The 271231-nt window shown below is 38.3% G+C and overlaps 18 protein-coding genes, 2 long non-coding RNA genes and 1 other non-coding gene across 23 annotated transcripts in view; 7 read left to right on the top strand and 14 right to left on the bottom strand.

Annotated features, from left to right (window-relative positions):
* LOC134666113 (polyamine-transporting ATPase 13A3-like) overlaps positions 1–20677 on the top strand; it is a 25456-nt gene extending 4779 nt beyond the window's left edge. The window contains exons 6-23 of the mRNA XM_063523265.1: positions 629–759; positions 1529–1711; positions 3280–3468; positions 4105–4263; positions 5492–5545; positions 5747–5881; positions 6818–6931; positions 7466–7739; positions 8896–9023; positions 9517–9640; positions 10618–10779; positions 12171–12325; positions 13885–14049; positions 14506–14564; positions 14689–14837; positions 15331–15434; positions 15823–15906; positions 18811–20677. Coding sequence (XP_063379335.1) covers positions 629–759; positions 1529–1711; positions 3280–3468; positions 4105–4263; positions 5492–5545; positions 5747–5881; positions 6818–6931; positions 7466–7739; positions 8896–9023; positions 9517–9640; positions 10618–10779; positions 12171–12325; positions 13885–14049; positions 14506–14564; positions 14689–14837; positions 15331–15434; positions 15823–15906; positions 18811–18912 — 2471 coding nt within the window. The 3' untranslated portion in view covers positions 18913–20677. The remainder of the gene's footprint in view (positions 1–628; positions 760–1528; positions 1712–3279; positions 3469–4104; positions 4264–5491; positions 5546–5746; positions 5882–6817; positions 6932–7465; positions 7740–8895; positions 9024–9516; positions 9641–10617; positions 10780–12170; positions 12326–13884; positions 14050–14505; positions 14565–14688; positions 14838–15330; positions 15435–15822; positions 15907–18810) is intronic.
* A 7009-nt stretch (positions 20678–27686) lies between these two features.
* Positions 27687–34268, bottom strand: LOC134666134 (sodium channel protein Nach). The gene is made up of 11 exons (XM_063523290.1): positions 34015–34268; positions 33800–33897; positions 33010–33112; positions 32266–32443; positions 31607–31752; positions 31359–31464; positions 30250–30526; positions 29694–29832; positions 29208–29314; positions 28600–28783; positions 27687–27808 (listed from the first exon to the last, which is right to left on the bottom strand). Exons 1-11 carry the CDS (start codon positions 34191–34193, stop codon positions 27700–27702), a joined length of 1626 nt encoding a protein of 541 aa, XP_063379360.1. The 5' UTR covers positions 34194–34268; the 3' UTR covers positions 27687–27699.
* A 2117-nt stretch (positions 34269–36385) lies between these two features.
* On the bottom strand, positions 36386–57184 carry LOC134666112 (adenylate kinase 7-like). Its single transcript, XM_063523264.1, has 16 exons — positions 56864–57184; positions 55825–55980; positions 54990–55132; positions 53918–54045; positions 52893–53045; positions 52474–52555; positions 51882–51968; positions 51220–51378; positions 49580–49699; positions 48005–48192; positions 42680–42771; positions 42264–42374; positions 41791–42072; positions 41288–41415; positions 37332–37490; positions 36386–36637 (listed from the first exon to the last, which is right to left on the bottom strand). Exons 1-16 carry the CDS (start codon positions 57105–57107, stop codon positions 36431–36433), a joined length of 2439 nt encoding a protein of 812 aa, XP_063379334.1. The 5' UTR covers positions 57108–57184; the 3' UTR covers positions 36386–36430.
* A 2244-nt stretch (positions 57185–59428) lies between these two features.
* Positions 59429–62541, bottom strand: LOC134666106 (band 4.1-like protein 5). The gene is made up of 2 exons (XM_063523256.1): positions 62401–62541; positions 59429–61876 (listed from the first exon to the last, which is right to left on the bottom strand). The coding sequence occupies exon 2, from the start codon at positions 61854–61856 to the stop codon at positions 59826–59828; it is 2031 nt and encodes a 676-aa protein (XP_063379326.1). The 5' UTR covers positions 61857–61876; positions 62401–62541; the 3' UTR covers positions 59429–59825.
* Positions 62542–62668: 127 nt separating this feature from the next.
* On the top strand, positions 62669–72446 carry LOC134666111 (eukaryotic translation initiation factor 3 subunit G). The gene is made up of 6 exons (XM_063523262.1): positions 62669–62806; positions 63557–63739; positions 65411–65575; positions 66088–66211; positions 71348–71577; positions 72246–72446. The coding sequence occupies exons 2-6, from the start codon at positions 63557–63559 to the stop codon at positions 72387–72389; spliced, it is 846 nt and encodes a 281-aa protein (XP_063379332.1). The 5' UTR covers positions 62669–62806; the 3' UTR covers positions 72390–72446.
* A 482-nt stretch (positions 72447–72928) lies between these two features.
* Positions 72929–74715, bottom strand: LOC134666105 (uncharacterized). Its single transcript, XM_063523255.1, has 2 exons — positions 74283–74715; positions 72929–74203 (listed from the first exon to the last, which is right to left on the bottom strand). Exons 1-2 carry the CDS (start codon positions 74501–74503, stop codon positions 73840–73842), a joined length of 585 nt encoding a protein of 194 aa, XP_063379325.1. The 5' UTR covers positions 74504–74715; the 3' UTR covers positions 72929–73839.
* A 763-nt stretch (positions 74716–75478) lies between these two features.
* LOC134666365 (tRNA N6-adenosine threonylcarbamoyltransferase, mitochondrial-like) lies at positions 75479–76955 on the bottom strand. The gene has a single exon (XM_063523504.1). The coding sequence runs from the start codon at positions 76707–76709 to the stop codon at positions 75486–75488; it is 1224 nt and encodes a 407-aa protein (XP_063379574.1). The 5' UTR covers positions 76710–76955; the 3' UTR covers positions 75479–75485.
* Positions 76956–78112: 1157 nt separating this feature from the next.
* On the top strand, positions 78113–84324 carry LOC134666107 (cytochrome P450 302a1, mitochondrial). The gene is made up of 8 exons (XM_063523257.1): positions 78113–78434; positions 79559–79790; positions 80375–80559; positions 80807–81008; positions 81469–81622; positions 82103–82351; positions 82637–82843; positions 84178–84324. The coding sequence occupies exons 1-8, from the start codon at positions 78251–78253 to the stop codon at positions 84289–84291; spliced, it is 1527 nt and encodes a 508-aa protein (XP_063379327.1). The 5' UTR covers positions 78113–78250; the 3' UTR covers positions 84292–84324.
* Positions 84325–84353: 29 nt separating this feature from the next.
* Positions 84354–85874, bottom strand: LOC134666108 (uncharacterized). Its single transcript, XM_063523258.1, has one exon. The coding sequence runs from the start codon at positions 85830–85832 to the stop codon at positions 84375–84377; it is 1458 nt and encodes a 485-aa protein (XP_063379328.1). The 5' UTR covers positions 85833–85874; the 3' UTR covers positions 84354–84374.
* LOC134666257 (uncharacterized) lies at positions 85832–86931 on the bottom strand. Its single transcript, XM_063523410.1, has 3 exons — positions 86919–86931; positions 85884–86636; positions 85832–85849 (listed from the first exon to the last, which is right to left on the bottom strand). Exons 1-3 carry the CDS (start codon positions 86919–86921, stop codon positions 85832–85834), a joined length of 774 nt encoding a protein of 257 aa, XP_063379480.1. The 5' UTR covers positions 86922–86931.
* Positions 86932–94045: 7114 nt separating this feature from the next.
* On the bottom strand, positions 94046–95212 carry LOC134666256 (uncharacterized). Its single transcript, XM_063523409.1, has 2 exons — positions 95192–95212; positions 94046–95017 (listed from the first exon to the last, which is right to left on the bottom strand). Exons 1-2 carry the CDS (start codon positions 95192–95194, stop codon positions 94046–94048), a joined length of 975 nt encoding a protein of 324 aa, XP_063379479.1. The 5' UTR covers positions 95195–95212.
* Positions 95213–96615: 1403 nt separating this feature from the next.
* LOC134666363 (uncharacterized) lies at positions 96616–96964 on the top strand. Its single transcript, XM_063523503.1, has one exon. It carries the CDS (start codon positions 96656–96658, stop codon positions 96938–96940), a length of 285 nt encoding a protein of 94 aa, XP_063379573.1. The 5' UTR covers positions 96616–96655; the 3' UTR covers positions 96941–96964.
* A 7367-nt stretch (positions 96965–104331) lies between these two features.
* Positions 104332–104824, top strand: LOC134666362 (uncharacterized). The gene is made up of 2 exons (XR_010098493.1): positions 104332–104379; positions 104656–104824. It is a non-coding gene; the product is annotated as an uncharacterized LOC134666362 (long non-coding RNA).
* Positions 104825–108300: 3476 nt separating this feature from the next.
* Positions 108301–109056, bottom strand: LOC134666255 (uncharacterized). Its single transcript, XM_063523408.1, has one exon. It carries the CDS (start codon positions 108997–108999, stop codon positions 108301–108303), a length of 699 nt encoding a protein of 232 aa, XP_063379478.1. The 5' UTR covers positions 109000–109056.
* Positions 109057–109819: 763 nt separating this feature from the next.
* Positions 109820–164628, bottom strand: LOC134666110 (uncharacterized). 3 transcript variants are annotated; one of them, XM_063523261.1, is made up of 5 exons: positions 164324–164628; positions 155091–155151; positions 115054–115219; positions 114271–114392; positions 109820–114089 (listed from the first exon to the last, which is right to left on the bottom strand). In XM_063523261.1, exons 2-5 carry the CDS (start codon positions 155115–155117, stop codon positions 113379–113381), a joined length of 1026 nt encoding a protein of 341 aa, XP_063379331.1. In that variant the 5' UTR covers positions 155118–155151; positions 164324–164628; the 3' UTR covers positions 109820–113378. The 3 variants fall into 3 exon arrangements, with proteins under 3 accessions (XP_063379331.1, XP_063379329.1, XP_063379330.1); XM_063523259.1 differs by lacking the exon at positions 164324–164628 and adding an exon at positions 161231–161349; XM_063523260.1 differs by lacking the exon at positions 164324–164628 and adding an exon at positions 161267–161345.
* Positions 122477–123271, top strand: LOC134666361 (flexible cuticle protein 12-like). The gene is made up of 2 exons (XM_063523502.1): positions 122477–122609; positions 122913–123271. The coding sequence occupies exons 1-2, from the start codon at positions 122601–122603 to the stop codon at positions 123252–123254; spliced, it is 351 nt and encodes a 116-aa protein (XP_063379572.1). The 5' UTR covers positions 122477–122600; the 3' UTR covers positions 123255–123271.
* On the bottom strand, positions 152120–153865 carry LOC134666360 (uncharacterized). The gene is made up of 3 exons (XM_063523501.1): positions 153728–153865; positions 153278–153313; positions 152120–153200 (listed from the first exon to the last, which is right to left on the bottom strand). The coding sequence occupies exons 1-3, from the start codon at positions 153788–153790 to the stop codon at positions 152430–152432; spliced, it is 870 nt and encodes a 289-aa protein (XP_063379571.1). The 5' UTR covers positions 153791–153865; the 3' UTR covers positions 152120–152429.
* A 25983-nt stretch (positions 164629–190611) lies between the features above and the next one.
* Positions 190612–195118, bottom strand: LOC134666359 (uncharacterized). The gene is made up of 2 exons (XM_063523500.1): positions 191801–195118; positions 190612–190644 (listed from the first exon to the last, which is right to left on the bottom strand). Exon 1 carries the CDS (start codon positions 195024–195026, stop codon positions 193683–193685), a length of 1344 nt encoding a protein of 447 aa, XP_063379570.1. The 5' UTR covers positions 195027–195118; the 3' UTR covers positions 190612–190644; positions 191801–193682.
* Positions 195119–244528: 49410 nt separating this feature from the next.
* LOC134666104 (putative nuclease HARBI1) lies at positions 244529–248057 on the top strand. The gene is made up of 6 exons (XM_063523254.1): positions 244529–244960; positions 245774–245904; positions 246244–246442; positions 246830–246974; positions 247126–247372; positions 247696–248057. Exons 1-6 carry the CDS (start codon positions 244736–244738, stop codon positions 247850–247852), a joined length of 1104 nt encoding a protein of 367 aa, XP_063379324.1. The 5' UTR covers positions 244529–244735; the 3' UTR covers positions 247853–248057.
* Positions 248058–250440: 2383 nt separating this feature from the next.
* LOC134666358 (uncharacterized) lies at positions 250441–263551 on the bottom strand. The gene is made up of 2 exons (XR_010098491.1): positions 262728–263551; positions 250441–250659 (listed from the first exon to the last, which is right to left on the bottom strand). It is a non-coding gene; the product is annotated as an uncharacterized LOC134666358 (long non-coding RNA).
* Positions 255153–255224, bottom strand: Trnaa-ggc (transfer RNA alanine (anticodon GGC)). Its single transcript has one exon. It is a non-coding gene; the product is annotated as a tRNA-Ala (tRNA).
* Positions 263552–271231: the final 7680 nt, after the last annotated feature.

Raw genomic sequence — 271231 nt, 5'->3', positions numbered from 1 at the left:
GCGTCCGTCCCGCGCCGGCCGAGAAGAATGCGTGGAGAACGCGAGTCGACTAGTCCCCGGCGACGTACTAATACTACCACCTGATGGCTGCGTCATGCCGTGCGATGCTATGCTGTTGACGGGGAACTGCATAGTCAACGAGAGCATGCTCACAGGTGAGTGAATGAACTGAGTGAGTGAATGAGCATGGTGAACACGAACCGGCTAGTTCCCGGCGACGTACTGATACTACCACCTGATGGCTGCGTCATGCCGTGTGACGCTATGTTGTTGACGGGGAACTGCATAGTCAACGAGAGCATGCTCACAGGTGAGTGAATGAACTGAGAGAGTGAGTGAATGAGCGTAGTGAACGCGAACAGACTAGTCCCCGGCGACGTGCTTATACTACCACCTGATGGCTGCGTCATGCCGTTCGATGTTATGTTGTTGACGGGGAACTGCGTAGTCAACGAGAGCATGCTCACAGGTGAGTGAATGAACTGAGTGAGTGAATGAGCGTGGTGAACGCGACACGTCTAAATAAGCTAAGCTCTTGAAAGCTCTTTGTTTTCAACATATGATTGGGGGTTGTTTTTTTTTTGAGATTATGTTTTGCCAGTTTATAATAATTAAAATTTTGTTTCAGGCGAGAGTGTACCAGTAATGAAAGGCCCGCCCTGCCCATCCCAAGAAATCTACTCCACCGAAGGTCACAAAAGGCACACCTTGTTCGCTGGCACCCACGTTATACAGACACGGTTCTATGGCAACAATCAGGTTAGTTCGAGTTTGAACCTTGTTCATGTTAAGTCGAGATTTGAAGATTATATGAATTTACGGAAATAATTATAAACCAAACGAAGACCTTTGTGTTTATTATTAACCCTTTGAATGCCAGGTTTATCGTGCGACGCGTGTCATCGTAAACCTCGGAAACTACACGTCAAAAGTGTCTACCGTCATTTCGTCGGGTGACAAGCAAAAGTCACTAAGTACTCTAAGTACCACCACCAGTTCATAGCCATAGTGAACCATATGAGTACTAAAAGAAGGTTGATTTTTGTTTCAATTTTTTTTAGTAATTAGTGACTTTTGCTTGTCACCTGACGATTTATAGATTAACAAAAGGATAAAATATTTAAGATTTTTTCATCACATTTGCTTGAAAAAGATCTTATTTCATGCTGGTGTACTGAAGGACAAAGACCAATAACGTTCCCGCGAGATTTATGGATTGTGATAAAAATCTGCAGCTGTCGTGAATATATAGACTCTCGTTTACAATATTTCACTTACCTCCCTCGTTGCACAATGGGGTTGGCCGGTCGAAGTATTTAGCAGATGGCGCCAGCATAGATGGCTCTGTTAATCCCTAGGATTGTGTAATTTTTTTGTTTTTTGAATGGAATTTTATGCTCTGGATGCCAGGCCCTTTAAGCCAAATCTCATAGAAAAAGGGACAAGTTATGATGGCGCCATCTATGCAAACCTTTGAAAGTTACCAACCCCATTGACTATTATTTTACAGTAACTTGTTTTTCCTCAGGTGCTAGCCAAAGTAGTCCGCACAGGCTTCTACACGGCCAAAGGCGAGCTGATCAAGAGCATCCTCTTCCCGAAGAAATTCGACTTCCAGTTCTACAAGGACGCAGTGAAGTTCGTCATCTTCATGTTCTGCATCGCCGCTATAGGCATGGGGTATTCCATCTGGCTGTATTTACAGAGAGGCGTAAGTATCTGTATACGTCAGGTTCTCTCTCTCACTCTCACAGCGTCAGCGTGAGCGAGACGGCTGTGCGGAAGCAGGCGAGCTGATCAAGAGCATCCTCTTCCCGAAGAAGTTCGACTTCCAGTTCTACAAGGACGCGGTGAAGTTCGTCATCTTCATGTTCTGCATCGCCGCTATAGGCATGGGGTATTCCATCTGGCTGTATTTACAGAGAGGCGTAAGTATCTATACGTCAGGTTCTCTCACTCTCACAGCGTGAGCGTGAGCGAGACAGCTATGTGGGAGCAGGCGAGCTGATCAAGAGCATCGTATTCCCGAAGAAGTTCGACTTCCAGTTCTACAAGGACGCGGTGAAGTTCGTCATCTTCATGTTCTGCATCGCCGCTATAGGCATGGGGTATTCCATCTGGCTGTATTTACAGAGAGGCGTAAGTATCTGTATATGTCAGGTTCTCTCACTCTCTCACTGAGCGTGAACGAGACAGCTGTGTGGGAGCAGGTGAGCTGAACAAGAGCATCCTCTTCCCGAAGAAGTTCGACTTCCAGTTCTACAAGGACGCAGTGAAGTTCGTCATCTTCATGTTCTGCATCGCCGCTATAGGCATGGGGTATTCCATCTGGCTGTACTTACAAAGAGGCGTAAGTATCTATACGTCAGGTTCTCTCTCTCACTGAGCGTGAGCGAGACAGCTGTGTGGGAGCAGGTGAGCTGAACAAGAGCATCCTCTTCCCGAAGAAGTTCGACTTCCAGTTCTACAAGGACGCAGTGAAGTTCGTCATCTTCATGTTCTGCATCGCCGCTATAGGCATGGGGTATTCCATCTGGCTGTACTTACAGAGAGGCGTAAGTATCTATACGTCAGGTTCTCTCTCTCACTGAGCGTGAACGAGACAGCTGTGTGGGAGCAGGTGAGCTGAACAAGAGCATCCTCTTCCCGAAGAAGTTCGACTTCCAGTTCTACAAGGACGCAGTGAAGTTCGTCATCTTCATGTTCTGCATCGCCGCTATAGGCATGGGGTATTCCATCTGGCTGTACTTACAGAGAGGCGTAAGTATCTATACGTCAGGTTCTCTCACTCTCTCACTGAGCGTGAACGAGACAGCTGTGTGGGAGCAGGTGAGCTGAACAAGAGTATCCTCTTCCCGAAGAAGTTCGACTTCCAGTTCTACAAGGACGCGGTGAAGTTCGTCATCTTCATGTTCTGCATCGCCGCTATAGGCATGGGGTATTCCATCTGGCTGTACTTACAGAGAGGCGTAAGTGCAACACCGGACCGGAGGGATTGTAAGTGCGTTTGCCGGCCTTTAAATGAGTGTCAATTGGATCTTTTTTGACTCTTTATTAATCATTGCTCCTACTCATCAAAATTTGTAGGAGAGTCTGTAACCTCAAGGAGTTCAGATCTAAAATTTGAGTCAGATACTGGTGTCAAATAAATATGTATGAACCGTTTATTGAAGTCTAAAATGTATTGAGATATTCATGTATATATATTTATATTCTGTCGCTGTGTACAATAGGTAATGTTTACTTGTTAAAACTACTGTCATATTTTCTTGTCAACAGAGCCACGCAGAAACCATAGTGCTCCGTACACTCGACATCATAACCATAGTCGTGCCCCCGGCTCTGCCCGCCGCGATGACTGCCGGCATCGTGTACAGTCAGCAACGGTTACGCAGAAACAAAATCTTCTGCGTATCGCCGCCGAGGATCATCATCTGCGGGAAGCTTCAAGTCATGTGCTTTGATAAGGTAGAGAAATGTTTTTAGTTCCTCGCTACGCTCAAAAGTTCCAAGAACCTAGCCGCCGGCATACAGTCGGAAGTTATATACACTCTCATTTTTAAACGACATTTTGCATTAAATTCATATGAATCTATGTCTGGTACTAGTTTTCGTTGTTAGAAATTGTATTACAAAAAAAATTTAAACGAGTAGAATACAAAAGTTACAAATATGTATCTTCGAAATATGTATCTGGGAGACTGAGCTTCGCTCGGAAAACATATGAAAACTCAATAATGCTCGTTTTCCCAGAGATAAGACGTAGCTAGATCGATTATTCGCCCCTGAAAACCCCCATTTAGCAAATTTCATCGTAATCGTTAGAGCCGTTTCCGAGATCCCCGAAATATATATAAATAAATACCTATACAAGAATGGTTCATTTAAAGGTATAAAATAAAAGATATCAATGTTAGCTGCTTTTTCGTGTCATTCAAAATCTTTCGATGACCATCCCTAATTTTTAAGTACCTTACCCATTCAAGAGCGTCCAAGAGGGAGGGGAAGGGGCATTAATTTAGTTACAAATGTTATCCTCAAGGACAAAAATATGAGTAATTTTGACGTCGAACATATAATTCCTAAACAAATGTTATATTTCAGACAGGAACCCTCACGGAAGACGGTCTGGACCTATACTCAGTGCTGCCTCATCAGCCAGGCGAACGTTTCGGCCGCACCGTGGTCGAAGTGACAGCGCTTCCACCCCGCAGTCCGCTCATACAAGCACTCGCTTCTTGCCACTCCCTTACTAGCATCCAGGTACAGTATTTACACTATATACTAGGCTCGCAGAGGCTGAACTCGGTTTATCAGTTTGGGGACAGATATCAAAGCATAACGGGGCCCTGCCCCCTACCGCTCCCTAAACGTCCATATAATAGACTAGCGTACTCGGTGACGTCACCAGTCAGGCGAACGTTTCGGCCGCATCGTGGTCGAAGTGACAGCGCTTCCACCCCGCAGTCCTCTCATACAAGCACTCGCTTCTTGCCACTCTCTTACTAGCATCCAGGTACAGTATTTACATAAAGGTTGAACTCGGTTTATCAGTTGGGGGACAGATAACAAAGCATAAGCGGCGCTGCCCCCTACCGCTCCCTAAACATCCATATATAGACTAGCGTACTCGGTGACGTCACCAGTCAGGCGAACGTTTCGGCCGCATCGTGGTCAAAGTGACAGCGCTTCCACCCCGCAGTCCTCTCATACAAGCACTCGCTTCTTGCCACTCTCTTACTAGCATCCAGGTACAGGAGTTACATAAAGGTTGAACTCGGTTTATCAGTTGGGGGACAGATATCAAAGCATAAGCGGCGCTGCCCCCTACCGCTCCCTAAACATCCATATATAGACTAGCGTACTCGGTGACGTCACCAGTCAGCTAGGAGAACGTTTCGGCCGCACCGTGGTCGAAGTGACAGCGCTTCCACCCCGCAGTCCGCTCATACAAGCACTCGCTTACTAGTATCCAAGTATACTATTTACAATATTTACTGTCTATAATAAACTATCCTTTCCTGTGCGATCTGACGCCATTCAGACGCTTGCATGCCACACAGGTCTTTCTGGACCTCGTCGATCCATCGGTACCTAGGCCTTCCGACCGGACGTCTCCCAGTTGGTCGCCCCAGATAAGCTCTATTGGTCGCACGATCCTCTCCCATCCTCTCCACATGGCCGAGCCAGCGAAGTCGAGCAGCCTTGCTCTCGCCGATGATGTTGGGCTCGCCCACCAGTTCTTCAACCTCCACGTTTCTCCTCATTCTCCAAGAGCCATCCTCATGTCTTGTCTCAGGAAAGGAACGAATGGCGCAATCTAGTGTCGGAGGCCAAGATCCACTTCGGGTCGCTGAGCCAGCGAAGTAGTAGTAGTATAATAAATATGCTAGTCAGTGGTGCATAGTAATGAAAAGGAGGCGCTACTCCCTTCCGCTGAACGGTTTTACCAACGTTGAACAACAGCATTAAGCTTAGTAATTATTTTCAGGGCCAGCTAAAGGGCGACCCGCTCGATCTCAAGATGTTTGAATTCACGCAGTGGGTGAGTTCCTTTTACATAATTAGTCCTAATCTATAATAAAGTACCTAACCTTCTTCCGTTATTAATGTTATTTATTATCCATCTTCAGTTATTTTTCCTATGATATAATATAATTTTAGTGAAGCCTAATTGTTAAATGTATGTTTAGAAAACTAAACTAGATATTATTCCTAAAATAACTAGATATTATTATCTCTCCAGGTGCTCGAGGAGCCAGGTCCAGAAAACACACGCTACGACAACCTAACACCTGCGATCGTGAAGCCCAAGTCAGCGCAGAACGAGCTGCAAGACCTGGACAACTACGATCCTCTCACCATGGAGATGCCGTATGAGGTGAATAACTATATTTATTTAGTAGAACAGCGGTCGACAACCAGCGGCCCGCGAGCCTAACTGGCGATTTTATATGTAATACTGACGAACGACAATGTCAGCTAAAGTCACAAATATTACCAAAGTGCGGGCCGCGTCATCTTCGTTAACTACTATATGGCCCTTGGCTGCTAAAAGGTTGCCGACCGCTGTAGTAGAATGTCAGGAACAATACTTATAACCTTTTCAGGGCTCGGAAACCGTTTTATTTTTTAACGCGGTTTCTTATTCACCCGGGAACGAAAATGATTTCGTTACTGTTTGCAGTTACCGGTTAAAGAACTGTTCTATTGAGATACTGATTCATGCCAAATTCGTTCACCTTCCGTTTTCGTGGAACGAAATTAACAGGTTAAATTGAGAATATCGAAGCAAGATAGAAGGAGTAAGTATCGCTATCTCATTCACGTATGACAACGAGTTTCACTGAGAGTATTCGAAAGTCAAGAGAAACCGGTATTATATCGTTTTATGCCAACCATATAATTCCGTTCCCTCTTCGTACCTATTGAATAACAATGATATCCGGGCACGCACGGCCGTCCGCTCAGAGGGCCTATCGCGAACCACGTTCAACGTGTTGCCTCTCTGTCGCACTTGTAAATTCGTACGTAAGTGTGACAGGGAGCCAAGACGTCGAACGTGGTTCGCGGTAGGCCCTCTGTGCTTAGCGAGCTTCGTTCGGAGAAGTACCTGAACTCACGGCGCCGTAATGCTCTGGTTTCCTAGGATAGCGGTGCCGTATAGCAGCCGTCTCCATACAAATACTACGACATCCATATTTAGCCGTATCATTTAGTATGGAGACGGCCGCTATATGACGGCACCGCTATCCTAGGAAAACCGACCTTAACGCTCTTCAATAAGGTCGAACCTTTACATCCATTTCTTTCGCAGGTGGGTCTGTTACGGCGGTTCCATTTCTCCTCGTCGCAGCAATCGATGGGCGTCATCGCCCGCGTTCTGGGACAACCGCAGATGGTTTACTTCGTCAAGGGGGCCCCGGAGAAGGTAAATTTTTATAGAATAGAATAGAAATGGTTTATTTGGTGTTGAAATACATGCTTAACCAATAATACATCTTATTCTCGTACAAGACACCAAAATGGATGCCACTCAGCATATGCCGATGACTTTTATTTCATGACGACATTTTTCAACTGCACCTATCCAATTTCTTTGTCTAATGTGTATGGCGTCTCACATTTTGCTTCAATGAGGGAGTGAGACGCAATGAATGAATGCGATGAATTTTTGCAACATAATATGAAATGGGTCTTAGGCATCATCCATTAATTACGTCACACAAAATTTCGAGTTTTTGGAGCCGCCCCTCCCTAGCGCTTTTACCTATCTCTTTAACATGTATAGTTTGACAAAAAAGTGGCAATACTGTAGTGTCGTCCCTTTCAAATCAATATATATAAGAAAACGAGACGACCCTACTGTGTTGCCACTTTTTGATTTCTACTCTTTTTTGTCAGACTGCACTGTCACATTGGCATTTTCGAGCATATTTGAGAAATGCCTTTTTTTATTGTTTAGGTGGCCGGCATGTGCAGCCCGGACTCTCTGCCCGAGAACTTCAGCTCTGTCCTCCACGACTACACTTCCAACGGCTTCCGGGTCATAGGCCTCGCGCACCGCAAACTAGACCGCAAGATGAAGTGGGTGGACGCGCAGCGCGTCAAGCGGGAGGGGCTCGAGTGCGACATGACGTTCCTCGGCTTCCTCGTCATGCAGAACAGCCTCAAGCCGGAGACCACGCAGGTCATCAAGGAGCTGCACGAGGCCGACATCAAGCAGGTTATGGTCACAGGTATGGTACCCTGTCTACACGACGCCATTTTGAAAAAATACATAAACACTGTTACTTGCTGTTAGCGCTAGTGCCTCGGGCTCTAATCGCTTTAAGAGTGATAGATATATCATAACTACTCGCGCTCTCATCTTTATATGCGCTTCGCGCATATAGTTAAAAGTGACAGATGCACCACTAGTGCCTCACGATATCATCGCTGTGGTTAGAGTGAGTCAGATACAGTAAGAATGGGACAGACACAAGCTGGACCGCGAGATGAAGTGGGTGGACGCGCAGCGCGTCAAGCGAGAGGGGCTCGAGTGCGACATGACGTTCCTCGGCTTCCTCGTCATGCAGAACAGCCTTAAGCCGGAGACCACGCAGGTCATCAAGGAGCTGCACGAGGCCGACATCAAGCAGGTCATGGTCACAGGTAATAGTGCCTCACGCTCTCATCGCTGTGGTTAGAGTGAGTCAGATACAGTAAGAATGGGACAGAGACATGCTGGACCGCAAGATGAAGTGGGTGGACGCGCAGCGCGTCAAGCGGGAGGGGCTCGAGTGCGACATGACGTTCCTCGGCTTCCTCGTCATGCAGAACAGCCTCAAGCCGGAGACCACGCAGGTCATCAAGGAGCTGCACGAGGCCGACATCAAGCAGGTTATGGTCACAGGTAATTTAAAAAAATGGGATTGACAAAAAAATCCTTAAAATGATCGCTATTTACAAAATTTCACAAGAATCGGTTGAAAAATGCGACATGTAGAAGAGAACACTCGAAGTCAGACAAGCTAAAATTAGACAGACATGGCAAGAATGGTGAATGAATAGAACACTCGTGCGGTCCTTTTATGAAACTCACTCCGTTCGTTTCTTAAACCCATACTCGTATTTTAATGCCCTTCATTACGTAGTTGTCACATAAACTACTATTATCTATGACTTATATTCAGAGTTCGGACAAATTATCGCAGCAATAAATATGGTATGGAACACGATACAATTTTTTTAACAATTTTGAACTTCAGTTTTTGAGTTATCTGGAAATTTTATAATGATACCGTGTACATAATATGAGTTTAATAAATCTTGTCCTATTTTGAAATATAAATGATTTTTGATGGTTTTGCGATAATTTGTCCGACCTCTGCTTAAAATTAACTTTTGTTGCAGGTGACAACATAATGACAGCGATGTCCGTGGCGCGAGGCTGCTTCATGGTGCAGCCGCACCAGAAACTGGTGCTCATCACGGTCGGCCATCAGCAGACGGACGACACGCGACCGCCGCTCTGTATGGAGGTGAGTCTTATGTCGATGTGTTAAGAACTGTAATTGTATGAAAACTGCAGAACAGTGTGTTATGCTGCCGCGCGATAGAAAAAAGGCCTTGAGACTGAGTCGACCGTCCAGTGGCGCCCTCATTACGAATTGTGTTTTTTTATTACCAATTAATGTCTGTATAAATCATTATGTTAATATTGTTTTCCTACGGATTCCCCAACTTTTTTTGGTTTTGATCACATAGTTTTGTTTTGCTTATTGTTTGTTTTATCAACTAAACTGCAAACTGCACGTTTTTCCGTTAGGTGATAACGTGAAAATTAATTAAAATAAAATTATATCACATAGAAAACACAAATCCCCTAATGAGGGCGCCACTGGACGGTCGACTCAATCTTAAAAGTAGCATACATATCATCATAAAATATATCTGAAAGCTAAAAACCACATATACATTGACAAGGAGCTTTGCTGATTATCGCTAGTTTACTTATAGATAGTTTATTACCAGGTGGTGGGGGAAGGCGGGCCGCCGAAGCTCGCTAGCGACATCTATGTGCTGGCGTTGGAAGGGAAAACTTGGTCCGTCATCCGGAATTACTATCCTGAGATGATGTCCACTGTACTTAACAGAGGTTAGTACTCATTGCCTGTTAACGTGAGAAAACAGAAAAGGCCTATGTCACGGGAGACGCCCCTCCAATCTTGATGGCGCCCAGATGACGATATTGGCTGGTTTTAGTGTCACGCGGACCGTCCGTGCGGATCGCTCCGCACCGGATCAATATTTATTAAGTTCAGGGGGCGTTACAGAGTAAGGCTGGTTTTAGTGTCACGCGGACCGTCCGTGCGGATCGCTCCGCACCGCCAAATTGTATGAGAAAGCTGTTCGCGGACGACCGTCCGTGCGGATCCGTCAGCTTTAGGCTGGTTTTAGTGTCACGCGGACCGTCCGTGCGGATCGCTCCGCACCGCCAAATTGTATGAAAAAGCTGTTCGCGGACGACCGTCCGCGCGGATCCGTCAGCTTTAGGCTGGTTTTAGTGTCACGCGGACCGTCCGTGCGGATCGCTCCGCACCGCTAAAATGTATGAGAAAGCTGTCCGTCAACCCGTCAGCTTTACTCTGTAACGCTTCCTGAACTTAATACATATTGGTCCCGTGCGGAGCGATCCGCACGGACGGTCCGCGTGACACTAAAACCAGCCATTGTAACGGTTGTGGTCGTTGTGGAAATCGTTTTGGGAGGCTTATGTCCAGCAATTGATGTCTGGACTGATATGATAACTATTCTTATTATCTTTATGTTCTGACTATTCCAATTTTAAAAATATGTAAGTTCTTCTCATTTCTGAACAAATTAAAATGGGCGCGTTTGCTAACTCAAATGTACATAATTTAGCGAGATTCACTTATGCAAATATCTAAATTCTATAGTGATCTTGTTATGAGTATGTGTTGCGTGTAAGGTAAACCTTAGATGTCACCGCAGTTGTGCTTTGGTATGAATAAATTGCAAAGCAACGTAAATTCAAAATCACGAGGCATTTTTAAATCGATTTTAGTCTCTTAGCTCCAATGTTACTTAATTACGTGTTGTTTTTGTAACCAGGCATAGTATTCGGCCGCTTCGGTCCCGACCAGAAGACGCAGCTGATCACGGCGCTGCAGGGCGAGGGCCGCGTGGTGGGCATGTGCGGGGACGGCGCCAACGACTGCGGCGCGCTCAAGGCCGCGCACGTCGGCATCTCGCTGTCCGAGGCCGACGCCTCAGGTGACCATTCATAGTCTCTATATACTTGTAATATGGCTTACATTTAGTCACATAGTAATCACACATCGGGATCTCTCTGTTTGAAGCCGACGCCTCAGGTATTCACCATTCAGTCTTTATGTAGTTGTAATAAGGCTTACATATAGTCACATAGTCAAGTCAAGGCCGCGAATGTCGGCATCTCTCTGTCTGAAGCTGACGCCTCAGGTATCGACCATTGATAGTCTTTATGTACTTGTAACAAGGCTTACATATAGTCACATAGTCAAGTCAAGGCCGCGCACGTCGGCATCTCTCTGTCTGAGGCCGACGCCTCAGGTATTCACCATTCATAGTCTTTATATACAAGTATAAGGCTTACATTCAGTCACATAGTGAGGAAAACCACCTCGCGACACTAGACGTAAAACGCCAATTACGCAAGGAAAGGCCTAAGCCCTCCTACGTGTATACGTACAACACAACCGGTCAACTCTACTGCCGTGAATGTGACAGAGTTTTTAAGAACAAAGGCCTGGCCAACCACATAGGAGCTCATAAGAGGAAAAACCCTTGATTGCTGAGGACGCCGTCATCGAAATCAATGTGGAGGACTATATAATCATACATCGTGAATTCTCTGTCCGAAGTCTATCCAGGTCGTATATGTCTACGTGACAGCGTGATAAAACGGTGTCCGTCTCTTTCTATCCCGCAGAGTTAAAAAGTGACAGTTGTTTTATCACGTGGATAAATGTGGATAAAGCGATCCATAATAGGCTTGCAGGAATACACAATTAAAATTTATCATTGTAAGCCTTCGTCAGACGCGTCAGGTAACTGAATACAGCAAGAGCATACACGCCAATTCGGACGTACACCTGATATCAAACCGATAGGTATTTGAATCATTTTGGAATTATATTAGTTAGCTGTCATTCGCGCGTCCGTTTAGCTATGACTTGTCCGTACATGTTTTTACTTATATCCAAGTTTGGCCAGTTTTTATTATTACCGAGTTTGAAGAAAATAAATCTCTTTTTAAAAAGGGTTTTTATTTAGAATAGAATAGAATAGAATATAATGTTTTTATTCGTGACAAAACTTAATAGATAAAACAACAGGTAATACTACCATGGTCACGAAATGGTCCCGACTCAGCAGGTGCTAGCCTAAAGGCTAGCGCTGGTCTTCCGTCGGGGCCATGGACTATTACGTCTAAATTATAAAAGAACACATGACTACAATATTACATAATAAAACTAGAAATGACAGTTAATATGACAGTTAAAATGAGTGGCGGTTGTAGAAGAGACGAAAAGCAGTAATACTAGGAATGCGTTAATTTTCGTCAGTCTGTAAATCTATAAGACCCTAGATTTATGATTTTACATTAAATATTTCTGTTTCAGTGGCGGCACCCTTCACATCGCAAGAGCAGAACATTCGTTGCGTGAAATTACTAGCGCTCGAAGGCAGATGCGCGCTCAGTACAAGCTTCGCTATCTTTAAATACATGGCTCTCTATTCGCTCATACAGTTCTTCTCCATTCTCATATTATATAACGTAAGTATCCATTCGATTTTGTACTTTAATATAAAGAGAATAAAGTCTATATTTAAATCGCAAAAGGAGAACATTCGTTGCGTCAAACTACTAGCGCTCGAAGGCAGATGCGCGCTCAGTACTTGCTTCGCTATCTTTAAATACATGGCTATTCGCTCATACAGTTCTTTTCCATTCTCATATTATATAACGTAAGTATTCATTCGATTTTGTACTTTAATATAAAGAGAATAAAGTCTATACATATTTAAATCGCAAAAGCAGAACATTCGTTGCGTCAAACTACTAGCGCTCGAAGGCAGATGCGCGCTCAGTACAAGCTTCGCTATCTTTAAATACATGGCTATTCGCTCATACAGTTCTTTTCCATTCTCATATTATATAACCTAAGTGTCCATTCGATTTAGTACTTTAATATAAAGAGAATAAAGTCTATATTTAAATCGCAAAAGCAGAACATTCGTTGCGTCAAACTACTAGCGCTCGAAGGCAGATGCGCGCTCAGTACTTGCTTCGCTATCTTTAAATACATGGCTATTCGCTCATACAGTTCTTTTCCATTCTCATATTATATAACCTAAGTGTCCATTCGATTTAGTACTTTAATATAAAGAGAATAAAGTCTATATTTAAATCGCAAAAGCAGAACATTCGTTGCGTCAAACTACTAGCGCTCGAAGGCAGATGCGCGCTCAGTACTTGCTTCGCTATCTTTAAATACATGGCTATTCGCTCATACAGTTCTTTTCCATTCTCATATTATATAACCTAAGTGTCCATTCGATTTAGTACTTTAATAGAAAGAGAATAAAGTCTATATTTAAATCGCAAAAGCAGAACATTCGTTGCGTCAAACTACTAGCGCTCGAAGGCAGATGCGCGCTCAGTACTTGCTTCGCTATCTTTAAATACATGGCTATTCGCTCATACAGTTCTTTTCCATTCTCATATTATATAACCTAAGTGTCCATTCCATTTAGTACTTTAATATAAAGAGAATAAAGTCTATATTTAAATCGCAAAAGCAGAACATTCGTTGCGTCAAACTACTAGCGCTCAAGGGCAGATGCGCGCTCGGATCTTTAAATACATGGCTCTCTATTCGCTCATACAGTTCTTCTCCATTCTCATATTATAGAACGTAAGTATCCATACGAATTTCTACTCTAATCCGAAGAGAAGTCTATATCCAAATCGCACGCATCGCATTGGTCTTTCTGTCGCTTTTTTATATTTGAGCACTTTCGGCGCATTTCCTGTTTAGGGTGGTCCAGTTTCTTTGTCCAGTGTGTATTTGTCTCACGTTTTGCTTAATGAAAGAGTACGTGAGACGCAATGACATTGGACCAAGATATTAAACGGTTGGTCACCCTTACTAACCATGTCCACTGGACATTCGTGTATTTGTCTCACTCACGTTTTGCTTAATGAAAGAGTACGTGAGACGCAATGATATTGGACCAAGATATTGGACAGTTGGTCACCTTTACTAACCAGGTCCACTGGACATTCCGGAAGCTATAAAACGTGCCGGGTCTGACAGTTGTGTATTGTTTCAGTACTTCTCTATCCTGGGCAACTACCAGTTCCTGTACATCGACCTGGTGCTGACGACGCTGCTGGCGCTGTCGCTCGGCCGCGCGGCGCCGGGCCCGGTGCTGGCGCCGCGCTCGCCGCCCGTCTCGCTCGTCGCCGCCTCCAGCATCCTGCCTCTAGTGGCGCAGGTACATTGTCGACCGTATTGCGAACGCATAAGGTCCACCGATGGTCAGTGATAGTACCACTACCAGTTCCTATACTTCGACCTGACCTTCGCCTTATCTAGCATACTGCCCCTTGTCGCACAGGTGCCTACCTAGCACCACATCTACCGGCGCCTTTATGACAATGAGATTTACTTTCAAGTATTCCCTTTCAACAAAAAGTAAATTCAAATCGACCTGAAATAAAGGAACATTATACTATATTGAGAACCTCTTTCGAAATCTTGTAATTTTTTTGAAAAGCTCCAAACGAATTGCTGAACGCTGTGGTGCCTACGATTATGTCTTGAAACCAAAGGGTATTTCCAAGCCTTTTTTTATTACCCCCTCCCACCTTACAAAAAACTAATAACTTCACAGCCGCCGCACTTGCAGCACGCCAAAAGCCGTATTTATTTACTAATTATTTTTATATAGGTGGCGCTGGTGCTCCTACTCCAACTCGCCGCTCTGTACTTGTTGCGGGCACAAGACTGGTGAGTACTACCATGACATTGGGTTGATAACCAAAGTACCTCATTAAAACAAGTATACATGCATTTTACCCCGTTTTAAATGCTTTGTTATAATACAGTTTGAAAACAATCTCCGTGTACTCAGGTTCCACCAAGTGGAAGGCAACCCTGAGCTGGAAGTGGTCCTCTGCTGGGAGAACACTGTGATCTTCATCGTCTCGGCGTTCCAGTACCTAGTCATGGCGTGCGTCTATGCCAAGGGCTGGCCCTTCCGCGAACCGTTTTGTGCCAATTGTAAGTAGCTTTGTAATAAAGTCATTGTTACTAGCCTGAGCTGTATAGGTATTAGGTGCGCGCAACAACTGAACTATGTAGGGTTTTTTGATCATGAGTTATGAAATTTCAATCTCATTTATTTGAACTGAACTATTTTACTGAAAGAATAAGGGGGACGCGGGGAACCAAATTACAATTAAATATCAGAGCTGTTACAATTAGAGTCTAATATTTAGTAAGAAACTACTTACGGCTAGTAATTTAAACTACAAACTAAGACTGACCCTCGACACAATATTGAAACTAAATCCTGTCCAATATGGCTTCTGTCTCGGCATAATTTTGTGAGTTCACTATATATTCCTCAATCGGAATAGGAATTACCTGTCTTGTGTTACTATACTATACGCCCTCGCTTCGCTCGCCCGTTTTATCAGAATCGACCGAAATTCTTTATTTCGTCACCTTTGCAATGATTTAATATTTGTATTACCATAACTTTTTTTTTCAGATTACATGGTGCTGACTCTAGTCACTCAGTCGGTGTTCGTCGTTCTGCTGCTGTTCTGTCCGTGGCAGGAGCTGGCCGACCTCATGGAGGTGAAGGTGTTCAAGGTATGCAATAAACTAATTTAAAACTGATATAAATGCAGGAAAATATTCTTTGATTTTAAAAAGGCGTTTGACACGGTCTGTCGTCCCATTTTGATTCAAAAACTTGATAACATAAGAGTTAGAGGTATACTTTTAGATTTATCTAGACTAATCTAGAGGCTACCTATTTAAGAGATCTCAAAAAACAAATATTTGGTAGTCGTATCAGCCAAAGTTCGCAAGTGCCCCAGGGTAGCGTTCTTAGTCCTGCCTTATTTCTAGCGATAATTTTTGGTTTTACGATAATAACGTTATGTTAATGTCAACCTGCTGAATAAGGCTCAAGCCTGAAAGAAAATCACGTGACCTAGTTATCGATATACATTCAATTTTTTAATTTTTGATACAGTGGGAAGCTCAAGAGGAAAACATCTTCCGCATCTACCTGCTGCTGGTGCCGGCGCTGCATCTCATCCTGGCTATCGCCATTGAGGTGAGTTTTCTTTTTAAACTATAAGCGTGGGCACATTTTTGGTCTATGCAGGGAGATCAATTATCTCTGAGGTGGACTCTAGAGTCGGACCAAAAAAGTCTGCAGCGGATTTGATAGCCCACGTAGTCACAGATTATATAATAGTTCTTACGAACAGATACTTATCTCTCAAACAAAACGCAAATACCTACCGTTTTGATACCTAAAGCCTGGCAAGTTCCTTTTTGCCCTTGGCCACGTTGCGGGTTTTCAATGGAACTAATTTATTTCAATGGCAATGATTTCTTTTGACAACAGACGTTGGAAGTCATTGAATGTCACCGATGTAAACATCGAAAATAATTGTATATATTTCAGGATAATAATCGATTTTGAAATCAAAATGCCCAAAAAAATTCACCCCGATGCAAAAATAATAATTTTAAACACATTTAAATACTTGCGGCAGAAAAAGGACGAAGGATTCAACAGCATTCCATTAAACAATGTTTTGAAATTAGTTGCTGACATGACGGGTACTGATATTCATAGTGCGGTTGTAATGAACTGGTTAGTTTATTGGTACTAAATATGTATATTAATTATTAAATTATTATTTTTTTCTCATTCAAGGCGTCTGTAGTACTACAATCAAAAATATGCACAAAAAGAATGAGACTTTGCCGCCATTGCCACCGATACCAAAAAAAAGAATACAAATAGACGACTTCGACAAATGTGCCATTAGGCACAAAATTCATGAATTCTATGCTGTGCGAAAGCAAGTACCAACTCTCAAAACTCTGCTTACCGAATTAAAAAAAGATATAGGTTTTACCGGTAGTAGGGAGTATTTGCGATTGCTATTGCACAGTATGGGGTTCAAATATAAAAAGTGCAGAAACCAACGGTCCATATTGAAGGAGCGTTCGGATATTGTAGTTTGGCGGGAAAGTTATTTAGACGAAATAAAAGAAGCGAGGGACAAAAATATGCCTCTTGTTTATTTAGATGAGACTTACATCCATACTTCTCTTAACCATGCAAAATGTTGGCAGAGTGAAAATGAACCCGGTGTGTCGAAATCCGTTTCAACCGGCAAACGATATATTATCGTTCATGCTGGTGGACCATCGGGATTTGTTCCTAATGCACTCTTAATATATAATGATAAAGAAAAAAAAGCCGATTATCATGACTCCATGAACAGAAAAAATTTTAAGGAATGGGTTTTGCAGAAATTAATTCCCAATCTCAGTGAACCCACGTGTGTTATAATGGATAATGCCCGGTACCATTCTTTCCAAATTAACAAAGCTCCAACATCAAACGATAGAAAACACATCATTGCTGAGTGGCTGCGTTTAAATAACATCTCATTTCCACAAAACGCATCTAAAGATAAATTGGTCACAATTTTGAGACGTCATAAACCGGAACCAGTATACGAAATAGATACGATTCTATCAAATCATGGTCACAAAGTGATAAGGTTACCGCCCTATCACTGTGATTTAAATCCTATTGAGATGATTTGGGGCATCGTGAAGGCAAAAGTGGCAACTAAAAATGTTTCCATCACAAATGATGCCTTCCTAAAGCTCGTTGAAGATAGTTTTCAGGTATTTACATTTACAAATGTTTAGAATTTTATTGAATAGTTAAAAATATAACTAACTTAACACTTTGTTATTATTTAGGAAGTCCCTATAGAAAATTGGAGAAAATGCTGCGACCACGTAAAAAAAATAGAAGACGGATATAGTACAAAAGGTCCTATAATCGAATCACAGACAGAAAGATTTATAATCGAGGTTGGTGGTCCCGAAAGTGACTCATCAACTGATGAATCAAATGAAGATTCATCGGAGCCAGAATCTGATAAATATATGGATGTCGAATATTTAGAATCAGATTTTGACGGATAGGTTAGTTCATATTTAATTATCAATTAAACATGCTCTTTCGATTACCTGAAAACATAGTTTCACAATCTACAATTACATAGGTATTTGTATATCTCACTCGCTCTTGCACGATGCCAATACACACTGTCCCGACTATTCGTGACGTAGACGTAGTATTGCTATATGTAAGCTGTTTGTAGCGACACTATATCAGGGTCAAAAAGGAACTTGCCAGGCTTTACACAAAAATACAATAGAGTGACCTTCAACGCGCCGCTCCCCGCACCGCGGGCACCGGCACAACGCTAGGGTTGCTGACGCTTAGAAATGATAATTAAATACCTACTTAAACAGCGGAGTGAAATAAAAGGAAAGCTAAATCTTAAATTATACCTAATATTCCAATTATGCGTTAGTGTTTGCGAAATAGTCATTTTAAAAGGGCATATGTCCCTGCAGTAACCGCAGTGTTTACGCCGTTTTATAAACCGCGCAATAATCCCAGCAAGAATTAGTTTATGTTACACAATAAAGAAAAATAATAGAAACCCCATGAATACAGGTAATTAATTATAAGTTAACCAGAGCATAAATGAGTAGGCACTTTCCGGTGTAAAGTTAACTTACTGTCGTTAAAATACACATTTACTAAAATAAATTAATTATACATTTGTCATACATAAGTAATAAACATTACATGTTTAATTAAAGAAATTCAATAGTAGGTAGGTAGGTACCTACTACCTACTACGTAACTTGTAACTATCGTAAAAATTGTCAGTGCGGCGCGCGGTGACGTGCGTACGTGAACGCGTGTGGCAACCAACTGGCTTGCTTTTCTACCGTGAACGGGAGCAGATTCGTAGGTATCAATCCGAGCTCGCGCGGAGAGTTCCATAGGCCTGACGTAGTGCAAGTGTCATTTATACGTCATAATTTCATAGAAGTCAGTATCCTCTCGCATAACTTTTATTTCTAAATTCGTTATTACAACATTAACTGACCCCTTTCCTTCCAGGCGACCCTATCCGACACGCACAGGTTCCACGACATGTTCCGCGGCTTGAGGCGTCGATGCGACAAGCAGCCCGGCGCCGGTGACGCCGCGCATGTGTGCTGACGCCACAGACACATACACGCATACACACGCGTCGTTATACCAGGCGAGATGTATCTCTGTTTCGTTACTTTAGCCGCGAGTGCTGCACTATGCGGGAACTTCTGTCCCTTTTTAACGCCTGTGAGGTTCCTTTGCGGACACGCAGCGGCTTATATCTCTGTTTCACTAGGAGAGTATTTCTGTTTCTCTCTAGCAGTCGCGAGGCGCGCTGCGGATTGTTTTGTTGTTAAATGTTTTTCGACGGCTGTGAGATCCGCATGCCTCGCAGCATTAGATTTCTCTGTTACACTAAGCCAGGGGTCTTCAAACTTCGACCCACGGGCCGAATCTGGCCCGCAAAAAGAGCCAAATCTTATTCAATCCGGCCCGCGAAAGGGTAGCGGAGGCGAGGCCTTTGGATCAAAAAGTTTGAAGACACTAAGCGATAACCATTTTTATATTTTTTCGGCAAAATTTGTGGTGTTTGTACGCAGATACGCAGCATTGGATGTATGTATTATGCTCGCGCGTAAATATTCTGTTTCATTTCGTTACATTATTAAAGAAATACAGAATCACTTTGAGAAAACACACTCATGTTCGCCTAGTCTGAAAGGCATCGTGTTAATGACGTCACAATTGCTTGGTGCCAAAAAATGGAGCATTTTTTATTACCATTTTAAATATGTATTTGTACTAGGCACACATAAGCAGCGACAATTCGGTATATTTAGTTTAAATCCTACCAAAAAGCTATTATTCGACGTTCGCTGCGCGCCTAGTATTTTAGAATCATTAGATCGTTTTGTATTATATTTCAAGGTCAAACTATGTAGACCTGACTTTAGTTCCTTTTACGGGTTAAAAAGTCTTATTTCAATGTTTGCGTTCAGTTGCTGACCTAAAATCAACGCGGGTGTCCGCGATATTATACATTTTGTATGAAAATATACATACAGTCTGTTTTGTAAAGAAAATGAGCCGGTTTTTAAATTTAAGTATGATCAACCGGGATAAACGCGACTATGGGGTTATAGCGTCTACATCGTTATTTCTCGAATACGATTGGTCGGAACGCCCTCTGTGTTACGTTTTATTTCCAAGTAGCTCAGGCTGGAAGCTTTTGTACAGTCTAGTTCATAAATAAGTATCCACTTTTTACCTCATCAATGTGAAGAAATGTATACATAATTATGGCTCGGCTATCTCTTTGTTTGAAAAAACAACTTAAATCGACGCAATAATCCCGTAGTGGAATCCCCGTCGACCTTATAAAATCAATATATCTGTCGCGCTCACGTAAATGGCGCCACACATTAGCGCGATAAGGACAAATGTGGTGCCCACAATTATCCAAAATACAATCATACGTATTATCTGTTTAAACAGAAATCTGCATAACAAAAGTAAATAAATATGTGTCAAATTGTATGTAATTACCAAGTATGTAATCTACTTGGCTCTGTTTTGTATAGCCAGACTATAATTATAATCTAACTATACCAGTGGTAGTAAAAGTAATTATATGATCACGATGTTTATGTTGAATTGAAAAATATGTTGAGGAGCGCATTTTCTGCGTAATATTTGAGGTTGTATTCTATACTATAAGTTAGAGAAGGACAGCCTCAAGAAAGCAATATAATGCATAAAAAGACAGAGGCTTATATCGCGTCACAATCACTACACCTTATAAAACAAAGTCCCCCGGCGCGTCTGTCTGTTTGTGTGTTTGTATGTTCGCGATAAACTCAAAAACTACTGAACGGATCGATAGAGAGATTCTTGAGGAAGGTTTAGGTGTAATTTTTACCCGTGCATAGTAAATAAGATAAGTTCAAATACAGTAAAGTTTCTTACGCAGAATTTGCGCTCTTAATCAAACAATTCCGTCTAAAGGAAAAGGGTTCTTAACTCAAACGCATTAAAGCTCATTTCAACTAGTCTGGCTCCGTTATAAAAATAAAAATCGTACATTACAAACTCATCTTTAAACCGACGTTAGTAAGATCCCTTTTCCCATGGCAACGCCGACGGCTTAGGAATCCGTGATTCGACAGCGTTTGCTATTTTGTTTTAAAAGTAGTCACACCCTGTCCTAACCTGGCCGCGGCATTTGTTATATTGTTATAGATAATTTCTCTGTTGAGATACCAGGGGGCCTACCGCGAACATCGAAATCTGCCTCTCTATCGCTTTTGTACTGAGAAACGCAGATAGATGCCTTCAATGTTCGAGGTAGGATCTCAGTTACGTTTACTGTTTGGATTAGGTCGTTAATAAGTTGGTTTGATTTTGTACTTTAACTGTATTGATATAAAGGTCCTCTAAAAAGTACTTAATTGGGGAAGCACTTGTAGTTAACGTATACACTTATACAGTAATACATTAAAGTTATATCTTAAACCAGTTCAACTTAAAGATCAATGTGGGTAAAACCGTCTATCAGGTAAGACCGTCTATAAGCTATACCAACACTTACTAAAGGTCGGTAAAGTAGAAGGAGCGAAACTTTTCCTTTTTGACTGTATCAGAGCAATGTCCGTCCTCTGTATACGAATACAGTTCTTGCCCTATGGCGGTCTTACCCACATTGAACTTAGTTTTTTGTAGCCGGAGGCAGTCAAGTGCTAGAGTGAGAAACTCATTTAGATGGTGCTCTCCCGCTCTTCTGTAAGTACAAGGTTTTATAACTTGTATGTACTTATAGTTCGTTTTTTTAGCATTAGAAAGAACTTCAAAGAAGGTTAGCGATCTTGACATGTCTTTTAATTGAAAAACGCTTTATAAAAATCAGTAAGTACTACTTATGAAAGCAGAAGAATATAAATGATCGTATTAATTAGATTCATATTTGTTACATATTTGCCGTAACTTATTTTTAAAATGTGTTTTTCAATTAAAAGACACGTCAAGATTGTTTACCTGATTTCTAATGCTAAAAAAACGAACTATAGTAATTGGCGTATTTATAGGAAAATATATACTTGGGTATTTTAACCCAAATTTATTTAAAATAACAAATATTTAGTAAAAAGTATGAAATCAAACGAAATGTCATCGATCTACTCCGTATATTATTCTGTAGTGATTTACTTAATATTATGTATACATGATGTAGGTATATTATTTCAATTTATTAGCATTCGTAAATTATTTTTTCCGTCTAACAGACGTTAATTTTTAGAGAATGTTTATTTTATTAATAGTTGTAGCCAAATGAAATTAAAAGTCAATTTCTATTTATGCAGCTGCCTAAGCTGTGATTGGGTAACTTTTTCGCCGCCAACTAAAGATTCGTTGATTTTAATAGCTGAATATTTTTAAAAAAATGTACCATTTACTTTTGTAGTAAAAAGTGTATCACTTACTTTTTTTAACGACCATCTTTTCGATTATTTCTACCCAGAATCACGAAGACTTTCGATTTAAAAAAAAATTGTCCTTTTTGTGACGGATTTTCACATATATTTTGTATTGATCGTCACAAACTGACACCCGAAATATGTATGGGGACAATTTTTTTTTACAATAATTGTGATTCTGGATCGAAATAACTTAAAAAGTTGTTAGTTTTTCGAAAAAAAGTACTTACACGTCTCTACTATCAGTGAATCTTTAGCGCTACGCTTAGTACCAAAGTAATCGAATACAAACAATTATTGTCATGTAATGACAACAACGGTTAGTTTGTAGGAACTCGAGTCCATTGACTCTAAATTTGAAGAACTAGACTCGTTTTTACGTGACGCGACGTGACATTACGTTTTAATGCGCTTAAAAAGACTTCTGAGTGAAAAAGTTAACCAATCTAAATGAAATGTTGGGTAAATCGCCTGGCTGCTCCCTTAACAACCAAGAACGGAAAATACCAGTATAAAATATACGTATGACTGAAACAAGAAATTTGCTTTTATTTTTTGCAATTAAATTAAAATATAATGATTTTATACTATGAAGTAACTACCGCCGTGATCCGGGTGGCGGGAATGCAGAAGATGCTGGTTCGACTCCACTCCTGGTCACTTTTTATTCGTGCATGATATTTATTTTGATTTACTATGAAGGCGCTCAATCCGTTTGACTCGGGATGATCGACCACTTCTAGGGCGATTTACCCCATGAACTAAAAACTCGTAATAGTTAATTTTCATTTATCATTATCATCAAACACGACAGTTACCTCATTACTACTTGAAAATAAGCTGTATTTGGCAATATCTTAATTTTAATGTACTTACGATTTTAAGCGAAATCCTATTTAGTTAATTTTATTGTGAATAGAGGCTGAATTTATAGGACAGTAGTATTTCGATCGATTTTCTAAATCGTTGCTTTGCATTTTACACATTTTGTCGCTCAGTGAAACGGGTGCTTAATGTTAGTAACTTTTTTAACCTAATGTAATTTTTTGACTAAGTGCAAAGATACATTGACTGCATAAAGTTGTATAAGATGTGTAAACTTGAAGATACATTTGACAGCTGATGTAGACGATGCTGTACAATCACCTGCAATAATATGTCACTCTTCGAAGGCCGCAAAAATATGTGACACGCACTTATGGCTCTACAAATAAGATCGTTACCCAAAGGTTGTCTGGAAGAGATCGCTCTTAAGCGATAAGAGCGCCTGTTGTTACCTCTATTGTCTTTGTTTATGTTACTGTAGATTTATTGCAAACAACGTTTAGGTATGTGAGGTGTGCAATAAAGATGATTGTATTCGTATCGTGTCAGATATTTTTGCGGCCATCGTTATGTAACATTATTGCAGGTGACTGTACCTTTCCATACATTAATCAGTAACTTTGTTTGATCACAAAATATATGGCATAGTACAGCGCCATCTATTTCAGTTATCTAACTATGAGACACGGATTTTTCTTACCCCCTTATTCATAAACGTTTACTAAAGTTGACAAGCCGATAATAATCGTTTGTCCCTTTCCGACGTATTGGTGTGATGGATAGGGACAAACGATTATTATCGGCTTGTTAACTTTAGTAGACGTTTATGAATAAGGGGGGTTAGACTTTACATCTCTGCTATAACTCTATCAATAACTCTTTAACCAATGTAAATTTATGGTCTTCCTTTTATTTCTGACACTAGGTATGATATTTAGCAAAAAATAATCCTTATGATGAAGCCTTTCAATCGGTATGATAAAGCTTCAGGGTTTTTTCTCGTGTAGCGGGTTCGATTCCCGGTTCAACCATGTAATTATTTAAAAATCTATGAATGCAGTTTAAATTGTTTTTTAAATTAAAATAATGTCTTCTTTCAGTAAAATATCCTATCTACGATATTTAAGGTACTTTCCCTTGATGCCCTATAGTCTTGGGACAGCCTGTATAACGGGTGCATCCAGTTTTGAAACCTAGACAGCTTGCTATGAAAATACCATAATTTTTAAGATTGACATAAAAATAGGCTTATCGCTAATTACATAATTATAGCCAAAAACGCAATATCAAAGTGTTATTGTAAAAAACACCCATAACATTCTAAGTAAATTTACATTAGGTCAAAAATGTTATAAATATGTTAATATCGTATTTTTAATTAGCTGGTTTAAAATGTCAGATGTTATTACTTCATCATACAAACATCAAGTTTATACAGGGTGATTCAGGAGATGTGAGCAGGACTAACACTGCGCATTTCGTAAATTATAAGCAACTGTTTCGTATCAGTATTAGTGCGGTTAACGTTAATTTTCTAGTCGTGTTGAAAAAAAAGTTATTAATTTATTTTCGACATGCATGGTCACCCTACAGTTACAATACTAAACTACCGATATTCTGTGTCAAATTGAATGTCATCACGGTCTGGTTACTTTTGAAAACTCGTACGTCATTTAAGTTTGACAGTTTATTTTCTTCGTAATCAATATGCTGTCATTGCGGTTAAAGAGGTTTTATGTTTATTAATTAGATCTTGTAGGGTGACCATGATTGCAGAGAATTAAATTTGCCCTCGCCAAAAATTAAAAAAATAGGAAAAAGTGTGCTTGTTTCACCTTAATTCGCGGGTGATCGATCAATTATCAGTAACTGAGTGTGCAGCATTAGTCCTGCTCACGTCTCATGAATCACCCTGTATATGTATATTTAGTAAATTTGGTATGTTATAAGGACTCAATTTCGCGTTTAAATCAATTTTATCAGTAAAGGATTGACCACACACTGTTGCTCAAAAAACGCTGACGTACCGAAAATTGAGCTGAAAAATCGCAATATGTCATCTCATATATTACCGTTGTTGTAAAAACGCGTCAATACGCGACTACTCTGATGGCCTATCGCGAACCACGTTCGACGTGTTGCCTCCCTGTTACACTTACGTACTAATTCACAAGTGCGACAGAGAGGCAACACGTCGAACGTGGTTCGCGGTAGGCCCTCTGGTCGGCAATCAAATACGTGACGCACGAGTCTGCCTTAGTTTCCAGGCATAGTACGATTTATCGGCCACATACGCGCCAGTTGAATTTAAACTTTATCATTCGGATTTAAGGTTCAAATTAGATTGGACTTCCGGGAAATGTGACTGGTCTTCAAGTTAGCCATCAAAGCTGGATTAATTGGAATATATTTGTTTTTTTTTTTGGGAAAACTTTATATATTGGTGCGGCCGGGAAAAGGGTTAAGCAGCTGTGTGGTTGTTATACTTTTAGCTTTTATGCCTAGCTAATTAAAATTGCGACTGTAGTTCCAAAATAAAACGCTTGTTATAGACGTTATAGTTCAGTTATTTGGTTGATATTTGTGTGATACTTAAATAGGAATAAAGTGAAACTATTCGAATAGCACAAACGACGTTTTTGTTATTTTATTATCCTTTAGAAACTGAAATATCAGAGCTACTAGAGTATGTCAAGCTATCTCTGCATCCGCACTAACTTTGATGTGAAAAAGTGTGGAATGCCACAATAAACTTCAATATGTTCTTTGTCATTCTGTCCAGCAGTGATCCAAAAGGCTCGAGCCCTGTTAGCTCTTTTTTAGGGCTCGTCTTATCTCTTGACGCCTAAAAGGCTAATAGTACATTATTGTCGAGGCTCGGAAGTAGCTACTTGCAGGCTGAGGATTCGTTTTAAACGGACGACCTTGGGAGTCCGTTTAATTGAATCCGAAGCCAGCAAGTAGCCTTCCAGCCGAGTCATATATAGTGCTTTTCTCAAAAATGGTGCAAGAAATATAAATATCATAGAAATATTTTACAAAAGCAACGTTCTTACATATATACTTTGACAGAAAAAAGCCCTTGCCGCCTTTTTCTTTTTTTTAATAAAAAAATAGAAGTGTATTTTTCTGCCAAAAATACGCCAACCTATTTGAGACATCTAAATAGTCGCGGTACTAATCATCTGTTTGGCTGTTTAATGGGCCTGTGCCTTCATTTTGATATGGTCATTTCAACTTTCAAAAAGTTTGGAACTCGACAAATAATGGAATTTGTATGCAACATTGCAGTCCCAAAATCGAGACTGCGATGTTTTTAACTTTTTAATTTTTGACTGGCCATAAACTACGCGCTTCGCGACCTATTTTTTAGACGGCAAAGTCGACTTTGCCGTCCATTTTTGAGAAAAAGCCTTTTCTATTTAATTAGTAAAATAGGCTTTTAGCCTTTTAGGCGTCAAGAGATGAGACGAGCCCTAAAAAAAGAGCTAACAGGGCTCGAATCTTTTGGGTCACTACCGTCCAGAGTAAGCTTAGACATCAAACCGATATTAGAATGATATTGGAATCATTTATTATTTATTTATTTAAACTTTATTGCACAATAAATGAAGAGTACAAATGGCGGACTTAATGCCAGAAGGCATTCTCTACCAGTCAACCATGGGCTAAACCGAAAGATCTAGTTGGTGCAGGCTCAGAATACTGTTACAGTAAATCATGTCAGTTAGCAGTCATTCGCGTGGTCATTTTGCTCTGACTTAGCCGTTACAAGTATTAGTGCGAGTGGCCCGCGCGAATGGCAGCTAACAAATATGATTCTAATATCGGTTTAATGTTAGGTGCACCTTCGTATTGGCCTGTTAGTCGGACTACCACTATAGCCACGCTGACACAGAATAAATAATAGTACTAGGTACAGATCACTTACGTACTAACAAAACGCGTCTGTCACGATCAGCACAGATATGGCCGCTAGGTGGCTTATGGCAAACCCCAAAATTGGGGTCGAACGGATGGACTTTTAGCTACCTGTAGCAAAGCTACGAAATCGCGGAGTGAGCCACGCCTGACGCTGATAAGATCGCCATATGGCGCCCAACAATTATAAACACATGGCAGCATCAAATTACGTTAATAGTTGATATGATATGACTCAATCTGATCGATGTTACGTTTCGATGTCGATGCTAAGTTTCTCGTACAGTGGCCATTATATATCGGAGCGGCCGATAGCTCAAATATATCTGAACATCGTTAGAGCGCGTGTTTAGATATATGTGAGCACTTTGGCCGCTCCGACGAGTACCTATCGCTTGTCAGTATTAAGCATACCCCGGGATTTATGGTGCGGGCATGATTTTGATTTATAACTGCATTTAGTATAAAATTGAATGAAAACTGAATTAAAAATAGCTCCAGTTTGCTTAGCAATGTTATTTAAAAAGTTTGTTTTTACAGATTTTAAGATTACCTATTCTTTGGCTAGTGTAAACTATTCCCACATACAAACCCCGGGGTCCGATACAAGAGTAAAATAAAACAACATTGTATTTAACTTTAATTTATGATAATCTTAAAAGCAAGGCAGATTAGGAGTGATATAGCTGCAAACCTTCTAAGGTAAGAAAGTGGTGTAACCAGGTGGTGGGGAATATTGGGGTGGCTGATCCTTACTCTTTACAAGAAGAGGGCGCGCGCTGCGAGGGGCTGGCGGTTGCTTCCACCTGTAACATCGAGAATGAGGTTTTTAATCAGTCTTGTCGGAGAGTCACAGCCTCACTGGTAATAAAATGTATGCTCCGATGGCTCTACAGGGCCTATGGATACTTGCCACCGCTCTGGTGTTGCTTACCAGGGATGTTGCGAATATTCGCATCCGCATCCGCGGAACATCCGCATTATTTTCAACATCCGCATCCGCATGATGCGGATGCGGACCAAGTCGGTAACAGGAACGTATTAGCGGCGGCGCCGGCGGCATAAGTGCTAGGTAATTTCGTCATTATATATAACGAAATCGTCTAGATCCCGAAAAGTCGGCCAAGTTACCGTTTATTAAATAAAATGCGCCTATATTCTTGCTCAAATACTAAGTTTCGTTTTTTGAAATAAAAAATAGCAAAAATGTAATATTTGACGTTTTTTAAGCACCAAATCCCAACAACAACAACAACACCCCTGTTCACATCACATCCCTGTTGCTTACCATCAGGCCATTGGTCTGCTCGTTTGCCTGCCATATAAAAAAGCAGTTTTATTTATTAAAAAGCAAGCTGAAGAACAGTACCTTATCTTACCATGGCACTAAGCTAAAGTAAGTTCATACAGTGACTTTACGTCTATGGGTGGCTTCTATTCTCCCTCTAAGACTCCCTCTATTAGGGCGAGCGAGACGCTCCGCCCGCTTGCGTTTCAGTGTGTCTCTGTCTCTCACGGCCGGCCGCGCAACAAGCTCGTAGAGTGAAGAAGTAGATCAGTTCAACCCCCGATAGCAAGGTGAGAGGAAGAATCTTACCATGGCACTAAACTGAGGTCGTACGGCGGTTTTGGGCGAGCGAGACGCTCGGCCCGCTCGCGTTTTAGCGTGTCTCTGTCTCGCACGGCCGCGCACCAAGCTCGAAGTGTGAAGAAGTAGATCAGTTCTACTCCGGATAGTAGTGAGAAGCCAAGAAACAGGCCGGCGATGCCGCCGAATGATACTAAAACATACAGAATTTACGTATAATTTTTTTGGCAAAGTGGCGCCCAACGTGGGGCCAAACAGGCAAACACTGAATTATCATCAATTTATCATTTTCAACCATTAATTTTTTTGACCTTACCGTCGATATGGCTGCCGTTTTCATGCTCTAGTTACGTGACGTGTATAATAAAGGTAAAACCAAACTGGTACCAAATAACATTGAATCAAAACTATTATTTATTTCCATAGGAAAAATAGCATTATTTCTTTAAAAAATTCGCAGTCCTCATTCATCATCATTATCATTAAATGAAAAATCTTAATTTATAAAAATATATACCTACATAGGTACGTTTAAACAGTGTTTTGTCAAAAATGTTTCTGAATCTAAGCAATAAGCATGGGTAAGGCTTAAAATTGCGTTTTATTTTGGCACGTACCCAACAAGTCAACCCAGCCGAACAACACTTCACGTTTGTACCGCACCATGGGCCATGATACGAACTCCGTTTCCAGTGACGTCGTTGACATCGGGCCTTTGCTCGTACTGAAAGAAAACACATTACAACAGAAATTTGTTGCGTGCAATCGTACCAAACTTGGCGTGCTCTCAATTTAAACAATCTTAGGTATCAGGTATTTAATATTTACTATTTCCTATTTACTTTCTCTGACACCAGCCAAATGCCTTTCTCTTGTCTTATGGACAATACTTATTAATCGGTACTCACATCCTGTACCCTAACGCCCCATTGAGACAGTTCAGGAACTAGCACGCTAATTTTCGTTACATTGCGGTAATATTTGGTCGATCGATTAAATTCGTTGTAGGCATGGCTTCGAATATTGCTTACCAATTCGACTAAATGGGGCACCGTGTGCGAGCAAACGTACTGTCTACTACTGTATAATGTTAGTTAACTTACTCGACTTCGGTAAGTTTCTCCACTTCGTACACCGTGTGCGAGCAGCCCAGCTCGCAGGAACACCAGGACACGTCTGTGATGGAGGCCATGTGATTCGCGATGCACTCTAGCTCCAGTACTGTACAGTGCCGGTAGCCCGCTGCAAGATATGAAAGGCTTTTAACATTTGTGAAACTCTTAGAATCCATATGATTGGCGCACTGCCCTCACTGGTACTAGTAGGTATAGCTGCTGACATGCTTTCTATATGGGGCATTTTAATCTAAGGCCGTCCGCTAGCTGGCGCGGGTGCACGGAGCAGCTGCAAGTACGTGGGTGCGATTGTAGGTAAAATCTGTCCCACCCGTCCGCGCCAGTTAGCGGTGCTCTTTAAATTTTTCGTAAATCCGCTAACACGCTTCGTGGAACCGCGCCGCACCAGCTTTTGGCCCAATTTGAGAAAACTTAAGGGGATGCGAGACCTTTGCATGACGATTGTAGGAGTTGTGTGACGATTCCATATGTTTCACAAAACTGATATAACAAGAAGTGTTCCGAGATTAAAACATTTCCTTACGTATTTTAGGATAGAAATGCGGCACACATTTGCACGCGGCCCTGCTCCGTTGCATGCGGCACTGCCTCATACAGGCCGAGTATGTGTATATGTCCGATGTCTCCAGAGCCTGCTCGTCAGCGAAGACGCAGCGCCTCTGCCGTATCGACAGCTGCCGCGCGTCCTCCGTCGTATACGTGTGTTTCACGGAGAAAGAAACCTTTTCTACGCGACGGTCCCAGGAATGCTGGGCGCTTTGCTCTAAGCCCGCCATTTCTTCGGTTGCGTGGATGTAAATCTGAAATGGAGGCTTATTAAAAGTTGTATACCACGACGGTTACAAACAAACATACAGCCATGATGGTAAACGGTGACCGAAGCCTATGGACGATTGCACATTTGGCACATCTCCATCTAAAGAAAACCTCGGCAGGAAGTTCATTTTGTAGCCGGACAGCCGGCCTAGCCAAGGTTACAATCGCTATCGCTTCGACAACGAAAAGCTTTACGCCTCTCTATCATAAGCGATTGGCATCTTGGCTACGCGGCCTGGTCAGACAGATAATTAGCGAATTGAAATTCCACTGAAACAGCACTGTGCGCAATCTCTTAGGTTCTAGGAGTACCTAGAACGCCCAACAACGGCGAAAATTGGCCACAATGGGAATAAGGCCAGGGGAAGGGCCACGCCACATAGTGTCTCCGGAGCGTCTGCGTCTAGTCCAGCTATTCTCAAAGTGTGTTCCGCGGCCCTAGGGTTCCGCAAAGCCTCTGTTGGGGTTCCGCGAAAATATACTTGTAATAATAAGAAAAAAAAACAGCTCTTCTATAGGTATATCTGGTCCACAGTGATGAAAGAATTTTTTTAATTTGGGGTTCCGTCAAATATTTCGCGCTGAAAGGGTTCCGTCACCAAAAAAGTTTGAGAACCGCTGGTCTAGTCAACTCTATGGCTTCTAGTGCTGCTTGACCGACGCAACGTTGGCGCAACTGCGCCGCGGCGCCATTTTCCATAACGCTGACTAGACCTTATATAAATTCTTGTGATTTACTACCATTTTAAAGCTGTGCAGTTATACTATAAATAGTGGCATGTCATAGGAAATATTACAATACAGACAACATCTTACGTCAATGATGGTATCATTACGGTACGAGTTGAAGAGGAAGGACCATTTAGCATCTGTCTCGTGGATAAACGCCTCTGCGAAGGATTCCGATTCGGTTTGTGATTGCCTGTAATATAATATTGAATTAGAGAACATAAGTGCTCAGGTCATTTTTCATTTGGCATGCATGCCAGGCACATGTCGGTAAAGGTGTTTTCATGTAGATAAACAATAAATTTAAGTAGAGGAATTGTTATTATGTATCTTACCACGGCCAAGAAGTCTCGGCGTGCCGCGAGTTGAAGGCGTAACAGAATCCCATCTCAGTGAAGACCGGCGCTAGCAGATCGTAACATTCCTCAGAATCACCCTTCCATTCGCACTCGTAGAACAATGAATCGGGGTGACGAACAATCTAAAATAAAATAATTTTAACGATAAAGATTATGACCATGTATATAAATAGTCTAATAGGTATACTTTGGGAATACTACTAAATAAAATATATCAAGCGGCCTAGCCAAGGTGACGATCGATTGCACTTCGCATTGTGTCTCTCTATCACTCTTCTATATTTGTGTGACAGTGACAGTTGCGTTTCGTTCGCTACGTAGCGTTAGCGATTGGCATGTTGTCTACGGTGTCAGCTTAGGTCCTCGAGGCTGTATTTGAACCAGCGTAGTTCAACATTCACGACTGAAGCCAGAACTAGAACAGACCCCTTAGTAAACGGCAGCAACGGTACGAATCAGCGAGTTTAAAAGAAGACCTCTTGATTCTAAAGGCTTCCTAACCAAATCACTTAGGTTTCTTCAGTTTCTTGACATAGTTAGAGGGGTAGCCAGCGGAACGTGTCTGCTGCGTGTGAGGATGGAGTGTTTCCCTATGTTCAAAACAATAGCAAGATGGAGTTATCATTGTTACTCACGCTATACACAGCCTTCTTCGGGTCCGCGGCTGGCGGGGACATCACCTCAGAGCCTCGGCCGACCAGCTCCGGGTCGATCGCGAACTCTTTAGCGCGCTCCACTATCGTGCGGTAGCTAAGGGTCGCGAGCCAGCGGAGCATGTCTGCTGCGTGCGAGGGTGGAGTTTCTCCCCATGTCCTACATAACATACACACGTTTAAAGTGAATGAAAACCTACCTATAGCAAACGTAATGGAAAAAAAATAAGCTTTTGGTTTGAAAGGGTGCCAGTATAAAAACTTTAGGAACTTCGCTCTTGAAATGAGAGAGAAAACGTAAAGCCTGGGAAAATACCTATACCTACCTAACTAACTACTCTAAAACAAAGCAAGATAAATCAAAACTTTCGACTGTCTTTGAAACTCTTGTTGCATAACGCTCACCTACATAACCTTTAATTGTTTTGTTTTTACTTTACCCAGTTCCGCTATTACAATCTATTAACTAAGCATTATTTAATTGATATCGTAACTTAATTGTTCCGCAAATCTGCTACAATACTTCACTCCCGCTCAACTAATTAGCGACAAACAATGTTCATCATTAAGTTTTTATGGCTCCTCTACACGATGGGCCAGCGCCGGCCACTCCAAGAGACGCAGCCATGCGGTAGAATGACATAGCAATATCACTTGCTGCCTCTAACGCATAAATGCGTCCCTTGGAGTGGCCGGCGTTGGCCCATCGTGTAGAGGAGCCATTACGTGTTAATATATTGTTGCAATAATTCTTCATCGACTGGATTAAGATCGCAAATCGTAACCGCCGGAAAAGGCACTTCCCAGTTGTGAAAATCCGTGTCCAAACCTGCAAAACATTGTCTTTGACTTTATTAGGTCATTAAATTACTTCTTCTTCCTGGCGTTATCCCGGCATTTTGCCACGGCTCATGGGAGCCTGGGGTCCGCTTGACAACTAATCCCATGATTTGACGTAGGCACTAGTTTTTACGGAAGCGACTGCCATCTGACCTTCCAACCCAGAGGGGAAACTAGGCCTTCTTGGGATTAGTCCGGTTTCCTCACGATGTTTTCCTTCACCGAAAAGCGACTGGCAAATATTAAATGATATTTCGTACATAAGTTCCGAAAAACTCATTGGTACGAGCCGGGGTTTGAACCCGTGACCTTCGGATTGAAAGTCGCACGTTCTTACCGCTAGGCCACCAGCGCTTTTTTTTTTTCATTAAATTACTTAATCTTTTAAATAGCAATGGTCTTCGGAGTTCTCATCTGTAGAACTGCAGTCAGGGCTACAATTTCAAGACTCAAAATTTTAGTCTCGCCATTTGGCTGTATTAATTTAGAAACACAAAAATAGATAAGTACGTTTTAATTATGTGTGCATGGAACTCCATTCCCTTTGAGTTCAGTTTCAAATATTCGAAAAGTAACAACTCAACTTCGGTTGGGAGATCGAAGTTTTTAAAGGTAGTCTCGTATAACCGAGTCGAAACAACTAAGTAATTATTATATGCTATTATTATATATACACCTGTTATCGTCGGGTTAGTCTGGAATTTCTCCCATAAACTGACAATGATGATGCAAGTGGTCACCGCTCCTACTGCGCAGAAACTGAACCACATAAACCTGTAAAAAACGATGGTTATTTTTCAAGCGTTTCGAAATATAATCGGTATCAATAAAATCTTCCCTAATTAGGTGATTAATTCACTGCAATTAAACTATAACACAAGATTTACTTACTTTTCACAAAATGGTCGATCCTTCTCAGCAATATACCGGACGCCATGAAGAGAAGAATTGTTGAAAAACTCCGTAGTCTGGTGACGTAAGCTTGTTGCAAACAGAGAAATACCGCCATCATTTTTCTCCTTCTCATTTTTTAATACATTCCTCTGATAAACACCGGGGTACACCCTCATTATTTACATTTTTCACTATGATTATCATATCAAAATAACCCACATTGTGATAAACATACGAAGTTACTGAACAAAATGAGGCATGACAAAGATATGATCTATTTTATCGATCGCGGTTGCGTGACAAATTATTTTGTAATCGACGTAATCGTAGTAAGTTGTCGGTATAATGCAATTAATAAATAAACGTTTAACGATTTTTGAAGCATGACACCGTTTTTTATCTGATCAGACCCTTTGCTATTACAAATATTACAATTTATCCTATATAACTAAGCCCACGGCTTCGCCCGCCTGGGATTTTTTTCTAGTTCATATCCAACTCCTTAATAAGTGAAATAATTTTGGACAATAAGTCGCTAATGATCATCCTTAGAACCTTTACAATACCAAGCTTCATTAATATCGGTACGATGGTTTACATATAATATACTTCATTGATAGGCCAAGAAATAAGAAGTTATAGAGGGAAATGCTAGGAACACAATTTTTGACTCCGTAACTTTGTTTGGACTAGTTAGGAGGTGAACATATCAAAAGTCCCCGGCCGTAGCCCCGGTGCTGGGGGGGAGAGGGGGAAAAGAAGGTCTCATTTTTCGGTTTTTCACTAATATCTTGGAAACTTTGCGTCTTAGCGACATGACTACTGAGACAAACCAAAAGCGGATAAAATTTGTTACAAGTTTTTTTCAGTCAAGTTTTTCGATATCTTGAATAGTTTTTGAGATATCCGCTCTTGAAAGTTTATTTAGGGCTTTCAATTTTATCTTGATGTCTACATTAGTGAAGCTGCTAGGCCGTGTTTGGTATCATTTTCGTATAAATCGGGGGTGTTGAATTCATTTTTGGTATCACATTGACACCATTCCTTAGAAAAAACATATAAACTTTAAACAAATACCTTTTTTTTTAAATTCCTCTTCATGCTTAAACCGCTCAACCGATTTAATTGTAATTTGGTATACAGATATTTCGAGTCCCAAGACAGGACATAAGATACTTTATATCTCAATAATCATCCTTTAAAGTTGTGAAATGGAGTATGGGGGGAATTCAACTTCGTCGACGAAACTGAATTCCTGAGGTAAATACTGCTTAAGGTAAAGTTTGAAGTCATGTTAGGTATCATTTTCATCTAAATCACAGATGTATACCATCCTAAATTTCACCTAAACCGGTTCAGCGGTTATTGACTCCTCATACAAACTTCCACCCCACTTTTCACATCCTCAAAAGATGCTTTTGGTTATAAAAACCATCCTATGTCCTGTGTCAAGACTGAAACTATTTCTATACCAAATTTCAACGAAATTGGTTCAGCGGTTTAAGCGTGAAGAGGGTTTTTTTTAAATATATTTTTTTTAAATTTTGGTTTTACTTCGGAATAGTGCCAATGTGATACCATAAATGAATTCAGCACCCCCAATTTATACGAAAATGATACCAAACATGGCCTAACAGCATCACTGATGTAGATATCAAGATAAAATTAAAATCCCTAAATAAACTTTCAAGAGCGGGTATCTCAAATACTATTCAAGATATCGAAAAACTTGACTAGATAAAACTTGTAACTAATTTTATGAGCTTTCGGTTTGTCTTAGTAGTCATGTCGCTAAGATGCAAAGTTTCCAAGATATCAATGAAAAACCGAAAAATTTGACCTTCTTACCCCCCTCTACCCCGCAGCACCGGGGCTACAGCCGGGGACTTTTGATATGTTTACCTCCTAACTAGTCTAAACAAAGTTACGGAGTCAAAAATTGTGTTCCTAGCATTTCCCTCTACAACGTTTTTTGAGCATTCATTTACTGACCTATGAGTCCGCACTAAAATACCAAAAAGCACACGTACACTGGCGTTCAAAAGTGCATGGAGATGTTTCAACCGTAATGTTAAGGCATTACGGTCGACATCTATCCATTCACTTTTGAACGCCACTGTACCTTATTATTATTAGATTTATTAGTAACTGCAAGCAGATGTTGACCGATTAAACTTTTTTTTTTCTAAAAATAATACATCCATTTAACCATAATTCGTTTATTAACGACCAGGCTAATGACCAAACTGACACAATTGCATTACGATGTACCGTTAACTCTCTAATGCTAACAACAAACATACCTATTTTAACCATTTGAACGCCATTCGTCTTTACCATAAGGTAAAAATAGATAATAAACCGTATTAGAATAATCTATTTTTTTTTAGCTGTGTTAAGGACTTTATCTCATTTACAGGGCACTCATTGGTTTAGGTTTAGGAGGCGATGAAGGCGAAGGCAACTCCGCTTCTGGAGGCGCCAGCGGTTCAATCTGTATGTCGAGGTCTTGCAACGCATCGTCTAGAATCTTGATCTTGCCTAAGATTTTCTCGGCTTGAAGATTGTAGCCCGGCTCAAGCATTTTGCCGGTCGGATTTTTCTTGAATAGATGTTCGGCCTATAATACAAATACAGAACCTTAATATCAGCCGAAAGACGTCTATTTACTGGACAAATACGTCTATAAAGGATCGAGTCCACACTCCGCATTTACCGCCAAGTTGATATTTATACGTAAAAGCAAAGCTTCACCGAGTGTATATTATCGTACCTATATAGTTAAGCCCAAAGACCATCGCATCTCTTATTTCCAAGGTCCTACCAAAGCGTTCCTTGACTGTTCCTTGCAATTTTTGCCAGTTTGCCTTCGTGAATTTTGGGTTCTGATTGGAGAGCCGGTATTTACAATATTTACCAGACAGCCCATAGGATCAGGCATCAGGCAGGCTGACCTGGCGACTTCAAGCAGCGCGGGTAAGAAAAATGTGGTGCATAAGACAGTTGCATATTGGCTTAAGGTTTCGCTCTTATTGCGGGGACATAACGCTTTTCCTATCGGATTTTGCCGAATGCGCGTCGATATATCTGGAGAGACCCTTACTATAATGCGGTTATCACACTGGTCCGCTCTCCGCTCCGCTATGCGCGGCGTGTGAATCTGTGTACGGCCTAACACTACTCACAGGCTTAGATTCAGCAAGTGTACATAATCAGTCATCCTCAAACGCTATAATGCAATGGTCCCTTTGATCTTGACCAGACCATCGATCCATCATGTGAATCGAGACTACCTACATATTACATATATTTACCAGAAAGTCGATAGGGTCAGCAGGTCTCAGCCTAGCGACTTCGAGCAGGGCTGGAGTGAGTGTGGGAAATATGTAGTGCACCAAATAGTTGCGCATCGGCTCGCCGGCCGCCGCTAGCGCCTGTTCCTCATCTTCTCGCATAGCGGCGTATAGTTCAGACTGAAATTAAATATAATATAATTTTTAAGAAAAAAAAACCGACTTCTTTGGGGGCCGGTGAAAGATTATTGTAGATAGTACACTATGTAGAAACGGAGGTAAAACCACCCACTTTTCTACTAGCATTTCGCTTCTGTAATGGGTCCTCTACAGGATGGGCCAACGCCGGCCACTCCAAGGGGCGCAGCCTTGCGGTAGAATGAGATAGCAATATTACTTGCTCCCTCTAACGCATAAATGCGTCCCTTGGAGTGGCCGGCGTTGGCCCATCGTGTAGAGGAGCCATAAGGGTCGTAGTTCTAGCCTAACCTAACCCACTTCTCAGATAGCAGTTCGGTTCGGTGAGGATCGCAGTTCGAACCTAATCAAACCCACTTTTCAAGTAGCATTCCGTTTCTGTAAGGCTCGCAGTTTCAACCTTTTTTTTTTTTTTTAAAAGAGGGGAAATGCTTTACGCATACCACCCCGGCGCGGGGACGGGCCGGGATGGTTATGTGGGACTCCCTGTTGTGGGCTCATGAGACCCCAGGTTTACCCACTAAAACCCCTCTGTTGCCGCCTCGCTGCTATACGGCGAGGTCCCAGGAACACCGAAGTACTCTTCCGCAACCTCGCCAGCAGCCGTCCGGACTCGGACCCGACTCTAGGGGAAATCACCCCTTCACCTCAGTGGGCGCGTTGCTTACACATCGCGCCCGCCCACGCAGGGACCTTTGTGCTAACCTAACCTAACCTAACCTAACCTAACCCTTGTTCGGTTCTGTGAGGATCGCAGTTCAAACCTAACCTAACCCACTTAATGGCGCATGCGGTGCGGTGTACGGGGGTTTAAGCGGGAGGGGTTAGTAAGATTGGCATCATCATACTTTATACCTACATTTTATGGTAGGTAATCATAGTGGTTTATTTAGTTAAGGTATCATAGTGGTTTTCCGGGCCAAGGTCCGGGTCCGAGTCCGGGTCCGAGTCCGAGTCCGGGTCCGAGTCCGGGTCCGAGCCCGGGTCCGAGTCCAGGTCCGAGTCCGGGTCCGAGTCCGGGTCCGAGTCCGGGTCCGAGTCTGGGTCCGAGTCCGGGTCCGAGGCCGGGTCCGTGTCCGTGTCCGGATCCCAGACCGGATCCGAGTCCGGTTCCGAGTCAGGATCCGACTCCGGGTCCGAGTCCGGGTCCGAATCTGGATCCGTGTCCAGGTCCGGGTCCGGGTATGAGTCCGAGTCCGGGTCCCAGTCCAAGTCAAAATCGAAATTCGTTATCACCAGACGTGTAACATGCGTCGTTGAAGAGTTCTGTTCTGGTCACCATCAGCAGTTCCACTTCATCAAATGCGACAGTTTTTAATGTAAATGCTTGATTTTATGATGAAAATACAGAAAATTCTATACGTATGCCTTTAAGATTTGAGGAGTTCCCTCGATTCCTTATGGATCCCATCATCAGAACTCGAGCTTGACAAAAGTGTGGCTTAAAAACTTAACTTGCTTAACGAACATAACGAAGAGGAAAAATCGCCAAACGTGAACTATGCGTCGTTGAAGAGTTCTGTTCTGATCATCATCAGCAGTTCCACTTCATCAAATGCGACAGTTTTTAATGAAAATGCTTGATTTTCTGATGTAAATACAAAAATCTCTATACGCATGCCTTTAAAATTTGAGGAGTTCCCTTGATTCCTCATGGATCCCATCATCAGAACTCGAGCTTGACAAAAATGTGGCTTTAAAACTTAACTTGCTTAACAAACATAACGAAGAGGACAAATCGCCAACCGTGAACTATGCGTCGTTGAAGAGTTCCGTTCTGATCATCATCAGCAGTTCCACTTCATCAAATGTCACTTTTTTGGGTGTATATGCTTGATTCGTTGATAAAAAACCAAAAATCACTATGTGTATGCCTTTAAGATTTGAGGAGTTCCCTCGATTCCTCATGGATCCCATCATCAGAACTGGGTTTTGACAAAAACGGAACCAATCTGTATGCATATACATTCAACCAAAAAAAGAATTTTCAAAATCGGTCCAGTAATGACGGAGTTATGGAGTAACAAATATAAAAAAAAATAAAAAAAATAAATAAAAAAAAACATACAACCGAATTGATAACCTCCTTCTTTGAGATTTGGAAGTCGGTTAAAAATATGAGCCGAATACCTCCGGTTGTTGTAATGAGATGAAACGTCCGAATCCGAAGACAATTGCTAGTAAAAATTGGTTGCAGATGTCAATGGATCGACAAAGCTAGAGGATAATGGAGGCCGAAGCTGCTATAAATAGATAGGTATATAGTTATTAGTAGATTGTTAACCAAGGGTGGAAAGGCACCCATTTCTGTCGAGGTAGTTTGGCGCTCGAACGCAGTGAGAGCGCCAATAGTCCGAGACAGAAATGGTGCCTTTCACCCGAGTTAAACACTCTACTTTTCATATCGAATGCGAGGAAACTAAACAAGACAAGGCAATTTCGCAAAATCAGTAATGGAAGTACCTAATAGACCAGTGGTTCTTAACCTTTTCAGTCCGGTCACCCCTATGACTAACTAGGGAACCTGATTTTACCCCTCCTCCCAATGGTAATAAAAAATAAAACGTGTACGTTTGTTGTATTATTATATTAGGTTAGTTTATTACCCCCGTAAAATACCAGTTTTACCCCCACGGGGGTAATTACCCCCAGGTTAAGAACCACTGTAATAGACCTACGGCCATGATTTATTTTCCTTAGGACTTACTTGCAATCGGAGACTTTACATATGTGATTAATAACCCCTAGCGAAAATCATTTAGATTGCAATATTTACGAAAACACACATTTTTTAACAAACTGCAGTAATTTTTAAATGATTTGTTCATTATAGTATGAAAATCAGCGGGATTGACTCTTACTTTTTAATTTTATACTTTTTCGTTCTAAAAGCCGCAACAGACTACCGGACCGCACCGCGACCTTGGTGCGGCGCACCACGTAATAACATAATAAAAGTATTTTAAATATTAAATAACAATTAAATTAATAATATAAGTAATTTTTTTCTTGTATTTTATTTTATTTTCATGAATATAGTGCTAAATATCTTAAAAATCAATTTAATATCGTACAAACGTTTAACTGTGGCTGTATAAGATTCTGCCTTTGCCCATTTACGCAAGTGTAAGGTTTAAAAAAAATATTTTTGGTGTATTCCTTTTGGTTCCCGCCTTATGAAATCGAGTAAATAGAATTCAACGAAATAAATCAAGAATAATTTGTTTTTAACAATTCACCTATATCATTTTTTATAAAAAAAGGATCAACGTGGGATTAATAAAATTAAACAATTACCAATTGAGGAAATAAAGACACTATTTTTCCATTTTGTTTCCACCCAGTTGTTCGTGGGACGGGGACGCAGAGGAGTACACCACTTTTCTGCACTAGAGCATAAACGTATCACTTTCTGCGCACCTTTTAGAACAACAACGACCCACTTTCAGAGCATGAGATATGAAAAATATATTGGTAGGTTCTTCTGAAAGTGGATTCGTTGAGAGTTTCTTATGTTAGTTAAATAAATAACATAAAAATAACACAACATCAATACCTATCTGTAGATTGTTATTTTTCAGGCCATGCAACACTTGATGAAACCTAAATGATGGTTACTGAATTGTACCCTAGATTTGTGAGAGCGCGGCGCGCTCATTCATTCTTTCTTCCGTGTGTGAAATGTACGTGGTTCTTCAAAAGCACAGATTTATAATGATAAAACTGACCCCAGGACTCCACGTGGACTGAATGCTTGTTAGCCACCATTATTCACTCACCCAGTATTCCATTTTGTCCTCACGCTCTTTCCTCATTTTTTCCTCGAGTATTTTCAGCGATTTAGCTTCTTCATGCCGCCGCAAGGCTTTGTCTTCTTTAGCTTTCTTTTCAGCTGCCTCGATCATAGCTAAGGTATAGGCAGACGTTATTCAAGTGTAGTCACAAAACTAATACGAGACCGGTCTAGCCCATAGGCGTACGCAGCATTTTTTAGGGGTGGGACAGAAGTAGGGGAGGCTGGGTACATTGTAACAGAGTAGGGTTGAAACAGAAATTCTTAGCTTATGGTCAGAGACCAGGGTGGGGCAACTGCCCCCCCCCCCCTCCTGCTCCACCGTGGGTACGCCTATGGCTGGCCTAGTGGGTAATGACCCTGCCTGCGAAGCCGATGGTCCTGGGTTCGAATCCCGGTAAGGGAATTTATTTGTATGATGAACACAGATATTTCCTGAGTCATGGCCACTAGGCCAGACTGGTCGTCAAGTGATTATCTATAGCTTACCAAGTAATTTAGAATATCTGCAAGGCCGTCCCATCCGCAAAGCCACAGCCGCATACGGCCCCTTCATAGCATAGTCAGAATGATCCTTCACTGGCACTATGAGAGGGTGTATGTCCAGTTCATCAAAGAAATTCAGTGGTGTGACGTCACGGGCGTCGTTGGCACGGAACTCGAAGAGACGGTCCAGGATAACCTCTTCGTCTCGTCGGGAGTTACCCTCTGGTAGCTTCATAGCTTTCTCGCAGATGAAGTCGTCAGTAGTTTCAAGGCTTACTACGATATCTGTGAAGAAAGTTTTAAGAAGGCGCGTAACTTGAAATTGGTTCACCGGACATTATTTTTTTTATTTGTTTATTTAAGATAATTATTATATGATGGGTCTTCCAGCGCCAGATCACCTGTAATAGGTACCATGGCTACCATGGCTTGCGACGAATAAATGACATACAATTTTCTTGGGATATTTTACGTACCAGGCAGAATTTTCTTAAAAACATTGCTGTATAAATCAGCATCTTCCTCAAACTTGTCTTCTTCATCCTCCTCTTCGGCGTCAGAATCATGTTCTTCGCCTCTGTCAAATACTGCGGAAATAATTATTACTTATATTTAGTTTTGGTCAGGTTAGGCCACCAGCGCTTCCTTGAAATGGTTCTATGAATGATTTATTCATATATATGGTACAAAAACATGTCAAAAAACAATAAATAAAAATAAATTAAAATGACAATTAAACTATATACAAACTTTCTAAAATAAAATAAAGCTAAACTAAATCTAACCCCACTGAACTGCCAGACTGAAGCGTTGAGCGAGGTAATTAACTGCCAGCTCTTGGGTCCCGAGTTGCGTAATGGTTCTATTAGTAAATATTGAATAACGTGCTCACGCGCAGTGCATTGCGGTATAGTTTCCGGGAACCCATCCAGCACCCAACCTCTGTTAAGAGCTTCTCGGCACAGCAACCTTTTTCGCATATACCTAAGACAAGAAGAACACGTCGTTAAGTACGGACGGATGTACTTATATGACGACCAGTGCCCTGTTTATCAAAAGTTTGTAAATTGTATTACAAGTGGAAGTCCCTTTCTAACAAAAGCTGCCAAAAAGGGACTTCCACTTGTATTACTAGTTACAAGCTTTTGATAAACAGGGCACAGAGGCCATTCATAGCCCAGCCTGACAGCCTCGCACAGCTCCTTCCTTATTATTTATCCCTAGTTCTTTTTAATACATCTCCCATAACCTCTATAAGCTTTATTAACCCATTGACCGCCACAGACAGCTGTGGACGTCATCGGAAACTCTTGCCAAGGACGCCAATGACGGCTACAGCCGTCAGCTTCGCCAATTCAATAGGGAGTATCCATAAAGTTCAATTTCGCTTAAATAATCGCGATCGCCTGGCGTCCGGAGCACGGCATATTCCTTCGCCGTTTGGCGTTCAAAGGGTTAAGCTCGTAACGCATTCCCATAATATCTTCCTCGCTGACGGCAAGCCAGTCCTGCATCACAGCCAATTCTTGCCTTACACGCTTCGTATTCAACGTTATCCTACTCATTCATCCCCCCTTTTTGCCCCCCCCCCCGTGTTGTTTCTCTGTCGCACTTTTAAATTCGTAAAAACTTGTAAATCGGTTAGATTTGTTTTTATGGCAATGCTGAAAAGTTAACGGTTTCAGAATTATTACTAATGATAATCTGACAATCCCCATATAACCATTCCAGTCGCAGAATCATCAAAGTGGTAACTAAATGTCAGATGTGTCGTAACAGAGTCCACACAATGTGTCTAGAATTGTTTCGAAACAAAGTGTCGTCGCCGTGTGTACACTTTTCCGTAACAAGGTGTCGACACATTTGTGTGCACTTTGCGTGCGGTTTGCGACTAAATCTGACAGCAAATTTGTGACAGCAAATGTCAATATAAAATACCTCTTGAAAACCAAGGTTTGTCAAACTACTATTAGTGTCTCGTGTGCTCGTAAGTAATTCTAGTAAGTCATCATGGGCGATGCAAATGATAATAATCGACCAAAACCATATAAACACCCAACACCCGTCAACCTTTTACAGAAAAGTTTTTAAAGAAATGCAATAAGCTACTTAGGTCAGCCAACGAATGCTCCAAAAAGTTGTAGAGGGAAATGCTCGGAACACAATTTTTGACTCTGTAACTTGGTTTGGACAAGTTAGGAGGTGAACATATCAAAAGTCCCCGGCCGTAGCCCTTGAGCGGGGGAAGAGAGGGGGCTTTGAAGGTCCCATTTTCCGGTTTTTCGATTATATCTCGGAAACTATGCATCTTAGCGACATGGCCACTTATACAAAATGCAAGTTAATTTAATTTGTTACAAGTTTATTCCGTCAATTTTTTCGATATGTTGAATAGTTTTTGAGATATCCGCTCTTGAAAGTTTATTTAGGGCTCTCAATTTTATCTTGATATATCTACATCAGTGAAGGTGCAAGGCCGTGTATGGTATCGTTTTCGTATAAATCTGGGTTGCTGAATCCATTTAAGGTATCACATTGACACCATTCCACAAAATAAAAAAATATCTTTTTAGGGTTCCGTACCTCAAAAGCAAAAAACGGAATCCTTATAGGATCACTCGTGCGTCTGTATGTCTGTCTGTCTGAATACACAAAATAGTTCTTTACCTATAGATGACAGGAAAACCTATTAGAAATGTGCAGTCAAGCGCGAGTCGGACTTAATGTACGGAACCCTTAATACGCGAGTCCGACTCGCACTTGGCCGGTTTATTTTAAACTCCTCTTGACGCTTAACCGCTGAATCGATTTCGTAGAAATTTGGTATAGAAATAGTTTGCGTCCCGGAACAGGACATAGGATAGATCTTATAACCAAAATCATCTTTTGAAGGTGTGAAAAGTGGCGTGGAAATTTGTACGGGAAATCAATAACCGCTGAACTGATTTATATTAAATTTGGGATGGTCTACATCTTTGATTTAGTTAAAAATGATAAAAAAAACATGACTTCAAACCTAAACTTAAACAGTATTAACTTCAAGAAGTCAATTCTGAATTCCCCCCTACACCTCATTTCACACCTTTAAAGGATGATTTTTGAGATAACTTATTATGTCCTGTCTCGGGACTCAATATATATGTGTACTAAATTTAAATTAAAACTGTTCAGCAGTTTAAGCGTGAAGAGGAGTTTTTAAAGAAAGAATATGTTTCTTTTAAGAAAGTATATGTTTTTACTTTGGAATGGTGTCAATGTGATACCATAACTAAATTTGGTACTGCGAATTTATACGAAAACGATACCAAACATGGCCTCGTAGCTTTAATGTTGTAGAAGTCAAAATAAAATTGAGAGCCCTAAATTCTTATTACTTGACCAAACTTGTGTAGAAGGAAAAGGAAAAATAAAAGTCTTCGGCAGGAATATAAGACACAGATATATTTTTTTTTGCGTTACTATTTCAATCATCAAATATAAACATACCTTGATTATATTATTCTAGTGAGATCCTCACAGATAAACAAAAACATTTACTTAAAAAATTACAAGGTCGAAATGTCACGGAACTTGTGAGAGTAATATGTGAAAAATAAAAACTTTTATGACAAAAAATCTGGACACAATTTAAGAAGCATCCCATTGCGTCGAGGAATCATCTGTATTTTTGCTTGTTTCATTACCTCCTCGCTTCTTTTTTTGTCCTTTGTATTCTGTAGCAATTTGTTAGATCTGAAAATAAAGATAACTTGCGTCGTCATGGATATCGTTTTATAGGTTTTAGGGAGTGCAGAATTCGAAAATGATGACCATTTTGGATTCCAAGATGTCTGCCGTGCACTTTGTCATATAAGCCGTCATAGATGTTGATTTATAGGTGTTAGGAAGAGCAGATTTCGAAAATGATGACCATGACCAACAAAACGACATCCATGTCGACTTTTAACATAGTGCATGGCCGCCATTTTGGATTCCAAAATGGTCATCATTTTCGAAATCAGGGCCCCCTAAAACCTATAAAACGACACCCATGACAACTTTTATGACATAGTGCATGGCCGCCATTTTGGATTCCAAAATGGCCATCATTTTCGAAATCTGCGTCCCCTAAAACCTATAAAACGACATCCATGACGACTTTTATGACATAGTGCATGGCCGCCATCTTGGAATCCAAAATGGTCATTGTTTTCTAAATCTGCGCCCCCTCAAAAACCTATAAAACGACACCCATGACGACTTTTATGACATAGTGCATGGCCACCATTTTGGAATCCAAAATGGTCATCATTTACTAAATCTGCGCCCCCCAAAACCTATAAAACGATAGCCATGACAACTTTTATGACAGTGCATGGCCGCCATTTCAGATTTCAAAATGGTCATCATTTTCTAAATCGGGGCCCCCTAAAACCTATAAAACGATATCCATGACGACTTTTATGACATAGTGCATGGCCGCCATTTTGGAATCGAAAATGGTTATCGTTTTCGAAATCTGCGCCCCCCAAAACCTATAAAACGACACCCATGATGACTTTCATGATATAGTGCATGGCCGCCATTCTGGATTCCAAAATGGTCATCATTTTCGAAAGCGGGGCCCCCTAAAACCTATAAAACGACATCCATGACGATTTTTATGACATAGTGCATGGCCGCCATCTTGGAATCCAAAATGGTCATCGTTTTCGAAATCTGCGCCCCCTAAAACCTATAAAACGACACCCATGACGACTTTTATGACATAGTGCATGGCCGCCATCTTGGAATCCAAAATGGTCATCGTTTTCGAAATCTGCGCCCCCTAAAACCTATAAAACGACACCCATGACGACTTTTATGACATAGTGCATGGCCACCATTTTGGAATCCAAAATGGTCATCATTTTCGAAATCGGCACTCCCTAAAACCTATAAATCGACACCCATCTCGACTTTTATGACAAAGTGTTTGGCTACCATCTGCATGCAAGACATTTCTATTATTTTTACGTACAAAAATGGCCCCCTGTCAACTTCCAACCGAGATTTAATCGATAATTTATTCGATTAATGTTCAGATTCATTCAAATTCATTCTATGTTAGGTCGACTAACCTAATCGTGATTAAAATTTGAGGATTAACTTTTTTTATTCCATTAATTAGCGCCACTTGCACCATTCCACTAACCCGGGGTTAACTGGTTAAACCTGGAGTTACCATGGTTACCAGTACAATTTGATACTGGGTTAACGGTTTAACCGCTTAACCCAGGGTTAGTGGGACGGTGCAAGTGGGCCTTAGTCGAATAATCCCATCTCTGACCACGTCATTTTTACACTTTGAGAATATCTGAAAACAAATGAACACAAGGAGCCATTTTGCAAATCGAGTAACTTTGTTATTACTTTTGACAGCGCGTGTCATGTGTCTACACAGAGTCGACACAAAGTCGAAACATTTGCGACTACTTTGTGACTGCAATATTTCTCAGCCTTAAACCATATTTATACATCATAATTAACAAGTTTCGTAGTATGTAAAGCGTTATTTCTGTTATCTAAGTATAGTATACGCATCGAAGTACTAAAAATGCATCAAATAATATATTTATGAACACAAGCACTGAGAAGTAAACAATTTCATTTCCGGCTAAACTAAAACAATGTGGTGGCGCGTTGATTATATTACACTTAGTTTATCAAATCACTCGAGCAGTTTAATTCCCCATAATAATTTAAGTCCTATTGTAATATAAATGCAAACAATATATAATTACGTCTTGTAATCCGTTTTAGAGATGGCGTATTAATGTCACTTATTTTTATTTAACTATTTTTCCATCTGACAGTTTCCATTTGACAGGAACAAAATGAACGAATGAACGAATGATTTTGGCATAAAGTAGTCGCAAACTAGTAACAATGTGTGCACACGGCGACCACACTTTATGTCACTTTGTGTCATGTGTCGACCCTTCCCCATTTCTGGTAACTGTGTCGACACGGCGACGACTTTGCGACTGGAATTGTGACCGAAACAGACGGTGTCGACACAAGATGTGTCTACACCGCGTCGTAACGGCGACTGGAAATGGTTGTATGGGTCATTACATTATGACCTTCGATAATTATTAATGGACGGACGACGGATGCATTATACGTCAAAATCATGTTGTCTTATTCAGCCCATTAATAATTATGTCAACAAAGGGATCCGTATCGTAGCGCGTACCCCATAATCTCGTCCTCGCTGATGGCCAGCCCGGCTCGCATCACAGCCAACTCTTGCCTCGCCGCCTCGCGCACCTCCTCATCCTCAGCACCTTCGTCATCATCGTCAAGCCCCGCAACTTCCTCTTCGGGGGATGGTTGGGGCAACGCGGATGTTTCTCCCTCGTCCCAGTGGGCAACACGGCGTGCCTGTCACCAAATTTATCTAGGTAAAGGGTACACAGTGGTCAAGGATGGTCCATGCTAAGCCATGATTTGCAATGCGCAACTGTAGGCCTATACCACGTAGATGTTCACACAATGGTGCATATACATATACATACAATATACACATCAGCAGGTCTCTGATTGATGTGATTCTATAAACTGAAAAGTCTCTTAATTGCTCTACGATAATGACATTTTGGGTTCACATCATCTTCCTCGCGTTATCCCGGCATTTTTGCCACGGCTCATGGGAGCCTAGGGTTCGTTTGGAAGCTAATCCCAGGAATTGGCGTGGGCACTAGTTTTTACAAAAGCGACTGCCATCTGACCTTCCAACCCAGAGGGTAAACTAGACCTTATTGGGATTAGTTCCAACATGAAATTTTGGGTTATCAACATTTATTCAAGCGGTCAAAAATTCAAGCTGTCAGTGATTAAATACACCTAGATATTTTTCTAGCACGAACGACTTATTGTAAGTGATTGACAAAATAAATCATCGACAGTCCTGTTGTCGATAAGCAAACGTCACATTGTATGTCAATTATTTACTTTTTTAAAGAATAACGTCAGACGTCACGGACCCTTACACCCCCCCCCCCCCCCCCCCAACCTGCATCAAAAATGCCGTATTTAACCTTTTTATGGCTTGAGCACACTCCACTATTATAAAATAAATGCACAGCACTGAGATCTACGGTAAAATACACGATAATGACACAAAAGAAACAATGAAAAATAAGAGTCAGCTAAATGGGTGGTAACAACTCCCTTTGTCGTTATATAATAGCAACTTTTCAAGCGTATTCAGACCACGAAATTTGCCTAGGGGCCTAAGTTAGGTACGTGATTGAAAAGCTTAATTAGGTACTTATTATCAATATTGTATACAATATTTTTTTTCTATGAGTCACCAAAAATAATATTTTACATTTTTCATTTTATTTTACAATTTACTATTACACAACCTAAATTAAACAATTAATTGTAAGTAGATAAAAGGATAGAACAAACGACGTCTAAGAACTTCTTTTTCAGAACAAAAGCTTATGTCTTTTGTTCCATCATTTGGTTTTGTCATTTTGATTGCAGCGAGACGCGGTTGGTCGCTAAAGTGTTTCGTAATGAAGTCATTATAGTTGAGAGCTCATAGTGAAAAGCATGTAATTATAATTTGGTTTACGATGTTTAATTTTTTTTTAATTTATTTATTCAAAAGGTACATGCTTATAAACAAAATTTACAGTATGGCCAAACTGTAAACAGTTTGTTGGCGAATGAAGCACTTAACTAAACGAATCAACCATTCTACCAACCATTCAACCAACCATTCAACCATTATAGTAGACAACGTAGAAAAAACGCTTACCAAATCCTCCATGACATCTTTGGCGGCAGTGTCGGGTGATATGTAAATAAGACCGTAGTTCTCACAGATTTGCTTCGCCAGAGTCGTTTTTCCAACCGTAGGAGGACCGTAAACAACGATCTGAAAAATGTATATATTTTGTTATCGGAATTCAAGGTATTGCTCGGTAAAATGCAAAATTTTGAATACTCTTCCATTATACGTTGGCCTTCCTAAGCCTGAACTTACGTATTCGGGTAATTATGGAAAACCGTCGGATAATTCCGAAAAAGGACTCTCATATGATGGAATTTTGAGTAATTTCCATCAGATTTTCGGAATTATCCAACATACGAAATTACCCGAATACACCCTATTATAGTATCTTAAGGGGGTCCCTTTGTTTCCCATAAAGTTTTAAGTCATAATGTATTGTTTGTCATATTATCGTTAGTCATAAAACTGAAACCGTTAATTTTTCAGGATTTTCCTAAGGTTATTCTATAGATAGGTTAGGTTAGGTTAGGTTTGTTTTATGGCAATCCTGAAAAGTTACGCGTTTCTGAGGAAAACCAATTATGACTAACGAAAATTCGGACAAACAATACATTATGACTTAAAACTATTTGGGAAACAATAGAGACCCTATCTTAAGACTACTAGTAGACTAAATATTTCAGCTAGGTACGTGGCCACAATTACATATTTGACTAAGACTACCTGAGTAAAATGACATTACCTTTACCTACGAATACCTATATTTCATGAGAAACATTTTTCAGCTGACATGTCACTATTAATACCTACTGATGAAATTGTTAGTAGGTAGGTACAGTAAATGGGTGGCAACTAGGGCTCGCGGTCGTGTCCGTGATTCGTGAACCCGTAGCCGTGCGCCCGGTTTCGTGAATCACGGCAACGGTTTTCTGGTCCGTTCCGCACGTGACATTCGGTTACGTGAAATTAGGGTACGTGAATCCGTGTAGATCCGTGTAGGCGTGATCACGGCTTCACGTATCATAAGAACACGCCGGTTCGGTCCGCCCGCGACGTTGAGTGAAGATAGATACGATGCGGTCTCTAAGAGCTACGAATAAAAATGTATCGTGAGTTTTTTATTCATAGCTCTAATTCCGTTTCATTACTTTTGAAATAAAATTTATTTCCAATAGTACGGCCTTTTAAATATTAATCAGTAATAAATTAAAAGAACCAAGCATTAATTACAATGAATAGCTACTTTAATAAAAGGGTTGCTAAAATAATACAACAACACTGTATGGGGTACAAAAGGTTTATTAAAATAATTTGCTCAACTTTAAAATAGATATATTATATACTAAGTGGTAACTCAATTCAATAATACATACTTAGTCCTTATTTATTTTTCTCCCGGGCGTGTCGAACCTACGAGACGTGCGATAAGTATTCAACGGAACCGACGAGCCCGAAGCTCACGCAGGTACGGGCTACGTATCATGGCGTGTCACGGCGTGTCACGTGAATCCGGACGCGAACGCAGGTACGAGGTACGTACCTTGCCGTGTTCGTGAAATTCGTGATCTTAGTACCGCCGGGCTTAAGAACCCGTAGCTACGGATCGGCGTGTATCACGGATATCAGGAGCCCTAGTGGCAACCGTGATGTCCAGAAAATCTTACTTTAAATGGCTTCAGTCCTTTTAGTTTCTTGAACTCCTTCATGAGAGTCGGGGCATATTCGGCAAAAGTCAGCTCAGTGGTCCACTGGAGACCCATCGTCTCCACGATAAATCCCGGTTCCATGTACAGGTTCAGTGTCATAAGGTCGAAAATCCTTTGCTGTGAAGTGGACAAGAACCTCAGAAACGTCTTGAATGAGTTTTTAACCACAGAATTCAATTTCTTTTAAATGTGTTAAAGACGAAAATCCTATAGCATTGACTGTGTCTAAGGTCAATGTGGAGAAGACCATCTATCAGGTAATAAGGTAAGGTCCGTCTACAATCAAATACTCGTACATCCTACCGACTGCGCCATGTCAGGAGATATACAAACGACCATTACCGAGCATACAGCATACATACATTACTACTTTATTCGTATATTGCTTAGCCTACCCAAATTATTGTGATTATCAGGATACCTACATCTACAAGCTCTTTCGTCGCTACTAACTCTTGCGATTGTACTAAATACTCCACTTACAGAAGGTCGGCAGAGCGAAGGAGCGTAACTTAAAGTGAAAATATGAACTCTCGTGGGCTGACTCATTTCAATATGAATTTACATTTTGATGTAAGAATATATAATATGTAATATAATAACGTAAAAGAGTACGTTACATCGAGTTCCGGAATCAAGAAGGCGTCTTCCGGTGGAATGCATTTGAACAATCCAGTCCCAGCGCAGCGACCAAGGGGTTTCAGTATCTGAAGAAAAATGTATTTTTTTTTTTTTTTTTTTTTTTTTTTTTTTTTTTTTTTTTTTTTTTTTTTTTTTTTTTTTTTTTTTTTTTTTTTTTTTTTTTTTTTTTGAATTGAATTGAATCAGACATTACTCAATCAGGGGAAAGGAATAAAGGTACATTAAATAGGTTTACTTGACAATTAAGAGCTAGAGTCGGAAAAAGAAAAGTCTGCAGCGGATTTGATAGCGGATTTGACGTTTAAAATAACACGTGCACTGCGTGGGCTATCGAATCCGCTGCAGACTTTTTTTGGTATGACTCTACACAATGAATAAATTAGTTCTCGGGAAAAAAGATTTGACCCACACTAATATACTTACATAATACCTACCTACTAACAGGGCAAGTTAAATAAAAACTTGTAAAATACTCAAAGATAACTCGTGTATTTCTAAAATTATAAATCCTCTCCTTTTGAACTTGGCTTGACACGCTGATGTTGTTCCATAGTTAAAACAATACGTAACCTCTCTTTGCTTCGTTATGTTCTGTTCAACAGCTAAAATGAATAATTTCCTCGGGAAATCCATCACCAAATTGTAAATGATTCTGAAACCGTTAAAATTTCATTGGAACTATAAGTAGGCATGCATTACAAAACTAAATTTAACATAACAGCTACCGTGAAAATGTAATTAAAATATATGTAAAGTAGTATCGCTCTTTAAAAATTCAAGTAACTGAGACAATTTTCGAATTTACTTATTCAGTTGAGACAATGAGCATTCTGAGAGCATTTGGCTGCGAGTCTGCATACAAGCATAGTACCTAGCTATACGACATTTTTTATGTCGTGTCGGGTAGTTTGAACCGTACCTATGCTGTGTGAACAGTTGTGTAATGAAGCCTTATGACCGTCAGCCGCACCTAATCATCAGGCACTTACTGCGCTAAATCCTGGACGTTGATAAGTGGAATAGCGTTCGCGCCTCTTCCAAGGATCGGCAGCAGAGGTTCACACTCCCAAGCCTTCTGGAACCAGTAGTACAATACGTCCTCTCGCCCGCCGTACGTCATTCCCGCGCACACCACTGTGGCACTACAATTGAGATACTAAAATTACTTAGGTACTCACAGAGTGTGTCAATTTTTACCAATTACCCAGTTCGAAAGCGGGTAATTTTGAAAATCGCTAATATCATATGAGTTAAAACCAAAATATACTTTGCTAATCCGCGAAAAGATAACGTGCTAGTCAATCAGTGCTAACCCGTTATCCTTACTTGCGTATTCTTTACATGCAATTAATTTTACCACCCTCCCACCGCAGAAATAAATACCTACGCAAATAAATATATCAAACCACCACTAAAAGAGTAATAAGACACGTGTTTCGCCTCTCTACGAGGCATCCTCAGGAGTTGTTGACGGTCTGACGCCCGGCAACCCGCAACGGAATGAAATATATATATGAATTATGAAAAGCTTTCTATTTTGGGCTATTGTGAGGTCTACGTATTTGACAGTCTTAAGCGTAGGTACAGCATGTAACATTTGGTTAGTCACCTCATGCAAAGGTTCCAACAAACCGAATTAGATGAACTAAGGAGTTAATAAAAACGTACATTGTAGATTTTGTTTTAATACTGACGCTAAACCAGCATACAAGCTACGACATTAAGAACGCAATGCTTAGATAAGACCATAAGTGAGTCACGGCCGTACTATCCACGCGTCACTACTCATAGAACAATAGATCGGCATTACACTCAAAAGCCACGCTTTTGTAGTTAATTAACCAGTATATTGTGACCTCGAGATCGGTAATAACAAAGCGACAACAAGGGTCATTGTTATATTGGTTTTTAGACTAAAACAAAGGCCTAGTAAGCGTAATATCTACCGGCAGACATACGCCTAAGGTTTTTTGTTGACCCAAGCATATTGCATCACGGCAGTAATTAGTCTTACCCGATGAGTCTTCGATACTTTCTCGCAATGCCTATGACTTCGTTTTCGGCGTCGTAGTGCATTTTGTAGTTGAGATGAGGCTTTCTTTTGCGGAAATCTGTTTCGAGGAACGGCATTTCTGGGTTATCCTGCGCAAAAGTTTGGTGAAGTAGTTTTTTTATTTAGAAGACATTAATTTTATTACTTCCACATTTTGTCAATTTTGTTTCTAAGTACTGTAATTAGGTACAAATTGTGCTTCGCTGGCGATTGTTATGGTCAAAAATAGTACCCACATTTCAATGAATGGACAGGTACTTGGCCTGAACTGAGCAAAATAATAAGAATGTGGTACAGCACAATAGACAGGATATCGCAAAAAGGATCAATGTTTCCGGCGTCCTTAACGTGGAAGCATTGACTCAATTTGGTAACAAATAATCGATTGGTTTAAAAAAAAGCTTTCTTTCGTATGACAAAACGGAATTGTGTCATACGTACCTAAGTAACTCTTGGGACAATAGATAAGTAAGGACAGTTCACAAAATATTGGCACCAAACAATAACAATAAAGTTCTTTTCAACATTTGATTTTATGCAAGGACGCTTCGGGGAAACTCACAAGATCCAAAGGTTTGGTCGCGACGGTAGCACAGGTGCTTTTTTATCGCTTGTCAAGTTGTCACGTTCTACCTAACAAGTATGCAATTTGCAAGTGCGAAAGTGATGGGCATAGTGACAGGCGATATGCTGCGCCCGTAGGTCATGACAGTGGGGATGAGGACCAGGGCCCTATTTCACCAACCGTGACAGGTAATAATACGATGGTAAGCGGTAACCGTAGCCCGTGGATGCCTGTGACGTCAGCAACAATGAGACTTGTCGAATTGTCGCACCTGTCACCGTGGTGAAATAGGGGCCATATCGCTTGTTAGAGTCGCCTGCGTTGCTATCACCAGCTTCTAGTATGAAATCAGTTTTTTTTAATATTAAGTACTTATCGGCGATTGGCTCTTAGTCACACCTGATGGAAAGTGAAGACAGAGCCTAAGATGCTTAGCAAGAGTCTGTTAACTCTGTGGTGGAAACTCACCGGATCCAAAGGTTTGGTTGCGGCCCAGGTCATGACAGTGGAAATGAGGATGAGGTATCGCTTGTTAGAGTCTCCCGCGCCGACTTCGTCGTCGGGGTCCGAAGCGGGTGATGGCCCGTGTTTCTCCAGCAAATCTTTTAGCACTGCAAGTATTTTGAATATGTGGTTTATTACCACCCTAGCTAGCCCACATAGACGATTATATGTTATGATACATACCTGAATGCCTATACGAGTAACTACAAGGTCCTTCTGTTTCATTCATCTGAGAGAAACGTCGAATTAAAAGAAAGCAATTTCTAATTAATTAATTAAATAGTAAACTGAAAGGAGTGACGCAAGACCCACGTGCTGTGGGTGGCGCGTGGTTACGAATAGGATTAAAACATCGCCCGCGATTCACGCGCATAGTCTGGAGCGGGCTTAAGGCCTAGTGGACGCGCTCAAAGCAGAGCGTTCGGCGAAGAGGTGTGGCGTCGGGCTCACAAATTGATTTGAACAGCGTGCACTAAGGCCGCTCCTAAGTATAGTTTGCATTTGCACGCTGCACGCCCAACTCGAGCGTCCACTCAGCTCTTACACTTCATCATCATCATCATCATCTCAGCCATAAGACGTCCACTGCTGAACATAGGCCTCCCCCTTGGACCTCCATTCGTACCGGTTCGAAGCGACCCGCATCCAGCGTGTTCCGGCGGCCTTAACAAGGTCGTCCGTCCATCTTGTGGGTGGACGTCCTACGCTGCGCTTGCTAGTCCGTGGTCTCCACTCGAGCACTTTTCGACCCCATTGGCCATCGGCATATATTATTATAGAGGCTCTTAGGTACACTTACGCTTAAAGTATTCCATGGCGATTCTCAATTCTTCCCGATCGTAGCTGATGTCCAGCACGACCGTGCCGCATGTGAGCATGTCTGACAGGACCTGGTCCTTCGGAATGATCCGCGCTACGTTGTCCAGTGATTTTATCTTGGGGTCAGTGACTGTACCTAAGGAATTTATTATAATCTGATATAAAAGAAAGCCTGAAGAGTCTCAACTATATGTAGGTAACTTTAAAATCTTAACAGCATTTATACAAGAAGCCAAGCATTTCCATCATGAAAACCAAGGAAAATGTGAAAAAAAAGGGAGAGGTTGGTGGCACAAAAAAATGATAGAATGTCGTAGACTTTTAGAATTTGGAGGAAATACGGAGAATCCGGGAACTGGAGCCGATACTGCGGTGCGGATCTAAACAAAATTTATACTCGCAGGTGACTTATACCAGTTCGTCCGTCGTCCTTGTCCACGATATCCAAAAGCGGTTTAGTAATTATATGTGTATTAGCGGGCGGAGACGTATATTTAAATATTCAACTGCAGGATTCTTGAATTATCCCAAGGAAATCCGTACACGATGCTTGATGCGGCAATTATTTTACAAGAGAAGAAAGCCGACGTATAACTAAACGTACTTACCCTCTCTAAGCAAAGGACCACGAAAAAATGGTCCAAGCGAAATAATGGCTCGACTCTGAGTGATGAAATATAGGTAAAGTAGGTACCTATACTATACATAACGAGAACAAAAAATATACTTCCATCTTTATTTCATAACCCAGGATCCTACGAATGAAGTTATTGTTACATTCGTCGTTAAATATTATGTTTAACGAAGAGTGTGATAATAACTTCGTCGTCTCTTTCGTTACCACGTGCACAGTTAATATAGCTTGATGCCTAGACACGACTAACTGTACCTACAATTTAAGTGCTTTAATTTTGGAACGCCTATAACACATAATGGATTGGCATCAACCGCGTTTTAATGAGCCGAGTTTCTAGCAGCATACGCCGTCAATGGGTGCAAGACCATCGGGTTTAACTTACCGATAATTTCATACGGTAGCTCAGGCGGCGGCGGAGGCAAAGGCTCCGCATCCTCAGCCAACATAACCGCGGAAGGCACCCTACTTTGTTCCGCAGTCTTTTGGAGGATAACCTTCGTTATAAGCTCTAGTATTCGCTCTCCATGGTACGAGTCCATATTGTTGATGAAATAGCGCTTATACGAGAACTGGATATCTTGCTCTGAAGATGAGCTGGAGGATAATATAACGGGTGATTTATTCATTTTACGGACTTTAAGCTATATTATTATAAGGATAAATAGACAATTTTAATTAAATTAATTAAGTTTTAGTGACAATGACATTTGACATACTTTTCATATACTTTTTCTCTTTATTTTCAGTTTGGCTGTAGGTTTGTTGGTTTTGTAAAAACTTGCTAGCAACTTGCACGGTGTACTAGTGGTACTGGTACATACCTACACAATTTCAGATACAGTCAAGTGTAAGAAATAGATGTAGGTCCACGCATCATAATTAAATACAATGTGTTGGTAATATCAAGGTCAGTAGCGGATTTGCAGTCTTTGCCGCCCTAGGCCCCAGGCCCTGTAGCCGCCTCTTTCTCAGCACCCATCACCTACATTTTGAGTTATTTCTTATTATCATCGAATTTTTTGTCACAGTTTGCCGCCCTAGGCCCGGGTCTACTGGACCTTAGGGCAAGTCTGCCACTGATCCAGCTGATCCGATAATAGAGGCCGAAAGTGTAAGTATATACGAAGTCAGTCAGTATCAAAACACCACTCACCTTATTATGAAAATTTGGCCAGGTTGATATTTTTGTCATGGCGTGCGCTGTAATTTCTTTTAGCCCACCTATCAACATCTCACACTCTGCGTTACTTTAATGTAGGGAAATAATATCACAAGTCTACATCAATGCTACAAGCTAGCTAAGCTAATACAAAACAGACCTTACGTTAATACGTTCTTGGCGTTGTGGGTACCACGTACCGTTTAAAGGCTACACAAGTTTTAAAATATCCATGTGCGCTAAAATATTGGAGCCGCATACCTACGCCACACAAGCGGGTCTCTCATAAGGATCTATATATTACAACGCGCAAGTGCACGTCTACGCACACGCAGTCGGTGTGCACAGACCTTAAGATTCGCATTGGTATGTTGCGTGCGCCACTGTGGGCATTCTTATAAATAGGTAACTAAGGTGCTAAACAAAGTAAAACTGCATATTTTTAAAGAATGAAGCATAATATATTATGTCCAGCATGTAAAACAAACACATAATGATTTATCTTCTATAACAATTAATAAGTAAAATGTCATTCAATTTATTAAAATAATAAGTAAGAACTAAAATAGGTAAGTACATTTTTAAAATAGGAGATAGAATATTTGTTTGATTACATTCTAAAATATTCGATTATACTTAGTCTTATGTAAAATTGCTTAACTTAAGTATATAATTAGTCAATAATTGTTCCCAAGCACCTTAATACAAAAAATACCAATGATTATTGGCACTATTAATTTGTAATAATTGTAATAAATATATCGACATATATAATTGATAAAATAAACACAGCACCCGTATTCTGCCGCCTTAGAGAACACACAGTTTATATATCAATTAAATTTAATTATATAGGTAAATTACACTCGAGAGCAATGAACAAGGGTCGGTTTGCTTATCTCATAAACATTGTGGCCTGTTCTTAATTCTTTTCACTGTATAGCTGATGTATAGTTATACTCGAGTTCATATACATGTATACATTTTTCACCTTCTTGCAATGGATTGAGGTATAGAAATGTATACATATTTATGAGCTCGACTCTATTGACACATAGGGTCAAATAACGATGAATCAACTATCTGTACGTAGTTACTTACTGTATTTTCCGTAAGGCAGCAGCGTTATTCACAAATATTATTATACAAGTCATGTTCAAACTATTTTAAGTACATTGTTCAGAGTAATTAAGTAACATAAGTAGTTACCAATTTAGAAAAGCTTTTTTAAAACCCTTTTGAAATTCTATATAATAATTAATAATATAAAATGTGTAATTTACTCATATTATTATTTCATTAAAACTTTGTTGCATTAGTCATACCGAAATTTAATATTATTATCATTAATTAAAATATTTTTTATTAATCATTTCGGTTATATTTTATTATGATAGTTAACTGCGAGAGGTGAAAAAATTATGGCACCCCTGATTTAGGGAATGCAAATCGGTTATTTTTTGTATGGTAATAACCGCGGTTTCGGTTAATAACCGATTATTTCCATACAAAAAATAACCGAAAATAACCGATTTGCATTCCCTACCCTGATTACACAAAATCGACGGTTACATTTGTTAATACTGACATTTCATTGTACTAAATTCTACTATTGTTAATAATACAAACATTACGAACATATTCATAAACATGCTTCAATAGGACGGTCAAATTCAATTTATATCACAATATTAAGTAGCTACGGAATGTTGTCATTATGTTAAAACTCTTTCAGTCTTAATTAAACTACGGCATTTTGTATAAGGTATTGTAAATTCGAATTATTGAAATTCGACACAATATTAAATTATCAGTCTCGCTTTGGGTTTCCTTCGAAACTTAAAAAGCGAAATGATTATCACTGTACCAAGATGGTACCAGCTTATTCTTATTTTAAAGTGATTTTAACATATATAAATAATTAATAGGGGGCTTGGTATAAGTACATATTTAACCAAAACAGTTATTACATATGAAGGGATGTTTACAAAAACAACATAACTAACTACACTGGTTGACACCTGAAATGATTGTCAACCGCTCTAAGCAGTTATGTTGTTTTTGTAAACATCCTTTTATATTCTTAAGGCACAATCATAATACTTTAAAATACTGAAATCAACAGATTTCGTTCTGAATTATATGTTACCACTATTATTTTATATAGTATTAATTAGTAACTAAACTATAACTGTGTAGTGATCACAGACTTACGATGGATTATAGTGATTTCTTTCTCACCAATACCGGACGGAGAACTAGGCTCTGATGTCACTAGCCAGGGAGACAGTGATGATATTGGTTGAACCTTAGGAGTGACTTCCTCTTTCCTTGGTGCTGGTTTTGGAGATGCGACCTTAGCTTGAGACTGAGGAGGCTCCACCACAACTATTGACACATACTGAGAATTATTCTGAGAAGTCTGACCAACAGGCTCATTCAAAATTTTCGGGGATGGTGACGGCTGCACAGATAAGTTGATATTCGTTGTTTCATTTATAATTTTTACTTCATTCTCACGAGCTTTCAGTATGTTATTGCATTTAAGCTGTCCTGGTGGCAGAGCCTTTGTAGATGTCAAATAACATTTAGCTTGGTTGTTAAACTCCTTGTCGCCTGCAGAGTCTAGTTGATCTCTCTTCACTTCGTTTTTCGAATCATCATTATTAAGTTTCTCCTTAACCAAACTCATTAAGAGATCATTAAGTGGATTAGAGTCTGACACAGGTGTGGCTGGAGAGCAATTGCAAGTTGGTTTGTTGATAACCAGTTGGGTAAGGTTGTTCTTCTTTTCTTCTACAATAGGTTTATCTACCTTAAACAAAACTTTGTTGCTTATAGAATCTTCTTTTGACACCAGGACTTCTTTCGGTGGTTCTTCATCCATGAGATTCTTAGTTGATGGCTCTCCAACTTCTGCTAGTTTCATGTCTGTGTCAAGAATAGAAGACTTCTGTGACTTAGCGCTACTCTTCCTAGAAAGTGTGCCCTGGTTAGAGTCAGGCATTAAGCTTGCTAATTCAGTGGATACACTGGGTATTTCATCTGTTCCTTCGTTGGAAACTGAAGCCTCTGCTTTTGGAGTGGTCTGTTTTTCTCTTTCCCGGAGAACATGACTTTGCCTTCGAGCAAACCTTTGACTAGGCCGTCTCTCAAACTGAACAGTGCGACGCGCGCGATTCTGCTGAGTTGTTTGATACTCTGTTTTCCCAGAGTACTGGAAGCGCGATCCCATTCTAAAGAAGTTCTGTCGTGCCGATGGGCCTTTGACTGGTGCTCGTAAGCGGAAGAATGTGTGGTGCTCAACTGCACACTTCCACAGATGTTTACAAGCTTTTTCATTGTGGAGGCGGAACACGAAAGTATGCTCCTGTTCGCGACCTTGGTCATCATCCTCAACTACAACAAGGGTTAGCTTCTTTTTCTTGAAATCTAGTTTACTTATTTTAGGCCAGAAAAACAGACCAATTTTCTGAGGGCCTTCAAAGACAAGAATTCCAGTTGGGGTGAGACCAAGGTGATATTCACACCCATCTTTGCCAAGGACTATATGCATGTCGACACCATACATTTCCAGCCACTTGGCTTTGTTCAAATAGTTGACTTCAGCTTGAGCGGGCGTCAGGCCTTTACATTTTTTGTATTCTTCTAATATTTCAATCTCCATCTCTTCTGTTTGATTGGGTACAAACCTGAATTCTGAGACGGTGGCAGGGGTGTGCAGCGCTTCATCAAAGTCGCCGAGCTCTGATTGCAGAGCAAGAGCAGCCAACTCCACAGCCGTTGAGTGAGGGCATTCTAGTTTACTCTCCAGGATATCCTTCTTCAGTTGTAAAAAGAACTGATACCTAGTAAGTTCCTCTCTCAAGTTATTTGGCTCTGATGAATAGAACTTAACCTTAAGTCTTAAGGTGTATGGTGGGCCAATTTTAACTTGCTTCTTTATGGTTTTCGTTGGATCTAGCCAGTGCTTAACATTGTTTGTGTCAGTAAATTGCAAACCAAAGTAATCTTTTTCAATTAAGTCCAGTGAATAGAACACTTGTTCATATAGATCCACAGCGCTGGCTTTCTTTGACAAATTAATAGACAAGTCAGTATCATCTAGTAACATTACTTTACATTGTATCAAGTTTTTATTTGTAGGTGTTTTCTGACCTTGTTTGTTTCTGTTCTGGCTCGATGAGCGCCCTCTCCGGCTGAGGAAGCGCAGCATTTTGCGTTCTGCTGCAAAACCTGTAAAAAAAACAACACTGAAATATAAGCATTTGCTAACCATCTGTGTCATTAACCCAAGTTCATTTAAATAGGTGACACATGGTAATTAATATTTACCTACTATCAAAGCAGCCTAATGTTGCGATACACTTTCGACACAAAAAGTCGCTCGTGACATTTAAATTACCCATACAGTTTCTATGCAATCTATAGTGTCTCGCGCAAAACAGGTTTTTAGAAATAACATGTAAAGTTCATTCGTCACGGATTTGTGCTGCGAAAATTGTCGTGACCTGTCTTTTAGCCGTCGTAAGCTGTTTATTCCCTTCACAACACTTCTACTCGCTGGCCTAACTTCGTTCCTGAGCCTTTTTAATTTAATTATGAGACGTAAACTTGTAAAATGTACAAGACACTTTACTGATAACTTTGCTCGTTCCCAAATGTCATTAGTGTATCGATTGTGCAAACGTGCAATAAATCACTACGATGTGAGAAAAACCACACTGTCGCGTACAGTATAAAGAGAATATCATAATTACCTGAATAAAAGGCAGAGCTCCTTTCAAAATACGCTGGGATTCATTTTAATCATTTGAAGCACAAATTCACAATACCCCTTCGAGAAGCTTACAACATAGACTAAATATATCTATACATACATCTATAAACATGAGGTTGACGTCAACAAAGCGTAAATAAAACATATTTACGTAAGCGGGTTAAACCTTAACTTAAACATTTTCAAATCTCTTTTATCCATGTGGCAACCCTATTTCATTCGCGAATTGACAGCTTTCATTCGAATCATTCGTTCATTTCGTTCAATGTCACTGATTTCGTTTCCTTCATGCACCCTTTTTGTTGCTGATGTGTTGTGTGTGGATTCTAACCCTAAAACTCACATATAATTACTGATATTTTGTTACATTGGTAAACAATTCAATCGTAAGTACATGATACGCATTTCTAGTGGTTGCAATGTTATACATTTTATAACCTAAGTTGGTATGGTTAAGCCGCCTTTGAATAAGTCATACATGCATATGAGTTGTTCAGTAATCTTTCCAAATGATAAAATTTTATGTCATAGACTGTATAATCTAACACAAAAGGGATTCATAATGCTATTGTTATATCGTCACAACTACTAGTAACTTTGCAACAACCTAAAACTGCATGAAAGTTCACTAGTTAGCATACTTTCAGGGGTAAATCTATATATATAGTCCTCCTCGCCGTGTCCGACGATGGCGACTCCTCCAAATGTTTTAATTAGGACGATGGAACGCTCTTATGTGACTTGCGAAGCCAAACTTGGTTTTGAAGATGCGATCGCAAGGTCCGCAGTGGAGCTGGCCGGCTGAGTTGTAGGTGTAGGTTTACGAGGGTTTCGGTCGCGTCTTACGGAGATGGCGCTTAGCATCTAGGTCTTCTAAACGCCGCTGCTCGTATCGGTCTACTGTTTTATGAACAGTTGCGCGCCATTCCGTTCTCTGCAACGCAATCTCCTCCCAGGAATCACTCGGTATACCGCAAGTTATTAGGTGACGCTTGAGGACGTCTTTGTGGCGCAGGTACTGACCCCCCTGTTTCCTTTTTCCGCTGGGTAAATCTACTCACTATTCAGACTGCTCTGTACTCTATTACAAGTGTGATTTTGTGGTTTGAAATATTTAAACATGGTCATTTTGTTAGATGAGGGATGAAATCCAGTCATCATGGGCGGACGAGGTCGAGATAGACCAGGGAGCTCTGCCACCGCCGTCAGAAGTTGTGGAGAATGGACTGAAAATAGTCACAGAATACAAATATGATAATGACAATAAAAAAGTCAAGATTGTCCGCACTTACAAAATTGAGAAGCGTGTAGTGTCCAAGGTAAGGTGCTTATGTTTATTCATCTTTTTATTGATACATACATTGGTCATCTGACATAATGTAATTCACACAAAGTTTGTAATTACAATGAATAAATATAAAGGTGTAGCAATGATGCAACTAACAAATTATAAAATCATTTTAGATACCAGCTTGTCCAACTATTCAGTACCTTTTATAGTTTATATTGTCCCATATGTTTAATGTTTATCACCATTTAGATAAATTTAATATGCTAATACATCTACTACTATAAATCTAACTATAACTATTCTGTAACTCTCGTCAAATTTTAATACTCTCACTATAGTATGATAGACTTTAGAAAAAAAAAATTTTCATGAATTCCCAATCAGAATCAATAAAGATTTCAATCCAATATAATGCTAAGAAAACTAAATGCATTCGATTTTCTTTGCCGAATGTTAAACCAGTCGATACTAAGATACTTTTGAATAATGAATGCTTAGAGATGGTAGATAAAGCACTGTTTCTTGGTTTAACATTGGACAAAAATCTACAATGGAGTCCTCATATAAGAACACTAGCAAACAAATTAAGTTCGGCCGCTTACGCTGTGAGGAGAATTAGACAATTGACTAATGTTGAGACAGCTCGCCTTGTTTATTATAGTTATTTTCATAGTGTAATGTCATATGGTATTCTGGTTTGGGGCAAAGCAGCTGACATACAGACTATATTTGTCTTACAAAAGAGAGCCATTCGTTCTATATATAATTTAAGGGTGCGTGAATCATTAAGAGAACTTTTTAAAGAAATTAATATTTTAACTGTAGCTTCCCAATACATATATGATAGTATTATTTATGTTGTTAAGAATCTAGACTCCTTCACTAAGAATTCTGATGTCCATAACTATAATACTAGAAATAAAAATAAGCTTGCTATCAGAAAGTTTCGTGTTCGTAAAGTACAGAAGTCATTCGTTGGGCAATGCATTCATTTTTATAACAAGTTACCTAAGGATGCTTTACGATTACCCTTTCCAGCTCTTAAGAATTACTTAAAAAAGTCATTGATGTTGAAGGCTTATTACAGAGTCGAGGACTACTTGACAGACAAACATGCATGGTCCAAACCAGAAACTGTAATAACGACAAGTAGCAATTAAAAACATTGTATTATGTGTAGAGTTAAAGGTGACTCAGCTCAGGTAAGAAAGCACATCAAATTGTATGAAAGCATCTCATAACAATCAGTTAGATTCATATAATATGTATTCTCATTTCTTCTATTGATTTTATTTTCTTTTCCTTTTGTAAGATTTGATTTGTTTTCTGAAAGAGCTACGTATTTGTGATTTCATGTGCATATATGTTTATTTTTTATATCAAATTCTATAAAGTTATGTACTCACTGAGTATAATTGCATGAATTCTATAGTAATTTAAATTGTATTAATTACTCGTAATGCATGTTACTTATAAGATGTAATAATGTTTTGAAAAGATGTGTCCCGCCGAGTTTGTTGCCGGTCCCATATTGGGATACCCTCCTCCAATTGAGGGGGGATTTAAATCTTCTCGGGGCAGAGGTGTACGGTTGGAGCCGGTAAAGGTTTATTTGACGTTCATAAGCGCATTGTAATATGCCTACTTGAATAAACTATTTTTTATCTTTTATCTTTTATCAATATTCTTCCCATTACAGAGCATCGCTAAACGCAAGACTTGGACCAAATTCGGTGACTCGGCCAACGACAAGCCAGGACCAAACCCGGCTACTACCAATGTTGCTGAGGATGTGTTCATGCAGTTCATCACCAGCAAGGAGGAAGCCCAGCGGCCTGATGACGGACAACTCGATGGACTGAAGGTATATTAGGGCCATTTTATTGTCATAACAATAATGTAGTGCTTATTGTTATGACAATCATAAGAATAATGATTATTGTTTAGAGCTCAGCTCCTTTCTGTTTACACATTGATTAGTGGTTATTGAATATAGGATAAAATAGATTATATTGATGATATTGCGATTCCATACATTTGCCACTAAATACAAGTAAACTGTGTAAAGTAAACACAAATCTGTCCACAACTTTTTTGTAAAATGTAACCTTTGAATAATAGCTTATGTTAAAACTTTCAAGGCTCCAAATGTAAAACCTAATGTATATTAGAAGCCCAATTTCTTGGTAACTCTTGAGATATTTTGTGTAACACAAGATACACTCAAAACTGTTGGTCAAAAAGTTTCGCCGACATGCATTTATAACATTTAAATGCTTACCTTAAAAATTCCAAATTTACATATAGTGAGAGGTTGCTTATCTGTGTGTATCCAAGCAAATGTTCCTATTGATCTCTAAAATTATTTGTTGGCAGCCTCCAACGAGCAGCGTGATCTTCAAGTGCCGTACGTGCCAGGGCGAGCACTGGACCCTGAGCTGTCCCTTCAAGAACACGCAGATGGCGCAGAGCAAGGTCGGAGAGGCGGCCAAAGCTGCAGGTGGGTGTTTCAATGTACAGTTAGGGGTCATCCATTAATTACGTCACACCAATTTCTAGGTTTTTTTACCCCTCCCCCCCCCTTGTCACACTTGGTCACATTTGGCAAACCCCTCGTCACATTTTTTCTACGAAATCGCCAAATCGAATTAAGTAAGTACCTAAGTATTATTAACATTTTATCAAAATATTTTTGACGATATAAATATTAGTAATTTTATAACCCGAAACTGCTGAGGAAAAAAAATTAAACGATTAAAACTATTTTCGTTTTAAAAACTTGTTATTTAAATGTACAGCGAACTAAATAATTTAAATAAATTTTCGGTTACTGATGAATTTAAAGTGACGTCACAAAGTTTGTGTCTCCCCCCTCCCCCATGTCACAATATGTCACATTTTCTTGACCCCCTCCCTCCCCCTAAACGTGTGACGTAATTAATGGATGACCCCTTATGGCCACTGCCGGGCTTTTTATAAAAGAAAAAAAAATTGCCACTGTAGTTGGGTTAACCCATTAATGGCTAGCAGTATTATGTGGACTAATTTTTGCTTTTGATTAAGTTTAAAATGACTTAATATGAGTTCGGGAATAGTATAGGTAGGGTCAAAGACTTTAATCAAGTCATTTGGGGTGCAAGCTAATTTTGCAGAAGGATTGAGAATTCGTCGCTAGGGGCGCATTCGCATCATTTCGATGTACACCCGGTTGGTTGTAGAAGGGAATGAATTCCATTCATAATGTGTTCATGCTAGTCTTATAAGAAGAACGTTAGAATAGGGTATTAGACTACTAGTCAAATCAGTTTCTTTTTTAGAACTATGGAAACGATTTTGCTCCTATGGCATTTATATGAAACGTTAGCATGTGACGTCACTATCAAATTATCTACTCTTTAGTTTTATAAGGGTTTAGAATAGAAATTGTGTCTGAAAATAACTGCTGTCTATGTTTCTTTATTAATAGACTGGTCATATTTTTCATAAAATCGATTTCGACTGGCAAAGCATATTACTTTTTGGCAACCGGGTTTTTTAACCTAATTAGACCCCGCTGAATCCGAATTTGCCGGTTGCTCGATCGAAATCTTGACCGGAAGTGAGATATTTGACATTAAAGGTCCCTTTTTTTCGTTTTTCGTAAATAACTCTTAAACGGTGGCGCATAGCAAAAAATGTTCTATTACATAAGTATTCTGCATAAAATTTCCTACAAGAAAGATTCATTACAAATTTTTGCTAGGATCAATACTCAAAGAGATTTTAACGCGGGAAATTTAATTATAATACCTTCTAAGGTCCCGTTTTTTAGGCTTTCGTAAATAACTCATAAACGGTGGCCAATATCAAAAAATATTGTTAAACGTTAATAATCTACACAAAATTTTGAATAAAAAAGATTGAGTACACTTTTCACAGGGATCAATATTTAAAAAGATAATAAAGAGGGAAAGTTTATTATAATAAATTCTAAGGTTCCTTGTTTTTATTTTTTCGTTGATAATTTGAAAAGTATGTCTCATAGCAAAAAAACTCTTATACATAAATAATAAACGTAAAATTTCCTATAAGAAACATTTAGAACACTTTTCGCTAGGATCAATATTTAAAAAGACAAAGCATCGGGTAAGTTAATTATAATCAATTTTAAAGTCCCTTTTTAGTTTTTTGTAAATAACTCGTAAACGGTGTCCCATAGCAAAATAGGTTTTTAAGAATAAATTATCTACATAAAATTTCCTCCAAAAAACATCTAGAGTCTGTGCGGAAAGAGAAGAGTCGTGGGATTTGAGGGCGCGCCAGTGCTATTTTATGGTTTTTGCTATGCTGACAACACTGGTCACTTGATTATAGTACGACACTAAAGGTCATGATACTTGAATCTCTTTTGTTCCGGTTTTTTACCACGGCTTACTAAACGGAGCCTGGTGGTGGTGTCGGCTCGTCAACTCAATCCTCTGATTTAGCGCAGGCACTAGTTTTCTTTTTAAAACACACTTGTTTTTATATTTCAGATACTAAAAAGTGACTGCGATTGACAAAACTGCTAAAACTACTTAAGAATCTGCCCAATACAACTGTAATTTTAGTACCAAACAAGATAGAGTCTCATTTATGTACTGCCTAATCTGTGCAGTCCCACAGTTATTAAAACCGGGTAGATCGGGTAGAAATTGGGCAATAGAACTGTAATTTTATCTGGGATATATTTCACCCATTGTAAACTTGACTTATAATGTATGTGTACATTATTAATAATAAATATGAATATGAATAAAAATAGTGCATAAGTAGGTAGGCCTTATTGGGATATGTCCGGTTCTCTCATCTCACGATATTTTACTTCGCCGAAAAGTCACTGCTAAATATGAAATAATAATTTCGTAACTAACAGAACCTACAAATAAAGAAATATTTTATTAGAAAAAGTTTTATTCAGAACCTAGTAAACGAACTTACAAATAAAGAAATATTTTATTAGAAAAAGTTTCATTCTTTGTAATCGAAGTTTGAATTAAAATATTCAATGTCACTTATGTTTGAGCTAGCTTCAAAATAACCAGGGACACTCATAGAACTATCTTCATCTGAACTGGATGTGCTTGAATCCGGCACGTAGATTACGAATTCTTGCATATCACCTACTTAGCGGTCTTTTATTCGAGATACCGTAGGTACTTTTGCACAGTCCTGAAAAAGAAATTACATATAAATATGCATAAAATGGCAAGTATCAAGACTATTTCTAAGTTATTTTAAAGATCATGAATGACCTGCATATTTATGAAAATTAATATATTTTGAATGAATATACTTACCGATTATGTACCGGAGACAAGTTACTTAGGGGACTTATTAAATAGGTAATTATTTAATATTAAATGCAACATCAATACCCGCGAATAGCGGAAACACGTTCCGCGACTTTTTGTAAGTCGATAGTCGGCATTTAGCCGTTTTCTTCCCGCTGACAAAACCGAACAATGTTAAATATAATTTTCCTTGTGGTTTTATGTACGGTTTTATCGTGTTTTGAAAATATTTTATACATAAAACTTGCGGTTTTTGTTAATAAAAATATACATTGACAAAAGTTTGTTTACTTTTTACAAGACAGGTGTCAAAGGTTTGATTGCCATATAAAATTTAAAATGTTAGTTCCTGTTTCTGCCACGACTCTTCTCTTTCCGCACAGACTCTAGAACACTTTTCTCTAGGATCAATATTTCAAGCGATATTAAAGGAAGAAAGTTAATTACAATCAGTTCACAGGTCACTTTTTTTTTAGTTTTTCGTAAATAACTCGTAAACGGTGGCCCGTTGCAAAATAATATTCTACATAAATATTAAACATAAAATTGTCCACAAAAAAGGTTCTGTACACTTTTTCGCTACGATCAATATTTAAAGAGGTATTAAAGGGGGTAAGTTAATTATAATCAATTTCCAGGTCCCTATTTTTAGGTTTTTCTAAATGACTTGTAAAATTTTCTACGAAAAACATATGGAACACTTTTCTCTTTTTAGGGTTCCGTACCTCAAAATAAAAAAAAAAGCGCGAGTCGGACTCGCTTTGCAAGGGTTCCGTACATTACCCAATTTTTTACAATGTATTTTATACATGTGAAACGCGAGTGAATTGCCTTTAAAAAACCTGTAGGGATCGGTTCAAAAACTAAGTAATGTCCGACTCACGCTTGACTGCATAAACCTAAAAATAGGGACCTGGAAATTGATTATAATTAACTTACCCCCTTTAATACCTCTTTAAATATTGATCGTAGCGAAAAAGTGTACAGAACCTTTTTTGTGGACAATTTTATGTTTTAAACTTTCACGATTATTAAACATTATCAAACTGCACAACGGGACTTAATCGCCGTCCTCGAAACGTCGGAGGTAAATCTTAAAACTTAAATACGCGATTAAGTCCCGTTGTGCAGTTTGATAATTTTATGTTTAATATTTATGTAGAATATTGTTTTGCAACGGGCCACCGTTTACGAGTTATTTACGAAAAACTAAAAAAAAGTGACCTGTGAACTGATTGTAATTAACTTTCTTCCTTTAATATCGCTTGAAATATTGATCCTGGAGAAAAGTGTTCTAAATGTTTTTTGGAGAAAATTTTATGAAGATAATTTATTCTTAAAAACCTATTTTGCTGTGGGACACCGTTTACGAGTTATTTACAAAAAACTAAAAAGGGACTTAAAAATTGATTATAATTAACTTACCCGCTGCTTTGTCTTTTTAAATATTGATCCTAGCGAAAAGTGTTCTACATGTTTCTTGTAGGAAATTTGACGTTTATTATTTATGTACAAGAGTTTTTTTTGCTATGAGTCATACTTTTCAAATTATTAACGAAAAAATAAAAACAAGGAACCTTAGAATTTATTATAATTAACTTTCCCTCTTTATTATCTTTTTAAATATTGATCCCTGCGAAAAGTGTACTGAATCTTTTTCGTTCAAAATTTTGTGTAGATTATTAACGTCTAACAACATTTTTTGATATTGGCCACCGTTTATGAGTTATTTACGAAAGCCTAAAAAACGGGACCTTAGAAGTTATTATAATTAAATTTCCCGCGTTAAAATCTCTTTGAGTATTGATCCTAGCGAAAAATTGTACTGAATCTTTCTTGTAGGCAATTTTATGCAGATTACTTATGTAATAGAACATTTTTTGCTATGCGCCACCGTTTAAGAGTTATTTACGAAAAACGAAAAAAAGGGACCTTTAATGTCAAATAACTCACTTCCGGTCAAGATTTCGATCGAGCAACCGGCAAATTCGGATTCAGCGGGGTCTAATTAGGTTAAAAAACCCGGTTGCCAAAAAGTAATATGATTTGCCAGTCGCATCAAGAAGGAGAGCGATTTTGAATTTTTTTGTCTAGTCTATAATCTTCTGGTGCTTTATTTCATACATGGTTTAAACACAGTCAAATACCCTGGTGTTTCAATTTTTTAGCGTTCCGTACAAAACTTTGTTCACGGAATACTTATTAAATACGCAGATACGTATGCGAGCGACATTCCAAATTTAAAAAATCTCCAGGACCTGGCGGAAGCGTAATTTTTAAATTTTTCCCTTTAATATAAAATTGACCCTGCTGTGTTGTATCAGACACGAAGCCGGGCGGCTTGGGCACGGGCACGACGAACAAGTACGTGGCGCCCTACCTGCGCGAGGGCGCGGCGGGGCGCGCGCCGGGCCGCGGGCCGCCCGACGCGCGGCGCGACGACGTGGCCGCCATCCGCATCTCCAACCTCAGCAACTTCGCCGTCGAGGCCGACCTCGAGGACCTCGTCAAGGGCTTCGGCCCCGTGCAGAAGCTCTACCTCGCCAAGGAGAAGGTTACAAGCCGTTTAACCCTTTACCGGGCTGACAGTTCCAAAATGACTATGTGCTGTATGTGGGAAATATATATATGTACATCCCTTAGCCAAAGGTAGTAACTTTTTCCTCCCGAAATTTGGCCGATATTGTCTATCGGTGTATCTGACCTCTGCAATTTTGCCGACCTTGAGAACCCGCTGCATCTTGAGAAACTTCTGTTACGAATGTTTAATAAAGTCCCGCCCGAATACTTCCGAATCTTCCGATGTCGCAGTCTGCAAATCCGATATGATCAATAAAAAAAAATCGCTCGATTTGACTAGACTATACACAACTACTATACTATTCGGCGAGACAAAAATTCACAAGACACACGCAAGTTTTATCGCGCCAAAATAGTCACATAGTCGGGTACAGTCGACGTCAAAAATATGTTTACACTTTTGCACCTTATGCCTTTGTAATAAGGCGAAAAATGTAAACATATCTTTGACGTCGACTGTACAGTCGACGTCAAAGAGATCTTTACGACTAACGTTACAAAAAATTATTTACACGACTTTATTGTCATAGCATTTAGGTCGTGTAAACATTTTTTTGTTACTTTGGCTGTAAATTTCTCTTTGACGTCGACTGTACAAAAATAGTAGCCATACATATTCTAACCATGATATGCCTGTTACAGAGCACTGGTCACTGCAAGGGCTTCGCGTACGTGCACTTCAAGTTCCGCGCCGACGCCGCCAAAGCCATTCAGACCCTCAACGGCCACGGATACGACCATCTCATCCTCAACGTGGAATGGTCCAAGCCTCCGCAGAACAATTAATTTTGTATTATCAGCATTATCGTTCCATTATTCACAAAATATATTATATAAAATGTATGATTGTTTTATTTTACGTCACACTATGCCATGGACATGAATAACCGCGAGTTCCGTCATAGACAAACAATTACATTACTAAGTATTATTTTGAAGTATACACATATTATTTTGAAACGATGCTGCAATGCTTGCAGTAACATGGGGTGTCTGAATGCATAGAGAGCTTATAATATGCGTGTAGATAAAACAGGGTATGTAACTGTACATGGAATTCAATTTCAAACACTTGTGTGATCCTTTTATGAAACTCACTTTGTTCGTTTTATAAACCCACATTCTTATTGAAATGCCTTTCATTACGTAGCCACTAGCTTTCTCTATTTGCAGTTTTGATCTTCTGCATTCAAAATAGATAATAGATCAGTCGTTATGGACACTGCTTTTCATTGTATGCAAATGAAACCAATTTATCATTTGAATTATTATTCAAACAGTTTTATTGAAGCATGTTTGACAAACATCTTAAAATTAATATTCTACAAAATCTTCACTTTGTATACCAGCTACAAAAAATAAATCCCATGTCTTTTATGACGATACTATATTTCTTATAGTTAAGGGCTTACAATGACAAAAAATTAAATACATAAGAAACAAGCACAAGTATTCGGGAAAGACTAGAATTCTTATGACTGCAAACAGAATTATAATATGATATTATGAATTAATTTTAACAGAAACTTTAAACAATGTCAAGCACATTCATCATAATTTATTCCAAAACCTCCAAACATAAGGGCATCTGCTAGCTGGCACGGGTGCCATGAGCGGGCGCACGCACATGGGTGCCATTGTAAGTAAAATACATCGCACACATCTGTGCCAGTTAGCATTGCTCATACTATTTGGTGAAAAAGCTCTACATACTACTCTATTACTAGAAGTGAATGATTTAATTAATTCAATGATGATACAAGTTAATTGTGCAACACTTAGCAAATACCCAAACATGGGTTACCATTTAATATACTGCCAAAAATATTCTTCTTATGGCAAAATCTTAATCTAACTTAGTGCACACAAACATGGAAGATTGAGGTGAAATCAGCTGTCAAAATAATTGATTATTCATCGACTAAAATAAAGCAAGGACACTTACCATGAGGAATTTTGTACATTTACGTACATATTCGTACGCTTGTTCCTATCTCTATCGCACGCGCGTAAATATACTGCTGTCTCGCCCATGACACTGACAAGCGGGACAGCAATATAATTATGTGAGTGCAATAGAGATAGGAATAGGTGGGTCAATTTACGAAATTCCTCATGCTTAACATCCTTTCTTTAGCTGCTTTGCTTCAATCATCTTGATATTTGATTTAACTGCTCAACCCATACATCAACACTATTTACAACATTTATACATTGACACAGATGACTTCATTTCTTAGATATCAATATCATATTTCTCATCGTCACTATTAGGGCTGTACACTTCATCAGGAAGGTGCACCTCCCCGCAGAACATTAGCTCTACATAGTGGAAGTAGTCAAGCGCAATATTAGTTAGCATTGCTCCTGTGGTCACTCCAAGAAAAGTGCCGATTACCGGCCTCTGCCCAACTGAGCTCCTCAGTATAGCCCACATGAATATTGAGCCAAGAGGCCAGAGGCAGCCGCCGAGGAATGCCCAGGAGAATCTTCTGGCTGGCACTGCCGCTGCCATGTGGGGACGGGCCCAAAGCCATAGACCTGCTCCACCACCAGCCGATAGGAATAAAAGGTCAGTGACATCTCGTCGTGGAAATAACCTGTAAACAATTATCAACATAACTATCTAGTGTAGGTAGTTTGAATAAAAAAGGTCTAAAATTCGAGTATCTTGCTCACCTGACCATTAAATGAGGATTCATAACAGATATTGATAGCGTTGTGTAACTGACCAGACCTTGTATTGGTAAATAGTAGTATAACACATTGTCCCTCGTGAATGGTGGTATTTTCACTTTTTGCACTGACTTATTAACATAATCCACAGCTTTAGGCACTGTAGCCGGCAGGTTGCAAAGCTGTCCTCGAATGTTGCGATAAATTCTTTCTAGGATATCCATTTTTAGAGGTAATGCAAGATTTCAATACTAATGCACTCTAGACTATTGGCGCTGTTAAGGTTACGCTCATAGACATAATTTGGCAAGTGCAATGGTTTGTAATGTTATTTTTAATGCAATACTCTATTTTTTCAGTACAATGCACTCCGATACAATTCAATTCAATGCATTCATTCACTCACCACCTGTCATCATACGTCAAACCGTGTGACCGCTTGGCTATGCTCTGGAACTGTGAATGAATGAATGTAGAAGGTACGAGTAGAAATAAAAATATTATTTTAAAGTATAATTTACTGATTAAATAGTTTAAATTATTTTTAAAGAATATATTGTACTTTCCATAATAAATATAGCCGGTCTAACAACTTTGTCAACAGTATAAAAAGGCGCAAAATTCAAATTTTCTATGGGACGATTACCCTTTTTGTCTAAATTTTTTTAATTTGCCGCTTTTTTGTACTGACGGAAATGGATCGACAGAGTATATTTTACCATATTACTTTGTCATGGTTAACAACTTCACTCAAATTGACGCGGCATGCTCGCCGTGCGCGCCAATTTATGAATAGGATGTTTCAAAACTTTCAAATATTCTCACTAAAGTTGATAAAGAATTTTAAGATGTACTTACCTACCTAATGTTAGGAATTATGACCTGTGGCCTATTTTATAAAGCTACAATTTACAAGCGGAAGTCTCGTTCTACACATAGGGTTAGAAAGAGACTTCCGCTTGTAAATTGTAACTTGTAGCTTTATAAAATAGGCCACTGGTGTGGTTGTGTTTCGTTGGTGTACGAAGCTGGGCTGAATATCCTCTAGCCGCCCATACGTCAAACCTTGCCAAGCAAAATGAATTTTATTTTGTCAACACAAAGTTCAAATTAGAATGGAACCTTTTTATAGGTCTCTGGGTGGCTAGAGGATATAATATAAACCCAATCACTACAAGCAAATAAGAACAAGGCGAGTAATTATATTCAAATTTTTATTTTCATTAGTTTTGTAGGTATTTTGGCATTAACAACTTCGTCTATTAAACTTTCTCCTAATGGACTAGCAGCTTGAATATCTAATTTACTTATATCTGTAATTATATCTATACCTCTCCTCCACTTTTCTAAGCCATTCCATGCGATCATGACACCATTATCTGTACACAGTTTTGGTAAGGGTCTATAAATCTTGTAATCCGATTCACCACATAAATAAGTTAATGCATTGAATATATAGTTATTACATGCAACTCCACCAGACACAACTAACTGTTTATTATCTTTAGGTATCAGGTCATTTTGTTCACAAAATTCCATAGCTCTCTGGGTTCTATGAACCAAGTGTCTTGAGACGGCCATCAAAAGTGCAGCACATAAGTCATTTACTTCCGGAATCAATTTGTCGGCTACAATGTTATGTTCTTTTTCTTTCTTGTATAGCTGGGAGATGACAGAGGTCTTCAAACCATTGAAACTAAAATTACAATCCCTGTACTCGGCTAGGGAAAGTGGGAGTTTAAACACATGAGGATTAGTAGCTTTTGATGCTGCTATTTCAATAGCTTGGCCTCCACATATTTTTGAATATTCTGCTACATTTCTTAACTTCATTCTCCTGGCAACTTTGTCAAACACTTCACCGGGCGCTATATCCATACTTTGTCCGAGTAACTTAAAATTATTTACATCTTGAGCAATGGCCAGCAAACAGTGTCCCCCTGATATTAACAAGACTAGGAATGGGAAAGATATGTTGTGATGCATTCTAGCTGCTAAAGCATGTGCTTCCATGTGATGTATAGGGATTATAGGTTTCCGATGAAGTCTGGCTAAATATTTTGCATATTTCATACCAACAACTAGGCTTAGAGCTAAGCCAGGTCTTAAAGTGACTGCTATGGCAGATATATCTTCCATTGATAATTTCGCTTTCTGTAAAGTTTCATTTACAGTAGGTTCAATATACTTTTTATGCAAGTCTTGGGCTACATCAGGTATAATGCCTCCATTCCGGAGATGCATAAGATTCTGTGAGTGCAAACTGTCTGATAATAAATTTCCGTCGTGGCGTATGATGGCGCAACCTGTATCGTCGCAAGATGTCTCGATTCCAAGAATAGCACTTCCAGAATAATTTCTACGATTATTGAGAAATTGTATTTGCCTTTTCTGTCCACTTTTGTACAGCGATCGTGTAAAGTTCATCATGTTTAGTTTAGGAAACTTACTAGCTTGCAACTAGCTTATGGAGAAATTCGATATTATACCAATATTTACATGAAAGTAGGTTATGTTTTTTAATAGCATGAGATATTTTCTCATAAGTTCACATAACATTTGATCGATAAATATTTTTAAGGATTTGTATAACACACGAAGCCAACTGGTTAATCAGCAGTCTGTAATTTTTATTCAAAACACTCTTTAAAATTTATCGTGTTGTGTTACAAGTAATCAGCTGCTTGATAGTGGATTTGTCAGGTTTTGTTGACATTGTTGACATTGACACTTGACAGAAGTGACGTTTGAGATCAATGTCAAATTTGACAAACGCTAAAGATGCATTCCATAAATATAGTGCGATCAGAGGCCGCGAAAGACGAAATTCGAAATTTCTTTATGGGGCATGGCACACTGCGTCCGATCCGCACGTCACTCCGAAGTTGAAGCGAGACAACGCTATGCGCGTATTATAGCGACATCCTGCTTGCGACGTGCGAATCGGACGCAGTGTACCATGCCCCTATCTGCCTCTCTGTCGCTCGAATATGCAAGAGCAGTTTTAGAATTCGGTTTCATAAATGTAGAGCAATATGAAGCTAGACAAAAAGCTATTTTAGTCTCGGAGTAATTAACAACGGAGACGCTGTCTAAAATTTTCGGTACAAAATAGTCTGCCGTTTTTTGCGGGGGAGGGGCACATCAAATGTATAGGTACGTCATGTCAGATAAACGTCAGTCCATACATATGGTTGACCATTGGCCGCCTATTTTCGACAGAGGGGAATGCCTGTTAATGGCGGCTCCATTGTTAATTACTCCGAGATTTTAGTAGCTCTTTAAATGTTACGATTTACGATTCATATTCTATGTAATAGAGTTAAATGAAGGCCATATTTTATACAAATCCAACGAAAAAATCGACTAAGTACAAAGTAAAAATCGGCCCTAATTAAGGATAGTAAGAAAACTAACGGTCAAGCTGAAGCAAGGTTCATTGCCCTCATTGTCATTATATAGGTACCATTTTCGGGGCAGCTCTTTGTGTATTGGGAGAATCACGTAAACGGGCCGGTTTTTAATTTAAGTATAGACGAATTTTATTCCGTTACATTTGAATAGAATTTGGCTTGTTTGAAGAGCTCCTCATTCTGGACTTGAAAAATACGAAATCACAGCGTCAAAGAACAGACCGGTACATTATTTAAATCAGACCGCTCTGCTTCAATACATATATTTATCTGCATATTAAAATCGAGGGGTCAGAGGCCTAATGCGGGCAACGAAAATCGAAATTTCGTTGTTCTGCCTCTATCGCTCTTGTATATTCGAGCGATAGAGAGGTAAATAAATAAATTTCAATTTGCTTTCGCGGCATGACCTCAGTTTTTGTTCTTTATTTGCAATGCGCATCTTATTTCGAACGCTTGACTTTGTAATATGAACCTCAGTATCAGCCTGCGTGTCGTGTTTACCGCTTTAAGCTTGTTCTATTTCATTTAGAAAACAAATACTTTTCCCAAGTAAACATGTACAAAATATCTTCAACGGTAATAAAAAGACTTGAAATAGGGTCTGTTTGTGTAAAGTTAAGTTCAACGTCCGAGCGGGTAGTGCTAGAGCATGTTATAAAAATAAAACCGTTCGAGGATATACCAGGGCCAAAGAGCTATCCTGTTGTTGGTACACTACATAAATATCTGCCGGTACTAGGTAAGTAAATATTTCTAAAATTGAGGGACAGTTTTAACTTTTTGCTGTTGGTAAAGTTAGACCTTAGGCACAGAATAAATAATAGTACTATGTTCAGAAGACTCACTCTCTAACAAAACGCGTCTGTCACGATTAGCACAGATATGGCCGCTAGGTGGCGACAGCGCCACGCGCGGCTTATGGCAAACCCCAAAATTGGGGTCGAACGGATGCACTTTTAGGTACCTGTAGCAAAGCGACGAAAACGCGGAGTGAGCCACGCCTGCCTTAGGTACCTAATAGGTGTGCAAAGTAGGTAGGGTAGATGGTAGGTATTTACTTAATGTACCTACTTACCTGTCAAATTTTTTGTAGTCGAGAGAAAAGTATGCGAAAATTATCATATGTGGATTTTAACTAATTATAATTGGGATTTGTTTCTTCTTTGTATGGTAAGACCGGCATATAAAAAGTATTGGAAGTCCCTCACAGGGCAAGAACTCTCATATTTCGTCGGGTGACAAGCAAAAGTCACTAAGTACTATCAAAAAATTAAAGTAACAATGCACTTTATTACACTTGTAACACGGTTCATTGTCCAATAATTTCAATGGTGTTAGTTAGTGACTTTTGCTTGTCACCCGACGATTTGCTGTTTGTGCCTACAGTCAGCATCAAATATAGTGGATCAAGTCAAGCTACGCGGCAAATGTATCTCTGATAGATCATTCTCTGATAGCTTAACAAAATGAAACATGTCTCTTTAAGGGCCAGTTGCACCATCCTAATAACCCGGGGTTATGCGGTTAAACCGTTAACCCAGTGTCAAATTATACTGGTAACTATGGTAATTCCAGGTTTAACCGGATAACCCTGGGTTAATAGGATGGTGCAAGTGACGCTAAGTAGAATAATAGACTATAGAAAATAATTTTGAACGAGAACTGAAGAGATTTATCTCTATCTGGAAAAGTATTAGATAGTGGCAGATAAATTATGTCATACAGAAAGGAAGAGATTCACTTCTTCTTCTCCCTTCTGTAAGTGGAGTATGTATACAAACGCAAGAGTTAAAAGCTGAAATACCTAGTAGACGGTCTTCGCCACATTCATCTTAATGGAACATTGCTATAAAATATTTCCAGGCGACTACAACGCCAACTCCCTAGACAAGAACGCGTGGCTTAACTACCACCGATACGGCAACCTGGTCCGTGAAAATCCGGGCGTCCGGCTGCTCCACGTGTTCGATCCGGACGACATCGAGGCCGTGTTCCGGCAGGACGACCGGCACCCGGCGCGGAGGAGCCATGTCGCGATGCTGCACTATAGGCTCGGCAAGCCGGGTGTTTACAGCACTGGCGGGTTGCTTTCTACGTAAGATGTTTTACAATATCCTAGGTTAGCCTCGACAGACAGATTTTGACTGTACAGTCGCCATCTGATATATCGGAGCGGCCAAGGTGTTCACAATATCTGAACACGCACTCTAACGTCTCTAACGCCCTAACAATAGAGGCGTGTTCAGATATTTGTGAGCACCTTGGCCGCTCCGATATATCTGATGGCGACTGTACAATTAGGGGACTTAGTCAAGGTGACAATCGTTTGTCGAGAAACGCTAACGAAAAAGTAAAAATATATCGGGATGACAGGTGTGACCCACCAATCCCACCATATAATTTCCATAATTATATTATTATATGTTTGTAGAGTCAATTGTCAAAATTACACCCTCTTCGCTCTGTTAAAATCTGTGCAAGGTTAGCTTAGACGGACTATATTGGCTTCGTAAAAACTAGTGACTGTGCCAATTTTTGGAAATAGGTTTCCCAAGTGATCCGTGACAAAATACCAGGATAACTCTAAGAAGCATAATAGAAGTTTATATGCAAAGTTGCTAATCTAATAGTATTGCTGACTGTACCTCTATATAAGAGGTGTTCTTTTTTTCATTTCAGAAATGGCCCGGACTGGTGGAGGCTTAGAAGCGCGTTTCAGAAGAACTTCACAAGCCCTCAAAGCGTCAAGGGCCATGTTGTGGACACAGATCACATCGTGAGGGAGTTTGTGCAATGGGTCAAAACAGAGAAGGTGACGTCTAACGATGATTTCTTGACGTATCTGAACAGACTGAACTTGGAAGGTAGGTAATTATTATGTGTGAATTCATATTCATGCCACACGAACAACAAATGTCCTGCCGCGGTCGGGAAACTTTTGAGAAGAAGAGTAAACCGCAGTCGAAATCACTACTTTAAGGAACCTCAAATCCCAATTTTAGTAGTCTAAACGGTAACGTCAGTCATAAGGTCATCATTAAGTCAAGTAATATGGTTGGCCGGGTTTGATTAATTTTACATTAGACACGTAAAGTGCTTGTTACGTTTCAGTAATCGGCAAGGTAGCATTCAACGAGCGCTTCAACAGTTTCTCAGAAGAAGAACAAGATCGTCGGTCTCGCAGCAGTATGACAATCAAAGCTGCCTTCGGTTCCAATGCGGGAATTATGAAACTGGACAAAGGCTTCCTTTGGAGAAAATTTAAGACACCTCTGTACAGAAAACTGGCGTATTCTCAGGAATACTTGGAGAAGTGAGATTCCACATTTATCCTCGTTTCGGGCTTGTCATTGAAGCATCCTTAAAGAAGCGCTACTTGGTATTTGGTAACGTAACCCTAAGTACTTAAGTGCCGTTAGAATATTTCTAAAATCGCAAAATTTTTCGGTAAGATTTTTGGTACCTAACCTGGAAATTTTTCGTTAACTTTTCATATTTTATAAAGGAATCCAAAATGAAAGTTTCCTTTGTTACCTTTAAAATATTCAGAATTTTTTGAGTATAACGTTTTGGAATGACACTTTTGCGAAAACAAATGAAATCTGATTTTAAAAGCACATAAATTAAGTTTGGTTGGGCTAAGTGTTGGTCACGACGTTCTTCTTTATTGAAGAATATAATTATATTTTTGTTGCTTTATAATATAAGTAAGTACTCACCCAATAAGTATAAAATAAAAAAGGAGTTATGTAATTTTGATTATTGTTTTACAGGGTAGCGTACAGAATACTTTGCTCAAAATTTCGTTTCTTCTCAATAGATCCTCTGAACCATTCACTTTTGGCATCTTTCCTACAACAAAGCAACGTAAATTTGAAGGACATTTTAGGAATGATGGTCGATATTCTAATGGCTTCTATTGATACGGTAAGTTTAAAGGAAACCAAAGAACTTTCAACTTTATAAAATATTTTAATTGCGAAATATTGTGTACTTACATATAATTTATTATTATTGCGGCGTCTACGTGACAGTGACAGAGGAGGCGATCCCCGTTGAGGCTCCTAGCTAGTCCAACAGATATCGCTTGCCATCCAGAGGGCCTACCGCGAACCACGTCCGACGTGTAGTCTCCCTGTCACACTTACGTACGAATTTACAAGTGTGACAGAGAAGCAAAACGTCGAACGTGGTTCGCGGTATGCCCTCAGCACGGTAATGCCGCTAGCATCTTTGGCACTTTTGGGCTGGGTGGGGGTCGGAATGGGGCTGATAGTGTAAGTAGGATAGTATATTAGTAATATGTTTAGATTTTAAGTTAGGACATTGTATGTAAATTATTTAAGTAGATTTTAATATTGACTTTGATCTGTATTATGGAATTTATTATAATTATTTTGTATACAGACGGCGTATTCAACAAGCTTTGCCTTGTATCATCTTGCTACGAACCCAGAATGTCAAGAGAAACTTTTCCAAGAGGCTCTTACAATCCTACCAAGTAAAGATTCTCCGCTGACTCCAGAAGCGTTGTCAAAGGCGCATTATCTACGAAGCTGTGTCAAGGAAAGTTTGAGGCTAAATCCAGTGTCCATAGGTGTGGGCAGAATGCTTCAAAAAGATATTGTTTTAAAAGGATATCATATACCTAAGGACGTAAGTAACATTATAACTTACGTGCTATGTCAAAAGATAGACGTATAGTTGTTCCCTACCAAAGCTTGATGAGCAACAATGAACCCAACTTAACTACGCAGGTTGTTTTGGCATCATGTCAGGAATGTTAAAACATGTTTTAAGTTCGTCACATTGCCTATGTTCTGTTCTGTCCCTTACTCCAGCACGCATGTGGTAACTCTATGACTCTACTCGTTTTGAGCCAGCCTTCGTTCGTAAACCGTACCTTTATGTATATTTGTATGATATTATTGTCTATTCCAGACAGTAATAGTAACCCAGAACATGGTGGCTAGTCGCTTGCCACAATACGTGCGAGACCCCCTAAAGTTCATCCCGGACCGTTGGTCTCGCAACTCGCCGCACTACGAAAACCTACACCCGTTCCTCAGCCTGCCGTTCGGCTTTGGGCCTCGGTCTTGCATCGCTAGGAGACTTGCTGAGCAGAATATCTGCATTACTTTGATTAGGGTAAGTAGGTATCGTTATCGCCACAATTTAATGAGTATGACTAGAACTACCCAATTAGTAAACCTTACTGAAATATGATATACTATTAGGTCTATCTAGATCTAGGTTAGTTAGAGACGGTTGGTCTCGCAACTCACCGCTGTAGGTACGTGAGCCTGCACACGTTCCTCAGCCTGTCGTTGGGCTTTGGGCCTCGGTCTTGCAGGTCCTGCTTAGCATATATATTATGTGCGTTAGATGTATTTGAACAAATTAAATTATTTTCAGAAAATATTTTAATTTGTTTTTATCAAGTAGAAACACTACTATATACTTAAATTATAAACTGAAATAAATTTCATATACTAAGAAAAAAAGTTTTTCTTAGTATATGACATTTATTTCAGTTGATATGTGCGTTACTTTCATTAGAGTAAGTATCATCGTCGACGTGACTAAATAACCACTCGTAAATCTTATTGATATGGCGTAAGTTTTACCAATGGTAATAAGAATTTAATTGCTAGTAATCTGGCATTTTAATGATAATAATATCGTTTTCTTGGATACCTTTTCTGACGTAGTCGCGACGTAGTACAGTACTTTACATAGTTATAATTATAAAGATTACGAATTATTTAAAATGTAAAGTGATGTAACATATAAATGTAGCAGGTCTAACCAGACTAAACGAACAAATGAATTCTCTATGTCCAAAATAATTAAAAATCATTAGAGTTCGCATTGCACAAAATTTTTAAAAATATATTAATCAGTTTTTCAAATTAAAATAATTACAGCAGGTTTAATTATCAATCAATGTTTAATAATTACATTTTCAAGAAACGCTGCATTCTAAAGGAGCATTCCACGGGCTGTCCCGTACAAACGCATTTTATTTCCTGTATTGCGACTTTTTTTTCGGCATTTAAAGCAGGCGATTATTTGTCTGTGTATATTTTTGACCATTTGTCAAAGAAAAGGAAACTCTCATATTTGCAAATCTTCAGAAAATCGCGTTTGTACGGGACAAACGGTAGACAATTTCATGGAATGCCCCTAAATATGTTCGTTTTTTTAGCAGTAGAAAGAACTTGCAAGAAGGTAAGCGATCTTGACATGTCTTTTAATTGAAAAACGCTTTTTAAAAATCAAAAACTATTACTTATGAAAGCAGAAGAATATAAATGATTGTATTAGATTCATAATTGTTACATATTTGCCGTAACTTATTTTTAAAATATGTTTTTCAATTAAAAGACACATCAAGATTGTTTATCTTATTTCTAATGCTAAAAAAACGAATTATAGTAGGAAGTGTAGGAACTGTTTAAAATATTTTTTTTCTGTTACAGGTGGTCCGTGAATTCCAGTTTCATTGGGCAGGAAAAGAACTTGGAATCAAAACACTGCTCATCAACAAACCGGATCAACCGATCATGTTGGATTTCAAAAATAGAACTACGTAACAAACTATTCAGAACATTTTTTTTATTATAAGTTTTTATCCAAAAAGTAATTTATTAATTAATTTCTACTAAACTGGGAATATCTATGAACACGGCAAAAATGATGCAGGTTTGTTTTCGATATTCTCCATAGGTTTCAAATTATTTGAAAACATATTTGGCATCACATGTTGCATTACTAAGTTATACACGCACGGCGTAGATCCAATTGGTTGGCTGGGAACCAAAATGTTCTGCGGTTCCTTGGTTTTATCATTATAAATTCGTACATAGTTTGGGAAGAGTTTTTGGTAAAACGGGTGAGGCATATCGGCCGGTGCACATGGCTCCTCGAATGCCACTTTGATAGGAAGTTCTGGCATTTTAATCTCCGATAATGCTGGTGGTTGGGGAATGATGATTGGCTCCGGCGCTTTTTCTTCAGTTAGCCAAGGCTCAGGTTGAGAAATCATTACTGGCGGTGAAGGTATTTCAACAAGAGCAGGAAGCTCCGGCAAGCTTGCTGGGGGTAACTCGGGGGCCACTGGCAAAGGTGCTAGAGGTCGAATATACTCCGGGGCTACAATAGGCGCTGTCAGTTCTTCTAGGCACGGCGCTGCGGGAGCGGGCACATCTGCTACATAAATTGGCATTGCTGACATCATATAAGGGGGCAGTTCTGGAGCCTGCGGTATCGGCTTTGGTTCATAGTCTATTATATTGTACTCAGGCAACGGTTGTTGAAGGGCTGCGATAGGTATAAAAGGCATGGGCGCAATTTCAGGTTCGGGTGATTCAATTGGGAGCCCTGGCATTACGAATGCTGGTAATTCCGGGGCAGCGGGTAGTGGCGCTAGTGGGATCGAAGCTGGAATCTCATCTTCTAGGCTCGGCGCAGTTGGCTTGGGCAATTCTAGTTCTACCATTTGAATTGCGGGAAGCTCCGGCATTACGAAAACTGGTAACTCAGGAGCGGCTGGCACAGGTGCGAGTGGCTTGACGTAAGCCGGAATCGGCGCTGGAATTGGCTCATCTTCTAGGCACGGGGTAACAGGCTTGGGAATTTCTAGTTCTACCATTTGAATTGCGGGGAGTTCAGGCATTACGAAAGCTGGTAACTCTGGAGCGGCCGGCACAGGTGCGACTGGTTCGATGTAAACGGGAATCGGCGCTGGAATTGGCTCATCTTCTAGGCACGGGGCAGCTGGCTTGGGTATTTCTAGTTCTACCATTTGAATTGCGGGCAGTGCAGGCATAACGAAAGCTGGTAACTCTGGAGCGGCCGGCACAGGTGCGACTGGTTCGATGTAAACGGGAATCGGCGCTGGAATTGGCTCATCTTCTAGGTACGGGGCAGCTGGCTTGGGTAATTCTAGTTCTACCATTTGAATTGCGGGAAGCTCCGGCATTACGAAACCTGGTAACTCAGGAGCGGCTGGCACAGGTGCGAGCGGTTTGACGTAAGCCGGAATCGGCGCTGGAATTAGCTCATCTTCTAGGCACGGGGTAACAGGCTTGGGCATTTCTAGTTCTACCATTTCAATTGCGGGGAGTTCAGGCATTACGAAAGCTGGTAACTCTGGAGCGGCTGGCACGGGTGCTAGTGGTTCGACGTATGCTGGGATTGGCTCATCTTCCAGAGAAGGTGCAGCAGGAACCTCTGGCATTACCAAAACTGGCAATTCTGGAGCGGCAGGCAGGGGGGCTAGTGGCTCAATATACGCTGGAATCGGTGCTGGGATTGGCTCATATAGGTACTGCGCCGCGGGCTCTACTGCTACCACGTGAATAGGAATCTCTGGCATTACGAACGCGGGTAATTCGGGAGGCTGTGGCACCGAGATAGGTTCCAATTCAATTGTATTTGAATTTATTTCAACAATCTCTTCAGGCACAGGTTTCACTTCTATGTAAGATTCATGTATTTCCATAGGTGGTAGGACCGGAGCTGCAGGAATATTCACAGGCATTACAGGAATGTCTGCATATTCACCAGGTTCAGGAACGGATGCTGGTGGTTCCTCAATGATGACGGGAACGGGGAACTTCGGGATCGTCAATGGCGGCAGCACCGGCGGCTCAGGAATCACTAAAGGTTTGAACTCCTCAATCGGTACTGGCAGTTCATCCATTTGCAACTGCGGACTATCGCATTTTTCAACGACCAGTGGTGCGATGTATGTCGTAGGCGCAATAAGCTGTGGCTTGAATTGTGAGAGCGTTGGCTGCATAAATTTGCAAATTATTGGGGCTAGTTCAGGGCCAGATGGGCAGCCATTTGATCTGAAGGCTATGCCCATACGAGGAAAAAATTGAGCCGATGTTAATGTTGCCCCAAATAGGAACAGTATTGCCGCTTTCGTGATCTGAAATAATTAAGTAAAATTATGACGATGAAATATTATGCAGGTACCAATGGTACCATCGTTTAGTTACACTGTTAACTGACAATTTATACTCATTATTGCAAAAACTTAAGGTCCAATAATTCAGAGTAGCTGTTAGTCTTCATAGATCTAATTAAATTTTATGTAAAGAGATAATAGGCTTTCTCTATATACACAAAGATAAATATTTTAAGTAGGTACCTATTTAGTTGTTTATATTTTTGTATTTAAATATTTTATGCAAAAGATCATAGTACTTACCATGATCCCGAAGTTTGTTGTTAGACAATTAGCTTGGAAATGATGATAGATAAAAAAAATTGCATCAATTTATACTTCAATCGTCGAGTTGACGAGCCGATTAAAATTAGTATGTTTCTGAACCAGTCCCTTAATTACCCACTAGGTAAATAAATACGCATTAAAGCTGCTACTTTGAGAATAAACATAATATTTGTGAGAAGGGTTCCGTTACAGTACCAACTCAGTTTGTGTAGTAATAAAATAAAAATGATGATGATGATGATGAAGCAATAAATAATTTTATTTATTAGTTTCTATTTAAATAATTGAAAATATTAGATATGAAGTAATTTGACTCTCCCTCACATTCGGCGCGATTCAGGAAATGAATTAGAGATTCACTAGATATGAAATAGTAAAGATATGTGACGTTCCACGGAAAAAGGTACTATTGCCCCGGCTGAATATTGGGGCGGCGTTAATAATAGCGTAAGCGCCAGCCGCCATAAGCACAGAATAACTAATAGTACTACATAAGATACCTTTTGCCGTGGAACGTCACAATATACTTACTATTTCATATCTAGTGAATCTCTAATTCATTTCCCGAATCGCACCTATTGTTTTGTTCAAGTTGCAGCAAACTCTACTAAAAATAACACGGAGTTTAAAGGGTTCCGATTTAATTTTACCAAGTGAGGAACCTTAATGAAGTCAATAATTAGGTGAAGAAATAGTAGTCTTGTCTAATTAAAAAATAATACGTATCATATTATTTGAGGGTTAGAAAGCAATTAAGACTAATAACTTTCTGCTAAGCGGATATACTCAATTACAACCGAGAGCAAATAAACAGGTCATTTTGTGTGGATATTCTTTACAAAATGATAAGTTCTCATTGCTATTGGGTGTACATTTAAAAAATGATATTTCAAATGCCTTCTAGGTTTAGCAATGACATGTTTTACAAGGAAATTAGTGAAGGACTGGTATTCCGTACGCCAATAGTTTCAATTCAACTGCATCTACTCTACATACACCAACATAATTATCTTAGACTTCGGGTTAGACGACAGACGATATCTTAGAGGCTCTTATGCTATGACCATAATTATGTATTTATTTTCTTACTGGAAAAACTGCGGTCAAGTAGAGCCCTTTGGGTTCCCTTTGTGTGACATAAAGTTTCAAGTCATAATTAATGTATTATTTTTTGTCATATTATCATTAGTCCTAATTCTGAAACCGTTAACTTCAGGATTTTTGTAAAGTTATCCTACATACCTGTACCTATATGTAGGTGACTTAGGTGAGGTTAAGTTAGGTTTGTTTTATGGCAGCCCTGTAGAGCCACGCGTGTCTGAAAAAATAAATTATGATATGACTAACGAAATTGCGGACAAATATGACTTACGGCGCGATTCGGAAAGTGAATTAGAGATTAACTAGATACGATATAGTAAAGCTATGTGACGTTCCAAGGATAAAGGTACCTTATGGCGGTTGGCGCTTACGATTATTTATTTATTTATTTATTTAAACTTTATTGCACAAAAGAAAAACTTATCGTACAAAAGGCGGACTTAATGCCAAAAGCATTCTCTACCAGTCAACCTTAAGGCAAAGCAGAGAGATTGTGGATTATTAACGTCGCTCCAATATTATTGCGGCGCTATGCGACGTAAGCGCCAGCCGCCATAAGGTACCTTTTGTCGTGGGACGTCACATAACTTTACTATTTCATATCTAGTGAATCTCTAATTAATTTCCTGAATTGCAGCGCCAGCCGCCATAAGGTACCTTTTGCCGTGGAACGTCACATATCTTTACTATTTCATATCTAGTGCATCTCTTATTCATTTCCCGAATAGAGCCGTTATACTTTATGGGAAACAATAGAGACCCGGAACCCTTTACACGTAGAGCGGGCGCAGTTTTAACAGACTGACTTATGGCTTATCGATCAAAGCCTGGGGCTTAGCCAAGATGACAATCGTTCATTAGAAAACGCCAATGGAAACTTAAATTAATGTATGGAAGTTGTTACGTGACTTTTCGCAGCTTGTGTCATCGCGATATCCCTCTCGTTTGTCCCCGTCCCTCTGAAGTTCATTTTAGTTAAACAAGAATTATTATTAACTTCTTATAATTGAACTCAAGACTCGGTATGTGTATAAAAGTGTACAATAAACTCCCAAAGGCAATTAGAGACGAAGAAACAAATATTTTTATTTAACAGAAAAATTACTAAATATTTATTAGACAGCTGTTTTTACTCAGTGCAAGAGTTCTTAGATAGTTAATTATAGTAATAGTATTTAATATAGTAGTTTAGACATCGCAACCAAAAAACCTGTATACGTATATAATAAGCCTTAAGCCATAGTTATTAAGTTAGATTTAAGTTATATTGCAGTGCCCTACAGGGTTTCATAGCTGAACCAATATGATGTACTAACCTATGTAATAACCTATGAAAGCAATAAATACACTGATTAGGTACTAATTACTGATTACCTCAGTAAATAAAAACCGGGCAAGTGCGAGTCGGACTCGCGCACGAAGGGTTCCGTACCATAAAGCAAAAAAAATAACCGGAAAGAAATGCAAAAAGAAAACGGTCACCCATCCAAGTACTGACCACGCCCGACGTTGCTTAACTTTGGTCAAAAATCACGTTTGCTGTATGGGAGCCCCACTTAAATCTTTATTTTAGTCTGTTTTTAGTATTTGTTGTTATAGCGGCAACAGAAATACATCATCTGTGAAAATTTCAACTGTCTAGCTTAGCAACGGTTCGTGAGATACAGCCTGGTGACAGACAGACGGACGGACGGACGGACGGACGGACGGACGGACAGCGAAGTCTTAGTAATAGGGTCCCGTTTTACCCTTTGGGTACGGAACCCTAAAAATCATATCTGCTTCATCACAGTCTCCTAAGTTCCATAAGCCATAGTACAACCGACAGATTAGAGCGATTAGATATTATTGCAGTAGCCAAGGTGCTTAAAAATATCTGAACAAACAATTTCACGCCTTGACAATAGAGACGATATATTTGATGGTATCTGTATACTACCTAGTAGCATTTTCGTTGGGGCCCACGGTGCCAACGGTAGGGAAAACGTTGGGATGAGGTTCGTTCCGTAGCCAACATTAATTTTGTATTGGCCCACCATCGCATTTACCAACATTCGCTGTGACACAAATGCCCAACAATGGGCCTTTGTGTATTTTGGTACCGTTGGCTAAACAACGATAATATTCGTTGGCCCAATGATGACATATATCGCATTTACCAACATTGGCAGTGGCAGTGATGCTCAACAATGGGCCTTTGTGTATTTTGCTACCGTTCGCTAAACAACGTTATCATCCGATGGCCCAATGATGACAAATATCGCATTTACCAAGATTGGCTGTGGCACTGATGCCCAACAATGGGCCTTTGTTTATTTTGGTAACGTTGGCTAATCGACGATATCATCCGATGGCCCAATGATGACAAATATCGCATTTACCAACATTGGCTGTAGCATTGATGCCCAACAATGGGCCTTTGTGTATTTTGGTAACGTTGGCTAGTCAACGATATCATCCGATGGCCCAATGATGACAAATATCGCATTTACCAACATTGGCTGTGGCACTGATGCCCAACAATGGGCCTTTGTTTATTTTGGTAACGTTGGCTAATCAACGATATCATCCGATGGCCCAATGACGACAAATATCGCATTTACCAACATTGGCAGTGGCAGTGATGCTCAACAATGGGCCTTTGTGTATTTTGCTACCGTTCGCTAAACAACGTTATCATCCGATGGCCCAATGATGACAAATATCGCATTTACCAAGATTGGCTGTGGCACTGATGCCCAACAATGGGCCTTTGTTTATTTTGGTAACGTTGGCTAATCGACGATATCATCCGATGGCCCAATGATGACAAATATCGCATTTACCAACATTGGCTGTAGCATTGATGCCCAACAATGGGCCTTTGTGTATTTTGGTAACGTTGGCTAGTCAACGATATCATCCGATGGCCCAATGATGACAAATATCGCATTTACCAACATTGGCTGTGGCACTGATGCCCAACAATGGGCCTTTGTTTATTTTGGTAACGTTGGCTAATCAACGATATCATCCGATGGCCCAATGACGACAAATATCGCATTTACCAACATTGGCTGTAGCATTGATGCCCAACAACGGGCCTTTGTTTATTTTGGTAACGTTGGCTAATCAACGATATCATCCGATGGCCCAATAACGACAAATATCGCATTTACCAACATTGGCTGTAGCATTGATGCCCAACAATGGGTCTTTGTGTATTTTGGTAACGTTGGCTAATCAACGATATCATCCCATGGCCCAAGGATGACAAAAATCGCATTTACCAACATTGGCTGTGGCACTGATGCCCAACAATGGGCCTTTGTTTATTTTGGTAACGTTGGCTAATCAACGATATCATCCGATGGCCCAATGATGACAAATATCGCATTTACCAACATTGGCTGTGGCACTGATGCCCAACAATGGGCCTTTGTTTATTTTGGTAACGTTGGCTAATCAACGATATCATACGATGGCCCAATGACAACAAATATCGCATTTACCAACATTGGCTGCAGCATTGAGGCCCAACAATGGGCCTTTGTGTATTTTGCTACCGTTCGCTAAACAACGATAACATTCGTTGGCCCAATGGTGACGAATACCGCATTTAACAACATTGGCTGTGGCACGGATGCCCAATAATGGGCCTTTGTGTATTTTGGTAACGTTGGCTAGTCAAAGATATCATCCGATGGCCCAATGATGACAAATATCGTATTTACCAACATTGGCTGTGGCACTGACGCCTAACAATGGGCCTTTGTGTATTTTGGTACCGGTGGCTAAACAACGATAACATTCGTTGGCCCAGTGAGCACAAATATCGCATTGACCAACATTGGCTGTGGTACTGATGCCCAACAATACCAGTTGAGTTTGCTTGTGGCGTCACTAGATGGCGTTACTGTCTCCAAACATCGAAGTTATAGTTATTTTCTCGATTATTCCGGATATAATCATAATATTTTTAAAAAGTAACTTATAAATCTAATAGCTTTGACTATAAAATTTATACATATATTTAAAAAATTGTATTTTACCAACATTTTCTCAATTTAAATCTCAAAAAAACATAAATCTCGCTTACGAAGTTTCGAAGTGCGGTTAGTATATATACAAATTAGAGTATATAGTAAGTGTACTTGCTTCGGCAGTACATATACTAAAATTGAAACGATACAGAGAAGATTAACAACAACTGCTGCCTAGGGCCTTCATGTGGATACAACCAATGCCTACCGTAGTGTAATTGTAATAGGTATTTATCAGCAAAGGCCCAACGTCGTATTACACAACCACTTACTTCGTAGGGTAACTGTAGGACTCGTAAACAAAAGCCCATTACATAATTAGACTGTAGGCACACTATAAATTACACAACTATTTACCTACGGTAGTATTGTAAGAATCCTACACAAGGCCCAACGTTAAAGTTACAATGTTGGCCCTTTGTGGGACAAGCTGTGTTGGGCCTTCAACCTGGTGCACGACTACCTACCGACCTAACTGACTTGCCGTTGGGTAATTGTTGAATTTGCAAACAGAAGCACAACGAAAAAATTGCCCTTTTTTATTTTTTTGCAGTTGGCCCTACAGCAAGCCATACGGCCAAATGTAACAATTAACCAACCATCAAACAAATGTGTATAGGCCCAACCAGAACCAACACCGTTGAATAATTGTATGATTTATTTAAATAGGCCCAACGAAAAAATTACTCTAATGGCCCTCTGTTGGGAATCTTCGGGAGGGCCTTTGTCGAGGGCCCTCCAGCAAATCGTACGGCCAAATGTAACAATTAACCAACCATCAAACAAATGTGTATAGGCCCAACCACGGCCCAACCAAAACCACCACCGTTGAATAATTGTATGATTTATTTAAATAGGCCCAACGAAAAAATTACTCTTTTGGCCCTCTGTTGGGAATCTTCGGGAGGGCCTTTGTCGAGGGCCCTCCAGCAAATCGTACGGCCAAATATAACGGTTGCCCAACTAATACGTAAACAAAGGCCCAACAAAATCCCTACAAGAAAATGCTAACTACTTCAATGGGATTTAATAAATCTTTTTCAATTTCAAAACAGAGTTGCATTTCCTTTGTTTCCTTTAATTTCAAAATAATAGTACATTGTGATACAAGTGTCATGTGCTACGGTGGTCATTACACACGAGGCGATATAGTGCGCGAGCAGCAAGCGAGCGCGCAATTAAGAAAGCCCATGTGTGCAGTGTCGTGTTTCATACGACGTTTTCAACACACTTGCGAGGAAAAAGTTCGGCTCGCGCGTTTTAAGGTCGCAGTTCTACCTAACACTCCTCCTCGCTTCGCTCGTCGTCGTACCTATAACACCGACCTGCCTTAAACGAGTGTTATGTAAAACGCTCTATCGCCGCCATTTTCAATTTTAGAAAAAAGTTTTCCATGTAAAAGGAGCCTATTTTGACGTGTTCTATACTTTACAATGATTTAAAATATATGTTCGAATGACACCACTCTCGATGAAAATTGCTCCCTTTTAAAACATCAATCTTTGGAGGCGTCCAATTCGGGCATTTTTTGTTGTAGAGAAAAGTTTTTTCAATAAAATAAAAGATGCTTAGTTTGGTGTGATCTACACATTACAATCATTTAAAAATAGTGTCATAATGACACCACTTTGTCGAATAAAATTCTAAGTCCCACCTTTTGCTACAGTCCAACCAAAACGTTTGCTAAATAAATTTTTGTCCTAATAACATTTGACAAAGTAAAATCATGCCAAATGATAATTTGACCAAATAAATTATATGCGAAGTGTAGCTTTGCTAAAGGTTCCTTTGGGAAATGAAACTAAGTATTGCGATAAGTTTGTTGGGAAGTGAAATTTGGCAAAAGGTATTTGGCCCAAACGAAAGTAGGTACACCGTTGAAAATGAACTTTAATCATATGTGCTTAAAAGTAAAGGTAGGTAACCAAATTAAAAAAATAAGCATTTCACTTTTCAATTTATTAATCTTAAACTGGGACTTTAAATCCGATGCATGTACGGATTGTACGCGTTCACGAAAACATTGTGAGCAGGGAACAAGACTGGCGCTGGTGCAGGGAAGGCAGGCATCGTGATTGCTGGACGTACAGGCAATTTCACCACTGGTGCAGGCTCGCAAGGATCAGCAACTATGGTTGGTTCAGGGATAGGAACGATAGGCATTGGCACAGGTTCTGGTAGTGGCATAGGAACAATCGGAATTGGTACAGGTTTAGGTATTACGTCTGTAATGCAAGGTTCTTCAATGACCATCGACGGCGCTATCGGTGCAGGGATTTCTACGCGGACAGGAATTTCCGGGAGTGGCGCTGGGGGGAGCACAGGGGCAGGCGGGATGGTTAAAGGCTTAATAATTGATCCAGGAATGGCCTCAGGAAATACAACCGCCGGAGCCTCTGGAACCAGCAGAGGTTGATAGTCGATCCCATTCCCCACCGCCTCTGACATATCAGCTCCATGATACTCAATAATCTCAGGAAAAACAGGCATCGCTAGCGGCGGCAACACAGGCGCAACAGGAACGCTTACAGCCGACGAAATCGCGATTGGAGCAGGTTCATAGGGCTCCACAATAGGCATCGGTGGGATAGGCTCTGGAATCATAGGTACCGGGAATTGCGGGACCGTGATTGGTGGTAGTATAGGCGCTTCTGGGATCACTATAGGGTCACGTGCTGGCAATTGGATTTCCAATTCAGGCTTGTCACATTTCTCGACGACTAGCGGCGGGATGTAAGTTGAAGGCTTGATTAGCTGTGGCTTGATGAGTGCCAGGTTTGGCAGCATGAATTGACAGATGACGGGCGCTAAAGCAGGGCCGGAGGGGCAGCCATTTGAGCGCAGATATGGCATTAGGGACATATCGTAAGGTGTGGGCCTTGGCAGTCTTGGCATGAATTGGGCCGACGATATGGTCGCTCCAAAGACAAACAGTAATACTGTTTTTGCAATCTGGAAGAAATAATAATAAACTTAGTTGAGGGAGGATACAGCGGGATTAATGCGAAAAATGTATCTGTATTCAATTGTAATATGCCTATTAGGCATCATACTTGTTTTAGATTGTATAAGTCAAAGAGTAAATAGGTAGGTATTTATTTTTTTCAATTCAAAACAGGAACTTACCATGATCACAGTAGTTTGATGACAGACTGCAAAAACTAAGTAATGATTGATGAAACTAAGTACCCAAATTTATATCTACATTACTTTTAGTAGTTCCCGTTTCTTGGGAAATTCGGAATAGCACGTCAAACCTGTGCGCTAATTATTCATCAATAGTTTCACGCTAATCACTATTTAAAACCTAACGTTTCCGTTATGTGTATACAATGCAAGATATGCGATTAATAACTAAGGTACTTAACAAGTATATTAACGTATTACACTAGATCTTGAATATTATGTAAGTACGTCTGGAGAAAAAGGGTTCCGTACGAAGGAAAATTAAAAGTTGGTACCTCGTACCTATTTATTTTGAAAACCGTTCTATCAGACAATATCTGGCTCCTGGGAATTTGACTATCAATATTTAACTTAATGCTAACGCTACGTCTTACGTAGGCGAACAACGCGCGAACGCGGCGCGGCGCGGCGCGGCGAAATCAATCCTTTGATGCCCATAGAAGTGTCCTACGTAAGCGATCTCGTTGCGAACGCGGTGCGGCGCGATTTGCACGCGAATGTCAGGCGGCGCGGCGCGGCGCGGCGCGGCGCGGCGGCGGCCGCTTTCGCCGCGCCGCGCCGCGCCGCGTTCGCGCGTTGTTCGCCTACGTAAGACGTAGCGTAAGTAAGAGTCCTAAATAAATCTAATAACCTAATATATAATAACCAGAAGTTACCTATTTGTGCGAATAAAATACGTTGACTAAATAAATTTCTTTAAAAAAATTAGGAATATATGTAGTTTCTACTTACACTTCTTTTACATGCAAAAAAATCTAAACTAGCATTTAATTAAAACAAAACATCAAACTATCTTCAAAATATTTTCATTTAGATTTGATAGTCAAATGCAATTGCAGTTTATTAAAATTATCAGGTAAGTAGGTAATATGCCGCAGTAATTTTGACAACATATTTTTAGGCCAACTTGTAATCAGGTTTAATTTTTGTAAAAACTTTTAGTTACCTACAGATGTGAAGTCAAATAAAAATCAAGACACATTCGGTATACAAGGTAACTTGCACAGAACCCTAATTTCAAGTTATTGTTTGAATCAGAATAGTAACCTTTGCAATAATGCGGATGTTTAGTCGAAATTCGAGTTCGTAATTAGCAGATTATGACATATTATTATTTTTGTATTTAAGCTAACGTTTACTTTGTATTTGTCACCAGTCGGCTTTGAGTTAACCGATCATTCAACATGAACACCGTAAGTATTAATTTTCCGTACACAACTTTGCTCACGGAACATTTAGGTACCTAACGAAACTTAGAAAATGTACTCAAACGTGAGAGTAACGTCAGCGTTTGGCATATTATTTCAGTTACAATGCTTTCTTAGCGACTATTCTGATATGTAAAATGTTGTCTATACTTTACAGTTCATCATCCTGTCATGCCTCGTGGCCGTCTCCCTTGCCATGGGAGTCCCTCGTAGTCCTCTCGAGGCCGCGGCGGCCCGTCGCGCGCTCCCCGCCCTCCAACACGAGGAGATCCACGACGAATTCGGGCAGTATGCGCTCCGTTACGTCACGGCTGAGGGCACGGTTGTCTCCGAGCGAGGTCGCTTGATTCCCTCCCCCAGCGGTGGACATGTCCTGATCACGGAGGGCGAGACCTCGTACATCGGTGACGACGGCAAGACCCACATCACCAAATACAGCGCTGGTCTTGACGGATACAAAGTTGAGGAGTCGACCGCTTGATTTTGCTTTTCGAATTCAAAACCGTTTGAAGACGTTAAATTTACTAAATTTTATTTTACGGGTTCGAATTTTGAAAGGTAATTCAGTGAATAAAAGTGTTTAGTTTCAATATTGTTTTTTTACTCTAAATCATAAGCTGTATTAAAAAATTTATTAAGTCACCCCTATTTATACAAAAACACACATATCTAAACTGTGGAATCTATCGCCCGCGGTATTTCCGGACCAATACGACCTTAAAACCTTCAAGAATAGAGTCTACTCCCACATTTGAGGCCGACAAGGCACTTGTAACCTCTCTAGTGTTGCATTGCAAGTGTTCATGGGCAATGGTAATTGCTTACCATCAGGCGATACGTGTGCTCGTTTGCCTCCTATATCATTAAAAAAACATAAAAATAGTAACGAAATAAGCGTGAGGCTTATAGGAAATATTATTATGTACATTTTACGTCAAATGCCCTATTGGTTAAGCAGAAATGAAAACTAGTACCTATTAGTAGACTGATTTATTATTGGTAATTTCCTTACTAAGTAAAATGTAATCAAATGAGCCAACTATAAGTTAAAGTGTCACTTATCTACAAATTCATTGCGTGTTCATCTGCACCCACGTTAAGGTAATGTCTCAATAATTACTTCGAGTTTCGTCATAATCTTGTTATTTTAATCGGTTTAAAATTCAAATACATTATTTATTTATTTACGTTATTCCAGATGTTACTCTTGACTCTATGTCTCTATGGAATTGCGATGGGAGCTCCAACCATGTTCGAGGAACTAGCCACAGCCGAGTCCTTTATAGCAGCACCTCCATACATATCCATAACATATTCAGCCCAATTCGTTCCTGTTACTATGGATATAGAAAATCAGCAATTTACTTACAAAGAATTGGTACCAGAAGCAAAAAAAACAAATGGAGATTCAAAGCCTGCGAATTTAATAGCTGTCTGCCAAAGAAATCGCGGCATATCTGATTGGTTTTCCTTTTTACCTTCATTACCATCCTTATTCTCCTTTTTGCCCTCATTACCCTCCTTACCATCCGTATCATTATTATCATCCATGTTACCATCCACGTCTTCATTACCCTCCTTCTCGTTGCCCAATATAACACTTCCTCCTTTAGTAAACAACTTGAATTTCTTCCCTTCTTTCACTTATAACAATCCTAAGAATCCTAAGAGCGTGTACAGATCTTATTATACAATTCATCCAGGTGGTTTAGTTTTTCAGGTTCCTAAACCATAAAATAATTAACATTAATTAACATTCACAATAATTTAGTGTAAAATTGTGTTTTTTAATTTGTATCTGTATTCTGTACCTATTTAGCTTGAATTATTATGGAATAAAATTCATGTTAGTTCAATAAAAACTACTTTCTAGTTGTAAGTTGTGGTTTTATTACTTGAATTAAAATGAAGTATGTATTATGCGTTACCATAAACTTATTGGTAATATTTGATTTCAGAAACTCTTATAATACTTAGTAACTTTTGCCAGTCTTTTATGTGCATTATCCTATATCGTATGTCAATAATTATAGCAGAAACAAGTGGATAAATCAGACACAGGATCGTTATGTGTCGTTTTCAACGTAAATAAACGTCGATGAAGATACTAGGTTGTCGAGATAATGCAGACTTTGTTTACATTGAAAGCAATACATTATTGATGAAAAACATTTTAATGTTGTTCAAAATAAAATATCGATGAGAAAATACATGTAAAAAACACAACTTGATAAACAACAGGTCTCAAATTTAACAGCATAAATTGATTTCCTGTAGATTCAATACAGCAATGTAATTTTCTGCTATTGCCTGCCTTGCCCGTATCGCAAGGCGTATTATATAAAATGATTACTGTGTTTTCGTATTAATCTTTGCTAATTTATATTAAATTTATTTATAATCAATTATTAACTGAAAAGCCAATAGAATATCCTAAATTCTTAACTAGTTAGTAATTACTTATATATAGCAATTCAACAGAATGGAACTCTGGGACCTATTCAATTTAATACAACGGCAGGTATTAATTATATTACCACTTTTGTATAATATAAATGTACATAGGTCACTAGATAAGTTTTGCAATAGACAAATATGAAACAAAGAGGAGAGGTGGTCTATCACATATAATCATAGACTAGGACTCCTCTAGACCGAGTATAGTCGCGCTACCCCCTCTGCCACGCATACGGTAATTTTACTCCATGTTCGAGTCGAAAGTGTCTTTGTGTGACGTTCGTGTCTTTGAACGGACCAATCACGGCACGGCACTTCGCTCACCTCGTCCCGCGCACCCCCGCATTTTTGGCATCATCAGTTGCATGAAATAATTGCTCTAAACTCGGTCTAGAGGATTCCTAGTCTAATATGCATATAATTAATTATCTTACGGCAATTGCTTATTGTCAGGCAATTACTCTGCTTGTTTGCCTCCCATACCTATAAAAAGAAAGAATTTATTTCATAATTTTGAACTGTTACAAAGATCAGTACCTAGGCTGTTACCTACTTAATACAGAACTTTATGAGCACTAAAACGACTGCCACTTAGTCGGTTGTATTTATGTAATATAACGAATTAAAAAGCTACCTATTAATAGTTGCAGCTATACAAATTTCATCAATCCTAATGGATTAATATGAGCTGTAATGTGTTGTGCCTCTAACCGCAAAAGTATGCAACCAAATTACAAACTGTTAGTTTTTATTAATTTCGAATGGGTTTAATAATTATGCCTACAATTTTTATCTGTATATAAGATGTGTTTTTCTCAATAACTTCATTACAGTTTCAACTGTACCAAAGTTAAGGTAAGATCTGTAAAATAAATAATTATTATTACGAGTAAAAAAATATTTCCCTTTATTGCACAAACCTTAAAAGTAGATGTAACATAATGGCCAATTTATCGCTTAAAAAAAGATTGAAATCCAGACAATCTAAGGGTAGAGGACACAATTGTAACAATAATTTTCTTTTATTGAGTTTAAAAAATATGTTTTTTTTTCAGATGATTCTCTTAGCAGCTCTATGCCTAGTCGCAACCGCTCTGGCTGCTCCAGCTATCCCAGCAGCACCACTAATACCAGAGGAGTTCCGCATACTGTCATCCCCATACATCAATTACCCGGACCCAACACTTTCCATGATGATGAGAACCCTGGACATGAGGATCGAACCAGAGCCTAAGGAGGAGGAGCCGTATGAAGAGCCGAAAGAAGAGCTCCCTGAGCTGATTGAAGAGCCGAAAGAAGAGCTCCCTGAGCTAATTGAAGAGCCGAAAGAAGAGCTCCCTGAGCTAATTGAAGAGCCGAAGGAAGAGCTCCCTGAGCTAATTGAAGAACCGAAAGAAGAGCTCCCTGAGCTAATTGAAGAACCGAAAGAAGAGCTCCCTGAGCTAATTGAAGAACCGAAAGAAGAGCTCCCTGAACCGTATAAAGAGTCAAAGGAAGAGCTCTCTGAGTTGATTGAAGAGCCGAAAGAAGAGCTCCCTGAGCTGATTGAAGAACCGAAAGAAGAACTCCCTGAACCCTATGAAGAGCCAAAGGAAGAACTTCCTGAGATTGAAGAGCCTAAAGAAGAATTACTAGAAGAACCAAAAAAACCCCTACCTGAGCCCCCAAAAGCCCCAGAATTCCCCAAACTTGAGACCAAGCCTGAGCCCGTCCTGATCAACCTGGAAGTCCCCAAGCCTCCATCTTTCATCTCCAACTTCATCAACGCCTTCCCTAGCTTCAGCAGCATCCCATCTTACATAAGCAACTGGTTCAGTTCTAGCAACAAACCTACTAAGATTTTGTATACTCCAATGTACTATACTGGGTACCCCGGTGCTGTGATCGTTGAGGCACCTAAGCCTTAAATAAAATTGTTATGTAGTGTGTGGTTAACAGCTGTGAAATAAAACGACTGAAACTTTAGTACAAATTGACTGTCTTATTTTTTTTACGAAAATTACACGAGCAATGAAAACGAGTCACTAATGTTTGAATAGCATTTCCGTATAGAATGGAATCCGTTTTTTTCTCGTGAGTGTATTATGAGTACTTACAACCTAGCATATTTTAACTTAATAATTTATGGTTTTAAAAAATAAAAAATAAATTTTCAAAAAAGAAAACTTAATAATTATCTAAATTGAATTGAATTGACTTGCACTATAAAATAATAACCAAATAGTGTTCTGAGTACACTATTAATTGGTAATTAAAAATCAATTATGGATACGAATTTAGATTGTGGTGAGAATCAGCATACCGCAGGATGATACCTACCTACTAAAAGTTAATATACGGTTGGAGCCAATAAACATAACTTTACTAATACTTAATTTCTTATTAATGTGATGATATATTATTTATTACATTCCTAACGGCTCAATTCGGGAAATGAATTAGAGACTCACTAGATATGAAATAGTAAAGATATGTGACGTTCCACTGCAAAAGGTACCTTATGGCCTCTTGCACCGCGATTCGGGAAATGAATGAGAGATTCACCAGATATGAAATAGTGAAGATATGTGACGTTCCACGGAAAAAGGTACCTTATGGCCTCTTGCACCGCGATTCGGGAAATGAATGAGAGATTCACCAGATATGAAATAGTAAAGATATGTGACGTTCCACTGCAAAAGGTACCTTATGGCCTCTTGCACCGCGATTCGGGAAATGAATGAGAGATTCACCAGATATGAAATAGTGAAGATATGTGACGTTCCACGGAAAAAGGTACCTTATGGCGGCTGGCGCTTACGTCGCAATATAGGAGCGGCGTTAATAATAGCGTAAGCGCTAACCGCCATAAGGTACCTTTACCCGTGGGACGTAACATATCTTTACTATATCGTGTCTAGATAATCTCTAATTCATTTCCCGAATCGCGCCGTAAGTCATCCTTTCAATGATATTACGAAGGCAACGCATGAAAAATGAAAAAAGAGTGTAAACGGCCTTCTATGTGTTGGCACACCTACTTTCGTTCAGGTTTTAGCTCCATACAAAAGTAGCAGGAATATAATATCTGCTTTCTTATTAGTGCAGTTCGCATCTACTACCTAATTTATGATTTTTACTGAACTTTAAAAACGAAATTAAATTAAATATATAAAATAATATGTGTATAATGTGTATGTATGTAATATAATATGTGTATAATATGTAGGTATATATTATTATATTATAGGCTATAGGTTTTAATTATTTACTTGTGTAATAATTGAACCATAGTTTACTTTTTTGTACATAGTGTTCGTTTGTCTATCATGTTTGTTTTAATTTACTCTCAATTGCTCAAAGGTTGACTGGAAGAGATCCCTTATATTGATAAGTTCGCCTTTGTACATTATATATATTTTTTGTTCCATTGTAATTTAACCTGTCTTATGTACAATAAAGTGTTTACATACATACATACATATATTATTACGTATTTCCATATAATCTTGGGCCCATGGGGTCCCGGACCTTTAGGAGTTGGGAGGCATGCTTGGGGTCCAAAGCCAACATCGAATAAGCCCTTTAAGACAAGTTTGATGTCGTATACGTATAGAACGCCTGCTGGAATATTATTATTTATTTATGTTTTTATGCTCTAAATGATATTTTGATGATATTTGTTTCGAAGTAATCTATAATTCGCAACTTTCAGTGTAGATATTATTTTATAAATAATTAAAACATATATCTACTTTGAAAGTTGAAAGCATAAGCTTTATTCAGATTAACAATAAAAGTTCCATTCAACATGAAGTTGCATTATCATTTCCTTTATGATATTTAATTGCCGATCCCATAAATCCCATCCATATATCCTTTTAGGTTCTTAATTTATTTAGCGAATATTATCTCGAGAAATACTTACACTAAAACACAAAAGTCCTTGTAGAATAAGCTGGGTGTATCAGAGTATAGACTCATGTAAATAATGCTTAAATAATGTTTTGTAAAATACACATGTAGCTACCTACCTATTTATTTCCTCTTGTATTCGAAATATAATATGTAAAGTAGTGCTTAATCCGGGCGAAGAGACCCATTTCTGCCTAAAACTATTGGCAAAATCACAATATCTCGTTAGAAATAATACTATTCTATTCAACTAGGTATTACTGACTTACTAAGCATACCACAAATCAGCCCCACACAACGCAATCTTAAATTATTTATAACGTAAAGAGTAAGAACCTCAAAGTTAAGAATTTCCTATAATATGTATAAATCCTCACTTAAATCAAGACCCAGCTCACACCAAATGACCCTAAATAGAAATCTGATGTACCTATTACTAAGAAGGGATTTTTAGAAATTAAATTCCTAAGGGCAAGGGGGATCGGCATTTGAAGTTGTAGTTTTGTATGGATATCGCGTAATAGAAAATTTATTTTACATAAGTAAGTTTAGAGAGGGACGCTTCTTCAAAAGATATAAAAAGTACTTTCACGATATTTCAAAATTCACCCCATAATCCCCATATGGGGTAAAATTGGGGCTTAAATTAATAACAAGTAATTAGGGGCTGAAATGAAAAACAAGTACTTAATTAACTATATGAATAAAAAGTTATAGATAAGTAATATTGCCCGTATATATCTTACTCAATTTCCTCATGAAAAATTACAAAACTTCCTTAAGGTCGAAAATGTGTAATCGGGATCGAACTTTTTTCTAGTAGTGGAATTAAAACTTCGTAAATAAACACGATACAACAATACTATTTTAGCGTTTCTGAAAATCCACTCTGTTAAAAGGCGTTAAAAGTATCAACAAGTAATGACACATAATCTTTTACAATTTAAGGGTTCCGTACCTCAAGAGGAAAAAACATCTACGAGTTACGGATTTACACTTGTAAAATCATAATTTGACATTTTGTACCACCTATTTATTTATTTTTATGAAATGGGGATTAGGTGGTTCGTACGCTGATCACTTGTTTGTGACCAACATGGTATAAATCCGTACACGGCGGGAAGAAGTTGATAACTCGAGATATTATATTGAAGAAATTTTAACTTAAAATAAAATTACATAAAGCTAAATTTTCTTCCATTTTTTTCTCGCCACTTATCAACTTCTTCCCATCGTGTAAGGAAATATAAAAAGCTGATTTTTACAAGACCGTGTTCCTCCATTGTAAAACAAATATCTACTGGCTTATTTACTTTGCTATTAATGTTTAGTAGAAAATACATCATTAATTGAAGCAATCTAAATCTCATCATGTTGTGGTTGTGCGTGTGTCATTAGTCTTAAAAAGCAGTTAATATATAAATATCTTTTACCGCAGAATAAGAAAGCTAGAATGTATTAATTTCATATTTATTGTTTTATAATTATTTTTATTGATTTGTTCTGTATATAAAGCGTAGATATCTTTCTCAAGACATTCATAGCAGATTCAGCTGTACAAAAGTCAAGGTGAGTTAAAAAAATTAAAAATAACTATTAATACTAAAATAACTTTTGTACCATCACCAATCAGAGAATCACTAAGCTGACCAAAATGCCTGTTGAATCGTCAAATATAAGTGACATCGCATCGGGCATAATGGATAGTTAGGCCTTCTACTTATACCCCTGCCTGACCCTTGATCTAAGACTGCGAAAACCACTGAGGCAGGCTTCGAGGGTCTAGCAGTACAAATAATTTGGTTGATTGATGCTTGTAAGATTAAAATTACGGCTATTTTTCAGATGTTTCTCCTAGCTCTGTGCCTCGTTGGAACCGCTTTGGCTGCTCCAGCCATTCCGGAAGAAACGATCATTCCAGAGGAGACCCGTGTACTGGTGTCTCCTTACATTACTTACCCGTCGCCAATTCTTCCTCTGAGAACCCTGATGATCGAACCGGAGTTTAAGGAAGGCGATGAGCTAAAGGAAGAGCCTAAAGAATTGAAAGAGCTACCAGAAGCCCCTGAACTCCCTAAACTTGAGGACACTAAGCCTGTTGTGGTCAAACTGGATACCAGCAAGCCTCTTTCCTATTTTACCAACTGGATCAACTCATTACCGAGTTTCAATTTGCCAAATCTCCCTTTCATCAGCGGTTTCTTCCCTTCATCGAATGGTAAGGTTTTGGTGCCATCGTACTACCCTGGGTATACTCCTTTGATCGTCGACCCAACGAAGCTTTAATGATTTATGATGATCCGCCGATTTATGATAATGTGGGAAAATTATTATTGGAATAAAATTGCAGCTTTTACATGACTATGTTTTTTTATTAATTTTTTTACTTGTTATTTTATACTAACTCTGCAGTTCATTGAAAATATAAGTTGGCAAAAACGCGTAGGTACCTATCCTAAGATCGCCTTTAGTACATAACTTCCCCTAGTTAAGTCAAACTTCCAACTTCAACATTTATTCAGCAAATAGGCCACAAGGGTACTTTTACACGTCAACATTGAATTCAAATTCAAGCAAAAATAATAATAATACATCAACAATTTTATAAAATACAACTAACTGTAACAACTAAGGTAATTAAATCCGCTATAAATTGTCCCATGGGATTCATGTGCGTATTCAAAACTTTTAGGATTTGGAATAAGTTTTAGTGTCATTTTCATAATAAATAAAAACTTTTTGCAAAAAAAAGAAAACCGACTTCAAAAAGGATGAAATAAAATATTATCCTTTTTAAGTCTATGCGTTACCAACTGATATGTTTGAAGTCGGTGCCAAGCCAACTTTTGAAGCATACCATGATTTTGGTGCGATTCGATAAGGATGTACGTTGGATTGCCTTACACGACGACAATGAACATACTTTCTGTAGATACAGTCGACGTTAAAAATATCTTTACACTTTTCGTCTTATTACAAAGGAGTAAGGTGCAAAAGTATAAACATATATTTGACGTCGACTGTACCTAAGAACACACCTCAGAACACACGATCAAACCTTCTTGGTACAGTACCATGTTTGTCGGCACGCAAGCGTGGGATTGGGACTGAGTTATTTCCCGTCCCCGTCCCTTATTCAGAGGACTACATTTCAAAATATAAAACAATTCAAGGAATTTACGTTCTTGCCAAATTTCACCTAAAACGGTTCAGTTGTTTAGCCATGAAAAGGCGACAAAGAGGCAGACAGAATTACTTACACATTTACAATAGTTATTAGTACAGTTCTATTGGGATTTATAGTCATAAATCTGATTATTTTTGACGGGTATTGTTACTACTTGGCTTGGCACCGACTTCAAACATATCAGTTGGTAACGCATAGACTTAAAAAGGATAATATTTTATTTCATCCTTTTTGAAGTCGGTTTTCTTTTTTTTGCAAAAAGTTTTTATTTTTCCATTTTTAGTTTTAACGCATTGTTAAGAGCGCGACGCATGAATGAAAAACAACATCATGATTAACACTAAATTCGTGTACCTTCTTTAATAAATATGTAATCAGGAATTTTCTCGAGGCCGTCTGGGAAATTATAATTCCTGTCACTACACTAAATCCATCCTCCGCCCCACCACTGGCCCAATCCCTCAACCCCCGCTCACTCTACCTCACAACGCATCAACCCCTGATCCATGAACCCCTCGAACCAGCAGCCCTTCAACCGCCATTCCCCGACCCCTTAACTCCTAACCCTAAACCCCGATCAGTAGCCTTACCAGCTTACCAAGAGTTTGACATTGATTTATTCGCTAGCGTGTGTAATTTACTTTCTTTGCATCTCGCTCGTACTGGCATATTAGTGCGAGCGAGATGCATAGAAAGTAAGTTAGGAAGACGTTAGCGTCGCTAACTTAGCGAATATGTCAATGTCAAACTCGTGGTAAGGCTACACTTGTACTACATCAAATTGGCGGTTTTCGGATTTGCTTCCGAAAACCGCTCGAGTAACTTTAGAAAACACCGAAATCACTTTACACGTGCCTTTAAAAACTGAGGAGTTCCCTCAATCCCTCATGGATTCCATCATCAGACCAGAACCAAAAATAATACAGAAACATCTTGGAGGCAACTCCTTCCAAACAAAAAAAGAATTACTCAAATCGGATCACAGGTGCCGGAGTAATCGCTGAACACTACATTTAAAAAAATCATCATCATTATCATCAAAACAATCATCATCATCAGGTCCACTTCATCAAAGTGGTGATTTTCGGGAGAAAATGCTCGAGTTGCTTAAGAAAACACCCAAATCACCATACATGTGCCTTTAAAAATTGAGGAGTTCCCTCAATTCCTCATGGATCCCATCATCAGAACAGAACCAAATTAAAATGGGACCAACTCGGAGGTAGCTCCTTTCAAACAAAAAAAGAATTACTCAAATCGGACTACGGATGTCGGAGTAATCGGTGAACGTACATAGAAAAAAAATAAATAGCCACAACCGAATACAGAACCTCCTCCTTCTATGAAATGGAAGTCGGTTAAAAATGTATAGTGAACTGGTCGGGTGGCTAATATACGAGTATCTACGATATTTTATATATTATAATTTTTTAACGTTTTTACTTTTTTTTGTAACTCATTTTATTGTGAATTCAAGGAATATCTATTTCTTGTTAAAAATATTGCTTTAAAATTGTAGAAGGGGGAAGTTGAGCACCAATGGCGAAGTTAGGCTTCCCTGCGGTAGATATTTTTCCCAACCCTCATTTTCAATGAATTGCAACATTAATAACGGGCGTTTGTTGTATCTGTATGCCAGTTTGAAGCTATTTATATAGCTTCAAACTGGCATTTTTTTTTCAATGTAACTGTTGTATTGAAAAAAAAATTAAACTCTAAACACTGCCCCATTTAACGAGAACGTGGAAAAACTGAGAAATGATTGTCTTTATTTCTATCGCTTTTGACGTAATATTTGAGCATTAGAGTTAGGCCAAGCGAACTCTTCAAGGCAATTGCAATGACAAAGTTTGGCAATACCATCATTAATGTCAAATTTCTATGCAAATATGACGTTTGTAATGACACTCCTTCACGTTGTTCTTCTTAAGTCGGTGCAAAGTTAGCTTAGACGGACTCTAGAGACATTGATTATCAACAATCGGTGTTCGTTGGGGACTTTGGTTTCCATACGTATCATAAGATTCATAGGTACTTATGATCATTTCGTAATGATATCAGCGATTTTAATTTTTTGAGGAATAGTTTAAGATGAAGAATAATTTTCAAGAAACACCACAAACACTACAATCAATTCATTGCAAAATGATTAGGTTATTATCCATTATTAGTGATCATGTTAGTTATGCAGTATATTTACAACGAAATTTTCAATAAATCAGGTTATAACTCGAAAAGAAATTAAGTAGTAATTGAAGTATCAGTCGTTTATTAATTTGTTTCTAATGATAGCCAAACCAGCTTTAGAAACCGTCATACCATGGGGACAGGGTAGGCACAGGTGGGGGCGGCATGCGACTGGTCGCTGCCGTAGGAACGTTGATGGGCGTCGTGGTTGGGGCTTGAGTGGTTACATCATTCCAGTTGAATCTATGGTTCCCTCTGGAGCTGTGTCGCATGGGTACCCTTGGAGCAAACGTCGGTGCAAACGTCACAGGAGCAAAAGTCACCGGCTCTACTGTTGAAAAGCTTGACACAGCACGGCTGCGTATCTCAGGTTCCTGCCATTGGGGCTCCTCCGTGACCACGATCGGCTGCCTGTATTGGTTCTCGTAATTGTTTTGGTTTGCCAAGTTGTCCCAATGGGGGAAGGTAGGAGGGGCGGGCACGTTCTTCCAGTTTGCGACTGGGCCGTCATATTTCGGGGCTTTTAGCACCGCATTCCATTGCTCTGCCGTGTACGGAGTAGGATTTTCCGACCGAATCGGGCTCATGTCTCTATCGATGGGGATAGGAGTGGTCGTTCTGGGTCTGTTTCTGTACTTGTGAATGTTTTCTTCCCTCATCTCGACTTGTGCGGGTTGGTCCCGTCTTATCTGCTGGAAGTTGAACACCAGGTTGGTGTCCGGCCCGACTGGATGATAACCTGTGTTGTCAATCGGGAACGCATTTGCAGCGAATGCCGTTTTGGCCACCAACAGGCAGATTGTTAGACGCAGCATTTTGCAGGCAGTCTGAAAAAAAAAGTTACCTTGATAGTTCTACCACAGACTGCTCAAAATAAACTGTTAAGAGTCACATGAACCCGCCGTCTAAAGCCGCTCCCATACACTCATTGTAAGTTTGATTGTATGGCGGCGGCTAGGATTGTGTGACTCTTAATCACTCGTCGGACTAAAAAAAATATTAAAATCTATCTACTATTTTTGGTATTATATTTAGTGCATGACACTACCGTACCTTAAGCGCAGCTGCAACAACTGTTCCAGATCACAGCTCGATATTGTTTATAAATGGCCCATTTCTGCCAAAATAAAACTTGAATAAATTTCTCGTTTTTTGTATGCTAATGATAATTGGGTATGTTATTTATTTTTAATTGGTGTAGATGCATTGGGAAACTCGTTAATAGGAGCAAGTTTCCCATACCGAAATTTTGTTCAAGAAACGTTAAGAAATATACTTACAAGTTTAATAGGTACTTGTACATATTATATTATACTATCGTAAAATGTGTCTACTTTACTTCCCGCAGGGTAATTGAGCTCTAACATATCACACCCCAATATCGACATACCAACAAGCACTAAGAGTTACATCAAGAAAAGTCTGCAGCGATTTTGATAGCCTACACAGTGCTAGTGTTATTTTAAACGTCTTTTCTTGGTGTAACTCTATCGTCTATCACCAACCTGTCAACCAGACATTTCAATCAGTTGGACGGTTAGATAGTTTTTTTTTCCCCAAGTCTAGTTGGTTAATAGTAAGGCATTCCTGGCTGTAGGGTTGACCATGAGGGCTAGACGAAATGAAACAGATACCTTGTCATTATAATTTTATAATACTTTTCCATAATAACAAAACAATTAGTAACAAATAAATTGCTATTTAATTGGTTAGAATAAATTACATATTCGAGAGCACAGACAGTATGACGTGATAATGTAAATTACTCATTTAAGATATTTATTAAAAAGTTTTGACTGCTTTTTTGTGCACGAACACTAGTCAGTATAAATTAATTCCCGTGGTAGTCGCAGCAACAAGTCGCCATTTTGAAGTCGTCACTGTAGGGGCCCTATTTGACTCAAAAAAATAACAGAGGTTCACCATAGCTTCGTAAGTCCCCGCGTACTTGCTCAAGTACAAATTAAATTCCAGTTTTGAACTCTTACAGAAATAAAAGAAAGTTCCAAATTTAAAAGCGCAAAAATTTACGTGGGTCTTACGAGGATAGTTACTTCGGTGCTGTTACAGTCAAACTGTCATATTTTGCGATTAGATATGTTGTGACACTATCTCGAGTCAAATAGGTCCCTGACAATTTGCAGGTGTAATGAAGAATTATTGGCCGCGACATAAGACATGCACCAACTTACAACTATGTTACTGTGGAGCATCTACAGCCAATATTAAAATTACCATATTAATTAAAGTGTATATCATTAAGTACTACCTTTTTAAATTTTGTGGTCGACTCTATAATTATTTTTTACCGCCGTTATAAGCTGGTGGTATAAGCAATTCATAGAATTCCCTTATTAATAACATCAAAAAACGGCTTATTTGTAAATACATTTGGATGCATCATGTACTATGGTGTGGTGTAACTAGCAGATGTGATTTTGATGGCGGGATATTTTTTTTAAGACTTTAAAGTCAATTAAAATACCTGCATTTTAAAACAATTGTGTCAGAAAGTCCATTTTTAGGGTTAGGGCATAGATTTTTGACCAAAGTTAAGCAACGTCGGGAGTGGTCAGTACTTGGATGGGTGACCGTTTTTTTTTTGCTTTTTTTGTGTTTTTTTTTTGCATTATGGTACGGAACCCTTCGTGCGCGAGTCCGACTCGCACTTGCCCGGTTTTTTTAAAATATCTGGTCTCAAAATCTTGTTTATAGGCAAGCTACAATTGAGTTGAACATATACATAACTACATACATATAATCAGTGGTCAAATTAAGTACGCAGGTTTTTTATCTGGATTACTTTTTTAGTCTGAATACATTAACTACCTACACTCTTCCTTTTACAGACAAAATCACCACACATGAGTTCATTGACCTTCACTTTGAGGCGTGGGTATATTATATGTATTATAAGGATAGTCACAACGTCCTTATTTGATAGTTTTATTGTCTTAACGGCATTTTTTCTATTTTTGACATAATATAGTAAATAGTAAATACTTTTGGAATCGCTGCATTATTATCTTTTGTCTTATTACTAGGTATATATATATATATATGTCGCAGTAAGATAGATATATCCGTTATATAGCTAAAACCCTAGGGATATAATTATATGACGTAACATAGTTATACGAAAGCGATTCATTACTATCTTACTAGGTATATAACTATAATACGGCTTTAGTTTAGTGATATAGTTATATCACTGGATTAAGTTTAGTGAAATAATTGTAAGTAGGAGTGCAGCGGTGCGGCGGAGGTATAGTTATATCCCTAGGGATATAGTTATATGCCGTATAGTACGTAACTACGTATTATAATCATATTCCTAGTAAGATAGTAATTGTAGGTATTAGGAGTGCGGCAGTGAGGCGGAGGTTTAGTTATATCTCTAGGGATATAGTTATATGCCGTATTATAATCATATTCCTAGTAAGATAACTATTATATATATTTTCATGCTGCTATTCTTAAGGGTTTATGAGGCATTGCGATCGATTCACGAAAGCTGGCGCGAGATTTGACAGAATTTCAATGAAAATAGCTGTCACTCAGTAGAAATCTCGCGCCAGCTTTCGTGAATCGACCTGTACTTTTACGTAATATTACTAAAAAGTATTATACGGCATATAACTATATCCCTAGGGATATAACTATACCTCCGCCGCACCGCTGCACTCCTACCTACAATTATTTCACTAAACTTAATCCAGTAATATAACTATATCACTAAACTTAATCCAGTAATATAACTATATCACTAAACTAAAGCCGTATTATAGTTATATTTATATACCTAGTAAGATAGTAATGAAACGCTTTCATATAACTATGTTACGTCATATAATTATATCCCTAGGGTTATAACTATATAACGGCTTTATCTATCTTACTGCGACATATATATAGTCCTCCTCGCCGTGTCCGACGATGGCGACTCCTCCAAATGTTTTAATTAGGACGATGGAACGCTCTTATGTGACTTGCGAAGCCAAACTTGGTTTTGAAGATGCGATCGCAAGGTCCGCAGTGGAGCTGGCCGGCTGAGTTGTAGGTGTAGGTATACGAGGGCTTCGGTCGCGTCTTACGGAGATGGCGCTTAGCATCTAGGTCTTCTAAACGCCGCTGCTCGTATCGGTCTACTGTTTTATGAACAGTTGCGCGCCATTCCGTTCTCTGCAACGCAATCTCCTCCCAGGAATCACTCGGTATACCGCAAGTTATTAGGTGACGCTTGAGGACGTCTTTGTGGCGCAGGTACTGACCCCCCTGTTTCCTTTTTCCGCTGGAGAGTTCTGAATAGAATACAGCTTTGGGTAATCTGTTATTGTCCATGCGCACGACGTGGCCACCCCACTTCAGCTGGTGTTTGATGATAAATGCCTCGATACCAGGCATCTTGACCCGACGCAGGACTTCCGTGTTTGGTATTTTGTCTTGCCACTTTATGCGCAGAATTGAGCGAAGGCAGCGTAGATGGAACGAGTCCAGCCTTTTAATATCTGCTTTGTAACAGCACCAGGTTTCTGCGGCATAAAGAAGAGTTGGTATGACTATAGCCTTATAGACCATAATTTTGGTTGTTAATTTAAGATCATGTGATCGCCAAACACGGTTGTTTAGTTTCCCAAGTGCTGCGGCTGCATTAGCTATCCGGGCTGGTATTTCGGACGCAAGGCTATTGTCGTTCCGTAGCTGACTTCCCAGGTACCTAAAGCGTGACACTTCTTCCAGATCCTTGCTATATATTATTACTAGGTAAGTACGATGTGATTTTCAATATAATAAATAAGTAGGTACAATGTTTGTGATGGCACTTACTTGATCTAAATATTGGTATATAAATATTTTGATCGTATATTATACAATTAAGAATATTAAGCGTGCAGTTTCACAGCAGAAATATTATTACTGCTTTTATAATAATCGTGTTAATAAAATATAATTCATATAACTCATTACACTCATTTTATAAACTTAAGTTATGCGTTAAATAACTTAATTTATGAGCATCATTTTTTACATTTTTAATTACTTAATTACACTTAAAAGTAATATTAATGGCTAAGTGTTCGCGTCGTTCGAAAATCGTTTTGTCTCCATTAATAGTCACATGTGAACAATACTGATTCAAAGTTAATAATTTAATTAGGTAACTATATTTCACTTACAAAGTTTTTTAAGCACACTAATTTATTGGCCTCGGGTCGTAAGGCGTGGCATCGTGGCCGACATATCTATTGTTCTTGCGTACTTGGAACCCTTGTCCTGGCGAAGTGTTATAATATATCACTCTGCGGATACCGAACGGGTCTACGTATCCGAAGCTGCCCGTTCGTTCATCGGAACTATCAGTTTCCTCCTCATGATACTGTTTCGGTAGATAATACCGGAACCCGTTTCTCCTAAAAGCTACGCCGTCGTAACCAGGGAATTGAGGAGTGTAGCCGTCGCCGATATGAGCTCCGGCTCTCTGCCTTGCGAGCCAGGCATCCGCGTGTCTATAAGAATTTGGGTTGTAGATGTCGACTCTTCTGTACGGTGTGCTGTCGCTAGCGTAGTAGCCATCATCGATGCTATTACTGTCGTACGAGTTTGGAGAAGGCGAGGCTTCGCTTGCGGTTATCGGTGGGACGGTGGCCCTGAAGTCGTAATTCGGAGTTACGGTATCGATAGAGTTTGGCGACACGTGGACGCGAGGTGTCGATGTCGGGAGGCGAGCTGTGATGGAGACTTCCGAGGGGAAGGGCGGGGCGAAGCTTGAAGATGGCACTGGGGTTTGGGTGGTGGTGCTGAAACGAGGGGTCCCTCGATTCACTGGCACCTGTCGGTGGGCTGGTGCAGGTGTTACGCCGAAGCCAGAGTCTGTTGGTGCGGTTTTTGCTATTTTCAGTGACTCCTGAAAGAAGCGAAATTATCAGTAAAGAGTAAAGAACTCACTGTTTCTTCGGTTGTTTTTTCATTTCAGGCAGGGAATTTGCATTTTGCTACAGCATTTGTTGTAAAAAGATAATCTGGTGAGTTATTGATAATGATAAACAAATTAACTACTGTGTTAATGGAATTATGAAACATCATACCCCAATAGGTCGGTTCTGTCCCACAAAAACAGTCTTAGATTTGTATATTCTGTAGCCTTCATTATCAGCTATGTAATCTTGCAACCTTAGATAGCCATCTGCACCGACCCATCCTGTCGTACCTGTATAAAAACAAAATAAAAATAAATACATGGTCCAAATAAGAAGCAAGTCCATAAAAAATATTGCGTTGTGGGCGTGGTAAGTAAATGTCTCAAAACGAGATCATAGTTTACCATTGTGGCTACCCACACTATGTGTTTTTGTCTGTTGTTTTAGTGTTACCATGTGTGATACATTTATAAAGACATAGGAAGTCAAGTAGCAAGATCAGTTTTAATTGCGTCTTTACTAATTGTTTCGGAACAGCTGTTCTTGTGTTGATTATGCATGAAATACCTACATATTTTTGAAATTAACATTTTAATTAGTCAACCTTATTTAGATTATGTAGATCTAACGGAAACAACTAGCTTTAGATAATTTTATAAGCTGGGAAAAGAGATGGCGTTTTCAGATTTCTGAATGTAAACTGTAATATTATTATGATATCTAGGCCGCTGTTGATCTGTATACTCCCGACAACTGATCCATCTTTCAGCCAGCGCTCCTTCCTGTACTGCCCGTTGTGGGTCTGATAAAGGAAGTAGCGATCGTCTGTATATGTTGATCTATACTCACCGACAACTGATCCATCTTTCAGCCGACGCTCCTTCCTGTACTGGCCGTTGTGGGTCTGGTAAAGGAAGTAGCGCTCGTCTGTATATGTTGATCTATACTCACCGACAACTGATCCATCTTTCAGCCGACGCTCCTTCCTGTACTGCCCGTTGTGCGTCTGGTAAAGGAAGTAGCGCTCGTCGTCGTCGTCGGTCTGTATGTGGAACTGGTCCGGGTCCTGCTGCGAGCTGTAGCCGTCGAGCGCTGCTAGTGCACCGCACGCGCATATCTGTAGAAAAGGAAAATAAAATATGAACATTACTTGGTCAGTATTTTCTTTCAACGAACATTTCAGTGCTCCGGGGACTTAGCAAAGGTGATCTTACATCAAAATGCCAAACGAAAAGAAAAAAATAGCTAAACTGAATATCGTTTTATTTCCTTGAACAGAGCATAAAATCAACTACCTAATTATAATTAATAATTTGACCAGAAATGATGCCTCGCGGGCAACTCTTTTAATAACGTTTTAAGATTTCATCTTATTAATATTTGTTGTTTTTGTTACCATTTTGTTTATATTGCTCACAATAATTAAATGTGCGTGATACTTATTGTTACCTATACATTACTTCCACAGCCCATTTTCTTACACATCTGTTTTCCAAGTAATATGTAGCCGTGCGTTGCTACACCGGCCTTCGGGGTTCGGTTAGCATCTATTGTTTAGAAGATTACTGATTCCGTCTCTAATTCGTGGCAGCCATTGTTCCTCACAATCCGCCCGATTTTACGGAAAACGCGAGCGGACAGAGAAATTAACCAATTTTAAACCTTAAAGCAACGAGTTAAGGTTCACAAATGGTCACTGAAGAGTGTTGTTAGTACTGACAAAGCGCCAGTCTTCTCAAGTCTTCTCGAGAGACCTTCGAAGTCTTATTGTTTTAAGGGACAGAGTAAATATATCATTGGTCACGTATAAGGAGCGGTAGTACCTACTGGTTTCATAAATTATGCAAGTTTGCGTAATGTTTATGGCATATTAAGTTGCTAATGTAGATTTGATACATTGACGCAGAATTAGTGTTGATCCATTAGTACTTGTCTGTCGAAACCGGATTTTTTGACAAAACCGAAGATCTGGTTTTGCTCTAATTTCACTAGATTTCGGCTGAAGCACGATTTTTATTGCGAGTTTTGCCGAAACCTATTGACTCGTCTTTTTTGTTTTCCAATATCTGAATGTGCCCTTAAGTTAAGGATGACAGTTAAGGAGAACAGTTAAGGATGACTCACGTTAGACCAGGCCGTGTCCGGGCCTGAGCTTCCGGTGCATCGTTTTCTATGGAAAGCATCACGTGATCGACTGTCGTGTCATAGAACACATAGAAAAGTAAGCGCCGGAAGCTCCGAACCGGACACGGCCCAGTCTAACGTGAGTCATCTTTTAAATTAAACCTTAATATAATAATAAATATAAATAAATAAATATTATAGGACATTCTTACACAGATTGACTAAGTCCCACAGTAAGCTCAAGAAGGCTTGTGTTATGGGTACTCAGACAACGATATATATAATATACAAATACTTAAATACATAGAAAACACCCATGACTCAGGAACAAATATCTGTATCGTCATACAAATAAGTTCCCTTACTGGGATTCGAACCCAGGACCATCGGCTTCGCAGGCAGGGTCACTACCCACTAGGCCAGACCGGTCGTCAAATACTTATACATAGCTTGTTATGGTATTTTTATATAAAGTGATATCTAAGTACCACGTTATTGATGGACTGCAGTCCTTGGCGCCGACAGTTGTTACTAACGCTCCCACGCCCTGCCCGCGTAGATCTGACACGCTAATCGAGCGCAACTAGTGTTGGTATATACTCGAGTCCCTCCAGTCTTTAGGAATCAATTCTGTTTATAAACCCTTGAGATATATATGAAACTTGGATTATTTAATGCGTGTAGTTGTTAAGCGACATATGAACTAAGCTGCCACCATACAATCGGAGATCAAATTCAAGTGGGAAGTTTCATATAATTTAAGCATGTCATTTTAAAATTAAGTTACGCACTTCGGTTGTATGGGAGATGGGAGCGGTTTTTTTCAGTGGCCGGTTTGTGTGACCCTAAATACCTACTTTAGGATACTCAAGTATTACTAACTACTTACTACACTACTTCTATACCTACTGGTACTATATAGGTAGAGATCCGATTTCTTTTTTGAGATAGTTGTAATTTTTAAGAGCCCAAATATAAAGATTTAGCTAAGTAGTATTTCAGTGGCTAGAAAAATCTAGCAATAAAAATATAAATAAATAGGCAATAAAAATATTGCCTAATATTTTTTTTATTATGGCCTTATTAATTTATTAACGTGGCTCGTGTCCTTTTATATAATACACTAAGCACGCATACTAAGTCGGGTCTGTAAATAGACTCGATAAGGCCGGCGTTCTCAGTTCTCACCACTAGCGGCAACCTTGGCTGTGCAATTGTGCTGCAACAGGAACCTTTGTTGCACTAACACTGCACTGGTCTCATTCAATTTGTAGCTGTCATTAACTAAATCTCGACCTACGAGCCCACAAGTTAAGTTGATACACATATAATATAAATTTTATTCATGGTATTATCTACGAATAGGGATGTTTCCTGTATTTGAAAATAAAGAATAAATTATTTCACACCATGCACGTAATAAAGCACCAGAAAAATATTAGAAATAACTATAGACCGCAGTAATTTTCAGACACAATTTCTTTTTCATAAATCCGAAAGAAGTATAAAGAGTAGGTAAATTGACCGTGACGTCAATGTTCTGTCTTTTATATATACATATATAGATTCCATAGTGACTAATCGTTTTACCAGTTCAAAAAAATAAACTAATTTGAGTAAGCATTACCCTACCCTATTAATGTTTTTAATTTGAAAATGTAGGAAATGTACTATTGTAAATGCCGCCACTATTAAAAGAACTGTGAAAAATAAAGCAGATTTGCGTCCCCAGAATAATCATTTTGCGTCATACGTTGCAGTATTACATACATTAAACATGTCCTTTAAGAACAACTTTCAATCACCTAGATTTTAGATTTAAAACCACGAAATGTCACACCTAACTGGCTAATCGACCTGGCAGGTGTACCTAAGTATATAAATTTGAGATAAGTATATACCTTTTATTGTTTACGGCAGTAAGTGTAACGATTAAAACATTACATCATCATATTAACCGATATTATTATATTCGCGCACTGCTAAATGTAGGTACAAAAAGCCCACCCATTAATCTGTGAAAATCACTTTGAACTGTCATAATCTGTGGCTTTTTAATTTCATTGTATAAGAGACTTAATGATTTATTTATGTATCAATTTATAAGTTCATAATAATTTCAAACAAAACTGCTAATGTAATAAAACATGACGTCTGAAGCGCAATAAAGATTAAATTAAGATTAAATTGGTTGTTGCTATTACAGCCTCATATGTCGTTCCATAACGAATCATACGTCATGCACTGAAGTGCAAATGCATTATTGATGGCAAATAACTATGTCAAAATGTTCTAAGACCCATATAAGCCATTTTAGCATATGCGGTATCTCTTAGTAGTTGGTACAAGAGCAAAATATCGTCATCAGGTGGTATAACGCATGTCTAACTATTTAAATAGACTGAACGCTTTCTACGTAGCCTGGATCATGTATGCGAAGCCCTAATAGCCCCCCGTAATAGGTGCCTATGTTATGTTTGTAAGAAATACTTAAATGTAGGTTCATTAAGAAAGGTCACGTATAAAATAAATAATAATTGAATTAAACTATAGCATGTTAATGGCGACCGGTGTGATAACAGATGCGCTAAGTTTGTAGCGCTAAGTTGTAATTTTTTGCAATCATTATGCTGTTTACGAATTAGATGTGTTTTAAGTGCCTATTGTGTATTTAATTATTGAAGTACTACGGAATGTAGTATCGAGACAAACCATTCTGGTTTAACGATGCTTTCGGATGAAAATATTATCTATTTAATAAAATAAAAAATCTATGCTTTTTACGTTTTTGTCAATTCCCAAACGGCAATCATCGAAGACACCCATAACGTCCCGTAATAGACAAAGAGTTTAAGGAAATGCCCATGTAAATTGATTACGGCTGGTGAATACCCATTGTGGCCTTACGGTCTCATGGAATAACAATGCTCATCAGACGACCTACGGAATCGACAGACGTGGGCTGGTAACTAAGGCCCTACGCGGAAATATTCTAATTTACCTCGATGTGAATAACTGCCGTATTCGAACTTCAAGATATTCACAAGAGACGACACGTACTAGATCCATTCTAGATGCGTTACAGTTTAGATATCAACTAGTTCTCTTTTGCAGCGCAATTCGGGCAACCAATGTCACTTTTACGTTAGATAGAGTAAAATATCTATTAGATGTGAATTGGATCTCTAAGTCATATCCTGTGGAAATCGTTCAAGAGTATCTCCAGAATCGCGCAAATGTCAAATTTGACAGGTTAGATCTTAAACATATCGTTATCGTATCTTGGTGATGTCTAAAAGATATCTAATAGATGTCTATTTCAAAATCCAAATCATTCGAAACATTCTAATTTACCTCGATGTGAATAAGCCACCAGGAAGATAGTTTTTATTCCTAGGGCGGAATCCTAAATTATTTGTGCCATAACCTTTGTCTAACGATAAACACAAATAATTTTTGAATGTGTTCTTAATCAAAAGGTTGTCAAGTATTTGTAAAGCTAAATAATAACAAACAATTAATATATATATTTAAATAAGTAGGTACTTATAGCAATTACGCATAGTAGCTTAAAAAATTAGCAAATCGTGATCAATGATTCCATTAAAATTTTAATTGACGTATTATAGGCACGTGATCAAATTGGCGAACTAAACTGTTAAGTTATTGGTTAAGTATTAGTCGATTTTCGTATTTGGCAATTCTAAAGAAACTATGCATACATGAACATGACATAGTCGATATTTAGTTATAGGTAAACTGATCTTACTATTCTTGGGGCCTACCTATGTAAAGTGATAATCGTTTGTAGAAAATGCTAACCGAAACTTCATTAATGAAATTAATGAACTAAGAAGGTATAAAGTTTTTTCTGCTGGTATGATAATAATATAGTGTAGCAAAAATAACATAAACTTGCGTTTCCGTATGTTATTATGGCAAATAGATAAGGTTAAATACCTGAGGTTAAGTGAACATTATGATATATTTAATCATCTTCAAAGAATCCCAGCTAATTGGTATAATATACACGTTCTGATGTGAGGCATCGTGATCGTGCTGTGTGACAAGGTCTTAAAATCGAGCACTGGGTTATTAATGTCGTTAGGTATGTCACTCACAAGGGCATAATGTCTGAATTACACCTAAGGTCACCCAGTATGGGGGTAAACAACAGCATCGAATAATTAGTGATTTGCATATGGATGAACTGATACAGTAATCGATTAGTATTAATCTAATGCACTTGCTTGTCTATCTAGGTTAATCATTGTGGGATTATCTTGAGAAGAAGCAAAATAATTTCTGATAATAAACTAATAAGGTAATTTTATGTATGTATGATATGTGTATTTATGTAAATCTTATTTTATTTTATTTTTATTTGTATGTCTTTTATACTGTTTTGTATTGTGTTTTTTTCTGTGCTAAAATTCTTATATTGAATTTGAAACACCTACTGACATGACATAAATTTATTAATTTCCGCTACCTAAAGGTTGTCTGGAAGAGATCGCTTTTTAGCGATAAGACCGCCTGTTGTTTAACCTCTTCTTCCTGTATTATTTGTATTGTTTTCTGTAATGAGGTGTGCAATAAAGAGTATTTGTATTGTATTGTAAGGTCGGGTCGGAGAAATATAGTTTATTTTGCTCGCGCAAGAGAAACAGTATGAGGATTACCGTCTGTAGTTGACCAGAGTTTAATTTATAATATACTTAAGGGCCACTTGCACCGTCCCACTAACCCGGGGTTAAGCAGTTAAATTATTAAACCAGTGTCATATTGTTCTGGTAACTATGGTAACTTCAGGTTTAACTCGTTAACCTCGGGTTAGGAGGTTGGTACAAGTGGCGCTTAAGCATAATATTGGTGCTCGACGCGGTACCAGTACATGTCATTTTGAAACTTAAGTCATTGACAATAGAGGTGACAGTAAGGTGTCATCTATTGTGCATTAGCATGTCGAGCTCTAGGAAGTTTACCTTACTACGTAGTTTGTAATTTTCGTATATTAATTTAATATAAAACTTACGTCATTCACAGAAAACATGTGTGAAGTCGTCATTTGAATTGACTATTTTTTTGCGAATACCATAAATATATGACGTATTGGTATCGCATTGTGCCTCGCTAGTCATTGAATTATCTGCCATTCAATTGTAAACTTTAATCTTAAATCAAATAAGGTCAGCACTTGATTAAAATATTGATCTAAATTAGTCCTAGGTTGAGATTATTAAGAATCAATAACAGAGCAGACGGAAAATTTGTATTCAAATGCCTTTTTAAGATAATTATTTTTGACGGCGTTTTCCTGTTTTAATTATTTAGACTTACGAAACTCTTAAATAGGTATACTTACTCAAACTTACGAAACTCTTAAATAGGTATACCTAAAGTAGTGTCTCTGTAAGCGTAGTCCTCGTGAATCCGCATGCCTCCGCCATTTTGAAAAAATTCTAAATATCGAATACACATTAACTGAGAAATGTGACGAGGAAGACATCCGGACATACGAAAGAAATTTTGCCTAACCTTCGCTTTCGCCCAGTCAATGAGTATAGGTGTGCTACTGTGCTACAAGCATTGACAATAGGTAGTAGAAAAAAGTTTGTTTCAATGTCTTATCATTATCAACGGATGAATTTTGGGTTTAACATATTGCCCTTGCACTGACGCCTACTCTCTTTCAACAATATCTGATAGTTGCACCAAACCTGTAATTTTCCAGCATCTAAATTTAATGTATGCAGTACGCGTAGGCTTATAAATTTAATGTATGCAGGTTCCAATGGTTTACAGAGAATAAAGCTAAATATTAAAATAACGGTATCTAATGAGATATCATCATCTTTCCCGCGTTATCCCGGCTTGCCACGGCTCATGGGAGCCTGGGGACCGCTTGGCAATTAATCCCGAGAATTGGCGTATTTTTTACGACAGCGACGCCAATCTGACCTTCCAACCCAGAGGGGAAACCAGGCCTTGTTGGGATTAGTCCGGTTTCCTCACGATGTGTTCCTTCATCAAATGATATTTTGTACATAAGTTCCGAAAAAACTTATTCGTACCAGCCGGGGTTTGAACCCGCGATCTCCGGATTGAAAGACGCACGCTCTTACCCGCTAGGCCACCAGCGCTTCCTTCGCGCACCTAATGAGAGATATTGCGTTACTAAGCAAATCGTTGCAATTCTTGTATTATAACGATGAAAGTTAATTTCTCATTATGTTAATTGTGTTATTAACGATTTGTGTTGTAATTCTGGATTATAGTTGATATTTTGATGATATAAATAGGAATGATTTGCCTAGTCCGATATCAGTCACTTGAGCTGTCTGCAATTGAAGACTTCACCTTCAACCCTCAAAATGAAACTGGTAAGTCGCTTTTGAAAACAATAATTTTATTTTTGTTTAAAAATACAAGTAAGTTGCGCTTTCTATCTGTACCTATATTTTACATTGAATCAAAGTTTGGACTTATAGTAGCTCAAATATTTAACTCAGACAAGGAAACCATTCAAATACCATGTCCTTTCTTGATTTAATCTGTCATGAGGATCGTTAATACAAGCAGTTAAACAAAGTTTTTGCAACTGATAAAACAGTTCTGTTCGTGGCCCGTTAGATAAATCGACACGCCGTAACCTATCCCCAGTAACTAACAAAAGCTTTCTCCAGTTCGTAGTAGCCGTCTGCCTGATCGCCGCCGCCGCGGCCGCGCCCGGGAGCCCCGCTGAGACCGCGGCCCGTCGGGCGCTCCCGGCGCTCCAGCACGAGGAGATCCATGACGAGTTCGGCCAGTACGCGCTCCGGTACGTCACGGCCGAGGGCACGGTTGTCTCCGAGCGAGGCCGCCTGGTCCCTACCCCTGATGGCAAGGCCTACGTGCTCATCACCGAGGGCGAGACTTCTTTCATCGGTGACGATGGAAAGACCTACGTGACCAAGTACAGCGCTGGTCTTGATGGTACCCGCGTCGAGGGCGCTCATCTCCCCATCCCTGTTGAAGCTACTGCTTAATAAATTTGCTTGATATTGGAGAAAAAAGGTTTATTTTCTTCTACCCATACAGTTGTAAAAACCTTACCACGCATAGGTATGTATACCTACTCTACTCAAGAATTAGCTGTCTTGAAGTAAATCTTACACATTTTTAATCATTTTTAAACATTATGGTAATGAATGGCTTTTTGCATAAAATATACAAGGGTCAATTTTCAAATAGGCATTTTTTCCTGTCCCACGGCTAAAACTCAAAGTCCATATGACTAAAAGACTGGGTATGTATATATTTTCATTCAGTGTATTATAAGCTTTAAAAATCATGCACAACTGTACCTAAAATATTATTTGTTCCTGACAAAATCGCATTTGAAGTTCCAAAAACGGCGTAATTTGCCGTTTTTCGCGTGTCCCAGTGGCGGCATCGCGCAATAAAAAAAATCATAACTTTGGATATAGGCAACGTTTTTGTTCTAATTGTATTATAACTTTGTATTTCTATAAAGAGCATTTTCTAGAGAATTGATTTAATCATATTGATAAATTAATGCGTTGTTTAATAAAACAAGGGAAGCCTTTTTATCGCTGTCCCGCGCAGCACCTGTTTTGTTATGACTTAAATATACCCCCTATAATCTTCTTAGTCTATTGAATAACGGTTAGATTAAATTTACAACGCAATAGTGCGGTTAGTTGGGCATCGATTGACATCAAATGTAGACCCGGAAACAGATTAATTTATTTAAAAACAGATAAAAATCTCTTTCGATATATTTTGGTACGACTACAATGACATTTGTATGGACGCTTAATACGTTGGTACATAGTTGGTAGAAGCAGTGGTGGCCGAGTAGATATGACGTCTGACTTTCAATCCGGAGGTCGGGGGTTCAAATCCTGGCTCGTACCAATGAGTTTTTCGGAACTTATGTACGAAATATCATTTGATATTTACCACTAGCTTTTCGGTGAAGGAAAACATCGTGAGGAAACCTGCATACATCTGCGAAGAAATTCAAAGGTGTATGTGAATTCCCCAATCCGCAGTGGGCTAGCGTGGGGACTATATAGCCCAAGCCCTCTCGCGCATGAGAGGAGGCCTGTGCTCAGCAGTGTATACGTCCCATATAGGCTGAAATGATGATGATGATGATGACATAGTTGGTATAAAAATGTTTATTTTATAATAATAGTTGCAAATATAGTGTTAAAATATATAGTAAAATAAACAAGTGAATCGGTTGTATTGTGTAGGAAATATCGCTAAAAAATATTATTGGCGACATGTCGCGACATTTGTATGGCGACATTTATACGGCTATTTTGACCGTATAAATGTCGATTGTGGCATACAAATGTCGACATAGTGCCATACAGATGTCGAGAAGGTGTTATACAAATGTCGTCAGGGTCTTATAAATGCAACAAAAATAATAAATAGTGGCATATACATGTTGATACTGCCATATAATGTCGAAAAAATGCCTTATACATGTCAAAAGCGCCTTACAAATGGCTAAATAGTGTCATACAAATGTCGATCTTTAAACGTCCATATCTAGCTAACTATAAAAAGGACAGAGGTGCCTCCTACAGTATATTTTTTGTTGTTAAGAACCCTTCCTGAAACGATGATTATAAATCAGATTTTTCAAAAATAAAAAAATGCCATACAAATGTCGAAAAAACACCCTCTTTAAAAATTGACCCACAATATAATGTGCGTTGAGCCGTAGGTATATTTTTAAATGTGAACCAACAAACTTTTAAGGAGTGTCAACTCTAGCCAATTATCACTAGACACAAGGCCTTTTCTTGTGATAAACTTGTAAGGCTAAAGCCTTATTTAAGGCAAACAAAACTATTTTCAGAACCTCTCTATTAATCTAATCACCTAGCTCGGAATGCGGACTACAATGACTACATGCAAATCCATTTAGGCATATCACGTTAATTGACGGCAGTTTTTAATTGATATTTGTTTGAAGTCACCGGGTGACGTACAAGGTCCTATGAATCACAGCCTTGCCTAGATTTGGTCACCATTTTGCTTATAGTAAAGGCAGTTTTACACGATACATTCTTCAAACAAAAACGTCACTTTTGACATTCACTTATCCGATCTTAGTCGTTTAAATATAATATATTTGACGTATCTCATTGTTCGAATACGGCTGATAGAGAACCCTGCTGGGTACCTACTATTGGCACATCATTTTCAACACACTTGCTCGTAGCTTTTAGGCCCCTAATCCTAGAATTCCTAGATATTAAACCAGCGTACTTTTTAAATTATAATTATTATCGAACTTGTGCGGTAGGAATAATCCGATTGACGCTTTTTAGGGTTCCGTACCCAAAGGGTAAAACGGGACCCTATTACTAAGACTTCGCTGTCCGTCCGTCCGTCCGTCCGTCTGTCACCAGGCTGTATCTCACGAACCGTGATAGCTAGACAGTTGAAATTTTCACAGATGATGTATTTCTGTTGCCGCTATAACAACAAATACTAAAAACAGAATAAAATAAAGATTGAAATGGGGCTCCCATACAACAAACGTGATTTTTGACCAAAGTTAAGCAACGTCGGGAGGGGTCAGTACTTGGATAGGTGACCGTTTTTTTTTGCTTTTTTTTTTTTTTTTTTGCATTATGGTACGGAACCCTTCGTGCGCGAGTCCGACTCGCACTTGCCCGGTTTTTGATTTGTACTTTTACTGTTTTAAGAATTAGAATTTGATTAATTCGTGTTCTTCTCTCATCCTCACTGAGCGTAAGCGTGAGCGAGATGGATGTGCGTGCCCGGGATCGCAGGATATCATTTGAATTTTATTTTTTTGTAATATGAAGTAGTTTTTAGAAATTATGCTATTATGTCGTAGGTGCTTGTAAAGAATTACTTTAAACCAAACTTTATTACTTTTCACCTACCTTGAAAGTAAAACAGAAGTTACTACGTAACCAAAGTAGTAAATCGTGTAACCTAGTCCTTATACAGAGATTATGCGCCGCGCCGACGGCCTTATATGGAAACGAATTAGGGCTGGCACAGACGGGTGAATGTGAGCGCGCGAACGGGCGCCGGACGCTCGCCCACGTGCGACTGTCATGTGACGAAACTTACAAGGATTTTTAATTTTCTTTAAGGATTTCTACTTTATTTCGATTGGCCAGTTTAAATAGACGTGATAATTTTATTTCCTAGTAGATTTTGCTTGCGAAGAACTAATTCATTAAAAGCACTTCCTTGCCCGCAATTTCACGATCTTCCTCGTCATCTTCATTTGAGATACATGTTAGTTTCAGTTTTTTAGCTACACCTCATTAGTTGGTTGACTTGAGTGAATTACAAGCATGTAGGTAAGTAGATAAAAAAAAGTAGATAAATTGGCATTGGCATCATGAGCCTATGCCCTATAGTGTAGTGAAACAGGTACTTGTATATGATAGAGTCTTCTAACACTTTATAACATGAAGAAAATCTAGAAACTAAACATGTCCTATGACAGAAAAGGCCAAGGTCTGGTTCAGTTTACATAGTATTTATCTACATTATTATCTATATAGATTTTTAACCTTTAGTTAATAAGACCAAAATAAATAATAAATAAACTTTGTATGAAGAAGTCGGAAATGCATATGTATTTAAATTTAAAACCGTAATACGTGGGTACATATTTAGTCATATTTTATCTAATAAGTCAATTGGCATTTGATTATGATTATGCTATCAAGTTTCGATACTCGCCTCGCAAGCGATTGTCCGTTCGCCCGGAAAGAAAAGAAACTGATTAACCGTGAACTTCTCAAATGTAAATTATTGAACTTTGGATTTTTTGCTGACCGTATCCAGTAACCTAGAGGCACAGCGTGACGTCTTAAACCGTCAAGTTTTTGCCACGAATGCATCGATGTCACTGCCTATTTGGACACAATGGACAAGCCATGTCATTATGTCATTGTTTCTTTTACGGGTTCATGTTTTAATCATTTTGATGCCCAATCAACCGAGTGCCTGATACAACAAGGGAACTAATCAAATTATTTTTAAAAGAGGATCGTGGACATCTTTTCCATAGTAGTTCCCGTTTTCCTTCCTGGGTATTCAAAGGAAAATATGTTTACACAATTTATTGTCTGTTAACCAAAGCTATGCCATGTAAGTCTTTTTGGATTTTTTGATGAATTATAATCAGAAAATATATAATCATGAATTATAATAAGAGTTGGGAGCGATGAAATATAAATATGTACTATTTTTTTAAAGCCCTTACTCTTATCACTGAAAAAAATATGATCTATCGAGCACACATTAAAGTGATTTCATTAAGATTAACTGCTATATAGGTATGTATACAATATCAACTAATGTACGAACGTACGTAACGTACGAACAGTACTTTACTGCTTGGTTCGATAGGCTCATATGGAACTGTTTAAAGCATTAAACGTTAATGCTATTTCAATTGTTTTAAACGATTTTTTTTCTCAGTGATAATAATTATGTACATAAATGGCGGGTCAGGACCAGCGCCTGATGTTTTGTCAATAGCATTAAGTAAAAATAAGCTTCCGTGTAGGTTTGCTTTATTGCGCACTGGCAGCCTTAAACCATAACGTATACCACGCGTGGCTGCCAATTTACAATGGAAATACACTGTAGCATAATTATAGTGACAGGAATGCCAAGAGGAATGAGATCAGCTGCCTGTTAAGGAACTGATCTAATAACAAAACAGTACCGCTTGTCTGATTAGTTTTAATTTATTTTTGGCATCATGAGCCTATAGAATATAATATATTGTAAAGGCTCATTAGAAAATGGTAAAAAATATATCGTTTTAATTCGCATGATTTCATAATTACATTTAGTTAGTTTACCTACTTTGAATAAATATATGGTTGTTTTTGTCATTTTAAACATTAATAGTACATTACATACCTAGGTGGAGGTGAATTAGTAAATGCTCCTGATCGCAGGTGTTGGTGCGGCTTCCCGAACCGAAGGTGAGGGCCATAAATATGCAACCTGGGGCTTTACAAATTACCGCCCGTGGTTTTTCTAAAGTTTTACGTCTTGGCCATGAAGTGCGATTTTCTTATCGCGTAGCGTAGGTGACGTAAAAGATATTATGAGGATATGGTGTAAAACAGTACACCGCCTGGGACGGAATTAAGGAGACGCAGGAATGCCTAGCACCTGCATTTCCCTCGTCTTCACTGTCTTATACCACAGGAAAGGCAAGCTAATACGTGTGGAGACAGGTCTTAGGTAGGTAAGAGTGGAGATTTAGGATACTACTTTTAGAAGCGACAAATAAAAACTTTCAGAAGTTTCGGTTCGTAAGTATAACTTTTGAATTGAAATACATCATATTAGATCGTGATCATCCGCGCATCCACCAGTGTTTCATGCTGAACTAAAGAGGCCAGCAATTAAAAAAAAAAACAAAAACAATAGAATAGTTTGTACTCGTGGATGCAACACAAAAGATACCTTGGAACTTTGCCGAGTGACGCCATATTTGTGAACCTATATCTCAATGAAATCGGAATTCGCACTGAAGGTGCTTGCAGCAATGAACTAGGCCCTAACATCATTACAAAAGACTTTGAACCCTAAAACAATACGAATATGGTCTACAATGTCAATGTTTCCACGTGTCCGGCGGCCGTGGGCGCCGCCTACGACGAAGTGGGCGGTAGGGCGCAAATCCGCATTGCGAGAAATAGGTACCAACCTTGTATGTCAAGTTCTAATAGTAATTAATATTCCATAAACAGAAGCTTAATCCATGTAAGGTGCCGAAAGATATGTGAAGCTATTACATTACCTACTACTATACCTAGATAAATGAAAATTAAGACGAAAAATGGAGCGCAAATTATTGTTGCTGCAAGTTTATAAGAGTACGTTTTGTGGTAACTAGAGGCCTATTCGAACATAAGTTTGATGTCAAAATGATATCTAAACGATGTAATTTTGAAGCTAATTCGAACGTTGTTACACTGACAGCACAATGACTAAATGATGTAATTTTGTTATCACGGGTCCTATTTAAGTAATTACACAAACGGGTCTGCCGCGATATAATTTCATTGTTTTTACCCGTTTGTCACGTTTGTGTAATTAAATATGTGTACAAAACGCGAGAGTTTAAAGTGTTATATCACGGGTATTATGCTAATATCTAATATTGATTAATTTATCAATTATGAGCACATCAAGAACGCAGAACGTCTTACATACTCGTTCATTTATTTTTACCTCGCCTATCCAGATAAGGGCTTTATCTTCCCTACTAGGATGCATTAAAGTGGCACTTTGCTTCCCTATCAGGAGGGATTCTCACATAATTTACCTAAGTACTCGTGCCATACTTACGTTTATACATATATTATATAGTTTCCTCAGAATGTACTTCGCACATGGCATAATTTCTCGAGTCATAACGTACTTGATACAGCAAACAATTTCGTCAGTTTGTCAAAAATGACTTCCCCCTTTCCCCTGTCCGTGTCCACCAGCTTATTGTTACGTTAAGTGGCTGATTTCATCATAATCTAGGTTAGTGGGTTCTGAAGAGCTTAATATTGGATAACGCGAGTAATGTTGTAATTATTATACTTGTCTTTAATTAAAAGGCAACGTGGGATTATATGATATTTTGTTATCTGTCCTATGATGTCATTGAGATTGTTTTGTTGAAATAGTTTTAAACGTTTTAACGTGTTGTGGTTTATTTGTTCATTTGCTAGATAGAAGATGCATACAATTATAATATACATACTTAAATAAGTAGGTAAGTATGTAGTATACGACTTAATAGAAGTGCTACAAGAAATTCTACATATACTTGACAAATCGAGTTTCTTCAACTTTACTACAGAATACATCATACACTCCATGTAATTTGAAGATTTTTAAATTCTCTTGTTCAAATTAATCATTAGCGAGTACATCCTACTAATAGCGTGATATTAGCTTTACAGACAGCCATTTAAACTAATCTGTGTTCACAAAAAACGTGCCAGTTTTTCTTACATAAACTGACAGCTGAGGTGTTTTGAAGTATTACTTATCTGTAGTCTATAATTAAGTTGTTTTAATCTTGTACGCTTGATTGGTCGCCATAAAATATTTTACGGTACCTTTTCTTATGTTTATGATGTCCGATTACATAAGAGTTTCCGTTTAGAATATGTACAGTCGAAAGTATTAAGGTCTTAATGCACTTTCATATTGATTGTCTCTGTGACAAGGTACGAAATGGCTCAGAAATTATTGTTTTGACACATAAGGTAGGTAAAAAAATAATGAAACAACTTTTTTATTCTTTAATAAACGTTGCAAATATGGACTGGTACTAAACGTAAACGTACAGAACGTAATATAATTTCAGAATATGTATAAGTATTTTATTTATGGCGCATTAAATAATTCAACAGTTGACAGCGGAAATTGCAATAAATAAATTAATAGCACCGCATTATATAGCGTGGGCCCGAATAACTCATATAACTTTGGCCATAGATTTCGCTACCTAATTGGAGTAAAAAAAGTTAAAGATACATTCCTAATTTTATAAAATTCAGGAGTTGTTAAGTATTATCTGACCTTTGGTGCAACGGAAATAAAACCACTTTTTTCCGAAAAGATACTAAATAAAAAATGGAAGCTTATAGATATTAACATTATTGATATATCATATTATATTCGTTATTATACCATCAGAAATGCTTTTATTATTATTAATTCTTTATTTCAGATAAATTTTATCCATACAATTGTTACTTTGGCTTATGACTACGTTATTTACTTACTACTACTACATTAAATAACTATTTAATTATTATTAGGTCAACCCAAAATTTCAGGAAGGTACAATCCACCCTCTCTGCTATGACCTTAAGTATACTGTTGTGACTGCCCCGCACCCGACACAACAGAGACGCTATTCGTTTACGCCGGATGGCATAGAAGTCATCAGTTCGTTCCGCGGCGAACATCCCTGAAGCGCTGCAGTAACGGGGCAGTCCCAACAGCATCCTGAAGGCGTCGTTGTATTGGATTCGGAGGGCGTTGTATGCCTTTTGAGTATAGTTGACCCATAGACTGCTCGTGTAAAATACTTTTATATAATATTTGGGATTTTAAGAAGCATCTTGTACCTATTGGTAAGATTCTCATTATCGTTATCAATTATAAATCTGCAGAGAATCTGCGTCCAAATACAATTTCTACTTTTCTAGTAAGAACAGAACTCCTAAGATACGTTACTATTTAGTTTAAAGCAATTAAATAGTTACTTAACGTTAAACAATGCAACAAAGCCTAATTGTCAACGTGGAAAGTTCGCATTGAACTTCAAAGAGTTCAGATGTAAAGAACCTCATTAGATCGTTTGGCTAAAGGCATGCAAGCCTTGTACGGCGCTTTGGCATGTCGTTGCGGACGTGCATCGCTATGTTGACGGGGTAAGCGCCACATGCACCATCCCACTAACGTGGGTTATTGGTAACCATGGTAACTCCAGGTTTAACCGGTTAACCTCGAGTTAGTGGGATAGAACACACACTTGTATGTACCACCACCACTTGGTCCTAAGAAGAATTAGATCTGTGTAATCCATCTTCGAACAAAAAAAAAATGAGCGGATCTCGGGTAAAAACATGTCACGATTTAGGGTTTTGTACCTCAAAAGGAGAAAACGGAACCCTTATAATCCGATAAGTATACTCGTGCGTCTGTTTGTCCTTCCGTCTGTCACAGCCTATTTTCTCGGAAACTATTGGACCAATTAAGTTGAAATTTGGTACATATATGTAAATTAGTAATCCAAAGATGGGCATTTTTTTTTAATAATTTTAAAATACATAGGTTCGAAGTTATTTAAGAAAATAGCCAAAAAATTACCAAATCTCCAAAACTACTAGGTCTAAAATTTTGAAAAAAATACACAAAACAGTTCTTTACCTATAGATGTCAGGAAAACCTATTAGAAATGTGCAGTCAAGTGTGAGTCGGACTTATGTACGGAACCCTAGAAACGCGAGTCTGACTCGCACTTGGCCGGTTTTTTGAAGTACCCAATTCCGTAGCCTCTCGAGAAAATCTCACAGCCGGAGCGTCCGCGGGAGGAAATGTGCCGTTTAGATCGCTAAGATTTTAATTCTATTTCTAGGAACCTGTGATATTGACCGCTTCTAAGGTTGCATTCCCGCACCCGAACGAGTATGGTATTTAGAATAAAATGTGTATAATTTAAGCGATGACGGTGTTGGCGAAACATTTTCTTAATTTCTTAGGTTTAATTTATGTTGCTGACACTCTTGGCATTTAAGATTAGTGTCGCTGAGAGCCACTCCTTTGAATAAATGATGTTTTTCCTATATTCATGTAATATAATATTTAGAGAAGATTTATTTGGTATCTAAAATGTCTAAAAATTTGGTGTTTGAGTGTCACCAATTTTATTTCGATTTATGATACGGAGCTTAAAAAAGACTGGCATACTCTAGATAATTAGCAATGTACGTCAGTCTTAGTAGCAACTATTTCATAAATCATACCTAAGGAAAATTTCGCAATTATATAATTAATTCCTACGAGTAACTACTTATATCAAAGTATTTAGAGCTGGTGTGGTTGTATTCTTAAGAGACATAATTTCCAATTTAAATTTCCCGAATTAAGGCATTGTAGCCTATTTATTCTTCACTCTGTTTCGAATAGACTCTTGCCTACTTAACTACGGGTATTCCACACACACGATTTATTGTTTTCCAAGTTCAAAGAAAGTAAATCAGAGCGTGCTCGGATGTTCCACCGTGTTCCGCCGACAACGAAAGTGACGCACGCGCACAATGCGGTTCTCACGCGACGAAAGCTTCTGACGTAATCGTGCGCATGCCCGTGCGCTCCTATTGGCCGAGTCCAGTTAGCCAGTGCTGTCACAACAATATCCGTTGTCAATATGGATTAAAGAATATATTAAAACAAATATATTTCTTTGTTAATCCGCGATGTATTGACGTGCTAGTCAATCAGTGCTAACCCATAATGCGCCTGGCGCATTAGCAAAGCGATGTTTCTGTTAGTCTAAAAGTAAAACTAAATTCTATTTATTATATGATTAATATTATCAATAGACTACGATAATAGAACCGGGCGTTATCGGCCTGTCCTTTATCATGTCTGTTATGTATCAAGTGTGAATTTATCTTCTCTGTTTTGTTTTTTAATGTGTACATAATTTCTTTGTTTTGCTGTTCTAATTATTTTATCTTATTTCTCTCTTATTGTCCTATGTATGTGTGTTTTATGGAATAAATGTCCTTCTTCTTCTTCTTCTTCTTAATGTACATTTTTTGCTCCTGAATGTTCATCATCATCATCATCATCATCATCATCATCATCATCTCAGGCATAAGACGTCCACTGCTGAACATAAACCTCCCCCTTATGGGGGGTGAATGTTCATTCAGTGTAAATTTTATCTGAAGTACTTATTTACCTTAAGGCATTGTTTAGTCAGCGTTCACGGTTTTAGCTTATAGTCGCCTAGACACGGTAGGCGTTGCGAATTATTAGGTGTTGTTACCGTAACTACGATGCGACAATAGAATTAAGATAATGTGAAAATACAACTTGTTATACGACAAATTGTGGTTTATGTGGCTTTACTCTTTGAGATTGTTATTATTGTGGGATGACAAGTAAAGGATCTTACTAATTAGCATATTTATGTAAATCTTATCAACAATAATAAAGCTTTGATATTTATATAGACAGGTTTTAAGCCTTAAAATTAATTTAAGTCTACTCGTATGACAACATTTAAACAAAAATAAAAGCGAATGACTATATATATAAAATCATAAGGTTTTAAAAGTTAATAATCGAATACTTTATATGTACCTTCATGTAAATAGTATTGTCTTCGATAACCGCGATAGTTACTCTGAATCATAATTCGTTAAAACAATTTTATTTCACACGTAGCTCTAGTTTGTTTAAATTATGGTATATTACATTAATACATTAATACATTTTTCATTCTTCTTTTCACTAAAAGATTGATATCTCTTATTCTATAAATGACACACTTGTCATTTATAGAATAAGAGATATCAATGTCTCTCAACTTCAAATTAGACAAAAACAAAGGAAAGCAAAAACCGCAATAGTTTATAGATAAAGACCAAAGACCTTGTTTCAATAGTTTGACGTTTTTAGGTCAGTAAGTGGACGGCGTCCGGTACAGTTCACATAAAGTAGTTTTTGTGCGAACTCGCCTTTCGTTTCATACCAACTGTTGGTTTTGCCGACACACCTGCTTTTGGACTAAATCGCTACCTGACTTCATATCCTTCTGAGTATTACGTGTGGGTTGTACTATTGCTTAAATCGGTGCTTTCTAAAATTAGTATTAATTATCATAGAGCTCCTTTGGTGCTAAAACGTGAATCTAACGAAAGCGCTAAAACGTATGTTTGTTTCTGTTATAACCAATGGAGACTGGAGATTCAGTGTTTCGCAATGCACCAGTCTAACCATGCAAGAGCATGTCTCTACGATGTCATGTCCGATCGGAAGTCCAATACATTAAGCATGTGGTATACTAGTTACACAACACTTGTGTAACATGCGACACTTTGGCATCTGCCGAAAATTTATCCACTTTCTAATCGGAATCTCTGGATAACTCAATAACAACACAGTCCGTAAGCAATCAGTCTAAAGAGTTATTTAACAGTTATTTGTATTCATTACGTCTTAATCACATTAGGTCATCGCCTTATTTTAACGAGGCGTTAAACGTTTGTGAATAAATGCATAGAAAAGTTGACGTTTGAGCCGGTTCGCTTAGCTGTCAACGTGTTGCGTCAATGTGGTAATCAGGAGCAGTGTACTGGACAGCATGCGAGCGGATAACATTTTCACCCCGTGTTGAGACAAGTTACCGAATCAGGTCGTGTAAGGGCGATGGAAGGCACGGTCACTTTCACCCGCGCTGGGAGAGCACGGCCTCTGACGACAACATTACGTAAACATCGTGACCCGGCTAGAGTTTTTCTTAAAAGGATCCAGTTTGAGCAACGTCCGCGTGGGCTTTCGGCAGTCCTTGCTGCTTGGATAATGATCATCGAGCACGCGTGATTACGAAGCGAATACAATTTTATAGCACGGCATTTGTAACTTTCAATGCCATACATTATTAATAACATTAGTTAAATTGGAACGGTTAGCGCAATATGTCACTACTTTCCTGGTTGCTCCAGTTAAATCCATTGCCATAATATAATCAGTGTAGTAAGTGTCCCGAGAGATCGCAACGTTGGCTAATAAAAGTAATAAATCAAAATGCTTGATGGAGTAATATTATGTAGTATACACGAGGGTATTAGATTACTAGGTATCATTATCTTAGGCATGAATGACAATTGACAAATGATTATAGTAAGGTCGTTGTTTTGGTTCAACTCTACCAGTTGCATTATGTTTGAACTAAATACCAAAGAATTTTAAAGCGTTTGAGAAGCGGAATTTATTGCATTCGTTTGGTACATCTTATAATCATTCATTGTTAGACTCTCTTACGTTCATCTTTGTCTTCCTGCTATACCACGTGTTATTTACCTGCTAATATGATGTGAATAACTCTGATGGTTTATATTAAATACCTTAAAAATGTGAATCTTTCAGGTAATCTAGACAGATTAACTTCAAGAAACGTAGCAATCGATCGGAAAATACCTTTAACCCTGTATGCGAAAAAAATATTAAGAATTTGTACTATCAAAAGCCGGATCTTGTTGTTTAGGATAACACAAAACATTTATATTCACATGAATGACGTAGCATACATAAACGTTTTTAATACTGCCATCTTCCTTATGAAGGTCAGTTCTAACACCTCATTATAAAGTTGAAACAATACAATTTATAACTTCATTCCTTGTCCAGTAATTAGTCGCCTTCAGTTTAATTACCGGGTGTCTTTTCCCGCGGTCATAACTGACATTGGATGATTGGTGTGATGTATGTGTTTATCATTAGTTATGTGTGACATTGAGGTAGACATTTCTCACTTTAAGAATACGGCCTTGCATCGCAGATGTGTGATTTAGGTGTGGTTTGATACTTATTGTGTGTTATCCTAGATAACCTTTAGTAAAACTCGCAAATATTTTAACCGATGACCACAATCATAGGTACAGTAGGTTGCGAATAGGTTCATTCATTTACGAATGAATTTATTTCTAACGTACGATAAAATACAACACCTATTGAGGGCATTTTTATGTTTTTAGTTCAAGAACTTTATTAGCCTAAGCAAATTAGAAAAATCTGCGGAAATAATTCGTGTAGTTTTGAAAATTGGTACAGGTATACCTTGTGGTGTCCAGATAAACATACTAAAAGTCCTCGAGGGTAGGGGGTGTGCTGGGGGTGTAGAGGGGGGTTGAAGGTACTTTTTTTCATATTTTTGCTCATATCTCGAATATCTGTACGAATAGCATTATAATTACTTAAGACAAAAGTTTTAACATAAAATTTACTACAAATTTGGTTATGTTTATTTTTACTCTGCGATCAATACTTTAGGGGCTACAGGCTGTTAAAGTTAAATAAGTAATAAAAAATAGACGGTTTAAGAAAACGTCGTTTTTTTGTAATTGTTCATCACAAATAAAAAAATTAGCTTAGAGTACGCAAGCTAAGCAACCTGCTGATAAAATATAAAAAAATAGGCCATATTCATGTCGGGCCATGCTCAGTGTAGGGTTCCGTAGTTACCCGTCTGTCAAAATAGACTATTTGCCATAACTCAAAAACAGCTGTACCGATTAGGTTCGCTATATTTTTACTTGAAAGTATTTACTAAGTTATGTTTTCACGATTTTTTTCATATTTTTTGGACCCATGGTTCAAAAGTTAGGGGAACTAAGGGGTAAATCACAACTTTTTTTCTTTCAGATCGATTAATTCCGAAAATATTAAGTTGATCAAAAAATGGTTCTCGAAGACCCGTATTCGTTTTAAAAGACCTATCCAACGACACCCCACACTATAGGGTGGAAGCGAAAAAAAATTTCATCCCCACTTTAATGTAGGGCAACCACCATAAAAAAAATTTTTTTTAGTTTTCATGTTTAAATTTGACACGAATATATAAATCAGTTACGCTGACAAAGTTGTAAAATATAAATTAGAAAAAATATTTTTTTAGGGTGGCTGCCGTACAGTCAACAGCAGATATACCTGAGCGGGCAAGGTGTCCAAGAAAACATATACACTTCAATCGTCACAAAAATAAAGACATCTAAGATGTCATTTTCACGTAGGCTTTCAGTTCATCACAAATACCTTAACTTCTGAGTTTTTCATTAACACATACACCCTTATTTAATCACAATGACAATAACGGTTAAAAAGTCAGTGGTAACTAAGCAATCAAATTCAAGCTGCTGTCATTAATACCTACACGCACTGCCAATCACGTACGTCAGCAGACAGGGTGCCACCAGTTGCTAAGCAGTTGTTATTTCAATGGTAACTAAGCATCAACATTTTATCTGTTTAACTTTAAAATAAATATTGTAGCACTACGAATTGACACCTCCTTTCTTAAAGAAGTATTTTATCGTTAAGTGTCAAACTTATACAATAAATAAGTAGGTTCTACTAGACTGATCGGTTTTTTTATTTTAACTGTCATATGCAGCTGTTCTTCCAAACCGTTGATCATATTATATACCTATGTTAATATATTTATTTAGCCCAATTATTGTAGTAAAATATACTATACAGGGTGGCCCATTTAGATCGGCCAGTATGGGAAAATCTGATACTATACGATATACACCGATCTCTTTTTAGGAATCATGTCATCGATTTTAGTAACACGAAAAACTGCATTCATACATTTAAAAAAATGTGTACTCAGCTCGGGAATCGAACCCCGAACGTTTTGAAAAATAAAACTAAGACTATTTCTATTTAGATATCGATTGTGTAGGTCTAGGGTTTGCACGACGGATCCGAAATGTATGGGAAGATCCGCGGATCCGGATCCAGATCCGGATAATTTCATACATTTCGGATCCGGATTGCAAACCCTATGTAGGTCTTAAGCAATAAATGTTACTATGAAACATGATGTCTGAAATTAATAAAATGCATTGTTTTCATATCCTTTAATTTAATTTAGTCAGTTTTCGAAGAGACCAGCATTTTTAGGGTTCCGTACCCAAAGGGTAAAACGGGACCCTATTACTAAGACTCTGCTGTCCGTCCGTCTGTCCATCCATCCGTCCGTCCGTCCGTCTATGACAGGCTGTATCTCAGGAACCGTGATAGCTAGACAGTTAAAATTTTCACAAATGATGTATTTCTGTTGACGATATTATAAGTAACAAGAAATACTAAAAACAGAATAAAATAAAGATTTAAGTGGGGCTCCCATACAACAAACGTGATTTTTGAGTAGTAAATATCAAATGGCATTCCGCACAGGAGTAATCTAAGTAACGCCCACTGCGGGTTCAAACCTACAACGTCCTGATAGAAAGTCGTACATACGCTACATGTGACATTATCTTCAAAAATTATATAAACTAATGCGAAATTAACATAAAACCAGAAGACACAAATTAATAATAGAAATGAAACCCAAAAAAAAACAAAAAGCTGTAATCTCTAGGTGCGTACGACTGAGATTTGAACCCGCGGTCTCTGCTTTGAAAAGCAAACGCCTGTTACTGAGACCACGACGTGCCTTGACAATTGGCTCTAAATTCGGCTTCAGTTAGCTTTTGCTATGTGTCATTCGTCTTGACGATTCTGTTAAAAGAAATAGTTTGCAGTAAGTTGACCGAGAGGCTCCTGTCAAATGGTTGAAGGGCAAAACGTGAGATTGATGTATGTGATGACAAGACTGTACTGCTTTCGATGATTGTCAAAACGCTTTACCTGAAATTAGCATGGCTATCTTTTATTCAATATTCGATCATACTTGTATGCTTTAAAGTCTATTTTTCCATATTGTTCAGTTATATTTGACACGTTGACCGCTTAGATACCATTGGTTTTTTGACAGCTAAGGTATCAATGACTTGTTGTAAGTGTAGAAATTAATGAATAGCGACTGTTAACATATTTGTGACACGTTGAGCGCTCACAAGTAAATACTACCATGACAGTCAAGAACTTTTTGACAGTTTAAACGTTTACCTCTCTTTGAGCACCTGGAGTGTATAGCGACTTCTGCTGCTGACTGTACATTAAAAAAGGGATGAAATTTTTTTTCGCTTCCACCCTATAGTGTGGGGTGTCGTTGGATAGGTCTTTTAAAACGAATACGGGTCTTCGAGAACCATTTTTTGATCTGCTTAATATTTTCGGGAATAATCGATCTGAAAGAAAAAAAGTTGTGTTTTCCACTTTAGTTCCCCTAACATTTGAACCATGGGTCCAAAAAATATGAAAAAAATCGTGAAAGTAAAGCTTAGTAAAGACTTTCAGAGAAAAATATAGCGAACCTAATCGATTAAGCAGTTTTTGAGTTTTTGCAAATAGTCTATTTTGACGGACGGGTAACTACGGAACCCTACACTGAGCATGACCCGACATGGTCTTGGCCGGTTTTTTTATATTTTATCAGCAGGTCATTCAGCTTGCTCATTTTCAATTAAAATTTTTATTTATGATGAACAATTATGAAAATACGACGTTTTTTTAAACCGTCTATTTTTTATCTCTTATTTAACTTTAACAGCCTGTAGCTCCTAAAGTATTGATCGCAGAGTTAAAATAAACATAACCAAATTTGTAGTAAATTTTATGTTAAAACTTTTGTCCGAAGTAATTATAATACAATTCGTACACATTTTCGAGATATGAGCAAAAATATGAAAAAAGGTACCTTCAACCCCCCCTTTACACCCCAGCACACCCCCTACCCTCGAGGACTTTTAGTATGTTTATCTAGACACCACAAGGTATGCCTGTACCAATTTTCAAAACTACACGAATTATTTCCGCAGCTTGCCCAAATTCGGCTTAATTTGACGTGGCTATATACAGGGTGATTCATGAGACGTGAGCAGGACTAATCCTGCACACTCAGTAACTGATAATTGATCGATCACCGTCGTATTTAGGTGAAACAACCACACTTTTTCCTATTTTTTAACTTTTTGGTGAGGGCAAATTTAATTCTCTACAATCATGGTCACCCTACAAGACCTAATTAATAAACATAAAACCTCTTTAACCGTAATGACAGCATTATGATTACGAAGAAAATAAACTGTCAAACTTGAGTGAGATACGAGTTTTCAAAAGTAACCAGACCGTGATGACATTCAATTTGACACAGAAAATCGGTAGATTAGTATTCTAATTGTAGGGTGACCATGCATGTCGTAAATAAATTAATAACTTTTTTTTTCGACACGACTAGAAAATTAACGTTAACCTCACTAATACTGATACGAAACAGCTGCTTATAATTTACGAAATGCGCAGTGTTAGTCCTGCTCACGTCTCCTGAATCATCCTGTATATTTCGGTATACGGATTGAAGTATTACTGAATCGCAATTAAAAAGGGATTGAGATAGCTGTCAATCCATATTGATTTAGACGTAAGTGTATGGAAATCTGTCATTTCTAATCCCTTTCTGATCGCGGCATGATAATATTAATAGACAAGGAATTAAAAAGAAACCTTTAACTCTTTACAGGGATTTACATTTTATTTAAGCATTTGATTTCAAACCTAACATGTTTATGTCCGGATATATTACGCTTATAATATTAAAATTGTTGAAAGAAATGTCTTAACTTGTTTATTCTTATAATCGAAATAAAATATTGACATAATTTATGTAATAATTACGTAATTAGCGTCACATGCTTACACATCATGTGTCTGACATTTAGGTACCTTCTGTTCGAACGAGTTGGTGATAGGAAGGAAGGCTTCTCACGGAGGCCGGAACTTCCTCATTCTAATCAGTAACATGGACAACATTTTAATTAAAAGATAAGATAAGGCATTGACAGCTTCAAGCATGTTTGTTATGTAACTATTGCCCACTTGATACACCCATCAAGTGGGCAAGCATAGTTAATTACATGGCGATGATTAACTTTGTCGGTATTTGTTTGTTTTTTGGCGGATTAAGTGAATCATCAATGTATTTAGCACGTAACAAAAACACGTTGTTAAACACGTAGATATGACATTGTACTAATCGGTTATTTCCTTTTTATACTTCTTAATTGTATATGATATAGAGGAATTTTGCCGTGTGGTGGCCGGCTTTAGAATAGTTTCAACCCTCACATAGGATAAGGGCGAGGACTAAGTCCACAAACGAAGCAATAAGCTGTTTCGTCAAAGATTGGCCTCTTAGTATTGGCTTGCAATCCATCCAGGAGAAGGATACTCCAAAATTAAAACCCGGAATGGAGTTAACGTAAGGCGTGAGTAGGGTCCAACCTAAAATAAGCGGCAGATTCCTGCAGCAGACCTGATGTCTCCACACGTATCGGCTCTCCTTTCCTGTGGGATATGACAGTGAAGCCGAGAGGGTAATGCAGGTGCTGGACATCCCTGCGTTTCCTTAATTCCATTCCGGGCGGTGTAATGTATGTTACACCATAAATTGTCTGCAATAGACGCAAAGGCCAATGATGATGATATAGAAATGTGTTTTAAAGTCTTAACTTGCAAAAAACTTCACGCAGACTAAATCAATTGACACCATATTGTGGTCTTACCAATTATGTCAAGAGGGCCAGTTGAGTACAGTGCTCTTATGACGTAAGTATTGTGTAATGCACTTTTCAATGTCATAGTGTTCACTTGAATTGTTCAAAAGTGTTTTGTTTCAATGTGTATGAATCACTGTGTTATGCTATATTGTTATGTATCATATCAGCGTGTAGGTATATTCGGGGGCGCAGCTAAATTACGTCTGTCATGTTTGGATCCAAACGTGGGTACTTCTGGGACCTTGCATACAAAATTAATCCATTGTGAGCGATCCTTGGTTAGGCGTTTGCCAGATATATCAGGTACAGCGAAGGTCGACTATTATTTTATGTACTTATATTTTTTCCGTGTAAGGTGTCGGGATTAAATTTTAATTAGCCGTGAGCTTTAGTCGCGAGGCAAAACATCGGCACAAAAAAGGTCGTCATGTTTAATAATGGTTGGTTAATTACGTGAGTTTGATTTATTATTATGGTTGTTGTGCACTCGCGATTTAGATCCGTTTTTCCGTTTTATGTATCAAGCGACCCTTTTTCAGGGGTCGATTTTATAAAGCTGCAAGTATCTCAAGCTTTTAGTTTTCGTCACTTTTAGCTTAGTGCCCTTCTTCACAATGTGACTCTACTTTTATCCACTTTTTCCCTTGTCTGAAAATTCTTGTTCTCCTATAGCTTTCGTGTAAATCAGTAGCGGTACGTTGACGTTTTGACTTTATTTGATCAGTCCATCTTACTTGTACATGATGTGCCGTCGGAAAGTTTTTCTCTCTTCTCGGATAATTCTCATATTTTTTTATAAGAATTAATCGAAATCGTCTATTGCCAAAATGAAAGTTTTATTTGTTCCCATCTTTCTGTAGTCCATCTCAGTGGTGTTTTGCGCTGTGCTTTGATACCTTCGACTTGACTCTGTATTATTGGATACTATTCACACTATTGATTTGCATCTTCGTCACATTATGTCCAAAGTAATTTAGAATACAAGTTTGTACTAAGATCGACAGTCTCCGACAGCAAAATGTTGGTATTTACTTTAATACCTAATTTCGACTAGACGATGACATGACATGCAGTCACGGTAGTGGGATATCGCGTGCCTCATCAGATGCGGCAGTGCCCACCTTGACTCCTTTTGTAATACCTTTGTTTAAACATGCAATGTTATTACTCGTATTGTGATATACGCAAAGAGCCTTATATGGCTTGCCGATTATAATTATAATCGGTTGATTATAGCAGCTGCGTTAACGACATGTATTAGCTAGGTATTGAGGTCAAATTATAGCTTAAACATTGTCATGTTACTCGCTCAAGGTAGTTGCTATGCTATGGGGAGTTTCATCTTCATTTAAGAAGATAATTTTGTTGATGTCAGTAAGTACATAGTTGTACATTTTTTGTACAATTCATTTAATTTTCTACTTGTCTTATATGTTAAATAAAAATACGGACATTGCAAAATTAAGAACGTTAGTTCGTATCTGTACTTATGTACTATTCATACCTATGTTGGACAAATAAACGATTTTGTATTTTTGTATTTTTTGTTAGTGTTTAGACTGCACCAGTAGCATTGTTGTCGACTACACTGCTAGAAAATGTCAAAAATGAATTCATCAATTTTGATTTGATTTTTCGCTACCCAAAATATTCGTAACATACCTAATGCCAAGAAAAGCGTATTAGGTATTGTATAATTCTACTAAATTTTGTGTAAATAATCACTTACAATTTTAAGTTCACGAAAGGAGTAAAATTGAAGCCTCTGACCTTGTGTGTATCTAACTTTATCATTATCACAGATATTTACTCAAATTAGGGTGAAGTGGATTAATTGGTATAATTTACCTATCACGCTTTCACAATCAATTAAAATGATTACATAATGCCAATTTAGTCTCTGCCAAACATGGAATTGGAATGTTAATGCCAACCTCAAAAAACTAACTGGATACGATAATAAATGTACTTTAGTTTCATTTGGAAGGCGACTGCGTTGCGGTCGCTGCTGCTTTACTGCCGCGATTAGAATGTTCAATCCATGACACATTTCATCAAGAATTGTCGTCTACGCTGCTTTTGATGCTGCCTTTTTTTTTTTCCTTTTTTGTTTTATGAAATAGGAGGCAAACGAGCAGACGGATCACCTGATGGTAAGCGATTACCGCCGCCCATGGACACCCGCAACACCAGAAAGGTTGCAAGCGCATTGCCGGCCTTTAAGATGGGAGTACGCTCTTTTATTTTTTGTTCCTGAACCTTTTCTTATAGTTTACATTTACCAAAAGTACCTACATTAGATGTACTACGTATTGTACCTGTGTGAAGTAGGTGGCCTCGGCAACTGCGAGCGAGCCCCAAAGTTGTCAAACGTTAGCGTCGATTTGCGGGTGCACGCATAAGCATTAATACAGATTGGTCTAAGTCAAAAACCTACGTTACTAGTTGTTTTAAATGAAGGTATATAATGTGTTTGTGGAAAAATTATTGCATTGAGCTCAATGCGTTGAGCTTTCCTAGCAAGCTACCTACCTACAAAACCTACCTACACCCAGAGTCTAAGTTACATGTATTTAATAGGAAAGATACAAAATTTCGAAAGAAACAACATGAATCTTTCGCCATTTTCATCTCTAACCCAGACATACAAAAAAAAAACATTTTAACCGAGCGGATGTTCTTCTCTGGTCGCATTTTTCAACCGATTCTCGTGAAATTTGGTGAGCAGAGTAGGTTCGATTGAATTACGTAGATTTTTTTGTCGAGTCACTCCTCGATTCAAACTTTAAGATACGTCAATTAATAGATCTAGAAACGATATGGATTAGATGTGTCAGTGTCAAAAGTGGCATTTATGTTTGAAGAAACGTCACATTTTGAACGGACATATCTAATCCCTATCGTTTCTAGATCTATTTACTGACGCATCTTAAAGTTCGAATCGGGATGTCAGTTTTTGTGATATTGTCAAAACTACTAAGGGTAGAGCCAAGCGGATCCGCGAGGGCTACAACTGCTCTGCCGGCATAGCCAAGGTTACAATCGCTATCGCTTCGACAACGGAAAGCATTATGTCTCTCTATACTCTTCTATATTAGCGCGACAGTGACCGTTGCGTTTCGATAGCTACGGAGCGTAAGCGATTGGCATCTTGGCTACGCGACCTGAGCCACTAGTTTACCAACACGCCGCTAACGCCTACGCCTTGCGCCCCGTGGCTCAGATCGCGCGGCCTTGACCGACATTAGCGGTCATAGTCATCGCTTTCAATTTATATAGGGACGACAACTCGGTTTCAAGTGCAAGTTTAGACACGGCTGATTGCTAGTGCGTTACCGATGCGCTCATTAAGGTCACATTTGAATAGCGACTGCAACGCATTACTGTTGTACCTAGCGTTGACGCCCGCGATGTCTCGATCAATTTATATAGTGACGTCATCAAGAATAGATGTTTCCCGCCGTTTATTGCCGGTCCCATATTGGGATGCCCTCTTCCGATTGAAGGGGGATTTAAATCTTCTCGAGGCAGAGGTGTAGGGTTGGAGCCGTGTTGTGGGGACGATGTCACAGTCAATTTATTTAGGGACGAAATCAAGTGCATGTTTAGATATTTACCGATGCGCCTGTTGATAAATGATGTCATTATGCTATCATTCACGCGTGCATTCCGCTCGTACTTTCTCGTACAGGTATTGGTGCCTAGAATACCTTATGACTTTTATATCATTTCACATATTTATAATATGACAGCTAAATGTTGCAATCCGCTAACAATGCAAAAACCGAAAGTGCAATTGTTGAACGTATAAGTTTCTTAATTGTTAGGTATAAAACATTGCGCGGCCCTGAAATGTAATGCAATTTGGTGCAATGCGCGTTTCACTCGACATTGTTTTTGTATGGTAATTAGCCATAACAGCCATAGGTTTACGCATTGACCTTGTACTTGTACTTGTTCTATTTTATATACTATTAAGAAATTAAAAACTGTTCTTTCGATTATTTCTAGAAACGCAATTGACATGTAAGTTGTGTATGAAACGTAAATTAACTCATTACTCTAAAATTTTGCTAAAGTAAGGACGCTAAGCACTACGGATTTCGTACATTGTTCCTGTCTCGCTGTACGCGAGTAGTTATATTGCTATTTCGCTCGCACAGTGTCATTGATCCCCGGCATCATGAGCGGGACAGCAATACAATTATGCGCGTGCGATAATTATCTTTATAAGAAAAGGTAAGTCAATGTGCGAAATTTTACGTGCTTAGCGTCTGTACTTTAGATTAGACGATAGACATTAGAATCAAAATGTTCCCATTTTTTTACTAAATTATCTAAGTTCCTGGCCCTGTCCAAGTGGCATGAAAGAGGGGTCTAATTTACCCAGCTGTGGGATACTCGTATAAGCTAGTAAAAAACTAAGTCCCAATATTTTTCTCTTCTCGGCCCTAAGCGACATTTTTACAAAAATATGTTTTACATATAGAAAACTTATAGGTCTACATTATGAGAAATTCTAGCTGTTAGCTTATTTACGTACATGTTTTATGGGTAAGACTGTTTGTTTCTAAGTCATCATCATCATCATCATCTCAGCCATAAGACGTCCACTGCTGAACATAGGCCTCCCCCTTATGGGGCCAAGCGTGGCGATTATGGCATTATGAATGCCATAATCGCCACGCTTGGCAGGCGGGTTGGCGATCGCAGTCGAGTACACCGAATTTGAGGGACGCTGCTGCCCGTCCACCGGTGGTCTTGGACGTAGTTTAAGGACATACCCGGGTCCAAGTCCCGGGTTTCTAAGTAATAAAGACAAAAAAAATGCTATCTGATACAATGTACTTATCCAGTCGTCCCGTCATTTCAAATGATCATGTTACCTAAGCCTAATAAAGTCAAAAGCGTCAGTACATATAATATAATGTGTTTAGTAAAAAAGCTAATTGTATCGGGTCGGTTGAGCAAGATAAGAGCAAGTACCTGTATCAGCTATTACATCACAAAACAGCTTTTGAATCGGCACTTAGCAGAACTTGTTTTTGAACCCAATTCTGATAGTATAAGCTGGTATAAGTATCGTAACAAGTAATATATACAGTGTGTTACTGACCATCGGGCTTTAAATCCAGGGCTCGATTTTACTCGCTAAACTGAGTTACTTTTATTATGACACCAACCCCGAAATCCCGAATTTTTTTTTACGTTTTCATACATTTTGTCTGATCAGATGTAGACATTTTTTATAGAAAACCCGAAAAAAAAATTTCCCCGATTTTAGGGTTGGTCCCATAGTATGTGAACACGCACTCTAACGCCTTGACATTGAAGGGGTATTCTGATATTTCTGAGCACCTTGGCCGCTCCGATATATTTGATGGCGACTGTAATAGTACATTGCAGAAGACTCATTATTAGGTACTCGGACTTAAATCAACATCTCACAAAATAAACATTTCATTCAAATAAGGCCCACATTGCTATTTCTAAACTAAGAGAACGTTATAAGTACCTAGTTAAGGTTTTCTTAAATAGGTATACCTATATTTTTATCTCATGCTAGAACTTGTATAATTACACAGGCGTAACCGCTTAAAACTTTGTATATTAGAAGACCAAAGAGAAATCTGATCATAAACATCTTGCACAAAAATCGTGATTTTGCAAGTGGGCTGATTTAATAGTTACCCGCGGTAAAATCGAGTTAGAACTAAATTAGTGGGTGTACGAGAATACGAGTACCAGTGGTCAGCGTGAGAGTGGCGGTTGCACCGGGGAGCCTACGCTTAGGGTTGCCACTCTTCGTGTGAAGGGATCTTTATTAAAACTATTTTTTGTCAATACTTTGCCACTTCTAGCCCTCGGGGTGTAGCTCTCAGGAGATCTTCCTCAGTGCACATAGTTGAGCACAAAGAACACTGCCTCAAGTGTATTGATATTTGGGGGACTCCACACTTTCAGAATGTATCACCTTGTGGTCCGATTCCCCATTTCAGGTTATCTTCTAACCGACAAACTCCCGCCCTAAGTCAGTTAACTTAAGAGAGAAGCATTATAGCACGTGATCGTCCATACAAAAGGAGAAAACGTTTTTCCACTCCTAAATATTTTCCATTCTTCATAATTTTTAGTATGCTATTGACACAATGAATATTAGGTTTATAGGTTTTCCTTTTTACAAAATATGCCATACAAAACAATATTTCTGTTAAAAAAAGTGAAACCTATAAACCTACAATATATTATGCTGAAGAGATCGACATCAAAATCAAAGTGATAAGTTAAGATTTAGTTTATGGCAAACGGTTTCTCTCGAAATGAAAATTATATGAAGAAAGTTACTTTTGTCAGTAGCTAAGCTTCCCTCTTAAGAGCTTCCCATAATTTTAAAAGAAAGAATAAGTAAGACCTTTTCTTAAATGCGTTTGTCCCAACAACTATTTTTACCAAAGAACTTCAAGGTTGACAGTCATAATCTTGATTGCGATCGCATGTGGCAGCCCTACGGTGCGGTCGCAAGTTACGCAAGCATTAATAAGTAGCTCTAAACTCGCTCCACATTCGCTCTTTGTCTCAGCATCGAGAGCCATTGGCATTCCATCGGTCACAAAATCCTCCACCTCTTTATAAACTGTTATTTGGACGACCGGTTTGGCCTAGTGGGTATAAACCCTGCCTGTGAAGCCGACGGTTCGAATTCCAGTAAGGGTATGTATTTGTGTGATGAACACAAATATTTGTTCCCGAGTCATGGGTGTTTTCTATGTATATAAGTATGTATTTATCTATAACATAAGTAAAATATGTATATCGTCGCCTAGCAGCCATAGTAAAAACTTTGCTTAGTTTGAGGCTAGCTAGGTTGATCTGTGAAAGGTGTCCCGAGATATTTATTTATTATTTATTTAATTATATTGTCTTTCTAAAGGTACGTCAATTCATAAATGTTTTCATTCATTCATTCATTCATTCAATTCTTGGGATAAGTTGTCAAGCGGTTCCCAAGCTCCCAATGAGGCGTGGCAAAATGCCGGGATAACGCGAGGAAGAAGAAGATAGTATCTATGAGACATCATGGGTACGTTACAGTGATGAAATCTCTATACAATACCTATATAACTTTAAAACGCAAAATTTTGCAAAATTGTGCTGAGATGACATCTGTCACCGCGCCCATGCTGTTTGAAAAATACTAAAAGTACCTTTTATTTCTAAGAATTTTCATCAAAAAATTGGCTTCATGTATTGCGTTACGTGAGCCACCCACACAGGTTTGATATGAGTTGACTTCCTAATTCATTAAATCATTACCAATAATGTAATCGACACAGAAATCGATACTTTTAATCAATATTTTGCATAACGTTGGTATCTAAGTATTAATTTACACATTTTACATGTTCTTTCGATTATGAATTTGAGACAGAAACAGTATAGGCAACGACAAACGGTCATGTTTATGTAAAGTAAATAACCTCTAGCCTAGCCGCCTGGAGGTACATATACAAAAATTCATTGTATCTATTATGACCAACCAATACTAAATTTGTAACTCATAGTGAGCTACAGTGAAAAGTAGACTAGGTTACATCTTTGTCAACTTTTCTGCAGGGATAATAAAGCATCTGATAACTTAGCTGATTGTTCATTAAATATAGACCTGATTTAATTTTTGATTTTGACCGTAGTTATAATATTGTCATCATTGTTTTCGAAATTAAGTGCCAAATGAATACATTTTAGGAAAAAAAAGCATTTATGTGCGATTTGTATTCAAATCTGTATCACGACTTTGTGATAATGCTCAGAGATCACGAGCAGTGCAATGTGCAATCTTCAGAATTATACACGCCAATAGTCTATTTTCAAATAATAAATCTGTTTCTTGAGGAGTTGAGGCATTTATTTCTGGACTCACATTGGTAGACAGGTTATCACAAAAGTAGCAAAACCAATGCTGTAATATTAATCAAATCAATGGCTAGGCCTATAATGACTTTCTTACACTCCTATTCATTTTTTTTTATTACAGGAAAGACAAGTTCTTTTTAAAGCGTCTGACAATGGTACTGATTATCTGTTAATTATATCGGTGGCTAATAATTCTCACTGTTAACAATCTCGCAAGAATGCGTATTGTGTGTTTTTGTGCGGCCGTACTTCCGAGCAAGACTAAGAGCAAACGGTGCAGTAATGTGGCTGGTATGAAAAAAGCTTAAGTGATAGATCTATCTACCTCTTATCTCTTATAGTACAGATAAGAGGTAGATAGAAAATCCCGATGATTCACTAAATAATATTTATAAGTATTGTATTAAAATACAAGAATAAAAAAAAATGACGCAATTTTTTGTTGTACTTATTTATACTCAGTAAATAAAAAGATAATACAAAAGACATCAACGCACTTCTTATTGGTAGCGCATTGATGTCTTTTGTTCAATCCTTTAGCGACACGTGATTGGTCAAATTCATTACAGATGACTTAACTGAAATATTAACTACGAGATTACGAGTAGATGGTCAAGCAATCTTGTCAGTAGAAAAAGGCGCGAAATTTAATTTTTTCAAAACAATTACATTTTTCAAATTTGTCGCCTTTTGTCTGCTGTCAAGATATGCTTGACCAACTATAAGTATGCGATTAAATACAGTTGGGTATGCGAAGTCTTAATTCAACAATTAAAGTCCACGAATAGAAAAAATATATCATGGCACATACGCCTTATTTTATATTCACTGAAATACCTTGTCTGTTGGCTTACGTAGGTACGGACTAATAAACTAAAGCCATGGTTGTTACCTTGTTGTTTTTCCACGGAACGGCGGCGCGGGCTCATAGTTCTTGTCGCTATTGTTAGCCGTAGGCGATGCACGTAATAACTGATTTGCGTTTATTTTAGGCGTGTAACATGAAAAATGATTTCCTTTGGCATATATTCTGTGTAAAACTTAGTTTTGCTCTCCTTGTAAACATAATCAAATACCTACCTAAAAGGTGCCTACTTAAATTTATTTCAGGGGTTAAATGTTTAAATGCGGGGCACAAATTTCGCAAGTTATGTCACTTATGTTGATATCGAATTGAAGTCTTATTTTCTGTGCGTGCTGTTCCTAAATGTGCCTGCGCGTCCATATTGATATTAAGTAACATATTTTATATATTGTTTTGATAATAGTATTCTTCTATTGCTTATTTATAGTTGGTACAATTTGGGTGTAAATATACGGCATATGCTTACAAGTATTCTAAGGTGCAATCATCGGGGCGTCCGACACCCCATTTTCTATAATAAATGATCGGTGATCAGGTGATGCTTTCATAGCAAACGAAGTGTTGGACAGCTCTGTCCGGGCCCGGATCGTTCTAGCATGAGTTGTCCTTAATCTGGAGAGCTTTATCCCTGCATTTAGCCAGGGCTCACTTAGGGAGCCTGTTGTCTACTCATTAAACATGTATTCCAAATAGCCCCAATCGTAATAATACCTACAAATGAACTGCTGATTTAAATATCGATTTGTTTACCAACAAATATCTAGATCTAATATTGTGATTGGATTTGTATAGCACCGAATACAAAGAAGGACGCGTTATCTGAAATGCATCTCGGCACATTAGGAAATCATTATACCGGTACCGTTCGATTGTTATGTTGTGTAACGATACTTACTTAGTTATTGAGACTAAGCGGGCTTGGTTTTTAAACGATAGGTATGTGTTTCGTTAAATTTATTTTACAGTAGGTACAACCCATATATTTTCAACCATTAGCGACCAGCGCACGACTTAAGGCCATGCCACACCGGCTGCGTGTGCGTAGACATGCACGTGCGCTAAAATGTTGTAGCCGTGTACGCACACGTCACGCAAGAGGTGTGTCGTCTCTCATAAGAAACTATATATTACAACGCGCACGTGCACGTGAACATCTACGCACACGCATCCGGTGTGTACAGGCCTTTATTCCTGGAAACGATTAAAAAGATTTAAACACATCGCGCGAGTCACTAACAAACCTGAATTGAACCGTAAAATCAATTTAATGTTAGTATAACTCAAGAGAATTTAAAAATCGATATAATTATGCACTTTATCGTTAGCAAATCTATTTATTATGACCAAAAACATTTTGGGTTCTTAGGTATACCATGTTGCAAACTTTAAAGCACAAAAATATAGAACGAAATAATTGGGAAAGAACAGAACCCAGTCCTTTGTTGCAATGACGAAATCAATCGTAATAATAACATAATGGGACCACCGTATGTAATTTTATGGCGGCCAGTATGACCCGATTCACTTTCACTTCGCCTTATGGTATTTCGCTCCAAGGAAATGTGGTTAGGGCTGGTTTAAAAATGCTTTTTGAGACTATTTTTATTAATCAAGTTTAAACAATATTATTGACCCACTAGATATCCTCGCTCTTCATATACGCTTGAAATTCTCTTGCAAATCTGCTGTCTTTTAGCATAAAAACAACGGTAAATATCACCACCGGGAGGTTTGTATGAAAACATTTGTCTCCTTGTTTTTAATACTCGGCCGGTGTATCCACACCACGGATTCCAGCACTTTAATTTAAGCAGAACGAAAAATTTCTTAGTTTTTAGAAGAACTTCTGGTACGATTTTTGGGGATTCCTTGAACTTAAGCCCTGTGGCAAAAGGTATATAAGGGTTGAGATCGCAGAGGACTTCTTCTTCTGCGCTCTGTTGACATACGAATTCATCCTGCGACAGTATGGCTAGCTCGTTCGGTTTCACTGTTTTCCCAGCGTCTACTAATTTTGCATGAGAGTCGACACTGTCCTTGCTATGACAAACACGCTCACCGTTCTTATAAACTAAACAATCAACCATGTAAAACTGCTTGTCGGGCATAGTATTTTTCAAGAAAAGTAATTTGTCGATATTTTTTAAATAGTTGTATCTTACTCTCTCGCATTCGTACTTCTCGGGTGCTTTTAAATAGCATGATTGCAAGAACATAACGGGGGATGTGATCTGAGCTATGGATTCTAGTTTTAATGCATTGCACACTGTTTCGGAGCAATTGTACAACTTTACGTTGGACCTTGGTATGTAAGGGTCATATGATGGAATAAATTCATCCGTGGGAGCTTTTACTTCATTAATCCTTCGTTGGACTTTGCATACAGGTTCTTCGCCCTACAAATGCGCTTTATTAATAAATTAATCATATAAATAATAATTAATAACACGTTGATATTTAATATAAACATTACCTTATCCAAGACGCAAACTACGTCCTTATTATAGAGCTGTTGAAAAAATGGTAAAATTGATTTAAGTATTAGAAAACTTTAAGAACAATAAATGTTTGTTCTTGGAGGTTTTCAGAAAAAATGTTACCATATTACTTTTTTTCAAAAAACCATCAACTTTTATGTTATTTAGACTCAGTATCACAATTACTATTATATGAGAAGAAAAAAAGTGTCTCCAGTTTTTCATACAAATTATGAGTGTCAGTTTTGTAACGGTCCGAACAAAATGCGTTAAAATTTAAAAATTTTTTGGGACACATTTTTTTTTCTTTTTAGATCGATCGATAGGGAATGCCTTAAGGCATTAAGACCGCCATTTGTACCTTCATGTATTGTGCAATAAAAAATAAAATAAATAAATAGTTCTCGTGATTCTGAATATTATATTACATATAAGCAAAATTATACCCCACAAACTCCATAGCTCCAAGTAGCAACAGTGATAATTGAACAAAACAATTTGAAACTCATGTTTGTCTTACATCACATGAGCGAAAAGTATTCTAACAAAGTCTAAGCGCAATCAGCAAACAGTAAGTCATCGTTTCGCTCGTTGCATTTTAATTGATAAGTAAATTGAATGTCTCGAAGTGGCCAGGGATAGATTCTGAATTAACAATTTGTTTAGAGTTTGATCTTGTTTTCATGAGACCATGACGATCGCTCACGCTGATTGGTGGGCGCGTGACATTAGCACAGAATAAATAATAGTACTAGGTACCTACAGAAGATTCACTCTCTAACAAAACGCGTCACGATTAGGACAGATATGACCGCTAGGTGGCGCAAGCGCCACGCGCGGCTTATGGCTAGCCACCAAAATTGGCGTGGGACGGACTTGTTGCGACGCGACAAAACCGCGGAGTGAGCTACGCCTGACATTAGGCACCTCGCTCGCACTTATTGGTGCGCGTGAGACGCTAAATGACATAAATAAAAAAATTATGCCTAGCTCGAGGAATTTCGCCTTTTCCTATCTCTATCGCACGCGCGTAAATTATGATTATTGCTGTCCCCCATGTCCCATAATTTGCTATAATAAAGCGCGTGTGATAGAGATAGGACCAGGTGGGTCAATGTATGAAAGTCCTTGTTTTAAGCGTCCTTTCTTTATACTTTATACAAATAGATTAAACAGAATCGGCCTCGCGTCAATCAAGATTAGTCGAGGAAGTGAAGGAATTGGAAGAAAAAGTTGCATTGCACCCAATTTGCAGCATGCGTAGGCATGCAGCGTTACATGGTCGATTTCCTTTCCGTCAGGCTAACAGGGAACTATTTATATTAATGGTATTATGAGTAAAATAGTTTGTACCTACAATTGTTAGGCGGAATTACCTACGTCTACACTATTTTTGTAGAATATTTTAAATATTTTTTGAGTTTAACCAACATTTAATTCAACGTGTGGATTGATCATAATTTACTTATGGACTAGATTTCTATTAAATATACCAAGATTTAAAAAAGACATTGGTTTTACGCAGGATATTACCTACACTTACGAGTATTACATAGTTTGTACAGCTACCTATACTGGCTCCCACGACGACTATTATGAAACTTTTCAAAAAGTGAGTCTTGTAAAGTGAGGTAATGTTAGAGAAAGATATATAGTTTAATTTTGGCCGAGGCCGAGAAAAAAGATGACATACAAAATGTCTTGTAGGTATTCTCTTCTTCCGATGTTCATCTAACCTCTGCTGACCATTACTTAAGTAAAAAAAAATGTTCAGATTGTATTTTCAGTAAAAATTTGGAATGAACTTACCAGTAAAATAAGGTCCTGCTTATACATTTTTCATCACAGTTGCGTCGGCGAGCGGCTGGACCTGGAAAACAAACCAAAAGTTATTTACTGATTCCAAATCGGCAAGTCGACTAAATCTGTCCTTAACTTATGCGTAGGTTAGATTCATTAAGTTTAATTCGTAAGTTTTGTATGGCTACCCGAACGTATGACATCACAGAATGTTATTTGAAAAGTGTTATTTACTTATCGTACATTTCGCTCGTACGTAATATCCGTGCATGTATTTAATTGGAATGGGCGAGAGGCACTATTAAATAACATAATTCAAATATCATTTACTTGTTTTAAGATTTGTATGGAATGCCGAATGTTATTGTAACCAAGCTATGTAAAATATTACACTTACAATGGAACCTACAAAAGTAACGTCATCATCATCTCAGCCATAAGACGTCCACTGCTGAACATAGGCCTCCCCCTTGGACAAGTACTTTACGTAAAATGCCTAAACGCTCTGCATTCCAAATAATCGGGGTCGATATGGTTAATTTAAAAATCAATTCGTTTTACAGTCGGCAGCATGAAGGTTGCTTTTAAATACCGTGTACTTAGTGTGAAATCGCTGTTATTGTTTTAAACAGTTGATAGATTTGAGGCAGTTATTCTTAAGCTGAGCGTTTTGCTCTCGTGATGTATGACGGTCTAGTTTTGACAAGGTTGTGCGTGGGCACTAATCTTGCTCCGGCATTCTTGAGTCGCTTGTAGCTCATTGTCATCACAACATGTTCAACCATGGCAGGCGTGTCTCACTCCGCGATTTCGTCGCTTTGCTACAGGTAGCTAAAAGTACACCCGTTCGACCTAAATTTTGGGGTTTGCCATAAGCCGCGCGTGGCGCTGTCGCCACCTAGCGGCCATATCTGTCCTGATCGTAACAGACGCGCTTTGTTAGAGAGTGAGTCTTCTGTACCTAGTACTATTATTTATTCTGCGACCATGGCTAGATTAAATGGGCAAATCGAGTTTTATAATAGGGATACTTTTCACGTCTCTGTCGTTACCCGAAAACCACGTTCGTTCCCAATTTAATATTTGTCTTAGATCTATCAGAGAGAAACTCGCTTGTTTAAACATAAAATTATATAAAAGTAATACATTATTTTTTATAAGCGATATTTTTGATTGAAGTTTAAATGTCGTGGATAGATTAGTATCGGCCTAAAACTTGATTCGCCCAAGTACTTGTGTTTTTTTTTACTTATTTCACACGTAGCAAGAAGTAAAGGGAAAATATAAGCTTGCTTAATATCTTGTACACTTTTACAAAAGTGCCACAATTGAGTTAATTTTGTAATAATGTTTAAAATCATGTTTTTATTTGCACGAAATTAGGTCTGTGTTCTGTAAGCTCATAATATACTATAGTGAATACGTGTAATAAGATGCTAATGTGAGTAAAATAGTATGTAAATGCATATGGGCAAGAGATAAATATGAAACGAAAGAATCTATTATAACTAATACAAGATGTTTCGTAGTAAAAACAATAAAAAATGTTTTTCTCAATTCACACGTCACATTATTTTATTTTTTTTGTTAAATAACCAACATGCAAAAAATAGTGCCAAAATCGAAACCGAACGTAAACATAATTCAATTAGTTATGGCAAAGTTTATTTAAAGAAAGTGTCTTAGGTAGACAATAAGGCATTGAACGATAGTGAAAACACCATCGCCTCCTGCATGCCAAGCAGGTATTTTATATTGTCGCCGCTGCCACTCGCCTTGATCGACTACAATGTATCAACTCATATGTCATGCACTGGCATGTTTTAGTGTCTCTGATCAATAAAAGACCTTGTATTGAGCTATACATTATAAATATACATATAAACGCGAAAGTGAATTTGAGGGTTAGCGAAACGAGAAACGAGACTTTATTTTAGGGAAAGAGACTGGCGCCGCGATTCGGGAAATGTATTAGAGATTCACTAGATATGAAATAGTAAATTTATGTGACGTTCCACGGAAAAAGGTACCTTATGGCGGCTGGCGCTTACGTTGCATAGCGTCGCAATAATATTGAAGCGACGTTAATAATAGCGTAAGCGTCACATATATATACAATATCGTATCTAGTCAATCTCTAATTCATTTCCCGAATCACGCCGTGTAACGGCTGTAACCCTTGCCCTCAGTGTACTTCTAGTTATAAGTGTTAAGGTAGAAGTACTAGTGCTCGACGCTGGACTAGTTTTCGACGTGGGCACTTTATGTCAAAGTAATATAGGTTAAATTTGAACGGCGAAGATTTTTCTGTATTCTTTAACCTCTAACCGCCCAAAGACCTATAAAAAGGTCTCCTGTTCCATTCTAATTTGAACTTTGTGTTGACAAAATAAAATTTTATTTTGCTTGGCAAGGTTTGACGTATGGGCGGCTAGAGGTTAATCCTTGTCACTTTGACATAAAGTGCCCATGTCGAATACTAGTGCAGCGTCGAGCACAAGTATTTCTACCTTACTGTATCTATGAGAGCTTTTGATTCGCTTGACCTTGATATTCAAATTTTAATTATCTCAAATAAAAACAAAATGTTACTCTGTTTTGTTTTTGTATCACAGCTTGGTCAGTGATCACATCTGTTTTCGATTGGGCAATTTACTACGCAATCATCCTGCTTTTGTACAAATTTAGTTCCAAAGTAATAGATCAGCCAGACAAATTATGGTAATCGAATTGTCAATTTTTCAAGGATATAAAAACAAAGATTAGCGTGTATTAGTCGTATAACTTTTTAATTAGCGTTAAAACACTTGTTTACTTACGGAAACAATCCATTGTTAATTTACAGTGTGTACTGTTCATAAAATTTAACGTTTTCCGTTTTAAGGCAATAACTAATACGCATAATAGTTACGTGAGAAATCCGGATGGGTAACTCTATACGCGTGTGCGTGATACGCAACAGTTGTGGTCTGCGTATAACCAGAAGGCATACAGTTTTATGCATGGCGTTATCTATGTGATAAAAAGCGTTACTTGACAATTGAAGATCACGTCATTATCACGCTCTCAAGTTACAAGTGCGATAATCGTATTCGTAGGTAATAATATGTTACATGCAATAATATGTTACTCTTCGAAGACCGCAAAAATATGTGACACGTTCTTATGGCTCTAAAAATAAGATCGTGTCACATATTATTGCGGCCTTCGTAGTGTAATATATTATTGCAGGTGACTGTACCGCGAGTTGATGGCCTTTGTAAATGTATTAGTGTTCATTAAAACACAATGTCTTTTGGGATGCTTGGAGTTACAAAAACAATACTAGCTGCCCAGCTAGTTTTTAAACTTATAGTTCGCTAGTCCGAATATTTGTGTTTGTAACAGAATATTTTGTTTCTGTTAGGATAATATTTGTTTTCTTGTAGAGACTTCGAAATTAGTTTATAGGTAGGTTAAAGATTTATCTTAGTCGGGCAGTGTCTAAGAATAATAATACCAATCAAGCAGAATAAACACAACACGTCCCATACCATCAAAAAACCAAGTCGTAGGTGCTTTAGATTTGCATGTATTGATATTAAATAACTGGTTTGATATCAGCTTTTATGCAGAGACAAAAAAACACAAATATTAAGATTCAAAACAGGATCTCAGCCAGAATGTTAAGATAAACCAGATGTAGTCAAAATAATATTGAAATCAGCCAAAACCGCTTGAGCATAAAAACTCTAGATTAATTACAATTTATTAAGCGTCCAAACCATTTGACGCGTAATATACCAATAATAAACTAGAATTTCAAGGCGTGTATTTAATAAAATTACCAAGTTGTGCTATAAATCCTATATTTTTAAACTAATTTAGCTATTTAATAGGTACATTTACTGCCGAAACTACGCTAGGTATGTTCATTTTGTTTTGGAAATGGGGCGCTCTGCACTGAAAGTAGGTAATCTAGCTTATACATATTTCCAAAGCTTTGTTCATTTATATTTTTATAAGTTTTTTTTACGTATTTTAACAAAAAAAATGCTTTATATACTGACGTATTTACAATGTAATTTTAAATATGCCGCTTTTATATTGTTTGTTTGACAAATATAGTCATAATTAATCTGAATGCAACATAGTATGTTAATCTTAAGACTAACGAACTGTTTCTATTTTTAAACAAACCGTTATTTTTATATTTAAATAACTATCATTTGGTCAAGACGAGTTTCTATATTAAGGCAACAATATTGCTAAACTATTCGTTATTGGTAACTTTGGAATAATTACACAAATTCCGCAAATGTTTAAGCTTTAGCTTCTATACGGAATTTTTCCATATTGTTTTCGTTTACCGCGATAGTTATTCGTTAAATTAAAGTAATTTAAACGAATTATATACCGTAAGTACATTTAAAATACGTCTCGACGTTTCGAGTAGGGAGTGCTCCCGGTACTGGTTTTCTAAACAAATACAGTACCGGAAACGGGAATTCCCGGTTCTCACTAGGGAATGCTCCCGGTAATGAGTTGATATGGCGAGAACCGGGAATTCCCGGTTCCGGTAATGTATTTGTATAGGAAACCAGTACCGGGAGCACTCCCTAGTTCTCACCATACAAACTCAGTACCGGGAGCATTCCCTAGTTTCGAGCCCTCTTCTGGTTAACTGCAGACGGGGTCTTAAAACGTCGGTTTCTATTATAAACTAGATGATCCAGCGGACTTCGTTTCACCTACCTATATATTTTCTTTGCACTTTCTTAATTTTTTGTTTCATATAAACCTTCTCCTGCTGACAAGAACGAACACAATACAAAAATAATCAGCGAAATTGGTCCAGCCGTTCACGCGTGATGCCGTGACCAAGGGAAATAGGGATTCATTTTTAGTGTTCCGTACAAAACTTCGTTCACGGAACACTTATTAATCTTATTATATATATATAGATTAATTATACACGACAATTATTAATAATCCGTTCAAATGATAAACAGAATTTTCAAGTTTTCATCTTGATTTTTTGCACCTTAGATGCAAATGACGGTCAACTTGAACTCATTTAATAACCTCATTTGTTTTTAAGTAAGTTTTGGGTCCACGATCAGGTTGATAGTAACTAATTTTGGCAATAAGCTATAAACCAGAATGCAAAAAAGGCGATGAACCAATTAAGTCGTTTTACAGGTCTACAAAAACTAAATGCGTTCATTGATCCTCTATAAAAATAACTTAAACGCTTGAAGCATGAGCATGAAGCAATATAAAATCAGTCTAGACGTCGACGCAACTATTTGTTAATTTCCCCTAAAGGTACTTATTTGCCCAAACTCGCTTTTTAGTGATAATACTGCCTGATCTTTGCCTCTTCTTGTGGTGCTGTAGGTATTTTCTGTATTATTTCACATATAGAGTAAGCATTTTTGTTGTGCCGCCCTGATTAGGGCGAGTGACGTATAAGTACCTAAATACCTACTATTTAAAGCGGAGTACTTATTTATTGTGTTATAAGGACGACTCCATTAAAACTTAAAATGTAATTTGCACCAGTACCTACCAAAATATCGGGAAATCAGAAAAACTAAAATATAAATAATAATGTCCTGGTAAGGGCATTTATTTGTATGATGATACGGATATTTGTTCCTGAGTCATGGTTGTTTTCTATGTATTTAAGTACATATTTATATATTATATATATCGTTGTCTGAGTTCCCACAACACAAGCCTTCTTGAGCTTACTGTGGGACTTAGTCAATCTGTGTAAGAATGTCCTATAATATTTATTTATTTATTTATATAGAGTAAGTATTTGTGTTGAGCCGCCCTGATTAGGGCGAGTGACATATAAGTACCTACTATTTAAAGCGGAGTACTTATTTATTGTGTTATAAGGACGACTCCATTAAAACTTAAAATGTCCTTTGCACCAGTACCTAACAAAATATCGGGAACTCAGAAAAACAAAAATACATGTTAAAAGCCTGGTTTAAATAGTCGTTTGAATTTAAATGACAATGAAATCGTAAACTTTTAGTCTTTTTAATGTTGTAAAAAATACAGTTTCCGATGGAGACCACTTGCATATATACCTATTGTAACATAAACTATCAATACTGTAAACAATAAAATTGAAAGCAGCGCAGGATAGTTACCAATTCACCAATCACGTAAAGATGGTTTCCTATTACCTCACGAAGTTAAACAATTAACAAAAACTCTTCCGATCGGACACGGAGTGCGCGCGCGCAATGTGTGGAGATGCAATGTTCCACTACTAGAGGTAGCTACTAGGTAGCTAGTTAGGCGTAAACTATAGATATATTAGCTTAAATAGACTACGTATGAACATCGACAGCTAACGATCCTCCCAGCAGCATGCAGTGTCCTGCAGGTGTATTATGGATCGCTTTATCCACATTTTTTCACGTGTTAAAATAACTGTCACTTTTTGATTCCGCGGGATAAAAAGAGACGAACACCGTTTTATCGATTTACTGTCATTAGGTACAAATGGAAAATCGTCCACTTGAAATGACCATTCTGAAGTTGAATCAAAAGTAATAGTGTCCAATGTGAATCTTGTCAAAATGTAATTGTGCTAAAAACATTTTTAACCAAATTAGTAACCGTCGTAAATTAATTAAGCCAGAATGGAATTTTGTCCATTATAAATTATGAGCAAAATGAAATATATTCAGGACCTACCTATGACATATTAATGTCTTGACATAAATGACACTAATATATTATTCTAAAATAAAACTTTCTTTTTGAAAATAGTCATTTCTTTTTAATAGTTCCATGACTACGGCATTATAAACCTAATAAACCTCCATAATCGTAAATGTAAAAATTTTCAATTGGTCATAATTTACAGTGTACGCAAATACAAATGGACACATATTTTTCGACCTGTATCACATTTGACATTTTGACTATTGGACATAATTATTTTTCGACAATATGCTGGATGGACAATTTTCCTAGTTGATATATTTTAAATTGTCATTTTTCTACTTTGACGTATAATTTAGAGTGGACAATTTTCCATTTGTACCTAATGATAGTAAATCGTTTTATCACGCTGTCATAAACAAAAACGACCATCATATCCGTCTTGGTCTGCATAAATAAAAATAAATATGTCGGCGACACAGTTCTCTGTGTAGGATTCAGCAGAATCCCACGGAACGGCCAATAGCACAAGGAATACATTTGTAGTCAAATAGGAATTTATTCTTTTCCGAGGTGAAGTATTTTCCCGAGGTTAAATACAGCGTGGCCCAAAAATACGTTGAGAAATATATTTAAGGATTTTTTTCTAAATAAACATTCTTTACACAGAATAGGTAATACTTACTCAATCATGGTCAACAGAAAAAGTGCGTTTTACCTTTTTACTTATCTTGTTAACTGAAATAGTAGCTTATTTCTAATTAGCTACAATGTATTTTTTTTTGCCACAAACTACATACATCGCACTGATATTCACAATTTCATTGACATTTACTTATATACCTATATGTCTATGGCAACGCATGCGCGGTCAACTGAACACGGTAATCTCCTGCGCATGTCACACGCTACGCGATTTATCCTCATGACGATGACTAAGTGGACTGACTAATTCTACTCAGTTTCATTTAAAATAATTACTATTTTGCAAAAATACCGTAAGTGACTCAGTTTAAGTTCTGTTTAAAAATAATTTTCTAAGTTACCTACCTTAAGTCAAGTGACTCAGCTTAGGTTTTGGTTTCGCCTAAGATTCATTTCCTGGTAGATTTTGTGGTCTCAAATTAACACGACAGAACCATAAAAGACGAATAGAACATTTAACTTTTAACGCGCAAAGCGGTAGAAATTTTACAGGATCAGTACTTTAAGATACGTGTAATATTACGGCTAGATACGATATGGATTAGATATGTCAGTATCAAAAGTGACGTTTTTCTTTGAACTAACGTCACATTCGACACTGATATATCCAATTTATATCGTATCTAGCCGTAATATTTGACGTATCCTAAAGTTCGAATGGCCGTATGTAAAAAGCCAAATTTTCTCTTAAATGTTTCACTATAAATATTGAATTCCCCCACTGACGGCAATTTTCAAAGCAAACAACCGTAAGTTACGAATTCCATTACTTCATTAATCACACACCTTTAATAGTCTTTTAAGTTACTGCACCTCATTAAAGTACAGCTCAAAGCTTTGTGTTTCTACGGGGCATACGAATTGTTTGTATTGAGATTTGGGTAAGTAGTTGACACGACACAGTTGTCCCCGCTCTTTTGTCTTGTGATAATTTATCATAGTTACAGTAAACAGTTAACAGTAAATATAAGTGCAGTTCTGAAGGGCGAGTCTGCATTGTTTTTGACAGCTTGTTACTCTGCAAATCTGCGACTTACATGGTATCCAGAACCGATAGATAGGCGAATATGACGATACAACAGGTGACCCTCGCTCTGAGTCTTTCCTGGTCCCACAAATATCACTGACTATTCAGCGAGAATATGCCACCAGAGCCAGTACTTTTGGCACATATGATCTGGGTGAAAAGCCCGGGCCGAGGCGTCCGATGTCATTTTCTATGACGGCTGATCGGTGATCACGTGGTGCTTTCCATAGAAAACGAAGCGCTGGAAGCTCCAACCCGGCCCCGGCCCGGTCTCGCGTAAGTCAACCTTAATTTTGTATTTGTTGTTAAGTTTAGTAAAGGTACCTACTAGGTAAGCAGTTAACGAAATCTGATGTGGGTGTATATTTTGTAGGTAGCTGTACATATTTTGACGAAGCGTGTTGCTGTGTTTATTTTATTAGATTATATTGACGATTGCGTTGCGGATTTGGCCTGCCGTGTATCTAAATACATGTCTACTGTAGACATAAATTAGATACATCAATAAAATATTATCAAACCTACCTGTCTTAACTCATGCTGGATTGCTGTTTATTTCAGCCACTTTCAGTCCATGTCCAATTGATCATTAGCACTGTAACCGGCGATGCACATAAAAAGCTTAATGATTTATCGTTAATTGATTACGTTTACGTGATTAAATTGTTGATTAAGATAAAATTATGTTACTTAATGACATGTTTCCGCGTTAATTGACTTCGTTAATGATATGTTTTCCGTTAATGATGATTTATGATTAGTTAGATTACAATTGCAATTTTCTGTTAGATAGTTAGATTGTTAGGTTTCCTTTAAATTTTCAGGCTGAAATACTTACTTATCTTTCTAGACAAAATTTACAGTAACACTAACGGTTGCTACTAGGTCTGTAGCTGAATGACTTCAGAATTTTAGAAAACTTATTCACTTTTGTTTAACTTAGGAAAGTAGAGCTAACATTGCTTTTGTACGTCAACAAAGCATAGTCACACCATGTTAAAAAGAATACAGACAAAGGGAAACGAGGTTAGTCCTCAATACTCCCATTTAAACAAATTGTCAAAACAAAAAGACGGAGACAAAACGTCGCGTTCGCGATCGCATCGGGCTTGGAATAACTAAAGAACGAACGCGTGAAACGCGCGCGCCGACTAAACAGCAACTGAGTGGGTTTCCCGCCAAAACCTGCAGATCGCCAATGCAATAGGCCAATTCGAGCTTTAATTATTCGTTTTGGTTCCGATATGATACGGACTGTCAGTGTCAAAGCTATCGTTTTTGGTTGACAGTATATCTGAAACATATTGAAAAACTAAAACTCGAATTGGCCTGTTAGTCTCAAGGAAAAAATGAATACGACTACATACAAAACTGCTCACTTAGGGCGTTTTTCCTCTGCATGCTCGCCGCTCCCATTCATGGTTTCATTACATAACCCTTTCTTTATGATTACTGCTTATTATTTAGTATTGGATCAATGTTGCCGGGTCACGAGTGGATTGTGAATTTCAAGGCTTATTTTGCTACCGAGTTAGAACTCTTTTGTTGTGTTTGGAAGGATGTACTATGGTATTGTAATATTCATTTAATAGGTACCTAATCAAGAATCTTTTTGTTAGAAAATAAGATTGTTGTAGAAAGTATCGTGAATTGCCAAGGGCCTTTTTGTTATTTAATCGATTAGGGGCTATTCATAAATTACGTCATTTTAAATTAGGGGGGGTCTGGACATCGGATGACGATAGAATGAAGTAGGAGGAAATGGGGTCATTTGAAGCATGATTTTTGGGTGATAATAGGGGGGGGGGGTCAAAATCGATGACGTAATTTATGGACAGCCACTTACGAGGCTTAAATAAGGCTGCTTCAAAAGCTAAAATTGTTAGTTGGTACCAGGAGATTAGCATGTTATTATTAAGTGCAAAATTGTTATATTAATACCAGAACATGCCATAATACTTCCAACTGAATGTAAGTTACTGGCACCCGGATTATCATAATACGTCGTTACCGCATCAAAACATATTACTGGTCGCAGTTAATACGACAACACATACGGTTATAAATGAGCTATTATGTCATCCTCACCTATAAATGTCCATTAACATCGGTGATATGACAATAATTTTACAACCGCTTACGTACCAAACGCAGGTGAGTAGATTAGTTAGGTTTGTTTGGACCCGAGAATCTTAGCTATAATAACACTGGAGTAGGTATAGTTCATCGCTTTCACCCAATAGCCTAGTTGATTGTAGATTGCATCAACACTCATTAGTCCATACACTCTGCCGTGTGCTTCCTCTGCGTGCGTCCCTTCCCGGGTAACCTCTTGGGTGACGGCCGCTCGGTGTACCCCTTATAGGTATCTTATTAAAGTGTCAAAAGGTGTCCCAAATGTAGAATAAAATTTGAAAAGAGCTCAATCTTATTTTATTTTGGTGTGATTGTCTATACTTAAAATATTATAATTGGTAAGTATGTAGTTGAGATACCTTGAATCAACCCGTTTTTAAATTTTGAAAAATGTCTGCAGTTATATATAACAAATCAAAATTTTTAGGTGAAGGTTTTAGGTTAGTAGTAGGTAGTAGTAGTAGTTAGGTAGTTAGGCCTTAAAATACTTCGATTAGATTATGTCAAGCTGTTAGGTTACGCTGGTCAGGTTCAAACGGGACAACTTTTGCGGGAAAGGAACGGACGGGCCGATTCGAACTTTAAGATACGTCAGTTAATAAATCTAGGAAAGATATGGATTAGATATGTCAGTGTCAAATGTGACGTTTCTTCAAACAAAAACGTCACTTTTGACACTGACGCATCTAATCCATATCGTTTCTAGATCTATTAACTGACGTATCTTAAAGTTCGAACCGGGCAGGGAAAGATTGCCCGCGCTCGTGCAAGCTGTAAGAATACACGGCTTGACGCCGTGTGCCGCCATCTTGTATCGAAGTCTCGACTTAACAAGTTTAATGTTGAACAAAAGTAACTAAGCTAAGCGAGCCAAGCAGCTTACAAAACAGTGCGTAGTACAGTTGAAAGCGTATAGGTGGCGCTGCAATGTAACTATCGAATATTACCTGCTGCCTGTATTTTTCTATCAAGACAAGGATGATGATAACAGATACAAGAAATAGCTTCAAACTATCTCCATACCGAATTTCATATGTATCGGTTTAGCGGTTTAAGGGTGTAGAGATAACAGACCGACATACAGACAGGTAGACTAATAGACAGTTACTTTCACATTTATAATCTTAGTACTTACATAGTAGGGTGGCTTTAATACTGGAATCAAGAATTATCCTAGCGAAACTATTTTAATGATCCTAAAAATAGAGGCGACCATTACCGAAATTCTGTTTTCTCTTGTTTCAACACTTTCAACATTTCAAATTCTGTTTAATTAATTCAGTTAAATTCTTTTTTAAAGTTAATAGACGTTCTCCATTTGAGTGTTTTTGATTAGAATTAATTAGAATATATTTTTTAATACCTAAAGCGAAACGCCTTGGGACAGGTTAGGTACTTTTAAATTATACTTTGGTATTTAAAATACAGTTGACGTTTAATTTGAAAATAAGTAAAAAAGCGTTTCTGCTGTCACAAGTTTGTGGGATAAAGTTAATTCGGTGACATTTTAAGTGCTCAGGTGCCTCGGGTGCGACGACTTGTTAGAAATTGTCTTAATGGCCAGAAATGTAATATCTTGTCCGACTTAGTTTTGTCATTCTGAAAGAAATATGGTGAAACGTAATTTTGCTGGCGTAATAAAAAAACATGATTAATCATAGCATCATCATTATCATCAAGGGAGTCAACTAGATACACAGAGGTAATATTATATAATTGTTTTTACTATGTGCTAAAGATAGCTAAATTATGGACACGAAAAAATCTCATCGTGCATGATATGAATCTTTTAAATAAATGTAGATTTTCAAGCAGCACTTATTTTTAATGATTTGTGGATATCAAACTACATAATAAAAATACAATCATAATTATAACGTTAAGTTTTTTGTGAGTTTCAGCTTTATATATTCCACCATAGATATGTTTTGTTGAACAGCGTCCTCCTCATTTCTCCCAAAACCCTCATTCATTTAAAATATTTACCATATCATGCATGACCAGATTTGTTCGTGTCCATACTTTGGCTGGTAGATATCCTGATTCAAAGATTGTTGATTGTCTAATCTTTGTCTAGAGCGCCTTTGAATTTTCTACAGGCAAATTGCTCTTGCGTGAAAAAAACGCGCACAATACATTCAGCAAACTCGTGAGCGCCTTTGAAGTGGCATGACATGGAAAACGCACTCCGGCCGATACGATCTTTAATCTTCGCACCTTTTCGTGCGGTCGCTAGCCGAGCGTTTTATAAATAGAGTTCCGTGTCCGCTTTGTAGGGCGGAATGAGACCAAAGATAAGGTTCTTAAAGTGCTCCGAGGCGTTTGTCCGTCAAGGATGGGATCTATTGCGATTTTCATTAGATGAGGTGCGGAAAACTCTGCAAGGTCCATTATCTAGATAGGTCAATATTTATTCATAAACAATAATACAATTAAAAATACACTACATAATCTAAACATAAAACTAATTAAAAACTAAACTTAAATATAAGCAAAATAATATAGGTAGACAAAGAAAAAAGAATTAAACTTATTAACTAAAAGTACCTAAAAAGTAAAAAGCCTACAAATAAAATATTGGCCCCAGGTCCGTGCCCACCGGTAGGGTGCCCAGAAGGCTATCTTAGATAGGTTATCTTGCACAGTGGTCATATTATATAGGTAAACGTATGGTCTCTTTAGTGATCCTTATGCAAATAAGGATTTAGTTAATAGATCGTACAATAAGTGCCCCGACTAAAAAAGTAGGTACTCACGTCGCCACAGTGGTTGTAGGTATTAGAAAAGTGGTTAAGTTAGGGCACCGAATATACGGGCTGATTTTATTATCACTAACCGAACTGTGGGGTGAATATGTAGGTCATACTGAACAACTACTATACTACTTTTACTATGGAACGAACCTCGAAATCACGTAAAATAATTTGCCTTTCTATAAAAATCATTGACTCTGATTCACCATATGAGACGGTGGTGTTGTGTTCTTATAGTAGACAAAACAAAATATATCTACTCGTATATTTAACGTTATGTTAAGAGATTTAAAAGTACCTACCTAAGTAGCTATACCTATAGACTACAAAGCTTAAATAACGCAACTACGAGTAGAATGAAATTCATACGAATATTGACTTTTATACTTATTGCCCAGCATTTTCATATATTACCACTCGTGTCTACGGTATCTACTTTTTTCGTGAAAAAGCTTTGAAGCGTAGGTATAAAGGGTGACACTCAGACGTAATACTAAACAAATATTGACAGACGTATGAAACGAAGCCCCTACGATTAAGGTAACGTTCGGATATCAGCTGACGGCGCATTACTGATGCGATTATGCCGTTCATTCCTTTTCCCGTGGAAATTGCGAGGATTTACTGTTGCGGCATCATTGTTGGCGTCGCTGTGTCTACTTATATGATTCATCACTCGGATTGAAAATCACGGTAATAACTGTAAATCACTCATTTTACCAAGAAAATTGACAGATACCTACAACTCCTACAAGGCGGTAACACAGACATGACACAGACGCCGTGCAGGTTGACATCCGAACATCCGAACGTCACATTTACTGATTTCAACTTTTTTAAATATTATTAAATTGCACAACGGGATTCGACTTAATCGCGACTTACCTCCGACGTTTCGAGGACGGCGTTGTCCCCGTGGTCTCGGAGAAGACTGGATAAGGTTGACATCAACATCTTCTAGCCGCGCGAGTTTTTCGAACTACCCGCACTTGGTCTTGGTCGAGTTTGTTTATCAGTTTGAACTGGAATTGCGTTGTGCAATGTCACATTTATTTACTGTTAAGGTGACGTTTGGATGTTAACTGCAGCTACGCTACTATCGCGGCGTCGTTATTGCTGCCTTGTATCTGTCAATATCCTTGATAAAATGAGTGATTTATAGTTATTACCGCGATATTCATTGCGTCACTAATTTTATCAAGGAAATTAATATACGTATAAGTAGATGTTACAGCGGCGGCAAAATGATGCCGCAACAGTAATACAAATTGCAGTTGACACACGAATGTCACCTTTACTGTAACACTCAATTTCTGACCACTGAATTATTCCTGAGAATTTCTGAATTCTAGTGCTGCTGTCGTTGGAAATGGACTGCCACCTTTAGTTTTTGCGTGTGGGTTGTGGGTGTTTACATTACACTATATTCGGGGTAAGTAAGTCTACTAGAAAGCTAAAAATGATTTCATAGATGTCCTTGTATAATTAAGTAGGTGTACGTAAGACGTTTTCTAATATCTATTTAACTATGTATTTATCTTTATAAATACCTATATACCGGGTGTGGCCTGTAACATGCAGCAAATAATTAAAACAAAGATTGTACTCCTCAAACGGTGACACTTTTGTTCAACAACTTTTAAAAATTATGAAGTATTTAGAGTCCCTATTTTTCATACAAAATAAATATTCTCTTCAATGGACGCCATCGCCAAGCCATAATATCATTGTGATTGACGTTGCTTGTCACGCCTTAAACATAACAAAATTCGCAATACATTGCGTCTTAGAATAAACTTTAAAGTGTATTAAAAATCAAACCACAAGTTAATTTTAAAAGTTGTTGAACAAATGTTGATCAGTATGAGGAGTACAGCCTACAGTTTAATTTTTTGCTCGTATTACAGGCCACACCCGGTATATGGTCTCCTAGTACCTACCCACAACTCAGGTCTTATTCTTGGGCTTACTGTGTGACGAGGTCGATTTGTGTAAGATATCCGGACTATAATATTTATTTATTATCTAAAAATTGCGCGTATTGAAAGGTTTTCGGCAAATCGAAATATGAGTGAACGTGGGTATCATATTTATTGCGAAATAAAGTAGCCTGCGAATAATTTATTTACCGACCGAATTGAGCAATGCTGTTAGCGCGAGAGGCCAATTCGAACGTACACTCGATATAAAAAAAGATTTCATAACGATGTCATTTATATGTATATCGCGCGTTCATTTCACTCAAACTTGTCCGTACATGTATTGGGCGACTGGTGTTTGAGAACAAAATTACATCATTTAGATAATATTTTGATATCAAATGTAAAGTTTGAATTGGCCTCCGAGTTCCGATTGTTTCGATTAAATTTTTATTTTACAAATTTTGCCCGGGGGCGGTTGGATGTTTCAATAATTCCAGTTTGAATGAAATGGGCTCGGTCTAGTTACTAACTTGCTAATTCAATTTGTAAATTTTGTGAAAATATTGAAGGTTAAGTTATTATTAATATACCGTATGTTTTGAAGCTAAAAATAAAAATAAAATCATTGATTTAGTCCCAAAATAAGCTACCTCCCATTCCCTAAACATTAAGAAGGTCTATATTTACAAATTGTAAAGGTTACCTACCAATTATTTGAAAACATGTAGGTAAGTACCTATGTTATTTTATGTATAAGGTTGTCTAAATCGAAATTAAATTCATTAAACAAATAATCAGTATGAAGGTTTAAAAGATAATCTTTCTAAACTGGGTCATCTTTTATCCTCATATATCATCATCATCATATCAGCCTTTTATCGCCCACTGCTGAGCATAGGCCTCTCTTCGAGTTGGTACGCCACTTATCCCTGTCCTGAGCTAATCTCACCCAGAAGTGACCCGCAACTTTCCGAATGTCGTCCACCCAACGAGTCAACGGACGCCAGACACTGCTTTCGGTGGCTACCATTCCATTAACACTTTGGCCCACCTGCCATCACTTTGCCTAGAAAATTTATACTCAATACCAAAGCTGCGAGAAACACCTACATAATATTCATTTACACTCGGATGTTTACCGGGGCACTATCAAAGTGTTCTCGTTCATTATTAATACGGGAAGGATTTTTATAATAACCACAGACGCGTAGGAAAATACAATGGGCGCCGCTTTATAAAAAAGAGCCTTTGTCGCGCGCTGGCGCGTAATGTGCCCAGCTCAGTGTTACGTATGAAGAAAATAAATTACTGCACGCATTAGATGCATGTTCAGATTGTTCAGTGCATGGTTTCTGTATGAGGCCCTTTATAAAAGGAGCGTGTAGTGGGAAGGGTGGCAAGTTAGCAACCGTGAAGCTGCAAGCGTCCATATTTGGGATTTGGGGACAATTCCGTAAATCCACGTGCTATGGGTAAAGCTTATATTATAAGTACTAATGCGAAGCTATAGCTATTTACCTACTTAGATATAAAAACGTTTAAATACTTAAAGTTTTCTTTAAATGATCACCATGCAAATAAAAGCATTTACTGGTATTCAAATCAGGTTATCCAGCTATTTTAAATCACTACCAACTAGGCTATGGTCTTTAAATCGTTGCCTAGCTTCCTTTTTACCATTTGTCTCTATTATTAATCAGATTTTATAAAAATATATGCAGTTACATATTATTACGTTTTAGTTTAAAAAAAGGGCATTGAACAAGTTTTTTATTTCATTCGTCGCGTTACAAAGCCTCCATGAGTGTCATCACACGTCCGCTGGCAGCTGTCTCGGCCGAATAAAAAATAAATAAAGGTCCTCTTTGCACCCTGAATGAGGCAAAGGACCGCATGCCAAACAGCCAATCTACCTCACGAGAACACGCGTAGCGTAAATTGTTGACGGCGAAATGAAAAATGCAAGCTGAAATTTTTACGCATTTACTGTGGTAGTTACCTGGATAAAATTACCTTGGACAGGTTACGAATAGATGCGTACAATGCAACTTAATTCTAGTTGTAGGTGATTTCTCTAAAGAACTTTTAAAAAGATCCAGATTTATAGTACCTAATCGATTCGTCAGTGTCACGGCGTCACCTGAAGGTGTAAATAAGTACAGTGCCCTATCCCACAAAATTTTACAAGTGTACAATTCGACAAAATTGTTAAATTGTAAACAAAAAAATGTACCACAATAATTACAAATATGTATTCATTACAAGTCTGCAGTATACAAATATGTCATTTTTGCTAAAGCGTATCACAAAGAATAAAGGTATGTCACGACAGCTACATAATTGTAGAATTGTTGATTTGTAAATATACAAGCGAAAAATTGTAATGTTACAACTACAAATATGTAACAATTTATTTTGCTTCTTTAATGTTGAAGGTAGTTTCACTTTATACGCAATACGCAAGAATTACATCAATTATATTTATACTAGATGAAAACCCGGCTTCGCTCGGGTAAAATAAATAATAGTAATAGGTAATACTCATTATGAATTAAGTAATTATTTACTTTTAGACTTCAAACCTTCATCAAGGTTACAAACCTATCTCATCTCAGAAAACTTTAAATCCGTAACATTAACTCGAAAAATTTACTATTCCGATATATCTAAAAACAAATATGTAACTAAAAAAATCTCATCTGCTTTTCTGGTAGCAGTTCGGTTCTGTAAGGGTCGCAGTTCTAACCTAACCTAACCCACTTCTGGTTGCAGTTTGGTTCTATAAGGATCACAGTTCTAACCTGACCCACTTTTCTGGTCGCAGATCGGTTCTGTGAAGGCCGCATTTATAACCTAGCCCACTTTCCAATCTCAAAAGAGGGAACCCTTTTGTACCTACCTTTCATGGCACTAAAGTGAAAGTATGGAAATTATGACTACTATTTCATTCTTTAATATTAATGCCTATCCGTTAATATTAAATTCGTTAAAAAAAAAACTGGATAAGTGCGAGTCGGACTCACCCATCAAGAACGGAACACTTTTAAGTATTTGTTGTTATAGCGGCAACAGAAATACATCATGTGTGAAAATTTCAACTGTCTAGCTATCACGGTTCATGAGATACAGCCTGGTGACAGACGGACAGTGGAGTAAACTGAAATAAAGGTTCCGTCACACCGGCGCGTTTTCAGAGCCGGGCCTGAGCGTTTTATATGAAAAAGCGGCGCGCCCCGCTCACGCGCCGCACGCGAAACGCGCCTGTGTGACGGAGCCTGAAATATCAAACCGGTCAAGTGCGATTTGGACTCGCGCACGAAGGGTTCCATACTTTTTAGTATTTGTTGTTATAGCGGCAACAGAAATACATCATCTGTGAAAATTTCAACTGCCTATCACGGTTCATGAGATACAGCCTGGTGACAGACAGACAGACAGACAGACGGACAATGAAGTAAAACTGAAACAAATGTCATATACCTACTAAGAAAAACCGGCCAAGTGCGAGTCGGAATCGCTAATAGGTTCCCGTTTTTAGTTACCCTTCAGGTACGGTACCCTAGTATGGTACGGTACCCTAGTCAGGTACGGTACCCTAGTATGAGTGTAATAGATTTGTAACCGGTCAGCAATGTGAGTCCCTTGGAGAAGCAGAGGTCTAGTCTAAACTCCCACTTACCATCGGCATTAACAGCCTTATATGCTTGTTTGCCACCAATATGTCATATTAAAACATATTAATAAAAATTTACTCGGTCAACAATGTGAGTCCCTTGGAGAAGCAGAGGTCTAGTCTAAACTCCCACTTACCATCGGCATTAACAGCCTTGTATGCTTGTTTGCCACTAACATGTCATATTAAAACATTTTAATAAAAATTTACTCGATCAGCAATGTGAGTCCCTTGGAGAAGCAGAGGTCTAGTCTAAACTCCCACTTACCATCGGCATTAACAGCCTTGTATGCTTGTTTGCCACCAACATGTCATATTAAAACATATTAATAAAAATTTACTCGGTCAGCAATGTGAGTCCCTTGGAGAAGCAGAGGTCTAGTCTAAACTCCCACTTACCATCGGCATTAACAGCCTTGTATCTTGTTTGCCACCAACATGTCATATTAAAACATATTAATAAAAATTTACTCATTTCATTGGCCCCGCTTAAATATTTCTTTAATTTGTTTTTAGTATTTGTTGTTATAGCGGCAATAGAAATACATCATTTGTGAAAATGTAAACTGTCTAGTTAATCTAGTTATCACGGTTCATGAGATCTTGAGATACAGCCTGGTGACAGACAGACGGACAGCAGTCTTAGTATTTAATAGGGTCCCGTTTTTACCCTTTGGGTATGGAACCCTAAAAAGTGACCAAGGCCTCCAGTGCCCCAGGCTGGAATCAAAGCAGCGTCCTCTGCTATTGCAGCAGGTGCCTGTGCCATTCTGCCACCGGGCCATCCACGGCGGCATAGGTAGGATTTTTCCAAGTATACTTATGCACTACTTACTGAAGGCTTATGGAGCCTTCAGTAAGTAGCCTAAATTAAATATTTTCTGAAAATAATTTGTTTTGTTCTAATAATATATTGGAGTCCTATTTTTACCCTTTGGCTACAGAACCCTAAAAATCAACCTTGTTTTGGTACTACGCTTAACTATGACTCTGAAATTTTAGCAGGAATTAATGTTTTTTTTGTTGTCACCTGTCAAATTAGAATAGAATAGGATAGAATAGCCTTTATTGCCCAAAAAATTAAATTTCGGTACATATTACATTTAAATAAATTCACATTTCATTTATATCAATTAGTTTTTCAATATTTTTTCCTTAGTAATAATAGGTAACTTTATTAAATAATTTTTATGTCATTGCTTTTTAATAATTATTTCAGTCTGCCTTCTTGGCATAGGCCTCCCCCAGCTCTCTATCCCTTGCCGTCCCTATCCAATTCGGCTCCGCATGCTTCTTTATGTCATCCGACCACCTCATTATTGGTTTCCTTCTCTCCTTTCTCCATCTCTAGGATACCATTCCGCTACCTCTCTATCCCACTTATCTTTACCTTCCCTTGCCATATGTCCAGCCCAACCTTTTGCAGTCAAAAGTGTGAACTGGTCAAAAGAACTTTTAACTGACAAAAACAGGCAAAACTGCTTTTGACTGAGCATGTTGGTCAAAAGTAGTTTTACCTGAAAATCATACCTATTTCTGGCAGCAGTTTCGTTTTTAGGGTGTAGCAAAAAAAATAACCCTAACCTACCAAACTCTGGGAACAGTTTAATTTTTTGAGCGTAGCAAAAAAAAATAACCCTAACCTACCTATCTCTGAGAGTACTTTTGACTGATAGTAACAGTCACAATTACTATTAACCAATGATTTTCAGGTAAAACTACTTTTGACCAACACGCTCAGTCAAAAGCAGTTTTGCCTGTTTTTGTCGGTTAAAAGTTCTTTTGACCAGATCACACTTTTGACTGCGACATATATACTATCTATATATCTTATTATATTTAATCTTATATTCAACTTACATTGACTCCGGAGATAACTTATTAGCTTTTATTCACTTTCCAGTTCACCAATACACCTCAAATTTGATTCATAGTCTAAACTAAAGCACAGTTATTAAATATGTCCACAATACACTCTAGCTTTTTGCAGCGTTTCACACTGTCAATGTACTTAATTAGAGTGAGTTACAGTCAGCTGGCAGTTAAACTCAAAGTTTCTTTGAACAACGTCATTTTCATCTCGCTCACTTATTAGTTTATCACAGCTGCTTCAAGGTTGCTTTCACTTGCATTTCCAGGTAGCTAGTAGTGCCTTGACATGTAAGAATATTTGGAACCATTCTGAAATATTAAAATACAACTGAGAGACCGATGTTTATACTAAACACAATACTCCCATGGAACGCTTTGAAGTTCAAATCTCGTTACGTTACGATGGCGTTTGCACTTTGCACTATGTTCGGTGACTATTTTTTATTGTTAACACACACAATACACTATTTAACAGGTTTTTATCACGTATTTTCGAATAAATTAGTAATTCAAAACACCCCAAAGCCGAATGGTGTTGACGTCTAGGCAGTGTTGCAATCGTCTTAAAAGCCGTAACAGACTATCGCACGTTCTGGCTTAAAAAAAAAATTATGTAATAATTATGCCGGTATACATATCCATATGAAACGAAACTTAATGCAAATAATAACCATTATACATACCGGAGTCATCAAATAAACAGTAATATTCGTCTTGCTTTTTATTTAAAAAAAAAACGACCAACCTAACTTGTAAGCATGTTTGCAGTTTCTAAACGCAACAAACGCTGTCAAATGACAACCAACAATTTGAACATTTGCATTCTTTGTCGAAATTTTTTCACTTTTAAATGCAAAATACTCGACAATACGAATTTTGCGGATACATGTTCTCGATTCAAAAGTGATATTTTTTCAAGCTCTTTCGATTGAGCATAATTTCATTCGGTTTTACCGTCAGAGCCGCTCGCGTTTATATATAAAGATAGTGATCTTGATCTATCTACGAGCATTTACATACCAACTGACATAGAATACAATGGATTTGCAAGCTAAACTGGCCATTATATTATAAACCTCATAAATGAAAACAAAAACTTTAGTAAATTTAGTGATAAATTGACGCACACTTTGTAAAACAAATGGAAGGAAAAAGCGCAAAATTTAAATGATTTAGGAATAATGGAGAAAGATTGGAAATACTTAAGGGACACTATGTGGCAAAATTGGAAAAGGCGTACGAAGATAAGCTCAATTTGAGTATATGTATTTTTTTGTGTAGTATAAATATATGAGTATTTCGTAAATTAAATTAAAGCTAAGTAAAATTGGGATTATATATGTAGGTATATATGAAATTCATGACACCTAGGATCACTATCACTGCTACTTGAACTAAATATTTCGTGGTAGGTATATATACAAAGGGTTGGAATCGCTAAATATGATAAAGATACTACTGCAATTACTAGTATTCGTATAGTAGCAATTGTAGCAAGAGGGTGCGACACACGTTTAGAGAATTGTTAACTTGTAGGTACAATTCTACATATATGTATAATTATTACTACAATTTAATGTAGCACAAAACAATTGTCAGCTACAAATTTGTACATTTTCCGGAAAAGATATGTAGCGTATGTAAAGTTTTGTGATACAACAAATTGTAGTCTTGTGATACAATTTACATATTTGTAAGAATTTTCCACTACAAATTTGTTACTTGTGGTACGCACATTTGTATTATTACAAACTTGTAACTTGACTCTTGTAAAATTGTAATTGTAAGTTTTGTGGGATAGGCCACAGGTTGTTACATTTGAATCGTCCAGGTATGGATAGTTTTGGAAGCAATTTTAAGACTAGAAATATATAAATACAACTAAGGAACAAATCATTTTTTCTGACATTACAGATTAGAAAATGCGGGAGAGTCTATAGTCACTTATTCTTTAGTATTTGACATCTATTTCAGTTTAGAAAGATATCGCTAAATTAACAGATAAGCTAAATGCGGCACTATAAATGAAATAACACTGTCCTAAACATATCGCAGTAATAAAACATACCACTTTTCAGTTAACCCTTGTATCGCTTGGGCCGCGGGTGCCGGTGACATTTATCCCTATAGTTTAATAACAAAGAAACCGGTACCGTAATGTCCTGTGACGTACAAAGGCCTTTGTTAGCTGTAGCCGTGACACATTGGAGGCGCTTTAAGCGAGCTTTGGGTACGTGGATGTTAAAGACCCACTTGTTGAGAGATTTTAGGCCGTTGAGTATTTTAATAAATAATAATAAATATTATAGGACATTTTTACACAAATTGACTAAGCCCCACGGTAAGCTCAAGGAGGCTTGTGTTGTGGATACTCAGACAACGATATATATCATATATAAATACTTAAATACATAGAAAACAACCATGACTCAGGAACAAATATCTGTATCATAATACAAATAAATGCCCTTACCAGGATTCGAACCCGGGACCATCGGCTTCATAGGCAGGGTCACTAGGCCAGACCGGTTGTCATCATCATTTTTATAGATATGATTATACCGTTGGCGATATATCGAGTCGGAATCAAGGGCTTCAAGCCGATGAGTTGACGCAGTTCCCTTTACAACACCATCCTGCAAAGAATTGCGACTCTGGAAATTGCCGAAGGACCAAATTTATATTTTTGTGTCATAATAATATGACCTTCATAAAGCAATTGATCTCGTAAGTGTACCAACCATAATAATTATACGTATAGGGATTTTGCATTTTCAAATTCACAAAAAAGGCCACAGTGAGTGCTTCAACGTCAACATATCACAAAATCTCATTAAAACCAATTAAATCTGCTTTCACTAGGGAAGTGGAATTACAAAAAGACATTTTCTCTCGCATTTTATCCGAGCTCCTCATTAAAGAGGAGAAGTACTACATCAGCATGCTTCCTACATTTAGTTTCAGCATTTTTAATAAAATAAATATTACAGAATCACGAACACCGAAGTTCGTAAGTTGCGGGCATCTTTCTCTTTTACTCCAATTAAGGCGTAATTAGAGGAAATAGCTTATCAAACTAGTACAAGTTGATGCATTAGATAGCCCTGCCCTTACTATCCATGAATTGACTTAATAAGAAGGCATAGGTCTCAAATTACCCGCATTAATGTCATATGTAAAGGAAAAATTGTCATACACTTGAAATTTCGACCCACATGCCACCGATTGCCGAGTGGTTCAGGCACCTGTCCGGTAAACAGAGGACGCTGGTTCGATTCCAGTTTTGGGCACTAGAGGCATTGGTCATTTTTGCTTTGTAAACAAAATTTATTTCGGTTTATATTTTAAATTAATAGCAGTGCGTCTACTTGAAATTTGAAATAACATAAATTTAAATATTTCCATAGAAAGTAATTTAATTTGTTCTTAAATTAAACTTTAAGTAGACAGATTAAATTGTCAAGGAATCCTACTATTAGTATTTTCAGGATCTCTTTAAGTAGAATATTAGAATTTACGTATGTTTAAATTGGAGAGCTCCTTGGCACCGAATCTTATAGAACGTGTGCAGCTACGTTAGGAACGTTTGGCAAATTAAATTAGAACCGTTACTCTCATTCTCAGTATTTACTCTCGCGAAGTGCACTTTGCAATGGCTTAATAGTTTTCATTTAAGTATAAGGGAAAAGAAAATCGAAAAGTTTTTGGCAAAAAAAATATTTTTGGTACAAGCTTTTATCGCTGACTGTACTTTTCTTTCCACAGGCAATTAATACTCATCGAGACAATTCTAAAAACCCCAAACACAATTAGGTTTCGTTGTTTTATCACATAGTTCCTATGGCCTCCGGTCTCCATCATCAGATCAGCTCGATGACACCATAATATTGCATTGTCACCCGACTTACGTATGTACCTATGTATGCAAAATTTCAGCTCAATCGGAAACCGGGAAGTGGATCAAATTTAACTTGCAAGATTTGATTACACATAGACAGACAACGGTCAGTGAAACTAAATAAAAGCTTGTAAAAATGTAACTGCGTCATCATTGTCATCAAATAAATATCTATAAATATTGCAATACTTACATGTTTTATGATGAAAGAAATGAGAACCTATATAACGAGACAGCAAGAAAGGAAGAGAGAGACACAGAGAGTAGATAATATTATATACGTGGCAAATTATGTAAATTAAATGCTACCTACATGCTTTCAGTTTTATTTAATATTTTTGAAATACTGGATTTAATTAGTGTTGATATATTTTTATGGCTTTTTTGTACGGAAATGCAAAAAAAGTTAAAAAGGAATCTTTAGGTATATATGGGTACGACAACTCAATTAGGTTTATTTAGGTTTAGGTTTATTTGACGTTCATAAGCGCATTGTAATATGCCTACTTGAATAAAATATTTTTTATCTTTTATCTTTTTATCTTTAATAATTTAACCGTGTACGTTGAAACGGCATTGAAAGTGTTTTTTAGGGTTCCGTAACCAAAGGGTAAAACGGGACCCTATTACTAAGACTTCGCTGTCCGTCCGCCCGTCCGTCCGTCCGTCCGTCTGTCACCAGGCTGTATCTCACGAACCGTGATATGATGTATTTCTGTTGCCGCTATAACAACAAATACTAAAAACAGAATAAAATAAAGATTTAAATGGGTCTCCCATACAACAAACGTGATTTTTGACCAAAGTTAAGCAACGTCGGGAGTGGTCAGTACTTGGATAGGTGACCGTTTTTTTTTTGCTTTTTTTTTTGTTTTTTTTTTGTACTATGGTACGGAACCCTTCGTGCGCGAGTCCGACTCGCACTTGCCCGGTTTTTTATTATTAAATTCAAATTTAATAATGAAACAATGTCGCGCTCGCGTATCAAGTACGAACGTATAAAACGAAAAAGGCATAAAGGTAAAAAAACAACCTGGAATTTTATTTCCAGCTCTTTGATGCATGAAACGTTTTAAATTCACAGTAGAAGTTACGTACTTTTCTTTACAGAGGAATTTCCATGTTGAAGCACCTACGGAATCATAAAAAGCAATTTAAATTTGATTACTCTTTGCAATAAGGAATGGACGAGGAGGTCGGTTAGCTCGTCCACACTTAGAAGTTATTGGATCTTGGCGATATCGATATCGTCGCCGACGAAGTGCGTCGATAAGTAAGTAAGTATTGATGTACTTTATTTTATTTAGATACAGAAATGCAACGTACTAGAATAAGCATCATCGTATCATCATCTGTAAAAGTTTAAGCAGCTCGACAGCGTCAAACGTCATATGTTTACAGATGTCATCATCATCATCTCAGCCATAAGACGCCCACTGCTGAATATAGGCCTCCCCCTTGGACCTCCATTCGTACCGGTTGGAAGCGACCCGCATCCAGCGTCTTCCGGCGGCCTTAACAAGGTCGTCCGTCCATCTTGTGGGTGGACGTCCTAGGCTGCGCTTGCTAGTCCGTGGTCTCCACTCGAGCACTTTTCGACCCCATCGGCCATCTTCTCTGCGCGCAATGTGGCTTGAATTTTCCATCGTCTTTTATCGCAAACTTAAGAACGTGTCTTGCTATTTCAATCAGTCTCGGTACAAAATGTACTGAGGTTGACTAAACTAGAATGACAAATACGAACGTTTCCGAGAAAATACGATGGAAAACAAGTATGCACTACCTACATGTAATGCAGTAAGACAAATGACATATAAATAAATATTTTAGCTATTAATCAAATCCTTTAGTGTAATAGAATAGGTATTCAATCATTTTGCTGTTTTCATATGTATTTCTTGTAAATACCTAGAGTCAGACCGACACAAGCCTGCAACGATTTTCTATGAAATTATAACGTATAAATAACACTTGCACTGCGTCCGTGACGTGGGAGCAGAGAGCGGGCGCACGCACGCGGGTGCTATTGTAAGTAGGTAAAATCCCTGCGTGTGCTATCAAAATCGTTGCAGACGTATCTTGGTCTACCTCTATCTACATATTGGTATAGCAAATAGAACTTCATTATTCTGTGTGGGTATCTCATTAGATTGAGTAAAGTGGTACCTCTATTTCAGAGCTCGCTTCATTACGACCTCTGGAACCGAGAAACCTTCAATTTAAGAATTATCCCCAAACGACTGTTGAATAATGCAAACCTTAAATTATCGAAGATCTCGAAGCACGATATCTGCAAAGAGAACTCAAGAAAATACGGCTCACTGAACGACTTGTATAATTTTATTCAAAGTATTTGTAGCAGAATTTGTAATAATGAGTTCTCATCGGGCTGACGTGAGCTCTATTGCATCTCTCTCTCTCTTCCTCAGCGAGTATGCGCCCACTGTTGGGCATACGCCTCTCCAAATCTCCTCCAAGCAGCCCTATTTGCTGCTTCTCTCCTCCAGAGCGGGCCTGCAATCTTTTTAATGTCGTCCTCCCATCTTGTTGGAGGTCTGTGATCTGGTCTTTTTGAACGAGGCCTCCACGCTAGGACACGCTTGCTCCATCTCATATCATCTCTGCGACATATGTGCCCGGCCCAGGCCCATTTAAGAGTAGCAATCCGTCGGCCGATGTCTACTACTTTGGTCCGTCGCCGGATCTCCTCGTTTCTAATTCTGTCGCAGAGAGATATACCGAGCATACTGCGTTCCATCGCTCTTTGTGCAACTTTGAGCCTCTTCATTCCGCACATCGTTAGTGTCCACGTCTCGCAAGCGTAGGTCATCGAATGCTCTATTGCATAGCTTTGTATTTGTGTCAACATTATCTTTCTCTTATTTCACTCTCGAGTTATAAAAACGGGTAGTTTTTGTGTTATGTACATCGTTCAATCGAAATTAGTTTTCGCTAAGGCACTCTGCGAAAACTAGTTTTGACTGAAAAAAAAACTTAGTCCAAACTGGTTTTCCCTTCTTACGGAGAAATAGTGAAAACGAGTTTTAACTTAAAACTGGTTTTAAACAGTAAAGCAGGCCACTGACGAGCCTTCCAAATGGATGCCGTTACAATGGATTCATCCAAATGGACGGCATCCTAATATTAAACATTGTACGTTTTTGACATTCACGGACCGATTTTGGATTGCAGCCACGCTATTTGGACTGTTGGAAGGCTCGTCAGTGGCCACCTTAACATCGTAACATATTTAATGTATGGGACTTTTAAAGTCGAATACTCTAAGGTTGCTGACGGGCCGTCTAGTCTAAGGTAGTTGTATAATGAATATTTCAGATCAATTACAAGTGTCATACTCGTAGAGTGTCCAACAACACTAAAAAAAATGTCATACGTATTGTAGTTAGATTGGTGTTAACGTAACGTTATGATGGCTATCATTGACATGTTAAAACACATTACCTCCGTTGTCCGGAATTGGTTAAAAATGTCATTAGGTAGCAGTTTCGCAAAGCTGTTGTTTCACCAGACCTGTTATTCTTTAATCTTCCCAAGCCCGCAGCGCACAAGGACGGAAATATTGGTACTCGGCGGGAAACTTTTATCTCTTTTTTCGAGTCGCTTTAACATCTCGTTAAGGCTGCCCTGAAGTAAATTGAATTACATTAACAAGTCCGTGGATCACTGGAAATAATTAAAATTGTTATTAAAGCATCTGAATTATCATTCTAGTCCGTTTTGATCTTGGTTGTTATGTGCGTTTCGTTGCGGCTTTGGGCCGGGTTTCATTATGAGATCGGTTGCGAAGATTTGAATTATTCACGGAGTTTAATTATTGCAATCTTTGTTAGCATGTTAAATACTTGATTTAAAGGGCTGTTTCATGTTACATTTAAGTTAAATTATGTAGGGTATTTGACTATATTTATAATAAATTAATTTACACCATGCAAGAAATAAAGCACCAGAAGATTAATAGAGTAACGTAGATTGCAGTTATTTTAAGACACAATTACTATTTTTAAACCCGTATAAAACTATGAAGAGTAGGTAATTTGATTATGATGTCATATGCTAGTGTTTCATATAAATTTCATAGTAGTAAAATCGTTTTGGCAGTTTGAAAAAAAGAAACTGATTTGACTAGTAGCCAAATACCCTATTCAAATTCTATATTTAGAATCAGTCGTAAAAACCGACTTTAGCTAAGTTTTAAATATCAGTTACTTACTTTAAAAAAACGTTACTTTTAAGTATCTTTGCCTTCGATCTTGATTTAACGTCCTCCGAAGTCATCAGCTAACCGATAGCCCAACCAATAGACCACCTTACTTAGACTCTGCACTCCGCATGATGCATTTACGATGCCTCGCAGTCACAATCACACGTAGTAGCTGCTTTATTTGTAAAATGCACCTATAAATAATGTAAATTGATCACTTTATGAGTATACTTCCCTAATCAAAGGACTCCTTTATAATACTCATTACTCTAGTATAATACATTTTTAAACAAAACTTCGACAAAATGAAACCGGATCACAAATCAGCATGGAGCGCTATTTCAGATAGATAGATAAAAAAACTACTGTAATTCTGATACTACATTACGACATACTGGCGCATACTCCACCGACAAGAGCCATGCTCTTAAATTATGATGATGATGATGATGATTACGACACCAGGTGCATTACGTAACTACGTCGAAAATTTAAAGGCCATTTGTAATGTAATACGTTGTACGATACTCGTGCGAATAGGTAATTCGCAACTAGTGTCGATTTAAAACACGAACAAAGGGAGCCACTGTTGCGAATTTCCTATTTTACGCACTTATGTCGAAGTAACTATTATACTCCTCATTTTTACTTGAGTCTAATGACAGTTAAAAGACAAATTACTAAAATTTGAAAATAAAAAGAAACGTGTAGAATAATTGAAACAAAACATGATAATGCAGCATTAATAGCATTATCTTTCTTTGACTGCGAGTTGTCTGATAATGTTTATTCTAGCAGGCAAGTAATCTTTCACCTCGCCTAATGAAGTCGTGAAAGAAAATTGAGTTTAGTTAAAGGGGCGAATTTAATTCGATTTCTAACTTTTTGAATGAACGTCACGATTTAACAGCGCCACCATGGTAACCACAAAATTAGATGGAAGCGAAAAATGGCACTGTCGTTGCGGTTAATTAAAATAAATTATTCACGGGGTTCTTTAATAAATCGCTCGATGTCGCGGGCAAATCGTCCCCGACAGAATTGTTACTCCTAAATAATGATACAGAATAAGACATTGTTAATGGTACCTACATGCAAAACGCAATGTTTTTTAGATTTAGGAATATTGCCGTGCACTACCAGGGCCGATGTGAAACAACTACCTATTATGTTATGTAATACGTGTGTACTTATCATGGATACAATAAATATATTGAATTTTGAATTATTGGAAAGATTTTCTGAGGCTATTATGCATATTCTGACACATTTAGTAAAAAAATAGTTTATGTATTTATTGTATATCTTGATATCTAAATCATTTAAGCAGAGCTACTTAGGCCAGGTTTGGTATTTGTATAAAGTACCTACAAAAACAACATTTTTCAAATTCCTCTTTATGCTTAATATCATTGCACCGGTTGATTTGAAAGCTATAGAGATAGTTTGAGTCCCGGAAAAGGACATAGGATAGTTTTTATCTCAAAAAAAATTAAAATGTTAGTATGGGGAATCAATAACCGCGGAACAGAATAAGATGAAATTTGGCATGGTCTACATCAGTTGATTTAATAGACAATGATTTCAAACGTGACTTACGACGCGATTCGGGAATTCGCTAGTATCTCCTAACTTAATAAATCCATGGTAACCCTAGCACCTGCGATCAAAGAGTGCAGCACGCAAACTTCCGACATCTTAACTAGCACAAACTTGTTAAGGCTGCATTGATTTTATACCAGCGGTGTCGAACTCTGCTTAAGGCTCGTCTTAGATTACCTTTTGGTTGACATTAGATCCTGCATTTACTTATCCTTTGGCAGTTATTTTGTTTTAGAAGTCGTTTTCATAAAAAAAATGTTTTTGATTGCAGCGACGGAGTGTACATATACAGATTGATTAATTATAATATATATTATATAATAACCTGCAATATATTGCTATGTGAATATGCATAACAGAAAAAGTAAGGGCAAATCGCCTAGCGTGGTACGGGCATGTGATGCGGAGGGATGAAAGTCATGTGACGAGAAAGGTATTACGAATGAATGTGGAGGGAAGTACGAGGAAAGGAAAACCGAGGAAAAGGTGGATGGACTGTGTGAGAGATGATATGAAACGAATGCAAGTGAATGATGAAATGACGGGCGACAGAGAGGTGTGGAAGAGAAAGACATGCTGCGCAGAGAATGATTGAATGATTGCTATGTGAATAATATATCTATTGGTTACACTGAGCAAAGGATGACTCACGCTAGACTGGGCCGTGCCCGGGCCGAGGCGTCCAACATGTCATATTCTATGACGGCTGATCGGTGATCACGAAAACCATAGAAAACTTAACGCTGGTAACCTCGGCCCGGCCTCGTGAGTGATTTCGGGTTTGGTCCCATAGTAAAAGTTATTCAGTATGACTTATATCGCATCACATCGTTAAAATTGCAGGTCAGTTGCAATAAAAAAAAGTATTTGAACAAATTAAATTATTTTGCAGAAAATATTTTAATTTGTTTTAATCAAGTAGAAACACTACTATATAAATTATAAACTGAAATAAATGTCATATACTAAGAAAAAGTAAAGGGACCAGGGTATGTCCTTAAACTACGTCCAGGACCCGGGTATGTCCTTAAACCACGTCCAAGACCACCGGTGGACGGGCAGCAGCGTCCCTCAAATTCGGTGTACTCGACTGCGATCGCCAACCCGCCTGCCAAGCGTGGCGATTATGGCATTCACCCCCCCAAAAAAGGGGGAGGCCTATGTTCAGCAGTGGACGTCTTATGGCTGAGATGATGATGATGATGAAGAAAAAGTGATCAAGGCCTCTAGTGCCCCAGGCTGGAATTCTGCTATCGCGGCAGGCGCATAAGCCACTCGGCCACTTTTTCTTAGTATATGACATTTATTTCAGTTTAAAAAAAGCATTCTGTATTTTATTACGTGCTCCATCTTGTGAAAAGTAATAGCGAGCTCGTCTACAAACGCCGAGAAAAGTTCTGTAACCAGATAAGTTTAAACAAGCGCTTGTATCGCGCAACTATGTTTGTCTACATAACAACTTTTACTTACTGTCCTGTATGTGCCACAGGTAATACTCTAGGAGATACAGTAAGCAGGAGAAGTAGTTTCATAATGATCTTAGCAAATTTCCTGTGGAAAATCGGGTATATGTACGGCAAAGTGCAGAGATAACTGATCCTCCTTGCATAAAAACAAATAAAGTACTTGCGTTCAGTATAAAGACTTAAAATATCACAGCGAATACAATTCATTTCACGTATTTACTTGTAACCTAACAATAAGTATGAAACTAAGCGTTCATAATTAAATATTTGTCAGTGAACTATATCTCTCTTTGGCTCTTTGAAAAAAGGATTTTTACATAAATGTTTTGTTCTGTTTCTGTTGTTCTGTCTCTATTTTAGTTTTAAGTTTTAATTTTTATTCTGTTTTAATTTTAAGTTTTTCAATTTTTAATTTTGGATACCTTGAAAACCAGTGTCGTGTCTAATACACGCGACTTATGCTGAGCGGCATCCTATTTGGTGTAAATAATTGTGATCAAACTATATTTTTTATGCCAAATAAATTTTCAAAATCAAAACTCAAAATTTAGAAAAAAATCAAATCCTGGCATAAAATCACAATACCGCCTGCCTATTTCGTTGCTCCTTGTCATTATCAAACCAAAAAACCATTCGAGTTCGATGTGTGAATGCAAGTATAATATATTCACCCGGCGGTATCTCGGTCTCTGAATTTACTGCAAAGACCGCTTTTAAATTTTCAAGAATAGCTGTGGAACAAAGGACCAGCTTTATCGGACGGTAAAGAGTAGAGATGCCATGAATATCCGGCAACTATTCGGTATTCGGTCTATTCGGCCACTTTGCCGAATATTCGGTATTCGCCCAAATGTTGCATACTATTTGGCCGAATACCGAATATCTGTTGCACCTACCTAAAAAGAAAAATAAAAAAAATAACCAAAGACTAGGTATATTTCATATTTAAAATGCATTCTTGGAAAGAGGTTAAAATACGAAGGCACTTTTTTGAGCATTTGTTGATTCAAAAATATTTTATTTTTATCATGGGTCTGATTTGATTTACTAACTACATTCATTAATTCTGGTCAACATAAAAATATATCTTAGCAAACGTTGTGCTTTGTTGGCGAACAGTTTTCGTAATAATTGTGACTCAAAATGTCGGTCGCCGAATATTCGGTATTCGGCCGAGAGGGGGGCCGCATAATCGGTATTCGGCCATATTCACTATTCGGGGCATCTCTAGTAAAGAGAGTAAAATGTGTCCAGTGCGCGAGGCTGTTTATGGCGTCACCACAGCACCTGAAGCAGAGTTGGGCAAAATGTAATCGATTGACGATTAACGATTAAAATTAACCGACTTAATCGCGAGCAACGATTAAAAGTGACGATTAATTAATTTTAGTCGAAAAGCTCCGACTAATATTGTCACGATTAAATTAATCGTCGACTAATTACCGGCGATTAATTTTTTTAATCGATTAATTAGTTCGATTAATTTTCTCTCGATTAATTTTAGCAATACATATGGTCTTTTTAACCGACTTAAAAAAAAGGACGAGGTGCCTAATTCGTCTGAAACATTTATAAATAATATAAGTAACAGACGAATTTTTATGTATGTTCACTTGGAGACTATTAATTTCGACCGTCTTCGATAGGATAGTATCCGTTCGATGTAAGTAGTAAAAGTAATTACTGCATTGACAAGTTGAAACCTTATAGAAAACAACTGATAAGAGGTAAGTAATGTGTTTGCTCTTTCATACACATACGTCGTTCTCTTTCTAATTTTTATACCTGCGCTACAAGCCCTAAACCCTTACCTAGAGATGCCGCGCTAAGTTATCCGCATTATTATAGTAACCAATGTAACCATCTTATACTATTGAAGCACATTTATAACACTGGAATGGTTTTTAATGTGTACGCAAGAAGTTTTGATTTTTAGTTAGGTACATACAAAAATGACCACCAGTATCCTGTCTACTTTCAATCGAGAGTTAATCGAGAAATTTAATCGATTAATATTAAGATTAATTCAATTTCAATCGTATGTTAGGTCGACTAAATTAATCGCGATTAAATTAATCGCCGATTAATTTTGACGATTAACTTTTTTAATCGATTGATTAGTCGATTAAAAAGTTAATCGATTAATGCCCATCTCTGACCTGAAGGCCTTTATGCTGTAATGGAGCCGGCCTTTAAGATCAATCTTTAAGGTAGTTAACTGCTACTATAATTTAAGCTAGCTAATGCTATGTCCACACGTCTGCACACACACTAGTCCACGAGATAGTCTACAATAGGCGAATTTTTCGAAATGTTAAACCAAGCTCTTAACAATGAGGGTTTCCGCGTTCGAGTATGTCACAAGATGACAGCACCGTGGCGAGAGGTCTAGCTGTCATATTCCACCAATCATGTTTAACCTTGTTTTTTTAATAGTGGATTTTGACAACAGCTGTCAAAAAGACCTGTGCTGCCATCTAGTGAAAATCTCGATCGCGGAAACCCTCATTACGTAAACGGAGTCATATTCGCAGTTTTTCGGAAAATGTGTAGTCAAGAAGAGCTAACTATGATCTTATGTAATATTATAATAGGTCGACGCACGTCACAGGTAATTTCTAATATTATTAGTTATTATCAGCCAACATTTTTCTTTTAACATTTTTTGACTGAATGAACACATAAATAATTCCATGTGTGTTCATAATTCATGTGTGTTAGATAAACTCTAAACATAAGTTTAAGATAAGTCTTAAACTTAAATTTAAATAATTCCATATCAATAAGAAATTTAGTAGATTCCGTAAAAAAGCTGTAAAATTTATAGGAAACTAAAAGATTCATAAAAATAGCCCTGGTTATGGAGACTGTGAAGTATTCCAATATCGGCGCTATGTTATCGGATGCTCCAATTTGCCGGCAATATTTTTGAACGGTCCCAAACGATCTAAGCATCGAGCAGCTGCAGCGATGCAATTTTAATCCCTCGTACAAGAAAGGCCGGAGAAGGCAGGGCGGTAATTCTCTCAGGATTCCCTCAAAAGGGAGGGCACTAAAACTAAACTGTAATACTTTTCAAAGTCATCATAAAGGTATCATTCGGATTTAGACTGCCTGCTGCTGACTGATAAAGGAGGCAATCGAGTAGACGGATCGCCTGATGGTAAGTGATAACCGCCGCCCATGGAATCCCGCAACACCTGAGGGAGTTGTACTTACAACCACTTCCGTTGCTGGCTTTTGAGATGGGAATACGCTCTTTTCTTGAAGGTTTGAAGGTTGTATAGGTCCGAATATACCACAGGCGACATTCATTCATTCATTCCATCTGTACCGACGTTGATACAAAATGCTAAAATAAATAGATTGCCTGAATTCAAGTTACTTAAGATTCTAAGACCTTATTAAATGAAATATGAGTCTACTATCAACTTGACATGTATACTTGCATCTTAAAGAACTCATTTTTGCTTCGCTTATATTATTGGGAGAGAGGTCAGTTAATCTGTGAATAATGTGGTTCATACCTTATTAGAATGATGTGTATGGAGTATTTTTCCCCGTTCATGAGCTCCAAGTGTAGCTGCCAGCTCTAACTTGCTCATATGCCACCACCTGTGTAGAAAATATATTTATGACCATGGGTCACTAAATTATCCCTAGCCTATATCACATTATAACACATATATAATATCTCAAGGCAAATGCAGAACATTGTAACATGTAGGTATATGTAGGGATAGATAGCCAGAAATTCATATTCATAGTAAGATACCACATTGTCCCGCAGGACTCAAATATACATATATATAGGTATGCAAGTCTGCATAAGATAGTCACAATTCTCTATGTCTCAGAAAGTCTCATAAGTTAAACATATGCACCAGATAAGGGGTGCGGTGACCTGGTCGCAACCAGTCACATCTATATACGGATCTGAAGGCACACAGTTCTATCTGTGTCGCAACCTAGCCGCGCCAGCCGCAACCAGTCGGATCCACAGCCCTAAAGGTATATATATGTATCCCAGTCGCAACCAGATACATCTATATCGATCCCTTGGCACACTTAAGAAGTGTTCGCATGCCTAGCCGCGCTAGTCGCAAACCATTCAGATCCACAACGTATATGTATCCTGGCCTCAACCAGATACATCTATATATTGGCATTAGTTGGGGGTGTACTTGTCCCTCGTGAAGGGATATTGGTGCTTAGTCGCAACTAAGCACCCCACGCCTATTGGTGCTTCTAGACCATTTTCTATATGAGGCTAGGCACAAGCCGGCAGACGCATCTCCGACCTGTCCTGAACATATGCAAGCACACCCCAAGCCTATTGGTGCTTCTAGACCATTTTCTATATGAGGCTAGGCACAAGCCGGCAGACGCATCTCCGACCTGTCCTGAACATATGCAAGCACACCCCAAGCCTATTGGTGCTTCTAGACCATTTTCTATATGAGGCTAGGCACAAGCCGGCAGACGCATCTCCGACCTGTCCTGAACATATGCAAGCACACCCTCTGCCAGTAACACAGCTAGATAAATAAATATATGAAAATATGTGCATGGGACTAACCAGTCCTCCTTTAAATACATATACTTAGCTTTGAAAGACGATGGTCTCGCTGTACGAAGCTGGCGTCCAGCACACGTACCACTTTATACAAACCACTTTATATTAAGGACTTTTATTTAATGAATCAATCATAAGTTCACAAACTAACTCGCAAGTTTCATACGAGCGAAAAAGGAAGTGTGGTTTGCTTACCATAGACAATATAGAAGCTGTTGCCAGGTGTAATATATATAATACATCGCGGAAGTCCGCGACACACCCACCGAAGCGAAGCTATTGCATTGCGAAGCCTCAAGTTAGGGTAGTCCTTAAGTCTCAAATCCATATCAAATTTTGCTGTATCTACATTTTCATTAGTAACATCAGTTTTCTCCTTCGTTCTATTTATGCTATGTGCCATGTCCGTGTCCATGTTATCAGTCTTATCCATGTTTCCATCCGTTTAAATATTGGAATAATCTTGCCTTTGTATCACTGGTAAGTCCGAATCTTCCTCAACTACCATTCTCTCACTTGTTGAACGACTCGACTTCAGATCGGTGACCTAAAGGGTACAACTGCATTATAGACCTTGTAAATGTACTGTCATCAACACATGGTTCATCGTGAGATCTGATTCTTAGTAGTTTATTTGAATGCTTGTAACATTTCCTTAGACTTCCACGAGTACTGATCCATGAATATGTCTCTGTATTCCTTCATGATAGTCTCACCTCGTCTTCATCTTTCTATGAGCTGTTGTTTAGTTGCAGTGGCTGTAACTGGTGCCTTACTCACTGACATCTGGAGTTCGAGACATCTTCCTGGTGTTAAGAAATCGGCTGGTTTCAATACATGTTCCAAACCAGTACTCATACAAGTCAAGGGTCTTGTGTTCATGACACTTTCCACTTCTTTGATGATAGTCAGTAATTGATTATCGTCAAGCAGATGTTTCTGTAAGTTTCGTTCAAACGACCGCTACATCTAAGGATTCTGTCGACATCTTTGAACAATCTTAGATAGCGAGTAAGATGTGTCTCCTTACCCTCAACTTCATCCGGGTAAAGTGTCTCTATATACTTCTTATTTTTTGTACTTCTGAGCTTATTCTGTTATCCTCACTTGCCTATGTTTCTGAACAGACTTGTCCGGTTTCCTTCTGATACTTATGCGTCTTGCTCAAGCCAATATTCTTATTAAGCTGATTTTTCCGTCTCAGTTCAATCCAACTTTCTGTATGATGTTGTTCGACAGACCCTCCCCCGCTCGAAGAGTAACATCTCTTGCGGGTTGGCAAGTTGGCATGGCCAATTGTGAGAATCTCCTGTCAGAAATTCTGGGCCGCTGAGGTATCATTGGAAATCTTCTGTCGAATTAGTCTGCCTGGTTGCTACATCAGCTGAGTTGTATTCAGACAAAACATATCTTACAGTCAAGTTCTTATTTTCTTGGTTCCTTCTATATCTGTAGATGTTTCATGACATATTGGATTAGTCTGATACCTAAGTCCTAATGGTACCAATTTAGGAATCTTCAGATTATCTTGATCTTTTATGGGTATTAATCTTGACTTGCCAATAACGAAGTTCATCTTGTCTCCTTGAAGTAAATATACTACGGCTGCATACGCTGACATAGACGAATCTATGAAACAGTGAAGTTGGCCGTCTTGGCTATTCGCTATGTTCTTAGGTAGGCATATGCGATGAACTTGCTTAAAGTCTTCAGAACACCTCTCTTTGTATAAGCATACAAGTGTTTTTATCCTTAGGCAAATCATGTCCTTTTCTAAGTCCCATTTTAAATCAAGAGTATTACAGTTTTATCTGTACTAGCATCTGTAATGTTCATCTACATATTTAAGCTCTTTAGAGTTGGAATCTATATTATTTTACTGTCTTTGTATAGACTCATCGCTTTTTTGACTCCATTCGATCCTGTCAGATATTATGTACATAGATGTCGCTGGCTAGACTCTTTAAACATTCATCATTGGTACTGAATAAGTGATGTTCAGATATGATTGCAAAGGGTACACGTATAAATCTGTAATGTATAAGATTCTCTTCTATAGCTAGTTTAGACATATCTTTCAGGCACAGGAATCTTGTGACGATGATGTCTCTGTTGCTTGGAGCAATTTCTTAGGGCACAATGCTCTATTATGCTGATTCCTTTCACCACAGTGATAACAGATGTGTGTTATTCTACATTCATTTTGTCTATGGCCAATTTTCAAACAGATGTAACAACGGTTAGGTATTTTATCTTTCCTTTCAGCCAAGGTCTTAAATTTCGTGCAAGCGTCATTGTAATGATTCTCTTGGCAAAATATACATTCTATTTTCCTTCGTTTTTCAGATGCCTGCGCATTATTCGATTCACTATTAGCTTTATATGTTCTTTTCTTAGGCGTGAATGTATTTGAAAATGTTGATGTATTTTTTCTAAATTTATTTGGTTTTTCCCTCATATTTATAACTCTGTGTTTGATTCTCCTATCGTTGGATTTCTTCACAAATTTATCTCTAATGTGTAAAGTTTCAGTAGTAAAGGTTGTTTCCATATCTTTAGTCTCAACGCTTATCCTCTTGGCATCTTCTTTTGCTGATATGATAGCGTTTAGTTGTTTTCTTATTTCCTCAATGGATTCAATCTTCAATTTTAGCTTCATTTCATAAATGATGTCTTCAGGAAACTTTTCCATGAAAAGAAATCTTAAATGGTTTTGATTTGTATCCTCTCCTAGGGACTGTAAGACTCTTAGATGTCTCTCGAGTTCATCTAATGTCTTTCTGCAATCTTCTGGCTTTGTGGCCTTCTTAATCTTATATAAGGAAGAATAGTGGGCATCAACAATCTGCACTCTGTTGCCATATCTCTCTCTCAGAGTATCTATGGCAATCTTATAATTGTCATTCGTGGTTTCTAAACCATCGATTATGGTTTTGGCTTCACCCTTTAACGATGCTTTAAGGTAGAGTAGCTTATCAACGTCTCGTATATTCCTTTGATCAATGTTGGAACTGAATTGGTCCCAGAATTGAGTCCATTCTAGAACGTCACCATGAAAAGATATTAAATCTAACTCTGGTAACTTGCTCCTATTTTTTGTAGGATCGGATTTGACTTGTCTTGTATCCTTATCGGCTTGAATTCTTGCATTAAGTTCAGCTAAGACTTCATCACCGTCTAGCTGTATCGCAGTTACATTTGAAATCTCATCGGCGTTAGGATCCTTGGACAGGTTGAAGTACTGGTAGAGATCACTTTGAAATCTTCCCAGTATAGATTGTAGTTTGGAGGCGATAATAGCAGCTTGCTCCAGCTGATCCTTTCCCCATGGACGACACGCACATAGCTCTGATGCTTTTACTTGATGCTCTTTGATACTTGTGGCAAATATGGACAGGCGATTCAGCAGGATAGCTTCCATAGTGTTCTCACTCTCACTCTGGAAATGTATTTTTAAACAAGTTATCACAACAGAACTCAATAATGTTGTCAAGTACTTTATACAGTTTTCATATTTCCACCAAATATTTATCATAATAATATGTAATTATTATTTGAATACCACTCTATTATTTCATCATCACTGTAGAACAATATTTAGTACTTATTGTCATATGTGTTGCGAGCGCCATCTATTTCTTAGAGATGTAAACACTGTATAAGGTTAATTTTTGAGTAAATTATTCAATTCTTTAAGAATGCAATTTGACAGTAATAATACACAATATTATGAGGCTGTATATCAAGTTAACACTATAATAATCATGTTTACGTACCTTATGACTTTGGTCTAAGAATATTTATCCTCCTCCTCATGCAGAGAAGTAGCTTGGCGTAGAGACGCCTTGTTTTCACGCTCGACTCGAAATTAGTCAGTTCGTACGCTGACTACGCTGTATTTCTTGAAATTCCTATTTCATAACAATACATTAGTTGGGTTTCGTACTCAAGTGCAACAAACAATTATTCTGAGTATATATAGCCTCTGACCCAACGATATAAGTACCTAATTCCTCTCAAGTATACGAATTAGTGCTTACGCATTTTTTAAATAGTAATAATAGTAACATGTCAAGTCGCATATAAATAAGTCATATTTCTTTCAAGTAAGATCATTTAAATATCTAATTATTACGTAAATTATCACTGTATCTTTGATCCCGTGGGTAAGCCCTCACGTCTTATTATTTACGTGTCGTAATGGCGTCACGGCGTCACTTCTTGTTACAAAGTAATTGTGTGACGATTTCTTTGTTATAATAGTGTATACGCTCACAATCACACAGGATGCCTAATAATCCTTGTACAGGCTTTGTTTAATTCACATAAAACGAAATTATATAGATCGATAATTAAAATCGATGATTCAAAGTGGATCCTATACCGGTATTTACCTGTCACGTACTAGATTAATCCACTTCCTCAAAATTTCACACAATCACAATGTACTCACCTTTGTTATTTTCACTTTTATTAACAAAACACTGCACAACAAACAAATAACAAAACACTCGTTAAAACTTTCTACAGTTCTTGAACTTGTTCCGCCATCTTGCGAAAATGAACGAACTACGGGAATCATAGAGGTATAATAACATAGAGAAGACACGGGAGTGGCCAAATGACCGAATTACGTAGATTGTTTTTGGTATATTGTCAGGAATGTTAAAACGTGTTTTTAATATTGTCGCATTGCGTATGTTTTGTCTCTCATGGAGGCACGCGCACACCATTTCTATAGGATGCTACTTCTATGACGGAAATACGCTGGCGCCAAGCTCGCGCTACACATATGAAAAAATGGCGCGAGAAATTGAATCATCAAGTCGTATTTAATTTTTAGTCATAAAACTCATAAAAAATGCTAATTCAGATTAATATTTTGAATCATAAATTCGTAATTTGTTTATTACATAATATTCAAAGTCGTGATATCGTAAATACGGCTTTCGCGAAATAAATTCGGTAAAACGAATCAAACGCAATATTCATCCTGTAAAGTTCAAAATCGTTTAGCAATATACAAACATCTAAATGTACGATATGTCAATTATAGGTGGCAGCGGCAGCACTGTATGAACAACACTATCCACAGGGTGACCTTTGACCTCTTCAGAATTTATGTGGGTTTGAATCAAAATCCAAGACACTCTTCCACCAATTTTTGTACCGACGTTGATACAAAATGCTAAAATAAATAGATTGCCTGAATTCAAGTTACTTAAGATTCTAAGACCTTATTAAATGAAATATGAGTCTACTATCAACTTGACATGTATACTTGCATCTTAAAGAACTCATTTTTGCTTCGCTTATATTATTGGGAGAGAGGTCAGTTAATCTGTGAATAATGTGGTTCATACCTTATTAGAATGATGTGTATGGAGTATTTTTCCCCGTTCATGAGCTCCAAGTGTAGCTGCCAGCTCTAACTTGCTCATATGCCACCACCTGTGTAGAAAATATATTTATGACCATGGGTCACTAAATTATCCCTAGCCTATATCACATTATAACACATATATAATATCTCAAGGCAAATGCAGAACATTGTAACATGTAGGTATATGTAGGGATAGATAGCCAGAAATTCATATTCATAGTAAGATACCACATTGTCCCGCAGGACTCAAATATACATATATATAGGTATGCAAGTCTGCATAAGATAGTCACAATTCTCTATGTCTCAGAAAGTCTCATAAGTTAAACATATGCACCAGATAAGGGGTGCGGTGACCTGGTCGCAACCAGTCACATCTATATACGGATCTGAAGGCACACAGTTCTATCTGTGTCGCAACCTAGCCGCGCCAGCCGCAACCAGTCGGATCCACAGCCCTAAAGGTATATATATGTATCCCAGTCGCAACCAGATACATCTATATCGATCCCTTGGCACACTTAAGAAGTGTTCGCATGCCTAGCCGCGCTAGTCGCAAACCATTCAGATCCACAACGTATATGTATCCTGGCCTCAACCAGATACATCTATATATTGGCATTAGTTGGGGGTGTACTTGTCCCTCGTGAAGGGATATTGGTGCTTAGTCGCAACTAAGCACCCCACGCCTATTGGTGCTTCTAGACCATTTTCTATATGAGGCTAGGCACAAGCCGGCAGACGCATCTCCGACCTGTCCTGAACATATGCAAGCACACCCCAAGCCTATTGGTGCTTCTAGACCATTTTCTATATGAGGCTAGGCACAAGCCGGCAGACGCATCTCCGACCTGTCCTGAACATATGCAAGCACACCCCAAGCCTATTGGTGCTTCTAGACCATTTTCTATATGAGGCTAGGCACAAGCCGGCAGACGCATCTCCGACCTGTCCTGAACATATGCAAGCACACCCTCTGCCAGTAACACAGCTAGATAAATAAATATATGAAAATATGTGCATGGGACTAACCAGTCCTCCTTTAAATACATATACTTAGCTTTGAAAGACGATGGTCTCGCTGTACGAAGCTGGCGTCCAGCACACGTACCACTTTATACAAACCACTTTATATTAAGGACTTTTATTTAATGAATCAATCATAAGTTCACAAACTAACTCGCAAGTTTCATACGAGCGAAAAAGGAAGTGTGGTTTGCTTACCATAGACAATATAGAAGCTGTTGCCAGGTGTAATATATATAATACATCGCGGAAGTCCGCGACACCATCCACAGTTTATCTGTGCGAGGCAGGAAGTTTCTGGGAAAACGCACCTCAGTTGCGGGGTGCCAGCCATGTGAAAATGGAAATGCTGCATGATGATGGATTACTACTGAAGTATTCCAGCGCGACATTACTGCTGACTGCATTACTGCTGCAAATGTCAAAAAACGCGAGGGTTTTCAGCAGCGCCCGCGGCGTGCGCGTCACAAAAAACCGCCTCTTAAAATAAAATGCGCTTCTGGTATTAAGTTAGGTCAGAAAGAGCCAGGTCTGGATCAGCTGCACGGGGCGCTATTAACCTCGGCGAGCTATAAATAAGTCTAGAAGCGACCGCGACTCTGTAAATCTTGGGGAAACGGCAGGTACGAGTAAATAAACCTACACTGCAGTATTGAGTACTGTATCCAAAGTTTTATTTTGTACTATGACGTATTTTAAAATAGAAGCGACAGTAAAGTAAGAATTAAATATCTCAGATCACATGGAATGTGATCTGAGGTTTTCTTGTTTATACTAGGTATATTTCTGTTCGACGGAGCCAGAAAGCGGCAATTTCGTTTAGCCAAAAGTTGATGCTTTTCCGTATGGAAAAAGAAAAATAATTTTAATATTTCTTACAGAAAATGCAGTTAAAACGTATGAACTATGAACTAAAATAAACTTAACTAACGTGATAAAAACCTAATATTATCTAAAGAAGGAAAACCCTACCCCTAAACTAAAACAAAAATTCACTCCGTGACAAGGTGCCGTAGATGCTGGCAGCATTACCCCGCTGAATTTCATTACTAATGGGTACGCTGCGCGAGGACAATGCCAGCTTCACGGTCCCCGGTGGCGTCTATCAGCCTCTTTGATAAGGCCATGAAAAGGTCCCACTGGGACCCTACGGGCCGAGCGTTCAACGCCCAAAGCAAGAAACCTATATTCGGGGTCGGTGCATCGGCAGCCGTACCATCCGTGCACCCGGTAAGACATAAGTACCGTGAAGACGGGAAGGTTTTATCGACACATGTATCTAGCGCCCACACCGGCCCCATCTTCCACGGAATCAATGTCATTCCGTCCGGCATCTCGCCATCTTCCCTAAGAATGGAGTGCTCCAGCAATTTAATATAAGGTACAATCTTATCTGATCTTGAATCTGTTGTACGAAATTTTATTTTACGTCTTTTTGTTTTGGCATAAAATATTATATTCAAAGTAAAATGTACAAAACTACGTTGAGATATCAGTGGCCTTAACACCTGCCGTCGGGTCAGGCCCGACTCGCTCATCGGTTATTTATTAAGCCGTCCGCGCTGCACGAGCCGCACTGCAGACCCGCCGCGATTTATCGCAGTCCCCGGCCTCATTCTCGAATGCCTATTTAGTGTATCTGTCGGCGGCCGATCGTAAGATCAGACATATCGTGAAATTCCTAGGCATATCGTGAAACGTGACAATCTTTAACTCGTTCCCTGAGTTGACGGAGCCCCGCTACGCGGGGCTCTTATGTCTGGGCAGTTTGCCCTTCGGGCATCTGAAGCAACCTAACGAACCTATCCTACCTATTTATTGGTTTAATGTAACTATGGTCAAAAGATTACACAGGAACATTACGATCTGCCTGATCTTACGATCGGCCGCCGACATATCGAAATTATAACGAAAAAAAAAACAAACGGGTTGCACTCCAGGGCTGCCGGCAGAAATGAAAACTCAATGACATTGTAACAGTTTTTCGATCAGGTCACGTGTCCATCTTACGTCTTACGAATTATACGGTTACGTGACCTGTCGCGAGTTTAACATTTTTTCCCCATCACAAAAAGTGCACAGTGCCGCTAAAGAAGTTTTCACTTCAAAGAGTATGGTGGTCTGTGAAGTCGGTTTATGGACAATAATTTTGCATGATAACGTCATAAGAAAACATTACCATTACATTACCTAACGTTACCATGGAGATCTGTCTACAACGTTACCATAGAGGTCCGTCCACAACGTGACACTTTTTCGTGCATGCTACCGGTGTTCATCGTTTTATAAGGCGTTATATATTCATAATTCATTCATTTATTTATTGCTTTTGTGGGTTTACAATAGGTCTTATAACTAAAAATCAGTACGATTACCACAAACCCTGTTAGGGCACCGCATTATTATGTACTTATAAACTATTAAAAATAGCATGCAATATTTACAACATATGTATCATGCAGAAGGTTTACATGTGTATAGGCTCTTAATATTATTTAGACTCCATAAAGTTGTAATATTCGTTAATATCATAAAAGCAATTGGTAACAAGGAAATCTTTAAGCTTTTTTAAAAACAAAGTCTCTTTTTCTATTATTTTTATATTTTCTGGTAGTCTATTATAAATGTTTACACACATATGATGTGTGCCTGCACTAACAATTTGTAATCTAGTGAAAGAGCTTACTAGCCTATCTCTATTTCTCAGGTTTTGAGACAAACTACAGTTGTCTTTTGCTTGCCTAAATAGCTGTTGATTTTTCCTTACAAATTTACACAGCTCAAAAATATAAATTGAAGCTAAAGTTAAAATTTTCAAACGAATAAAATGTGGTCTACAACTATCCATACTGCTAATATTTACTAAAATTCTTATGCATCTTTTTTGTAGTTTAAATACGCTGTCAACATGCGCGCTGTTGCCCCACAATATGACACCATAGCTTAACAATGAATGAGCGTAAGCATAGTATGCACTAGTAGCGGTATTTAAATTAGTACACTTTTTTAATTCACAAAGTGCATATGTAAAGCTAGCTAGTTTTCCCGATACTTTTTCTATATGGTCTTTCCAGTTTAGTCCAGAGTCGATCTCAACTCCTAATAGAGAGCATGAGTTAACCGTTGCTATTTGGTTAGTATTGTAGACATATTCAATGTTTAAGGGTTTTTTTTTGGCGAGGTATAATCTGTATCAACTTTGTCTTAGAAACGTTTAGCATAAGATTATGATCACTAAGCCAATTTGTTATCTGGTCGAAAAATAATTGTAATTGTATCTTTAAATCTTCCTCACTGGTACACTTGATAACGGCAGTTATGTCGTCTGCGTAAAGGATGCACTTGTGATTCAAAACATTAGGTAAGTCATTTATATATAACAAAAACAAAATACATCCTAACACGCTACCTTGTGGTATAGAATTATTTGTTATTTGGTAACTAGATCTAACAACGCTGGTCAAATATCAAATATCAAATATCAAATATCAACATTTATTCAGCAAATAGGCCACAAGGGCACTTTTACACGTCAACATTGAATTTACATAAAAGCAAAAATAATAACATCAACAATTTTATAAATTAAAACTAACAATTCAATCTAACGTATTACAATTACTAAGAGATGTATATGGTCTCTTAATGTCGAATTACATACAAAATACAGATAAAAAAACACACACAAAAAATCTATAATATTTAGAGGTGTAAATGTCTCTAGGTGTCAGAACTATTAGATTATATAGTTTATCAAGTTATCCTTAGAGATGTATAGGGTCTCCAAGAGTCAATATCCTGTATAATTAATACATTCATTAAAAGAAAAGAAACATACGAGAACAGAATGAGGCGTCTCACTGTAATTAATTAATAAAAGTTACTAAGTATAATAGCTCGTGTTAGCTTAACAGACCAGTCTCCACAAACAGCACCCGTTCACGAGTATGACGCGTATCTCAGCCATCGCCTCCCTCAACCTTCATTCGGGAAAGTGGCGACCCGATCAACAACGCCACCGTAAGCAAAGACTTTTAAGCGAGCATGACATGTTCAAGCTACCGGCCTATATTAATATTAAAATAGTAATAACATGTAGCTGTAAGACACGGCATTTTGTGCTCATATGTTACATAAAAAGACAGTAATATAGCTTCACATAATTACTAGCCTAAGTTGACTTAGAGATGTAAAGGTCTCTAAGTGTCAGAAACATTAAAAATATAGGTAAGTATGTACAATCAAAAATAAAAATCAAATAAATAAATATGTACTTAGAGATGTATAAGGTCTCCAAGTGTCCAAAACTAAAATTAAATTAAACAATATAATCAAGCGAGAACATCATTGTCTCATGTGTCAATTCTACTGGACACTAGCATATTTAATTCAGTGTAAAAAAAAACAATATTTATTTAATTCTTATTATACTAATGAAACCAATCAAGCTACCGGCTTAAAAGCATCTCTATCGTTTATAAAATCATTTACAGTGTAGTACGCCTTACATAACAAGGAGTGCTTAATGTGCGACTTAAATTTGTGAAGTGGTAAATTCACTACATCAGTGGGGACTTTGTTATAAAAACGTGTACAGTTCCCGACGAAAGACGTACTAACCTTACGGAGGCGGTGGGCGGGCACGGCAAGTTTATGTTTGTTTCTAGTGTTATAGTTATGGATATCACTGTTAACCTTGAATTCGTGGATGTTTTTCCGAACATACATAATATTCTCTAGTATGTATTGAGATGCAACGGTAAGAATGTTAACTTCTTTGAATTTCTCTCTTAGGGATACTCGAGCGCCCAGTCCATAGATGGAACGTACAGCTCGTTTTTGCAGCACAAATATTGTCTGAATATCTGCCGCTTTTCCCCACAACAGAATTCCATAAGACATAACACTATGGAAGTAACTATAGTATACCAGCCTGGCCGTCTCTACGTTTGTCAGCTGTTTGATTCTCCTCACTGCATAGGCTGCTGAACTAAGTTTTCCGGCTAGAGTGCCTATATGTGCATGCCATTGCAGTTTGGAGTCTAAAGTGACTCCCAGGAAAACAGTTCGGTCCTCAAATTCCAGCGTATCACCTTTTATTTTAATCTTGCCGTTATTTACCTGCTTGACGTTAGGTAGCGTAAACTTGATGCATTTGGTTTTCTTGGCGTTCAAAAGCAAATTGTTTGCCGTAAACCAGTTTACAATGGTAGATAGCGCGTCATTAATGCTCTCGAAGCTATTTTCCTTTCTGTCCACTTTAAATATAAGGGAAGTGTCATCTGCAAATAACACTATATCATGTCTATCTTGCACAACTTTTGGTAAGTCATTAATGTATACCAAAAACAGGAAGGGACCAAGAATTGAACCTTGAGGCACTCCGAGGGCTACCGGGGACCCCGCCGATTGAGTTCCATTAATAACTACTCGCTGAGTTCTATCCGAAAGGTACGATGAGACCAGGTCAAGGGCACTAGCTTTTATCCCATAGCGGCTTAATTTTCTCTTTAAATTTTCGTGATCAACGCAATCAAATGCCTTTGACAGATCACAGAAAATTCCAACAGCATCTTGAGCTTTTTCCCAAGCATCAAAGATGTGTTTTAGAAGTACCGCACCGGCGTCAGTAGTTGATCGACCTTTGGTGAAACCAAATTGATTGCTATCAAGCAGTTTGTTTCTGTTGAAATGTGACAATAGTTGATTCAGAATAAGTTTCTCGAACACTTTGCTTAATGCCGGTAGTATTGAAATCGGTCTAAAGTTCGTGGGATCTGTTCTCGTTCCTGATTTAAACAGAGGGATAATTTTGCTATGTTTCATAATATCTGGAAAAATTCCAGCATCAATGCATCTGTTGAAAATCTCAGCTAAGTATGGTGTAATTGACTCAATGATGGAATCTAATACTTTGACAGACAGGCCCCAAAGATCTTCTGTTTTCTTTAAATTTAAAGACCTAAAAGTCTTAAGAACTATATTCGATGAGACATACGAAAATTTGAAGATTTCTGTACATTCTGCCACATTTGTCTTCAAAATTTCTTCAGCGACGTCTGGCGATGAATTAAGGGATCTTGTTGTTTCTACCGGGATATTCGAGAAAAACCGCTCAAAATGATCTGCTACTTCACATCATATTCTTTTCGAAATTATGGTACTCAACTTCTACACTTTGTTTGCGATTTTTTAAATATGATGAAAACCAATCATGAGCTTGTCCACGAACTCCTAGTTGACGTAGAATATGTAAGAGAATTTGGTGTGACACTCTGTCGTATGCTTTGCTCATGTCAAGTAAAACGGCTATCGCGTACTTTTTTTCATTTATTATATTTAATATTTCATTTTGCAATTGATATAAAGCAAATACGGTCGATCTTTTCTTTCTAAAACCGTTTTGGCTTTCGTGAAAGATGTTAAATTTGTCGCAAAAATCTGTAAGCCGCTTAGCCATGGCACACTGAAAAATTTTTGAGAAAGTTGAAAGTAATGCAATTGGCCGAAAATTTTTAGGTTCATTTGCTGATTTCATCTTTGGTACAGGTTTAATTATGGTTATTTTTAATAACTCTGGAAAGACACCAAGTAAAAACGATTGGTTTATCATAAATGTTAAAGGTCCCACAAGTTCTTCTCTGCATTGTTTGACAAGTACTGGTGGAAATTCATCAAAACCAAAGCTCTTTTTTTATTTTTTAAGTCCTTAATAATAGTACTTATTTCATTTTCAGTGACAGGGGATAAAAACATTGAATTGCTTATGTTAGTGACAACTGATCGAGTTTTCTTACTTTTATGTGTATTATCTACACCTATTGATATAAAATAATCATTAAAAATATTAGTAATTTCCACAGGCTGCTCTATAATTGCATTACCATTACTTAATTGTATATTCTTAATTGTATATTAATTGTATATAGTTATTGTACTAATTGGTACTGTTTTTACAAATAAAACTTCTAGGTATCTTCAGGCGTACCTAGCCGAAGTCACAATCATTAACCGAAACGCTCTAACGCTAATCGAAAAGTACCTAAATAATATACGATAATTATCACGTCATGTGTCGTTGCCATTGGTCATCCTGATATGTTTTTGATTTTCGATTTGCCTTTGTTAAAAAAAGCTTGCCACGTCGGTTACGATTTAATAATTATTAATCCAAGGAATATGAAATCAAAAGACATTTTAAATATAGTAAGGTAGCAGTTAATAAAAGTCAGTCGAATTTCCTAGAAATTCGTCATTCTTTGACCATTTCAATATGGCGGTTTGTTTACATAGTTAGCAAGTTCCATAGAATGACACTTTAAGGTACCCTTATCAAAACCTCCACAACAATTCACCTTCACTTTATTATGGAACTTCTGTTTCACGATCTAAAGCGCTGTAAATATACTATTGTTTACTTACTTAATGGTAACGCAGGGACCCTAAAATGAGTATGCCCTTTTAGCGCCGAAATCCCGCAATCATCCATTCTTACAAGCGCAAGTGCTCGACGCGGTCCCAGTACATGTCATCTTGAAACTTAAGTCATTGTCAATAGAGGTGACAGCAAGGTGTCGTCTATTAGGCATTAGCATGTCGAGCACTAGTACGTTTACCTTACAATAAAAAGTAACCTAAAATTAAAACTACCTACAAAACTAAAACTAAACCTTAAAAAAAATTACCTAAAAATCTTTATCTAAAGAGGGCCCCTGGGGCATAGTGCCAAGAATGCTGGCAGCATTTCCTCGCTGGGTCGCAACGCTTATGCGTTTACCTTAGTGAGATTTTATCTCGCCGATAAAATTAGGCGCAGCGCATTAATGCAAAAATACATTTTTTGTTGTGCGTATTGAATTAGTTTTAAATTGTGTAAAATAATAGTTTCTGAATACCGTCACTTTGCGCAGAGTGATCGCAGCGACTGGCCCGATTCCTAATAAATTACGCTAGTCCTTTAGCGCATAAAACAAACTTGCAGGCTTTTTGCCTGTTTCATTGACTAATAAATTATAAAGACTAGCAGTCTGTTAAAACTACTATGTATTCAGCATCTATAAGAAAGAAAAGCGAAAATCCTGCAAGACCAGACCTAAGAATGGTTAGATGGCAACAAATTAGCATAATTTCCTATCGTATACTGATTGTTTACAAATAAGTTCATTGACCCTGACACCAAAGTAGTTTTTTGCATTGATGTTTAAAATGCTATAATTTAGAAACTGTTGCCCATATTATTAACATAGTTTCTATGGAGAAAATATAGAGCTTAGGCTAAACAATCTCCCTTTTGCGAAAAGGAGCGCCGTGCCTTTCTACCCTGTATAATGACGGCCAAATTGGCCCTAAACCAAACATATCACAAGACTTTGTTACAATGGAAATAAGAATGTGTTCCGTACTATTTAATGCTGGCTGAACCATGTTTTGTTGACTTGAAGTTTCCGATATTACGTCATCGATACTTGCTCCAAGTTACCCATGTGTGTATAAACGCTTAGCGCTAGGTATATTTAAGAATATTAAAATTCAATAATATTCAAAGTTTTCAAGGGTTTACAACGCCTGTCATAATATGGTCCCTTTGATGTTGCTTATGTCGATAATATAAGTATGTACCTACTTGTACCTATACAATAACAACATTGATAGGTTGTACGAAAATAAGATATTACAAACATTATTCAATTCATTCTAAAAATGCAATTATGGCTAATTCACAAGGATAGTATCGTCTTTGATCATCTACAGCTATGATAAAGAACCCAAAGATTTAAATATATGACTTGCAATATTCTATTAGCTGTCTTTATTATATTCTCGTCTGTGCCCGTAGTTAATAATGGCGAATTTGCCGGCCCCGGTAGCTTCCGCTTTTTTTCTCCGATGTCACTATGTCAGGCAAAAGTTGGCGCAGTACGAAACTACATTAATATACAGACTCAAATATGAACTTCATAAAAAAGCCATAATATTAATACTTTTTTGATACGACACTACCCCTACTTTTTAGGGTTCCGTACCCAAAGGGTAAAACGGGACCCTATTACTAAGACTTCGCTGTCCGTCCGTCCGTCCGTCCGTCTGTCACCAGGCTGTATCTCACGAACCGTGATAGCTAGACTGTTGAAATTTTCACAGATGATGTATTTCTGTTGCCGCTATAACAACAAATACTAAAAACAGAATAAAATAAAGATTTAAATGGGGCTCCCATACAACAAACGTGATTTTTGACCAAAGTTAAGCAACGTCGGGAGTGGTCAGTACTTGGATGGGTGACCGTTTTTTTTTGCATTATGGTACGGAACCCTACGTGCGCGAGTCCGACTCGCACTTGTTCTTCCACTTGTTCTAAAAAGCTGCGTTTGATCTAAAAACCCCGCTTGCGTCATATCCGCCCCTCCAGGATAGGTAGTTAAAAAAAAAAGTAGTTTGAAAAAAAAAATACACAAAATAGTAGTTTACCCATAGATAACAGGAAATATGCAGTCAAGCGTGAGTCGGATTTAATTAGGTTAGTTTTTGATCCGTCCCCGACGGGTTTTTTAAAGACATTTAATTCACAATATTTAGTAATGTATCTACGGAACCCTTGGAACGCGAGTCTGACTCGCACTTGACCGGTTTTTTTCGTTAATTAATAACCTGAGAATGTGATATTTGAGGTACCAATAGGTATCATATTTACCTACCTACTTTTCCTTTACAGTTGTAGATTTTACTTTTATGCCCTAATTGCTAATTGGAATTTTGTCTTTCAAATATTTATTCTAAGTACGACTCTAAAGAACGCTTAAACACTTTAAAAGGCACTTAAGAAAAGTGGTATAAAAACATACTAAGACACTTGCACAAATGAGTTTACTTAATGAGTAACTTTTTCCTTCTTTTCCAGTTTGTGACGACTTCATACCATACAAAGGAAGTTGTCTTTGAAATAAACTACAAAGATAACAAGATAATCGTGCCGAAGTTTCTTATAAGTTTAAAGTGGTTTGAGACAAGTCTTATGTAGGGTTACCAGTTAGGGCCTTATCTCGGCAGATAAGATAAGATGTGGTGGAATATGTTTACAAGACCGTATCGAAAATGCTCCAGCTGCGATCGCGCCATTATGTGCACTTCATCTCGTTTATCGAGCGCGGTCTTTTACTGAAATTAAATTCCTTGACCGTACGTTTGTCCCCGCTCTTCCCTATTCTAGTTGCTTCCAATCCAAAGTGTCCCATAAGCGTCACATACTCTTCAGGATCAGGAAACAGTTTTTTAGGGTTCCGTACCCAAAGGGTAAAACGGGACCCTATTACTAAGACTTCGCTGTCCGTCCGTCCGTCCGTTCGTCCGTCTGTCTGTCACCAGGCTGTATCTCACGAACCGTGATAGTTGAACTAGACAGTTGAAATTTTCACAGATGATGCATTTCTGTTGCCGCTATAACAACAAATACTAAAAATAGAATAAAATAAAGATTTAAGTGGGGCTCCCACATCCCACATCCCACAGCAATCGTGATTTTTGACCAAAGTTAAGCAACGTCGGGCGTGGTCAGTACTTGGATGGGTGACCGTTTTCTTTTTGCATTTTTATCCGTTTTTTTTTTGCTTTATGGTACGGAACCCTTCGTGCGCGAGTCCGACTCGCACTTGCCCGGTTTTTTTTAATTACTTAAGTAGGTACCTATTATAGGTACTACAATAGTGCGACATGAAATAGTTTCTACTATTAAATAATATGGAACTAAAAAAATCATACTAAATTTATTGTTGCCATGTTTAAGTATTTTACTTCAAAAATGTGATAGTTACGTAGGAAGTGACGCCCTCGATAATTTTCTATAATTTTTATTAATTTAAACTTTATTGCACAAAAGAAAAACTTATCGTACAAAAGGCGGACTTAATGCCAAAAGCATTCTCTACCAGTCAACCTTAACACCAGTCAGTTATTTTACTGACTAAGTATATCTACATTTCTTTACCCTGACGTCTGGCACTAGCTTAGAGCATTTAATAACTGGAGTGGTCATTGAGAGCTTACCCCTCTGTCGAAAAACTTGCACCATTGTGCAAACTTTTGTATGGACTGACATGACTAGTTGTACGTTACGTAAAAATCATGTAGAAATAGCAATACGTTTGACGTACCCTCTCCAGCAAAAATCGGCAAAATGTTTTGTAAAGAAAATGTCAGCGATGACATCTCCAGTTACTAAATGCTTTAAGGGCACTGGCAACCCTGAGACAGGTCTCGGAAGAGACAATTTAATCTCCTCGGCTCGTGGTCCGGCAATCGCCTTCTAAAACGTTTACTCGTACAAGTTCTTTGTCATTCTGAAACTAAATCGTTTTAAACTTAAATTCTCCTTAAGAAGGCCAATTAAAACCGGATGATTAATACGCCAGGTGAGCTTATGTAACAATTAAGGCTGCTAATTAATGCAAGTTTTAATTGCAACTAGGATTCGCTGGCGACTATTTAAATAGATTTATAAAGTTAATATCAGTTTAGCTCAGGCGAGAACACTTATCGAGTCTTTTAAGGAACTCTGTTGTACGACACCGACTTTAAGGAGTTTTATCAGACTTCGTACTAGTAACACAGGACACTATTACAGAATAATTAACAGCAGGCTAACGCAAAATTGTAGTTTTATATTGAATTTTTACACGTTTTGAATACCACAAAAATATATTCGACGGAAACTAGACTATTTTTGCAAGGGCAGACGAAATCTTCAAAATTGTGGGAGAATTCAGCGTAAATAGTGCGTATGCGCTTTGCTTTTGGTCTCAGGCGCCCACCTAAGCATTTCTTTTCCGCCACGTGGAAGTTTTGTCAAATTAGGTCATATTATTGCCCTTTCTTTCAACAGAACGACCCTCTCCTTAATAAATATCACCTTTCAAATAATCTGGTCATTAATATCCGGCCGTTAATAAGTATAAATTAGGCCCATTACTCTCTCCTGGAGCAAGGTGTGGACAAACAGTAAACGTTGGTGATACACGGTCCTAACTTATGACACAAGGTCCCAAATGCCCTGAGCTAGTTGTTACTTTCTCACACCAAAGATAAGATGCCGAGGTCACACTTGCCCTTGTTACATGGGTAACTCACACAGAATCGACACATTATTTTGAGTTTCAGTAAAATATTAAATTTAAATAAATAAATAAAATAAAAAATAAAAAATAAAATCACTTTATTTCAGACACATGTCCATATAAAAATTATGCTAAACTTAATATAAACTAAAAACTTAAACTAAGAGTTGCTTCAGTCGCCACATGACTAGTCTTATAAAATATTTTATATAGACTTGTTCAGAATACTTATTCCTGTTTCAGCTAAATTGAGCTTTTGACAACATTTTTCGACGACGGAATAGCGTTTTTAAAGTTTTAACACGTTTTATTATATTGCTCAGGTATATATTTCATGAGGATAATGTAATTTAGCTAGTTAACATAAGCCAGCTGTTACGTTTAAAATAATATATAGTCAGACCGTAAAAAGTCTGCAGCGATTTTGATAGCCCACGCAGTACAAGTGTCATTTTAAACGTCAAACTTCTATGAAATTATGACGTATACATAACACTTACACTGTGTGGGCTATCAAATCCGCTGCAGACTTTGTTTGGTGCAACTATAGGTACTTATTATGTTTGCATGAAAAATAGAGTAAAATTTAACCGGAGAGGTATTTTTCTGACTTGGCTTGACAAAAACAGATACATTCACAGAAGGTACCTAGATAAAACTCAAAGAGTTTGCAGAAAGTAAGCAAATTATAGATATAAGTACCAGTTTATGCGTGAATTCAATTTGTCCGATGAAATTAATGATTTTCATAGATAAGTATTTATTTGCTCATAAACAGATGAAAATTAAAATTAGTCGCAAACGAACTTGGACGAATGAAATTTATTTCAACTGTTAATAAAATTTACCTCACAAAGGGCGACTTCATTTAGGAAAATAATTAACACAAAATGAGATTAGCTTTTCGCAATTAAGTGCTTAATAAACAAAAAAATTACAGTAAAATATTTAGTAGGTACAAAACAATGTTTCACCTAATTTCAATTATTGGATTAAAAATGAAAATGACGAAATCTTTTCAGAATTTCACCATTGCATTGGCACAGAATAAATAATAGTACTAGGTACAGAAGACTCACTCTCTAACAAAACGCGTCTGTCACGATCAGCACAGATATGGCCGCTGGGTGGCGACAGCGCCACGCGCGGCTTATGGCAAACCCCAAAATGGGGGTAGAACGGATGTACTTTTAGCTACCTGTAGCAAAGCGACGAAATCGCGGAGTGGGCCACGCCTGCCATTGGATAGTTTGAGTCGATGCATGAGGGTTAAGAGATAAGCTGCCTTTCTACCGAGACAAAGATTATTTCCACTGAAAGTAATCAAACAATTACATGGGTTTTATTAATAAATTATTTGAATTTTATTTAATAACATTTTTACAACTTTATAACAAATCACTAAAACTTATAAATAAAAAATTTGCCCTAAGCCATGGCCATTAATAAATTGAATTAGGACTTACCCGTTTAAAAAAATTATATCTTTTTTAAAAGATTTCATACTTTGTAAACAACAATAGAAAGTTATTTTAATAGTGATATATTTTATTAATCTCCTATACGTATCCTTTTATTTATCCAAATTTAGTCAGAATTATTGTTTAATGCACCTAAATATCACAATCATTATGTTTACAGTATGATCCGGGTCATCTCGTCGCAGATACCGTAAAGTAATTTAATTTAAATACCATGGCGTATCTTGTCACGTTGTCACTGTGACAAATTACAAAATGATACTGAAATTAAATTATTTGACTTTACATAATCATTGCAATACCACCAAGTAACATAACTACATATACCGGGTGTAGCCTGTAATATGAGCAAAAAATTAAACTGTAGGCTGTTCTCCTCATACTGACCAACATTTGTTCAGCGACTTTTAAAAATAACTTGTGGTTTGATTTTTAATACACTTTAAAGTTTATTCTAAGACGCAATGTATTGCGAATTTTGTTATATTTAAGGCTTGACAAGCAACGTCAATCACAATGATATGGCGTGGCGATGGCGTCCATTGAAGATAATATTTATTTTGTATGAAAAATAGGGACTCTAAATACTTCATAATTTTTAAAAGTTGTTGGACAAAAGAGTGACCGTTTGAGGAGTACAATCTATGTTTTAATTATTTGCTCGTGTTACAGGCCACACCCGGTATGTAAATGTACACATTTTACAGTGGCTCCGGCACTGCTCGGCGGGAGCTAGTTGGATCCGTTGGATCCACGGGCGATAATTAAGTGAAGTTTTTATTCCTACATATGCCAATTTGAGCATCGTGTTTATTTTCCGCTGGAAAGGCGTTGATGCAATAATGCTAACGAACTAGTTGTAAAAACTGCGTTATCTACAGCCGTTTCAAAATTGCATGCAATATTCATTTTTTAATGTTTCAGTTACGCAGTTTGTGTTCTTTTATATTTACTAGCTTTTCGTCGGTGCGAATAAAAAAATCGCCATGTAAGTATTTTTAAGATACTTTTCAGGAGAGAAAAATAACTGTTTATTAAAGATATACGAGTAACAAAAATATTTATGTGGGTCGACGGGAAATTTAAAAAGGAATTTATATATTTTTTTTATTCGCACCGACGTTTTGTTAAATGTTTAATTCATGCTAAATATTTTACACAAGGTTTTTTGAAACACATGCATATTAGGTATATATGCCAATTTTAATTTAGATGTCCCATTAATCTAATGTCCGTTGATATTTTAATTGTGACAAATGAAAGTCTATTCTTCCGAATAAAAGACGACTCACGTTAGTCACGTTAGACCGGGTCGTGTCCGGGCCGGAGCTTCCGGAGCTTACTTTTCTATGACATGACAGGCGATCACGTGATGCTTTCCATAGAAAACGATGCGCCGGACGCTCCGGGTCGTACACGGCCTGGCCTAACGTGAATCATTCTTAAAACCAAATATATAAGGCTAAATCCCCCTTTTCTCTCCCACCCCAACTAGCGATTCTAGACCCACTAATTTATGCTCTACTTCACCCGCTAAGGGGAATATATAGGTACCGAAAGATAAGTATCGTTTATCTTAATCCAGGATATGAGATAATTCTATTCCAAATTATAGCTAAATTCATCTTAACCTTTTAGGGTTCCGTACCTGAACGGTAAAAACGGCACCCTATTACTAAGACTCCACTGTCCGTCTGTCTGTCACCACTGTATCTCAGAACCATGATAGCTAGACAGTTGAAATTTTCACAGATCTAGACACGCGGCAGCGTGTCAAGCCAAGTTCAAGCAAAGGAACTGGCTAGCCAGCGCCAAGTGTAATATTACACGAACCACTTGGTGCCACTTTTGACCCTTCTATAACTCAAAACATCTTTAACGTAAACACATAAAACTACGTGTGTTTAATTATATCCATAAGGACATCTAGAAGCCCAAATTTCATGAAGCTAGCTCAAACGGTTATAAAGATATGAAGGTCAAAAAGTCGTAAATTTTAAGACTGACTGACATACCTATAGTACCTAAACCTAACCTACTTCCAGATGACCTAGAAGGATGAAATTTGGAATCCAGCTCAGTTATTGTGTGAAAGCGTAGGAAAAAATCTAAAAATTAAAAAAAGTTATAAAATAGGGGGGGTCCCCATAAAAAAAACCATTTTTTATTGTGACTGACATATAAGTACCTAAACCTAACCTACTTCCAGATGACCTAGAAGGATGAAATTTGGAATCCAGCTCGGTTATTGTGTGTAAGCGTAGGAAAAAATCTAAAAACAAAAAAAAGTTAATAAATAGGGGGGGTTCCCATACAAATTTCTTTTTTATTGTGACTGACATATAGTACCTAAACCTAACCTACTTCCAGATGACCTAGAAGGATGAAATTTGGAATCCAGCTCGGTAATTGTGTGTAAGCGTAGGAAAAAATCTAAAAATAAAAAAAATTAAAAAATAGAGGGGGGTCCCCATACAAAAAACTTGTAATACGCGCTAAACAACCGGCCAACGGTATGTCGTTGGCGGCGCGCGGCACCACATAATTAATACAAAGAACAGAAGTAAAAAACATGCAGCGGAAACACAAGAAAAAACATTAAATCTCAATACCTGCCTAGTTTTCTTTACAAAAAGTATTGATATCCCATCAAAAACATAAATGTAAAAAAGGAGAGCCAAGTTCAATACCTACAAAAATTATGCTTGGCTGTGGGGTTCGCCGCAAAAAGAATGGAGATTTAAATGAGTGCCAAGTTCTATGCAAAATCCAAATATGTATTTATAGGAACAAAATAACATTATAAACAAGTATTAAACTCTATTTCTTTGCTTTATTGGATACCTATAACAATTGCTGTTATTTAAAAAAAATGTGAGATCTTAAAGTAGGTTAGATTTGGCTTGGCCAGTTTTTATCAGAATTACAAAATATATATGTTGAATAACTTTATAAAATGACTGATGTAATGAAAACTGGCCAAGTCAAATCTAACTTGCTTTAAGATCTCGCATTTTTTTTAAATAACAGCAATTGTTATAGGTATCCAATAAAGCAAAGAAATAGAGTTTAATACTTGTTTATAATGTTATTTTGTTCCTATAAATACATATGTGGATTTTGCATAGAACTTGACACTCATTTAAATCTCCATTCTTTTTGCGGCGAACCCCACAGCCAAGCATAATTTTTGTAGGTATTGAACTTGGCTCTCCTTTTTTACATTCATGTTTTTGATGGGATTATGTATTTCTGTTGCAGCTATAACAACAAATACTAAAAAGTACGGAAACCTTGATGGGCGGGTCCGAGTCGCACTTGTCCGGTTTTTTATATGCTTGAGGAATACATACATACATACATACATACATACATCACTGGCTCAGTGACCCAAAGAGGATCTTGGCCTCTGACACAAGAGAGCGCCATTCTGCCATTCTGCATTCATGATACCGCTGGAGTGACGAAGCCCAAAAAGACCTGTCCGCCCTCGGAATGCTTGAGGAATAGGTATACAACGAAATATCCTAATCCAATTATAAACTTTCAAAATTGTTATTATTAGGATGTGGGATGTTATTTTGCGCAAAGACTACGATCATATACATATACTTAAAGTAATTGTGTCACGAAATCTATTAAAAATTTTGTCTATTCCAGTTTCATATCATAATAGGTACAGTCGACGTCAAAGATATGTTTACACTTTTGGACCCTACGCCTTTATAATAAGGCGAAAAATGTAAACATATATTTGACGTCACTGTACTCTTACTCAAAACCTCAATACAATGTGTCCCATGTTCAAAGGCAAGTAATTAATTACCCCACAATACACCGAAGGCAAATTTTATGAGGAATATCTCAACGTTCGGGGAACAATCTTAAGAAGCTTTGCTATACCTTTCAGAGAAGGCCCAAATAATTCAAAGGGTTTGGGCGAGAGCCTAATTAATCAGCTCCGCAGGTCCCCTGAGTTTGGGCATCTGCGACGCTAAACTATGTTAATGAGGATTTATGTAACGGCAACTATTCATTTTGTGCTACGTTTACATAAGCTTAGCAGATTTGTAGGGTAATTCGCCAGTAACTGGCCACCCTAAACTAAAAATAAACTCTATTTACCTATAAACATAATTTATATTAGTATAAGATGGCTAGTTATTGAAGGCTGGCCAGTTATTGAAACCGTATACTAAAATTAATTCTGTTTATAGGTGAATAGGATTCACTTTTAAGTTTAGGGGCCAGTTATTGACCGGTGGCTAGTTACTGGCGAATTACCCTACTTAGCTATGAGACTTGTCATTATTAGTTTAACTAAGGTAGCAAAGAATTTCAGAAGATAGATAAGAAAAAAATCGTGTACCTACTCGGGTTTGAAAATCGAACTAGATGACGCTATTACGAAACGTTTACTTTTAGTTCTGTTGCAAGTTTATATATGTCGTGTCGGTGGCCGATCGTAAGATTAGGCAGATCGTAATGTTCCTGTGTAATGTTTTGACGATAGTCACATTAAACCAATATATAGGTAGGATAGGTTCGTTAGGTTGCTTCATATGCCCGAAGGGCAAACTGCCCAGAAATGAGTCAAAGATTTTCACGTTTCACGATATGCCTAATCTTACGATCGGCCGCCGACATATAAGTATACAGAGTTAACTCTTCAGCGAAAAGTAAAAAAGTTTTATGTTGCGGGACTTTGGGTACTTATATTGATTCAACTTAATTATACAGAATCACTAATCGGTTTATACTTTGCACTTATGCACTTATACTACTACATATTAATATTTACAAATATAGTGAAAGTGTAAGTTACCTAGTACGATCAGTATCAAATAATGGCAGCCAAAATGGCTTAAGTATTTTTTTTTTCAATACCTATATTTGGCCACTTTTGCTGTCAGTATCTATTTTGATGCTGAGTACTAAGCACTAGTCACTAAGCTAATGCAAACGCAGCATTACGTGAGGGGTGTGTTTTGTCTTGCTTATTTTATTTGTTCACAGGTTACTGTTGCTGTTTCTACGTTGTTGGAGACAACCCTAATGCCCTGTTTTAATTGGGCTGATTTGGGAAGGGTTGCGAATCAATTCAACTTTAGATCGTTAGTTTGAATGGCTGTTTACAACTCTCGGATCAAATGATGGTCCCTATGACATTATTTTTTTTTATTGGAGTAGCCTTACCTACAGGGTCTTTTTGGACGGTTAGCCATATTGTGCGAGGTGATTAGGTAGGTCATACTGAACAACTTTTTCTATGGACTAACCCCGAAATTTGGCCAAAAATTTGGCCTTCGCATAGAAAACGTCGACATCCACTCGACCAAAATGTATGAAACGGGCAAAAAATTTTTTGTGATTTCGGAGTTGGTCCCATAGAAATAATTGTTCAGTATGGCCTACCTAATCACCTCGCACAATATTATATGGCTAACGGTCCAAAAATGACCCTGTACTTATAAGTAGTATTTTTTTGGAAATTTACAAATGAGTACTTTATTTATAAATGAAACATGTAAGTAAAATACCGTTAACCAAATTCTTTAAAATATTTTAAGAGATACTTGAAGGAACTGTGGTAGGGATTATCATTAACGTGAGAGGTATAGAGTCAGCCCGACAAAAGTTTGCAGCGATTTTGATTGCCCACTGCGTGAACAGGAGTCGTTTTAAACGTCGCGTTCTATGAAATTATGACATATAAATAACACTTGCACTGCATGGGCTATTAAATTCGCTGCAGAGTTTTCTTGGTCTAACTCTATAGCTAAGTACTAAGTAAGAAATTGTAACCAAATTATTGCCTATGATGCCAGGGAGTATTAAGCCGGTCTAGTACTGTTTAAAATTTTACTCGTCAAATAATACTCCCATGTAGGGTTACCAGATACGAATTTTGAATTTAAGTTCTTCTCATTCAAAAGGGTCGAATAAGAAACATAAAAACTCATGGCATATTTAGTGCAATAATATAACCTGGACCGAGTAAATTTCAATGGCCAAAGTTACCCTCCAGGGCTAAAGTAACCCGACTTTACGGTACTTTAAATAAAGTCTATCAATTCAAAAAAATCCTGACATTTTCGTATTCCGTCCCCATTCCTGACAAAAGGCCAAAATTCCTGACATGTCAGGAAAGTTCCTGTCATCTGGTAACTCTAATCCCATGAGCCTAGGCAAAATGCCGGGATAACGCTAGGAAGAAGAAGAAGAGAGCTGTCGGCTATGTGAGCTATTTAACAGCTATTCTATACTAAAATTATACTGCCATGCTATGCAGTATAAAATGCTAGTGAGACTGAGATAACCTTCCTTCCAAAATTTGCGAAAAATCTTGATATATCTTGAAAGAAACCAGTAACGAAATCTCATTACTAAATCTCCTCAAAGCGAAAGTCACAAATTGGCAAATTTCTTCCCACAAGTCCGACATACCGACCCATGTTTTGGGGTCCATTTGCGACCCAAGACAAATACTCTCCTGTTCGACAAATATTTGTTCCGGAGGGACAAAGTTGAAGCTTTCTGAGCCGTATAATATGAGGACACCCTCTACATGTATTGCCGCTAGTAGGAAGAATGACGCAGTTGGCATGAAGTTGGAACCAAGAAAATTATAAAAAACAAAAAAAGCAAAAAAAAACGGTCACCCATCCAAGTACTGACCACTCCCGACGTTGCTTAACTTTGGTCAAAAATCTCGTTTGTTGTATGGGAGCCCCATTTAAATCTTTATTTTAGTCTGTTTTTAGTATTTGTTGTTATAGCGGCAACAGAAATACATCATCTGTGAAAATTTCAACTGTCTAGCTATCACGGTTCCTGAGATACAGCCTGGTGACAGACGGACGGACGGACGGACGGACGGACGGACAGCGAAGTCTTAGTAATAGGGTCCCGTTTTACCCTTTGGGTACGGAACCCTAAAAAATCAGAAACTAAAAATGTCTACTAGCATTTAAATCATTGTACGATATATTGGAGCCTAGAATAGGTGAGACAGTTCAGGTAAGAAAGCATATCAATAGTTTTTTTTTTTGTATTTCATGGCAATCACGCGGATTTATATATTTTATTCTTTTTTGTTCATATTTTTTGACTTCTTTCGACAGTCTGGTTAGGTAAATAAAACATTACAGTTAAGTAAGTAACTAAGTTTGTACACATAGGTATCTCATAGGTATAGGAAGCAGTGGTGGCCGAGTGGACATGACGCCTGACTTTCATTCCGGAGGTCGCGGGTTCAAATCCTGGCTCGTATGTACCAATGAGTTTTTCGGAACTTATGTACGAAATATCATTTGATATTTACCACTAGCTTTTCGGTGAAGGAAAAACATCGTGAGGAAACCTGCATACATCTGCGAAGAAATTCAAAGGTGTATGTAAAGTCCAATCCGCATTGGGCTAGCGTGGGGACTATAGCCCAAGCCCTCTCGCGCATGAGAGGAAGCCTGTGCTCAGCAGTGGGACGTATAAAGGCTGAAATGATGATGATGATGATGATGAGGTATCTCTATATAATTTTGCCTAATGTTAACTTATTATACATACTACTACTGTAATTTGTTGTTATGTTACTTGTATATTACTCCTGTTAATGACTCGTGGTATCTAAGGGTAGGTATAGGTATCATCGCTCACACTCTTAACTGTACATCGGTGGACCTTATGCCTTCTGTAATAAGTAATAACTAATAAGGCCCACCAATGTACAGTTAGGAGTGTTGCTGCTTGTACCATGTTTATTCAGAATTCCCTTGTAACGAATTATTAGATAATGGACCCGATTCGGATTTTGAAATAGACATCTATTAGATATCTTTTAGTCTTCACCAAGATACGATAACGATATGTTTAAGATCTAACCTGTCAAATTTGACATTTGCGCAATTCTGGAGATACTCTTGAACGTTTTCCACGGGATATGACTTAGAGTTCCAATTCACATCTAATAGATATCTTGCTCTATCTAACGTAAAAGTGACATTGGTTGCCCGAATTGCACTGCAAAAGAGAACTAGTTAATATCTAAATTATAACGTGTCTAGACTGGATCTAGTACGTGTCGTCTCTTGTGAATATCTTGAAGTTCGAATACAGCACAATTGCATTTTTAGTAGATTTGGATGGAAATTTAATAACTCATAATGTGTCCATGGAATTTTGCAGCCCGCTGTATACGACTTATACCTCGTTTTTTTAGCATTAGAAATAAGGTAAACAATCTTGATGTGACTTTTAATTGAAAAACACATTTTAAAAATAAGTTACGGCAAATATGTAACAATTTCATTATGAATCTAATACGATCATTTATGTTCTTCTGCTTTCATAAGTAATAGTATTTGATTTTTAAAAAGCGTTTTTCAATTAAAAGACATGTCAAGATCGCTTACCTTCTTGCAACTTCTTTCTAATGCTAAAAAAACGAACTATATTATATGTATATGTAAAGTAATTTTGTACACAGCATTTTGTGCTAACTTAAGTCATTCCAAGTTGAAACTAAGTCTCGTAGAGTTGTAGCTGCTATGCTATGCTTAAAAGTGGAGTGGAGTGAAAAGTTCTACAAAAGTTGTAAGATGTAACAAATAAAGTAGGTGGTCTTTTAATTCGAAATTAACTTGAGTATTTTTGAAGTGGCAAAGTACATGTATAAACACAAAAGTGAATATGTGATGCGTCGACCTGAACAAAGGAGAACTGATAGGGACATTAAGTCTGTCTTTGTTAGGCTTGCGAAAACATCCAACTCATTGGGGGTAGTTGGAATTAAAATCTTTAACAGCCTGAGCCGTGAGATTAAAGAGGCGGCTTCTTATGACCTGTTTGTTGAGAAGTTGAAAGCCTATTTAATTGATAAGGCATTTTTTACGGTTAAGGAATTCTACAGTAAATTTAACATTAAATAATTTCGTAAATAATGACATTTGTAATGTATAAGTTTTAATGATTTCTTCTTCTTTCCTTGATCTGGTTATGTGTGTTTATTTTGGTGTTAGTGTTTTGTAATAGTTGAGTGTTTAGTTTTAGTTGTATATTTTGTAGTTCTATTGTGATTTTGTTTGACATGTGTTATTTTGACATTAAAGAAATTGAATTTGAATTTGAATTTGAAGTTTTAGTATGTTATTCCTTTTATATATTGAGTAAAAATATTTAGTTTCATGTTTTTCGATTATTTTATTAATTTTAGAGTTTCTAATTCTTATAGTAATAAATAAGGCCAAAAAAGTTAAATGAAGGGCCATTAGTCTTTTCTCTAATGACTCAGAAAAACATTAATTATCAAAAAGTTTATTAGTAATATAAAAAAAAAATTATATAAAAGTACAAGTACTTTTCAATGGATAAGCCCATTTCATTTATTAATTACACTAATGTACTTACTTTCAATGATTCAATGAGTTTTTCGGAACTTATGTACCTATGAAATATGATTTGATATTTACCAGTCGCTTTTCGTTGAAGGAAAACATCGTGAGGAAACCGGACTAATCCCAACAAGGCCTAGTTTCCCCTCTGCGTTGGAAGCTCAGATGGCAGTCGCTTTCGTAAAAACTAGTGCCTACGTCAATTCCTGGGATTAGTTGTCAAGTGGACCCCAGGCTGCCAAGAGCCGTGGCAAAATGCCGGGATAACGCGAGGAAGAAGAAGAGACTTATGTACTTACTTTAGAGTGCCTAAATACAATTGAAGAAAACTATAACAATGTAACAGCAGAGTGCAATAACCAACTTAAAAACTCCCTGAGGGATCAGACGCCGTAAAAGACTCTAATTAAGCGTGCTTTTATTTCCTAGCTAAGTGCATGCGGGCCTGGCATGCAAATTAGATAAGTGCAGGTATACTTTTGGCTAATTAGAATGAGTTCTTACCTTATATGAATTCAGAAGAAAAACATTGCGCCTTTTGTGTGTAGTGTAGCTGAATGTTTAGCATTTTAGAATAGAATAAAAACCGGGCAAGTGCGAGTCGGACTCGCGCACCAAGAGTTCCGTACCATAATGCAAAAAAAAACGGAAAAAAAGCAAAAAAAAACGGCCACCCATCCAAGTACTGACCACTCCCGACGTTGCTTAACTTTGGTCAAAAATCACGTTTGTTGTATGGAAGCCCCATTTAAATCTTTATTTTATTCTGTTTTTAGTATTTATTGTTATAGCGGCAACAGAAATACATCATCTGTGAAAATTTCAACTGTCTAGCTATCACGTTTCGTGAGATACAGCCTGGTGACAGACAGACGGACGGACAGCGAAGTCTTAGAAATAGGGTCCCGTTTTGCCCTTTGGGTACGGAACCCTAAAAAGGGGGCCGCTACGGACTGTGTTTTGTATTTAAGTACCTATTGAATACATCAAACTAGTTTTTATATTGCTGGATTCGTCAATCTATGCGTCCAAAGTTAAAACGGCCGTTTTTGTTTTGAGTTCATGGCTCTTAAGAATGAACAGGGAATTTCCGCCAACTGTTATGTTGATCATCATTTTCAGTGCAGCGCTGATTTTCAGCCCGGCCCGTTCACTTTAGCCTTTAGACTTAAAGGTCATATAGGGGAGACCGAGGTGAGTTGTGATAGAGGAGAGTTGTTGTGACATCGTCGATATTTTAGAATCTATTAACTAGAAACTAGGTCGCAATAGCGCGCGTTTGTTAGTTCAAGTTACGAGCTAACAAACGCACACTGTTGCGACCTAGTTTCTAGTTAATAGATTCCAAAAAATCGACGATGTCACAACTCTCCCCTGTCACAACTCACCTCGGTCTCCCAATCAATACAATTTGGCAGTTTATCAGTAGGTATGTACATCTAGTTGGGCCGTCAAACGTGAAGGAACAATTTTTTCATAGACTTTAAACGTCTTCTGCAATCAATATCTCTCTGACAGTAAGTATTACATTTCCGCGCCATGTAGCAGGAAAACTAAGAAATTATATGAGTTACAACTTTTTCATAAAACGATTACGGTTAATTTACATGTACCTACAAACACAGTTAAATATTGCAGAGTATCTAAGCCACGTAACAAATTGCCACAAAAAAAGCCAATGGTGACACCGGTACGCACGGTGAGTGACTTTGGCTTTTGTGCTCAAAAGGAAACCAAAAAAAGACGGTAAAATGTAAGAAAACCTTTGTCGGTTACTATCATTTTGGAAGGGAAGAACGGCCCTTTAAAGAATGCCAGGAAGTAATTTACCAAATTGAAACGTTAAAATAATTAAGAGATCGGCGTAAAATGTCTTTGTGAATGGTCATTGATGAATTGGGGGCCATTTTGTTTGAAAAGTGGTTGGAAATGAAAAGTGACTGTAATTTATAGGTACATTCGACTTTTCTTTGGTTTTTTTTTTAATAATGGAAGTCATCAAAGGTTAAAATTATATCATAAGGGACATTATGTAAGTAGAGCACAACTTGTAATACTTTCAGAGTTATTAAGGTAAAACCACAGAATAAATAATAGGACTAGGTACAGAAGTCTCACTCTCTAATAAAACGTCAGATATGACCGCAAGGAGGCGCAAGCGCAGCAGGCGTCCATTCCATAGCGGTGTCCGGCAATTACTACTGCTAGACTCTAAAATTGGTGTGAGCCGCATGTACATGTAGCGACGCGACGAAATCGCGGAGTGAGCCACGCCTGGTAAAACGTTAAAACCCGCGCGATTGCCAAATCTTCCGTCGCAAGTTGTGCGCGGTGCTATATCTTTAGTTCCATTCTTATTTCCTGGCCTTTTTGAGCCTCCCAGGTGCTCAAAAGTTACTTCCCCTACGCCCCCTAATTAAAGGCGCGATAAAAGAAAAGTACACAAATTAAAACGCCGAACAAGCTCTCTGTTGTTTTTACCAATTTCCTGATCAAAGCCCTCACCTATAAAGGCAGAACAAATAACGCAGCCTAATCGATTTAATGAAAGGGGAATCGAAGGGTCCCGTAGGTTTGCTTTACCAAATTTACGACTACCTCTAACGTTTAATTGGATATTCGAGTCGCCATAAAAGTGTTTGATGGCCGGAAGATTAAAGTACGAGTGTCTAAAGCGAAATTGAATGTTGAAACTAGAGCTCCCGATACACGTGTTACACGCTGACACGGGTACCCGTGTTCTTAAGCCCGCCGGGCTTAAGAACCCGAACTACACGAACCCGCCCGGATTCGGAAACGTTTACACGGGTACCCGTGTACACGGGTACACGGATACACGAAATAACGGATCTTATTTACCCGCCGGTTCGACCCTTCACTCTCGTGTAGGGGAGATTCGTGCTATGAAGACATACGATTGAATATGTGGGAGGTTAGGAAGATTCATTACCTACTTTGCAGTTTTACTGGATTGATTGGTGATGTCAATAATAGGTAGGTAAGTGCACTTTGTTTTAATAATCATAAGATTAAAATTAACAATATCTTAGTAACCGTTGACCTCATTGATAGGTATTTAATTTTCTTCATTGATGTAGTTTTTTAATAATTAAAGTAAACTTAAATGATTATCTAATAAAAAAGTAGATAGTTATGCTTACTGAAACTACAACGAACGGAATATGTTATATTTTCCTTTAGCAAAATCGAATTTTGTTCGCTGTTTTTAGGGTTCCGTATCCAAAGGATAAAACGGGACCCTATTATTAAGACTCTGCTGTCCGTCCGTCTGTCACCAGGCTGTATCTCACGAACCGTGATAGCTAGACAGTTGAAATTTTCACAGATGATGTATTTCTGTTGCCGCTATAACAAATACTAAACACAGAATAAAATAAAGATTTAAGTGGGGCTCCCATACAACAAACGTGATTTTTGACCGAAGTTAAGCAACGTCGGGCGGGGTCAGTACTTGGATACTGACCGTTTTTTTTGCCTTATTTTGCATTATGGCACGGAACCCTTCGTGCGCGAGTCCGACTCGCACTTGCCCGGTTTTATTAAGTAGCAAAGTACCCTTGTTCGAGCTGCTGAGGTGAAAATCAATTAAATTGGTACAACACATATCAATCACATTGAACATCCGATAAAATAAAACTGCTAAACAATCGGAGCTCCTGAACCTGAACCTTTGTTTTATTTATAACTTTATACATTACTTCAATCTCCGCTACACGCCAAGGACAGGTTAGGCCTGCGTGTATTTAAGGTCCGTGTCGCCGTGTACACTGGTACACGGATACCCGGATACACGGATCTTAATTACACGTGTACCCGACTACACGTGCAGAACGGGTCAGAAAACCGTGTACGTGTAGTTCGGAAACGAGTACCGAACACGTGTACACGAAACCCGGACACGACCGCGAGCCCTAGTTGAAACGGGCGCTCGCCAAACATTTGTTATAAGTAGGTACTAGCTGCACATTCAGGGGGCCTACCATGAAACACGAAATTCGAAATTTCGTTATCTGCCTCTCTATTCTTTTGCATATTCGAACGATAGAGGTGGATAACAAAATTTAGATTTTCGCGTTTCCCGGTAGGCCTAACATCGCTTAAATTACTGGTTGGAGCGTAATGGTAACATTCCATTTCTAACCGCAGCTGCACTCCCGGTACTGAACGCGTCGCTGTCATTGTCAATTTCCATACTAAAATGAACAGTAATGCAGCTGTCGTTAGAAATAGACTGTCATCTTAAAGGTGACGCTCCGTTTCCAATATGCTATATGCAACGAGTCGCCACGGCAATGCAGCTGATTGCCGTGGCGACTCGTTGCATAGTAAAATGAATGACAACCACAATTGTCAGTGACGTCACGACGGTAGTTAGAGCTATTGTTGGAAATGGAACGTCACCTTAAAGGTATTCAAATAGTGGTTCAAATTTAAACTACACCAGCAATAATGCTGTAAGTGCGACACTAGCTGCCGACTGTATTGCTACCGCAATTGTTTCCCCGTTATTTGATATTTGTGGCAGCAATGTCACGCCGCGATAGCTGCAGTTAACATCCGAACGTCACGTTTATACGTACGATATTTAAGCTAAATGCCTTAAATAAATTTTTTGGTAAATCTAGTAGTCTGCACGAATCATTGAAATCCATAATAATCTCAAAGCCGATGTCGAATTATAGTGGACTTAGGCAAGTTAATTCTCTTCCTAACTTTGTACAAGTTGACCGGCGAGCAGCGAACACCACTAAGCAAATTGAGTGATAATAACTTCGTTAAGGAAATAGTTTCGTGCCTGTAGCCCTGGCGGCCTAGCACGGTCGCGTTTTTATCCCTTGTCACTATGCCTGTCACGTTCTAACAAGTATGTGAGTGTGAAGGGGACGCGCATAGTGATAGTCGATAAAAATGGCACCGTGCTGCGCCCGCTGGTGTAAATTTCATTCGATAGCGTGAAGTGACGTACAATCTGCAATCTCAAAAACCTCAAAAATCTGTGTCGTTGTAATCTGGAGGTCGCGGGTTCGAACCCCGGCTCGTACCAATGAGTTTTTCGGAACTTATGTACGATCATTTGATATTTACCAGTCGCTTTTCGGTGAAGGAAAAACATCGTGAGGAAACCGGACTAATCCCAATCAGGCCTAGTTTACCCAGAGGTTGGAAGGTCAGATGGCAGTCGCTTTCGTAAAAACTAGTGCCAACGTCAAATCATGGGATTAGTTGTCAAGCGGACCCCAGGCTCTCATGAGCCGTGGCAAAAATGCCGGGATAACGCGAGGAAGAAGAAGGAGGAGAGCGTGAAGTGACGTACGCATTTGCGTTAAGTCTAATTTTGTATGGGTTTTTGTTTCCAAACCGTCGCGCTTGGCACGCTGTTCAAAATTCCATACAAAATGAGACTTAACGCAGAAGCGTAGGTACCTACGTCACGTCACACTTTCGAATAAAATTTACATTATGGGTTCCGTAGATACTTACCTAATGTAGGTGGTAGGCACATATTCTTCACTTGTAAATGCATTTGACTTGGGTGTAACTTAAAAGTTTTACGATGATTGTTTTAATAATGAACAAATATATATTATATTTTCTTCTTCTTTCAATTTAAGAGCTGGGCTCTTGTCGGTGCAGCGTGATGAAGATGTCTCCACCTTGGTCGGTCCAACGCCAGCCCCTTAGTGCCCTGGTACGACACGGCCCCTACATGCTCCTTTACTTGGCTCATATAGCTCTTCCTTGGTCTTCCCCTCCCTCTCTTTCCATTTATTTTCCCTTCTATAATGAATATTATATTTTAATGAACAGTAATTGATAGGTATACATAATATGTAAATGGTTTATATACATTTTAAACTATTGATTATTATGGGACTTTGCGTCAATTGCAGACGAATAAATATTTATGCATTACTGTTGAGTCAACGGGCTTGGTGACTGGGTGTCGATGCGTGACAGGAACTCCCACATTTTTGGCAGAGAAAGCTCGTGCTAACTGAGGTTCCAGTGCCGGTTTGCTTTCTGCAACCTGTTCTGTTGTTTTGCTGTGAAACTGTTGATAAAATCAAGAATCCACAAAAAGTTCGAGATTACGAAGAAATGAAGGTAACTTGGTTTGTTTATACTATTTGTCTGTTTTAAATGGTATATTAAACTAATAGTCTCAAATTTCCCCCTAAAGCAACAATTGTGATATCAAGATCCGATCTATTTTCGGAACAGTCCAACTTCCAAGTCCCCGCCATGAATGACGACTGGAGCAATTAAAGAGATAATAATCCCGAGAATAATCTATAGTGGGCATTTAGTAGCAAATCTGTATTTATGGAGCGTTATCTGTTTTAAATTGGGATTTCACTGTCCAAGTTGGCGTTTTGAGGTTGCGCAATGCAATTTAAGGGTTAAACTAATAATAATATTACAAACACGCATGGCCCAAACTTCCACAATAGATCTTGGTTGACGTGACAGTCACCATGGTTTTACTGTCACCACAGAATAAATAATAGTACAGTCGCCATCAGATATATCGGAGCGACCAAGGTGATCACAATATCTGAACACGCACTCTAATGCCTTCACAATAGAGGCGTGTTCAGATATTTGTGAGCGCCTTGACCGCTCCGATGTATCTGATGGCGACTGTACTAGCAAGTACTATAGTTAGTTGCAAGACAAGTGTCATTTTAAACGTCAAACTTCTATGAAATTATGACGTACCTACAAATAAACTGCGTGGGCTATCAAATCCGCTGCAGACTTTTATTGGTGCGACTATAGGTACAGAAGACTCACTCTCTAACAAAACGCGTCTGTTAGTACAGTCATTATATCCAAAAAACCGACCCTACCCGTGAATAATTAGTTCTTGGATTTTTTTTTCGTAGGTCCCTCGGGGGGGTCACTGGGAGTGTAAATTCAAAAAGTAGGCTTAATGAGGCTCCTGCGTATGTTCGAAAAATGGATTTTTTCCAAAAAAAAACGGTTTTTCTTCAATAACTCGGCCATTTTTGATTTTACAGTAAAACCGTAAGGACAATAATTGTAGGAAATTTGATTCTCTACAAGTTAGTCCAGTCATTATATCCAAAAAACCGACCCTTCCCGTGAATAATCAGTTCTTGGATTTTTTTTCGTACGTCCCTCGGGGGAATCACTGGGAGTGTAAATTCAAAAAGTAGACTGAATCAGGGTCCTGTGTATATTCGAAAAACGGTTTTTCTTGAATAACTCGGTCATTTTTGATTTTACAGTAAAACCGTGAGGACAAAAATTGTTCAGAATTTGATTCTCTACAACTTTGTTTCCCTTCATTTATGCCGTAAAGCGTGGAACATAGGAGATAATGATAATATTTTGAATTTGTCGCGTTTTTCAGGTTTAATTTCTAAAATATCGATTTTGGGGGAAAGAAGGTGGGAACCAAAATTGTTCAGGATTTGATTCTCTACAAGTTTAGTCCTCTTCATTTATGTCGTAAAGTTGAAAATAAACGAGATGTTGAAAATATTTTGAATTTGTCGCTTTTTTCAAATTTTATTTCCAAACTATCGATCCTAGAAGAAAAATTGTGAGAACCAAACTTGTAGAGAATCAAATTTTCTAAAATTTTTGTCCTCACGGTTTTACTGTAAAATAAAAATGACCGAGTTATCCAAGAAAAACCGTTTTTGGAATATACACAGGACCCTGATTCAGTCTACTTTTTGAATTTACACTCCCAGTGATTCCCCCGAGGGACGTACGAAAAAAAAATCCAAGAACTGATTATTCACGGGAAGGGTCGGTTTTTTTGGATATAATGACTGGACTAACTTGTAGAGAATCAAATTTCCTACAATTTTTGTCCTTACGGTTTTACTGTAAAATCAAAAATGGCCGAGTTATTGAAGAAAAACCGTTATTTTGGAAAAAAACCATTTTTTGAATATACGCAGGAGCCTGATTAAGCCTACTTTTTGAATTTACACTCCCAGTGACCCCCCCGAGGGACCTACGAAAAAAAAATCCAAGAACTAATTATTCACGGGTCAAAATCTATAATGACTGTACTATGTTACGATCAGCACATATATGGCCGCTAGGTAGCGACAGCGCCACGCGCGGCTTATGGCAAACCCCAAAATTGGGGTCGAACGGATGTATGTACTTTTAGCTACCTGTAGCAAAGCGACGAAATTTATTTTTGATTTTCTTTTATTTTTGTTTTCTTTGTGGCCGGTTGGTCTAGTAGTGGTGGCTAGTCACTGTGACAACCTCGGAGACGCCGGTTCCATTCCGGCCACCCGAATGCTGGTCCCTTTTTCTTTAATACGAGCCCCGATGCAAATTATTTCGTCATGTTCCACGCAACAATTTTGTTTATTTTAATAAATTTTACACATGAACATAAAATGACCCAGTAATGGGAACCATAATAGTAATGTTTAATGTAGTTTATTTTGATCATATAATAAAATTGCATAAGACTTTTATTGCTGAAAAATCGTACTTTTCAAAAACGTTGTCCAAATCATATTGTCCTCTCCTACACTCTAAAAAATGAAGACCAACTAAGAGCAGTTTTCTCTTCGTTGACGTTAAGTTAATTACAACAATAACGATCTTATATAAATCAAAGAAAGCTGATTACTTAAAACAATAAGTGTATCTGTGATTGAACTAATAAAGTAGGTATGTTATTAATCCTAACAATTGTATACTTTGCATCTATTATTAACTTGTTGGCATAATTATGTAACGTAGGTTAATTCAATCCTTAACAATTTAATTAAAACAGATAAATATGTTAATAGGTATGAACATTTTAATCGTTTTTTTGATTATTTTGTCTTTGTTGATTTACATAAGATTTGCTAGTTGAATCAACTAAACATATAATTTATTTAGAACAACGAAGATAAAACACTCAATCCCATTATGATCAAGTTATTGTATTGATTACGAAACTAATATTCCATTCTACTAAGAATTATTTGTTAAATCGATTTTCTTAATAATTAAATTAAATAATCGGTTAATCCGATCAATCAAGAGATAAGTAGGGGGATCGCCTGTACACCCGCTCTCCGCCCCGCCCGCGCCCCTCTCGTGGCGCGTGCGACCGAGCAGTCAGTCTCTGTAGCACGCAGTTGCGTTAAGCTCATTCAATTACTTATTCCTCTGGAAAAACCTGGTGTGTACAAAGTTGATTGCAGTTTTGGTAGTTCGTACAGTGGGCATACCAAACGCACTATTGCCTGCAGAATTAAAGACCACATCGCTGCGGTCAAGAACAACGACGCTCACAAGTCAGCTATTGCTCAGTGTCACCTTGAGTCGAGTATAAGTCACTGGATCGAGCTGCATAGTCCCAAGGTCATTTCGACAGCACGCCACTATATACCAAGATTGGTAAGAGAAGCCTTAATTCACAAATACAATCGTGAAGATGGGTTTTTAAACTGTCAAATGTGTGGAATCTTGTGATTTGTTTGACTAAAAAACAACCAGTGACATCCGAATCAAACTCGCGTAGTGACGCTGTGAGTGTAGTGTGCTTGGATAGACCAACAAGTGTGAACGTGATTGGACCAACGAGTGTTAACCCCTCGTATGCTTAGACACGGATCCGTGCGCGTGAATTTAAATGCAAAACGTTTACTTTCAAAATGATTAAATGAATAAATAACATCTTATTATAATATTTTTTTGTTTTATTCATTTACCCCCTTTTTATAAAACTCTACGGGCTTGATTTAGTTTAATTATGTTTTATCCCTTTCTTTGTTGTTATATTTTATTTACTACTTATTCGTTTAAATTTTATACATTTTCTTTGTGCTAGTTTTTATACGCGCCGTGCTGAATAAATGCTGGTCCTCGTACTCGCATTATACTCAAGGCATTAGTCTTAAATACTAAGTAGGTAATACAGATTACAGATTTATTTCAGATCTTTTTGAGGATCGGCCTAGGCCGATATGGCTTCACATTTCACAAGCACGCCTCCTCCCGTGTTTGTAAAGCTAAACCGGTCTAAGCCGATCGCCAAAAAGATCTGAAATAAATGTATAATGTATATTTTAGTATTTAAGACTAATTCCTTGAGAATAATAACGAGGACCACCAGCATTATTCAGCACGGCGCGTATAAAAACTAGAGATGTGAAAGAAATGTTTTAGTAAATGCGACAAAGTAAGTCATAGTACAATTGAACAAGAATGGTATTGTACTAAACAAGCTTCATAGTTGAAATGATTAAACAATTAAGATTCAAATTGAACAATATCTTAGTTCAGGCTAATAAGATGCATAAGTCGATGTAATCATGTTCTTAGTTGAACTTATTTAGGTCAAATAGTTAATACAGTAATTCTTCATGTTAACATTGATTTACATCTTAGTTGAAATGATTAAACAATTAAGATTCAAATTGACCAATATCTTAGTTCAGGCTAATACGCCATAAGTCGGTGTAATCATGTTCTTAGTTGAACTTATTTGGGTCAAATAGTTAATACAGTAATTCTTCATGTTAACATTGATTTCTCTTCTTCTTCGTGGTCGTGACCTCATGTCTGAGGGACGTGACTCCTATGGGTTATTCTTCCTACCACTGCTCTCCAGGCCTCTCGATCTTCGGCCATCTGCATTGTTGCCTGGAGCGAAGTCTGGGTAATATTTTGTACCACATCTGACATTGATTTACATCTTAGTTAAACTAACTTGTTTGTTTTCATTATCAAGCCCTTAGTTGATCTTACTAGGATCAATTAGTTAGCATAATTATTTTTCGTGTAAATATTGAACAAGATCTCAATTGGTTCAGTTACCTAACAATAGTAATAGCAATCAGAATTACCTTGTTTGATGTGTTTAAGTTCTTGTTAGGCTCGTATGGAATCAAGATGCTTGATTACGGCCATCAAGATATTGATAGGGCCAACCAAATTTTTTTTAGAGTGTACAGCACTGCTGCATGCAGGAGCTCGAAACAAAATTGTCAGTACATTGGCAGAGCCCTGTTGCTTTCCCTAGTAATAGACCTTTTCACATATGTTGTAATCCTACACAACAATAAAAAAATAAAAAATCGTTATTTTTTTTCTTTCAGTACAAACGGTATTTCTTGTATTTGGATTTAGTTATTGCAGAGTATTACCATATAAAACTAAATTACATAAGTATAAGCATTAAATATTGGTAAATTTTAAACTAAAACATTATTTTTGAACAAACGCGAGAACCTCAAAAAATGGTCTCACTAGACGAAAACATATGCATCGGGGCGTATAATTTTATTATGACATTTATTTCAATTTGCTTTTATTTTTTTAATCGTATAATATAAATAATATTATAAACGGAAAAAAATATTTGCGGCCAATTTTTTATTGACATGATTAACCGGACAAAAATTCTAAATATTCCTAAATAATATAGATTCTAAGGTCATCATCATCATCATCATCTCAGCCAAGACGTCCACTGCTGAACATAGGCCTCCCCCTTGGACCTCCATTCGTATTTCGTACCGGTTGGAAGCGACCCGCATCCAACGTCCTCCGGCGACCTTAACAAGGTCGTCTGTCCATCTTGTGGGTGGACGTTCTACGAGTACGCTGCGCTTGCTAGTCCGTGGTCTCCACTCTAGCACTTTTTGACCCCATCGGCCATCTTCTCTGCGTGCAATGTGGCCCGCCCATTGTGTGGATTCTAAGGTATAAAAAGTGAATTCCGTGTTCCATGCAATGTATCACTAATTAATTAAAAGGTACCCCTAATAGTGCCAAGGTAGAGATTTATGTGGCACACGGAGAGCCCTCGCTGGCCGCGGTCCGTGGCAAAGATTACATAATATATGGCAGATGTGCCACTTTGAATGACGAAAATAACTTAATTACGGATATTTTAATTTCTGTCACTAAAATATATCAGAGCGGCCAAGGTGTTCATAAATATCCGAGCAAAGCCTCTATTGTCATGATGTTATTAAAGTGCATGGTAAGATAATTTTAAGCACCTTGGCCGCTCTGACATATTTGATGGTGGCTGTACCTAAATCTATATGATAGGCTGCAAGAAATGCATACGTATTTCATTTCATTTTATTTCCCACATATAAGCTGACAGTATTTCACCAAAACGCTTACACGGCATAGTACAAAAAAATGTATATGATACCTACCTCTGAGTTGTGTCTAAGAAATACGGTGTATAAGTTTTTATGTCATTATCGGGATATGGTAAGTATGTGCTACCCCTTTTTAGCAAAAATCGTGCCGCAACCGCATGTGGCACCTGCGTGATGACTGTGTATGTGTATCACATGATTTAAATAAAGAACCAAAGTCACTTTAACTCATTAGCTCTCACCCAGTTTTGGGAACCCACCATTTTTCAAATGCTGTTACAGTAGAAAATCGAATCAAACGCCAACTCAGGTGTACACAAGTGGGAACAATGGGCGCTAATGGGTTAAGACGCGTGTATTTCCCATTGGGTCATAAAGTACCTCGTCATATTAGTACCTATTTCATCAATGCCGTATCTGTTAGAACTGTAGTAATCTGTAACAGCTGACCCTTAGCGGACCACGGTTGGGTTTTCCTCCTTTCATTCGACAAATTGATTTGTTCTTTGGAGTATTACGTACCTACTAAGAGAGTCACTTAATAGAAATTGTACACCAAAATACTCTTAGAGCTGGAGATGTCAATGGTGTAATTTTCTGTACAAAACTGTCTGCCAATTTTTGCGGGGGAGGGGACGTCAAATGTATTCATATTTCTACATGATTTGTACGTAACGTACAACAGTCCATACAAAAGTTTGCACAATTGTGCAAGATTTTCGGCAGAGGGGTAAGCTCTTAAAGGCGACTCCAGTTATTGAATGCTCTAAGGAAATACTGTATTAGATTAGTACAGACAGCATTAAAATTAGCGTATCATAAGGCCTGATTCGAACTTTAAGACACTTACGTTAAAAATTCGATAAAGATACGATATGGATCGAACTTTAAGATACGTTTTTTAAGAAACGTCACTTTGGCAGTGGCAGATCGGTATCGTATCGCTGTGACATCTTATAAGCATTGTTAGAATTGGGCCGATATTTTTTGTACATATGCAGTATGTAAACTTACTAAAACCATTTTGTGTTTTAAGTATAAATGTATTTGCGTTCAGGAAATGTTAGTCTGCCCGAGACGGCACAATCATGAGAACTCATTACACTGTCACTTACTCGGACAGGCTGCAAGAAATGCATACGTATTTCATTTCATTTCATTTTATTTCCCACATATAAGCTGACAGTATTTCACCAAAACGCTTACACGATATAGTACAAAAAAAAACTTAAAATTTAACAGTTGTGCATACAATAAAAATTAACAATCAAGTCACAAAATAAATTAAGCATACAATAAAAAATAAGTCAAAAAATAAATTAAGTCACAGAATATACCAATTAATTACACAGAAATCACAGAATAAATAAGTGTCACTATCAATAGTTAAGTCAATAAAACATAAGCAAATAAAAATAATAATAACAATTCATTTACACAGAGTCGAGAACAGGTATGACAGCTTCTAGGAAAATACCTAACTGGTCAGCAAAGATGTCGGCATCCGGTATGCATGAAAATCATACATGGAAATAGTTATTTGTTTTAGCAAGCGAAATATTCCACACCAAGCAACTTTGCTATCCGTTTTTGAAGTGCAAAATAAGCTTTTCCGAACTGGTGTTGTGAAATGATTATTTATACCTGGAGGCTATTTTTAACCGACTTCCAAATCTCAAAGAAGGAGGTTATCAATTCGGTTGTATGTTTTTTTTTTATTTTTTTTTATGTTTGTTACTCCATAACTCCGTCATTACTGGACCGATTTTGAAAATTCTTTTTTTGATTGAATGTATATGCATACAGATTGGTCCCGTTTTTGTCAAAATCCAGTTCTGATGATGGTATCCATGAGGAATCGAGGGAACTCCTCAAATCTTAAAGGCATACACATAGTGATTTTTGGTTTTTTATCAACGAATCAAGCATATACATTCAAAAAAGTGACATTTGATGAAGTGGAACTGCTGATGATGATCAGAACGGAACTCTTCAACGACGCATAGTTCACGGTTTGCGATTTGTCCTCTTCGTTATGTTTGTTAAGCAAGTTAAATTTTTAAGCCACATTTTTGTCAAGCTCGAGTTCTGATGATGGGATCCATGAGGAATCAAGGGAACCCCTCAAATCTTAAAGGCATGCGTATAGAGAGTTTTGTATTTACATCAGAAAATCAAGCATTTTCATTAAAAACTGTTGCATTTGATGAAGTGGAACTGCTGATGATGATCAGAACAGAACTCTTAAACGACGCATAGTTCACGTTTGGTGATTTTTCCTTTTCGTTATGTTCGTTAAGCAAGTTAAGTTTTTAAGCCACATTTTTGTCAAGCTCGAGTTCTGATGATGGGATCCATAAGGAATCGAGTCCTCAAATATTAAAGGCATACGTATAGATTTTTTTGTATTTTCATCATAAAATCAAGCATTTACATTAAAAACTGTCGCATTTGATGAAGTGGAACTGCTGATGATGACCAGAACAGAACTCTTCAATGACGCATGGTACACGTTTGGTGATTACGAATTTCGATTTTGACTTGGACTGGGACCCGGACTCGGACTCATACCCGGATCCGGTTCGGACCCGGATCCGGTTCGGACCCGGATCCGGTTCGGACCCGGACCTGGACTCGGATCCGGATTCGGACCCGGACTCGGAACCGGACTCTGACCCGGACTCGGACCCGGACCCGGACTAGGACCCGGACTCGGACCCAGACCTTGACCCAGAAAACCACTATGATACCTTAACTAAATAAACAACTATGATTACCTACCATAAAATTAATGTAGGTATAAAATACGATGATACCAATCTTACTAGCCCCTCCCGCTTAAACCCCCGTACACCGCACGGCACGCGGCATGCGCCATTAAGTGGGTTAGGTTAGGTTTGAACTGCATGCGATCCTCACAGAACCGAACAAGGATTAAGTTAGGTTAGAACTGCGAGCCTTACAGAAACGAAATGCTACTTGAAAAGTGGGTTTGATTAGGTTCAAACTGCGATCCGCACAGAACCGAACTGCTATCTGAGGAGTGGGTTAGGTTAGGCTAGAACTACGACCCTCATGGCTCCTCTTCACGATGGGCCAACGCCGGCCACTCCAAGGGACGCATTTATGCGGTAGAGGGAGCAAGTGATAGTGCATGGCTGCGTCCCTTGGAGTGGCCGGCGTTGGCCCATCCTGTAGAGGAGCCATTATACAGAAGCGAAATGCTAGTAAAAAAGTGGGTGGTTATACCTCCTTTTCTACATAGTGTACCATCTACAATAATCTTTCATCGGCCCCCATGGAAGTCGGTTTTTTTTTCTTAAAAATTATGAACTTACAAGAAGATACTTCTTCGTGGTCGTGACCTCATGTCTGAGGGACGTGACTCCTATGGGTTATTCTTCCTACCACTGCTCTCCAGGCCTCTCGATCTTCGGCCATCTGCATTGTTGCCTGGAGCGAAGTCTGGGTAATATTTTGAACCACATCTGACCATCTGCAATACTGGGTGCACGCCCTCTACTCCTTCGTCCATCGATACTCCCGGTAATAATGCGCCTTTCTAGCGTGTCCGTGCCGCGTCTGACTGTGTGGCCGAAGAATTTGAGGACTCTTTACAGTATTAGATTAGTAGGGTACAGATGGTGGATAGGCTATCCTTGTGCCTATCCTTGTGGATAGGATATTGATAACGGGGTCCGGTAATGAACGTTTGCTCCCTTTGGTGCATTTATGAAATATACATGTAATAACCTATACATTTAACTTGTTCCAATTTATTGTGAAAAAAAAAATGTCGTTAACGGATTACCGTGACATTATGAGTGGGGATCCTATTATAGCGTCTAAATGTTTTTATGTAACGCTTAAAGTTGGTCAAGCAGATCTTGTCAGTAGAAAAAGGCGGCAAATATGAAAAATGTAGGCGCGAAGGGATATCTCATAGGAAATTTGAATTTCTCGCCTTTTTCTACTGACAAGGTTTGCTTGACCATCTATACCTTTATTTTTTATGTACCATGTTGAGACCTATAATAAATGTATTTTTTCTTTATATCACGAAATTATTACATCAAAACAACAAGTTTGTAAACAACCTTCACACATAAAGTTACAAGTAAACTTTTTTCTAATTCCACGGTAATATCCCGCACTACCTCATACAAACTCGCAGGAAGAACTTCAATAAGGAACAATATACAGAAGTCTTAACAGCGTTTTCTTGTCGAGCTGTGTGAAAGAGAAGCAATTAGCCGGCAAAGTGAGTGCTGAGACAATAGCGGACTTAAAGGACCGTTTACATCGTCCTATGCGGTTCAGAATATCGGACGCGTTTTTAGGGTTCCGAACCCAAAGGGTAAAAACGGGACCCTATCACATACTAAGACTCCACTGTCCGTCCGTCTGTCTCTCTGTCTATCTGTCCGTCTGTCTATCTGTCCATGAACCGTTATAGCTAGATAATTATAAAAAAAAAACATCACATAATTACTACATTTCTACAAACTACTTAACATGATAAAAAATATAAATAAAACACAAATCAAAAACAAAGCAGTTAGCAGTTAGTCGAAAATCCCACCCCGCGTCATCCCAAGCGCAAGCGCGCAGGCGTTCACCCGGCATTTTGCCACGGCTCATTCCCAGCTTGGGGTCCGCTATCATCACTAGTTTTTACGAAAGCGACTGCCTTCTGACCTTCCAACCCAGAAGGAAAACTAGGCCTTATTGGGATTAGTTAGCCCGGTTTCCTGCACCGAAAAGCGACTGGTAAATATAAAATGATATTTCGTACATAGTTCCGAAAAACTCATTGGTACGATGTCCGCTGGCCATCCAATACGGGGCGGTGTCCGATAGCCGGTGTAAAAGTGCCCTAAGACCGCGTACTACGTTTGTTGTACTGTACCAGCGGGTCTATTATAGTAGCGTTAAAACTTTGATTAAGTGAAGCAACAAAGCCACCGCGACAGTAACCATAAATAAAAAACCGGACAAGTGCGAGTCGGACTCGTACACCGAGGATTCCGTACTTTTTAGTATTTGTTGATAGCGGCAACAGATATACATCATGTGTGACAATTTCAACTGTCTAGCCATCACGGCTCATGAGATACAGCCTGCATGGTAGCAGACAGACGGACAGTGGAGTCTTAGTAATAGGGTCCCGTTTTTATCCTTTTGGGTACGGAACTCTAAAAATACAGCGATAAATGTTACATTATTACGAATAAATTCAAACCTCCCTAGCTATAATTTTGTATGGTGGGTGGGTCGAGGTTAACACGCGTATTCGGGAAACGAGATAATCACAAGATCTAGAAACGATATAGAGATCAACTAGATTTACATCCTCCAGAATCGCGGAAACGTCAAATTTGACATATCTATCTTACAAATATCTTTAAATTATCCATATCGTAACTTGTTGAGGTCTAGTAGAGATCTAATACATTTTCAGAATCGAGCCGTTAAACGCGAAGTGTTTATCCAATTACCAATAAGTAATAATTAAAGCCAATAATTTTATATACATTTTGCCGGGGCAAAGAAACAAATATTAATTGAGAATTTTAATGTTTGCAGAAGATTTACTTCAAACTTTGGTAAAGTAGGTAGTATTAGTGTGTTAGCACAACATTTTTAGACTGACATAGATACGAACAACTAAATGCAAGCTTAGTAGGTATGTTAATCCTGTCTTCAGTGACATTTATTTTCTTATTAATCTTCATGATTCGGAAATACCTGATAAGTTTTGATTCCCTTCCGAGTATCAAAATGAATGCAGCATAACAGTCCCTATATTTTGATTACGTTGATTCCGACATATTGCGAAATACACGACCTGGCCACGGCACTGGCTTTGGCTAAGGCGAAAACCATAGGTGGGAACGACAGGTCCGATCGCTGTGTCTCGCCCAACCTATGGTTGTTGCCTTAGCCGAAACCAGTCGCGCAATGTCATGGCCAGGCCGTTAGGACTCACGCGTTCTTGAACTTTCACACATTTGGACAACAAAGTGATCCAGGAGGTTTTATTTCTTATTGAAATACGGCCTTTATAAGAGTTAAAAAGCTTTAACAGAAAAGATGAATACGAACCGCAGCCGACTTAACAACACAAAAGGAAATTAAAAACTGCATTTCGCGGATTAAGTCGCCCGCCTGGCCGACTACTTAAATACTCATTATAAAGTCAATTATTCCTTATTGACAATTCTTTTGATATTGGCTCAAAGCAATCAATTTGTGAAAACAGTCGCCGTCTCTCAGGAATAAATTAACATATTTTTTTCAAAATTGCCGAAGAATATTCAGATTTCCCTCCAATTTTCTCTTCGAGAAGGTACTCTATTGAAATTCACGTGGACGATATTGAATATTGTGATCGCCAAATACATATGTATGAGGGTGTTGTGCTGGGTGTTGTTTGGATCGTCGCATTTAGATTGTTAATGGGATATAATTGTTTGTGTTTGCGGTGGGATTATGATCTTGTTGGATACCGTAAGTTTGCTTAAACGTTCTACTGTTGTGTGCTAAATAATTGAAATCTTGCAAATACTGTAAAGATTTCTTGAGTTGGTTCTTATTTTTATGAACGTCCGAAATAGCAAAATAAATGAATACCTAAAGTTAAAAAGGACTTTGCATTTGTAAATTGCTCAATGTATTTTAATAGGTAAGAGTGGATATTACGTCCGACTTTCAATCCAGAGGTCGTGGGTTCAAATCATGGCTGGCACCAATGAGTTTTTGGAATTTATGTGCGAAATATCATTTGATGTGTTTAACTCCAATCGCGCGGTTTAAATAAGTGTATTTTGAATAGAATAGAACTGATTTCAATACGAGCTTGATCATCGTCTTGGTGATTTCGTATCTCATGCACGACTTTCGGCCGGATCCGAACTTTAAGATACGTCAGTTAGTAGATCTAAAACGATATGGATTAGAAATTTCAGTGTCAAATGTGACGTTTCTTCAAACAAAAACGTCACTTTTGACACTGACATATCTAATCCATATCATTTCTAGATTTATTAATAAACGTATCTTATCTTAAGGTTCGAATCGGGCAGTTTCACTTCATTTCACATGCACCAACGTGAGCCATCTTCAAGCTCATATCAAAACCATAACAAGTTGATAAATCTGAATTAGATTCCTTATTCGTATCTCAAAGCAAGATACTCTAAGTTACCGAAAGCTCACGGCCGTATGTTCGGTGAATTATGTAGCCGGCCGAAATGTCGTGTTGCACAATGTTTGCGGCTTAGCGAGATCGTAAACAAGGTCCAAGTAGCTGGGGTCTTTCGGACAGTGTTGTGGTTAGATCTTGCTATCGCACATTAGATCTCTCATAGGATAGACAAAAGTTTGTACAATCGTGCAAGTTTTTCGGCAGAAGGTAAACCAAGGGTAAACTCTTAAAGGCGGCTCCAGTTATTAAATGCTCTAAGTCTTAATATAAAGAAAAATTGACCAGCTTAAAAGTTAACAACAATAATTTTCTATCTTGTAACATTTTTATGTGCAAAATCACCCCTCGTGCCCTGTACTGAATAACCGTTGATGTAGAATTTTGTTGTAGGTATTAAAATTGTTTAATTCGTTGTCTTGTTTTTGACCACTCTATCAAGTTTTGATTTGTGACTTTTTTACAATACCAAAAAAGAGTCTGTGGCCATCTCTCTTCTCTCTCTATCACTGTGTATGTTATTAAATACGGATTAAATGCAAATTGCAATTGCTTCATATAGATAACTCCACGTGCATCTTCTGAAGACAGAAGACAAGACATTTTTTTTTAACTGGACTTTTGTTCCGTAGAATTTCTGCAGGAAATCACTATCGTATAGGAGGTAATCTATGGGTTAAATATACCCAATGCCGACGAGCGCTGTCCATAAACCCGGGAAATAATAGAGCATCCTCACCCGCAGCGTCGGATAATCCGAAAAGGATCTAAGGGTACTACTCCACCTGTCCAATTTCTTGGTCCAATGTGCATTGAGTCTCACTTTCTCATCAAGCGAAATGTGAGACGCAAATACACTTTGGAATAAGAAATTGTACAAGTGGAATACCACCCTAAGTTGAGTCTATTGAAAATGCAGGTTTAGCGCGCTTTCCGGCGCTTGGAGTATGTGTGGAGAAAATACCGTGTAAAGTACCGTACAGGTAGTGCGAATACTTAAGCGGTGAATATTATAATGCATGTACGATGTGAGCGTCAATAACCTGAGTAACGTGAATACAGTGATGCACGTGAATATAGATCTAGAAACGATATGGATTAGATCAGTCACTCAAATGTGACGTTTATTCAAACAAAAACGTCACTTTTGACACTGACATATCTAATCCATATCGTTTCTAGATCTATTAATTGATGTATTTAAAGTTCGAATAGGGTAAGCAGATTTTTAAGAGGGATGGATCATTAAGGTGTAGTTGGTTCAGATAACGGAGTTTTTGAAAAGTGGTAGTGGTCGCTTTTTTAGACCAAATTAAATAAATATTATAGGGAGATTCTTACACAAATTGACTAAGTCCCACGGTAAACTCAAGAAGGCTTGTATTGGGGGTACCCAGACATCGATATATGTAATTTATAAATACTTAATACATAGAAAATATCCATGACTCAGGAAAGTCAGTAACAAATATCTGCGCTCTTCTCACAAATAAATGCTCTTACCGGGATTCGACCCCAGGACCATCGGCTTCACAGGCAGGGTTACTACCCACTAGGCCAGATCGTCCGTCATACAATGCGGTTGCTATGCATATGTAGGTATACATTATTGAGAAGGGTTACCTGTTTATGTCGGGTAAATGTCAGTCAAGTAAACCGTTTTTTGAAGTCAAAAAACCGGGCAAGTGCGAGTCGGACTCGCGCACGAAGGGTTCCGTACCATAATGCAAAAAAAGGCAAAAAAAAAACGGTCACCCATCCAAGTACTGACCTCGCCCGACGTTGCTTAACTTCGGTCAAAAATCACGTTTGTTGTATGGGAGCCCCACTTAAATCATTATTTTATTCTGTTTTTAGTATTTGTTGTTATAGCGGCAACAGAAATACATCATGTGTGAAAATTTCAACTGTCTAGCTATCACGGTTCGTGAGATACTGTACAGGCCTGACAGACGGACGGACGGACGGACGGACGGACAGTAGAGTCTTAGTAACAGGGTCCCGTTTTACCCTTTGGGTACGGAACCCTAAAATGCACCAAGATCTTCGTCTATATAATATATAATTATGTATTCCGTCGGTGCTAATTTACATTAACTGCAAGACACGCTTAGCTAAGCGTCACTCTCTATCAGAGGGCCTACCGCGAACCACTTTCGAGGTGTTGCCTCCCTGTCACACTTAATACAAATTTACAAGTGCGACAGAGAGGTAACACGTCGAACGTGGTTCGCGGTAGGCCCTCAGAACAAATGAGTAATCAGTCGAAACACAGCATTCATGTCCAATTAGCATTTGAAATGCGCTGAATGGATTTCTACAGGCCTATCTTAAAAGGTATTATGCGTTATGTAGTGTAAAGGCGCTTAAGCCTTCTTGTTAGCTATTAAATCTATGAACGAGATTATGGTTTGTGCTATTATATTTGGCATTTAGAGCTTTCATGCGGTTATTACACGCGTACAAGTTTATTAAATAAGTATTATTAATGCTATCCTATGTTAAATGCATCTAATTACTGTCTGATTTTCTTATGAACTTATTAAATTAAGTGGCTCTGTGAACTGCATACTTCGCGATTATAATTATCTCCGCCATTTTGAAAAAATTGCAAATACTGAGGAATCGACATGAAAAACATATACCGCTTCTCTTTCGCTCAGTTAAAACACATTTTCACTAAAAATGTTTTTTTTTTCAGTAACATAATAGTATACAATAGATAGATGGAAACGCCGCTCTCTGAGCCTCTAAGCTTAAAAATCGACACACAACTCGTATTCAGTAGGCTTAGCAAGGTTTTATCATATCGCGCGTGGAATCGACTGTCGTCATTTAACGATAGTCGTAATTTTATCGTTTTGCTGAACATGGCTACAGGCTACGATAAGAATACCACGTCGATATTGTATGACGTTATCGACTATCATTCGTAAGTCACCACGATTGTCAATGCCTAGAGTTTATGAAAAATCCATTCAATGGCTGGCTTTATTAAAATGTCGGACGTGTGTCGGACGAAGTTCGAAAACGAATAGTTAGTTTTATTATTACACTTCCAAATTGGAAAATGTTTAAATGAGTGGCAGCTTTATACAAATTGACAAGGCCCCTACGTTTTCTGTTCTCTTTGACGGCGCAGCAACTAGTATAATTTATCTCTCCTCGCTCTTTTAAAATGCCATTTGTCAAAAAAGGACAACTATACTGTTGACAAGGTGAACTTCAAATCAAGTGTTGTCTTTTTAGGGTTCCGTACCCAAAGGGTAAACGGGACCCTATTACTAAGACTTCGCTGTCCGTCCGTCCGTCCGTCCGTCCGTCCGTCCGTCTGTCACCAGGCTGTATCTCACGAACCGTGATAGCTAGACAGTTGAAATTTTCACAGATGATGTATTTCTGATGCCGCTATAACAACAAATACTAAAAACAGAATAAAATAAAGATTTAAGTGGGGCTCCCATACAGCAAACGTGATTTTTGACCAAAGTTAAGCAACGTCGGGCGTGGTCAGTACTTGGATGGGTGACCGTTTTCTTTTTGCATTTTTTTCCGTTTTTTTTTGCTTTATGGTACGGAACCCTTCGTGCGCGAGTCCGACTCGCACTTGCCCGGTTTTTTGATGCATGTGGGCTTAGCAAGGCTGTATATATCACGCGATACGGTGATAATTATGTTAATAAAACCGGGCAAGTGCGAGTCGGACTCGCGCACGAAGGGTTCCGTACCACAATGCAAAAAAAAAAACAAAAATAAGCAAAAAAAGAACGGTCACCCATCCAAGTACTGACCCCTCCCGACGTTGCTTAACTTTGATCAAAAATCACGTTTGTTGTATGGAAGCCCCATTTAAATCTTTATTTTATTCTGTTTTTAGTATTTGTTGTTATAGCGGCAACAGAAATACATCATCTGTTAAAATTTCAACTGTCTAGCTATCACGGTTCGTGAGATACAGCCTGGTGACAGACGGACGGACGGACGGACGGACGGACGGACGGACAGCGAAGTCTTAGTAATAGGTTCCCGTTTTACCCTTTGGGTACGGAACCCTAAAAACGGTAGTCACTCTTGATTTTATCATCCTTACTATGGTTGCAGACGATATATGGAGTTATCTACATTTGACAGCGGTAGATGATAGAAGACAATTTGCATAACATGGTCGTTGGATAACATGTGGACAATTTGACAGATTGTCCCATTTTGACAGTTCAACTTAGTTAGTTTTATCTAAGTGCCTCTTAGGTCACGACAAGCCTTGTCGTGGATGCAGAGCTTTTGAAAAAACCTATTCTAAGATATAAATTACCAGTAAGTATCAGTTTTTCTATGTTTTTATTAAGAGTTAATAGTTAAAACGTTCCGCTGCATATAATATTGTCAATATTTTCTTCGCAGGGATGTCGAGATTTTTTTTCTACCAGCACGCGGCTGCTGCGGAGGAAAAAGAAAGAAGAAAGATTCAGCGCCGAACTCTAAGGGATGCCGCAAACCCCTTCGATATGCCGGATGAAGAGTTCCGGCATATATATAGATTTCGGAAGGAGGTGGTTTTTTACTTATGTGGAGAACTGAACGTGGACCTTCAGCCTCACAATGGTGATGGATTGCCAACTCACTTTAAGGTGAGCTATAATATTGCAGTGTTCCTCGTATAGTTAATAGAGTTAGACCAAGATAAGACTGCAATAATTTTGATAGCACACTCAGTGCAAGTGTTGTTTTCAACGTGAAACTTCTAAGAAATTATGACCATGCTACTAAATTCTACTATACACGGTGTAACATGAGTAAACCGAATAATTTTAACAGCGTATTCCTGATCATATTTAGAGACAAAAATGTCCTATAAACTTTTTTGAAATTCGCCTAGTTTCAGAGATATTATTAATTAAAAAATAAACAAGTTTTTATTGTTACATAGTGTAAAAGGCCTTTTTGATGGTGATGTTGCTGCTATGGGACGTAGTCTAAATATCCTTATCGATAGATGTCAAAAACTGACAAATAACACTTTGCAAAAAGTGGGTTTTACGAAAAAAAAATGTTAAAATCTATTTTAAGTGACAAGTTTACCAATAACATTTATTTATTAAGTACAAATACATTCAAAAACGTGAAAAAAACAAAACAAAAAAATTTTTTTTTTTGGCGGAATTGACCTTAACTCATATTACATTTTTTACTTCTTTTGACCTCAGAAATGCGTGCTTAAAATTATTCGGTTTCCTCATGTTACACCGTGTATATAATATTTAAAATCCAAAAGTTTGTATGTGAAGATGACGCACAATCACACAAAATTAGCTGATACATATTTGGGTGCAATTGTTGTTTATAACAAAGGTTACTAAAGCTAATTTTTACCTTAAAATGTATTGCTTAAGGGGGAAAATGTACTTACTTAAATAATTAAAAGCCTAATTTATTTGTTTTAGGTTCTAACAGCGTTACATCTGCTGGCTGATGGAAATTACCAACGTGGGACTGGTCAGGACCATGGTTTATGCATTGGTCAAACAACCGTAAGCCGGTATCTCGATCAATTTGTAGACGCTGTCAACAGAAGGTATGTTCATTTGAGCACTGAAAAACTACATAAAAAAACTGTTGGTTCTGTGATGTTCTACTTAAACATACTTTCTTATTCCTCGAGCCAAATATATACAGGTGGTGAATGATAGGTTTTCTATGTATGAGAATATATATATAGAGAATAAGGCTAGGGCTATCTTAGCAGTTTTGCCTTTTTTGAATTTATAAGTAAGAGTGTGGCTGTATTGTGCAATGAGATAGGTATTATTTGATAGTTAGGTATAAGTTTACTTACATTGGATACATAATTTGGAAATACACTATTAGCTAGGTATGACTAAGGTTAAGTTCTAAAACATGCCAATTTTTACAGACTTAAAGACCAATGGATAATATTTCCTGGAAATGAACGGTCCCGGCGATCAGTTGCCACAGGATTTGAGGAGGCATACCGTCTGCCAAATATCTTGGGTGCAGTAGACTGCACCCAAGTGAAGATATTTCCTCCACCTCTGCCTCATGGAGTGCAGTATCTAAACCGCAAAGGCGTTCATGCTCTTAATGTACAGCTAGTAAGTTTTAATTATAGTTACAAATAAAAATATTTCAATATTAATCATAAAATCCTCCTAACGGGCAACAATATAAGTATATTATAATTAATTAATAAAATATAATCTCTATGGGACAATCTTACACAGATGTAATCTAGATAGATCCAGATAATTCATTAAAATTAATATCTATGTTACTACTTAGTTGTCACTAATACTCAATTAAGAAAAAATAAAATAAAATAAAAAATCATAAGCATTTATTGCAAACATATTAAGTACTTACATAATATTAGGTAGGTAGGTACTTATACATAATATGGACCCTGCAAGGGCACAGCAATCTTATAAATAAATAACAAACTAAGTACTACAAATATAAAAATCATACCTCATACTTTTCAGGTTGCAGATGTCAACTGCAAAATCTTGGCAGTGAACGCAAGGTTTCCCGGCCGAGTGCATGACTCGTTCATATTTAACAATTCTTCCATTAAGGACGAATTAAGAAGATTGTACAACGGCCACATTGGGGATTATTTCCTTTTGGGTAAGCAGAAAATTGTGCGTGTATCTGTCTGTACTTCGATCATATCTTAGTGAATATACCTATTATAAAACATAATTAAGTAAAAGGGAAGTTTCGTTAATTGTTCGGATGCTTAACTGTTGTGTAGTTAACCAAATAATTATAATTTCAGGTGACTCGGGGTATGCTCTCGAGCCATGGCTCATGACGCCAGTGCTGAATCCTGCCCAGGGAAGCCCAGAAGCAAGGTACACTGCCTGGCACTGTCGTGTGCGCAACATAATTGAGCGGACCAATGGGTACCTCAAAAATGTGTTCCGGTGCCTGGGTCACGACCGCGTCTTACACTACAGCCCAGCGAAGGCATCGTCGATGATAAATGTATGTTGCGTATTATACAACATAATGCAATATTACAGGTAAGTGTGCTTAACATTAATAATTTGTCCTTACATAAACGTATTGTTTAAATAAATAAATAAAGATAAGAGCAAATATAATATATTTCATTGTTCACTGAGTGATTGAAGAAAATTCCATGTTGTTGTGCAAAGAGAATTTGAAATAGATGAATATTGTCATAGTAAATTATGTAGTCAGTAAATTTACTGCCATCTTTCGACACAAATGTCCTAGTAGTTTCAGGGCTCACTCAATATTTGCTCGCGACCTACCAATGGGTCTCGACTAATAGTTCCGGAAATGCTGTACTTAGATACTGATTTTCTCATTTTTCTTGCAGAGATCTTCCCGTGGAAATCCTAGAAGAAATTGAAGAAGGGGCTCCTCAAGAACTTCCTCATCGTCATGCCCAAAACGGACACTTATTAAGAGTGGCGCAGGAAAAGCGTGCGCGGCTAATAAATACATATTTTGCTTATTACTATGTTTTATTATGATACAAATACCTACCTCATATGTCTTGCTATGCTCAAGCAGAGATTAGTAAATATTATAGACGGTATTCTGGCTTTCCGCCGAAGTATGCATGCATTCTTTTAAACTTCTCACTTACTCACAAAAGCTCACTAGATGGCGTCCCTAAATAAGGATATGCCTTAAATACTTTTTCATTTCTCATGTCCTGAAAGAGGGTCATTTTTGTTCTAAATATACGATTTTTTTTTCGAAATTTTAAGATAAGCAATTGAGATTTGGTTTTAAAGGGGATCCAGACTCATTTATTAACCCTTTGACCGCCGTTGTCCGGTATACAAGACAACGAGAAAACGATACGCTGGCGCCGTCGTCTTGTATACAAGACACAAATTCAACCACTCCGTTAATGTGAAAATAATAACAATTGCAAATTCTTTTACACTCTTGTTCATATTTTAGGTCTTTGTTTTTTCATTTATTTGCATTTTAAACAAATATGTAAATCCATTCTTTTATAATAAGGCATTTAAAAAAATTGCTCCAAATTTCAACGTTTTTTATGTCCCTCGACGCCGCTGTCTTGTATACAAGACAGCTAGGGATGGGAATGTTAACTCGATATGGGAATTTTCAAAGTAAAATAAAGTCAGAAATATGTTTTTATTTAAGTATTTGAAACCTTGTTAATCGCCAATTGTTGGTAAAGAGTAGGTAATAAACGAGAGACAGATAGGCATAATAACTATATGTAAAGTTCAGGCAGCTTCTTTAGCTGTAAAAACTAGGGTCAGACAAGTAAATTTCCCCTTGTGGATTGTTGACTAATTGCAGAAAAGATAAATAAAAAAATAAAATAAATAATTGATTTTATTTTGAGCTGATAGCGTCGTAGTGGGAAGGGATAAACCGCAGCGACCGCTTCGTATAAGACTAGTACAGATGGACATACCTATTTATCAGACTTTAGTTTTTTGTTAAAAGTAAGTACCTATCTAACATTGACATCAATGTGTTATTTTTTTATAACAATTCGTCGTTAATTTGGTAAGATTTTAGTAGATTAATGTATACCAAACTGAAATTATAATGAATGATTCTAATTCCGGAATAATTTCTTCACTCATTGAAAATTCAACCCACGTGTAATTTTCACCAAAACAGTTCCGGTATATTTACGTTATCGACACATGATGCGCGGCTTTAACGTTACGCTAATAAAGTTTACGTACCGACAAGCGCTTACGCCGTTGACCTAGAGGCTATTATTACTTAATCCGCGCGGAAACAGTCCTTGTCGGTGTGCACTGCGGACAGTCCATGCGCGCCGTTGTCTTGTATAAAAGACTTCTCGTACAGCCTAGTGCGGCGATATTACGTCTTGAATCGACATTGTTTAGTGGTTGTTTTTGATTATAAATCCCTATGTTTTAAACATTTTCGGGTGTAAAACATATGTTTAATTTTGGCAATTTGGAAATAAATTAAAGCTGGATAAGAACAAAGCTAAATTGAAAAGATTTTTACCATAAATTGTAAATATCGATAACACTATTTGCAATCCCTAAACTTTTTATTAGTTGTTTACTTAAAATTTGCTCTGGCGTGTGAGTGAGCGTCTTTGCGGACTAGGTCCGACGGCCAAAAGGTTAATAATTATATAAGATAGCTAAAGCTAAAAAATTTAAATACCTATCAAAATTTTGCGCCCTTGGTAGGGTCATAGGGTGCCCAATATTTAATGCCGATTGCTATGGCCAATCTTTGCGCGAGGGTCACTTGTCGCCTCCCTTAGGCGTTTGCTGAGCGGCCTGAGCGCCTTGTGGAGCCCCTGAGCCCCCCTACCCCACGGACCTAAGGTAGAAGTACTAGTGCTCGACGCTGCACTATATATTATTCGTTCACTTTATGTCAAAGTAATATAGGTTAGATTTGAACGGCGAAGATTTTTCTGTATTCAAATTTAATCCTTGTCACTTTGACATAAAGTGCCCATGTCGAATACTAGTGCAGCGTCGAGCACTAGTCTACCGTAGTGTCTCGGACATAATAGCGCTCTATTATATGACATTAGTGCCTTTCGTCACTTGGTTAACAATCTACTTTCCTTCCTTTCTTCCTCCCTTGAATGCAGATATGAACCGGTTTCACGTAAACCGGCCTAGTAGCGCCCTCTATATTGCCTTATTGTAGTAACCTTTTCAAAACCTTACAACTTTAAATAGAAGGGAGGTTCTGTGAACTGTAGAACCTAAACCACCACCATAGCACGTAAGAATGTACCTATATCACCAAGGTATCTCAAATGAAATTTGGCTACTTGTTCTCCATTAAGAATTAAATATCTAAATAGGTAAGTATAAGCTTAGAGCATTTAGTAACTTGAGACGGCATCGCTGTCTTTTTCTGTACGAAACAGTCTGCCGATTTTTGCGGGGGAGGGGACGTCAAATGTATTGCATGATTTGTATGTAATGTACAAATAGCCATGTCAGTTTATACAAAAGTTTGCAAAATTGTGCGTTTTTCGGTAGAGGGGTAAGCTCTCAATGGCGACTCCAGTTATCAAATGCTCTAAGGGTATAAGGGACTAATAAGATAAACTCTCTGATATTAGAATTGAGTTATTTAAGAATTATAAATATATAATTTTTTCGTATTAGTAGCTAAAAACACAATTGTATACTTGAGTGTAGACAAACATAACGCCTTACATGAAGAAGTGTGAAAGAATGAAGTCACATTAATTAACTACTATTAATCATCTTCCTCTTCCATTATTTCAGTATCCTCCAAGTTTTCTATGTTCTCCGTCTCCTCCAAAAGATTACTGAAACAATATTAACAAAATATGTAAAAAGTAATGAAATAAACGCATTTGTATTTGTATTTGTAATATAATTATTATAATAATTAAGAAGTAGTTCCTTTATTCTATGTATGAGATATTAACTATAGTTCGTTATTTTTAGCATTAGAAAGAACTTGAAAGAAGGTAAGCGATCTTGACATGTCTTCTAAATTAAAAACGCTTACTATAGAGCCATATCAAGACAAGTCTCCCAAGTAACACACAAGCAGGATAATAGAGTAAAATTATCATCTTATTCAAATTAAGATTGCATAAATTTTGTGTATATGCGGTGGAAGTTACTAAATTCGGAATAAGAAAATATGTGGGCCTAGTGGGGCCTTTATACCAATAAATGCTGAATAAATTTTGCATAGTATCGGTTTTGCATATTAAAGCTGAATAATACTTATTTCTTACACAGTTACTCAGACATTATTCAGCTTAAAGCATTTGTGGTTACTAAAAGCTGCATAATAGCAGCATTAGCAGCAATTAGCTGTATATATTCTGTGTTGTATGATTTTAAGCAGACAATATTAAGAAAAATGTGATAGTGGCTACTAAATGCTGAAAAGAAGCGTCGGTGAAGACTTTCAACTGTATAAAAGCGGTTGCAGTTTCTGTTTTAACGCTAGTTTTTGAATAAAGGTGGACGCTATTACTGGAAGCTGTAATAAAATCCACATATTATTTGTTATTCAGTAGCTGCATATATGGGTTAATTATGGCTTTTATTGACATAACGTCTGAATAATAAATACTAAAACAACACTTATACTTAAGTTATAGCGATTTTAGTACACATATACTATATTTTCTTGCTAAAAGCTGCAAAATGAACGCAATGAGAAGCGCTATTCAAACTATTGCTTAGTATCAACAAGTGCGCAGTGGAGAGGGTTCCGTAGCTTTATACACGGTCAACAGTGCTACTTGAGTCTGATTGCTTTGAGCTTGAGCGTGTTTTTATTTTATTTTGAACGCATCAAGAATAAATACGCATATTCTTTAATCCAACCATTATTTAAAAAATCGAGGTTTAGTTTTCTTAACAATTCTCTTCGATTGGTTATTTTACACAAGATGCATTGTTCTTTTAATTAGAGATGCACCGGATATCCGGTTACTATCCGGCCTATCCGGCCACTATTTTACTATCCGGCCGGATACCGGATAGTGACCTTCTATTCGGCCGGATACCGGATAGTAACATTGCATGATTTCGGAGTAAACAAATTGGATTTAAGAAACAGACACGGTCATAATCGTACTTGTTTATTATTTTAAAACAATTTAATCATTCCACTGACTTGCACGCGCACTCATTTCGAACCTAGAAATGAGTCGAACACCCTCATAGCGAAATCGATTCTCCTGTCGATTTTGAACAGACTTTTTTTAGTTTTCAAGTGGGTCTACTCATACCCATCCCACACTGTACTCGTACTCATACCTAAACAATACTGCCCATATCAAACTATACTTAATTGTACTCATACCCGTGATACCCGCTACTAATATGAATGAATGAATGATATACCCTCACCTTCGCACCTATACCATATTCATATTCATACCATACTCGTAACCATACCATACTCATACTATATACATCTTCGTACTCACGTCGTACATCTTTGCGTTACCTTTACCTACTACATATTTGTCGGAACTGATAACGGAAAAAATAACTGTGTAAACGGCCGTGCCCCCAGATGTATCATATAACTTATATATTATATCGCGTTTATAATATTAGTGGGAAGTAGGATTGAATATTGCCCGTGTTACATACCTATAATGTTTTATCATCAAAGTAGTGAGGATCTATGTGGTTTTTACTATTTGTGTATAGAACCCTAATAGGCTTTAAGATTGAGAAAACAATTACTATTATACTGATGTTATTCAAAACTTGTTGTGTTAAGACCATTATTATCTAACATGTTGCTTAGTAACGCGAATAATGTGAATGCTTATTCAGATATTAGCACAATAATAGCTGTGGCAGCAGCTTATATTCAGCACAGTCGGACGCCATTACGGTTGCTCACTTTCTAACCTCTACAATTATATAGGAATTGAAAATGAACTGAAAAACCCATTTTATTCATTTATTAAACTAGTTTTATCGTAGCATAACTTGTTAAAGTACATTTTATATCACTAAAACATCTAAACACCGCAGAAAAATTACAAATTTAAATGTGGAGTAGTAAATTTTCTATATTTACTTTTGAAACGGTGCATTATTTACGCGGCGCTTTAAAATTTTAAATAAAATGCATATATATATTAACAGTAAAGTCGCATGCGCAATGAAATTGAAGTTATGTAAACATCAAATAAATATATGGGTGATGTCCTCCTTATTTTGTAAGTTTTCACTGCAGAAACTACACTTTGACACGAGTTCACAAATTAAAATGGAAGACAAATCATTGATTTAACACAAATATCTGAATATATTTGCTGTAAAAATGCACTTTGGAACCAAAAGCTTCATAACGTGTGAATAACTGATTCATTGTGTACAAAGCTGGATAACTTTGGTTTAAAAGCGGTATATAAGCTTTTGACAGCCTCTATACAAGTGTTATTCAGCGATTCAATGTGTGGGCACACACTTATATAGCTATTACATTACTGTTATTCAGAAATAAGCGGCGTGGGCACTGCCCACTTTGCGCCCAAACGTTCTGTATAACGTCTGTATAACGCTTATTCAGCTGTTATACAGCTACCTTATTCAGCATTAAGTACGGCATGCTCTATTATTCAAACAATATTCAGCTACGTTGTGTTACTTGGGCTGCTACTAATTTTAATAGCACATCGTTACAGACTTGTCTAGGTCAGTGGGATTACTTTTAAAGTCACATCCATCTATGTAAATTGGATCTCTCTGACAAATACTCAAAAATTATCGAATGAGGATAAACCAAAACATGTCACTAGATACTGTCATGGTAAATTAATGTACTGTAGATTTACTGCCATCTTTCTACAGAAAATTCAAACTGTTAGAACGCTATTTATTTGACTTTGATCCTTATTTTTTCACTGATATGTGTTAATTTGTTAAATATCAAAATTAAGGTTATGGCGCCAACGCTCGAAAAGATTGCACCATATCTTTGGTCTAGTGTCGAGTAGATGGCGTTAATATTAATATTTAACAGCTTAATACATATCAGTGAATGAATAAGGATCAAAGTCAAATAAATGGCGTTCTAACAGTTTGAATTTACTGTCGAAAAATGGCAGCAAATTTACTGTGGCTACATAATTTACTTTGACAATTCGCCTCTATTTCAAATTCTCTTTGCTATATATAACAAACCCAAAGGAACAAAAACGCAGAATACAGACTTGTTTGGTGACTAACGGTCTGGAACCATTTATTATCTGTGGATCTGAGGAATCTTGAGTAATTCAGGCGTTAATAATATTGTATCCCAAAGGCTCTCATAAACTGAAATAAGGTCTTGCTCCTTGGCAAGGTCAACATTAAAATACTTTATCTATATAAGGACTGGCGTTATGGCCCTTATGGGCACTAAAAATGGTACTAGTCAAGCGGTGTCACTCACGAATTCGTGCAGCCTAACGCAACTAGTTGCGACCAATCGCGCGCGTGATGCAAACTCATCAACCAATTGCGCGCGTGATGCGATCATCAACCAATCGCGTTGTAGCGGTATCACACCGCTGTACTGTCCCCATTCTTATTGCCCGTAAGGCCAGTCCTTAAATATATACATCAATGGGTCAGAGAATGAGCCTTTAAGTAGATAGTTAGTTCAACCTCAGGGTAACGCGTGTTTGTCCATTCGTTCGCGTGTTACTACTACTGCATAGTACATACATACATACATACATAAAAATTAAACAGTAGACTGTACTCCTCATACTGACCAACATTTGTTCAGCGACTTTTAAAAATAACTTGTGGTTTGATTTTGAATACATTTTAAAGTTTATTCTAAGACGCAATGTGTTGCGAATTTTGTAATGTTTTAAGGCGTGACAAGCAACGTCAATCACAATGATATGGCGTCCATTGAAGATAATATTTATTTTGTATGAAAAATAGGGAGTCTAAATACTTACTTCATAATTTTTAAAAGTTGTTGAACAAAATTGTCACCGTTTGAGGAGTACAATCTACGTTTTAATTATTTGCTCGTGTTACAGGCCACACCCGGTAATTGGCTTGACTATTATGGTACTACCAAACACTGATACACCGCACACTAATGAGGAGCTATTTTGGTTACTTAAATATGATTAATAAGTATAATGAAACAGATTAGTAATAATAAAATTGCCGTACGAATATATCACAGCCAAGAGATCGAGATAAATAAAATTGTAGCCCAAACGTTAAATATTTTTTCCTTTTTTATTGTTGGACGTATACCACATTACAATCTATGTATAAATTGTATGTACAGATGTCAATACTCTGGTCAACGTGGGACTCGAACCCACATTTTTGGATCGCCGGTCCAATGCGTTACCAATTCCGGTAGCTGACCATGACCATCCGCCATTCAACGCGAATTCAACCATTGCGAAGAAAACTATTTAACCACTGTGAGAATGTCACTAGCGCCATCTGCATTTCAGGTTTACAACGTTTACCAACTCTGTACTGGAGTCAGTTACGGATCGCTGCCATATATGACCCAAAATTTTTTTATTAAGCTATGAGCTTCATCACATGTGATCTCTGAGTAATTCTAAGCATTTCTAGCCTCGGAGGCGATAAGAAGCGTGCGTCTAGTCGAGGAGGGCGGAGTACAAAGATGGCCGCCACCCGTCATCACATCATACAAAAAAATCTGTTCTGGTCTTGGTGGCTACTAGGGCAAGTTTGGTATCATTTTCGTATAAACCGAAGACGTGGAATTCATTGCTGATATTTGTTTTTTTCAGTTTCATAGTAATTTTGCAAGAAAAACGTAAAAAGATAAAAATTTGGGATGGAGGTTTTTTTGCTTTGAGAGCTAATAACTTTTGTATAGTGGCCAAAAGTATCATACAAAAAATACTATAATAAAGCGCAATTCATGCAGCTTCTAAACATGTACATGTTTAGTAATATCCTACTGCAAAAAGATGGTGAAAAAATAATTAAATGACCGCAGCGCGGGTAGTTGGACTCTCGCTAGGCGGCGTTTATCTTATAAAATGGTCGAGTACGAGTATCTACGTAGGTAACTATGCTTACTTTGCTAGATTTTATGATGACGAATAAAATGCTTTCTGTATATTTAATGTCCGCAGTTTCCAGTACACAGACATAATTCTGGTATAGGTTAAAAAAATACACACAGGTATCCCCATGTCTAAAGAGGAGGGCGGCTCGCTTAACAAATAAGATCATGTACAACCGCAATTTCAGGTTGGGTTAGGTTAGGTTAGTTAGGTAGGTTCGAGTCAGCCAGCTTTATGGCCGGGGGTCAGTGGTCGTCGCTGGAGATTTTAACGCGAAGTCCACTGCGTGGGGTTCGCCGGCGACGGACGTGCGCGGTGAGGTCGTTGAAGAGTGGGCACTTGCGTCAGGGCTGACTCTAGCCAACCAGGGAGTCGCTAACACGTGCGTGCGGCAACAAGGCGGATCAATAGTGGATCTATCTTTCACAAATGCCGCCCTGGCACGCTGTGTCCATGATTGGAGGGTACTGGAAGATGTGGAGACTTTGTCCGATCACCTGTACATTCGTTACGACGTCTCCACATCGCCATCAGTTCAAACTGGCCAAAATTGCAGGCTACCGATTGGCGGCGGAGGTCCAAGATGGGCTCTCGGTAAAATGGATCGAGACCTTCTTTTAGAGGCGGCTATTGTACAGGCGTGGCTTCCTTCACCGGAAGGTGAAGTAGTGGTGGAGACGGAAGCATCCTGGTTCCGGGATGCCATGACACTAATATGCGATACGGCGATGCCCCGAGCCAAGCCTCCACCACAAAAACGAAAGGTGTACTGGTGGACTGCAGAGCTTGCACAAATGCGCAAGGACTGTACAGCCGCGCGGCGTCGGTACACAAGGCAGAGGCGCCGACGAACAGACGAAGACGCAGAAAGGAACCTTTACGCCTTGTATAAGGAGGCAAAGAAGTCCCTAAGAGCCGCCATAGGAAATGCCATGGACGCTGCGAGAGAAGCATTCCTGGACACCTTGAATGTGGACCCGTGGGGTCGGCCCTACAAGCTCGTAAGGAACAAATTGCGCTCCTGGGGCCCCCCGCTCACCCAAACGCTAGAACCAGAGTTTGTCAGCGACGTTGTCTCGGCATTGTTCCCTAGGGGAAGAAACAACAGGCCGCCAGCAATGGCACCACCACGAGCAGACGAAGTGGAGGAAGCTGAAGTGCCACCTGTAACAACGGTTGAGTTTGGCGTAGCAGTGATTAAGATGCGAGCCAAGAACACTGCCCCCGGCCCAGATGGAGTCCCTGGCCGCGCTTGGGCTCTCGCGTTGAAAGAACTGGAGCCGCGTCTTATCCGTCTCTTCACGGCATGCCTGGAGCAGGGCCGCTTCCCAGTAGCATGGAAATCGGGAAAACTGGTCCTGCTAAAGAAAGAGGGTCGTCCGTCTGATTCGCCTTCAGCGTACCGGCCGATTGTTTTGCTTGATGAGGTGGGGAAGCTATTCGAGCGCATCATAGCATCCCGCCTCATCAAGCATCTAAGAGAGGTTGGTCCAGACCTGGCCAAAAATCAATACGGCTTCAGGAGCGGCCGTTCAACAGTGGACGCGATTCTGCAAGTGAAAAGGCTCGCACAGGAGTCGATTTCCCGGGGCGAGGTCGTCTTGGCTGTGTCTTTAGACATAGCCAACGCCTTCAACACCATGCCCTGGGAAACTGTAAATGAAGCTTTGCGCTACCACAGGGCTCCTCCTCACCTGGCCCATATCATCAGGGCCTATTTAAGTGAGCGATTTGTGACCTGGCCTGGGCAGCGAAATTGGGGACAGAAAAGGATGGAGTGCGGTGTCCCTCAAGGATCGGTTTTGGGCCCGCTACTTTGGAATGTCGGCTACGACTGGGTCCTGCGGGGGGCAAACCTTCCTGGAGTTGACGTGTTTTGTTATGCCGATGATACGTTGGTGACGGCCCGCGGGCCCAGTTTCCGAGATGCGGCCATTCTGGCAACTGCGGGTGTAGCCCACGTTGTCAACCGAATAAGGCGGTTGGGCCTGGAAGTCGGCCTACAGAAATCCGAGGCCATTTGTTTTTATGGCCACCGTAGAGGTCCTCCGGTAGGAGCCCAAATCATAGTAGGCGGGGTCCCGATTGCTGTCAAGCCGACCTTGCGCTACCTGGGCGTCATACTTGACAGCAAATGGAACTTTCGGGCCCATTTCGAACACTTGGCTCCAAAACTGCTCAGTACAGCGGCGGCCCTGGGGCGTATACTCCCGAACTTGGGAGGGCCCAAGGCTTCATGCCGCCGTTTGTACACGGGAGTCGTTCGCTCCATGGCGTTATATGGCGCACCCGTCTGGGCTGACGCCATTGGAAGGCAAAACGCTACCCAGCTGAGGAAAGCGCAAAGAGCAATGGCGCTGCGGGTAATCCGGGGATACCGTACCATATCTACGGATGCTGCGTGTGCTTTAGCGGGATCCTTGCCCTGGGACCTCGATGCAAGAGCCCTCGCAGCTGTTTACCGCTGGCGCGAGGATATGCATGAGAGGGATGAGGCACCAGCACCAAGAGAAATTGATGGACGGCGCGAAGCAATTCGGCTGGAAATGGTGGACATTTGGGAGGAGAGACTGGCGCATCCGATTGCTGGTCACCTAACTATAGAGGCAATACGTCCGGTCCTAAAACAATGGCTTGACCGGGACCATGGCCCTATAACATTCCGAGTGACGCAGGTCCTCTCAGGACACGGATGTTTCGGACGATATCTGTGCAACAGATTGGGCCGAGAACCGACGCCGATATGCCACGAGTGCGGTGCTGCCGAAGACACGGCACAACATACGCTGGCTGTATGCCCAGCTTGGACAGAACAGCGGGCCACACTCGTGGCTGTAGTAGGGCGCGACCTCTCCCTGCCTGCCGTGGTGAAAACTATGGCAGACAGCGAGGGATCATGGAAAGCGGTGGTCTCTTTCTGCGAAGATGTAATATCTAGGAAAGAGACCGCGGAAAGAGAAAGGGAAGAAGATCCAGCCTCCCAACCGATGCGCCGCAAGCGCGTAGGACGGAGGCGTTTGGCGTACGACCGTCGACTTCCCCCTTAAGGGTACCCGTGGGCGGCAGGCTCGGGGACGCCTGTCGCCTACACGAGGGTCCCTGGGATGGCCAGTACGCCGACTTAATGGCGCACTTTTAAAGTGACAGAGGAATACTTCCTCCGATGTCGAGTCCAAAGATCGGACAGCCGCTGGCGGGGTTTCGGAAGCATGGTCTCGGTCGTTTCCCGTGCCCCGCCTTATAGCCTTGAGGCGGCAAACAGAGGGGTTTTAGTGGGTAAACCTGGGGTCTCATTAGCCCACAACAGGGAGTCCCACATAACCATCCCGGCCCGTCCCCGCGCCGGGTGGTATGCGTAATGCATTTCCCCTCTTAAAAAAAAAAAAAAAAGGTAGGTTCGGGGCTTCGTTGGTTTGTCACCAAGTCATACTTGCATAACCTATATTAGTATGACAAATATAAATAGCTGTTATGATTTCTAAATGTAAGCTCCGCATAATAGTTATTTGTTTTACAAGGGGGCAAAGTTGTTGTTTAACCGCTCGTGCTAATATTGATACCCGATCAAGCGAAAGATTTCAAAATTGAACCACGAGCGTAGTGAGTGGTTCGAAAAATGGAATCTTGAGCGTTGTAAGGGTTTCAAAGAACGAGGGTTAAACAAAATTTGCCGCCGAGTGAAACACAGAATTTTTCACCACACCAACCTGAAGCAAATATTAAATGTAAAATATCAAACAAAATCAAACCAAATCAAATCCAAATGAATGTTATGTGCAGGTTGAAGTTATTTATTAAAAACAACAAGTAATAACTTTATAAAATTACTTAAAGTGAGTTATAGCATGAAAATTATCGTGAAAATAAATATTTTGCCTCTTCCTAAGTAGTACAATTTCTCTCATAAATAGTGTTTTAATATTATCAGCAAAAATAAGAGCGCTATTTTATTAGAATAATTTCATTTATAATAGTTATTTCTCGGACCCAATTTTGGACCCGGGTATATCCTTAAACTACGTTCAAAAGAGGGGTATGGGCACTGTAAATGTCATCTCGCTTTGTGTGGTAGGCCACAGCACAGCGGATGTCATTCCAGATCTATCCGAGCAGAGCCCAACTGGGGAACTACGGACTTACCTCCACCTTACAGAAAACACCGGTCAAATAACACTAGGCCCCACTCAAATCGTTGCAAGTGCATTAAAATTAAAGTGCATAAAATTATGTCTGTATGATGAATTATGTATGGATGAAAGTATTTTATTCGTTATCATAAAATCTAGCAAAGTAAGCATACCTACGTAGATACTCGTACTCGATCATTTTGTAAGATAAACGACGGTCCGCAAGATAAACGAAAGTCCAACTACCCGCGCTGCGGTCATTTAATAATTTTTTCACCATCTTTTTGCAGTAGGATATTACTCAACGTGTATATGTTTAGAATCTGCATGAATTACGCTTGATTATAGTATTTTTTATATGATATTTTTGGCCCCTATACAAAAGTTATTAGCTCTCAAAGCAAATATCTCCATCCTAAATTTTCATATTTTTATGTTTTTCTTGTAAAATTAATATGAAGCTGAAAAAAACAAATATCAGCAATGAATTCTACGTCTCCGGTTTATACGAAAATGATACCAAACTTGCCCTAGTAGCCACCAGGACCAGAACAGATTTTTTTGAATGATGACGGGTGGCGGCCATCTTTGTACCCCCCTTCCCTTATTGCCTCCCAGGCTTGAAATGCTTAGAATTACTCAAAGATCATATGTGATGAAGCTCATAGCTTAATAAAATTTTTTTGGGTCAACTTCATAACTGACTCCGCTATGAGGACATGCGTTAGCGCATGACTTACCTCCCGGCCCCACAGCATATGGTTGTGTTGATCATCGTTGACTTTTTCATTATGAGATTGACATTTATACATACAATTTATAAAATTTTAGTCATTCAATGAAATGCATGTTAATTATAAGTTCCATAAGGTTTCATTCATTCCTTTCATACCCTCTTCTCGGACGTTGGTTCTTGTGTTATTTAGTTAAGCTGTATTGTGCGATATGAGCAATCCGGAAATGTAGATTTCGGAATTGCTCATATATTTATAAAATAGTCAAAACATAAATAAGGTCAGATGGGGTAAGCGAAATATCGGGGCAAGAGAAATACTTGCAGGGAATGGTACGTCAAGTATGGATTATGCATTCTTACTTCCAAGCTTGTGCTAAATTAGCGTGGTGGTCAGAGTCTACTGTTTTTCTTGTCCCCAGTAAAACAAACAATGTTTCTCTTACCCCACCTGACCTTAAAGAATAGAATGATTAGTTCGTAATAAATTAATTACTCTTAAAATATTGTTATGCTCATGCTGCAGATGGTTAAACCGTGCTGTAGAAGGTGCCGGTTCCGTAGTGCGGTTACGGGGCGGACGGGCAGGCTGCGTGGGTTGTTGTAGTCGCAGTAGCGTGGGGTATGGATGTACGCCAGCGGGGCGCGGATCCACGTACATCGAGCTGTGTACTTGTCGTGCAGGAAGGGCGAGACGTGCGGGTTGGGCGGTTACGGCTGGACGAGCATAGGGGACGGGACGGGCGGCAAGAGACGGACGGGAAGGACGTTCGGGTAGTCCAGGACTTAAGGGCAGTACAGAAAGCGTGGAGTATGCAGGGCTGGCTGAAGGAGACGAGGGCAAATGAGAGGCGGAGTAGTGGGGTTGTTCGCTGAGCACGGGCCTAGTAAGTGTGGCGGTGGTGGAGGTTGGAACAACAACGAAATTTTCAGTAGTAGCAGCAAACGTGCTGCTAGCCACACTGTTCCCAGCACCCGAAAACTCAGCATAGTCGGAAAAAAAGCAAAAAAAAAACGGTCACCCATCCAAGTACTGACCACGCCCGACGTTGCTTAACTTCGGTCAAAAATCACGTTTGTTGTATGGGAGCCCCATTTAAATCTTTATTTTATTCTATTTTTAGTATTTGTTGTTATAGCGGCAACAGAAATACATCATCTGTGAAAATTTCAACTGTCTAGCTATCACGGTTCGTGAGATACAGACTGGTGACAGACGGACGGACGGACGGACGGACAGCGAAGTCTTAGTAATAGGGTCCCGTTTTACCCTTTGGGTACGGAACCCTAAAAAGCAAAACGTTGTTAAAACTTTTACCCGACTACGGTTTTTTTTTTTCATAAATAAAGCAGCTTTTCCTTTTCCAAAGTCAGTTAAATGTTATTTTGTACTCTATGTCACCCCAGAGTTGCGCCATAAAAATTAATATTGGGTTGGGAGCCGCCCCTTTGGGGAATAAAATAGCAAAATGTTTCACTATACCAACCCCAAGCAAATGTTAAATGTAAAATATCAAACAAAATCAAACCAAACCCAAATGAATGTTATTAAATGTCAATTACCTCCATGTGTTACTAAGCGCCACTTGCACCCACTAACCCGGGGTTAACCGGTTAACCCAGTGTCAAATTCTACTGGTATCCATGATAACTCCAGGTTTAACCGGTTAACCTCGGGATAGTAAATGGTGCATGTGGCCCTTATAGGGCACTTAATGTACAACAGAAGGACAATTTTCTTGTAAGCTGTTGCCATAGCATCAAGTGAATTAACATTTTAAAACTATTATTATTTTTATATATTTTTTTCAACTCAAGTTAGGTTGTTTAAAATATGAATATAAAAGTAAAATATAAAAAAGTTACAAAACAATAAAAATACATAGTAAACACATTATAAAAAACCTAACCTGACAGGTGAGCTTACTTATTTATCTATGGTTTAAAAAATGTGAACTTACATCTCCAATCCTTGACTCCGCCGGACCCACTCCCTCGGAGGTATCTTTTCCGATTGCAGTCAGGATTAGCTGTTCCTCCTGACTGACCATTGGTATTTCCACAGCATTGCCAGTCTGGGCCCGAGCCCCGTTGGCTGCAGCATTATTTGACCGAGCCTTTCGGCTCAAGTCACGCCATGTCTGACAGAAAAAATATAATTGACACATGCAATTTTAAATGACACCTTAAAATTAAGCAGCCAAATTATATTCCTATACCTGTTTTTGAAATAATAATTATTATATTTTATAATGTATAACAATATGCCTTAGATATAATTAAGATGTTCATTTTACTTGCCATTATACTATACTTCCACATTATTAAGTTGTGATAATGATGGCACTATTTATATTATACAGATTGCACTGCAATTTCTAGAGATCCACCGGATATTTGGTATCCGGTATCCGGCCAAACAACTATCCATTCAATCTCTAGTAATTTCATTCAAAAATTAATTTAAATAATTATCATGTTTAGAAAGACTTCTTTGCAGACAAGTCACAGAGCGATCCTAGTTATGGGAATTATATTTACTTACCACTTTCCAAGCCTGGACAGATTTATCCGGCCCGTGCTCCCTGAGCGCCTGTGCGAGGGCCTCCCATTGCGCTTCATATCTTTGCGCTCCGAGAGGCCCATTGTATTCGCGGTTTGCAAATCTCGTGTTACTCGCCATGTAATCCACCAGCATCCGTATTTGTACGGCATTTGATCGGCTGAAAAAAACAGTCAAATATTAAGTTAACGAATAAACCAACTGCACGAAACTATATTGTATAAATTACTGTTGTTTTGTGCAACTTACATTTTTGTTGTTTTGTGCAACTTACATTTCTTCCTCTTCAAAAACACAGCAATGAAAATTAAATTGGGTGTTGTTTGTGTATGAAAGCCAAATAATTTTCAACTCTTTGTTGTCAAACAGAATAAAAACTTTTTAAACGGAAAAGGTTTGCTTGCACAGATACAAAAAGTCATAATAATCCGAGCAAATTATAATGTAAGCTAATATATATACGGATGTCACTCATTTAACCACCTTTCAAATTGGTAGTATAATAATAAAACTAGCTATTCACGTTGAAACTTCATCCGACACATGTCCGACAATTCAATAAGGCCGGAAAACTCTAGGCATAGAGAATCGTGGTCACTAATGAATGATTGTCGATAACTTTATACGATATCGACGTGATTTTCTTATCGTAGCCCGTTGCCATGTTCAGCAAAACGATATAATTACGACTATCGTTAGAAGACGACAGTCGATTCCACGCGCGATATGATAAAACCTTGCTAAGCCTACGTATGTGTGCGTAAAAACGTGTATGTGTGCTCTTTTAGGGATGTGAAAAGTCGATTTTAATCATGTTATATATCGATAAACGCTACACAGCGGAACGAAATAGCTATTAATTGAAGCTTCAATATCTTCGTTAAACATATACATAATTGAAATGCTAATGAATAATAAATATATTAGAATATAATAAAATATTTCAATTATATGCCCGGGGAGATAGGCCTCGTTAGCATTCAAACATCAAACATCAACATTTATTCAGCAAATAGGCCACAAGGGCACTTTTACACGTCAACATTGAATTTACATAAAAGCAAAAATAATAACATCAACAATTTTATAAAATAAAACTAACAATTCAATCTAACGTATTACAATTACTAAGAGATGTATATGGTCTCTTAATGTCGAATTACATACAAAATACAGATAAAAAAACACACACACAAAAAAATCTATAATATTTAGAGGTGTAAATGTCTCTAGGTGTCAGAACTATAAGATTATATAGTTTATCAAGTTATCCTTAGAGATGTATAAGGTCTCCAAGAGTCAATATCCTGTATAATTAATACATTCATTAAAAGAAAAGAAACATACGAGAACAGAATGAGGCGTCTCACTGTAATTAATTAATAAAAGTTACTAAGTATAATAGCTCGTGTTAGCTTAACAGACCAGTCTCCACAAACAGCACCCGTTCACGAGTATGACGCGTATCTCAGCCATCGCCTCCCTCAACCTTCATTCGGGAAAGTGGCGACCCGATCAACAACGCCACCGTAAGCAAAGACTTTTAAGCGAGCATGACATGTTCAAGCTACCGGCCTATATTAATATTAAAATAGTAATAACATGTAGCTGTAAGACACGGCATTTTGTGCTCATATGTTACATAAAAAGACAGTAATATAGCTTCACATAATTACTAGCCTAAGTTGACTTAGAGATGTAAAGGTCTCTAAGTGTCAGAAACATTAAAAATATAGGTAAGTATGTACAATCAAAAATAAAAATCAAATAAATAAATATGTACTTAGAGATGTATAAGGTCTCCAAGTGTCCAAAACTAAAATTAAATTAAACAATATAATCAAGCGAGAACATCATTGTCTCATGTGTCAATTCTACTGGACACTAGCATATTTAATTCAGTGTAAAAAAAAACAATATTTATTTAATTCTTATTATACTAATGAAACCAATCAAGCTACCGGCTTAAAAGCATCTCTATCGTTTATAAAATCATTTACAGTGTAGTACGCCTTACATAACAAGGAGTGCTTAATGTGCGACTTAAATTTGTGAAGTGGTAAATTCACTACATCAGTGGGGACTTTGTTATAAAAACGTGTACAGTTCCCGACGAAAGACGTACTAACCTTACGGAGGCGGTGGGCGGGCACGGCAAGTTTATGTTTGTTTCTAGTGTTATAGTTATGGATATCACTGTTAACCTTGAATTCGTGGATGTTTTTCCGAACATACATAATATTCTCTAGTATGTATTGAGATGCAACGGTAAGAATGTTAACTTCTTTGAATTTCTCTCTTAGGGATACTCGAGCGCCCAGTCCATAGATGGAACGTACAGCTCGTTTTTGCAGCACAAATATTGTCTGAATATCTGCCGCTTTTCCCCACAACAGAATTCCATAAGACATAACACTATGGAAGTAACTATAGTATACCAGCCTGGCCGTCTCTACGTTTGTCAGCTGTTTGATTCTCCTCACTGCATAGGCTGCTGAACTAAGTTTTCCGGCTAGAGTGCCTATATGTGCATGCCATTGCAGTTTGGAGTCTAAAGTGACTCCCAGGAAAACAGTTCGGTCCTCAAATTCCAGCGTATCACCTTTTATTTTAATCTTGCCGTTATTTACCTGCTTGACGTTAGGTAGCGTAAACTTGATGCATTTGGTTTTCTTGGCGTTCAAAAGCAAATTGTTTGCCGTAAACCAGTTTACAATGGTAGATAGCGCGTCATTAATGCTCTCGAAGCTATTTTCCTTTCTGTCCACTTTAAATATAAGGGAAGTGTCATCTGCAAATAACACTATATCATGTCTATCTTGCACAACTTTTGGTAAGTCATTAATGTATACCAAGAACAGGAAGGGACCAAGAATTGAACCTTGAGGCACTCCGAGGGCTACCGGGGACCCCGCCGATTGAGTTCCATTAATAACTACTCGCTGAGTTCTATCCGAAAGGTACGATGAGACCAGGTCAAGGGCACTAGCTTTTATCCCATAGCGGCTTAATTTTCTCTTTAAATTTTCGTGATCAACGCAATCAAATGCCTTTGACAGATCACAGAAAATTCCAACAGCATCTTGAGCTTTTTCCCAAGCATTAAAGATGTGTTTTAGAAGTACCGCACCGGCGTCAGTAGTTGATCGACCTTTGGTGAAACCAAATTGATTGCTGTCAAGCAGTTTGTTTCTGTTGAAATGTGACAATAGTTGATTCAGAATAAGTTTCTCGAACACTTTGCTTAATGCCGGTAGTATTGAAATCGGTCTAAAGTTCGTGGGATCTGTTCTCGTTCCTGATTTAAACAGAGGGATAATTTTGCTATGTTTCATAATATCTGGAAAAATTCCAGCATCAATGCATCTGTTGAAAATCTCAGCTAAGTATGGTGTAATTGACTCAATGATGGAATCTAATACTTTGACAGACAGGCCCCAAAGATCTTCTGTTTTCTTTAAATTTAAAGACCTAAAAGTCTTAAGAACTATATTCGATGAGACATACGAAAATTTGAAGATTTCTGTACATTCTGCCACATTTGTCTTCAAAATTTCTTCAGCGACGTCTGGCGATGAATTAAGGGATCTTGTTGTTTCTACCGGGATATTCGAGAAAAACCGCTCAAAATGATCTGCCACTTCACGGTCGGAACTTACTAAAGTGTCAGCAATTCGTAGGTTGTAGTGCGGATCCTTCAGTTTACGTTTTCCAGTTTCATTACTGATAACTTGCCATACAGTTTTGACTTTATCGCTGGAATTTAGGATCTTTTTCGACAAATAATCGGCTTTAGCGGCGACACACAACATTTTAAAAGATTTAGAATAATTTTTGACGTACTCCAGAAATTCCGGTCTTTTATCAGTTGCCTTTAAATCATATAAGTCGTAGAGCCGGCGTCTTTTCTCGTGAATATCCGGTGTAGCCCAGTCGCTAAATTTAGTCTTAGCCTTGCCTTGCACCTTTTTCTGAATGAAACAGGCATCAAATTCCTTTTTAATACAATTAAACAACTCGGAACTCAAACAGTCAGGGTTTTCCTGGGTACATGAAAGACAACATAATTGTTTAGTAATATTACGATTGAATAAACCTAGGCGACTTTCGGAAATCGGCCTACACAAAGTGTCTTGAGGAATTTCTTCAGTTTTCCCGCTGAAAGAAGCTTTTAGTCCACAGTGGTCAGAACTTAGGTTGTTAATAACACATTGTGCTGCAACCCGTCTAGGAGAAGGAAAACTCCAATATAAAACCCCCAAATCCAAGGTGTTAGCCGACCCGTGCCGAGGGATGCATAGCCAGAGGGTAGTACTGGCGTTGAACGGAGGGTGTCTGTGTTGGCGGTCACAGGACACAGTGGTGAACCGCCTTGCTTCTGTACAGGGCTCTGCTGTTGTGGACATTTAAATCCCTATTACTCGTGGGAACGCAATGGAGATTCAAAAAAATTATAATAATCATCCGAATGGCGGCGACGTGGTACGCCACCCGTCACGTCTAGTTTCTCGCGGGGGCGACAAGCGGCTTACGGAGAGCCGCTTTGCTACGCTGAATGTTGGAGGAGGAATGGAAGAGAAATTAAATGAGGTTTTGCAGATGATGGATGAGAGAAAAATTGATATTTTGTGTGTAAATGAGACGAAACGGAAAGGATGCGATACCACCATGCATGGAACCTACACGGCGTATTGGTCTGGGGTGCCTAGTTCGGATCGCGCCTGTCAGGGAGTTGGTGTTGTACTTTCCGCAAGAATGGCTGAGTGTGTGAGAGAATTTGAATGTGTGAATTCCAGACTGATGTGGATTAGACTGAAAGTGGGACTGATGCGCATATTTTTGGTAGGTGTTTACGCTCCGGTAGACCGGGGTGCGAGTATATCACAGCGCGTTCGGGATGAAAGGCAGATATTTTGGGATGAACTAAGAGAGGTTTTGAAAGTATGTAAGAGTAATGAAAGATTAATTTTGTTAGGTGACTTCAATGGCTGGGTAGGAATAAAAAGGGACGGATTTGAAAAGGATCTTGGAATGCACGGTGACGAGAGAGTAAATGATAATGGGAGAAGTTTGTTAGAGATTTGCCAAGAGTGGAACCTTTGTGTAACAAACACGATGTTTGACCACAAATGGATACATTTATACACTCGAGAGGCGGAGAATGTAAGGAAAAGTATGATTGACTTTGTGATAGTGGATGAAAGAATTAGGAAGAATGTTATCGACTCCAGGGTGTATCGAGGGTCGGGTATCCATACTGACCACTTCCTGGTAATGTGCCGATTAAGTGGATTGTTTAAAGGATGGCGACAAAGACCCCGTACAGTTACTGCCGATTTAAAAAGAATAAAAGTGGAGAATTTGCAAGAAGAAGGAGTAAAAGAGGAGCATAAGAGTAGATTAAAACCGAATTCGAAGCTATGAATGAGATTAGTGAGACTGAACAGTTGTGGAATAATTTTAAAAATAAAGTAGTAAGTGTGGCAAGTGAAGTATGTGGAGTATGTAAGAGGCACAAAGGAAAAAAGGAGATGTATGTTTGGTGGGATAAAGAAGTGCAAGAAGCAGTGTGTGAGAAGAAAAAGTTGTGGTTGGATTGGCTAGCCACAAGAGCTAACCAAAGAAATCACATTGCTTCATTTGACGAAGTCAGTGAAGCGAAAAAGAATTATAGAAGAATGAAAGTATCAGTAAAGGAATTAGTAGACAGAAAGAAAGTCGAACAGAAAGATAAAATGGAAGAAAGGCTCTCTCAAGATTTCCAGGCAAATATAAAGTTTTTCTGGAAGTCCGTTCGTTTGGCCAGGGGTAACACCCAGACTTTTGAGCTAAAATCAATAAAAGACAAGAATGGAAGATTAGTGAATGAGGAAGAATGCATCTTAAAAAGATGGAAAGAGTATTTTGAAAGTTTGTTTGATAGAGAGGAGACAAACACGCCAATTTCGGAGTTGAATGAAAGCATTGAAAACGTGTCGGAGAATGAAGATAGTATTAGCATGGATGAAATTGTGAAAGCGTTGAAAGGAATGAAATCAGGAAAGGCTGCGGGATATGATAAAGTTTCTGTCGAGATGCTGAAAGCTGGGCAAGGCATTGTAGCAAGTCAGTTGTATCGCCTTTTCAATATGTGCTTTAGAACCGGTCAAGTGCCCAGGGACTGGTGCAAGGCTGTCATTATACCTCTTTACAAAGGAAAGGGATCACAACTGGATTGCAAAAACTACAGAGGCATTAGCTTACTCAGCGTCGTCGGCAAATTGTATGCAAAGATATTGATTGAAAGGGTAGTGAAAGAAACCGATGAGAAAGTATGGGATGCACAAGCGGGATTCCGAAAGGGTATGGGATGTATGGACCAAGTCTTTTCCTTGCGATGCATAGCCGAAAAGTATTTGGCCAAAGGTCAAAAGATCTATTGCGCTTTCGTGGATCTGGAAAAGGCTTATGACAGAGTGGTGAGGAATGAACTTTGGTCGGTACTGTCGATGTATGGATTGAGCGGCCATCTCATTCAGGCACTGAAATCGCTCTATGAGGATTCTAGTGCTTGTGTGAGAGTAAACGGATCGTACACTGAGTGGTTTAGCATCGAGAAGGGTGTTAGGCAGCAGGGATGTGTAGCGTCACCGTGGCTGTTTAATCTGTTCATGGATAGTAGTTTGCATGATTTGAAAAATGATGAATGTGGGCTGAGAGTGGGTTATCCGTCAAATGTCTTCTTTACGCTGATGACCTGGTATTGCTAGCGTCATCGGGTGATGAGTTGCAGGAGATGGTGACTAGAATGCATGGGTCTTTTGAAAGGAAAGGAATGAAAATAAATGTAAGCAAGACGAAAGTAATGGTATCTGAAAAGGAAGAAAATATGACAAACTGTGAAATTTCGATTGGTCAAGAAAGAGTGGAACAAGTGAAAGAGTTTGTGTATCTGGGAACCTTGTTCACTAGGGACGGTAAGCATGGTGAAGACATTGAAAGGAGAGTGAATGCTGGGAATCGTGTGAATGGGGCACTTAACGTTTTTATGAGCAGCCAGAAGGTGTCGCAAAAAGCACGGTTGGCTGTTCATAGAGGGGTGTTGGTGCCTACACTTATGTATGGTAGCGAAAGTTGGGTATGGCAGAAGAAGCATCAGAGCCAAGTGAATGCAGTGGAAATGAGAGCGTTGAGAAGTGTGTGTGGTGTGAGATTGCAAGATAGAATTAGGAACAGTGTGATAAGGGAAAAGTGTGGACTGAATGTAGATGTAGTAACAAAAATTGAGAAACCCGCCAACGTGCCGCTCGCTCTGGCAGCCCTACACGCCGCCTGTCCGCCCGCTGATCGCAGCGTTAAGCTAAAGCCGTTTACACCAGACGAAGTGTTCCGCATTATCACCACCTATATAGCGAAAAAAACAACTCGGGACATTTACGACATCTTCGTGACACTGATCCATTCAGTAGCAGTCGATATGGCTCCAATACTCGCCTTTGTGTACAATAGATGCCTTAGCGAGGGCGTCTTTCCCGACCCACTGAAAGAAAGCCGAATATCACCGCTATACAAAGGGAAGGGAAAGAGGACCGATATCGATGCATATAGACCCGTAGCGATTATCCCGGTGATTGCCAAAATATTTGAGCACGGCCTAAGTTCTAGGTTGACCGACTTTCTCGTTACAACCAATGCTCTGTCTAATAGACAATACGCGTACCGGAAAGGGCGTTCGACAACCACGTTGACACGGGCCGTGGTCCGTCAGATACTGGAGGCCCGCGAGGATAAGAACCAAGTCGCCGTCCTCTGCTGCGACCTGTCCAAGGCGTTCGACGTCGCGGATCATAACCTCCTTACTGACAAACTACGGCACTATGGCTTAGGAGGTCCCGCGTTGGCGTTGATGGCGGACCTGCTACG

This window comes from Cydia fagiglandana, chromosome 7 (genome assembly GCF_963556715.1).
Source record: "Cydia fagiglandana chromosome 7, ilCydFagi1.1, whole genome shotgun sequence".
Classification (NCBI taxonomy): Eukaryota; Metazoa; Arthropoda; class Insecta; order Lepidoptera; family Tortricidae; genus Cydia; species Cydia fagiglandana.
Note: the sequence above shows the minus strand (reverse complement) of the source record. Positions and strands in the feature narration are given on the sequence as shown.

Excerpts from the sequence above, each read along its gene's own strand:
- LOC134666134 (XM_063523290.1), bottom strand. The coding sequence starts at position 34,193 with ATGAGGGTGTACCCCGGTGTTTATCAGAGGAATGTATTAAAAAATGAG. Across the intron at positions 33,898-34,014 it reads GATCGACCATTTTGTGAAAA|GTTTATGTGGTTCAGTTTCT; the intron begins GTAAGTAAATCT and ends CGTTTTTTACAG. Across the intron at positions 31,465-31,606 it reads GCCGAGACTTCTTGGCCGTG|GCAATCACAAACCGAATCGG; the intron begins GTAAGATACATA and ends ATTATATTACAG.
- LOC134666112 (XM_063523264.1), bottom strand. The coding sequence starts at position 57,107 with ATGAATAAATCACCCGTTATATTATCCTCCAGCTCATCTTCAGAGCAA. Across the intron at positions 53,046-53,917 it reads AAGTATCGAAGACTCATCGG|TGCCACAGTGGTGTGCGCGG; the intron begins GTAAGACTAATT and ends TCTCAATTGTAG. Across the intron at positions 37,491-41,287 it reads AGGACAAAATGGAATACTGG|TCTGAACTATACGCCGCTAT; the intron begins GTGAGTGAATAA and ends ATTTAATTTCAG.
- LOC134666106 (XM_063523256.1), bottom strand. The coding sequence starts at position 61,856 with ATGCTGCGCTTCCTCAGCCGGAGAGGGCGCTCATCGAGCCAGAACAGA.
- LOC134666111 (XM_063523262.1), top strand. The coding sequence starts at position 63,557 with ATGAGGGATGAAATCCAGTCATCATGGGCGGACGAGGTCGAGATAGAC. Across the intron at positions 63,740-65,410 it reads AGAAGCGTGTAGTGTCCAAG|AGCATCGCTAAACGCAAGAC; the intron begins GTAAGGTGCTTA and ends TTCCCATTACAG. Across the intron at positions 66,212-71,347 it reads AGAGGCGGCCAAAGCTGCAG|ACACGAAGCCGGGCGGCTTG; the intron begins GTGGGTGTTTCA and ends GTGTTGTATCAG.
- LOC134666105 (XM_063523255.1), bottom strand. The coding sequence starts at position 74,503 with ATGGATATCCTAGAAAGAATTTATCGCAACATTCGAGGACAGCTTTGC. Across the intron at positions 74,204-74,282 it reads AATCCTCATTTAATGGTCAG|GTTATTTCCACGACGAGATG; the intron begins GTGAGCAAGATA and ends AATTGTTTACAG.
- LOC134666365 (XM_063523504.1), bottom strand. The coding sequence starts at position 76,709 with ATGATGAACTTTACACGATCGCTGTACAAAAGTGGACAGAAAAGGCAA.
- LOC134666107 (XM_063523257.1), top strand. The coding sequence starts at position 78,251 with ATGTACAAAATATCTTCAACGGTAATAAAAAGACTTGAAATAGGGTCT. Across the intron at positions 79,791-80,374 it reads ACTGGCGGGTTGCTTTCTAC|AAATGGCCCGGACTGGTGGA; the intron begins GTAAGATGTTTT and ends TTTTCATTTCAG. Across the intron at positions 81,623-82,102 it reads TAATGGCTTCTATTGATACG|ACGGCGTATTCAACAAGCTT; the intron begins GTAAGTTTAAAG and ends TTTTGTATACAG.
- LOC134666108 (XM_063523258.1), bottom strand. The coding sequence starts at position 85,832 with ATGCCTGAACTCCCCGCAATTGAAATGGTAGAACTAGAAATGCCCAAG.
- LOC134666363 (XM_063523503.1), top strand. The coding sequence starts at position 96,656 with ATGGGAGTCCCTCGTAGTCCTCTCGAGGCCGCGGCGGCCCGTCGCGCG.
- LOC134666255 (XM_063523408.1), bottom strand. The coding sequence starts at position 108,999 with ATGCTGCGTCTAACAATCTGCCTGTTGGTGGCCAAAACGGCATTCGCT.
- LOC134666360 (XM_063523501.1), bottom strand. The coding sequence starts at position 153,790 with ATGAGTTTCAAATTGTTTTGTTCAATTATCACTGTTGCTACTTGGAGC. Across the intron at positions 153,314-153,727 it reads GGAGCTATGGAGTTTGTGGG|CTCTATAATAAGGACGTAGT; the intron begins GTATAATTTTGC and ends TTTTTTCAACAG. Across the intron at positions 153,201-153,277 it reads TAGTTTGCGTCTTGGATAAG|GGCGAAGAACCTGTATGCAA; the intron begins GTAATGTTTATA and ends GCGCATTTGTAG.
- LOC134666110 (XM_063523261.1), bottom strand. The coding sequence starts at position 155,117 with ATGTATAAGCAGGACCTTATTTTACTG. Across the intron at positions 115,220-155,090 it reads AGCAGGACCTTATTTTACTG|ATATGCGCGTGCGGTGCACT; the intron begins GTAAGTTCATTC and ends CCTTTTCTACAG. Across the intron at positions 114,393-115,053 it reads GAAAGATGGATCAGTTGTCG|GTACGACAGGATGGGTCGGT; the intron begins GTGAGTATAGAT and ends GTTTTTATACAG.
- LOC134666359 (XM_063523500.1), bottom strand. The coding sequence starts at position 195,026 with ATGGAAGCTATCCTGCTGAATCGCCTGTCCATATTTGCCACAAGTATC.
- LOC134666104 (XM_063523254.1), top strand. The coding sequence starts at position 244,736 with ATGTCGAGATTTTTTTTCTACCAGCACGCGGCTGCTGCGGAGGAAAAA. Across the intron at positions 246,975-247,125 it reads TGGGGATTATTTCCTTTTGG|GTGACTCGGGGTATGCTCTC; the intron begins GTAAGCAGAAAA and ends TTATAATTTCAG. Across the intron at positions 247,373-247,695 it reads AACATAATGCAATATTACAG|AGATCTTCCCGTGGAAATCC; the intron begins GTAAGTGTGCTT and ends TTTTTCTTGCAG.